General features: G+C 40.7%; 3 protein-coding genes and 1 long non-coding RNA gene across 6 annotated transcripts; 3 read left to right on the top strand and 1 right to left on the bottom strand.

Moving 5' to 3' along the window:
• Positions 1-7,857: 7,857 nt before the first annotated feature.
• LOC122559783 (leucyl-cystinyl aminopeptidase-like) lies at positions 7,858-127,784 on the top strand. 2 transcript variants are annotated; one of them, XM_043709814.2, is made up of 18 exons: positions 7,858-8,225; positions 46,844-47,687; positions 53,164-53,302; positions 62,314-62,448; positions 64,023-64,143; positions 67,825-67,979; positions 76,798-76,911; positions 82,333-82,464; positions 91,106-91,237; positions 95,253-95,425; positions 105,974-106,071; positions 107,963-108,149; positions 111,719-111,875; positions 114,228-114,412; positions 119,827-119,988; positions 121,739-121,879; positions 124,790-124,871; positions 125,554-127,784. In XM_043709814.2, exons 1-18 carry the CDS (start codon positions 8,204-8,206, stop codon positions 125,683-125,685), a joined length of 3,111 nt encoding a protein of 1,036 aa, XP_043565749.2. In that variant the 5' UTR covers positions 7,858-8,203; the 3' UTR covers positions 125,686-127,784. The 2 variants fall into 2 exon arrangements, with proteins under 2 accessions (XP_043565749.2, XP_087855114.1); XM_087998988.1 differs by lacking the exon at positions 121,739-121,879.
• Positions 9,140-10,206, top strand: LOC148151948 (uncharacterized). Its single transcript, XR_015759162.1, has 3 exons — positions 9,140-9,755; positions 9,881-9,994; positions 10,104-10,206. It is a non-coding gene; the product is annotated as an uncharacterized LOC148151948 (long non-coding RNA).
• A 153-nt stretch (positions 127,785-127,937) lies between the features above and the next one.
• Positions 127,938-179,758, top strand: LOC122559790 (2'-5'-oligoadenylate synthase 1-like). 2 transcript variants are annotated; one of them, XM_043709829.2, is made up of 9 exons: positions 127,938-134,680; positions 138,989-139,192; positions 143,434-143,626; positions 144,935-145,125; positions 151,318-151,478; positions 152,389-152,513; positions 164,421-164,610; positions 171,411-171,620; positions 177,075-179,758. In XM_043709829.2, the coding sequence occupies exons 2-9, from the start codon at positions 139,019-139,021 to the stop codon at positions 177,229-177,231; spliced, it is 1,401 nt and encodes a 466-aa protein (XP_043565764.2). In that variant the 5' UTR covers positions 127,938-134,680; positions 138,989-139,018; the 3' UTR covers positions 177,232-179,758. The 2 variants fall into 2 exon arrangements, with proteins under 2 accessions (XP_043565764.2, XP_087855124.1); XM_087998998.1 differs by having other exon boundaries at positions 127,938-134,701.
• A 5,756-nt stretch (positions 179,759-185,514) lies between these two features.
• On the bottom strand, positions 185,515-235,959 carry lix1 (limb and CNS expressed 1). Its single transcript, XM_043702835.2, has 6 exons — positions 235,878-235,959; positions 227,225-227,388; positions 199,432-199,572; positions 198,372-198,467; positions 189,865-189,942; positions 185,515-185,766 (listed from the first exon to the last, which is right to left on the bottom strand). Exons 1-6 carry the CDS (start codon positions 235,957-235,959, stop codon positions 185,515-185,517), a joined length of 813 nt encoding a protein of 270 aa, XP_043558770.1.
• Positions 235,960-243,793: the final 7,834 nt, after the last annotated feature.

Genomic DNA, 243,793 nt, shown 5'->3' with positions numbered 1-243,793 from the left:
GACCAATCAGTCTTACATCTGTGATCAGCAAAGTTTTGGAAAGAATTCTGAGGGGTAGGATTTATGACTATTTGGAAAAGCATAGCGTGATTAAAGGCAGTCAGCATGGCTTTGTGAGGGGCAGGTCATGCCTCACAAATCTTATTGAGTTCTTTGAGGAGGTGACAAGACAGGTCAATGAAGGTCGAGCATTGGTTGTAGTGTTAATGGAATTCAGTAAGGCATTTGATAAGGTTCCCCATGGTAGGCTCATACATAAAGTCAGAAAGTGTGGGATACAGGGAGATTTGACTATCTGGATTCAGAATTGGTTGGCTGACAAAAGGCAGAGATTGGTTGTAGATGGAAAGTATTCTGCCTGGAGGTCAGTGTTGAGTGGAGTCCCACAGGGCTCTGTTCTTGGGCCTCTGCTCTCTGTAGATTTTATAAATGACTTGGATGAGGAGGTTGAGGGGTGGTTAGTAAATTTGCAGATGACACAAAGGTTGGAGGTGCTGTCGATAGTGTCAAGGGCTATTGCAGTCTGCAGCGCAACATAGACAGGGCGCAGAGCTGGGTTGAGAAATGACAGCTGGAGTTCAACCTGGACAAGTACGAAGTGATGCATTTTGGAAGGTTGAACTAGAATGCTGAATATAGGATTAAAGACAGTCTTCTTGGCAGTGTGGAGGAACAGAGGGATCTGGGTGTTCAAGTACATAGATTCCTCAAAGTTGCCACCCAAGTGGATAGGTTTATTAAGAAAGCATATGGTGTTTTGGCTTTCATTAACAGGGAGATCGAGTTTAAAAGCTATGAGGTTTTGCTACAGCTCTACAAGTCCCTGGTGAGACCACACTTGGAATATTGTGTCCAGTTCTGGTCGCCCTACTATAGGAAAGATACAGAGGCTTTGGAGAGGGTGCAAAGAAGGTTTACTAGGATGCTGCCTGGACTGGAGGGATTGTCTTATGAAGAGAGGTTGACTAAGCTCAGACTTTTCTCTCTGGAGAGAAGGAGCAAGAGAGGTGACCTGATCGAGGTATACAAGATAATGAGAGGCATGGATAGAGTCAATAGCCAGAGACTTTTCCCCAGGGCAGTATTGGCTGGCACAGGCGGTCATAGTTTTAAGGTATTAGGGGAAAGGTATAGAGGGGACATCAGAGGAAGATTCTTTACGCAGAGAGTTCTGAATGCATGGAATGCATTGTCAGCAGTGGTGGTGGAAGCAGAGTCATTAGGGACGTTTGCGTGACTGATGGACGTGCACATGGATAGCAGTGAATTAAGAGTGCGTAGGTTAAGTTATTTTATTTTACATTAGGATTAATCCTCGGCACAACATAGTGGGCCAAAGGGCTTGTTTTGTGCTGTACGTTTCTATGTTCTATGTTTTATGTTTAAATACACATTAGCTTTAGCATAGAAAAATTAAACAACAAAGTATCTCATAGATGTCTATGCATAAAACCCAAAACATTTGTTTACAGCTCCCTTCTTTACACAAAAGACAAACAAAGGAACAAACACAGTTCGGGAATAAATAGAACAAAATGACAAAACTGACCAGATTACTTAATGGTTTTCACAAGGCATTCACACAGGTACAGGTAGTAATACTTTTAACTCAGTGTCTTACTGTGTGGCTTCCAAAAGCTGGTGAGGTAGATTAGCCAGAGAGCTTTCAAATCTGTAGGCTATCCCATTAGTAGCCAAACTTCCTTAGAAGTTACACTTCACAAAAATAACTTCAACTATGGTTTTGTCATAATAGACCTTTTCCTGAGGTCTCAGTTACATTCAACATCTGCCATCTGCTTGAATATAGGCTATCATCCTGACTTGCCAGAACCAATTCACAGGTACCAACCTTGTTAATAGCCAACTTTGATATCTGTTTAAACACAATGCTCTTTCTGGGGTTGTTGTGTGTGTAGAAAGCCTTTTAGTCAAGGATCAGTCTGCATTTAATCTTCAGGCATAACCTCACAAACAAACAAAATCTTGTTTAATCTATTATTTTCCTTTTGCAGCAGGCTATTTCACAAAGTCCAAAAGTTATATTCAGCCCATAATTCCTGGTTCACAGGTCCAATCCAAAAGTGATTAAAGAATAAAAATAACAACATTTAAAAACAGTGAGGGTTCTAACATGCCTCCACCCTCAAATCATGAACTGCCACTTTTATAAGAATGCATTTAATGTCAAGGGTTAATGACACTTAAATGACAAACGAAACAGAAATCTCCCAGATATTCATTCTTCCTTCCATAAGATTCTTATTCACTATTCAGCTTTCTTGGTCACGTTCTTAAATTTAGATTAGATTAGATTCCCTACAGTGTGGAAACAGGCCCTTTGGCCCAACCAGTCCACACCGACCCTCTGAAGAGTAACCCGCCCAGACCCACTTCCCTCTGACTAATGCACCTATCCCTATCCCTATTCCTATGGGCAATTTAGCATGGCCAATTCACCTGACCTGCACATTTACGACAGTTTAGATTTGAAATAAGATATCAGCAATTACATTTTCGTTTGTGGAAACATGTACAGTTTTTATGTAAACTGGCTGCAGATCTAACTCCATCTGAACAACCTTGGAGTCTTTAAAGCATTCCACAAATGTAAATGGATTGTGGTCAGTAAAAACAACAGTTTCAAAATCTCTATTTTGAAAATAAACTTGAACTGCTGTTAACATAACCAATGCTTCCTCTTCCATCATTGAAATGGAATATCTCAGCTTTCCACAAGCTATTAGGTGTGACAAATGCAGACATTACCTTCATTCTTGTTGTTTGTGGTACTTGCCAATATCTTAACAGATCAATTTTAGATAACAGTGATGCACTACCAATCCTATCAATACAATCTTCTAGGGTGGGAATAAGTATGAATCCATCTTTGTGACTGCAATCCTTTTTCCAAAATCTGCACCTAAACTAATTGAACCATCTGGTTTAGGAACCAATACTACAGATTTTCAATGACTCTGACTTGATTTGATCAATTGATTCCCCAATATGTATTGAATTTCCCCTGTTACTTTGGCCTGTTTCTCTGGGTTTAATTAATGTGAGTTTTGCTTTATCCGGTCCAAACTATCTACATCCACATCATGTTCGGTTAATATGGTACAGCCAACTATATCTTCATAAACATCTTTTTATTTTTTTGAGCAATTTCACTATACCTCTCTGTCGATCTTCCTCCAGGTGGGAAAATACAGTGTCTAAATTCTCTAATATCTCCAAATTTATTAATCTCATCTCTGATTCTCTTTAGTTCTCCTCCTTCTTTCTTATTTCCTCCTCTACTATTTTATCATATTTCACTGTTTCTTAGGGGATCTTTTACTCTCAGATCATTAAAGCCTACCTCTTTATCAAATACCAGAATCAGAGTAGTTTCTAGTGGGCTTCACAACATATAATTGTAGGAAACTGTCCTTAATACCTGTCCTGACCTACTGTTAGGCCAGGGAAGGATGGGAGCTAAACTGTTTTTGGATAATTGAGAAATATTTGTTCACACATCAATTACACAAGAGTGGCTTGGTCGCCTTTCCTCCCCGAATTACAGCATAAACAGCAATATGGAAAATGTCACAGAGTCATAGAGATGTACAACAGAAAATAGACCCTTTGGTCCAACTCGTCCATGCCGACCAGATATCCTAAATTAATTTAGTCCCATTTGCCAGTACTTGGTCCATATCCCTTGAAACCCTTCCTATTCATTTACCCATTCAGATGCTTTATGTATATTTATTGAAAAATGTTAACTCTTTTACAAAAAAAACTCAAAATGTTATAAAAATAAAGAAGTACAGAAAAGTAGAAATAATATCACATTATTATATTACAGTAATGTTAACAATAAACTGCCTACTGCTCTTCAAGATACAATTGTCTCATTTACTTAACGTAACCTAAATTAAAATAATCTCAAATTAAATGAAATAGTATTAAATTAATTACAATTCAATAAAATTAAATTACATTACACTGCACTATATTATATTACATGACTCCACTCACCACACCTCCACTGAAGCTTCCCTCCATGGGCAGATGCCTTTTAAATGCTGCAATTTTCCCAGTCTCCACCACTTCCTCTGGCAGCTCATTCCATACAAGCACCACACTTTGTGTGAAAGCATTGCCTCTTAGTCCCTATTAAATCTTTCCTCTCTCACCTTAAACCTATGCCTTCTAATTCTGGGCTCCCCAACCCAGGGAAAATACCTTGTATATTTATCCTATCCATGCCCCTCATGATTTTAGAAATCTCTATAAGGTCACACCTCAGTGTCTGATGCTCCAGGGAAAACAGGGCCAGTCTATTCAGCCTCTCCCTTTAGCTCAAGCTCATCAACCCTGGCAACATCCTTGTAAACCTTTTCTAAACCTTTTCAAGTTTCACAACATTCTTTCTATAGGAGGGAGACTGGAATTGCAGACAATATTCCAAAAGTGGCCGAACCATTGTCCTGTACAGCCACAAGGAGACCTCCCAACACCTATACTCAATGCTCTGACCAACAAAGGAAAGCATACCAAATACCTTCTTCACTATCCTATCTATCTGCGACTCCACTTTCAAGGAATTATGAACCTGCACTCCAAGGTCTCTTTGGTCAAAAAGATTTCTCAGGACCTTACCATTAAGTGTATGAGTCCTGCCCTGAATTGCCTTTGCAAAATGCAGCACCTCAGATTAATCTAAACTAAAGTCAACGATGGGATTTCTCCATTTTGTAAAATTAAAAATGCTGAATCCCATTTGCTCCATTGCATTGTTCCCCATCAAATAACTTTAAAAATAACAATCAATAGAGGATTGTTTGTACCTATTTTCCAGGGAGTTGGGAACTTGTCTCCCGGGGAAACTGAAACTTCAGTTATTTGTGGTTTGACAAAATAACCACAAATAATCTCCATCTCAATGACTCCATTGAGATGGAGATGGGTTTCTTATTCATCTGGAGCTAGTGGTAATGGGAATGGAAGCAGGTCAGGTGAACTGTGGGATAAATTTAGACAGCCATCATGGAGGTTGTTGGTTATGCTGAGGGAGAAATTTGCAGAGTGTCAAAGCCACCCCCAGCACCAGATGGAAATGAAATGTCACAGGAGAACTGGAGTCCTGGCATCAGTGGCAGGGCAGACTCTGACTTTATCGATACCAATCTGGATCTAATGCTGGAGGCTATGGGGGAGAAAGGAAACATCTTCTTCCTGGATGGTTACAGGAAAAAAACCACGTTTTCTGTAGGGACACGTTTTGTTCAATGTAATCTCCTTCCTCTTCCAGCCTCTCCTTCTCGCTTAACTTCTGTCACCGCCCTGATTGGCTGTCTCCTTCAGGGCTCACCAAACATGATCTATATATACATCACTGGAACCCCATGCTATGGAGAGTGCAGCACACTACAACAATGATGAGGATCTTTTGGAAGAGTATTAAAGGCTACCACCCAGCTGGGATAGTGAAGCACTTCTTCTGAAGCCTGGTGACATGCTTAATACTATTGTGCTGTGCAGCTGGAATATATTGCATTACCACAGTGCCATACTTCCAGAGAAATGTGAGGACTCAACTCTTAAGGGATATTGCTTATCTCCTGGAATGATCTACTGTTCCAACCCTTGGTTTGGAATGATCTGTGGTGGCCTGGATTGCCAGAGGATAAAGGAGTCATAGCAGCTACCTGCAAAATGAGAACCCTCATGGAAGAATGTAAGAATTTGGTGTAGTAGGTCGTTTGGCTCCTAATCTACCTCACACCTCAACTCGTCTTTTATGTCAGCTTGTAATATCCATCAACTCCTCATTATTTCAAAAATCTATCTATCTCCTCTTTAAATGCATTTATGTCATACTAATGTCATTTACAAAATACTGTGAAGGACTGTAACAAACACTACATTGGGCAAATAGGCAGAAAACTAGCCACCAGGATACATGAACACCAACTAGCCGCAAAAAGACATGACCCTCTCTCACTAGTATCCTTACATATGGATGAGGAAGGACACCATTTCAACTGGGACAACACATCCATCCGAGGACAAGCCAAACAAAGACACGCACGAGAGTTCCTAGAAGCATGGCATTCCAACCGGAACTCTATCAACAAACACATCGAGTTAGACTCCATCTACCATCCCCTGAGAAAAGGAACAGGAAGCGACATTCCAGATATTTATCTCCAAGGAAGAAATTCTTTTGCATCTCACTTTGAAACAGTGTCTCCCTAATCTGCAAGTATGCAACCTAATTTGAGATTCGCCCACTAGTGGAAAAACCTTCTCAACATCTACCCTGTCAAGCCCCCTCAGAATCTTCTATGCTTGAATAAAATCATCTCTCACTATTCTAAACCCTAATGAGTCAAGGCCTAACCAAGTTAGTGATTCTTAACAAGTCAACCCCTTCATCCAAGGAATCAGCCAAATGAACCCCTTCTGAACTGTTTCCAATGTCAGTATCTTCAATACAAAGAACATGTATTGGACCCTCTTTCTGGATAAATAGTTACCCAATTATCCTTGGCAATCTTGCCTCTGCTCTTCTGCCACAGCCATACCAGTTTGATACTAATACTGCTCAAGCATTTAACACTGGGACAGCATGGTGCCAGAGACCTGGGTTTGATTCCACCTCAGGTGTGGAGTTTGCACATTCTCCCTGTATCTGCATGGATTTCCTCTGGGCACTTCAGTTTCCTCCCACAATCCAAAGATGTGCAGGTTAGGTGAATTGGCCATGCTAAATTGTCCACAGAGTCTACAGGGATCTGTAGGTTGGATGCATTAGTCAGTGGTTAAATGTAGGGGAATGGGTCTGGGTGGGTTACTCTTCAGAGGGTCGGTGTGGACTTGTTGGGCCGAAGGGCCTGTTTCCAAACTGTAGAGCTTCTACGATGATTGACTTTCTCTCTGCCACTTGTGCAGTGCCCAGGGCATACCTGTGCCAAATGCTCTGACGCCTGTGCCCCCAGCTTATTGTAACAGTGAAATGCCTTGGCACAGCTGTGACTGCCTTCCCTCTCCATCCTGTTTATGTATCTGCCTCTTCAGATGGTCAGATTCTGAAGTCTGCCTCATCTTTCTGTCCTTTCGAAACATACAGTTCACTTTCAGTGTAAAGTATCTTCCTGGCCCCTTTATTATGTTTTGATTTATCCCCATGCTACCGAATGGCATTCCTGATTCTGAACTCTTTCTTCCGAACGACCTGCTGCCTCACAAAGTATCTGAAAATGAAAACGTGGAAGAAATGCGTTAGAATATAAGTATGTGAAGTATTTGAGCGATGCTATTGCTGACTGTAATTTCGAATCTGCTCTTTTTGAGACCTTCATTGGCGAACTTTACAAATAATGTAAAATAAGCAAGGACACCTGTATTATACATTTCATACCTACAAGATTTGCAGTTTCATAATTTTGACTCAGTGATGCACGATGTTGTGTTAAGTGATGCAGAACAAAGAAAGTCGAGAGTTCATGCTGGTGAACGTACTGCAAACATTTTTGGTGTAAAACAATCAGGGACTGTAGATCGCCTGTGAAGTCAGGCGAGGACAGAGTGAAGTTCAATATTTTGTGTACTTTAGGTAAATTCACAGCTAACCACTGGGAAAGGACCAACGACTTCCCTGATACTGCTGTCAATGTTTGAATCACAATAACTAGAAAGGCTGGCGCTGAATGTAACTCCCAACACCAGGGACTGTGTGTCTGTAGGTTCCAACAACAACAACGAAAATTAAAACAACCGCATCTACATGCCACACGATAGCGTGAAAGTCAAGATGTGAAACTTGAGATAGCAGACTCTACAGTGTGTAGCTCGTCGATCGACCGACAGCGCCTGGAGGAGGAACAGCTTGCAAGTGCGAAAGGGGAAGGAAATACAAGTTAAGATGGTCGACAGCAAGCTGTCTTTCTTAAACTGCGAGATTTGCAAAGATGACCACATAAGGAGGAATGGTCTGGTTGTTCAGGAGGCCCTGTGCTTTTAAAAATGTCCTCAAGAAAAGACTAGATGACATTTCAGCTGGGCCAGTCAAGATGTATTTGTTGCTGTAGTCAGTAGGTGTTGCAGTACGGGCGCCTTGTTTATATAGCTGCCACTCTGTCTCCAACACAGAGCGGCTGCATTTGCCGAGAAGGATCCGGATTAAGAGCGGAAGGCCCCAGGCACAGTCATGGAGCCGGGTTCCCAGAGCGGTGAGTACAACCAGGGTCAGTATTCCCTGCCTGTTTGTGACAGCGGCATTGTGTCAATAGGTGGGCACGAAATGTTATAAAGTTAGTAGCAACTGTTGGGGGCGAGGAACCCCATGGAAATGTTTGGAAAGGGAGACAAACATTCAGCATCCAGTCGCAAACCCGATTTTGTGAAATCTGCTTTTGCGTTTCATTTGAGTAACACAAAGCAATTTATTTTGATTCTTGATTCGGATTTGAGTTTGACTCATCTGGTTATTATTTTTCCACCATAGGTGGAGTCTGTTTAACGTTCGCATTTCACGTTCTTTCTGGGGACAAGCTGATACACCGAGATAAATCACTCTTCCCACTTTCCGGGCTGGTCCCAAGCTTTCCCTTACCGTCATCCCACGCTTTTCTTTTCAACGGGATTTTACCTCCCCGCTCGAAAAGAAATGGGGTTCCTTAGAACAGTTGCACACAAGTGCAGTAAATGTGGGACATAAATCTATTCAGAAAGCCATATAATGTAATCGGTTAATGATCTGCAGACATTAACTGAACGACTTCTTTATGTTACAGCCTTGAACTTTTTTAAAAAAAAATCTTCCTTTATTGTATATCTGTTATTCCTGGGACGGTTCTTGCTTCTGTGGAGGGTTTCATAAACATGAAGGAGAAAGTGAGGACTGCAGATGCTGGAGATCAGAGTCGAGAGTGCGGTGCAGGAAAAGTACAGCAGCAGGTCAGGCAGCAGGAGCAGGAGAATTGATGTTTCGGGCGAGAACCCTTCATCAAAACGTCGATTTTCCTGCTCCTCGATGCTGCCTGACCTGCTGTGCTTTTCCTGCACCTCACTCTGGGTTTCATAAGCATGTTATTTCCATTGCTGTTTAAAAGTAACCCCAGTTTCTCGTTTGACATCTCCTTTCTGCCAGCCGATCCGAATCGTAACTGTGATTGACCATTCATGTTGTTAAATATTGTCCATTTCTGATATGCTAGTTTTGTCCTGCAGGTCCACATTTATGATAAAAGATAATATAATAGTGGCCACAAAATTATCTTGATAAAATCCCATGGAAAAAAATGCAAGTTACAAAGAGTTTGAAGTGGTGGAAGCTATAAAGTCAGTGTGGATATCATCCCAACCAATTGTTCTGTGATTTGAATGACGGAAGGAATAACTCACAGTTATACAATATGTAAATATTGCTGAAAATATTGCAACTAAAATGAAGACTTTTGATCTAATCTTTTCACGACAGTAAAACGGTCAATAATGGCATTAGGAGTTTAATGCAATAATACTTCGTGTGATTTAAGAAAAGCTGGTATTCTAATTAGCAACAGTTCCTTTGACTTGTCAGTCTTTATTCAAAATGATGGTTTATAGGTAATGATGACATTGTGTTTGGTGGGAGGACAGTTTGCTTGTGCTGTTTATTATCATTGATGGGCCGCACCCTCACTATGAAAGCAGCTGTTGTGCTGATCCAAATCCCAGTGTGTGCTTGGAATATTCCTGTCTAAATGTGGCCATGAATTGTAAGTTTTCACTATAGTTATAGTTTTCATTTTTAAAATTCAAATTCTTAAAACATTGAATAAGAATTTAAAAGCTTTAATGGCAAATTAATGGAATCCAAAATAAGTAATGCACCTTGGTGTAGGTTCCTGTACCGTACACACTGGTGTAATATTCAGTCTGCTCAGCCAGGCTCCAGCAGTTGTATGATTGACGTGTGAGAAGACGATCTTACTGGAAGCTGAAGGAACACAATCTGGTAAAATGTTGATCTCCCTTTCTTATCTGGCTCTCCCCTTGCCTTAAATGTATTCCTATTTTTGTCACACTTGCACCTGATTGGCTCCCATTTTATCTCCGTTCAACAGCAAGCTGAATGTGCATAAACATCAAATGCGAGTGGTGACTAGTGCCACCCTTTCTGCCTAGGACTGAGGACGGACGGAAGCAATGAATCAAACATAAAATCTAACAATGACAGAAGCAAATTAGATTAATAAAATTATTGCAAAGCCTAAAATCTTGAAAAACCTATCAGCTCCTGTGTTTTGTTTGTTCTTTCCATAGTATGTAAACTTCAGGTTTCAACTGCAATAAAAGTGTTCCGTTTAAACAAGATTCACGGTTTTAGCATCATTTAAGCTTGCTGACTTGCATTGTGTTTCAGTCCAGCTTTTTGTTCAAAATTCTCATTTTGATCCGTCCATGGTCTTGTTCTTTATTTCTGTGTTCTATTTGGAGGTCACTTTGTACCTTAGAAAATGTTGATCTGTGCTTTGTGGCTTCGTCTATTACACGCACAAGTGGATGACACGGGTGCAATATTGAGATGATTTTATTTCCAGTTATTTTGGAGTTTTCTGACTTTGCTATTTGTTTTTTTTTAGGCTTCCTTTCCATGTATGCTGTTACCTATTTGTCAGTATCGTGTTGTCCTTCAGTTTTGTATGCGCAACCGCTATATTTGCATTGTGCATGTGTATGGAAGCAATTTTTGTTTTGTATTTAGGTGAACATTGTATTCTGTATGTTGTTTAACAAACAGATATGGATTTTTTTTAATGGGCAGTATGATTGATTAAGTGTAGAGCATCCCTGGACTTGACATTTAAGCCTAACGTCTTGTCTCCAGCCAGAGAAATGCATTGAGAGGAAAATAATTTTGTTTTAGAAACAGTGAATTTAATTTGAATTTGGATAAATTTGGATGTAAATGCTGCAACAAGATGAAAAACCCAACTATCATTGACAACTTGGCTGAAAAAAAATAAGTGGACATGCATATATATAAATCGAGACCTTGCCCAAGTAAAAACTGATTTGATATTTTGCCATTGTTTTGATTTTTAACATACATATAGATTATTGTGCAAATTCTGTTTATTCCTGTTTGCCAGCATTCAAAAATATGGTTGTTTTGAATTAATATTGCTGTCAATGGCGTGTTTTAAAAGCATTTTTTGGGGGGGAGTGTGCTCTTATGATTAAATAGTGGGAAGGCTGAAGCTGCTGTCTTTAGTCCATGCCACACTTTTTTGCTAACTTCTGGCTCCATGCCTCTCACTTGCAACTGTCTAAAGCTGCACCAAACAGACCCTTTCAACCTTGATGTTACGTTTAAGCCTGGGTAGGCTTTTGACTATATATCTACATCTTCACTAAGAATTAAGAATTACCATGCCTACAGGTGTAAATGTCCAAATCCACCACTCTGCAGATGATTGTGGCTATCTTCTGAAAGCCTCATCCAAAGGACTGGAGGACAGCCAATGCTCGATAACGTTCAAGAGGATGCAAAGAAAATTTAAAGGATGTAGCATGGGCTGGAGAGTTTCATTTATGACGAGAGATTGGATAGACTGGAGTTGGTTTTCCTCAGAGCCCAGGAGATTGAGAGGGAACATAAATTATGAGGACCTAGATAGGATAAACAGGAAGAAACCTTTCACCATGATTGAGGGAACAGTGAGGATTTAAGGAAAGGTTTAGAGAAGATGTGAGGAAAACCATTTTCACTCAGAAATTGATGGGAAACTTGCTGCCTGTAGTGGCGGTAGGAGGTGAAATGTGCATAATAATTAAAAAGTATTTAGATGTGCAGTTTTGATGCCAAGGCATACTAGGCTATAAGCCAAGAGCCAGGAAAATGGAATTAGAATAGTTAGATGGTTGTTTTTGGCCAGCATAGCACTGATCAGTTGAAGGGTCTTTTTCTGTGCTGTAGAACTCTATCACTGTGATTCATTGTGTTTTTATTACCTCTAAAGTAGACTATTCCAGCTCATTCTTAGATTAGTCTCCCATCTTCCATCCTTTGTAAAGCTCAGATCATTTTGTATTCTTTTTTGCATGTGTCCTAATTTACAGTAAGCCCCATGCACTCATCATACAATGCTATTTGTTGACATTGGTTCCCAGTCAGGCAACACCTTAACTTTAAAACTTTCATCTTGTTTTCAAATTTCACCTTCTTCCTCTTTCTCTTTGTAACTTACTCCAGCCTCATAGCCCTCCCTGATGTGTGCTTCTCCAATTTTAATGACTCCACCACTAGTGACTGCTTTCAGTCTCTCTTGGTTCTAAGATTTTTCTCTTTTTCTCTCCTTTTGTTCTCTTCTCTGCTTTTTGGGTGGCAACTATTCATGATCTTGTCTATCATTCCTCTAGACACATGCTTTGTTTCCTTTTTTTGGCTTGTCTCACCACTATTCGTGGCCTTGCACCATGAGTCTTTTTATCATTTAACCTCTCTCATACTCCACCCTGTTGCAGACTTCCCTTTTTGTTCATTGTGCTCCACCATCCCCATGTTGATTTATACTATATCTCTAATGTTATATTTCTAACATTGCCCAATTCTGATGAAAAGTCACAGATTTGGAAACAAAAGCTGTATTTCCCTCCTTAATACTTTAATGTGCTTCTTAAAACCATTTTTATTAGGTTTTTGACCTAACTCTTCTTTATATGGCTCTGTCATTTTTTTAATAATGCTCCAGTGAAAGCACCTTGGGATATCTGCTACAGCAAGTGTGCTTGATAAATCAAATTTGTTTGGCAGCTTTAGGAATGCTTTGTTACTTTCCAATTGTGTGAATTACTTGAGAATGCTGCTGGCTGAAAAATCAGTAAATATGCAATATATTGATTAAATGTAAACCAGCAATATAAACGGAAATAATTATTTGATACAGCATTGATTGTATGCATTTATAAGGCTGTTTTTCATTGATTTCTGCAATGCTTGCAGCCTGGGTTATATTTCTGCAATTTAATAAGCCGACCACTTGCACTAGTATTCCATATCCTTCAGCTGTGTGTGATGCATTGCTAATGCAAGTGCATTAGCTTGGTTTCTGAGCCACTTAATGAATTGAGCACAAAATGTAAGCAAATATTCCTGTTTGCTACAGAGAAAGTCAACATTGTCAAACGGTTCCATCCTTCTAAGTGCAGTTTCAAGCCATGGCTAAATTTCATGTTTTAGTTTTTTAGATTTCTATTAAGATCCAATGTATGATTTGAATGAGAAATTAGGTTTCCTGACTTTTGTCTCATTTCTCTCTTTATCCTCATCTCCAAAACCATATTAACGCATCATTTGTTTTATTGCTGCTGGGGGAATTGCTGTGATAAAAATGGCTGCCGTGTCTGTCTGCAAAATAGCAGGTATCGTATTTTATCGCATACAAAGTGTTTCTTTACATAAACTAGAGTGCGACTGTGGGTGACAGAAGCAGGTGGCCCCATTTAAATTCATATGAAAGAGAAGGGAATGTCAGAAATAAAGGATCACTAAGGGACTCATGGTGGAACTTAAGGAACTGAAAGCACCAGGAGAAAAAAATGCAACAGATAAAGTTTGGGGGATTAATTCCATGACACCCCCCGGATCTTCTGATCTTTTCCCTAACTGTCAAAGAGGTGGTTTCAGAAATAATAGATACACATTATTATTCTGTAAAATTTCCTAGATTATAGTACAGTTCTTTTGGATTAGTAATTATAAACATGACATCTCGATTGAAGAAAGGAGGGAGGAGAGCAAACTGAGACCTACAGACCAATTTGCCAATTGGGATATAAGAATAAATAACCTTTCTCTAATTCTATACAGCATTGGTCAGCTCTTACCTTTTGGTGCTATGTGCAGCTTGGTCTCCATATCTATGAAAGGATGCATTGCCTTGGAGGTAGGACAGTGGAAATTCATGAGGTTGGTTCACTTCATTGGTCTCTTGGGATGGAAGTGTTATCCTGTGATGGTTGAATAAATCTGAGAAGTTTAAAAACATTAATGGTGATCTTATGAAAACACACAAGATTCTGTGGGATTGGCTTCATGAGAGGCTGTTTCCCTTGGCTGAGTAGTTTAAAATATTGGGGGCGCACTGACAATTAGTGAATCATTTCATCAGTTAGGACAGCAGTTACAATAAAGGTCGCTTGAATGATTGCAATTCTTTGAAATGTTGACCTCAAAGATTGTGATGCTCCAATTTAACATGCACAATAATGAGATCATTACGTTTTTGATCATTTCAGGAATTAAGGAAAGTGGCAAGTGGGCAGGAAAATGGAATTGAGACATAGGATCAGCCACAATCACAATTAAAATCAGGACAGGCACATGTGATCTTATATTAGATTAGATTACATTACAGTGTGGAAACAGGCCCTTCGGCCCAACAAGTCCACACTGACCCGCCGAAGCGAAACCCACCCATACCCCTACATTTACCCCTTACCTAACACTACGGGCAATTTAGCATGGCCAATTCACCTGACCCTGCACATCTTTGGACTGTGGGAGGAAACCGGAGCACCCGGAGGAAACCCACGCAGACACGGGGAGAATGTGCAAACTCCACACAGTCAGTCGCCTGAGGCGGGAATTGAACCCGGGTCTCAGGCGCTGTGAGGCAGCAGTGCTAACCACTGTGCCACCGTGCCGCCCACGCTCTCTATTCTTAGAGAGAGAAATGGGGCAGATGTAGGGGAAAAGGTAATTACAAAAAAAAATCTGGAATTGATCATGAATACTGACTTGACAATTTGGACACAGTTACCCCTTTCTTAGCTGTGCAATTCTAAGGCCAGCAGCAAGACTAAAAGGTCTTGGTAACTATAGGCCGGTGAGTCTCACTTCTGTTGTGGGCAAAATCTTAGAGAGAATTGTAAGGGATAGGATTTATGAACATCTGGATAGGAATAATGTGATCAAGGATAGTCAGCATGGTTTTGTGAAGGGCAGGTCGTGCCTCACAAACCTTGTTGAATTCTTTGAGAAGGTGACTAAGGAGGTGGACGAGGGGAAAGCAGTAGATGTGGTGTATATGGATTTTAGTAAGGCATTTGATAAGGTTCCCCATGGTAGACTACTGCAAAAAATACGGAGGTATGGCACTGAGGGTGAGTTGGAGGTTTGGATTAGGAGTTGGCTGGCTGGAAGAAGACAGAGCGTAGTAGTTGATGGCAAAGGTTCATCTTGGAGTGCCGTCACTAGCGGTGTTCCGCAAGGATCTGTTTTGGGACCATTGCTGTTTGTCATTTTTATAAATGACCTGGAGGAGGGGTTAGAAGGTTGGGTGAGCAAGTTTGCGGATGATACAAAAGTCGGAGGAGTTGTAGACAGTGAGGAAGGATGTGGCAGGTTACAGCGGGATATAGATAAGCTGCAGAACTGGGCAGAAAGGTGGCAAATGGAGTTCAATGTAGCTAAGTGTGAGGTGATTCACTTTGGTAAGAGTAATAAAAAGATGGGGTACTGGGCTAACGGTCGGATACTTGGTAGTGTGGATGAGCAGAGGGATCTTGGTGTCCTTGTACACAAATCTTTGAAAGTTGCCACCCAGGTAAATAGTGCGGTGAAGAAGGCATATGGCGTACTGGCTTTTATTGGTAGAGGAATTGAGTTCCGGAGTACTGAGGTCATGTTGCAGTTGTATAAGACTCTGGTGCGGCCACATCTGGAGTATTGTGTGCAGTTTTGGTCGCCATACTATAGGAAGGATGTGGAGGCACTGGAAGGGGTGCAGAGGAGGTTTACCAGGATGTTGCCTGGTATGGCAGAAAGATCATATGAGGAAAGGCTGAGGCACTTGGGGTTGTTTTCATTGGAGAAAAGAAGGTTTAGGGGTGACTTGATAGAGGTGTATAAGATGATTAGGGGTTTAGATAGGGTCGACAGTGAGAATCTTTTTCCACGTATGGAGTCAGCTATTACAAGGGGGCATAGCTTTAAATTAAGGGGGGGTAGGTATAGGACAGATGTTCGGGGTAGGTTCTTTACTCAGCGAGTCGTGAGTTCATGGAATGCCCTGCCAGTAGCAGTGGTGGACTCTCCCTCATTATGGGCATTTAAGCGGGCATTGGATAGGCATATGGAGGATAGTGGGCTAGTGTAGGTTAGGTGGGCTTGGATCGGCGCAACATCGAGGGCCGAAGGGCCTGTACTGCGCTGTATTCTTCTATGTTCTATGTTCTATGTTAAATGTGACCGTGTCACAATTTGAGTACTCAAAATTATAGCTTCAAAATAAATTAACCCACCATTGTCTTTTCACCTCTCAGATATTGTATGCAGTATTAATTTCATCACTATATTATGCAGATTTTATTTTAAACCTCCAATATCCATTTTCAAACACTGCATTGATGATCCTCTCTTCCTGTCCTTTGATACCTCCGTCATTGTAGCATAAATTAGGTAGTACATAATCTCAGCTGGACAGACAGAATTTACTTTCTGAATTGTAATCATTAAAATATGTTGGGTGAATGTCAGATGGTTAAAGTGCTTAGTCCCATGGAGGAAATTTAGAGACTCTGCCAGATCTCAGACAAAAATCTCCAGACCCCACATTGCAGCCCCATTAACACAATATGGAGATGCCGGTGTTGGACTAGGGTGTACAAAGTTAAAAATCACACCAACACCAGGTTACAGTCCAACAAGTTTAATTGGAAGCAAGAGCTTTTGGAGCGCTGCTCCTTCATCACAACCACCTGAAGAAGGAGTAGCGCTCTGAAAGCTAGTGTTTCCAATTAAACCTGTTGGACTATAACCTGATGTTGTGTGACCATTAACACAAATCATTTTTGTTCTTAACCAACAACCAAAAAATTTGCTAGCTGTAGCTTTCTAAATCCTCAGATCTGAAAAGGGACTTTGCATTATCTAGCACATGACTTTCTGGTCGTTTCATTATGCAGGAATGCCTGCAATGCTCACCTATAAAGTAGATCTTTTCAAGCAATCATAAATCCTATTTTTACAGCCAGTTTGCTGGACATCTATGGGCTGCTTCATTTGTGCTGTGTTTGAGGCTGCAGGTACTGAAAGGTAACTTCTTGTCACTGTGCTTTGGATCCTAACAACAATCAGTTGCAAACAAGGTATTGAATTGTGCACAACGTAAGGCAGCTGAAAGTCAGTATGACATTTGGGACTTGTAACTATACACCACATGACATTTTCACCAGGCTGGCGTTCATCCAGCTCAAGGATTCATCACTCTTGCCAAGCTTTATTGTTCAATTTGTCTTCTGTCTCAAGTTGCATGACAAGGCTAAAGGAGTAAATAGAAAGGTTAGTTCACAGTTAGACACAACACTTCTTTTACAGATGTACTTTGGGGATATACTTATAACTTTATGAAGCACGTAGTGGAAAGCCAATTTTTCTTGCAGAGAAGCTCAGTGTTTTTGAATTCAAATTAAACATTTAGGATGAATAATCAGATCATATTGGAGCCCCTGAGCTTTGTTTAAAACACTGGTGGAAATTTGCAACCCCAACAGGATTCCTCCAATGGAGTTCACTCAAAATGACTTGTTGTAATTAATTTAGAATATCAGAGCTTGGAGGAACAAGTATTTTTATTTACAGATCAAAGGATAATGCCTTTGTTCCAAGACTGCTCAAGAACTGAGTCTCCCTTCAAGGTCGACTGTGCCTTGGGGAGAAAGTTCCAGAACAAAGACCAGTGTCATGATTTGAGATGTTTCTTTGTTTTATAAAGAGAGAAAAGATTTGTGTTGTGTTATCTTGGCAGAAGCTTCAGACTGCTTATAATGAGCTAACTAGGTAAATGGTTAGTGATTACAAAGATAGGATGAAAAACTTTTACAAGTGGCCCAATAGAAATACAGAAGTTGAGAAGTTATGTTGCAGTTGTACAGGATGTTGGTGAGGCCACACTTGAAGTATTGTGCTCAGTTTAGGTCACCTTGCTACAGGAAGGATGTTATTAAACTGGAAAGGTTGCAGAAGATATTGACAAGGATGTTGTGAGGACTCAACAGTCTTAGATATAGGGAGAGGTTGGACAAGCTAGGACATATTTCTTTAGAGCATAGGAGACTGAGGGGAGATTTTATATAAGATCAAGAGAGGCGTGGATAGGGTAAATGCACTCAGTCTTTTTTCCCAGGGTTGGGAAATTGATGCCTAGAGGGCATCAGTTGAAGGTGAGAGAGGAAGGAATAAAAGGGAACCTGAGGGATAACTTCTTTACACAGTGTGTGGTATGCATAAGGAATGAGCTGCCAGCAGAGGTGGTTGAGGTGGGTACATTAACAACATTTAAAAGGCATTTGGCTCGGAAAGGTTTCGAAGGATATGGGCCAAGTGCAGGGCAATGGGGTTAGCATGAATGGACATTTGGGTCAGCATGGACGGCTTTGGTCCAAAGGGCCTGTCTCTGTGCTGTAGGACTCTATGACCCTATAATAGATTATTAATAAGCCATGTTTGAACAATCAGAAAGTCACACAGAAGCACAGAAGATCAAAAATCTTTTGACAATCAGAATACAGACAACAAAGATGGACAGCAATGGAGCTCTTTCCCAGGTTAGATAGGGTGTGGAATTAAGACAAAAACCACAAAACCTGTGTGGCCGAGCAGATGTGTGCTCCTTGGAAAGGTATCTGAAGTTACTGTAGAAAAATGTGGAGCCTGGAAAAGCACAGCAGGTCATGCAGCATCCGAGGAGCAGGATAATTGACGTTTCAAGCATGAGCCCTTCATCAGAAATGTTACAAAGTTACTGGACGGCACGGTGGCACAGTGGTTGGCACTGCTGCCTCACAGCGCCAGAGACCCGGGTTCAATTCCCGCCTCAGGCGACTGACTGTGTGGAGTTTGCACATTCTCCCCATGTCTGCATGGGTTTCCTCCGGGTGCTCCGGTTTCCTCCCACAGTCCAAAGATGTGCAGGTCAGGTGAATTGGCCATGCTAAATTGCCCGTAGTGTTAGGTAAGGGGTAAATGTAGGGGTATGGGTGGTTTGCGCTTCGGCAGGTCGGTGTGGACTTGTTGGGCCGAAGGGCCTGTTTCCACATTGTAAAGCAATCTAATCTAAAGTAATCTAATGGACAAAGAGTCCATCAGTATTTTCTGTTTTGTGTTCTATCAAATAAACCATCTCTGTTTTTAATCATAGGACAGCTTACCTGCTCAGTTCTCTTCTATGTTTTTTTGACTAACTTACTGAGTTGCATTTTCATAGATTTTGTAGCATGTCATTTGCCACTTGGCTAGGAGATAGCTGGCAAACTAGGTGTGACATGTTTGTGATAGGGAAGTACATGAGGAATATGTGAAATCACATGAACCTCTGTGAATTTTGTCTTGCCCACACTGTTGTTGTGATCTCACCAGACATGCCTTCAAGGTGGTACATGAGCTACAAACTTGTATAGCTTTCTATTTAAAAGGAAGCAGCAGCACAGGTAAAGGTTAATTTATTACACAACTTTAGCTGAAAGCTGCTAAGAGAAACGTGGTACTGTTATTAGTTGGAATACATTAAAAGCAGTACAGATAAAAATACTTGTAAAGATGGGCACAATTGAAATGTGGAGCTTATTCAAGAAACAACTACTGCTTGTCCTTGCTAAATATGTACTTGTCAGGCAGGGAGGAAGTGGTTGAGTGAGGGAGCTGTCATTTAACAAAGAAGTTGAAGCTCTCATCAACAGGAAGAAGAAGACATATGTTAGGATGCGATGTGAAGGCTCAGTTAGAGCACTTGAGAGTTACAAGTTAGCCAGGAAAGACCTAAAGAGAGAACTAAGAAGAGCTGTGGGGGGACATGAAAAGTCATTGGCAGATAGGATCAAGGAAAACTCTAAAGTTTTCTATAGGTATATCAGGAATAAAATAATGACGAGAGAAAGATTATGGCCAGTCAAGGATAATAGTGGGAAATTGTGCTTGGGGTCTGAGGAGATAGGGGATATGCTAAATGAATATTTTTCATCAGTATTCACACTGGAAAAAGACAATGTTGTTGAGGAGAATACTAGACGCAGGCTTCTAGACTAGATGGGATTGAGATTCACAAGGAGGAGGTGTTAGCAATTCTGGAAAATGTGAAACAGATAAGTCCCCTGGGCTGGATGGGATTTATCCTAGGATTATCTGGGAAGCTAGGGAGGAGATTGCAGAACCTTTGGCTTTGATCTTTATGTCATCATTATCAACAGGAATAGTGCCAGAAGACTGGAGGATAGCAAATGTTGTCCCCTTGTTCAAGAAGGGGAGTAGAGACAACCCTGGTAATTATAGAGCAGTGAGCCTTACTTTGGTTGTGGGTTAAGTGTTGGAAAAGGTTATAAGAGATTGGATTTGTAATCATCTAGAAAGGAATGAGTTGATTAGGGATAGTGAAGGGTACATCATGCCTCACAAATCTTATTGAGTTCTTTGAGATGGTGATGAGGATAAAGCAGTTGATGTGGTGTAAATGGATTTCAGAATGGCATTTGATAGGTTATTGTACAAAAAAGAGAGGAAATGGATTGAGGGTGATTCTGGATCAGAAATTGGCTAGCTGAAAGAAGACAAAGGGTAATGGTTGATGGGAAATGTTCATCCTGGAATTCAGTTACTAGTGATGTACCACAAGAATCTGTTTTGGGGCCACTGCTGTTTGTCATTTTTATAAATAACCTAGATGAGGATATAGAAGGATGGGTTAGTAAATTTGCAGATGACTCTTAAGATTGGTAGAGTTGTGGATAGTGCTGAAGGATGTTGCAGATTACAGAAGGACATAGATAAGCTGCAGAGCTGGGCTGAGAGGTGGCAAATGGAGTTTAATGTGGAAAAATGAGAGGTGATCCACTTTGGAAGGAGCAACAGGGCTGTAATGTTCTATGTTCTGTGGGGATAAGATCAGTCTTTGTTATTCTTGCAGGCTTGTTTGAAGATTTCTCTTTACAAAATGAGGGGAATTGAAAAACTGAAGTCAAAATTCAGGTGTGCTAACTTTGGAGTTGAATAGTTAGAGGTTGTTTTTACCAGTAGTCTGAGCAGAAGAGGTTCTGGGATGGATTGTAGGCTCCTTTATTTTGCTTTTACAATATTTCTATTTGTGTCCATGGTTACCTGGTTCAGTACAGGCCTTAGTTGGTTTGCCTTCCTCTTCTCTCAATTGAGAGCACTTTCTTTTTGATAGTATATCTCACATTTCTTGAAGGAGGTCTTCTCAAAATGATGGCTTATAGTCTGTCTTATCGCAACCAAAGTAAAATGCCTGCAGTATAAATATCAGCTGAGAAAATGCTCCTCAAAGTGAAATAAATTATGCTGGGGTTCCCTGTGGTACCCTTCCAGTCTCTGTTCTCTCAGAAACTCTGAATCCTTGCACATTTTAGAAACTTGAGAAACGAAAAGGGTAGCGCTGGAAAAGCACAGCAGGTCAGGCAGCATCCGAGGAGCAGGAAAAGCGACGTTTCGGGCATAAGCCCTTTATTGGCTCTACTCAGATCAGGAGGCTTAACACAAATCCAAGATTGTATCTTGTCAGATGTGGTGCATTTAGCTATTGACCCTTCATCGTGATGGGTTAAAAAAAGAACTGCAGATGCTGTAAATCAGAAACAAAAACAGAAATTGCTGGAAAAGCTCAGCAGGTTAATGATGTGTAGTGTTTACCCTACATATTCAAGGAAGGCTCTCTCTTTTGTTCAATCAGTGGAAGTCTACAAATAACTACTTTGCTGATATCCATAATTTTTTAGCAATTATTATGACCAGGTGAGGAATGGTAAATTGGCTCCACACATTTCAACTTTCCCAGTTGACCATAACGAAGGTTTATGATTTTTTTTAACTGGAGATTATACCAAATGGGACAGTATCTAGCACAAAAAGAGGTTGAAACAACTATACAGATTAATGTCCTTATGGGTCTTTTGATTTGTAAGGTTTTAACCTGAGACCATGGTTCTAACTGGTACATTGAATCAACATCAGTCATGAATATTTCAGTTGTCCTTTGTGTTCTCTGTGTTATGAATGTTCTTCTTAATCCATCATGCCACCGAGTGTTTTTTCTTTTTGAGAGACAGAGAAAGGGAGTTTTCTCCAACTTCAGTTCAGCTGTCACAAAAAAATCCATCTGCACCCTTTTGCCATAAACAGCAGCTTGAGGTACAAGCTTGTCACCTTTTTAGTTTTTCTAATTGTAGTCAAAATTCCAACTCCAAAATGGGAAGTTTCCATGATGGTTTAAATCAAATCAGAAGATGAGGATCTTTTCCACTGGACCTGAGTTGACAGATTTAAGTGCCTTTTGCTCGCATGTTATTTCAGTTCAAAAGTTCTCATTTATTCCACCTTCGTTCCATAAGCTTGACTCACTTGTGTGGTCAGGTGATTAGAGTGGCCCGGTTAAGTCGGTGTTTTTGATCTTTATTTAAAAAATTGCATTTTACCACATGACAGTAGACAGTATTAAGACCAGATGGTGGAATTTGAAACCGATAGCCCATATTTCATCACCATCATGACAAAAGAAAAATTGACTAATTTTTCCAAGTTTTTTGAAAAGGGTATACTGGAGGACATATCTGAGATTTTATCATCCATCGTCTGTTCTATCGTCTCCGCTACAGAAATTTGAATCTGAATCAGAATCAGGTTACATCATTTAAAAGACTTATTTCAATTAAAACACTTCAAATTATCTCCATAGGTTTAGACATCAATAAAGATTCAAAATATATGGCCATTGAGGGACTTTGCCCCAGGCCATCAGAAGAAAAACGGGAGTAAAACATTTCAAGATGCGTCATCCCTGTACGTTTTTGCCTTACACATTATGGCTCCTGCATGTTTGGGAATGAGCAGTCAGAAATGCAGGTGTCTTGTTGAGAGCAGAAGATAATGGGGCCTTGTGATTAACAGAATAGTGAGTTCAAGAGAAACAGAATCTGTGAGGAAGAGCTGCTCCATCAACCACAGATTCTGCTGCTCCCATGCTGACTGTTCAAGCTTCTCCCTCATAGGTTCCCACTCTGCAACTGCTAGAGATCTAAAATAGAAATAAAATATGTTGGAGAGGCTCTGCAGGCTGGGAAACATCTGTAAAGAGAGAAACAGAGTTAATGTTTCAAGTCTGATATGATGCTTTTTCAGGATACAGGTTCATAACCTTTCTTCCACTCTTGCTGCTCCTCCATACTCAGAATCTATGACTGGATTCTTAGCTGCCTGGTGGGTAAAAGCAAGATTTCCATTTCCTGATTCAAGTGCATTTTAGATTCAAACTTAAATATTTAAATCAAAGGAATCCCTGAAAACCAAAACATAGTTTCTAAAAATCAAAAGTAGCACTCAAGATAATCTTAAAAATAGCCTTTGAAAAAGAACACAAAAAATAGGAACCACAGGTGCAAGAGTAGGCAATTCAGCCTCAGAGCCTGATCCACCAATCAATATGATCATGGCTGATCTCATCTTGGCCTCAACTTCACGTTTCTGCCCACTGCCCATAACCATTCAACCTGTTGCCAGTTGCAATTCTGTCTACCTCCTCCTTAAATTTACTCAATGTCCTGGCATTCACTGCACTGTGGCATAGTGAATTCCATAGATTCATAACTCTATGGCAGAAGTAATTCCTCAACTCAGTTTTAAATCTGCTACCCCTTAGCTGAAAGCTATGACCTCTCATTCCAGATTGCCCCACAAGGAGAAATATCCACTCTACTTCTCCTTTGAATCGGGGTATATAAAGTGTTAGAGGATTGACAATCTCCTGTCATTCTTCTAACCACCAGAGAGTATAGGTCTAAATTGCTCGATCGCTGATAAGGCCTAAACTCCTTAATCTCTGTCCATAAGACAAACCTTTAATCTCTGGACTCAATCTAGTGAACTTCCTTAGAACTGCCTCCAAAGCAAGTAAATTCTTCCTTAAGTAAATGACAAAAAATGTACACAGTACTCCAAATACTCCCTACCTATATACTCTTATTTCTGTAGCAGTAAATACTAAAATTCCATTTGCCTTCCTTATTCCCTGCTGCACTTGAGTACTATTTTTCTGCAGTGTTTGCACGAGAACACCCAGATCCCTTTGCACCAAAGCACTCTGAAGTTTCTCGCATTTTACATAATAAGTTGCTCTCTTAGTCTTAATGGATAACCTCACACTTATCCTTTTAAACTTTGGGGTGGCATGGTAGCTTAGTGTTTAGCACTGCTACCTCACAGCGCTGGGGATCTGGGTTCGATTCCAGCCTCGGGTGACTGTTTGTGTGGAGTTTGCACATTCTCCCCGTGTCTGTTTGGGTTTCCTCCCATAGTCCAAAAATGTGCACATTAGGTGAATTGGCCATGCTAAATTACTGATAGTGTTCAGGGATGTGTAGGTGAGGTGCATTAGTCAGGGGTAAATGTAGAGTCATAGGTTAGGGGAATGGGTCTGAGTGGGTTACTCTTCGAAGGGTTGGTGTGGACTTGTTGGGCTGAAGAGCCTGTTTCCATACTGTAGGGATTCTATAAACTCTACCTGCTGGATTTTGACCCATTCACCCAACCTATCCATATTTACTTGTAAATTTCTTACTTTTCTCATTGCGACTTACATTCCCACCTATTTTAGTGTCACCTGCAAATTTAGCTATAATGCCTTCTATTCCTGCAGTACCTTCTACTGATTATAAATGCATGGGTCCTGAAAAATTGTTTTGTATCCTGACACTGACCACACTGTCTTGTGATTTTGCTGTAATACTTGGTGAGCTATCTACTGTTTCAGCTGTTTTCACGTGCTCAATTTTAGTGAAGGTAAGAACAGAATATCAATAAGCAAATCTATTGGCCTTTGAATTGGCCTAAAGAGGTTTACATCAAGGCGTTTCTTTCTTTAAATTTCACACTGGATCACCTTTGCTAATAAGTCACTTTTTAAGTGCTGTTGCCGTGTTTTTAAAAATATATTTAAAAAGTAAAATCTGGATGTTTTTGAGGTAGAGTAAATGAAAATTGATTCCACTGATGCAATGTGCCTCATGATCTAAGCTTGAATATTGTGTTAACACTGTTTCCTGTATGTATAGGATCCCATTTCAGTAGCAACTACTACAGCTCTAGGGGAATCAATTATTCTGCAGGCAATCTTTCAAGTACTTCTATTTACGTGTGATAATACTGTATAATTTGGGTGTAAGACACCCTGTGATTGGAGCGACAAACAACATCTAACCATAAATACAGTAACTAATGAATGACTGTAATTAGTTGCAAATATAGGAATTCTGTGATCTCGTCCATGTCGCCAGAAATGTATGGCAAAAATAACAATAATAACAGTGATAGTTAATTGTAATTTCTTATTATAATGTAAAGTGGAAATGCAAGCTTTGATATTTCCTGGAATGCTTTCAGTCTTGAGTATATTTTAAATTTGCAGATGTCCTCTTGCTCATAATGTTTTAAATCTTCTTTAATTTATTCTAAAATGAGGAAGGACAGTTACTTTGAGGAATTATCCATTGATGTTGCTAGCGTCTTTGCTTTCTGTTTTCATGTTTACGTGTTTCTGTATGTAGGTGGAGAAGTGCTCTATTACTAGCCAGTTCAAGCTCTTGCAGTCTGGGAAAACAAAGTTAAATTTGCTTACATTCACTGTAGTTATTTTTCTGAGTAGGGGCCTCCATATTTCACAATCCACTAGATTTGGCTGGCGAGGATTCAAGCACACCAAGCTCTACGCTTCTCTGCCAAGACTCCTTGCTATTTCAGAATCATCCTGGAAAACAACAGATATTCACTTTCCCTGCTGTTGTCCTTTCTCCAAAGGCTTCTCTCCATTATTGATGCACCTCAGATCCCAAAGCAATTGCAATGACATCATGGACATTTTTGACACTGAAATCTAGAGAATCTGGTAAATTCCATCTGCTGCAATGATCTTTTCTGACAGAAACTTCTATCCACAGCTTTTCTCTCATCTTGCCATGTCCTTTCTCTCGACTCACCTTTATTTCTGAAGCATCCCAAGATTTATCCTTGACCTCTTCCTCATCCAGATATACATGAAGCCTGTTTGTGCCATTTCTGAAACGAGGCATTAGATTTCTCATGTATACTGATGCCAGATATCAATGAGGCGATGGTGGTATAGTGGTAAAGTCACTGGACTAGTAATCCAGAGGTGGAAATGTGTTGCTGGAAAAGCGCAGCAGGTCAGGCAGCATCCAAGGAACAGGAGAATCGACGTTTTGGGCATGAGCCTTCTCCTGCTCCTTGGATGCTGCCTGACCTGCTGCGCTTTTCCAGCAACACATTTCCAGCTCTGATCGCCAGCATCTGCAGTCCTCACTTTCTCCTAGTAATCCAGAGGCCCAGGCTAAGGTTCTGGGGACAAGGGTTTGAATCTCAGCACTGATGCTCGTGAAATATAAATAAAGGCAATTAATCTGAAATCGAAAACTAGTTTCAATGAGCATGAATTATCATCAATTGTCATATAACTCCACCTGATCAGTCCACCTGATCAGGAACGAACGATCAGTCCTCAGCAAAGGACTCACCTTCATCCCCCTCCGTCCACACATCAATAAATTTAATACACACCGTGACGTCGAACACTTCTTCGCCGCCTCCGCCTCCGAGCTTACTTTCACAATCAGAACTCCCGCCCACCTTCCGAGGACCCCTTCGCCCACCTCCAATGCACTGCATCCCCCTGGACACCCCGCGCTGCCTATTACCTGCCCTCGACTTCTTCATTTCCAACTGCCGCCGGGACATTAACCGCCTCAACCTGTCTACCCCCCTCCCCCACTCAAACCTCTCACTCTCACAACGCGCAGCCCTCCAATCCCTCTGCTCCAATCCCAACCTCACCATCAAGCCCGCAGATAAAGGGGGTGCAGTGGTAGTCTGGCGCACTGACCTCTACACCGCTGAAGCCAAACGCCAGCTCGAGGACAACTCTTCCTACTGCCCCCTCAACCATGACCCCACCCCCCATCACCAAACCATCATCTCCCAGACCATACAGAACCTCATCACCTCAGGAGATCTCCCACGCACAGCTTCCAACCTCATAGTCCGGGAACCCCGCTCTGCTCGGTTCTACCTCCTTCCCAAGATCCACAAGCTTGACCACCCTGGCCAACCCATTGTCTCAGCATGCCCCTGCCCCACTGAACTCATTTCTACATACCTCGACACTGTCCTATGCCCCCTAGTCCAGGAACTCCTCACATACGTTCGAAATACCACCCATGCCCTCCACCTCCTCCAAGACTTCCGTTTCTCCGGCCCCCCAATGCCTCATCTTCACCATGGATATCCAATCCCTCTACACATCCATCCGCCATGACCAGGGCCTCCAAGCCCTCCGTTTCTTTCACTCCCGACGTCCCCAACAGTACCCCTCCACCGACACTCTCACTCATTTGCCCAAACTGGTCCTCACCCTTAACAATTTCTCCTTCGAATCCTCCCACTTCCTCCAGACCAAAGGGGTAGCCATGGGCACACGTATGGGCCCTAGCTATGCCTGTCTCTTTTTTGGCTACGTAGAACAGTCCATCTTCCGTAATTACACCGGCACCACTCCCCACCTCTTCCTCCGCTACATTGATGACTGCACTGGCGCCACCTCGTGCTCCCGCGAGGAGGTTGAGCAATTCATCAACTTCACAAACACATTCCACCCGGACCTTAAATTTACCTGGACCATCCCTGACACCTCCCTCCCCTTCCTGGACCTCTCCATCTCCATTAATGACGACCGACTTGACACCGACATTTTTTACAAACCCACTGACTCCCACAGCTAACTGGATTATACCTTTTCCCACCCTACCTCCTGAAAAATTGCCATCCCATATTCTCAATTCCTCCGCCTCCGCCGTATCTGCTCCCAGGAGGACCTGTTTCACCACAGAACACACCAGATGGCCTCCTTCTTTAGAGACTGCAATTTCCCTTCCCACATGGTTAAAGATACCCTCCAACGCATCTCGTCCACATCCCGCACCTCAGACCCCACCCCTCCAACCGTAACAAGGACAGAACGCCCCTGGTGCTCATATTCCACCCTACCAACCTTCGCATAAACCAAATCATCCGCTGACATTTCCGCCACCTCCAAACAGACCCCACCACCAGGGATATATTTCCCTCCCCACCCCTTTCCGCCTTCCGCAAAGACTGTTCCCTCCGTGACTACCTGGTCAGGTCCACACCCCCGACAACCCACCCTCCCATCCTGGCACTTTCCCCTGCCACCGCAGGAATTGCAAAACCTGCGCCCACACCTCCTCCCTCACCTCCATCCAAGGCCCTAAAGAAGCCTTCCACATCCATCAAAGTTTTACCTGCACATCCACCAATATCATTTATTGTATCCGTTGCTCCCGATGCGGTCTTCTCTACATTGGGAAGACTGGACACCTCCTAGCAGAGCGTTTTAGGGAACATTTGTAGGACACCTGCACCAATCAACCACACCGCCCTGTGGCCCATCATTTCAACTCCCCCTCCCAGTCTGCCAAGGACATGCAGGTCCTGGGCCTCTTTCACTGTCACTCCCTCACCACCCGACACCTGGAGGAAGAACGCCTCATCTTCCGCCTCGGAACACTTCAACCCTAGGGCATCAATGTGGACTTCAACAGTTTCCTCATTTCCCCTTCCCCCACCTCACCCCAGTTCCAAACTTCCAGCTCAGCACTGTCCCCATGACTTGTCCTACGTGCCTATCTTCTTTTCCACCTATCCACTCCACCCTCCTCCCTGACCTATCACCTTCATCCCCTACCCCACTCACCTATTGTACTCTGTGCTACCTTTTCCCCACCCCCACCCTCCTTTCATTTATCTCTCCACCCTTCAGGCTCTCTGCCTGTATTCCTGATTAAGGCTTTTGCCCGAAACGTCGATTTTACTGCTCCTCGGATGCTGTCTGAACTGCTGTGCTTTTCCAGCACCACTAATCCAGAATCTGGTTTCCAGCATCTGCAGTCATTGTTTTTACCTATATAACTCCACCTGGCTCACTAATGTCCTTTACTGATAAAAGATTTGCTGTTGTCACCTGGTTTGGGCTCCATGTGATTCTGGACCCACAGCTCTTGAAATGGCTTAGCAGGCCACTTGGTTCAAGGGTAATTAGGCATGGGCAATGCTCATGTTCCATGCAAGAATAAGGGTGGCACAGTGGCCAGCACTGCTGCTTCACAATGCCAGGGGGTAGGGTTCAATTCCAGCCTCGGGCAACTGTCTGTGTGGAGTTTGTACATTCTCACCGTGTCTGCGTGTGTTTCCTTCGGGTGCACCGGTTTCCTTCCACTATCCAAAATTGTGCAGATTAGGTGATTTGGCCATGCTAAATTGCCCATAGTGTTTGGGGATGTGTAGGCTGTTTGCATTAAGCAGGGGTAAATATAGGATAGGGGAATGGGTCTGCATGGTTACTCTTCGGAGGGTCATTGTGGACTTGTTCGGCCAAAGGGCCTGTTTCCACACTGTAGGAATTCTGTTTCAAATGATGAATATTAGCTGCTTATCCACCACTTTTCTTGATCCTTCTGCTGTCTTTCTGTTTTCCGGCTGCTGAAAACCTTGATAAGCAGCCATTTCTTACAATCAAAAGTTGGAAAGACTTGTCTTTACCCTTCAAACTGCTAATCACAAACTCTATTCCCTCACCAATTATTGATTCCCCCCCCCCCCCCCCCCCCCCCTTACTAATAGATTTATCTTTTCCAGACAATTGTGGACTTATTTATGAATATACTCAAGGTTAACTGATATCCTTTGGATAATAAAGGAATTAGGGATATGGTCAAAAATTATGCCAATGCATAAGTTGAGCCACAATCATATTGAATGCTATCATAGGTTTAAAGGACCATGTAGCTGACCTCTGGTGATAGGTTAGGTTTATGCAAGTGTTGTTCTGATCCCGCCAGGAATCATTAACCCTTAAAAGGAACTCTGAACACCCCTTGATTAACTAACAGAACAACTCATGGAATTTCACATTTTTATGGAATAAAACAATTTCAGTGCAGATGTAAAAGAATGAAGCGATGCTGCATTTGTTAATACTATAGTTCAGAGCTACTTGTGCTATGCACTCCATTCTGCTTATGTTCTCCCTTGTACATTACAAGGATTTTGAAGATTCAGTCACTTTTCAGGACCAACGTAATGATGTGTCACAGGCTACTAGAATCAGTCTAATTCCCTTTTATATTTAAACTTTCTTTGAGGTATAAAATTTAATAGGGAATGTTCCATTTAGATTTTGGTCAAGTGAGCATCCACATTCTCTTCAGAATTGCTTGACTTTGAATTTCCCAGCATCAAATTGGCTTTTGCTTTCATTCTGAAGGTTAACTAGTGTAAATTTCTTCCTTTTAGCCCCTGTTGTAACTTGCATGCTTACCAATCACTTGGTTAAAGATACATTGGATAAATTTGTTGTCCCTGTCCTCCTTTTAGGTTGGGATCTAAAACATCTAAGTTTGTGTGGTAGAGGAAAAATGTTTGTTAGTCTAACCAGAAGAGGCTGTAATGATGTAATTTACTGCTAGGTAGCATTCAGATAAAAGTTACTGTTTGTATGCAAGATATTATTACTGTCTATGAGGGAGATCTTGACGTGTTCTTCAAGATCCAGAGCAGTCTCCTGAAAGGGTCCATATGGTATTGGTGCCGAGTACACTCATCAACATTGACCCTTACACTGTTATACAACAACCTCCAGCTGGTCAAAATCTTCCAGCTTTTTTTCCCCAGATGAATTCCAACGCTTCAAACTGAGTGACTTCTGCTGTGAGGTGAATTATTTTTTCAATGTGAGGAACACTGCACATTTCTTCCTGTACTTTTAAACTAGCTAAATCATCCAGCTGAAGTCAACTTTCCTCTCTCGAAATACAGTCGAGCTTGACACTACCCATGCTTCATGTGGTGAAAGTGAAAGTTAGTGTCATCCCTGCTTAAAGTGCAGGCCACACTGAAAACCCTCTTCTGGTTGCCCCAATCCAGTGAGCTGTAGATTACAATCTAAATCTATGCTGCAGCTACCTTTTGTGAGACTTGCCAGCTAAATTAAACAAAGCTTCTAACCCCTACAATCAATTCCCTTGTTAAAGTCACATACTTTCGAAAGCTTCTCAAAAAGAAATGCAAATTCATTATTTTATGTTTCACTTTGATTCTGTAACCCAAATGAATAATTTATATTGGCAACAGAGTTTATGGCCGACCGAAATTTTAGTCTTCCTGAACAATTGCTCCTAACCTCTACTTCAGGAAATTCTGATCAGCATAATGTTCATTTCCAATTGAAAATATTCTTGTATGTAAATCATGTTAAATTCCACTGATGACAAAAGGTGTGATTCTCATGAACAAAGCCAGCCTTTCATTTCACATGAAGCTCAGTTATTCAGGCTAGCTACACCACTGATCCAAAAGTAGCAAAATCTAAGCAAAAGTGTAAAGTGTTGAGCAGCAAGGAGCATTGATGTTATACGAACGTATGAAAGAGCAGGAGCATTTGGCCCTTCAAGTCTGCTCTGCTGTTCATTAATGGTGGCACGATGGATCAGTGTTAGCATTGCTGCCTCACAGTGCCAGGGACCATGAGTCTGTGTGGGTTTCCTCCCACAAAAAGGCCAGTTTTTCACATAGGTTAACTCATGTGGGGAATGAATGTTTAGATGGAAGTGAAACAATTACAACATTTAAAACACATTTGGATAAGTACATGAATAGGAAAGATCTGGAGGGATATGGGCCAGGAGCAGGCAGGTGGGACTAGTCTAGTTTAGGATTATGGTCGATATGGACTGTTGGACTGAAGGATCTGTTTCTTTGCTTTATGACTCTATGCGCATGTTAATTGGATTAGCCATGTGGCATGATGGCTCAGGGGGCGACATGGTAGCTCAGTGGTTAGTACTACTGCCTCACAGCACCAGTGACGCAGGTTCGATTCCACACTCGGGTGACTGTTTGTGTGGAGTTTGCACATTCTCCCTGTGTCTGCATGGATTTCCTCCGGGTGCTTTTTTAGATTAGATTAGATTGCTTACAGTATGGAAACAGGCCCTTCGGCCCAACAAGTCCACACCGCCCCGCCGAAGCGCAACCCACCCAGACCCATTCCCCTACATTTACCCCTTACCTAACACTACGGGCAATTTAGCATGGCCAATTGACCTGACCTGCACATCTTTTGGACTGTGGGAGGAAACCGGAGCACCCGGAGGAAACCCACGCAGACTCGGGGAGAACGTGCAAACTCCACACAGTCAGTCGCCTGAGGCGGGAATTGAACCCGGGTCTCTGGCGCTGTGAGGCAGCAGTGCTAACCACTGTGCCACCGTGCTCTGGTGTTCCTCCCAAAGTCCAAAGATGTGCAGGTCAGGTGAATTGGCCATGCTAAATTGCCCATAGTGTTAGTTGCATTAGTCAGAGGGAAATGGGTCTGGGTAGGTTCCCCTTCAAAGGGTTGGTGTGGACTTGTTGGGCCGAAGGGCCTGTTGCCACAGTAGGGAATCTAATCTAATCTAATCTAAATTGCCCTGTAGTGTCCAGGGATGTGCAGGCTAGGCGAATTAACTGTGGTAAATGGGGAGATACAGAGATAGGCAAGGGGGTGGTGTGAGGGGCAGGCGGTTGGGTCTGGGTGGAATGCTTTTCAGAGGGTCGATGCAGACTTGATGGACCTAAAGGGTCCATAGGGATTCTATGGTTCTATGAATAATATCTAAGCTGATCTGTTTGTGTTTTGAGTTCCATGTTCTCATCAATTCTCAATAACCTTTGATTTAATTCCAAATAAAGCTCCTTAAAAATAGTTAATTGACCTTGTATTCCACACCTTGTGAGTCAGAGAGTTCCAAAGTCATACAATCCTCAGAGATAACATTTCTCCTAATCTTCTGTCTTGAAAGGCTACCCCCTAACTTTTAAACAGTGCTCCGTAATTCTGGACTCATCCACAAAATCCGTTCATAACCACCTTGTCGAGACCATTCTGGATCTTATACACTTCAATTAAGTGAACCTCTCACTCCAGTTGAAAGGAGCCCAACTTGTCCAACCTTTTCTCAAAAGGCAATTCACTCATTTCAATTTTCAACCCAATAAGTCTCCCCTAAACCTTCATCCTTAAATAAGGAGACCAAAATTATGCATAGTAATAGAAATATGGTTTTGCCAATGCTCTCAATAACTGAAGTGTACAATCTCCTTACTTTTATGTTCAATTCCTCATGTAACAAAATATAACATTCTGCTTGTGTTTTTGATTGTAGTTATATCTGCATACCTTTTTTGTGACTCGCACTGGAATGCTTCAATCCCTCTGCACCACAATATTCTGCAATCACCTTCCATTTAAGTAATACTCTGCTTTGACAGTCTTCCTGCCAAAGTGAACAACTTCACATTTTCCCACATTATACTCCATATTATGTCAAATCCTTTGACCTATTTATATCTGTCTGCAACCTCCTTATGTCTTCTTCACAAAATTAAAATAATTCAGTGCAGCACATCAAACAACCTCATGTTACCACCCCGTTTTTAGTAAGGCAACTGGTTTATTTGAAGATCATGCTATTTTTTAACATTTTCATTTTTTTCCTCCCTAATCGCCATCATTTCACCATACATTATTATGCTGAAACTGCATTTAGATTTCTACATGGTGTATTGAGTCACTTACTGGACTGTTGATGGAATGGACTGAGATACAGGCTCTCTAATATTTTCTTTGTCTCTGCATTGGGTACTTAACTATGTTCTATATGTTCTGAAGCAAAATAGTTAAGTGCAGGATCTCTTCAAATGTACATCATACCAGCCATTAGTGTTTTAATGTGCTGAAGCATTCTCCACTTATAAAAAGCTTTTAAACACTACTAATCTGAATTGCTAGCCAACTTCGCTGACCTTAATGTGCTTTAAAATCAGAAGTGTTCTACTTACTGAGGCCAGACAGTGAAGAACAGAACTAATGCTTGGCTTTACACAATTTTTATAAACATTTATTTATAATGAACCACAATACACTGATTCACCTTCCTAAGCAATCACTACAGATTTGGTCTGTTTCTACTTATGGAAACATAAGTGAATCCTCAATTGATGATGCACAAAATTGTCAAAAATATTTGGTTTACAAATATCCTTCAGGGGAGGAAATCTACACAGTATGATCAAGTTGTGACTCCAGACCCAGAGTACTTTGGTTAATTCTAAAATTGCCCTGTTAAATGTCCCGAGCAAGCTACTTGGTTCTATTAAACTGATACAGTAACACAGCAATTCAGGGAAATGGTAAGAAAAAATTAGGGGCGGGGAGTAAATGCTGGCCTAGTTCACTCACCAAAAATTCTTTTTTAAGTGACACACTATTTGTTAAGAAGTTAATAATTCATAGGTTTTATTCTGTATCCACCTTATTCACATCCTAGAATTTAATAGGCGAAAGTGGGTACTGAAGATGCTGATATTAGATTCAAGATTAGAGTAGTGGTGGAAAAGCACAACAAGTCAGGCAGCATCCGATGTGTAGGAAAATCAATGTTTTGGGCAAAGGCCCTTCCTCTTGCCCGCAACGTCGATTTTCCTGCTCCTCGGATGCTGCCTGATCTGCCCCGCTTTTCCAGAACTACTCTAATCTTGACTCCTAGAATTTAACATCAATTAACTGTAATCACTTAAAACCCAACTTCTATGCACTCAATAAACAAAAAGCACCAAGACAGATAACTGGATATAGGAATTGTAGCGGCCTCATGCCCCTACACAAGACTTGTCACTTAGCCATATGGCTACTATAATTTAATTAGCAGTTAGAGAAAGAGCACATTGTAAGTTGGATCAAAGTTCTGGGTTGACTGCAAAAGTACATTTCAAAGCTAAAAAGAAAAAGTGTTGTTGCTTTATGTGGTGAAGTGCAACAGACCTGAGTCACCAAATAGCTGGTGAAGGTATCTACTCTTTGAAAGGGCCTTAAATATCTCAAAATATTTTTTGGCATGTCATCCATAGGTAAGTAGATTGTTGACAGACTGATGGCATAAATTGATTCAGCCTGAGCTGTGTAGCTTGTATATCAGGCTTGCAATCTTTTTCCCAGTCCTTCTGCACGCAGAGACTGATATTGAAATAATTAAATTTGAATGTGGTCTGCTTCTTGATACTAATGATTGTCCTGTTAGTTTTCGTGAAATGTTATATTATGTTTACTGGTGATTATTAGTGAAAAAACAGATAATTATTTCGCTCAAATTATCTTGGCCTCAAGTTCCAGAATGTCCTCATAATAAACAAAAATAGTTAGAATGCGTCATCTGAAAGTGTTAATGTATATGTTTAGATTTAGTACTAGCTTGAAATGGTGTCATTAGGAATAGTTTCTGCTTTATTTTCTTATCTCTAACTATAGCCTTTTACATTAATTCAATGCAGTGCACGCATTTTGTGTGGTGCATCATCTAAATTAGGAAAGAATTTAGAACTCAAAAAACAGTCCCTATGAATATTTTACATTCTTCTTTGTTCTGTTGTTCTCCTTCCTTTTAAATTCACCTCAATATTCTCCTGCAGAGACGAGATACCTTCCTCAGCTATTTGATGACTCAGGACTGTTGCACTTGACCCCCTGAAGCAACAGCACTTGTGCTTTTTAACTTCGATGCCACACTCTTGTAGTCTATGCAGGACTTTGATAAACCTTACAACATGCTCGGTCTCTGTCTAACTGCTAATTAGACTGTCATCTAGGATGCAGAAGATCCCTTTCATCCCACTTAGTACCTGACGCATGATTTTCTGGTGTACTCCAGCAGCAGAAGGTGTCCCAAATGACAGCCTTTTCGTACAGAACAACCCTCTCTATTTACAAATAGCAATCAGATCCATGTTCTTGTCAGTTCATTCTAATTACAAATATACATTTGACAGTTTATTTTCCACCTCGATACACTTTTTACTTTCAACACTTTTTGCACCTGGAGCACCTTTCCATTGGCCAGAAGAGGAACCATCCTCATTGGCTGGCATTGGGCAATCACCACCTTGTTTACTGTTTGTTTCTGATCTCCACAAATCGAAGCAGACCCATCTGAGGTACTTCATAAGTACACTGATCATTAGCCTCTTTGTTACTCCTGCTCTTTCTAATCTATTTAGCTCTTTGCTTATTGTTTCCAATTGCATGGAAGGCACTGGCTAAACCTTAAAAAGTGGCACCTATACATTGCCCTTGACTTTGGCTTGGAATGCCTTTTTTTTTGAATGCTGCCTGACTGGCTGTGCTTTTCCTTCTTACTCAAAGACCACTTTGCGCTTTTTCAATGTCACACATCTTCCTACTGATCCCGATTGTACAGAACTTACCAATTAGGTTACCATCATTTTGTTCCCTCATACCATTAGCAATGTCAAGTAAGAGGATACATCATCATATTTCACTCTTACACTAAACTGATATCATGCTGGAATAATGTTATTGAAACAGCTAATCAGCTGCATACCAGTTTTATGCAAGTGTTTGTTACTTAGGACTTGTTGTACTTTCCTTCTGGATAAGGAAAGATGTTGTGAAACTTGAAAGGGTTCAGAAAATATTTGCAAGGATGTAGCAAGGGTTGGAGGGTGTGAGCAATAGGGAGAGGCTGAATAGGCTGGGGCTGTTTCCCCTGGTGCATTGGAGGCTGAAGGGTGAACATATAGAGGTTTATAAAATCATGAGGGGCGTGGGTAGGATAAATAGACAAGGTCTTTTCCCTGGGGTGGGGTGAGTCCAGGACTAGAGGGCATTGGTTTACAGTGAGGGGGTAAGATCTTAAAAGAGACCTAAGAGGCAATTTTTCCATGCAAAGGGTGGCGCATGTATGGAATGAGCTGCCAGAGGAAGTGGTGGAGGCTGGTACAATTACAGCATTTAAAAGGCATCTGGATGGGTAAATGAATAGGGAGAGTTTAGAGGGATATGGACCAAGTGCTGGCAAGTGGGACGAGATTAAGTTAGGATATCTAGTTGGCACGGACAAGTTGGACCAAAGGATCTGTTTCCATACAGTATATCTCTATGACTCTGTGACTCTAAGTCAGCCCTGCTGCAGCTATTATCAATGAGGAAAGCATGGAACTCCAACTTTCAATTCTCCTGTGTTGGATGTCGCAATTACATAAGCCCCTTTTGATCGGATTAAATTCCCCAATTGTCCTCAATTGTCCTCAAATTGTCCCCAGTTGTCCTCGGTGCCAGTGTTTCAGTTGACTGTAATGACTGTACTGACTCCAGTCTACCTGAATGTGGTGTACTCTTGCACAACGTAACAATCTCAGATTTCTCAAATGAAAAATAAAACAAAAATTCCATCCAGCCTTTGCCCTCATTTTTCTACTGGATATTGCACTGAGTAAGATTAACAAATGCTCAATTGCAGGCAGCTGTTTCTGAGCAACATTATTTATGTTTCCCAAATAGAAACTGCAGGAGAGATGGCAGGAAGACAAAAGCTCAAGTATTTCTCCCAAGTCATTCATATATTAGGAAACAATTCCATGCTTGTGCAAGCTCGGTCCAGTGCCATTTAGCTTATGGGCAAAAGTAAAGGCAGAAATCAGGAGAGAGACCCTCACTGGTGCTCCACCAAAATGTTCCAGGCACTTGAATCTCATTATGAGGAGACTGGTAGTCTTTTTGATGATCGCTCTAATCATAAGCTCACATCTTCCTCAACACCACTATTTGGTTGTTAAATTGAGTTAGTAACCTGTCTCTTGACAATGGGAATCCATTGTCAGGAAGTCTCATTGTGGTTAGCTCGGTTGGCTGGTTTGTGGTAGAGTGTGATTCCAATTACATAGTTGCAGTCCTGCACTGGCTGCGATTATAATGAAGGACTCCCCTTCTCAACCTCTTCCCTCATCTGAGGTATGGTGACCCTCAGGTTAAACCATCACCAGTCATCTTTCTCTCTCACTCTCTCTCTCTCTCTAATAAAAGAACAGCCCTATGGTCCAATTCGACTACGGCAGCTTTACCTTTATATAAATTGTTCTCATTGAAACCTACTTAAAGCTGGAGTGTCATGTTGTTTCCTCCCATTGAACATTTGGACTATGGCAGCTTTACCTTTAAATTGGTTTCAAGCAACTCCAGCTTGAAGTAGGCTTCAATGAGAACAATTTAAATAAAGCTGGAGTTTCATGTTGTTTCCTCCCGTTGAGCATTCAATTATGTAGAACTGTTAACAATTGAAATATCAAAACTTTTACAGGGTTGTACAAGGTGGATTGAGAAGGCATGTTTTTCTAAGCTAGGTCATTTAGACCCATGGAACATAGTCTTGAAGAAGAGGCCTACCATTTTGATCTGAAAAGTGGAATCCTCTATCCCAGAAGACTCTGGAGGTTCAATCATTATGTTAAAGACAGAGGCTGAAGATGTCAAAGGATATCGGGATAGTGTGGGTAAATCGCATTGAGGTACCAGATCAGCCGTGATCCAGCTATGTGGTGGAGTAGGCTTGAGGAGCCAAATTCTGATCATTTTCATTAGGTTTGGCCCTCCTGAAGAGAAGTTGGTTATTACATTGTGGCTGATTGGCATGTTTGTCTCCAATGGCTCCCTGGAATGCATCTGCAATGTAGAATTTCAGGGTCATTGGAACTCAATGCCCAATAATGCAATTAGAACTCACTTCCTTGGCCATTATGGCGCACACATCAGTCCCAGCCCCTCAGGAGAGATGCCTTCTTTGGTGACCATTGTTGATCTAACCCCTGTGGTTAGGTAGACTCTGGAACTAAGGTCACTTTGTCTTCATGATCATGCTCTTGACACCTTTTTGCAATCTTCTGCTGCTTCTCCACCATGAGGTGCAGCTGGCTCGGATGTTGCTGCTGTCTGGACCAGACTCCCACATACCAAATGCTTCTTCAAGTTTTGCTAGAGGATCCTCCTCCAGAATGAGTGAGGCTCATGCTACTTGAACACTGCCGATCTGACTGAAACACCCTGCTAGTAGATGTTGCAGTAGTGCTAGAACCCCTCTTGTGGCCAGGCCCCTCTCCAGTGAGATCCTTGCCAGGATCACAATTTTATTAAGGAATGCCTCAAAATGACATCACTTGTAAAATTTTGACTTGACATAATAACATCAAGGCACCTACCTAATGCCATCTCCACACTTTTATTGCCTTCTCTGATCTATTGACAACTATTTCTTAGGTATCAACTCCCCCTATACCTCAGATCTTTTTGTTTGTTTATTTTTGTCCATCTTTGTTACTTGAGGCTTGTTTATTTTAAAAAAAAGTCAGGTTATAAATAAGGGAGAAAAATCAGTATCTGGGTTTTCAAAAGTTGAACATCTGTTGGAAAGATTTGGGAAGAGACTGTTGGTTGGAGATGGTGAATGACGTACTGTTCTGAAATAATGTTGGTTGGATGGGCCTTTAGTCTGGATGGAGCAGTCATTGCTGCCAGTGATGCTGTTAAAGTGTTGTATTAAATTGAATTGTGAATCATATACTGTTACATCTTCCATGAAATTACATTACTGCAGGAGAAAAGGCTGTGAAGAAAAGTTTATAACCACAATGCTTTATCCATTTTGACATTCATTATAAGAGGCTCAAGGGATGAGATAAAAGTTTCCTGAACAATTTCTTTCCCTATTTTTTCGTGCAATGCAGCATTGTTAATAAGGTCAGCATTTTTCTGTCCATTCGTATTTGCTCTGAATTGAGTGGCTTGAGGCTCTTTCAGAGAGCAAATGTAGGCCTTGTGTAAGGCTGTCCGAATTCCTATCTAGTGAACGAACAACAGGAGCATTAAGTGGGGCCTCTGGAATACAAGCTCAATAACATTACCACTACATCACCATCTCCCTGATGTATTAATTGATACAAATTAATTGTGTATGTACTTAAATCTGCTTCTTTGATTTTTGCAGGTGAGCTAATTGTAACAATTCAGAGTAATAGAGTGTTCAAACAATGGCCATCGTGTCTCTGCCAGTCATCAAGCACCAATCTACTCTCATTCCATTTACCTGCATAGGCCTTGTATGCTATGGCACTTCAAATGATCATTGAAATACTTTTTAAAAGTGGTGTGATGGTCTCTGCCTCTATCACCTTTCAGGTAGTGAGTGAGTTCTAAATGTCCACCATCCTCTGGGTGAAAAAAAAATCTTTCTTAATTCACTTTAAAACATCCTGCTCTTTACTTTAAATCTATGTCCCCTGGTTATTGACCCCTCGAGTACCAGGAATAATTTCCCTATCAATGCTCCTCCTAGTTTTGCACAGCTTAAGTTTCTTTTTAGGTTCCATGGAAAGCTGCCCCATTTTTGCAAAGTGACTATTAAACAGGTATATTTTAAGTAAGTCAGTGAATAAAGTAGGCACTATGTGACCATTTTAAACAAATTTAGCTACTGCCATTTTAAAGTTTACTGCTGCACAAGTTTGTTCTATTTTGGCTGAATTCCTAAAGAAAATCAACAGTGTAGCTGAGTTCAGGCAAGCTGTATATTTAACATATATATTGGTCACAGCAATAAAGTTGGAATATATTAAATTGTCGATGTAACTCTTAATTGAATTTGGTTCTCATAGTGAATTGAATGTGATTTTTATTTTTGGTCATGTGATTTCCCACTTATCTTTTAGACTATGATGTTTCGATTCCCAAGGAGTGTACAGAATTATTTAATCGTTTCCATATATCTTGAGCAAAGAAAGGGAATTAATGGAATGCTTACAGGATGGCCTTTTGGAACAGCTTGTCATGGAGCCCACAAGGGAGCAGGCTATTCTGGACCTAGTGCTATGTAATGAACCAGACTTTATAAAAGATCTTAAAGTAAGGAAACACTTAGGAAGCAGCGATCATAATATGGTAGAGTTCAGTCTGCAGTTTGAAAGAGAGAAGGCAAAATCGGATGTAATGGTGTTACAGTTAAATAAAGGTAATTATGAGGGCATGAGAGAAGAACTGACGAAAATAGACTGGAAGCAGAGCTGAAAATGTGTTGCTGGAAAAGCACAGCAGGTCGGGCAGCATCCAAGGAGCAGGAGAATTGACGTTTCGGGCATGAGCCCTTCTTCAGGAATGAGGAAAGTGTGTCCAGCAGGCTAAGATAATAGGGAGGGAGGAGGGACTTGGGGGAGGAGCGTTGAAAATGCAATAGGTGGAAGGAGGTCAAGGTGAGGATGATAGGCTGGAGTGGGGGTGGGGGCAGAGAGATCAGGAAGAAGATTGCAGGTTAGGAAGGCGGTGCTGAATTCGAGGGATTTGACTGAGACAAGGTGGGGGGAGGGGAAATGAGGAAACTGGAGAAATCTGAGTTCATCCCCTGTGGTTGGAGGGTTCCTAGGTGGAAGATGAGGCGCTCTTCCTCCAACCGTCGTGTTGCTATGGTCTGGCGATGGAGGAGTCCAAGGACCTGCATGTCCTTGGTGGAGTGGGAGGGGAAGTTGAAGTGTTGAGCCACGGGGTGGTTGGGTTGGTTGGTCCGGGTGTCCCAGAGGTGTTCTCTGAAATGTTCCGCAAGTAGGCGGCCTGTCTCCCCAATATAGAGGAGGCCACATCGGGTGCAGTGGATGCAATAAATGATGTGTGTGGAGGTGCAGGTGAATTTGTGGCGGATATGGAAGCAGAGCCTAACGGGGAAGACAGTAGAGCAAAAATGGCAGGAGTTTGTGGGTATAATTGAGGACACTCTACAGAGGTTCATCCCCAAGAAAAGAAAGATTATCCGGGGAGGGATTAGACAGCCATGGCTGACAAAGGAAGTCAGGAAATGTATTAAAGAAAAAGAGAGATCCTATAAAGTGGCCAAGAGCAGTGGGAAATCAGAAGATTGGGAAGGCTACAAAAACAAACAGAGGATAACAAAGAGAGAAATAAGGAAGGAGAGGATCAAATATGAAGGTAGGCTAGCCAGTAATATTAGAAATGATAGTAAAAGTTTCTTTCAATACATAAGAAACAAACGACAGGCAAGAGTAGACATTGGGCCACTTCAAACTGATGCTGGAAGCCTTGTGATGGGAGATAAGGAAATAGCTAGAGAACTTAATAAGTACTTTGCGTCAGTCTTCACAGTGGAAGACATGAGTAATATCCCAACAATTAAAGGGAGTCAGGGGGCTGAGTTGAGTATGGTTGCCATTACTAAAGAGAAAGTGCTAGAAAAACTAAAAGGTCTTAAAATTGATAAATCTCCTGGCCCCGATGGGATACATCCTAGAGTTCTGAGGGAGGTGGCTGAGGAAGTAGCGGAGGCATTGGTTGAGATCTTTCAAAAGTCACTGGAGTCAGGGAAAGTCCCGGATGATTGGAAGATCGCTGTTGTAACCCCCTTGTTCAAGAAAGGATCAAGACAAAAGATGGAAAATTATAGGCCAATTAGCCTAACCTCAGTTGTTGGTAAAATTCTAGAATCCATCATTAAGGATGAGGTTTCTAAATTCTTGGAAGAGCAGGGTCAGATTAGAACAAGTCAACATGGATTTAGTAAGGGGAGGTCGTGCCTGACAAACCTGTTAGAATTCTTTGAAGAGGTGACAAGTAGGTTAGACCAGGGAAACCCAGTGGATGTGGTCTATCTAGACTTCCAAAAGGCCTTTGATAAGGTGCCACTCGGGAGGCTGCTGAGCAAGGTGAGGGCCCATGGTGTTTGAGGTGAGCTACTGGTATGGATTGAGGATTGGCTGTCTGACAGAAGGCAGAGAGTTGGGATAAAAGGTTTTTTTTCGGAATGGCAGCCGGTGACAAGCGGTGTCCCGCAGGGTTCAATGTTGGGGCCGCAGCTGTTCACATTATATATTAATGATTTGGATGAAGGGACTGGGGGCATTCTAGCGAAGTTTGCCGATGATACGAAGTTAGGTGGACAGGCAGGTAGTACTGAGGATGTGGGGAGGCTGCTGAAGGATCTGGACAGTTTGGGAGAGTGGTCCAGGAAATGGCTGATGGAATTCAATGTGAGCAAATGCAAGGTCTTGCAATTTGGAAAAAAGAATACAAGCATGGACTACTTTCTAAACAGTGAGAAAATTCGTAAAGCCAAAGTACAGAGGGATCTGGGAGTGCTAGTCGAGGATTCTCTAAAGGTAAACATGCAGGTTGAGTCCGTGATTAAGAAAGCGAATGCAATGTTGTCATTTATCTCAAGAGGGTTGGAATATAAAAGCACCGTTGTGCTACTGAGACTTTATAAAGCTCTGGTTAGGTCCCATTTGGAGTACTGTGTCCAGTTTTGGTCCCCACACCTCAGAAAGGACATACTGGCACTGGAGCATGTCCAGCGGAGATTCACACTGATGATCCCTGGTATGGTAGGTCTAACATACAAGGAACGGCTGAGGATCCTGGGATTGTATTGATTGGAATTTAGAAGATTAAGGGGAGATCTAATAGAAACTTACAAGATAATACATGGCTTGGAAAGAGTGGACGTTAGGAAATTGTTTCCGTTAGGCGAGGAGACTAGGACCCGTGGACACAGCCTTAGAATTAGAGAGGGTAAATTCAGAACAGAAATGCGGAGACATTTCTTCAGCCAGAGAGTGGTGAGCCTGTGGAATTCATTACCGCAGAGTGCAGTGGATGCCGGGACGCTAGATGTCTTCAAGGCAGAGATTGATAAATTCTTGATGTCACAAGGAATTAAGGGCTATGGGGAGAATGCGGATAAGTGGAGTTGAAATGCCCATTAGCCATGATTGAATGGTGGAGTGGACTCGATGGGCCGAATGGCCTTACTTCCACTCCTATGTCTTATGGTCTTATGGTCTTAAAAGGAATTTGTTTGCAAATACAGCACAGTGCACACTACACAAGATTGAAAAGGAGCACTTTCAACCTGCTCAGATTGCTAAATTCCCCGATTTATAGTTTTGCACAGGTTGTTCTGCTACAACCTGACAGCCACGTTCCTCTGCAACCTTGCGCGATAGAAATCGCACTATGGAAAACCGTGATTAAAAATTGCCTGTAGAAGATTGCTAGTAGAAAATCACTATACCCGTTCAGTATAAAGTTCACATTATCCAAACAGTGTTCACAATTTGTCAATCATGTTGTGGTCAATTCGTGTTGACGGAATGCGCATTATACAGAACAACCTTATTTGAGTTCTGTGGTTCCCCTCCAGGCTAGAATTAGCTATAACTTTCTGTCAGTTCTTAAGGGATTAGTAGAGTCATAGAGATGTACAGCATGAAAACAGACCCTTCAGTCAAACCCGTCCATGCCAACCAGATATCCCAACCTAATCTAGTCCCACTTGCCAGCAGCCAGCCCATATACCTCCAAACCCTTCCTATTCATATACCCATCCAGATGCCTTTTAAAAGAGATCCTCAGCTCTATCTCAACCTCTGGGGAGGAAGCTTTCTCTTAGGTAGGCCTTCATTCAGATGAGTCTTGTCTGGTACTGAAAGCTTTAGTAAACGCTGTTTTAAGACAATTGGTAGAAAGGTATTTTGAGCAGATTTCAGGTTTTGTTTTAGAGGGAGAAAACAATCTAAACCACATTCTATCCAAATGGCTAATGTTCTCATGATCAACTAAATATTTCCTACAGGAAACTATAAGTCATTTGACCTTTTCATGATTTTTTTCCCTTTCCATTTGTAACAAAGGAACTGACTGAGATGACATTTAAGTAATGCAGATAGTACAAACCACATTTTCCTGCCTGACAATGAATGTTATAGTTAAAGAGTTTAATCTATTTGAGTTTCTAAACAATTGCCAGAAAAGTAAAAGGTGTTGACATGGTAATGATTGTTGCAAGCTTAAAAATGTCCTTCAGTGTCAGATAAAAAAATGATGTGCAAGTGTTTGGAGTGTTTCACAGTCATACCTTTCTCAACATAAATGACCTTTGTATAAATAGCTGTAACATTGCACCAAGTGAAGTTGGGATTTAAGTATTTCTTGTGTCCATACTGGTTTTAGTCAGTATTTTGTTTTGTCTTTATTTGGAGGACCACCATTTAGATAGAATTCTTCAGTGTCTCAAAGGTTTTTACAGTCTTTGAAGTTTTTTTGGTGTTACTGCTGGAGGAAATGAGGCTGTTAAATGACATCCAGTAACCTCATACAAACAGTACTTCTCATGATCGCATAAGCTGTCTTTTTAATTATATTTATTGAAGTATAAAGCTGGGAGACTAGGGATAAATCCTCCATCAATTCCTATGAATGACAATGCAAAACCACCTCAGTACTATGCTGGAGTGTTAACTTAGATTGTTGTCCTGGAGAGGAACTGAACCCACAATATTCAGACTTCAACAAGAGGACATACAACTGAATGACATTTCATATCACGGATAATACTGATGTGGACTCAATGCACCAAATTTTCTCTTTCTGTGCTATAAGAACATAAGAATTCTGTCACTCTAGCCTACCTGGCATTCATGAAGATCATGGTGATCTACCCCAGGCCTTAACTCATCCATGCAAGCTCCCAACTGTTTGATATTTTATACCTCCTCTTGAAGTACTTGCAGTGACCTAGCTTCCATAACTCTATCAGGTAGAGAAGGTATTATATTCCAGGTATGCACCACCCTCTCGAAAGAGAGATTATGACCCATCTCAGTTTTAAATGAGTATCTCCTTTACTTAGGAAACATGTCCCATAATTCAAGATTTTCCCAGTAGAGCTTTTCAGCATTTACCTTGTCAAACTCTCTAAGAACTTTGTATGCTCCAATAAGATCACCCCCTTCTTCTAAACTCTAATGAATAAAGATATAACCTGTTTAGCCTTTCCTGATAAGCCAATTCCATCATCCCAGGAATCAGCCTAATGAATCTCGTTTGAACAGTGTCCAATGCCATGACAAGCACCAATGTTACACCATAGTTTCACCAGAAACATCCAGGCATTATCCTCAATCAGTGCTAAGTTAATATTGAATTCTAGAACTTATTAGTTTCAGTTGTGAGTATCCTGTGGCCTCAGATAAAGAGTTAAGGAACGTAGCAATCATTCAAACAATCAAACCTGCTGTATCACCAACTGATAAAACTTGCTGAGGTTCTTATTAGAAGCTGGTTATCAACAGGTTATGTTGGTAGCCAGATGTGAGCAACAATTATGGCATGATGGTCTTGCTCCTTGAGGTTGATGCTAGGCCTTATATTCTTTATTTAAGCCAAGGAAGGAAAATCCTGAAATTTGAATTTATTGTGGTTTTGAAATTTGAATTGTAGAGTGGTTATGTACAGAACTACTATAGTTTTGCACTGCAGTTCAAACTGTGTTTCTCTTGTGAATCCTAGAATTGCACAAGTTGCAGGTCATCAGAATTCTATAATACTTTACAACCCCATCAAATTTTCCCTTTACATACATAGGAAATGATAGATATTAATTAAATCGTTTTCACTGAAATAGTATAATTACTATACATTACATTTTGTAGTGAGTGGAAGCCTATTGCAACTTGCCCCTCTTTAGAAATATTTGACTCTTGCTACTTCAGATATATGTCAACATCAACAAGCCCCTACCTCAACCTGAGCTGCACATGTTATTTAATTTCTGAATAACAGATTTGATGTAATGGTTAATTGTTATAAGAATTTGATCCTGAATCTGCCCATTAGTAATTGGATGACGTATAGTATCTAATATTTATTTTACAGTTTAATAGAAATACCACTCATGGGGCATTTGCCCTAGAGCTTGCTGGAAATATTTTGTACAGTACCAGTCTATGTAAAACACCCTGACTATATTTGAAACTATTTTGATTTGTGTCTTTCAGAGCGAGCCCAGTTGCCCAGAAACATGATTGAAAATAGCATGTTTGAAGAGGAACCTGATATAGTTGATTTGGCCAAAGAGCCACGCCTTCATCCCCTGGAACCTGATGAAGTTGAATATGAGCCCCATAGTTCACGACTGCTGGTGCGTGGCTTAGGAGAGCATGACCTGGAAGATGATGAAGAAGACTATGAATCTTCTGCAAGGTTATTGGGCATGTCATTCATGAACAGGAGTTCCAATCACCGCAATAACATGTCAGGGGTTTATAACCGGGAAGCATCATGGGGACCTTGTTCCTTTTCTTCTGCTCGGACTATACTTGTTGGAGCATTTGTCGTGGTAATTATACTTTCAATAGCGATGGTCGTCTACTTTCTGCCAAAATGTACCTTCACCAAAGAAGGCTGCCATAAAAAGAACACAACTTTAACACCCATATATCCTTTGGCAACCAATGGCCAGGTATTTCCTTGGCCAAAGATGAGATTATCTAATGCTGTTGTACCAGTGCATTATGATCTTACTTTGCATCCCAATCTTACCACAATGAAATTCACAGGTTCTGTGCAAATAACCCTCCGAGTCAAGGAGGATGTCAATAACATCACTCTCCACAGCTATGGTCTCAATATCAGCAAAGCAACCATTGTTCCAGAAGCATCTAATCAAGCAAAGGATGTCCAGATTTTGGAATACAGACCACATCAACAAATTGCAATTACAGTTAATCCAGCATTATTGAATGGAAAAACGTACACACTGAATCTGGAATATGCAGCAAATCTGTCTGATGGTTTTTCAGGATTTTACAAAAGCAGCTATCAAAGTAAAAACAAGACAAGGTAAACTAATTCTTGTCAGTATGATTTTCTTTGTGTAATTATTATTCCCCACTAGATTGCATTTGTATATCGTCTTCAAACAAGGAAATAAGTCTTCTCAGTTTTGTCTGATTTGCCCTGTTGTGTACCATTGTTGTGTAGACCAGCTATTTGTACCACTTCACTGATGAAACTATCATTTTCCTCGAAGTATACTGTTAAGTATTAACAATGAGCCTAGTTACTACATAAACTGGAAATTCAGGATATGAATTTAAATTTAATAAATCCGGCAATTTGTGGACGAGCACTCAAACTTAGCCATACTGGTCTGAAAGTGACTGATCTTTAAAGTGCTGAAAATGTGTTGCTGGAAAAGCCCAGCAGGTCAGGCAGCATCCAAGGAACAGGAGAATCGACGTCTCAGGCATGAGCCCTTCTTCAGGAAATGCTCCTTGGATGCTGCCTGACCTGCTGCGTTTTTCCAGTAACACATTTTCAGCTCTGATCTCCAGCAGCTGCAGTCCTCACTTTCTCCTGATCTCTAAAGTGCTCAATTGTCATTGATAAGTCAAGTGACTTATTCAGGAAAGAAAACCTGCCAGCCCAAATCAGTCTGTTCTACACATGATGCAAGGCTGCATTGTGCAGTTAATTCTTAGAGTCCTCTGATGTGTCTAGCAATAGATGGACAGTAAATGTGGTTTTATCAACATTTCCAGGCAACACATTTTTTTCTAAGAAAAAAGTTGAAAATGTGGCCACCACTTTCTTTACACATTTCTGCAATTCAATGACAGGTTCACAATTTTGTTTTCTTCATTGCGATTTGGCCACAAGATGAACAACAGATTAGTTTTGGTTTTGGTTGGGAAGCACTGCAGTGCTCATTGTTTAAAATGGTCTTCTTGAACTTCAAATGTTTTGTTTATCTGGTCTTGCTTGTTTAGCCATCTTTGACTGCCAAAGCTATGCACCAGTCTTGTACTTCTGTGAACTTCTTTATCAGACAGTGAAAAATGGAATTCTTTTGGCATTGAGCCTTGAATCTGAGCTGAGTCCCTGACAAGCCTGAATTCAGGTTGGTCATTTTGTGACATCAAAGAATAAGGAAATCCACCCTTGCATGGACTTGGAATCATAGAATCATTAAGTACAAAAAGGCCCTTCAACCCATTGCATGTGTACTGCCAAAATGCATGACTGCCTGCGCTAGGCCCTTAGCCTTGAATGTTATGACACTTCAAGACCTCCTCGAATTACCTTTAGAAGATTGTGAGGTTACATGCCTCAACTACTCTCCCATTCAGTGCATTCCAGTACACCCCACCACACTGTGGGTGTAAAACTCTTCCTATAAGATCTCTCTAAACCACTTGCTTTTTACTTTAAAAAGTGCCTCTTGTTCCTGACCCTTCAGCTAAGGGGAACAACTGATTTCTAAAAACCTTGTCCATGCCCCTCATACTCTTAAATACCTTAATTAGCTCCCCATCAACCTTCTGTGCTCCAAAGAAAACAGTTTGAGCTTATTCAGCCTCTCTTCATGACGAAGGTCCTCCATCCCAAGTGACATCCTGGGCAATCTATCCTTACATCCTTCCTATAGTATGGTGACCAGAACTGCACATGATACTCCAGCCATGGCCTAACCATAATCCTAGTACAGTTCCAACATAACTTCCCTGCTCTTATAAACTATGCCGCAACTAATAAAGGCAAGTGTCCAGCATATTGTCTTAACTACCCTGTTAACCTGTCTTGCCACCCTCAGGGATCTATGAATAAGCATTCCAAGATCCAACTGTTCATCTGAACCTCTTAGTGTCCTGCCATTTATTGAGTACTCCGTTGTCTTGTTACATCTTTCAAAGTTCATCATCTCACATATAGCAGGATTAATTTCCATCTGCCCCACTGATGTGCCAACCTGACCAATCCATTTCGATCCTCCTGTGACCTAATATCTTCCTCCTCACAGTCCACCACCAAATCTTTGTTTCATCTCCAAACTTACTTATCATTCTCCTCCCCCACATTCTCATCAGCATAATTTACGGATATAATAAACAATAAGGGATCTGGCACTGATTCCTGTGGTACACCACTGCACACTGGGATCCAGTCACACAAATAGGCTTCTACCACCACCCTTTATCTCCTGCCATTAAGGTAATTTTAGATCCAAGTGCCAACTCACCCTGGATCCCATGAGATTTTACCTTCTTCATCAGTTTCCCAAGTGGGACCTTGTTGAAGGTCTTGCTGAAATTCATATGAACTATGTCAACTGCCCTACCCTCACCTACACACCTAGATTTGTTAGGAGTAACCGCCTTCTGACAAAGCCATGCTCACTATCCATCCATTATTCAGTCTTGCCTATCTAAATGGTGATTCATTTTTCCTTGAGTATTTTCTTCAATAGTTTCCCTACCACTGAAGTAACATTTACTGATAGTTCCCTGTCTTGTAAAGTGGAACTACATTAGCTGTCATCTAGTCCTCTGGCACGTCCACTGTGGCCAGAAACAATTAAAAAATTTGGGGCAAAGCCCCTGTTAAATTTTTCCCTTGTGTCCCACAACAGTCTGGGATACAAATGCAGCATGTATACAATCTACAAAATACATTGCGGAACTCACTAAAGATCCTTAGAAAAGACCTTCCAAACCCACAATAACTTCCATCTAGAAGGACAAGGACAACAGATGTATATTGGAACACAACCACCCTCAAGTTCCCCTCCGAGCTACTCATCATCCTGACTTAGTTGCTGGATCAAAATCCTGGAATTCCCTCCCTAGTGGCATTGAGTATTAACTCCCAGCAGATGGACTGCTGCAGTTCAAGAAAGCAGCTCGTCACCACCTCAAGGGCATCTAGGGATGTGCAATAATGCTGGCCAGCCAGCAGCATCCACATCCCACAAATGAATAAATAAAAACACAGTTACCTGGATCAGGGGATCTGTCCACTTTTAAACCAGCTAAATCTTCCAATTCCTCCTTGCTACTTATATCAATCCTCTCAAAACATTCTCAATCCATCTTCTCGAATTCTGTGCTTGTATCCTTCTTTCAAGTAAAGACAGATGTGAAGTACTCATTTAACATTCTATCAACGTCCTCTGGCTTCATGCCCTTGGTCCCTAATGAGTTCTACTCTTTCCCTCCTTATTCTCTTCCTCTTGATATTCTTGGAGACTATCTTAGGATTCTCCCTGATTTTGGAATTCTGCCTAATCTTTCTCATCGCCATTTGTCATGCATCCTCTTTCCTCTCCTAACTGCTTTCTTGCATTCTCTCTGCACTTTTCGTACCTCTCCAGGGCGTCCATAAGTTTGCTGTGTAACTGATACACATCTATCGTAACCTTTTTATCCAGGCCTGAATATTCTTAGACATCCAGGTTCTCTGAGTTCTTGCTTTACATTTCACTCTAGAGAGAAGATGTTGGGCCTGTACTCTCCCAATAACTTTTTGAATGCTTCCCACTGTTCTGCTGTAGATTTACCCATGGTGGCTCAGTGGCTAGCACTGCTGCCTCACTGCATCAGGGTCCTGGGTTCGATCCCACCTTTGGGTGACTATCTTTATGGAGTTTGTATGTCTGCCTGGGTTTGCTGTGGTTTCCTCCCACAGTCCAAACATGTGGATTACCCATGGGGAGTGGGATACCTTTTAGGGGTTTGGTGTGTCCCTGATTGCCTAATGGTCTACTTCTGCACTGTTATGATTCTCGTAGTTCAAAGTCTGTTTTGGCCAGAATCTGCCTTGTTTTCATCAAATCTGCCTTATCCCAATCCAAAACCCATTTTGCAGACCATCTTTCTCCTTTTCCATAACAAACTTAAAACTGATGGAGAAAGTGAGGTCTGCAGATGCTGGAGATCAGAGCTGAAAATGTGTTGCTGGAAAAGCGCAGCAGGTCAGGCAGCATCCAGGGCAGGTCTTTGGACTCCTCCATCGTCAGACCACAACAAAACGACGGCTGGAGGAAGAACGCCTCATCTTCCGCCTAGGAACCCTCCAACCACAAGGGATGAACTCGGATTTCACCAGTTTCCTCATTTCCCCTCCCCCCACCCTGTCTCAGTCAAATCCATCGAATTCAGCACCGCCTTCCTAACCTGCAATCTTCTTCCCGACCTCTCCGCCCCCACCCCAGTCTGACCTATCACCCTCACCTTGACCTCTTTCCACCTATCACATTTCCGACGCCCCTCCCCCAAGTCCCTCCTCCCTACCTTTTATCTTAGCCTGCTGGACAAACTTTCCTCATTCCTGAAGAAGGGCTTATGCCCGAAACGTCGATTCTCCTGTTCCCTGGATGCTGCCTGACCTGCTGCGCTTTTCCAGCAACACATTTTCAGCTTAAAACTAATGGAGTTGTGTCACTATCACTAAAATGATCCCTCCCTGCTTTGTTCCCCAGAATTAGGTCCAGTGCTGCACTGTCCTTTGTAGGATCTTCAAGATGTTGATGTGAAAAGCTGTGCTGTATATATTTCAAGAAATTTGCCCCTTCTAAATCCTTTATTATATGATTATCCCAATTAATATTGGGACAGTTGAACTCCCCAACTGTATTGTTATTTTTACATGCTTCAGTGAGTTAACTACATATCTGCTCTTCAATTGCTTGTTAACTGTTTAGGTTTTGTTACAGTCTTTTGACATCTGGCTTATTATTGTGAAACACATTCAAACAAAATTGAAGAACATCCCTGATTGAGCTAGAAATACAATAGGTTTGGTCAACTTTTGTTCTTCCGGCATTCGCAATCTCCAATCTGACTTTTATAGCTACTGTTGTTCATTTTGAACTGACGGCTGAGTTGCTACTCAGAGGGTTAAATGAAGAGTGCTTATTGGTGTAGGTGTGCATAGTTTCCAGAAGGCATCTCAGGATAGCAGTTAGAAGAGACACTTAGCATGCACATCTTTGGATTGTGGGTGGAAACCAGAACATCCAGAGAGAACCCATGCAGACAAGGGGAGAATGTACAAACTCCACACAGACAGTCGCCTGAGGGTGGAATCCAACCCAGATCCCTGGTGCTGTGAACAGCAGTGCTTACCACTGAGTCACCGTGCCGTCCCAGATTCTAGATCTGGGCTAGATTCTGTCACAAGTGAAAACAAGGTCAATGTGTGGACCCTGTCAGGTCCCCTAAGAAGCTTTCATATTTCAGTGAGGTCTCCCCCAACCTACTCCATTTCTCTTTATATGAAAATCACTTCATACCTGAACCTTCTGCAGACTGCCTCAACTGTCAGTGTACTTCTAAGTATGGTATGACTAGTGTCCTGTATATTCTTAGCAAGATTTCCTTACTCCATTCCCTTTGAAACTGAAAGTTTAAGGTTCAATTTCCTTTTAGGTAAGGTCTGAAAACACAACATAATGGTTTGAACCATCACAGAGTATACAAGATTTCTAATAATTAGAGTTTATTTTCAGAACAACATGCTTTTCTCTGTCCTTTTACAGAATATTGGCTGCCACACAGTTTGAACCATCTTCAGCACGAAAGGCTTTCCCATGCTTTGATGAACCAGCTTTTAAGGCAACTTTTACAATCAAGATAATCAGGGAAGCTGAGCACATCTCATTATCCAACATGCAGAAGGTTAAGGGAAACTTTTTTCTCATAATCTTATAATAAAAATATATGCCCCAGATTTTGCTGAGGTGAACTCCATTCGTTAAATCTAACATTACATGTTTGTTTACATTTTCAAAATTTTTGTTCATGATAGAGTTATAAATTTGAGCTGGTAATGGCTCAGTTTTGGAAATGGGATATCTGAGACCTTGACAAGCAACAGAACAAGAAGTCTAGCTCCCTAATCAAGAAGATTAAAGAGTTGTAAAATAAATAGAATGACAGAGAAGGAGGGGAACTAAATTGGGTGAATTCACAATCTAATCAGGTTCGCAAATGCAAACAAACAGGAAAAGAAAGATTGTTTTAAAGATGGAAAGGAAAAAAGGAAAAGTAAGAGGATTTTTTTTAAAGCCTGGAAGAATTCAGAAGCTGGAAGAATGGAGTGTCTTGCTTAACTTTTATTTTCTGGGCAGCTATTAAAACATATGAACATATGAATTCAAAGCAGGAGTGGGCCACACAGTCTCTCGAGTCTGTTCCACTATAAAACATTAACAATATTAGGCCATTAAAAGGTATTATTTAGATTACTAGAATTAATTTTCTGTAATGAACTGAATTACTATTTAAATATAGTAACATCATGAAGATTACAGGGAGGCTAATGCAATATACTGTTTTGTGGCTCAACTGAATTAAGATTTCGATAGCAGACGGAAGGAAATAGTTATGGAGACTTTCAAAACTGGGAAGGTAAAAGTGGTCAATCGTTATGATGAGACAATACAAGATATAAGCTTAGGATTTAATAGAATACTAAAGTGACAAACTTTAGACATAAAGATGGAAGGTGGCAGGACAGGACAATGAAATTGATGGTGTTGTCACAATGTTTCTGGGAAGGGGAAAAGGCTGTGTTTAATTGGAGTAAGTTTCTGTTCAGCCAGGTTGAAGAATCTGTCTAACAGTGCAATACTGTGGAAATTTGAATGTAGAATCGGTTGTGAGGTAGGGCTATGTGTTGTCAGTGTGTACATGGAACCTGATGCTTGAGATAATATTGTCAAGGGGCAATAAGGAATTAAGGAAGAAGAGGATAGGTATTCATTTGATTGTAAAGATAATGGCATCCATTTGAACAGTGAAGCCATTACTGGAGATTTTCTGTGATTGCATAGGCAAGAGTGAATCAAGGTGAGGGCAGTTAAGCAAAGAGAGGAATTGTAGAGGGATATTTGACTTGACAATGTCAAAGGGTGTCAAAGAATTTCAGAAGGAATGGGAAGGATAGTGTTTTCCAGTCAATCAAGATGTTATTTATGCCTTTTCATTTGGACTGAAATAGTGGTGTTGAAACTTAATTGAAGCAATTACGAAGTTACTGAAAAGTTAGGCATGAATTTTGGAAACAATTGCACTTTCAAGGACTTAGAAAAGGAGAATTATAGATGAGAGTTATATAAATCTATCATTTGGGGAATGTAGTCGATCTCACTATTTAAAATGTGTTGGGTTCTTGCTGTTGGTTTACTGCCCAAAGAATGCTGCAACTGGTAATGGATATGTGTGGAAATGGTTGGCCTTTCCTCCGATAACCTTCAAACTTGCTACTCATGCTAACTAAAGAAGAGTCATTATGTGACAAGGTTACAATGTTTATGCATGCAGTCAGTACATTTAGGAGACGCAAAAGGAGAATGAAATCATTAGAATGAAGATACAGTAACCTTGTCAGCACTGTTTGAAGTTAGAGTTACTGTGAGGAATTGAATGTTGCTATTACATTCCTTACGCTTGTCATATGAGGTATTCCAGTTGTTGTTCTGATGCATACTTTTCTTTCGGAAAGGAGAAAGCTTTCATTATTCAAAATAAATTCCCCCAGTGTAGTACAATCTACAACAATCCAGGAGGTTGAAGCATGTTAGCTGATGACGACAGACTGTTTGAACTATGTCTAGTTTTAAGTTGGCTATGAGGGAATAAAAGAGAAGCAACAGGTTTTTTTAAAGTGCATATTTAGATGTTACGTAAGACTGCAATTCTTTCACTTTTTCCAATGTTTACTTTCCTGATGATGTCAAGTAAACTTGACATTCATTTAAATTCTGATGAAAAGTTGCCACTTAAACAAGGTACCAGAAGATCTCTGACATCTAGACATCAGCATCTTATCATACGTTATATCTTAGGAGCGAGAAAAAGGTTACATTTTAATTTGTCAATTTTTGTTTCTTTCATTTATGTCATAGAGTCAGAGGGTCCTACAGCATGGAGACAAGCCCTTTAGCCCAAATTCATCCATGCCAACCAAAATGTCCATCAACGCTAACCCCATTTCCCTGCACTTAGCCCATATCCTTTTAAACATTTCCTATCCATGTATTTGTCCAAATGCCTTTTAAATGTTGTTAATGTACCTGCCTCAACCACTTCCACCTGCAGCTCATTCTATACACACACCACCCTCTGCGTAAAAAAGTTGTCCCTCATGTTTCCTTTGTTCTTTCCCATCTAACCTTAAACTGATGCCCTCTAGTCTGTGATCCCCCAACCTGGGGAAAATGACTGAGTATATTCACCCTATCCATGCCTCTCATAATCTTACTCACTTCCATAAGATCCCCTCTCAGTCTTCACACTCTAAAGATAAAAGTCCAAGCTTGTCCATCCTCTCCCTATAATTTAGACAGTTGACACCTGGCAACATCCTTGTAAATGTCTTTCACACCCTTTCCAGTTTAATAACATCCTTCATGTAGAAAGGAGACCAAAACTGAACACAATACTCCAAGTGCGGCCTCACCAATATCCTGTACAACTGCATTATAACTTCCCAACTTTTACTCTCAATGCCCTGACTAACGAAGGCCAGTGTGCCAAAAGCCTTCTTCACTGCCCTATCTACCTCTGACTCCACCTTCAGAGGACAGTGCACGTGAACTCCAAGATCCATCTGTTCCACTACACTTAATAAGGCCTTACCATTCACCATGAAACTCCTACTTTGATTTGACTTTCCAAAATACAAGACTTCACACTTATCTATAGTAAACTCCATTTGCTATTTCTCAGCCGACTTCCCCAACTGATCAAGGTCCTGCTGGAATTTCTGATAACCTTCCCCACTGTTCACGATACCTTCTATTTTAGTGTCATCTGCAAGCTTACTAATCATGCCTTGTATATTCTCATCCAAATCATTGATATAGATGACAAACAGTAATGGGCCCGCGGCAACCCCTGAGGCACTCCACTAGTCACAGGCCTTCAGTCTGACAAACATCCTTCCACTACTACCCTCTGCTTCCTACCATCAAGCCAACTGTGTATCCAATTTGCCAGCTCCCAGGATTCCATGCGATCTAACCTTCCAGAGCAGCCTACCATGTGGAACCTTATCAAAGGCCTTACTGAAATCTATATAGACTACATCCACCACCTTGTCCTTGTCAACATTCCTGGACACTTTATCAGAGAACGCTAACAAATTTGTAAGGCATTATCTCCAACACACAAAGCCATGCTGACTATTCCTAGTCAACTCGGAGAAAGTGAGGACTGAAGATGCGGGAGACCAGAGTTAAAATGTGTGGTGGTGGAAAAGCACAGCCAGCCAGAGATGGTCTCTGAAACATTCCGCAAGTGACACAGGTTATCTGACTTGTGGATTATAATTATTCTAGCACAGTCCTAAACTGTTCTACATTACAGGAAAGTACAAAGGTTGCAAAAGATGAATCATAGGAGCTAATACCAAAAATCAATAGGAGATACAAGGTTTGGTTAGGAATAGCGTCAAAAGTGTGGTGCTGGAAAAGCAAAGCCGGTCAGCCTGCAGCTGAGGAGCAGGAGAGTCAGCGTTTCGAGCGTGAGCTCTTCATCAGGAATATTGGGTGGGGGGCCAAGGAGTCTGAGAGATAAATGGGAGGAGGGGTGGGGCTGGGGTGAAGGTTTAACACATGCACCAATCAACCCCACCGTCCTGTGGCTGAATACTTCAACTCCCCCTCCCACTCTGCCGAGGACATATAAGTCCTGCACCTCCTGCACCGCCAAATTCTAGCCACCCGATGCCTGGAGGAAGAATGCCTTATCTTCTGCCTTGGGACCCTCCAACCATTTGGCATCAATGTCGATTTCACCAGTTGCCTCATCTCCCCTCCCCAGCCTTATCCCAGATCAAACCCTCCAACTCAGCATTGCCTGCTTGAACTGTCCTACTTGTCCATCCTCCCTCCCACCTATCCGCTCCACCTTCCGCTCCAACCTATCACCATCACCTCCCACCTTCACCTACCTATCATTTTCCCAGCTACCTTCCCCCCAGCCACACCCCCCCTCCTATTTATCTCTCAGCCCCCTTGGGCCTCCCTGACATTCCTGATGAAGAGCTCATGCTCAAAATATTGATTCTCCCACTCCTCGGATGCTGCCTGACCGGCCATTGCTTTTCCAACACCACACTTTTTGACTCTACTCTTAATCAAACCCTGTGTCTCCTGTTGATTTTTGGTATTAGACCTTATTATTATTGAGTACAAGGGTTGGGATGTCATGTTGCAGCTGTACTGAACATTGGTTAGGCCACTTTTGGAATATTGCATGCAATTCTGGACTGCTTCCTATCAGAAGGATGTTCTGAAACATGAAAAGGTTCAGAAAGGATGTTGCCAGGGTTGGACGATTTGAACTATAGGGAGAGGCTGAATAGGCTGGGGTGTTTTCTCTGGAGCGTTGGAGGCTGAGGGGTGACCTTACAGAGGTTTATAAAATCATGAGGGGCACGGATAGGATAAATAGATAAGTATCTTTCCTGGGTGGGGGACTCCAGAACTAGAGGACATAAGTTTAGGGTGAGGGGGAAAGATATAGTGGGCGGCACGGTGGCACAGTGGTTAGCACTGCTGCCTCGCAGCGCCAGAGACCCGGGTTCAATTCCCGACTCAGACTGTGTGGAGTTTGCACGTTCTCCCCGTGTCTGCGTGGGTTTCCTCCGGGTGCTCCGGTTTCCTCCCACAGTCCAAAGATGTGCAGGTTAGGTGAATTGGCCATACTAAATTGCCCGTAGTGTTAGGTAAGGGGTAAATGTAGGGGTATGGGTGGGTTTCGCTTCGGCGGGTCGGTGTGGACTTGTTGGGCCAAAGGGCCTGTTTCCACACTGTAATCTAATCTAATCTAATCTAATCTAATATAAAAGAGACCTAAGGGGCAACTTTTTCACACAGAGGGTGGTGCGTGTATGGAATGGGCTGCCAGAGGAAGTGGTGGAGGCTGGTACAATTGTAACATTTAAAAGGCATTTGGGTGGGTATATGAATAGGAAGGGTTTGGAGGGATATGGACCAAGTACTGGCAGGTGGGCCTAGATTGGGTTGGGATATCTGGTCGGCATGGACAAGTTCGACCGAAGGATCTGTTTCCATGCTGTACATCGCTGACTCTATGAGCTTTGCAGCCCTTGTACTTTCCTGTAACATAGAACATTTAGGAGTGTGCTAGAATAATTACAATCCGTAAGTCAGATAACAGCATTTCATGCGCAAATGGACATGAGTGTGAGGTCAAAGCATTTAGCATCCACAGCCTGCAGAAGTGTATCTTACTGACCTGTTGTTTTCAGCTTCTCCTTTTGGTTTCTAGCATTTGCAGTAGTTTGTTTTTTTACGAGCTTATTAGCTATGTGACTGTAAGTTTATTTTAAATGGGAACTAAAGCTTATGTGTGAATTATAACTGCTAATATAAATTGCTGTTACATATACTTAACAAGACTGACTTCTTTAGATATGTTTAGTGGAAGATTGTGGCCTGTTGAAGTAATGTATTTAAGTTAATCATGGTTCTGCAGTGATTGTGTTCCCTTGGGCACAAAACTGGAACTGACAAACAGTACAGAAGTCAGTCAAAGTGAGAAGTGTGGTGTATTGACAAGCAGTTCACCTTCTACCCAAGGTCATTGATACAACTTCTGTTCAAAGCGTGGGTGGCTCAGTGATTAGCACAACTGCCCTATAGTGCCACAGACCTGAGTTCAATTCCATTCTCGGGTGTCTCTGTGGAGTTTGCACTATTCTGCCCATCTTCCTCCAGGTGCTTCAGTTTCCTCTCACAGCCCAAAGATCTGTAGGTTAGATGGATTAACCATCTAATCCCATAGTGTCCAAGGATGTGCAGATTAGGTGGACTAGCCATGGGAAATGCGTGGTTGCAGAGATAGGGTAGGGGGATTGGTCTGGGTTGGATGTACTTTGGAGGGTTTGTGTGGACTTGATGAGCCGAATGGTCTACTTGCACTCTGTAGGGATTCTCTGAATGAAGTGTGAAGAAAATGCAGTTCCAGCAAGTAAAAAAAATTCTTTCCCATTACGCAACAATGAAAAACCTTGTTATTAAAAAAGGGCAGATATTTTAAATTGGAATAATTATCACAAGCGTTAATAATTCTATGTGAAGAACTGAAATATTATGCCAGAAGACATAATTGTACAAAAATTAGAACTGTAGTTGTTTCTGGTGATGATGATTAGGCTGTTTTCAGAACCTAATTTACAAAATATTCCAGTGATGAAATATGTTTTCTGTTTGTCTACATGCCTAAAATAGTGTTTGTTTTCAGTTTCATGGGCAGAGGTTTCCCAGCCTACATGGAGCTTTTAGAAGGAACTGATTTTGGGTTAAAGTTTTGCAGTGGGGTTCTCCAAAATGTACAGACGGTTCTGTTAAAATGTAGACTTCAAAGCAGGAGTTTGTTGATACAACAACTTCTAACCCTCCTGTAGTGCTGTAGAGTATATTTTCATTTCCTTGGTGAGATCTGGAATGCTAAAACTTGCTTGTTTTTAGTCACTGAACTAGGCTGCAGGGTGCCAGAAAACAGTTTACAGAATAGAATGTAGCTTCAGTGGTTAAAATAAATTGGGTAGGATTGAGATTCTTTCCACTTTCTTCCAGGTTTATGCTAATCTGTTAACCAGTGAGTTTCCGACTGGACCAATAGTAGGACCTTTGTCTGCTGGCAGTTGTTTAATTTATTTACTCATGGGTCATGGGTGTTGCTGGCTGGCCAGCACTTAATGCCCGTCTCTTGTTGCCCTTGAGAAGGTGGTAGTGAGTTACCTTCTTGAACTGCTGGAGTCCATTTGTTGAATGCCATTAGGGAGGAAATTCCAGGGTGCTGACCTAGCGACAGTGAAGGAACAGTGATATATTTCCAAATCAGGATGGTGAGTGGCTTGGAGGGGAACTTGCAGGTGTGGTGGTCCCATGTATCTGCTACCCCTGTACTTCTAGATGGAAGTGGCCATGGGGTTGGAAGGTGCTGTCTAAGGATGTTTGGTGAATTTCTGCAGTGCATCTTGGAGATAAAACACACTGCTGCTACTGAGCATCGGTGATGGAAGGAGTGGATATTTTGTGGATATGATGCCAATCAAACTGTTTTGTCCTGGATGGTGTCAGGCTGTTCCCATCCATGTCAATGGGGAGTATTCCATCACACTCCTGACTTGTGCCTTGCAGAGGGTGGACAGTTAGGAGGTGGGTTACTTGCCACAGTAGTCCTAGCCTCTGATCTGCTGTTGTAGCCACTGAGTTTATGCGTCGAATCCAGTTTCTGGTCAATAGTAACCCCCAGGATGTTGATAATGAGGGATTCAGTGATGGTAACATTATTGAATGTGAAGGGGCAATGTTAGATTATCTCTTATTAGAGATGATCATTGCCTGGCATTTGTATGGTGCGACTATTACTTACCATTTGTCAGTTCAAAATGACAGATGAATTTTTAATTGGTTAAGTTCCTCAGAAATATAGGATCTTTGATATTGATGGCTAGGCCAGCATTTATTGCCTGTCCCTAATTTCCCAGAGGATAGGAGTTAACCACATTGCTGTAGGTCTGGATCACACGTAGGCCAGACCAGGTAATACCAGCAAATTTCCTTCTGTAAAGCGCCAGATGGGCTTTTAAGCAATTCACAGTGATTACATGGTTATTATTAGACAAGTTTTTCATCCCAGAGTTTTAATGAATTCAAATTTCTCTGTGCCACATATTGATTTGAAAACATGCTCCTGGGACATTAGCCTGGTGGTATAAATAAGTTTGCGGATGACACAGAAATTCGTGGGAAGGCAAATGGTGGGGATGGCACAAATGAACAGGTTAAGTGAGTGGGCAAATACTTAGCAGAAGAAAAATAATGTGGGAAAATGTGAGGTTATGCATTTTGGCAGGAGAAGTAGAAGAGCTGAATATCATTTAATTGGAGATAGACTGCAGAAAGAAGCAGAACTGAGGGGTTTGGGATTCCTCGTCCCGAATCACAAAAGGCTCGTACTAAGTCCAGCAGATAATAGGGAAGGCAAATGAATATTTGTTTTTATTCCAAAGAGAATGGAACACGATAGTTAGAAGGTTTTGCTAAATCCATACAAGGTAGCAGTCAAGCCACAACTGGAATACTGTGAACAGCTTTGGGTGTACTGGCATTGGAGGCAGACCAGGGAAAACTCACCCGGCTGACATCCGGTATGGAGGGACTGTCTTCTGAGAAAAGGTTGAGCATGTACTCATTGGAATTTAGAAAACTTGAGAGGCAAACTTATGTAAACATACAAGATTCTAAGAGGACCTCTGACAGGTTAGCTGTGAAAAGGCCATTTCTCTGGAAGAGTCTAGGACCATAGTGCATAAGATCAGAGTAAGAATTGCACATTTAAGACAGAGATGAAGAGGAATTTCACCTTCAGTGGTAAGTGAACCTGTAGAATGCTTCACTGCTGAGGGTTGCCAAGGCTGAGTCAATAAGTATATTCAAGAATCAGACGGACACATTTTTTATCATGAAGGGAATCAAGGTTACAGGAAAAAGGCAGCCAAGTGGAGTTAAGGATTATCAGATCAGCCATGATTTTGTTGCTGTAGTAGACTCAATATCCTAAATGACCCATATCTGCTCTTATAGACTATGGTCTTAAAATGCTGCAGATCTTTTTGATGATCAATATATCTGTACAATCTCTTCTAGAATGATACCATATCACTTGGCAATGGACTGTTTCAAGACTCATTTGCAGAAAGTTTAACCATGAGCACTTATTTGGTGGCATTTATTGTGGCTGAATTGAAGAATGTCAGCGAGGTGACTGAAAATGGAATTCTGGTAAGTCATCACTATTCTGTAGTCATTCCTTCTATTTCATAGATGCAGGAAAGGCTTCATTTATTGTCTGTCCCCATTCCTCCAAGAAGGTGATAGTGAGCTTTCTCCTTGAATCACTGCAGTTGTTGCACTAATGCTAATCCTAAAATGGTGCTTGATACAAGTTCCAGGATTGAACCCAGTGAGAATGGGCATTGAGTCCAAGTCTACATGGGAAATAAGATTGAAGTGATGCTGTACCCATAACATTGTTGACCTTTTTTGTTCTGATGGTAGAGTTTGCAATGGAAACAAGTGTTAACAGTATAGCTTTGCTGAATTAATGTTCTACATGCTATAGCTTGTACATGCAGCAGCCACTGTGTACGAGTGGTGGAAGGAGTGAGCATTGAGTCCATTTGCAGAAGCATTAACCAAGGTAGCTGGTGCATCCTAGAACTGACAGACACATTGATTGTTGTACCTGAATCTGTCTAAATGTATAGTGAGCCTTTCATCAGACACGAGTCTTGTGAAATGATGACAAATCTTTGAGGGAGTCAGTCATTAGTGCCCACCTGCTGTCCTGCAGGCACACTGTTGATGTGGTGGTGCAATCCAAATTCTGGTGAATAGCAATCCACAGGATACAGATGTTAAGAAACGAGTGTAGCTAAAAATCAAGAAACATTAGTGGATAGTCTCATGTTTAAGATGCTCATAATGCAATGTGTTGGTGGTACAATTTTAACTTGCTATTTAATAACCCGAGTCTAGATGACATAGGTCACTTTATTATCAAAGGACCTCTGAAATTATTAGTGAACAGCCCCAATCCTGATCTTACAATGATGAGGGAACGTCATTGATAAAGCAACTGGAGGTGGTTAAGGTGAAAGACCCATCTCTGAGAAACTCCTGCCGTAATGTTCTGGAGTTGTAACATCTGGCATCAACAACAATAAACATCTGCCTGTTACCTGGTAAGATGCCAGTTGTCGAAGAGGAATTCCTTTGGACTCCTGTTGACTTCATTTGTGCAGATGTGTTACTAAGTTGAATGCTTTGAGATGACCTTCACATCTTGTTCACATTCAGCTCTTGCTCCCTTAGGTAAAGGGGATTTGGGGAAAAGAATTTTCACCCATAGTGTGCAGGGGGTCTGGAATGCACTGCTGGAGGATAGTTGAGGCAGGAGACCTCAACAACCTGTGAAACGTATTTGGATGAACACTTGAAATTTCATAACATTTCAGGCTGTGGGCCCAGTGTGGTAAAGGATGTTAAGTGTAGGTAGTTCTATATTTTTAACAGTACACACCGATGGGCTGAAAGGCTTCTTCTGTACTGTATAATTCTATGATTAGGCAGTATGAGGGTCAGGACCTGAGTGGAACCAGAATTACGCATTGGTGAATAGATTAGGAGTGAGAATGTGTTTCTTGCTACCACAATGCCCAACGTTCTGGCCATGGAGATTATCTTTAAAAGACTATTGGCCCACTGGATTCAAGAGGTTTTCTGGCAATGTAACTCACTTGTGACAAAACAATTCTATTTAGTATTTCTGATCTTATTCTCTTAAATTTAACTAGGTATCTGTATATGCTGTTCCTGACAAAATGGATCAAATGCATTATGCGTTAGAAGCATCAATGAAGCTTCTGAAGTTTTATGAAGACTTCTTTAATATATCCTATCCTTTAAAGAAACTAGGTAAGTTAGAATAAAACCTTTTCATAATAAAGTCTGGACAAGCTGCTGCTGTCTGTCCATAACTGAGACTGAAAATAGCCTTAAATGTCTCTTGTGCATTATGCTATTTGGTGAAGTGTTCAAATGTCAGATACTGTGCCTCTATGTTAAATCTTAAATGCCCTAACACTGGAAGGACAGTCATGCCTGTGACATCATTTGGGGCTTAGTTTCATGTGTGTACATTAGATTATGAGTGCATGTGCAGCCTGCATGCTTAAAGGATATCCCTACTCATCTGACTGATAATGTCTTAAGCCCTGAATGAAGCAATTGGATATGATTTACAAACCAAAACTAAGCAAAATCATTGATTTTGTTGAAGTAACAACATTTGCACAACAAGTATAAGAATTATAAATTGGCCACCTTCCACATTCCCTTTGACTTCTTTGTAGGGAGTATACACTTGGGGGGATTATTGCATGGCCTGAGCATGTATCACAACATACAAGTAGACTTCATCTTAGCTAACAATCCAACCTGTCAAATAGAACAAGCATCTGTACTTCTTTCGGCTATTAAATATGATGATACTTTCAGAATTCACGATTAATTCTGCATGGTGGAAATTAATTTTCTGAATGTCCAGTACAATGTTTAATTAGACATTCTTCAACATTGTAATTGATTAGATTAGATTACTTACAGTGTGGAAACAGGCCCTTCGGTCCAACAAATCCACACCGACGCGCAACCCACCCAGACCCGTTCCCCTACCTGACACTACGGGCAATTTAGCATGGCTAATTCACCTAACCTGCACATTTTTGGATTATGGGAGGAAACCGGAGCACCTGGAGGAAACCCACGCAGACACGGGGAGAATGTGCAAATTCCACACAGACAGTCACCTGAGGCGGGAACTGAACCAGGGCTGCTGGCACTGTGAGGCAGCAGTACTAACCACTGTGCCACCGTGCCACCCATTGTAATTGAGACACTACAACCCAAACTGCGTCCATGGAAGCTGTATCTTTATGATGGAATTTGTCTAGCAGATATTCAGCTCTTGATGCAGCTATTTCAGAATTTCATAAAGACTGAAGACTGAAGAATATTATTCACTTATTGCCTACACTAAATTGAGAGGAGAGCCAAGGAAATAGATGGTACAGTGAGTCAGTTCATTTCCTTTTCTCTGTCAGTTGTAAATGGCAAAAATTAGATTCTCGATTGATGTCCCACTGAAAAAAAAATGTTTTTAACAGTTGAGCAGTAAAATACCACCTGTTGTTGAGTATTAAACGGCAAGCTCACTCTGATTGTCTGAAGGAAATAGCCCTGTTTGGAGATCTGTTTAAAATTTATTACTAATATTCTCTTGAGGTGTATTTCCCATAACAAGGCAGTGATTCAGTAGTAACAGATGTCAGTTTGGTCAGATTTGTATTTTCTGCAGAAGTACACATAACTAAAGAGGATGGCAAAAGACAGGAGGTTTCTTAACGAATGAACTTGCCATATTACAAACAGAATGAAAGTTGCTAATTCAGCTCAACTTCTGTTAGGTCATTACTGCAGCTAGCGGCAAGCCCATCAGTACCCCTCTTCTTATCTTGTCTCCTGCCACTATCTGAACATTGGATCCATCTTACCTTGCACATTCTCCCTGTGTCTGCATGGGGTTCCTTCTGGTGCTGTAGTTTCCTCCTACAATCCAAGATGTTCAGGTTCGGTGAATTGCCATTCTAAATTGCCCATAGTGTTCAGGGATGCGTAGGTTGAATGTAGAGTAATAGGGGAATGGGTCTGGGTGGGAGACTCTTTGGAGGGTCATTGTGGACTTGCTGGGCCGAAGGGCCTATTTCCACACTGTAGGGATTCTATGATTATCCAAATCCATTCCTGTGACTCACTTGAATTTCTCAGAAGGGTATATAGAGGTGTCTAATGTTGTCTCTTCACAAGCAGCAGCTCCCACTGTCTTATCCTCTTCTCACTTGTTGACTTTCTCTCCTAGTACATTTGTCAAAAACTTATCAATTTACTTCTTGACCTGCACTGTATGTTTGAACTCTGACAGAAAAAATCAACAGACACTGCTTGCTCTACATTTTCTTCCATCGTGAACATTGTCCTCTTGTCTTCCTTTGTTCTTTCTCACCATATGGTATACTCCACATTCATAACCACTTCCTCAGTCTTACCATCTCATCTGACTTCTCTGTCATCATGGTATCAATCACGGGATCATCTATGACCACTTCCTGAATTTCCCACAATCCCTCTCCATTTCTGGGCCCAGCTAGTGCCCATCAAAACAGAGTTGAACAACAAATATCCTGTGTCCCCAGGACACCTGAGATTCTAGGGACACCCCTCAAGTTTTGGCCAGTTCATAGGAAACCATGGCAGCCATCAAAAACTACAGTTGGTTCTGCTATAATGCGTGTTTCTTCAATGTGAAATGGCGTTAATGTGATTGAAGAATTTAGACTATTATTTGTAGAAAGCAAACTTTCCTTACCTGTATTGGCTATACTGCGATTAGTTTATAATAGCACGGTTATTGCATGATTTTCTTATAACACGAGATTGCACGAGAACGGTACTATCATGTTATATCAGAACTGACTGTCATGCTAAGTTGCCCAAGTGGACACATTTCTAAACTTTTATTTGAAAGTAAAAGTAGTTAACTGTATAGAAAAGTCATATGAGTCAAGGTTGATTGGCAGACAGGAAAACAAATCTTTACAAATAAGAAACATAAACGCAATAAATGTGGTAAAATTAGTGAAGCAGGAAGAAAGTTGGCCTGATTGTTTTCATTTTATCTTTCTGTACCCATGAGAATTCTGCTGTTTATTCTCCAGCTCTACATCTGGCGGTTGGATGAAATCATGTCAACACTGAATACTTGTGGGTTTGCCTCCTAGTGTTCTCAATGAAGCAAGGACATCAACTATCATTTCCTCTTCTGAGCCATAATAAGTGTCATGGACTTGTTAAGATGAGCTTTTCATATCACACACCCTTCAAATAAATGAGTCAATCAATCTATAAGCTTTGTGGTAACTCAGGACTGGTCCATATTATAGTTGTATGCCAAAGCTTCAGCATATGGATTATGGCACATTCAAAATTCTTATATTCTTAAAATTATCTTTCACTGTGACTAGATACTGTGCAAGTTGAAAACAGGAACAGACATAAGCCAATCAAGGCTCCTTTGCCATTCATATGGATTGTGATTGATCCATTACCCAACCCCATTTTCCCTCCTTCTGGTCCATAACCCTTGATATTTTGCCCACCTCTCTGCCTGTTGATTGTGGTACAGTCATTTGCAAATGTGAATACTAGACTGACCACAGTGTATAGAAGTCTTACCTATTAATGTTACTTGACCTACTGAATGAGAAACCCAAAGTGCTATAATCTGATAAAAAGATCATTGACCTGAATAGTTAACTGAATTTCTCTCTGACAGATGATGCATGACATGATGTTTAGTTTTGGCATTTTCTGTTTTTGTTTCATCCACAATGTTTTGGGTTTGCAAAACAAAATGTCTGTAGCTGTATAACCCTATATTTTGAAATTCTGCTCTGTTTGTTAGGAGGGGATTTGCTCAGTAAATTAACCTTGTGCAAGGCATGGCATTGATTATTGTATTATTATGTCTTCCTTTCCCAGATTTGGTAGCTATTCCTGATTTTGAAGCAGGAGCCATGGAAAATTGGGGCCTAATCACTTTCCGAGAAATAACACTCCTTTACAAAGAAGATTCTGCATCAGTACTGGACAAACAGATAGTTAGTATGGTGATAGCTCATGAATTGGCTCATCAGGTATTTTGTTTAAGTTTCCATATATTTTGTAATAAACATTTCAAGCAGGCACTAAATATCATTTTTCAAAAAAAAAAGTTGTTTTATGAGCTGTGTTATCCTGACAAGGCCTATCCACAATTGCCCTTGAATTGAGTTGCCTTTTAAGCTATTTCAGAAGGCATTTAGAGTTAACCACATTAATATGAATCTGGAATCACATGTAGGTCTACCATGTAAAGATTAAGAGTAGAAGAACTGAATATTATTTAAATGGGGAAAGACTGCAGAAAGTTGCAGCACAGAAGGGTTAGGCATTCTCATGAAGAATCACTAAAAGCTAACATCCAAGTTCAGTGGAACATAGGGAAGGTAAAATAAATGTTGACTTTTATTTCAAAGGGAATGGAGCATAAAAATATAGAGATCTTGCTAAAACAATATACAAGGCACTAGTCAGACCACAATATTGGTCCCCTTAATTAAGGGAAAATATACTGACTTTTTAAAATTCACACATGTGATGTGGGTGTAGCTGGCTCGCCAGCAATTATTTCCCATCCTCGTTACCCTTGAGTTACTTCTTGAACTGCTGCAGTCTACATGCTGTAGATTAGCCCACAGTGCCATTAGAAAGGGAATTCCAGGATTTTGACCTAGTGACAGTGAAGGAATAGTGATATATTTCCAAGTCAGGAAGGTTAGTGACTCAGTGGTGAACTTGCAAGTGGTGGGGGTGTTCCCATATATCTGCTGCCCTTGTCCTTCTATATGGAAGTGGTCATGGGTTTGCTATCCAAGGGTCTTTGGTGAATTTCTGTGGTGCATCCTGTAGATGGTACATAATGCTGCTACTGAGTGTTGGTGGTAGAGGAAGTGGATGCTTGTGAATGTGGTGCCAATCAAGCAGGCTGCTTTGTCCTGGATGGCATCAAGCTTCTTGAGTGTTGCTGGAGTTGTACCCATCCAGACAAGTGTGGAGTATTCTATCACGCTCTTGACTTCTGCCTATAGATGATGGACAGGCTTTGGAGAGTTAGGAGGTGAGTTACCCGCTGCAGTGTTCCTAGCATTTGACCTGCTCTTGTAGCCACTGTGTTTATGTGGTGAGTCAAGTTGAGTTTCTGGTCAATGGTAACCCCACATGTTGATAGTGGGGGATTCAGTGATGGTAACACCATTGAATGTCAAGGGGCAGTGGTTTGATTGTCTCTTAGTGGAGATGCCTGGCATTTGTGTGCCATGAATGTTATTTACCACTTTTCAGCCCAATCCTGGATATTGTCCAGCTCTGGTTGCATTTCAACAAGGATTGCTTTAATGTCTGAGGAGTTGCAAATGGTGCTGAACATTTGTGCAATCAATAGCAAACATCCCCACTTCTGACCTTATGATGGAGGGAAGGTCAGTGATGAAGCAGTTGAAGATTGGCCAAGGACACTACCCTGAGAAAGTCCTCAGAGATGTCTGGGAGCTGAGATGACTGAGTTCCAAAAACCACAACTATCTTCCTATGTGTCAGGTATGATTTTAACCAGTGGGGAGTTTGCCCCGATCCCTGTTGATTCCAGTTTTGCTTGGAGTCATTGATGCCATATTCATTTGAATGCACCCTTGATGTCAAGGGCTGTCACTCTCACATCATCTCTGGAATTCAGCTCTTCATCCATATTTGAACCGAGGCTGCAAAGAGGTTAGGAGCTGAGCGGTCCTGACGGAACCCAAACTGGGTGTCACAGGACAGGTTATTGCTGAGTAGATGCTGCTTGCTAGTCCTGTTGATACCACCTTCCATCACTTTACTGATGATTGAGAGGGGACTGATGGGGCAGTAATTAGCCAGGTTAGATTTGTTCTGATTTTGGTGTACAGGACATACCTGTTCAATTTTCCATATTGCCAGGTGGATGCCAAAGTTATAACTGTGCTACAAGAGATTGACTAGGGAAACAGGAAATTCTGGAGCACAAATTTTCAGTACTATTGTTGGAATGTAGTCAGGGCCATAGCCATTGCAGTATCTGGTGGCTCCAAATGTTTCTTGATATCATGTGGAGTGAACCGAACTGGCTGAAGACTGGTACCTTTGATACTGGGGACCACTGGAGGAGACTGAGATGGATCATTCTTTCAGCAGGAGATTGTTGGAAATGCTTCAGCCTTATATTTGCTCTGATCTGTTGCGCTCTTCCTTCAGAACCTAACACACTGTGAGCTCCAGAATTTTTTTGTTTTCAGTAGAGATGATTCCTTCCCCATGTTTAACCGGAAGACTTCAAGGGGTCTAGAGTCAATGTTGAGGACTCCTAGGACAACTGCCTCCCAACTGTATACCATTGTGCTGTCATCTCTGCTGGGTCTGTCCTGCCAGTGGGACAGGACATATCAGGAGATGGTGATGTTGGTGTCTTTAACATTGTTTGTAAGGTTTGATTCTATGAGTATGGCTCAGTTAGGCTGTTGCTTAACTGGTCCGTGAGACAATTCTCTCAATTTTGGCACCAGTCCTCAAATGTAGTAAGGAGGATGGTTACCAGGCCGACAGAGGTGGCACGGTGGCTCAGTGGTTAGCACTGCTGCCTACAAGGGATCCAGGTTCGATTCCAGCCTCAGATGAGTATCTGTGTAGAGTTTGCACATTCTCCCCGTGTTTGCGTGGGTTGCGTAGATTGGTCATGGTCATGGGAAATGCAGGGTTGTTAGGGTAAGGGGATGGGTCTGGGTGGGATGCTATTCAAAGGGTCAATGTGGACTCTATGGGCTGAAAGGCCTTTTACAATGTAGGGATTCCATGAATCTGCCATTGTTTTTGCCAGTGCCTAGTTCAATGTCAGGTGGTACATCCAGCTTCATTTCTTTGTCAAGACATCGTGGCGATTGATGCAACAGAGTGGCTTGTTTTAGAGGGCAATAAAAAGTTCACTACATTGCTGTGGGTCTGGAGTCACATGTAGGCCAAACCAGGTAAGGATGATAGATTTCCTTCCCTGAAGGGCATTAGTGTGTGTTTTTCTGACACTCGACAATGGTTTCATGGTCATCAGTAGATTCATGATTCCAGATTATTTTAACGAATTCAAATCTCACTATCTTTTGTGAGAACCCAGGTTCTGTGCACATTCGCGAAATTTCTGGATAAGTAGTCTAGCGAAAATACCCCTATTGAAGCTTCATTAGGTTGATTTCAGGTGTTTTATGAGGAGCGAATAAGTAATTTGGGCTTGTGCTCATTCGAATTTAAAAGAATGAAAGGCAAAACATTATTGAAACAAATAAGTGGGGAGGTTGTTTCACCGCATCAGAGTGTTAGGACCAGAGGATATAATTTCAGAATGAGAGATTACTCATTTAAGACAGAGATGAGGAGGACATTTTTCTGAGGGTGGTCAATCTGTGGAATTTTTTTACCACATTAGGCTGTTGAGGCTGGGTCAATAAGAATATTCAAGGCTGTGATTGGCAAATTTTAATCAGTAAGAGGTACAGGGGCTATGGGATAAAGGCAGGAAAATGGAGGTGAGGAATATCAGATCAGCTATGATCTCATTGAATGGCAGAGCAGATCCTGATAAGCCGAATGGCCTGCTTCTCCTCCTATGTGTTATGGATCAGAAGATTAGATCACTGAGTGCTTTGTAGGAAGTTGCAAAAATTGGGGAGTGGTGAGATCATGAGGGATCTCAACATGATATGCAGTGCATAAAAATAACAAAAAAGGTTCAATTTTAATAAAATGGTACAAAATTCAACAATTCAGTGCAGAATTTGGCTGTTAAGATTGATCAAACACCCTAATAATACCTTTTGACATTTCAAAGTAAATCTATTTTGCTGTTGGATATTGTGGTTCATTTTGCTTTGCGTGACAAGCTTTCTATCTGAAGCCTTATTGTACTGGTAGATATGAATCTTTGCTAAAGATCATCAAACATCTGATTTCAGTTTCCAAAGTATGGTGTTTTAAATTTCATGTTTTGTTCTTAAGTTGTGGTGTACCACTTTTTGTTTCAGAAATACTGTTTCATTCGGCAGGAAAAGTTACTGACAAATCGAATTATGATGGCTAAATAAGATCACTGTTTTGGGACATTAATTAGATTTTGATAAACAGTACACTTTCCAAGCTGCCAGGAAGCCTCAATGTCTGGTAGATTATATGTCTTCTCATTTCCTGCGGATGTTCAGTTTGTGGCTGTCTGAAGTACACAACCTTAATCTGCAATCTTGCAACAACCTACTGTTGTCTTGACCTAATTCAGGCACTGTCCTGGAGAACTGCTATTACAGCATTTCTGCAAGAATACAGCATTGAAAGTAATCTTGATTTGCATAAACATTTGTTTTCTTTTTGAAATTATTCCACGTATTGAGCGTCTGTTTGGCCTTTAGTTCCCCTGACTTGAGAGGCGCCTAGTTGATCCATTCAGTCGTCTTTACCAATGAATGCTAGTTATGTGCCTAAGCTAACAACTTGTCTGTTTCATTACATTTTGCCCTTATCGCTCTAGAGAAGTTGTTTGTGAATCTGGATTGAGCGGTGTTTAGAACTTGCTTCCTTGTAATCTATTCATGGTGTGTCCTATATTACTATCAATAACATGTTAATGGTTTTTTTGTGGCTTGTTACAAAGCCTTTTGACATGAAGTACACTGTCAGCTGGGAACAAAAGCAAATAATTTTATTTAAGTAACAGTCAATTGTCAACCTTTTGCTTTGGCGAAAGAAAACAAAAGACTTCCATTTATATAACACCTTCCATGACTGTGAGACATCTTTAGTAAATGAACCTCAGAGGAACCTCGATTATTGGAATGCCTCGGGCAGGGAGTGTTTTATTCAGATAATCGAATGTTGGGACAATCGAATGTTCGGATAATCGAATACCGGATATCACAGTTTAGCTAAGCATCGGGACCTTGCAATCTTGTCCGGATAATCTGAAATTCAGATAATCGAATGCTGGATAATCGAGGTTCCTCTGTACTTTTGAAATGTGGTCTCTGGTGCAATTAAGAAGCATATCAGTCAATTTATGTACAACATCCCCCACAGACAATAATATGATAATGACTAGATATTATTCTGTTTTTGTGCTATTTGTTGATGTAGGGGAGAATTCAATCAAATTCCAAAAGATCTCTGTGAAAGGATTGCTCCTTTTAGCTAAACTGTAAATTGAGAGAAAGAACAAATAGAGGGAGAGATATCTGCAAAACCTCCTCTGATACTAGCTTAAACAGAGAATAACTTTTCCAGTCTGGAAAATATTTTGAATGGTTACATTATATTCTGAAAGCCTGGTTAACTCTTACAGGGATAACAATACTTGGAGTGGTGTAGAGGTAGTGCACTTATCTTTCAACACAATTTCAAGCAACAGTGTAACATTGTTCGGGAGCTGAAATAAGTCCTTTGATCTCTGCATTCTTGCTGCCGTGCTCAGTAAGTGGGCGACATTTACATCAAAAGCTGCTTTTAACCATTGACATTTGAGTGTTAGAAGCTAAAGATCAGAGGAAATCATCAATGTATTGAACATTGCGTTTCTAAACTATTAAGTACACATGAAATGAAGTCAAGGTTCAGTCTGTAAGGAAATATTGTCCAAAATATAATACTTGCGTGAATATAAAATTGCAAGTGAAACCTGCAAGGGCTTTTTGCTTACATTAAATCTAATATACAGACTTATGGTCACTGTTCCTGAAATGTTACCCCACTGAAACTTGGATCATCTGGCATTGTTCATTCCCTAATGTCAGGTTTAGTGTAGCCCCTTCTCAAGCTGGACTATTTACATTTCGTTTCAATAAATCTTCCTGGGCACACCTCACAAACTCCCCTCACCTGCTCCATCTACCCATCCAAGTGCCTGGCATTAAGCAAGGCCAGTCTATGTAAGGGAAGCTAAAAAGTCACCCAACACAACAACAATCCTTTTGTTTTTACATTTTTCCATTATCCATCCACATATCTGTTCCTCTAGTACCTGCTGGCTGTTAGGAAACCAGTAGGATATTGGTGTTCATAACAGGCTTCATCCTAGTGAGCCTTTTCTGAACTGCTTCCAGTGAAATATCTTTCCTCCAGTAAGGGGACCAAAACTGCTCACAGTACTCCAGATATGGTTTCACCAGCATCTTGTACAGTTGCAGTAAGATTTCCCTACTCTTATACTCTAACCCCCTTGCAATGTAGGCCAACTGGAGAAGAAAAATGTTGGAATTTGAAAAGGCTGTCTCTGCTCATCCAGAGCAGTGAGTTCCTCCTCTTCTTACCTATTGGTGGGAACATTGTTGATGCTGGACTTGGTTGTGGTAGGGTCTAGAGTTGAAAAGTGTGGTGCTGGAAAAACAAGCAGGCCAGGCAGCATCTGAGGAGCAGGAGAATCGACATTTCGGGCAGAAGCCCTTCTTCAGGAATGAGGCTGGTGTGCCAAGCGGGCTGAGATAAAAGGTAAAGGGGAGGGAATTTGGGGGAGGGGCGCTGGGAATACGATAGATGGAAGGGGGTGAGGGTGATAGGCTAGAGAGGGGGTGGGAGCGGAGAGGTCGGGAAGAAGACTGCAGGTCAAGAGGGCGGTGCTGAACCTGGAGGTTGGGACTGAGATAAGGTGGGGGGAGGAGAAATGAGGAAGCTGGAGAAATCTACATTCATCCCGTGTGGTTGGAGGGTTCCTAGGCGGAAGATGAGGTGCTCTTCTTCCAGGCGTCGTGTGGTCAGGGTCTGGCGATGGAGGAGGCCAAGGACCTGCATGTCCTTGGCGGAGTGGGAGGGGGAGTTAAAGTGTTCAGCCACGGTTCAGTTGGGTTGGTTGGTGCAGGTGTCCCAGAGGTGTTCTCTGAAACGTTCCGCAAGTAGGCGGCCTGTCTCCCCAATTTTCAGGAGACCACATCGGGTGAAACGGATACAGTAAATGATGTGTGTGGAGGTGCAGGTGAATTTGCGACGGATATGGAAGGATCCCTTGGGGCCTTGGAGGGAGGTGAGGGGGGAGGTGTGGGCGCAAGTTTTGCACTTCTTGCGGCTGCAGGGGAAGGTGCCGGGAGTGGAGGTTGGGTTGGTGGGGGATGTGGACCTGACGAGGGAGTCGCGGAGGGAGTGGTCTCTCCGGAATGCTGATAGGGGTGGGGAGGGAAATATATCCTTGGTGGTGGGGTCTGTTTGGAGGTGGCGGAAATGACGGAGGATGATACGATGTATCCGGAGGTTGGGGGGGGGGGGGGGGGGGGGTTCTGTCCTGGTGGTGATTGGAGGGGCGGGGTTCAAGGGCAGAGGTGCGGGAAGTGGAGGAGATGCGGTGGAGAGCATCGTCGACCACATCGGAGGGGAAATTGCAGTCTTTGAAGAATGAGGCCATTTGGGTTGTTCGGTAGTGGGTTCAGTAGTCCCCGGAGCTGCCGTCACTGCAGCTACTTCCGCCCCCAGTGACGTCACTCACCTGTTCAAGGACCACACCGCACACTACGTCACTCCCACATCCCACATTTTTCAACTCTGGTCTCCAGCATCTGCACTTTCTCCCTGTGGTAGGGTCTAACTTATTTAAATTGAACTAAAATAGCCTTATGGTTTTCCCCAGCTTTTCGACATGACACAATCTTACTCTTGCCTTTGTTGAAATTGGTGTATTGATTAAAGTGAGCAAGGAGGGAGGTTGGAGATCACAACTCTAGGACAGACAGCAGCTGCCTCTCGCCATAACTGAGCTGTTCAGTGACCAGGCACAAGTTTTGAGAACATAAGAAATGTATAAGCGAGAAGTCTTTCAGCCAACTTCAGAGACAGAAGGGGTATTTAAAGAATGTGTAACAGCCTACCTGCAATCTCTTGTCAATGTGTGGTGCAATTTTGTCCATAAAGAATGCTGCAGAGCTGGTAGCAACTTCACAGTCATCTGCAGGACAGCTGTGTATCACAAGCACTGTACTGGGTTTTGTGACTGTTTTAGATATTCTCTCTATCAACATTTCCTCCATCAACCGGTCTGAATATTTTACATTCAGGAATATGCCCATAACTAGCTACCAAGAATATTACCTAGTGATGCAGTGAAATGATCTAACTGTGAAAACGTGTTATCATGTCTCTTATGTGCTCCTCCAGCATTTAAGTCAGAGTTATAAATGTTTGGTCAGGGAAGGCTAATAAATATGAATATAAAGCTAATTTTTTTTTCAGACAACTTGCATGTCCTGTCTCTTTTTGTGGGCTGACTTACATATCAGCATTCCTTTCTGGTAGACAACTCCTATTTTTTAAAACCTGATTCCAAGCAATTTTACCTGCTAGCTCCAGGCTAAAAGTTGTGTGTTGGGACCTTCTGATCACTGGAAATAACAAGGCCATGTTCTTGTAGGCTTCAGGGTGACCATGTCAAATACCAATTTTGTTTGCAGAGTACATTCTTTGTAGACACATTTAGAAAGCAGTCTTCACAGCAATGGACATCTGTGTTTGTTTACACTGTGACAAGATGACTAACCACTCAACATCTGTAATGTTGGTTGATTAATTCTGGCTGGAAATCAGTGATTCTTACAGCAATTTGAAATGAGTTGTGAGATTCTCCAAACTGGTTTATCTTGAACTCACATTTCTCAGTGTTTGCAATCTTATGTTTTTACTGAGTAATTTTATTTAAAAAGGATTTAAGCTTTTTGATATTCTTTTCCATTTAAAAGACATGGGAGACCATCGTTCCAATAGCTAGGGAGTTTGCCAGCTTTCAGATGCTTAACCTATTTAAGACATTGTTCATGATATAATATAATATAGATTGGCATTAGAGTAAGTGTAAAATAGCTACACTTCCTGAATTTGTTTTATTTTTCTCAGTGGTTTGGTAACCTGGTGACTATGGAATGGTGGAATGACCTTTGGTTAAATGAAGGATTTGCCACCTTTATGGAATTCTTTTCACTTGAAAAAGTATTCCCTGAACTCCAAGTGGTAAGTAAATAATTTTAAATTTGTGTTGCGTCTTGAAAGCATTGTTCATAGCATGAATAGGGAACGTGTCGTTCTGAGACTTCTGTTTAATCTCAATGACTATAGTTCATACATGGAACTGGGGTGGTGTATATTAAAGTTAACTGAGGCAAATAGTGTACTTTTACATCCTTATATTTGTTGTTTCCTAGGAGTCAGAAGTTAAGCAAATCCTCTCAAACATGTTAGTGCAGCTGAGCAGCAACAAACTGTTAGAATCAAATCCTTGACTAATTGGTTATGAAACAGTTAGTTTGTACAGCTGTACTGCTTATATCAATGTGCCACTGAGGAAAGTCATATATATAAATGATTGAGAAGAAGTAGTGATTGCTGGTCCTTCATAGCTTTTTGTTGGAAATATCAACTTGTCATAGCACACTGGTCAAGTAGCTGATCTACCTACTCACATTTCTCTGTATAGCTACCTCTGAACCTGCCACAAACTGTATACCAAACATAGAAATGTTCCACAACTCCCACAATATGCTGTCAAAATACAGAGATAAGTATTGAAAGAAATATGTGATCATCTCCAGTAATACCATTGACAGCCTCAGCAAACACAAATGAAACGCTCAAATTATACTTTATATAAAGGGAACATCTAACTATAAATCATCTATGCCACAAAGGTATGTCTTGTTCAACCATAAACATACCAGTCACTTCTTGAATAGCTGTGGTGTAAGACGCAAACTCAGTCTTTCCAACAGGGCCTCACTTTCCCATTAAACTGATCCTCAAGTTTGTTCACTGGCAGGTGTATTTCATTGGAGTTTTCTGGATACGTTTAACAGTGATAAGGAACATGTTTGTGAAACCCACCTCCTCACCAGCCTATTTTCAATCCTGATAGTATAGCCTTCTATAGTTTTTATTCAACCAACCTACTAATGACACCCGATTCATGATCTGATCCTTTGATACAAACTCTTGGCTCTGCTGAATATCTGAGCTATTTACACCACTTTCTTAGGATCCAGTCCTTTTGGCTTGGTCATACATCATTTCTTAGGTCCACGCCCCCTTCCAACCCACCCTCCACATCCGCATCTTCCTTGCTGCTGCAAGAGGTGTGAAACATGTGCCAACATCTCCCACCACACATCCATCCAAGGTCCCAAAGGATCTTTTCACTTCCTGCAGAGATTTTTCCTGCACATCCATCCACCTCATCTACTGTGTCCGTAACTCCTAATGTGGTCTCCTCTACATCGGGGAGACAGGACACCAACTTGTGGAGCGGTTCAGAGAACATCTCTGGGACAACCACACTAAACAACTCCACCATCCTGTGGCCAACCATTTCAACTCCCCCTCTCACTCCGCCAAGGACATGCAAATCCTGGGCGGCCTCCACCACCAAATCAAATCCATCTGCCCTGGAGGAAGAATGCCTCATCTTCCGCCTTGGGACCCTCCAACCACACAACATCAACTTTGCCAGTTTCCAAATCTCCGCACTCCTCACCTCATCCCAGATCCAACCCTCCAACTCAGCACTGCCCTCTTGACCAGTCCTATCTGTCCATCTTGCTTCCCAACTAACTGTTCAACCCTCCCAACTGACCTATCACAATCACCCTCCACCTGCATCCACCTATCGCCTTCCCAGCAACCATCCTCCCAGTCCCACCCCCACCCCCCCCATTTATCTCTCAGCCTCGTTCCCTCTCCACATTCCTGATGATGGGCTTATGCCTGACATGTCAACTCTCCTGCTTCTCAGTTGCTGCCTGACCTGATGTGCTTTTCCGGCGCCATCCTTTTTGACTCATACATCACTTTCCCAGAGTTTTGGGGTTCTCTTCTTTTGCTGTCCAAACATAAAGCTGACCATTTTATAATGAGCTTGACTTGCTCCTAAACACACCAAGTACTTGATAACTCCATCCTGCTGCAGAACATTGTCTAGACCTGGATTCTGAATGCCTTTGCCTCCAGCTCTCCTTTTTGTCTGCCAGCCGCACAGCTTCTATTCTTAATTTCCTTCCAGTTGGTACTGCTTCAATTCAAGGGCAGCAAGCTCACATTGACTGGTGGGTTTTATTATACAGAAAATTAATATTGACTCCTTTACAGTTGGTGAAAATTCTTAAAATTCCTTTCCATGCATTCTCAACAAGTATGTAGAAATATTACAGACATTTGTATTGTTTCAAAATTGTTTGCTTCTGCATCAAAGATGATCACCAATATTAAACAAGTATCTCTTGCATATCTGCTGCTGAATTCCTCAGTCGTGCTTCCACTAGCTCTAGAATTTACTTTTCCAGCTTCCTCCTGGCATGTCTCTCACATTGCATCCTCTGTAAACTTCAGGTCATCCAGAAATTTCAGCAGGTCCTGTTTCCCTCCTTTACTCCCAATAACCTACATTGGTTCATTTTCAAACAATGTCTTACTTTTAAAATTCTTGACCTTGATTTCAAATTTCGCAAGGTCTATCCCCTCCCTATTATTGTTATCACTTTCAGCTGGACAAACTCCCAGATATCTGCATTCCACTATTTCTTGACTCTTATGCGTCCCTGATTTCAATTGCTCCAATATTGCTGGTCAAACAAGTTATCTCTGACTCATTATAAACATTGTTCATACAGATGTTGGTTCCAGCAGTAGTTCAAGTGTAGTGTGCAGATGAACTGGAGCCTAAGGGTTATATACAATTAAAACTTTGGATTGCTACAAGTAGGTCTGTGGTCAAGTGTTCACTTATCGATGACAAAGGCCTGTCAATGGCTGTGATTGGTTCTTAGGTACCTGGACAAATTGGGGCTGTGAACAGGCTAGTGAGAAGCCTTCGAATCTCCATCAGCTCAGGAGCTGCCTCAGCTCCTTGCAGTAAAAGATATTTTAAGCCTGAAGAAATCTAGTTTACTGTTCATTCAACAATTGCTGTAAGCTAAGACTGCTAATTAATAAGTCAGAGACCTTTTATAAATGTAAACCATCGCCTGTGCCTCCTACAAACAGTATACACATCCAGAGAAGGAAAACTGAGAAGCAGTATTCTGATGAGCACAAGAACTATCTCAGTAAATCTTGTGAATAGTTTTTCCTCTGTCCATAACACTAACATTACTAATGGTTGTTTTTAAGTACAGAAACCTGGTCTGTGCTTTCTGTCAATCAGGGTCCAAGAGTCAAGTTGGGAATTAGACCATAAGACCATAAAATATAGGAACAGAATTAGACTATTTGGCCCACTGAGTCTGCCCCATCATTTGATCAGGGCTGATGTGTTTCTCAACCCAATTCCCCTGCCTTCTCCCTGTAACCCTTGATTGTTTTACCAATCAAGAATATACCTATCTCTGTCTTGTATTCACATGTGGCTTAGCCTCCACAACTCACTGCGGCAATGGTTTCCACAGATTCACCATTTTCTGGCTGACGAAATTCCTCCTCATCTCAGTCATAAAGGGTCACCCCTTCTCTCTAAGGCTGTGCCCTCGGGTCCTAGTCTCTCCTGCTCATGGAAACATCTTCTCCATTTCCACTCTAACCAGGACTCTCAGTATTTTGTAAATTTCAATGAGACCTTCCCTCAACCTGCTAAACTCCATTGAGTAAAGACCCACAGTCATCATATGCTCCTCATATTACAAGCCCTTCATCTCTGGGATCATTCTTGTAAACCACCTCCGGATCCCTCCAACACCAGCACCTCTTTCCTTAGAAAAGGGGGCCCCAAACTGTGCAAAATATTCTAAATGCAGTCTGATCAGATCCTTACATATCCTCAGCAGTACATTTCTGCTTTTGTATTATAGCCGTCTTAAAATAAATGCTAAGATAGCATTTGCCTTCCTAACTACAAATTGAAACTGTATGTTAACCTTTAAGAGAATCATGAACCGGGATTCTTAAATCCCTTTATGCTTCAGAATTCAGAAGTCTTTCCTCAGTTAGAAAGTAGTTTATGCCTGTCTTCTTTCGACCAAAGTTCACAACCTCACACTTCATCACATTTATTGCATCTGCCACTTCTTTGCCCTCTCCTAATCTATTCTTCTGGCATTTCTTCGCTCCCCATTACTACTTCCCCAGCCTCATTTACCAGCAGTCTAATATCCACTGTTGCCTCTCTCTTCCCTTTATATATCAAAAAATACTCTTGCAATCCGCTTTTATATTATTAGTTAGCTTATCCACATATTTCATCTTCTCCTCACTTATTGCTTTTCTACTTATCTTCTGGTGGTTTTTAAAGGCTTTCAAATGCTCTGGCTTCCTGCTGATCTTCACTACATTATAGTTTAATTTTGCTTTTACAGTGTCCTGACTTCCATTGTCAGCCATGAATGCCTGTTCCTACCCTCAGTCTGTTTCTTCTCCCTCGGGATGAATTTTTGCTGTGCATCCTGAATTACACCCAGAAACTCCTGCCATTGCTGCTCCCTGCTAGGTTCCCCTTCCAATCAACTCTGGCCAGCTGCTCCATCACGTCTTTGTAGTTACCTTTACTCAATGCTAATAATGTTACATCCGATTTCAGCTTCTCCCTCTCAAACTACAGGATGAATTCTTTCATATTGTGATCACTGCCCCCTAGAGGTTCCTTCACCTTCTGCCTCTTTCCACATCACTAAATTCAGAATTGCCTGTCCCCTTGTGAGTTGTAACCCAAACTCTGCCAAAAAATTTCATAAGCATTTCACTAATTCCGTTTCATGAAATTCACTACCAACCTGATTTTCCCAGTCCACCTGCACTTTGAAATCCCCTATGATTATTATAACAGTGTATTTCTTACATGTCTTTCCTATTTCCTGATTTACTTTCTGTCCCACATCATGACTATTGCTAGGAGGTCTGTACACAACTCCCATCAGAGTCTTTTTCGGGTTTATGGTTCCTCAATTCTACCCACAAAGATTCTGTGCCTTCTGACCCTATATTCTTGTTATTGATTTAATTTCATTTTTTAATAACAAGGATACCCTGCGCTCCCTGCCCATACCGTCAGAGGCTGACAGATTCTTTGATAGAACCTTTTAAAAATCATTAATTTTTTTGACTATTCTGGGAATAGCAGGTTTTGATTTCAAGTTTGTGACCACAGTGTGGCATGATAACGTCTGTACCTGACATTACACCTTTACTATACTCCTTAAAACTTCTCTACCTGAACAAGTCTTTGTCATCTGACCTTATAATATTTTATATGGCTTGTCATACTTCGTTTTTTAGTGCTCCTGTGAAGCACATTTTGGGATGTTTCATTGTCATAAAGACGCACATAAACTGTATAATATATTATATAGTCTAATTTTCAAATGAACTAGTCAGTATGTTGCTTGCAACCATTATGTGTGAATAATAACTGTTTGGAAAGACAATAGATCCCTTTTTATTTTTGTGATTTGTTTACAGGCTGATCGCTTTTTACATACTCGATTTAAAGCAATGGAAAAGGATTCAATGAATTCATCCCACCCTCTCTCGACTCCAGTTAAAACTGCCGAACAAATTGAGGAAATGTTTGATTCAATTTCATATGAAAAGGTACATGTGTAAAGACCATATTTTAAAAATATTTATGTTGCACATAAATGTGGGTTTGCCTACTAATGACAATAGTAGTTCTAATTCTGTGACTGTCCCCCATGTACCCATGCATGTGTACATGTATAACACCCTATTGTGGCTGGGTATTCAATGGAAATGGAAGCAAAGCTTCTCCAAAGGCAGGAGAAATTATTAAAAGAAAATTCATAATGTCGTCACCAACTTTCAGTTGTCCACATATTCAGATGAGTGCTTGAATTAACCTCAAATAAGTAACCTCACCTCGCCATGTGTTTCTGATGTGGTCCTCACATCCTTGTTCCAGCTATTTAGAGGGGTAGCCCTACCATTTGACCTGGATTCTTTCCCATCTGTGTCCAGATATCCAAGGAACTACTACCTAATAGCAGGATGTCAAAGCTCCACAAGCAGCACAAAGCAGCTTCAACCACTCTCTCGACGCTGAAAAGTAAGCTCTATCAGCCTGTGGTTATGCTCTCTGGATGTGGGGAATTGGTTCAGTTTCATCTGAAGTGTTGAAGAACTGTATTCCAAATTGGGCAAACAAAAAAATCCAAATAGTTAAGTAGATTTGGAAAATCTTAAATATGAGGTTTTCTTGTGGCATTAATCTGAGCAGCTAAAAATAAAAGCAATCTGTCCTTGTTAATCTTTATCTCTTTCATCTCTGTTCTCCCTGCCTTTCAAAATTTTCCTTTTTAAAGTACTTTATCCTTGAAGTTTTGGCCTGAACAGTGCACCTGAAACTATTAATTAGGTGTTTGTCACCTTGCACTAACATTTCCAATAATCATAACCAAACACTAACCTCCTGGGTTCATTGCATGGGATTAAACACAAATCACTGTTGTGTGCACTCAGACAAATAGGATTTTATTCAGACCAATCAGTTCAGTCTGGCAGCTGGCACTCTGTTCAGCAATACAGCAATTTTAAACTTCTTTTTCTGATTTTCAAATTCCTTTGTATTATTGACAGCCTTAATCTTTGTACACTCCTCATCTCAATATCCCATTCAGTTTTGCATCTCTGCTTGTAGCCTTTGGCTTAGTCAGTAGCAGTTCTTTAGTCTTTGAGAAAGAGGGTTGTGAGGTTAAGCCCAATACCAGGGTTACTTCATACAATGCACATTTTCTTGCTTGACACTGAAGTGTCGTATTAAGGAGTATTACATTGTCTGATGTATGAAATTGAAACTGAGGCTCTTTCTTTCCATTCAAGTGTAGAAGATCCCAAGTAATATTAAAGAGCAGCTGAGAATCTTCTGATATCCTAGTGAAAGTTTGCACTTGACCATACAATGCAGGATCCTGATGAAGGGCTTTTGCCTGAACTGTCGATTTTCCTACTCCTCGGATACTGCCTAACCTGCTGTGCTTTTCCACTCTAATTTAGACTCTGGTTTCCAGCATCTGCAGTCCACACTTTTGGCATAAAACACAGGAGCCATGCAGCCCATTGAGTGCTTTGCCATTCAATGTGATTGTGGCTGCTTGGGACCGGATAATCCTCAATTCTACTTTCTTGTCTTCTCCCCTTACCTCAGTGGGTTGAGGAGTGGCAGGTGGAGTTTAATTTGGATAAGTGAAAGGTATTGCATTTTGATAAAACAAACAAGGGCAGGACTTATACGATTAATGGCAGCGCTCTGGGTAGTGTTGTAGAACAGAGAGACCAAGGGGTTCAGGTACATAATTCTTTGAAATTTGCATCACAGGTAGAGAGAGTGTTTAAGAAGGTGTTTAGCACACTTGCCTTCATTGCTCAGACCTTTGAATATAGGAGTTGGGACGTCATGTTGAAGATGTACAGGACGTTGGTAAGACCTGTTCTGGAGTACTATGTGTAGTTCTGGTTGCCCTCTATAGGAAGAATATATTAAACTGGAGAGGCTTCAGAAAAGGTTTACCAGGATGTTGCTAGGAATGTAGCGTTTGATTCATAAGGAGAAGCTAGATAAGCTGGAACCTTTTTCACTGGAGCGTAGGAGGTTGAGGGGTGGCCTTATAGAGGTTTATAAAATCATGAGGGGTATAGATAAGGTGAATAGCAAAGGTCTTATCCCTAAGATGGGGAGCTCAAAACTAAGGGGCATATTTTTAAGTTAAGAGAAAAAAAATTTAAAAAGGGCATGAAGAACAACATTTTTTGCACAGAGTGATTAGTATGTGGAATAAACTGCAAGATGAAGTGATGGATGCAGGTACAGTTACAACATTTAAAAGACATTTGGATAAATACATGAATAGGAAAGGTTCAGAGAGAAATGGGCCAAATACAGAAGGGTGGGACTAGTTTAGTTTCGGAACATGGTCAGCATGGACTGGTTGGACCAAAGGGTCTGTTTTCAAGCTGTATGACTTTATGACTCTGGATTCCTTTACTGATAAATAAAGCCTACCTCAGCCTTGAATATAATTAAGAACCCAATTTTGACAACCCTATACTATAAAGGATTCCACAAATTCACAGCTCTCTGAGAGAAAAAATCCTCCTTGAATTGGACACAAATAAGTAACCTCACCTTGATGTGTGACCCCTTACTCTGAGATTATGCCCTCTGGTCTTAGATTCTCCCTCAAGGGAAAAGACCTCTCTGCATTTGCCCAGTCAAGTCCGCATGTTTCAATGAGGTCACCTCTCATTCTTTTAACTCCAGTGCGTACAAGGGCACAAAGTACTCAACCTCTCCTCGTAAGACAGTTGCTCCATATGTGGGATCAACCTGCTGAATCTTCTCTAGACTTCCTCCAATGTCAGTATCCCTTTCCATAAATAAAAGGACCAAAACTGTTCACAGTACTCCAGCTGTGGTCTGTCTAGCGCTTTGTATAGATTCAGTCAAACTTTCCAAAAGACAACCTCGCCATTCATCTACAATTTGGACTTTAATGAAGATTCCCACATTTGAACTTTCTTGGCTTGAAGTATTTATTGCTAGATCTGTCTCCAAAGTTAAAGTAATCCTTAAAATGCAGTACTTGAAATACATTGACACCTAAACAACATGTATGATTAGTCTAACATCAATTGTGAATCCTGTTGCACTAGTTACTGGCTCAATGTGTTACTGTAGTGACTACATTCAACTGAGGTCAACCTTTGGAATACATCATCATGTGTGAGTTTATTTAAAATGAGATGTTTGGCCTGAATGCCTCTCAGGCTAACTGGGATAACTGGTCAAAAAGCAGAGTAAATGTTTACTGATCGCTCACACACATGGTCTCGGACAATGATTATTTAACAAATGTAGGCCCTTCATATTTGCATACAGCCAAAGAAATTATGTATTGGCATCAATTGTTAAATTGTAATTTGATATATTTATAAATTATTACATCTCTCCAATTAATCTGGTACAGAATTTGCTTGTTTGAGTAAACCTTTTCAAACCATGTGAAGTGTCTTTGGGCTTAGATTACAACCTTAGGCACACAGTTTGAAGTCACTGCCATCTATTCGGGTAGAGCTTTAAAAATTTTATATTAATAACAGTTGAAGTATTAGCTTTGCTTTTCACCATTAATGAGTGCAAAAGCTCTATTCTGTTTAAGGTTATGTATAGTGACCGACCTTTTAATTCCCCAGAACTGCTGCAGTGCTGGTAAGTGAGAAAGGTGAAATCCCCGTCTGATGGAATTGAAAGGTCAGCAGGATGCCTGCCTGCTTTAGTGAGGAAATGTGATCTCTTGTTTCTTTCTTTCTCTTCCCACTGTGGGTATCCTGACAAGTTCAGATCACCTTATTCATAAATACTGGCAATAGGAGAGTTGTAGAAAATAAAATAAAATATATTTTTATTTCCTACTTCTCCCTCCAATTTTCTTTCTACTTGCTAATCATTTTTTCTGGGTGCAGTCAGTTGCCCTTAAGGTATGTTTCCCGATGAGTCTTGATACACATTTTCTTGGTGACTTTGACATGTCCTTACACATTCACCTTCCAGAATGGGGCATTGAATAGTACTTTTCAATTAATTATATATTGATGTAGCCTTTCAAATCCTACATTTAATGTAGAACTCTATAAACCTTATAATTTAAAAGCAAGTGTGGTTATTGGACAATAATACCCTTTTGTTGCGTATTTCTCCCATAAATGTATAAAGTAGTTGCAATTAATTCTGAGCAACTCTGACTTTATTCCTACAGCTCATGGAAATGCTATTTAGCAATTTCTTCACCAACAATATATTAGTTGGGTATTTTTAACATACAAATTGTACTTTTACAGCAGCGTATGAAAATACAGCAAATCTAACTATGTCTGCATAGTCCCTCCCTCTTGTAATTTTAGCATTTCTCATCCAGTGCATGATATGAAGGCAGACGGAGCCTCTGTTAAATGTCTCATTTTCTGATAATGCATCAAAGTGCTAGGCTAGATTCTGTACTCGAGTTTGTGGAGTGTGACTTCTGTCCAATGTTACAGTGATCATGAAGATGAATAACTCGCTGAAAACAGATTAATTTTCCAGTTGGTGAATGGACAAATTGCAGGACAAGATTTCATATTTTATTGTAGCTAGCAAACTAAAATCCAATGCAACTGAAACATGCTTTAAGAAGCTTTTTACTTTATGCCACATTTCTGCATTTGTGTAGCAATATAAGATTAAGTCCCCAATTTTTTCTATGCTTTAGAAATCCATGACTAAATGGTAACTTTGCAGAAGGTTCACTTCTCCCTGATATACTGGGCCAAATCAAGAGTCTTTCAAATATCATCAGAACATTCCAGAATTAACTTCACTAGCAAGACCCACAATGGCTTAGCCATATTCCAGAAATATTCAGAAGTATCCATCTGTTCCTTTACTGTCAAAACAAAATTTGCTTTTCCCAGCATTCTGCATAGACATTAGCCCAATAAAAGTTAATCCTGTTCTTTGCAATAAGAGCTGCTATCTCTCAACAAGTAGCAATTCCTTTGTTTGAGTATCTCTCTCTTATTTTCTCTTTCTTACTCTGCATCTCTCTCTCTCTCTCACTACAATGCAGCTGCCCCTTTTTCTATGTTAAGATGTAAAATCTCTCACTTGGTGTTGCATTTTCTTGAGGATAGAAGCATTAACCTTTTAGATCATGTGGGCCTGTCTTCAGGTAGACTTTTATTGTTGGACCAGTATCCCTAGTAACCATCTTTTAAAGGAATAATTTTAAAAACACAAGCAAGGTCTTGTAAAGCCCTGCATTAGTTATGCTAAAGAGGACATTTAAGCTAATGACAACTACTAATGACTACGAAGTCAATACTTTCCAACTAAATCCATTTTGAGATTTGAAAATGGCCATGACTCCTCAGGCAATGGGGTGAGGTGGAGAGAACCAGTGAGAATAGAGAGAGGAGGGTTCACAATTGCTATCTTGAAACTTGTGACCCTAAAATTTCAACTCATGACCACATTGGCGTCCTGACCTCCACTTTGGGAAGTGCTGCAGTGAGATCTGACTCTGTACATTTGAAAATACAGAAGTAAGTTAAAGAAATAGCAAATGCCTTTACCGTAGCTTTCATTCATATGTGCAAAGAACAAAATGTGTGAAATGACTGCAGAAGATAAATGTGACTGTCCCGGTCCATAAAAGGAGGCCAGAATAAACTCAGAAATTATAATCCAGCTAGGAATTCATTCCCTCTGTTGGTTAGCTCAGTTGGCTGGATAGCTGGCTCTTAATGCAGAGTGATACCAACAGCTTCGGTTCAGTTCCTGCACTGGCTGAAGTTACCATGAAGGTCTCTCCTTTCACCTGAGTTGTATAGACCGTCATGTTGAACCATCACCACTTTAACGAGAGGGCAGTCCTATCGTTCTGTAGAGCGATGGCAATTTTTTTGAGTTCTGTAATCTTCATTGTAAGGTGAGATGACTAAGGAACTACGGTGGGTGTGACTTACATGCATTTCAAGATGTATTTAATTATATTTGGTAACGATAATGGCGCAGAATATTGACAAGAATTGTACCACATGGATATGAAAATGTTTCGAGGACAGAAAACAAGTTACAGCACTGCACCAACTTATCAAGAATGGCAACTGTGGTGGTTAACAAGAGTCTACATTCCTTATTTATTATGTACATAAGTGATTTGGAAATTGAGGGAAACAATATTTCAATTTTGTGATATCACCACATTTGTGATTTTGTGATAAAAATAGAGTGGAGAACAGCGAGTATTAAGTAATTCATATGAAAGTTAGAATGAGAAAATGAAATAATTATTTAATCATTTAAATTTAAGAAGAAATTAATAATTGTTTTCACTGGTTAGTTGAACAACATTTTTAAGGCACCAATTTAAAAGCATTATCAAATAGATTAGAAGGAGTCTTTTTTATTCTTTCAAGAATTGTGAGCATCACTAGTTGGACCAGCATTCATTACCTGCCCTAATTGTCCTACACAAGTTGGTTGTAAGCTCCCACATCGCTCTATAGTGTAGGTGTCCCCATAGTGCTGCCAGGGAGAGAGTGCCAGGAATTTTACTCAATATCAGTGAAGGAACAACAACATAATTCCAAGTCAAGATGGTGAATGGTTCAGAGGGGAACTTACAGGTAGTGATGTTCCCATGTATCCATTGCTCTTGCTGTTCTAGATGGTCATGGTCATAGGTTTGGAAGGTGCTGTTGAATGAATTGTAGTGAGTTCCTGCGGTGTATCTTGCAGATGGTACACACTGCTTTCTGTCAATACCACTTGTTGCCTTTATCATCTATACATTTAAAGATTTCCTTCTTAAACCATTCAATGACTCGGCCACCACAGCCTCCTCATAGAGAATTCTACAGTCTGACCAACTTTTGAGTGAAGAAATATTTCTTCATCTCACTCCTAAATGGTTTACCCTGAATCCTGACACTCTGTCTCCTGGTTCAAGGTTCCCAGTCAGGAAAAGCCTCTTCCCTGTTTCTTTCTGTCTAGCCCTGATAGAATTTTATGTTGCAATCAGATCTCCTCTCATTCTTCTAAACTTTGATTCGTCTAGGCTTGTTTTCAATAATCTCTCCCAATATGACAATCCTGTCATTTCTGGTATCAGCATAGTAAATCTTTTCTGCACTCCTTGTCTGGTAAGTATATTGTTTCTTAGGTAGGGAGACCAGAACTGCACACAGTATTCCAGATGTAGTCTGAACAAGACCCTGTATAACCTCAGTAAGACATCCCTATTTCTGAACTCAAATTATTTTGCAATGAAAACTAATATACCATTTGCCTTTGTAATTGCTTCCTGCATATGTCTGTCTATTTTCATTTGCGTCGAGAGTGTGGTGCTGAAAAACACAGCAGGTCAGGCAGCATCTGAGGAGCAGGAGAGTCAACATTTTGGGCACAAGCCCTTCATCAGGAGTGGGGCTTTTGCCAGAAACGTCAATTCTCCAGCTCCTCGGAAGCTGTCTGACCTGCTGTGCTTTTCAGCACCACATTCTTGACGCTAATCTCCAGCATCTGCAGTCCTCGCTTTTGCCCTGTATATTTTCATTGACTGCTGTTACTGTACATTACATATAAAAAGTTGATGGACTGAAGACACTGTATATTATAAAGAGAGTGGGACTTTTAGAAGAGCAGACCCATATAATTGAAAATATTCATACATTCAGCTCAGGAGAGAATGGTGATTATCTAAAAAATATAAATAATGCAGACTACAAACAAAGAGAAGGCAAAATAGGTAACTTTTATACCAGAATGTCACATTTTGTGATGTCATGTTGCTGTCTTAAAGCTGCAGGCTGCATAGTCTGGAATATGCACCATAATACAACACCCTGTTTATATCTACTTATATCTACTTATCCTTCTAATGGAAGGCTAATGTTGTGCTCTAATGTCGTAAGGGTTTTCTTTTTTGGGGAGGGGATGTGCTTCTGTTTCTGAACTTATTTGTGAAGTTAAGGTCCATTCCAGCAGTTGTGTTCCATCAGCTATTGACCCAAATGTCTTTGTTGGTGTTGGAGTAGAACGAGAGGGTATGATGAGTGTGGGTGGGATAGAATTAAAGCTTCAATAAGAACATATTTAAAACAATTGGAAACATTTAATTAAGGTGAAGGCAAACCTCAAGGGACGTGTCTTCAACTTGTGAAGTCAAAAAGTACATGACGTCATTGGGATTTTGCTTAACAGCTTGGCCTCCCAACTTAACTGACTGATACATCCAGTCTGCAGTTGGATGAGCAAGTTCCTGCTGCAGGCTAGGAAAAAGGTAAGACTGTAGTTTTGGGCAACTGTCATGAATCTGTGTTTCTACTTTGCCATTCACTCTGAGATCTGGGTTAATGCAATTGATGACTGTCCTTACGTAGAGAAGGATCTAAAACTGTGGCTGGCTGATTTGCATTGCGTAAGAAAGTGGCCCTTAACTCTACAACTCAATTTCAGGAATGATTTTATTATTTTCTTTTCTTGCTGTCAATTGTGACATCATTTTTTAGAGGAGCAGAAACATATATGTCCTCAAGGCCTCTATAATTGAAAATATTTGTACATTCAGAGCAGGAGGAAATGGTGATTACCTAAAAAAATCCAAATAATACAGACTAAAAACAATTTGCATTTCAAAAACGACTTCTGAAATTAACAATCTTCTCTCTTCTCCTTTAGGGGGCTTCCATTCTTTTGATGTTGAAGGACTTTCTTAGTGAAACAGTTTTCCAGCAAGGAATTAAGAGATACTTAAATGAACATAAGTATCGGAATACAAAAAATGAAGACTTGTGGAACAGTATTGCAAAAGTATGTAGCATCATGTTAATACTTATTGTAAATATAGAATCATTATTTTGATCTTCTTAGATACAATAGTAGATATTCACATGAGAGAATAGCCCAGAATTTGCTCCCAAAGTAGTGGTGAATTCAGGGATCCTCCCCATGTTTTAAATTTTACAGCTTGTAGGGGATATTAATAAATTACAAATCAATTAATTTACAAATATAGACAATTGATGCTGCTGATGTTACCCTCGCTAAAATGTTAGGCTGCCTTAATGTCCTTAATGAGTTTTATGGAATTGCTTCATAAACTCACTGCCAAACGTTAGTTTTGTCTCATAACACCTTAAGTATGTTTTAATGAAATGTGTATTTATACCATACTAATCACACTGTATGGCCCAGAAAAAGAAATAATGTAAAATATGGAGTCTCACTCCTGGTAAATTGTTGATGATAAATATTTGATCATTTTTCTGATGGAATTTCTGTTCCATCACTAAGAATGTCTACTTCCATCTCCAAAACTACCCCTAATTGGTATGCTGTTGGCTTATCTTCCACTGGAGTCTTTATCTATGCCTTAGTTATCTTTTCATTTAGTTTTTTCAGGCTGGTTCCCCAGCTTCTAGCCCATATGAATTTGAGCTCATCTAAAACATTTCATCCGGTTTCCTAAGTACCATTCACCCATCCCCACTTTGCTTCCTGACCTACACTGCCTCCTGGTCTATTAATGCCTTTATTTTAAAATTCTCAATAGCACTACCTCCCCATCTATATTACCTCCCACATCCCTGCAAACCCATTTTGTGCCTCCTCTAGTCCAGGTTTCTTATGGATTTCCTGTTTCTACTGCTCTATCGTTCCCTTGTACAATGGCTTGCTGGTGTGCCTTCAGCACTGTAGGCCTGAAGGTCCAGAATTCTCTTCCTACACGTTGGAAATCTATCTACTCCTTCCTTTTTAAGATGGTCCTTGAATCTTATCTCTTCGACTGAGTTTTGGACTGTCTGTTTTAATAACTCTTTTGAAATATTTGATGGCTTGGAGGTGCTAGTGATGGACTGGAGTAGACAAAGTTAAAAATCACACAACATCAAGTGATAGTCCAACAAGTTTATGGGCGGCACAGTGGCAATGGGTGGCACGGTGGTTAGCACTGCTGCCTCATAGCGCCAGAGACCCGGGTTCAATTCCCGCCTCAGGCAACTGACTGTGTGGAGTTTGCACATTCTCCCCGTGTCTGCGTGGGTTTCCTCCGGGTGCTCCGGTTTCCTCCCACAGTCCAAAGATGTGCAGGTCAGGTGAATTGGCCATGCTAAATTGCCCGTAGTGTTAGATGAAGGGGTAAATGTAGGGGAATGGGTCTGGATGGGTTGCTCTTCGGAGGGTCGGTGTGGACTTGTTGGGCTGAAGGGCCTGTTTCCACACTGTAAGTAATCTAATCAAAGTTTATTTGGAAACACTAGTGCTTTCAAATAAACCTGTTGGACTATCACCTGATGTTGTGAAATATTTGATATTAGTTATGAGATGACATGGGTGGTTTAACAATATTAACAAATAAATGTAACTTATTAGATATTTCCAAAATGTTAAAAGTAATGTAGAAAAGGATTTTGTCTTATATCTAATCCTTCTCACTTTCTTAATACGGTATTTCTTTCTTTTTCTTTGTATATTTGATTTGACATATTCATCCTCTTTAATTTACCTTCCTGTTCTTTATTTCTAAAACCATGAATCTTCTTAATTAAGAATAAATGTTGCTGGTCTTGAAGGTTCCAGATCCCCCATTATCATTTTGTATTGTACAAATTACAGGAATAAAATCTTTGGGTGGGGAGAGAAAGTCTTATTGTTGAAACACACCTTAAGATGCCCTGATTCAGTAAATACTGGGCCAGTGTTTAATCTAAATGATTGTAGCTTGGAATTAAACCATGTCTGCATATGACTGCTCATGGTGCTTGCTGCAGAGTTTGGTAAAGTAGAAGGATTTTTTTAACCTCGGAGGTTATAAAGTTGTAAACAGAATTAAAAACTGTCTCTAATGGTTGGTGATGATGAGAAGATAAGTAGGGTATAATAATTAATCTAATTTACAGCATCAAATATTCCAGTACTTTCTCAACAGTGGTGTGAATTAATTACATTTATATGGTCCCTTACAAGCTTCGGCCATGTCAAAAGTTTTCATGTAAAAGTGATAATATTTTGCAGTTGCTGATTGTTAGAGTGGCCACCAGTGTAGCTACCAATATAAGGCCACACAAACCAATTTGCTGATAATAGAGGATTCAATGGCACTTAGGGCGTGAAGGATATCTTCTTTGCTACACCTTGGATGGCGTATTTGAATCTTCATGGACAGACAGAATCTCTCTTTAGTGTCTCACCTGACAGATGACAAACAGATCAACCTCTCTGTCCAGTGCACAAAAATGTGGTACTAGATTAACGTACCAATAACTTGCATGATTCTTGATTAAGAAGGGGTGCAGTGGGATACCGGGACAGGCAGAAAGTGGATTTGAGGCCAACTCCAGATCAGCTTTTCTCTTATTGAATGGCAAAGCAAGGTAAAGGGGCCAAATGGCCTACGCCTGCTTTAAGTTCAAATGTTCATATGACTCTTAGAGTGAGAGGGTATGACACCCATCTATTTTTGACAATCTATCCAATCAAAACTATGAATTCAGTCCAAGGCTTTTGTAGGGTGCCTGAGAATTGTTCTGTTCTTGAATATTCTAATTTCACCCACATTTAGTACTTCAGAAAATAAACACTGTACCAATCATTTGTAAGAGAATTGGAGGAGTGTTATGTTTTGTCATCTGTCTTGCATAAATGCCTTGTGGTTCATGCATTCTATTTATATTTAACATTAATTGAATATTGAAGAGTATAAGACTGCCTTAAGACGGTTGTCTAATAAAAGTTCAACTGTTAACCAGCTCAGCAGATCCAGATAAATTGTTTGAGTTTAAAGTGCATTTCTCCCCTCAATGTCTTTCTGCTTTACACCATGTGACACCCCCTTTAATATAAAATCAATGGAAAAATTGCAAATGAAAACAATAGAATTTCCTGCATTCCAATTTGCTTGTATATTTAATTAAACTAGCCACCACTGCAGTGACAGAAAAAAAATTACAATTGCTCAGTACTCCTTGGATAATGGATTTGCCTGGTTACCCTGCCACTCCCTAGCACTCTTCAACAAATCCTGCTGGAAATGCATTTGGGTTTCTGTCACATAACAAAAGTATTGAGACTTCCATCTGAGGGAAATAGTCTGCTGATGTTGACTGTTGACCCTCATAATGACTGGTAGTTTGAATGCACTGGTGGGTCCATCAATATAGTCAATGTCTTGTAGCAGGTGACTGATAAGGGACAAAAATGGAGAAAATAGAGTCCAAATGAACATGGGTCTTGCCTCCCAGTTTGCCTTGCTCATTGGGGTCCATAGGGCTAGGATGATCAGTGCAAACCATATAAGGAGCTTTTGTGAATTAGTTATGGTCTGTACAGAAGCTAATGAATGGAAGTGGATACCACACAAATGCTGTTACTCTTAAATACTTGTAAAACAGTTTGAACAGAGGCCTTTTTAATTTATAATTCATTCACAAAAGTAGTGAGCACATCAGTGAGAATGCACTGTGATGCCATGATGTTACTAAATTAAGATTTATTTAGCATTATTGTACATTCTCAACAGTAAAACTCTTGTTAAATTAACATTATCCAAACGGTACTGTTTTCAAGATATCCAAAATATAGAAATTGAGGGCTCCAATTTTGTTCATTTAACTTGTCAAGTTAGTTAGTGCTTTTTATATATGTTTCTCAAATTACAGCTATTTCACCTGTAACTGAGATTAGTGCAAGTAATAAGTTAAATTAGTAAAGGCGTCTCTCTCAGTATTGATACTGTATTCTGCCTCTAAATAACTAATCTTTCACCAAGTGATCTCATTGTGCCGTAGTCTCATCTCTCAGTACATTGTATTTATTTATTCCACAGGTAAAAAATGTAGATTTCAATGTGAAAGAAATGATGAAAACTTGGACGCTCCAGACAGGGTTCCCTGTGGTCACTGTTAAATTAGACACAACTGCTAATAAAATCCACCTCAGTCAAGAACATTTTCTCAGGATCTCCATTTCACAGGATCCATCATCCTCACCCAATTCCAGGTACAGCTGGCGTAATTCCTAAAAATAATTTTATCGTGATAACCGAACATTCAAAGTCTCCTGCCCATGAGATCCTCATTAGTTTGTGTAAGAAATTTTATTCAGCATGATTCTAATTCCATTGTTGGTCTAAATTGACCGAACAGACCACTCAACAGAGTGTTTTCTTTGTCAGTGTTTTGTAAAAAGGATCTCTCCACTCTCAATATCATTAACACAACAAAGTAAATCACGTCTGCAAAGACAGATTGATGTGCTTACTCCTCTTCCTCATGACTGTCAATCTGGAAGGTTAGAAAAGGAAGGTTGGCAGCAGAATGAATAATGCACTGCAACCATTCTGTGAAACTCCTGCTCTTGGGTTTGAATGTGATCAGATTAACCAAATCAATGGCGCTTAGTTGGTTGTAGATTAACTAAGTAAAATTGATCATTGATGAGCTATGCAAAAAGACCTTCCCTCCAGACCAGGCAACATCCTTGTAAATCTCCTCTGCACCTTTTCCAATGCTTCTACATCCTTCCCAAAATATGGCGACCAGAACTGTACACAATATTTCAAGTGTGGCCACACTAACATTTTGTATAGTTGCAGCATAATATTGCGGCTCCTGAACTCAATCCCTGTACTAATGAAACCTAACATACTGTATGTCTTCTTAAAAGCACTATCAACCTGGGTGGAAAGTTTCAAGGATCTATGTACATGGACTCCAAGGTCCCTCTGCACATCCACACTACCAAGAATCTTTCCATTGACCCTTCCTGTTATTCTTCCCAAAGTGTATCACCTGATATTTAGCTGCATTTGCCACCTCTCAGCCCAATCCTGCAGTTTATCTATAAGACCATAAGACATAGGAGCGGAAGTAAGGCCATTCGGCCCATCGAGTCCACTCCGCCATTCAATCATGGCTGATGGGCATTTCAACTGCACTTACCCACATTCTCTCCGTAGCCCTTAATTCCTTGTGACATCAAGAATTTATCAATTTCTGTCTTGAAGACATTTAGCGTCCCAGCCTCCACTGCACTCTGTGGCAATGAATTCCACAGGCCCACCACTCTCTGGCTGAAGAAATATCTCCGCATTTCTGTTCTGAATTTACCCCTCTAATTCTAAGGCTGTGTCCACGGGTCCAAGTCTCCTTGCCTAACGAAACAATTTCCTAGTGTTCACCCTCTCCAAGCCATGTATTATCTTGTAAGTTTCTATTAGATCTCCCCTTAATCTTCTAAACTCCAATGAGTACAATCCCAGGAACCTCAGCCGTTCCTCATATGTTAGACCTACCATCCCAGGGATCATCCGTGTGAATCTCCGCTGGACACGCTCCAGTGCCAGTATGTCCTTTCTGAGGTGTGGGGACCAAAACTGGACACAGTACTCCAAATGGGGTCTAACCAGAGCTTTATAAAGTCTCAGTAGCACAACAGTGCTTTTATATTCCAAACCTCTTGAGATAATTGACAACATTGCATTCGCTTTCTTAATCACGGACTCAACCTGCATGTTTACCTTTAGAGAATCCTCAACTAGCACTCCCAGATCTCTCTGTACTTTGGCTTTACGAATTTTCTCACCGTTTAGAAAGTAATCCATGCTTCTATTCTTTTTTCCAAAGTGCAAGACCTCGCATTTGCTCACATTGAATTCCATCAGCCATTTCCTGGACCTCTCCTCCAAACTGTCTAGATCCTTCTGCAGCCTCCCCACTTCCTCAGTGCTACCTGCCTGTCCACCTAACTTCGTATCATCGGCAAACTTCACTAGAATGCCCCCAGTCCCTTCATCCAGATCATTAATATATAACGTGAATAGCTGCAGCCCCAACACTGAACCCTGCGGGACACCGCTTGTCACCGGCTGCCATTCCGAAAAACAACCTTTTATCCCAACTCTCTGCCTTCTGTCAGACAGCCAATCCTCAATCCATACCAGTAGCTCACCTCGAACACCATGGGCCCTCACCTTGCTCAGCACCCTCCCGTGTGGCACCTTATCAAAGGCCTTTTGGAAGTCTAGATAGACCACATCCACTGGGTTTCCCTGGTCTAACCTACTTGTCACCTCTTCAAAGAACTAAGTCCCCCTACAATCTGTAACATTCTTCTAAACTGTCCACTACTCCACCGACTTTAGTGTCATCTGCAAATTTACTAACCCATCCATCTATGCGTGCGTCTAAGTCATTTATAAAAATGACAAACAGCTGTGGTCCCGAAACAGATCCTTGTGCCACACCACCAGTAACCAGACCATCACCACCTTGTCTCCTGCCATTAAACAGATATACACAGAAACACACACGCGCAAAACCCTCCACCACCATCCTGTCTCCTGCCATTAAACTGATATACACAGTTTAACATGAGCACAAAGAGAAAAGCTACCAGGAGCTGCAGACTAATAATGCAGGGCATTCAGAAACCTAGGAGAAAGTGGAGGTCGAGAGTGTAGTGCTGGAAAAGCACAGCAGGTCAGACAGCATCTGAGGAGCAGGAGAATTGGCATTTTGGGCATAAGCCCTTCATCAGGAATGAGGCTTGTGGGTGGGCGGGGCTGAGAGATAAATGGGAGGGGGGCTGGGGTTGGGAGGAAGGTTGCTGAGAATGCGATAGGTGGATGAAGGTGAAGGAGAAGGTGATAGGTCGATGCGGAGGGTGGAGCGGATAGGTGGGAAAGGTGATGGACAGGTCAGGAGTGCTGGGTTGGAGGTTTGGGACTGAGATAATGTGGGGGGAAGGGAACTGAGGAAACTGATGAAATCTACATTGATCCCGTATGGTTGCAAGGTCCCAAGGCGGAAGATGAGGCATTCTTCCTCCAGGCATCAGGTGGTAAGGGTTTGGCGATGGCAGATGCCCAGGACCTCCATATCCTTGGCAGAGTGAGAAGGACAGTTGAAGTGTTCAGCCATGGGGAGGTGGGGTTGATTGGTGTGGGTGTCCCCAGAGATATTCTCTGAAATGATCCACAAGTTGCTATCCTGTCTCCCAGACGTAGAAGAGATCACATCGGGTGCAACAGATATAGTAGATGACATTGGTGGAGGTACAGGTAAATTTCTGTCAGATGTGGAAGGATCCTTTGAGGCGTTGCACGGAGGTGAGGGGGGAGGTGTGGGTGCAGCTTTTGCATTTCCTGTGGTGGCAGGGGAAGGTGCCGGGAGTGGGGTGTGGGTTGGTGGAGGGCATGGATCTGATGAGGGAGTTGGGAAGGGAATGGTCTCTCCAGAATGCTGGTAGGGGTGGCGAGGGAAATATATCTGTGGAGGTGGGGTCCGTTTGTAGGTGGTGGAAGTGGCAGAGGATGTTACGATGTATATGGAGGTTGGTGGGGTGGAAGGTGAGGACCAGAAGGGTTCTGTCCTTGTTGCGTTAAGAGGGGTGGGGTTCAAGGGAGGAGGTGCAGGAAGTGGAGGAGATGCGCTGGAGGTCATCGTCGATCACATGGGAAAGGAAATTGTGATCTTGGAAGAAGGAGGCCATCTGGGATTTCCTAAGGTGGAATTGTTCATCCTGGGAACAGATGCGGCAGAGGTGGAGGAGCTGGGAATAAGGGATAATGTTTTTACAGGAGGTAGGGTGGGAGGAGGTGTCGTCTAGATAGCTGTGGGAGTCGGTGAGCTTGTAGTAGATGTCTGTGGTTAGTTGATCACCGAAGATAGGAGATGGAGAGGTCTAGGAAGGGGAAGGAGGTGTCCGAGATGTTCCAGGTGAACTTGAGGTCAGGGTGAAAGGTGTTAGTGAAGGTGATGAACTGTTCAACCTTCTCGTGTGAGCACCAAGTGTGCTTTCTGATTTGGAATCACTAAGTGGCGAGACGGATGCTAAGCTGCAGCATCCACAATGATGAGTTATTTAAGAAGAGTTGACTGTCACAGGCTGGATGTAAGTGGAAGGAGCGCAATAATTTTTTAAAAATGTCTACAAGAACATTGAGGGGAATCAAAGTGAATTCCTGAGAGTTGTGGTACACCATGGTTTTGAACCAGTCAACATGAAGGAATCACTGAGTAATTGTTGAGTGGAATTACAAGTCGAACAAAGGGCTCTGCTGAGATTTTCAACTTGAAAGTATAAGTGTTTACAAAATCTAGTCTTAGTCAGTAGTTCTTGAATTGTTTAACTTGTGCAAAGTAAAACCTTTTGTGTAAAACAGTAAATCTTGTGGCATAATTCTTTCAAAAATGTCAAAATGCTACCAATTTTGGGAATTTTAGCCACCACTACTTTGTGGATGACCTATAATATGATTAAGATGGCTATAACTCCAGTTGACACATTTAAGTGATCTTGACATGCTATATTTTACAGAATAAATTGTGTTTCATGTAAACATAGGAATAATGACTCACTGGTTTACTGTGTCTCACAATGCAGCCATTTACAGTTCTGACCTCTTCTTTCTCACCCCACACTAATAAAATCCTTGGCAGATTGATGAAATGAATACCCAATCTTCAATTAAACAAATTCCAGAGACTGAACTACTTCAGTAATCCCACTGTTCTCAGCAATTCATCCATTATCATCCACACAGGACATTTTTCCAACTCTCACTTTAAAGTAAAAAAGGTAATCTGCAATTCCCTCTGTATTCAGTACAGCAAAAAGAAGGATTCCCAACACCTAATTAACCCTTCACATAATATCCATCTGCTCTAACTCTTCCATCACAATCAAAATTATAAATAGATTGTCCAGTTCAACAGTATATAATTACTTCTTCATTTTATAAGCTGTAAACAATGTCTCTCTCAGTCTGTGTTTCTACAATCATACTTTCTCCAATTATTTTCTGATTGCAAAGATTGATTATCATTTTAGATGCTTTTCTCTGCACTTCCTCAATGATTTCTATCAGAACTGAACACAATGTTCTCAAATGTACCAAGATCTTCTACAGCTTGATGCAATGATGCAGCTTTCATTTTCACTGCCCTAACCTGAAATCTAAATTGCCTTTTCAATGGGCTCATCACACCTATTTGTGGACTTTCAGTGATTTATTAACCACAGTCCTTGGTTTCCTGCTTGCTCTTTAACTTCTTTGATGTTGCCATGATGTATAATGTTTTCACAACCAGCTCCATTTAGTCACATTAAGGGGCATTAACCAACGGGGGCTGTGAAGACATTAATCACAGTTGCTAGTTTCAACGTTTTGTCACTGAACTTGTCAAAATATTCAAAAAGTCATAATCAAAGTCTTTAGATCACTTGTGGAATTCAGAGAACAGAGATGTAAATTTTAATGAAACATTTCCAGATATAAACAAAGGGTAGATTTTCTGTTAGATAATTGGCCAGAATGCAGTGATTCTTCCTGCACTTTCAGAATGACTTTGCAAAAGTGACTAGCAGATTACAAGATGTCTGGTCATGGTGTGTTAAGTGGCAGTAATAAGACATTTATGTTAGTATGACAGTGAACGCAAGACATACCTATTTTCAATTTGCATCTATCCTTGGGTTTAAACATTGCCGTGCAAGAAGCTAGATGTATAGGGTAAATGTATTCCTGCAAGAGGCCAAGAAACAGGTTCAGGATAGTGGGATGGAATTTGCAGTTAGGTTATTTGAACTTTAAAGGCCAATAAAGCAGAGGGCATCAAGAAACACTTTTACACATGTATACCATAAGACCATTAGACATAGGAGTAGAAGCAAGGCCATTTGGCCCATCAGGTCCACTCTGTCATTTAATCATGGCTCATGAGCATTTCAATTCCACTTACCTGCACTCTCCCCGTAGCCCTTTATTCCTTGTGAGATCAAAAATTTATCAATCTTTGCCTTGAAGACACCCAATGTCCCGGCCTCCACTGTGCTCCATGGCAATGAATTCCACAGGCCCACCACACTCTGGCTGAAGAAATGTCTCCTCATTTCTGTTCTAAATTGATCCCCTCTAATTTTAAGGCTGTACTCACGGGTCCTAGTCCCCCTGCCTAATGGAAACAACTTCCCAGTATCCACCCTTTCTAAGCCAGGCATTATCTTGTAAGTTTCAATTAGATCTCCCCTCAACCTTCTAAACTCTAATGAATACAATCCCAGGATCCTCAGCCCTTCATCATATGTTAAGCCTACCATTCCATGGATCATCTGTGTGAATCTCTGCTGGACACGCACCAGTGCCAGTATGTCCTTCCTGAGGTGTGGACACAGTATTCTAAATGGGGGCCTAACCAGAGCTCTACAAAGTCTCAGAAGCACATCACTGCTTTTACATTCCAATCCTCTTGAGATAAATGACAACATTACTTTACTTTCTTAATCATGGACTCAACCTGCAAATTAACCTTTAGAGAATCCTGGACTAGCACTCCCAGATCTCTTTATACTTTGGCTTTATGAATTTTCTCACAGTTTAAAAAATAGTCTGTGCCTGTATTCTTTTTCCAAAGTGCAAGACCTTGTACTTGCTCACATTGAATTTCATCAGCCATTTTCTGGACCACTCTCCTAAACTGAATACATCTTTCTGCAACCTCCCCACCTCCTCGGTACTACCTGTCCAGCTAACTTCGTATCATCGATGAACTTTTCCAGAATGCCCCCAGTCCCTTCATCCAGACCATTAAAATATAAAGTGAACAGCTGCGGGACTCCACTTGTCACCGGCTGCCATTCTGAAAAAAAAAACTTTTATCCAAACTCTCTGCCTTCTGTCAGACAGCCAATCCCCAATTATGCCAGTAGCTCACCTTGAACACCATGGGCCCTAACCTTACTCAGCAGCCTCCCATGAGGCCTTTTGGAAGTCCAGATAGATAACATCTACTGGGTTTCCCTGGTCTAACCTATTTGTTACCTCTTCAAAGGATTCTGACAGGTTTGTCAGGCATGACCTCCCCATACTAAATCCATGTTGATTTGTTCTAATCAAACCCTGTACTTCCAAGAATTTAGAAATCTCATCCTTAGTGATGGATTCTAGAATTTTACCTACAACCGAGGTTATGCTAATTGGCCTATAATTTTCCATCTTTTGTCTTGATTCTGTTTTGAACAAGGGGGTTACAACAGCAATTTTCCAATCATGTTATACATGCTCATTAAAAAGTCAGCTCACCAGAATTAAGTTTCATTTCCCAGCTAAGCTCTCTACATGTGAGCAATTTATGCCTTCAGATTCCTGACTGCCTGACCTGAGATCTGCAGCAGGCAAGGTACTGTGCTTGTTGGACTTTGGAGTCAGTAACTACTGTTTTGTCATCTTTAGGGTGCATTTGTTAATGCTGTGTAATGAGATTGGGTGGCAATAGTCTAAGTTGCACAAGGCACATTAGATGTCTGAGGGGAGGAAACTAGAGTGCAATTGGCACATGTCAATAAGGCCGGCTAAGGGTGAAAGCATGTCTGGCTGGTGGAGGTTAGTAGACCAGCTGAGAATGGGAAGAGACATAATGTTTGGCCGCAGGCATCCACTCTGAGAGGCCCAGTGGTGATCCTGGCTTGCAGGAAATGAATGCCTACCTGGATGTCCTACAAATATGGTAGTAAGACATTTAACCTGTTCTGTCACAGGATTTATCCTTGTGCAAGCATAACAATAATTCCGCCATTCCTTTGGGTGAAATGTGCCATTTTCCTTGATAGGAATTTCAAAAGAAGTTCAAGAACTTTCACGTAGTCCTGTTATAGGAAATACATTATTCCCCATACCTGGAGACGGTTCAGAAAAGATTTACCAGGATTTTGCCAGGAATGGAGGGTTTGAGATATAAAAATAAACTGGAAAGACTGGGACGTTTTCCACTGGAGTGTCGGAGGTTGAGGGGTGACCTTATTGAGGTTTATAAAATCATGGGGGGTTATAGATAAGGTGAATGACAAGGGTCTTTTCCCTAGGGTGAGGGGAATTCAAAACTAGGGGGCATATTTTTAAAGTGAGAGGAGAAAGATTTAAAAAGGACATTACGGTCAACATTTTTGCACAGAGAGAGGTTTGTGTGTGGAAGGAGCAGAGAAAGTGGTGGATGCAGGTACAGTTACAACATTTGAAAGACATTTGGATAAGTTCACGAATAAGAAAGGTTTGGAGGGATATGGGCCAAGTTTAGTTTGGGAACATGGTCAGCATGGACTGGTTAGACAGAAGGGTTGTTTACATGCTATGTGTTATAGTAATAATCTTGTATAACATCTTTAAGATACAACTCAATGCACTTTATAAGAGCAATAGCAAACAAAATTTGATGGATCCACATAGGGAAATAAAAAGACAGGTAACTAAAAATTGGAGAAGAGGTATATTTCAAGAATGTGTTTTGAAGGAGAAATGACAGCAAGAGAGCTGATGTTGTAAATGCATGCACAGCCCTAACCCAGGAAATCTGCTGAAGTTGAGGAGGTAGTTATGTGATGGCCAGAACTCCTTCACTGCTGAAGACAATTTAGGATCTATTGTAGCAGAAAGGCTAAGCTAAGATAAACACAAAATTAGTTTGTATTTTTTGTTACAGAAAACACAACTTGTAGTTCAACAAATAGGTGTGATTTTCCATTTGTAATTGTGAACAACTTTGCATTTGATCCAGATTCTAATGTTAATAGTGTTCCACCATTTCCATCTCATCTTGATTGGGATTTGTCATGTTAATTATGACCATGAGTCATAATGCAAGATTTCTAATTGACCTGTGGCTAACATTTTGAGGTACACAAAGCAGGAAGTGTGCAATAAGTGATTGCCATAAATCCTCATCTACAAACATATGACCATATGAATTTGGAGAACGTTAGGCCTATTCAATAAGATCATGGCTGATCTGATTATGGCTACAGTTCTATTTTCCTGTAGAACGCGAAACTCTTTGACTCTGGTGTTAGTCATGAATCTATCTATTTTTGCTTTAAAAAACATTGTTAGTCACACTGCTTTTACTGCTCTGTGGAGAAGAGACTTCCACAGACTCTCAACCATCAGAGAGAAAAAATCATCCTCACTCCCATCTTAAATGAGAAATCCCTTGTTTTCAAGCAATGTATTCTATTCTAGTCTTTGCCATAAGGGGAAGCATTCTTTCAGTAGCCATCCTATCAACTCCCTTCCCACATAGCCACAGTGATCCATCTGCAGATGCAAAGTTTCACCTATGACACCACACCATGAGTGAAACACAATCTGTAGTGTAATGCCTGCATAGATCATTACATAATTTCAAAAAAAATTATGTACTTTGATTTTCTGAAAGGCTGAATGGCTTTATGCAATAAAATTTAAATTAAAGTGCTGTGGTAAGGTATGAACGTGCAGGTTTAAATGGTCATCAGAGAAAGATAACTGGTGGTGAGTTTAACCTGAGGGTCACCACACATCAGGTGAGGAGTGCGGTTGAAAATGCAGGAATTCATGGTGACCTATGCCAATGCGGGAATTGAACCCATGCTAATAGTGTCACTTTGCATCACAAACCAACCAATAGTCAACTGAGTTAATAACTGAGTATAAATGATCTATTAAAATACAAAAACAAATTCACTTTGCACTTTGAATGCTTCTGTCAGGCTTCTCTCAAATGTACTTTCATTTCTTCAGTCACTTTTAAATTTATTTATCACATATAGCTCACTGCTGTTGGGTGTGAATTAAAAGGCACATTCCAGTTTTGAGTATGATGACACAGTGCTCCATCAAGTGGCAGTGTTGGCCACAAACAGTCAATGCAGTATGTCCTTTCTTAAATAAGGAAAGCAAAACTGTACAAGTACTCTTGATGTGGCCAATACTCTGTACATCTATAGCAAAACATGCAATAATTTAATATTCTATTCCTTTTACAATAAATAAACACATTGTATTTGCCTTCATTATCAATAACTAGACCTACGTTCCAAATTTTCATATGCCAGGACATTCTTTGTGCCTCAGAATTCTGAAATCTCATTCCACTGAAACAATACATTGCTTTTCCATTTTTCCTGCTGAAGTAGCCATGTTTACATTTTACCACATTTTGTTTACTAACTTATCCATACCCTTTTTCAGATTCCTCACGTCTTCTTCACAACTTACTTTTCTGCCCATCTTGTGTCATCAACAAAATGACCAATCTTGCTTTCAGTCCTTTCATGACAGACCAGCATTTGCTATTGCGATACTGAATTTGTTACAGTCTAACAACCTTAGCATCATCCATTTGTCCAGCCCCCTGTTTCCTGTTATTAAACCAATTCTAATAACTTAACCATCCGCACCATGAGTTATAAAGGAGCGTTAGGAGTTTTTAAAAAAAATGAACATGAATTGTTCATAATAGACTGGGTTTTTACCCTTTTATTAAGTTGACAGTAAAATTTGTATTACGATTGAATATACCTAGGATTTTTGGATCATTTTAATAGTGCATGATAATAGTTAATTCTTTGTGTTTTGCTTTTGTGTAAGAATGACCATTACATTAGAGAGATAATGATTTCAGTTGCTGCAGCTCACAACTTAGATTAATTATTTAGCTTTTTTTCCAGTCTAATATCTATTAGTTTTTTAAACCAAGTGAAACTGACTTGAAGCTCTGATTTGGTTTTTCTCAGTTACCTGTGGCACATTCCATTGACGTACATGACCAGCAGTTGCAGCAATTATGGCCAACCCCAGTGTATCAAAACATGGTTCCTTAAGAGCAAAACAGGTGATTGTTTTTGACTTCAAGAAATAAAGCAAATGGTATATCTGCTGAGTAGTTTTGAATGGGTCTTTGGTAAGTTTTACTAGAGCTGTGGTTAGTCATCATATACAGGCTTTACACTGGAACATAAGACTGACCTGAAGCTATACTTTCAATTATCTGCAGAATTCTGGTCTTTGATGTTATTATTTGGAATTATACATTCTGATTCAATCTTCCTTCATTTACAACATTTGCTATATAATCCTGACAGTGTGAAGAATTACATTGACAACTAAATTTTGATTGTCACTTAGCTTTGCAGTTTGGAACACTTACATATACTGGAAGCTACATGTATTCATGCACAGGGCCCTGATCTTTGCAGAATGAATGTGACATGCACTACACGTATTTCAACTAAACAAAATGAGTGATAGCCATTTCATTTCTGATTTAAAATCTAAACAAAGCCTAACAGTTAACTGTCAATCATCTTTAACTGTTACATTTTCTAAGACAAAGCATCTATCGATCAGTGTATACTAACTAACCAACAATCACACCTTACGTATAAATGTTAGTTTCCATCTTCGTAGGTATACTTGTGAATTATCTCGATGAGTGCAAGATGAAAAACATTAACAAAATGTGTCTTTTTTCAGTAATACTCAAGCTCTGTACTAGCAACCAATGATTTTTTTTTGTTGCTAGTAATTGGTCTTTCTACTTATTCCATTGCTAAACAATCTGTAGTTCAACTCAAGTGTGTTTAAAATTGAATTAATTAGAACATTATGATATCAGTCATGTGTTGTTGATTTAAGTGGCATTTTATCCTAACTCCCTATTATTGTATCCCCCATATACACCCACTATTCCTGACATGTTATTTTCTGTTAGTGAAGACTGACTGACATGAATGTCCTCAGACACTTCTTATAATATTTATATTCAGATGGCAAGTAGATAACTAACAAGATATATACATTTGTGTTGATATTAACATTTAGTGGCAATTAGTGAAATCTTGATGGTACTTTGTTACATTCCTGAATAGCAATATGCAACTTTCTATTCTTATATTAGCGTGTTAGAATTGAACACCTCTACTGTGGAGATTTGCAGAATAAAAACATTAATTTCCCACCAGGAGAGAATAGGACTACAATAATGGGAAAGTCAAGAATGATTATTATAAAATTTCCTTGGACTATGTCAATACAAAATATGTACTGAATATAGTTTGTGCCAAATCTTTGTATTCTGATGGTGTACATTACTTGAGCTATGTTCAATATTGTAACATTGGTTTATATTCCTTCATTATAACATGCTCAAATGCCCCTCCCAGTGATCTGATTTGTACATTGGTATCCTTTTTGCTCCCCTTTTCTTTCCAATTTTAGTCTTCACAATCATCACCACCAAAAATATGCTTACTTATTGAAGTGCAAGTATCTTCCAGTTATGTAGTGCGCCTTCTCTGTGGTTACTAGGGAATTTAGCCACATGAATTATGTTTAATGCTGGTCTTGCCCTCATTTTATGTTCAAACATTTAACTTTCTACTCAAGATTGCTAGATAACATTCAGGGTTTCAAAATGCAATCGATTTTCCAATCTCTAAAATAAGGCACTGGGCTAATTATACCATCAAACAACATGGCTAAGAGTATGCCAAGTCTGTGTGATTCAGTCACTAAATACATTTAATGCACTGTCTGATGTGCAACTGTATATCATTAAAAGGTAGTCTGTTTGAGGTTTTAATGGCTTTTGTGCAGAACCATATGACCTTGTATGACTGAATTAATTTCATCAGGGAATATTATTGTGTCACTTATCCAATGTCCAATTTTAACAGTGATCTGACAGTTTCATAGAAATGTTTTTGCATTTTATTTTCTATTAGACGTTATTGACCTTAAAGAACCAAATGTGACCTGGGTGAAATTTAACGTGAATATGAGTGGGTATTACATCATACATTATGAAGGGGACATCTCGATGGAATTAAGTGGATTATTGCAAAATAACCATTTAGCTCTCAGTGACCAAGATCGAGCTGGCCTCATTAATAATGCATTTGTGCTTGCAAGGTAATCAGTTGTTTTAGCCTATTTTGTTTTTTGAATTTATTTATGTTTAGTACATTATAACAAGTATATCTTTGGTGCTGCTTCAAATAAATGTTAATCACCATTGTTGCTGTTTTAGTTCAGGTATGCTGAGAAATATATTGGTTATACTGTACTTTAACTCTAGAGGGATAGCATTTAAACTTGTACAGATTATTGCTTAGACCACTTCTGGTGTACTGTGAGCAATTCTCATCTTCATTTTATAAAAAGGATATAAAAGGCATTGGAGATGGTGCAAATACTGGTGACATTATTAGTAGTGGCACAGTGGTTAGCACTGCTGCCTCACAGAGCCAGAGACCCGGGTTCAATTCCCGCCTCAGGCGACTGTGTGGAGTTTGCACATTCTCCCCGTGTCTGCGTGGGTTTCCTCCGGGTGCTCTAGAGGGATAGCATTTAAACTTGTACAGATTATTGCTTAGACCATTTCTGGTGTACTGTGAACAATTCTCATCTTCATTTTATAAAAAGGATATAAAAGGCATTGGAGATGGTGCAAATACTGGTGACATTATTAGTAGTGGCACAGTGGTTAGCACTGCTGCCTCACAGAGCCAGAGACCCGGGTTCAGTTCCCGCCTCAGGCGACTGTGTGGAGTTTGCACATTCTCCCCGTGTCTGCGTGGGTTTCCTCCGGGTGCTCCGGTTTCCTCCAAAAATGTGTAGGTTAGGTGAATTGGCCTTGCTAAAATTGCCCGTAGTGTTAGGGGCAGGGGTAAATGTAGGGGAATGGGTCTGGGTGGGTTGCACTTTGGCGGGTTGGTGTGGACTTGTTGGGCCGAAGGGCCTGTTTCCACACTAAGTGATCTAATCTAGCTCATGGAGAGGTCGTACCTACCAGAGACAAATGTACAAGCAGGGTCTCTTTATTATGGAAAGTTGAGGGGTGAGGTCTTTAACATTATGGAGGAGTTTTTGAAACTAGACATAGATAAGGTGAGACCAGCAAGAAGGGCTATTAACATAAGATGGTGATTAACAAATCTTTTTTCTAGAATATGGTCAGAATGTGGAACTTGTTACCATAAGGAGCAGTCAAAGTGAAGACCTGTATTTTAGGGTAAGTTAAGGTAAACATAAGGAAAAGAAGAATATAAGGATGATGAGCTTGGATGAGATGAGGTTCCATGGAGCCCCTGCTGTTCTTTAGAGGCAGCTCCTCCTCAATCACAACATGTTCAAGGATACTACTGTGACATCCTGTAAGACCCCTTGAACACTGCATTCTCCACCCGTGATAGCAACAGTCCATATATTCTTTTTTTATATGAAAGTAGTGAAGTGTTGCTAAAACTGTACTAGCCAGACCACAGCTGGAATACTGCCAACAGTTTTGGGCTCCTTATCTTAGGAAAGATTAACTGGCAATGGAGACAGACCATATAAGGTTCTTAGGCTGATACTGGGTACAGAGATACTGTCTTAGAAGGAGTGCCTGGGCCTGTAAAATTTAGAAGTATGAGAGGCAACATATTGAAATATACAAGATTCTTAGTGCATTTGGCAAGGTAGGTGCAAAAAGGTGTTTCACTTTGTGGGAGAGTATAAGACTTGAGGGCATAATCTCAGATTAAGGGGTCACGCACTTAAAACAGAGATGAGGAGGAATTTCTTCTGAGGTTTGTGGATCTGTGGAATTCTTTCCAATAGAGGGCTAATGAGGCTACATTAATAAGTATACTTAAGGCTGAATTAGACAGATTTTTAATCAGAAAGAGAATCAAGGGTTACTGAGAATGAGTATAAGAGTGGAGCTGAGGATCGTCAGATCAGCTGTAATCTCATTGAATGATGAGAGTACTTGATGGGCTGAATGGCCTACTTCTCCTCCTATATCTTATAGCCTTATTGCAGTTTCAGTTTAAGATTCCACTGCACTACTGGAACATCAGATCGTTTCTGCTTTTGTCGAATTGAAGCTGAAACAATACCCATCAGAGGCTGCTGTAATTTTGGGTCGGCAGGTGTACGAGCAATGCAGTTGACCACTGTGTCCACACTGGGAAGGATGGTGCACAAAGCCATGTGCAGAGATGGGGTTAAACCCCTTCATACTCTTTGACAATATCCGCAGATTTGCCAGAACACCAAGGCTTTCTGAGTGTTTACCCATTACCTTTTTTTTTGTATGGGACTCTATCAAAGTTCTCAAAAGGTGGAAGTAAGCTGAAGGAGCAGAGATATTTGGTGTGTTCAGACCACTGTGGAGATCGTCTAGTGAACAATCTCCTCATATTTGTTTTCTTAGTGTTAGGCACTTCAGATTGAGCTTCAGGCTAAGCAGAAACATGAGATTTGCACGTAAATTTCTTTGCACTCTGCTTTCACTGCTGGTCATCCCCTGTAATATTCTTGCATCTTGGGTTCTAAGGGCAATTCAGATTCCCAAAGATTTAAAACATTTAGCGGTCAAGTAGCAACCAACTGATCATCATTTTTATTTATAAATGGAAAGGCTTATTTCTGTAAAGAACATTGTTTTAAAAATAGGATCAAGGGGTTCATAGCTTTTTACATTGAAACCCATATTAAAACAAGAAGTTATTCTAAACCTTTCTAAGCCACTGATTAGGTCTCAGTTAAGTAATAGTGTCCAATTCCAGGCATACCATTTTAGAAAGGGTGGCCTTTGAGAAGATGTAAAAGATATTTGCTAGAATTAAACCAATGTTGAGGGAAATGATCTTGAAGAGACTAGAGAAATTGGAATAAGACCAGAGGAAGTTAAGAGGGATTTAGTCGAGGTCTTCAAAATAGAGATTTTCATAGAGAAACAGTTTCTACTTGTGAATGTATCAGAACCAAATAACACAGAAATAAGATAACTAACAAAAAGAACAGGGAGGTGAGAAACAGATGACCAACTAGTATTGTCATTTGACTCATAATTTAGAGCCCCAGCTAATATTCTAAGGACCTAGGTTTGAATTCCATCATGGCAGATGATGGAATTTGAATTCAATTAAAATGTGGATTTAAGAGTCTGAGGAAACCATTACTGATTGTCAAGTAAAACTCATCTGGTTCACTAATGTCCTTTAGGGGAGGAAACTGCCGTTCTTACCATCTCTGGCTTAACATGATTTTAGACTCAGAGCAACGTGGTTGACTTTTAATTGTCCTCTCGATAGTTAGGGATGGGAAATAAATGCTGGTCCAGCCAGTGATGCCCACATCCCATGAATGAATTTAAAACAAAAGGATTGGTTTTGTTATAATTTGGAACTTGCTGTCCAGAAGACTAATTTATGCAGATTCAGAAGTAACTTTCAAAATGAAATTGCACGTAAACTTGAAAAAGACAGCTTTGCAAGGCTGTGAAAGAACAGGAAATAAGATTAATTGTATAGTTCTTCTGAAGAATCAACACAGGCAGAATGGACAGAATGGTCTCTCTCTCTCTGCTCTAATTCCAAAAACACTATACTGCCTGTGAATCATGCTTTACATGTCACATTGGAATCCAAGCAGGTATTCCTCAGTGGCAGAGTTGTGTGACGGACTGTGTTTTCTCTTACTGCCTGTAGTGCGGGGAAAGTCTCAATGCAACAGGCATTGTCCATGACCAAGTATATGAAAAATGAAAGCAGTAATGCACCAATAGCTGAAGCATTGTTTCAACTCCACAATATCTACTGGCTTGTACAAAAGAGGGGAATGCTGCAACTCACTGACCGGATGGAGGTAATTTTTTTTTATCCATAGTCTCTCGTATGTTTATCTGGAGCAGTATTGTGAAACTATTGTATTCCACCTATCACAAACTGTACCTTCATAAACTATAATCAAAGGCATTAAGTCATTATAATAAGATAATGGGAAGCATCAAAATGTAAATAACTTCATTATCTCAATTTTGTCATTTTGTGTAATGCTGTTTTTGCTTTCTTGCTTGTTTGTTTTAGAGCAGCAAGATCGGTATAGCCAGTATTTTGTCTTAGTCCCTCACTGCCAAAATTCCTACCTTCATATTAAATGTACCTGTTTACATTTTTCAATGTTTGAGGGGCTTTATATTTATCTCATAGAGTCATAGAGATGTACAGCATGGAAACAGACCCTTCAGTCCAACCCGTCCATGCTGACCAAATATCCCAACCCAATCTAGTCCCACCTGCCAGCACCTGGCCCATATCCCTCCAAACCCTTCCTATTCATATACCCATCCAAATGCCTTTTAAATGTTGCAATTGTACCAGACTGCACCACTTCCTCTGGCAGCTCATTCCATACACATAGCACCCTCTGTGTGAAAAAGTTGCCCCTTAGGTCTCTCTTATATCTTTCCCCTCTCACCCTAAACATATGCCCTCTAGTTCTGGACTCACCCACCCCAGGGAAAAGGCTTTGTTTATTTATCCTATCCATGCCCCTCATGATTTTGTGAACTTCTATAAGGTCACCCCTCAGCCTCCGACGCTCCAGGAAAAACAGCCGCAGCCTGTTCAGCCTCTCCCTTTAGCTGAAATCCTCCAACCCTGGCAACACCCTTGTAAATCTTTTCTGAATCCTTTCAAGTTTCACAACATCTTTCCAATAGGAAGGAGACCAGAATTGCATGCAGTATTCCAACAATGGCCTATCCAATGTCCTATACAGCCGCAACATGACCTCCCAACTCCTGTACTCAGTACTCTGATCAATAAAGGAAAGCATACCAAACACCTTCTTCACTATCCTATCTACCTGCGACTCCACTTTCAAGGAGCTATAAACCTGCACTCCAAGGTCTCTTTGTTCAGCAACACTCCCTAGGACCTTACCATTAAGTATATAAGTCCTGCTAAGATTTGCTTTCCCAAAATGCAGCACCTCGCATTTATCTGAATTAAATTCCATCTGCCATTTCTCAGCCCATTGGCCCATTTGAGGTAACCTTCTTCGCTGTCCACTACACCTCCAATTTTGGTGTCATCTGCAAACTTACTAACTGCACCTCTTATGCTCACATCCAAATCATTTATATAAATGATGAAAAGTAGTGGACCCAGCACTGATCCTTGTGGCACTCTACTGGTTATAAGCCTCCAGTCTGAAAAACAACCCTCCATCACCATCCTCTGTCTTCTACGTTTGAGCCAGTTCTGTATCCAAATGGTGAGTTCTCCCTATATTCCATGAGATATAACCTTGCTAATCAGTCTCCCATAGGCAACCTTGTCGAATGCCTTACTGAAGTCCATATAGATCACATCCACCGCTCTGCTCTCATCAATCCTCTTTGTTACTTCTTCAAAAAATTCAATCAAATTTGTGAGACATGATTTCCCATGCATAAAGGCATGTTGGCTATCCCTAATCAGTCCTTGCCTTTCCAAATACATGTACATCCTGTCACTCAGGATTCCCTCCAACAACTTGCCCACCACTAACATCAGGCTCATTGGTCTATAGTTCCCTGGCTTGTCCTTACCACCCTTCTTAAACAGTGGCACCACGTTAGCCAACCTCCAGTCTTCCGGCACCTCACCTGTGGCTATCAATGATACAAATATCTCAGTAAGCGACCCAGCAATCACTTCCCTAGCTTCTCACAGAGTTCTAGGGTACACTTGATCTGGTCCAGGGGATTTATCGACCTTTGTATCTTTCAATACACCCAGCACTTCCTCCTTTGTAATATGGACATTTTTCAAGTTGTCACCATCTATTTCCCTATATTCTATATCTTCCATGTCCTTTTCCACAGTAAATACTGATGCAAAATACTAATTTAGTATCTCCCTCACCTCCTGCGGCTCCACACAAAGGACCTTTGAGGGCTCCCATTCTCTCCCTAGTTACCCTTTTGTCCTTAATGTATTTGTAAAAAGACTTTGGATTCTCCATAACTCTATTTGCCAAAGCTATCTCATGTCCCCTTTTTGCCCTCCTGATTTCCTTCTTGAGTATACTCCTACTGTCTTTATCAGTAAGTTGAAAGAAGGAAGAGCAGAAAGTACTGAAGGTCTTGATTTATTCAAGACATTGGAATTGTTGTGGAATTTGACCATATACCGGAACACCATCGCCAAACTATATGTAAATATTTTGCAGAAATATATTTTTGATATTTTTGGTGACCTGATTGATCATCAGACCTGGAGTAATGATGGATCATTGTCTGAAAGGCAACTTCGTGCCATCCTTCTCACTGTTGCATGTGACTACAACTATGGCAACTGTGCCCAGAATGCAAGTGAACTGTTTAACATGTGGGAGAATACCAAAAACCTGAGTGTGTAAGTAGTGGAGTTAACATTATTTTCTTGCTGTTTTTAGCTATTTGAGTGTCAAAATGCCTAGAGATTCAATTATAATCTCAAATGATTTTTAAAGAATATTTGTTTGGCGCTTGCAATGTACCTATGCTTTAGGAACGATGTGGTGAAACATGAGAGGGTTCAGAAAAGATTTACAAGGATGTTGCCAGGGTTGGAGAGTTTGAGCATTAAGGAGAGGTTGAATAGGCTGGGGCTGTTTTCCCTGGAGCATCAGAGACTGAGCGTTGACCTTATAGAGGTTTAATAAAATCATGAGGGGCATGGATAAGGAAATAGCCAAGGTCTTTTTCTCAGGGTAGGAGAGAGCAAAACTAGAGGGGACCAGTTTAAGGTGAGGGGAGAAAGATTTAAAAGAAACTTAAGCAACTAATTTTTCAAGTCAAAGGTGCTGCGTGTATGGAACAAGCTGCCAGAAAAAGTGGTGGAGACTAGTACAATTACAACATTTAACAGGCATTTGGATTGGTATATGCATAGGAGGGGTTCAGAGGGATATGGGCCAAATGCTGGCAAATGGGACTAGATTAATTTAGGATATCTGGTCGACATGGACTGAAGGATCTGTTTCTGTCCTGTGTAACTCTATTCAATGTGCCTCACAAGTATTGTTTATCCATACTGGAAAAAAAAGCTTCCAAGGAGTCACATAACTAGAGTGCATGTCAGTCAACTCTACTTCAAAATACAATCCAAAACGAAAGAGATAATGGACAAAAGCTCACATTGGTCTAGTATTTTGCACAATTTCAGGACATCACAAAATGCTTTGTCACCAATAGAAAGGAATTTCTGAAAAGTAGCCATTGTAATAGAGTATAGAAAGGTGCAGAGGGAATTTGCAGCTTCTAATAATTCCTGATGCTCTATAGTGATGAGTTTATTAAGTGCAGAGCCCTGTGCTTCCACTGTCACACCTTTCTTTGGTCAGTTGCCTCTATTAAGTCACTTGCCATTAGTTTGGGGTTCAGTTACAAAGGAGCTGCTTAAACCGCATTAAACAGGCCAGTTTAAACTTTTCATTAAATACTAATGCTCCAGTGGTCTCTAGAGCTCTCACCACTGCTGCAAAACTTTTTTGTTATCTTACTGATTTTAAATTTTGGGAAGAGGCCAATTAAGTGGGATTGAACTGAGCATAATAAGACTCATGATAAGGTATCCTAACTCTGCTTTCAGTTGAGAGCGCACATCCGGTCTTTTAACTGGTCATCCCAGAGACAAATGTGATGCTGGGAATTTAATACAAAAAATTTTTTAGATTCATCTGTTGTCAGTGCAGGATTCTTAAACATCCTCATTACATGCAGAACTGAACTCTGAGTTTTATGCCCTCACAAAGTGTGTACCTGTTACAATGCACTGCAACACATTTATTATACATAATGGGGGCTGTATTTGAAGTTCATAATTTAACTGTTTTGAGTTGTTAAAAGCCTTATGACTTGTAGATAAAGGCCTTTAAATTGTCAAGCTTTCATTGGAATTTTTTTTGTGCCTGAAAATGTACTTTCACTGATTAGACCACTGCACCAAGTTTACTGCTTTGGAACCATTTTCCATTTTTACCCATCATCCTGATCAGTGATCAGGGAGCTAGAAGATGGTCTCCATAACATGCTTCTGAAGAATACAAAAAATGTCGCAGAATTATACAAATCTTTTTGTTATTAAAATTGTTGTTATTTATTATGTAATTAGGAACCTATTTAAATAGGATTGTCTTCCGCGAGATGGCTGCTTTGGAATTAACAAGGCTTATTTTAAATTAAGGTTAATCAATAGTAGCCTAATGGAAACTTAAGAAAATAAATCTCCTTTTAACCTTTTAGCACAATTGAAAACTCCACACCAATGTCTATGCTCCACAGGATTACAGTTTTTACGGGAACCAAACCAGTATTATTTTCAGGTTCTCTTCTCCCTGTTTCAGCGAATCATGTCATCTGGTGCCTGGTCATCTAGTTACCAGAGAAGTCCCAAACCTATTACCACCAGTAAAACTCACTTTAATAATTCTTTCTCCCATTGGCTATGTCAAGATAAATTGGAATTCCTTTGATTGCTATGAGATGCATCTCTTTGACCAAAGAATCTTTCATTCTGTAATCTGCTTTGTAGTTCATAGAAATGTCACATTCTTTTGCTGATCGCACCAGCTGCAATTCTTTATTTCCTTATGAGTCCCTTCTCTTTTCTTCTTCCTCCATTTGTCTCTATGTCTCTCTCTCTCTCCTTCCCCCCCGCCGACTTTTCCCTCTCTCTCTCTCTTTATCTCTTTCTGTCTGTCTTTCAGTCTCCCTCTCTCTCTATTTATATGTCTGTTCAAAGTTTCAGGAACAGAAAGTCATCCCATCATCAGCCACACTTAAGTGCTGAAAAAACTCACCAGGCTTGGAAGCATCTGTGGAGAGAGAAGTAGAGTTAATGTTTGACTCTTTTTCAGAACAATGAATAAGAGCTATGTGAGACTCAAAATGTTAATCTGTTCTGTCCCATAAGTGATCACCTGACTCTCCCCATTTTTCCACTTGCATTCAATTAAAACGATGCTTCAATTCATTAATAATTTTTAAAATTTGGCAGCTTGTTGACTGATATTTAAACCTGGCTGACAATAGGTTTTCTCACAAGAAATTTGGTGTTGTCACAAGTGCATTTTGAATACAGAACATTCACTTCAAACATTTCATTATGAAGTTTTGGATGAAAATCCTGTTTTACTGTGTCCTGTGTCTGAATGGCTTCCCTTCAGTTATAACCATGTATTGTGAGGTTTGAAGGTGGTAGCAGCATTCTGCCCGATCAGTCGAGTTTCCAGACAGACTTAAAAAGCTCATTAAATCCTTATGACTGTTTTATGATTATTACTAGAGCTGGCCTGAGTATTGGGCTCGTGCATTGCCTCAGATAGCATGGCAATTATAGTTGTAGTTGCATTGCTCCTTTCATTTAAGGATTAAGATTAAATATGTGGACTCTGAGGTAAGCAATGGGAATATTATAAGAGAAAAATTAGAATAGTTCCAGCACAAATGAGGGCATTCAGTCTATTATGCCTGAGCCAGACTTTCTGAAATATGTAATATTCTCCAATTCCATCCTAACATCACTGTAGGTGTACCTATTCCCATGGGGTTCAGCTGTCCTCCTTCTCATTAAGAATGCTGGAACACCTTCTTCATCCACATACAAGTTACTGACAGTCTGAATCGTTTCCTTAATCATCCTGTTGCTCTTAATGTACTGATAGAATAACTTTGGATTTTCGGGGCTGTTACTGAAAAAAATCCACGAAGGCAAGTATCCCATATCCAAGTCACCCTTCAGTTACATGTGCATAATTTATGGCACTGACCCAGCTAGCACAGAACTGGCTCCTAGAGTGAGCAGAACCTCTGACACCCTTTTTATATCTGTCAGCCAGGGCTCCTTGATTGGGCTAGGTTAACAGTACCAATCCGGGAACTCATATTCTATGAGATCCACCTGACTGACCTCATAACAATCACTACAATTACCAGCTGAGTTTTTTTTGTGCCCTCACTTTGTTTTCTTAATTTCCAACATTAAAAGATAAAAGTCCGTAATTTAAATATTGAGAGATTGCAGAGCTCTGGTGCCCATTTACTACTAGGTGTTGTGTTTCTAGTGACTTCTCTCATCTTTATCTCCGTCTGAAATAAAAGCATTTTGTACCATGAAGAAATAGCCAACATTTGTGGCATATCCTTGACTTGAATTATTGCCTTGCTTTCCATCTGTCCCAATGGAGTGTCCAACCTCTTCATTATCTGCTGTGGGATAGTCTTTCATCCGCTCCAACTAATTTTTAAAAGTTCAGTAACTGAGCAACTAGAGAAACCCATGCACCTCGGGTTTGCCAGAGTATTTGATGTTTTGAAGACTCTTTCAATTTTTGGAAAATCCTATGCAATGTGTTACGACACGGGGTAAACTCTGCTGGTTAATTTAAAACTAGCAACACAGAAAAGATTTATCCCATGCAGCAATCTGTAAAATTTCAAGTGACCAAGAACTATGCAAAGTAAAAATTAACAACTTTATTTCTTAAAGTATAATAGAGAATAATTAACTAACCACTATTTACAATTTCTTTCTCTAACCTGTCTTTTACCTTCCCTTTTATAATACTAGTCTGATAAAACTCCCAATTAAGATTTACAAAACGACACCTCTTATTTCAAAACCAAGCTGCTTTAAATTCTTGTCTTTGGTTCTTCCTGTGTCTTCTTTTCTCCTTGTTAGGAATTTCTGCGTTAGAGATTTTAAGGTACTTTTAAGAGAGATTTTTTTCAAGCAGTCTGCTACATGCTAGGATTTGGCAGTTCTCACCTCAACTGTTCAATTTTCCCAGGTCTTATACCTTTTAGCATTGGATTGTGTCATTGGCTTTTAAGATTGTCAATATACTTAATTCAAACTTGATTGGAAGTTGTTTTTTTTTGGGGTATAAATTTAAACTGATTGGCTGAATTCGAATTTGTTTTTGTCTCCAGGCAATGAGCTAATCAAGTTGTTCGACCAATTGTTACGTACATTGTTGCCTTATTGAGAACACTTGGTGCTGTGTCTGGTAGTTCTGCTGTTTTTAACTCTCTTAAACTACACCCACATCTTCATAACTTATGCAATTTCACTACAATATCAGTTTGGAGAGTCCTGTTATAGTAAATAGCCTGGAGCCTTTGGAAACCATGTAAACAATGTTCAATTTGAGCTGCATATATTTCAGGCACTGAATATCCATTCAGGGCAAACCCCTGTAACTGAAGATGGAAGAAAAAAAATACATTGTACATGGATTGTTTAAATTCACATTCAGGGTGCATTCAACTATTTAAGAGCAAAATTATGCAAATGATGGGAATCTGAAATAGAAACAAAGTGTTGCAGAAACTCAGCATGTCTGGCAGCATCTATGGAGAGAGAACAAAGTTAATGTTGAGTCAAATATAATTAATCTTCAAAACTTATTTCATAAGAATTCAGATCAGATTCAAAATGTTAACTGTTTCTCCACAGATGCTGCAAACCAGCTGAGTTTCTCCAGTAATTTGCATTCAAATATGTTGTGTTTAAACACTATCTGCTTCATCTGTTTTGGTCGATACTTTTATTGTAATTGCATTCACTGAGATAGTACTCAGCATATGTTATGTACAGATGGTGCAAAATAAATAATCACTACCAGATTTACTTCCAGATTTTACTACCTTCAAACCATGCCTCTAAATCTGTTGTTCAGTTCCAGTTTTATTCCATGTTTATTCTTAATCCATTCCTATATCCATATTCCTTTCCTAAAGTGAATGCCCATATGTAGATAGATCATTTTAACTTCCTTATTGCAGCTTACCATCTGATCTCACAAGGACAATCTATACTGTTGGAGCACGTGCTGACAAGGGCTGGACGTTCATACGTCAGATGTACAATACTTCGCAGGTGGAGGCAGAGAAAAGGAAGATGCTACAAGCCCTGGCACAAAGCAGCAATCCTCAACAGCTAATTGGGTCTGTACATACCTATTCAAAATCTACTAACCAATCGTAAATACATCGCCACGGAAACAGCATTTACATGTGATTTTCTCTCCCTTTCCCTTTCTGCAACGTTCCTTTTCTAATTATATTACAAATTAAATCTTTTTGTTCCTTTCGACATGCGGTTGTTCATAATGTTTGAAATGTGATTTTTACTTGTTTTGTCAGTTTGTCTGCACACTCAAAAAATATGACTGAACTGCAGCATTTCTAGCATTTTCTGTTTTAAGCAATATTGTACAGAATTATGTCCACAGAAACTAATAGTATAAACATAAGTAATATTTAGCATAACTACTATGTTGTGAATCATAACTGCCATTTACTGTTAACGTAAAATATCATAAAAGTGAATTGAAAGGGCAGAACAATACATGGGGATTGGAGTGAACTGAGGAAAGATTGTATGACTCAGTCTATTGATTATGTAACTAACAGTCTCTAGGAGGGAGCTGATTAGTCCTCTTCAGTCTGTCTGCAGTTAGTTATGAGTTGGCTTAGTATTTCCCTGTATTTCCCTGGAGATACCAATGTATCTTTACCTAATGTTAATATAGTTAATTAGTCTTAAGCTGATGTTACTTCTTATCTTACCATCATGGAATAAATTACTACTTGTTATTCAAGTATGAACCTCTTTTGCCAGAGACTTAATAATAACTAAGCCTTCACCACTTAATACCAGTCAGCTCTGTAGAATGGTATTAAAAGAAGGCTAAGTGGTAGGCTGTCCAGGCAAGAACAAACCTAACCAAATTAACCTTAACTGCAGACATCTCTCACAATGGCACCCTCAAAAATGGCCAGCAAATCTGATCAGCAGCCAGAAAAGACACTACCTAATGAGATTACATGGACATTCACAGGAAATGTTGTGAACACTGGAGACAGGAAGATCCAGGCTTTTTGAAGAGGAATGTTCAGGCACGCTAGGGACAGGAGGTGGGAATTCAGATTTGCAAACCAGACAGGAAGACACAGAATGGGATTTGATCAGTTTTGAGCAGTGGTATAAGGGAAATGTGAGAGATACAGAGAGGATATAAAGGATGTGAGCCCTTTTCACATCTTTTTCACCAATCTCACTTATTCACCAAATTAATGAAGAAGTACTCTTCTCATTGCCGGGCTGTTTTTCACTTCCTAACATATTTTATCCGTAAGATTGTGCAAGCCTTACCCATCTCTCTGTATCATGGGGATCAGCTCAAGAGTTGATGAGAAGTCAGTGAGTTACTCACCTATTATATTTTGTTTGTCCACCCTCCTGAAACCACTTGACGGGGGGCTGTAAAATCTAACCCTTGGCTGCTTCTTTTAAAATAAAATCACAATTAATGAATCATGTCCTCAGATTTCTAAAACAAAATGTTTTGTGATAAGATCCTCAAATTGTTTTACCTTTGGAATGGAAATATTTTTGGAAAGATGTTTCCTGTGGTATTATAAAAATACATTGTAACTGTTGAAGTAAGAGGAAGTGTTTAGGATTTCTCTACAATTTTCACAGAGAAATCTCCTCCTGCATGGTTGAAATTAAGTAATAATGTCCATAATCACCTAAATTATATCCAGATTACTAGTTTTATTCGAATTTCTGAATCTTTCTTTGATTTTAAAAAAAAAACTCTATAACTCCAGATCATTCTTCTGATCTCTTTCTGAGTATTAGGTATTGGTTTGCAGATACTAAGTACGATATTAATGCTTCACTTCCCAGGTTAATGCAAGAAAGCCTGCAACATGAAACAATAAGGGCACAGGAACTACCTTCCATTCTTGCTACTGCTAGCAAAACCTTGGTCGGATATCTCTTTGCTTGGGATTTTGTGAAGGAAAATTGGGATAATATAGTTAAGAAGTAGGTCCTGATGACTTTTTTCCATCTTATTTGGTATGCATATTAGGAGCTTCTTACAATGAAACCTTACTAAAATTGAATTATATTCATAATTATCGTACCAACTGATCCTTTTATGAGCATTTTCATGCTACTTTATAAGCTTCATGATATATGTAAAAATTTGTCAGTTTTACTTAAGCTTATAATTAGCTCTTGGCTTTCTATGTATTGTACTTTTACAAAAATACTTTTTTGTTGGTCTTATCAACCTTAGTTTCCACTTGTAAGATTCTGTGCAGCTGTCTCCTCAAATCCCTCTACTCTTCCACAACAGCCATTGCTTCTATTCACAGATAATACCTGTTATCTCCTCAAACAGTTCTGAGCTTTGTTAAGTAAGATAGCACCTATTCAGTTCTATGCTAGTTATTTCTAACTGGTTTCTCAATCTAGATATGAAATTATTTTATCCTTAGACCATTTCTCTTTAAGGTAACCTATGACCACAATTAAGCTAACTGGTGGTAAATATCAGAACACAAGATGTTAAAATATCTTACATGAAGTGCCTTCCAGTAAGATGTTGTATAATTACAAGTTACTTGCATAGACTTTGCTCAAACAAAGGGAAGATCAATATATTACTGCGAAAGGATCTTAGATTGAAGATTAGAATCAGCTTGGGTGGAGCTAAGAAACAGCAAGGGACAGAAAATATGGGTGGGGTTTGTTTGTAGGCCACTAACTAATGATAATGTTGGGCATGGTATAAATTTGGAAATTTGAGATACGTGCAATGTGGTGATACTGTAAAAATTAGTGACGAATACTTACATAGACCGAGTTAACCAAATGAACACTCAACCTGTACAGCATGAATTCCTGGATCGTGTACCAGATTAGTTTCTGAGGGAGGGTATTAATGAACCAAGTAGGAATTGGACTGTTTTGAATTTAGCTTTGTGTAATGAGAAATGGATCATAATAACCTTGCTGTAACCTTTTAGAATTAATGAACACTAATATTATATAATTGTACATTAAGTTTGAATCTGACATAATCCATTCTGAAATTAAGTTAGTGAATCTGAAGAAGAGAGGTATAAAGGTATGAGGGATATGTTGGCTATGATTATTTGAAAAAGTATGCTTAAAGATTGACAGTAGGAATGGCTAATATTTAAAGCAATACTACATAATCTATTATACATTATTTATAAAGCATGCATTCCTTTAAGGCACAATCATCCAAATGAAAAGTTAAATTAACTAGGTTAATAAAAGAAGTTAATGCATTGCATAACATCAAATGAAGTGGCTTTCAAGGATGCCAGAAAAAGTAGTTGCCTGAGGATTGGTCACAATTTAAACATGCAAAGAATGACCAAGAAACTAATGAAGAAAGTAAAAAGGATATTCTTTCTTCCAGAAGGCTGTGGAAGTTCAGTCATTGATCGGGTTCAAGATAAAAATTGCTAGGTTTCCAGAAACAAATGACATATAGGGAAATGGAAGCAATGTAGGAGAGTGACATTGAGGCAGGAGAAAAGACCTGACACGTAGAAAGCCAGAGTGATGTTGAGAATCACCTGATTTTAATATTACAGTCAGTTGGATTGGGTGGAAAAGGACTATGTGAGCAAACCATTCCATTTAAACACCTGGTCCAGGCTGGTTTAAATAAAATCAAAGCCATGAAGTCCAAATGTATTGGGATACTGATGACACTTCTGCTTCACATTCTTTTTACCCATCCAGTGCCTTTTTATTGAACTGCTTGTCTGATAATCAATCCTGAATGAGCTATAAATGTCTCCAGTTAATCCTGGGATTATCCACAAGTATGTAGACATACCCATATTCCTGTTTCCCTTTGGAGCTACTGTTTCTGGTTGGCATCATATATGTCTGACTTGCCCTGACTTGTTTCTCACACTACATATTCAGTATCACCCAGGGCTGCTTATTTTCAACTCTGCACCATTATCTACTTATACATCAGCAGCTAAAGCTGTCTTCACTTCTTTTGTCATCTCAAGACTCAACTCCGTGTGATTGCTATGCTTTCCCAGAGCATCTTCCACAGTCTGTAAACTGTAGCTTACACAAAACTCTACTTCTGGTATCATTTTAGCATATAATACTTCCTGGTCTTTAACATTTGAAATATAAAATTCTGATCCGCGTGTTTAAACATTTTCAGAGCCTTACTCCTGTAGCAGGCTTTTAGCTCCAAAACATATATGGAATAGGTGTGGATTGTTTAAGTGTTTAAATGCTAAATCAAATCTAACTCTGGCCAGCCAGGTTTCATGAGACAGAAACCTGACAGCTATAGGATGATGAGGATTGCTGGAACCAGAAATGAGTTTTCATTTGTCTGATGTATTGAGTTTTCCTGCAATCCTGTCACTCCTCAAGCATTAAAATCTGTGAAATGTGAGGAAATCCATTCTTACAGGTTTGCTGACTGCCATCTGCTCCCCCCAACTGCCATCAACCATTAACAGCTGCTCCCAAACCCACCAACTCAGAGTATAGGTCTGGTCATCTGTCATTGTAAGCACTTTCTGCCCCTTTGCTTCTGAACCCACTTCTTCTAACCAATTTCTCCTTTCCCTTTTCCCTGTAATTGGCAGTAGAGCTCTACAATTCCCCTCTGAAATATTTTTTGTCTCTCCTTCACCCTTTTTAAAACACCCTTTGTTGTGAAAAGAACAATCTTTTCTCTAATAGCTTCTGCTTTGTATTGGCATTTTTTTTTCCTTTGTGTGGTCTTCATGTGGATACTTCACAATGTGTTTTTTTTTAAGCATGTTACTAAGGCAAGGTGTTTTTAAAACTAACAAAATCATGCTAAATGTGTTCTAATATATAATGCTACTTGACTTACTGTAAATAAATGTTTAACTTTATAAACACTATCAGATTTCAGCTTGGATCATTTACTATTGAAACCATCATTGCTGAAACTACATCCCATTTTTCAACAAAGACTCGCCTGTTTGAGGTTAGTGTCATGTTAATTATGTAGCAGTTGCAAAGCATTTTATTTCTTAGAAATGTTGTTTAAGATAAATTGATTACGCTATGATGAATTAAAAATGCTTATTGAGGAGTTGTGGTATGGCCTATTCCCGACTGTTTGCCATTTGGAATGCTACGTAGACAGTTTGTGACTTGCTCTGAGATTCCCAATCGATAAACATACGTAGCAGTTTATGGGCCTTATTCGTACTAAATCTAAGATAAAGAAGTGGGCATATTCCCAAATGTCATTGAAAGAAAATTGTCCTATATTTATAATCTAGTCAGAAAATATGTTTTTCAGTTTCCATGTCATTTGCTAAACTAACGGTGGCACAGTGGTTAACGCTGCTGCCTCACAGCGCCAGAGACCCGGGTTCAATTCCCGCCTCAGGCGACTGACTGTGTGGAGTTTGCACATTCTCCCCGTGTCTGCGTGGGTTTCCTCCGGGTGCTCCGGCTTCCTCCCACAGTCCAAAGATGTGCAGGGTCAGGTGAATTGGCCATACTAAATTGACCGTAGTGTTAGGTAAGGGGTAAATGTAGGGGTATGGAGTGGTTTTCGCTTCGGTGGGTCGGTGTGGACTTGTTGGACCGAAGGGCCTGTTTCCACACTGTAATCTAATCTAAAAAATCTAATCTAAACTGACTTCTTTTAATCACAGGTTCAAACATTTTTTGATTCACTGAAGGACGAGGGTTCACAGTTGAGGGCTGTCCAAGAAGCACTCGAAATAATTCGTCTGAACATTCAGTGGATGGACAAAAATTTGAAAAGCCTAGAAGAGTGGCTATAGAATTTATTCTGTCTTTTCTCTTCAGTAAATACACCTATGTGCTAAGTGATGCTAAATTGCAGTAGTATAAAGCAGGATGAAGTCAGTAGTCACTCACAGTAACATCAGTTTGCACTATTGGAGGATTGTAGTTAGCTCAGGGTAACTTACTGTTTGTTCAATCATTGAAATTTAATTGAGATTGTGAGGAGCTGCAGACCAAACTCTAGGAATCTGGTGATGGGTGAATGAATTTACAAAAGAAAAATAAGCAAAAATAGTTATTTTGAGTTCTTGGTTTTAACCATTTAGCATGTGAGTGGGGAGATCAAGAATGTGTGTTAGGTAGCATATAAAGACAGAATGTTTAGCTCATCCAGCAATGTAACTTTCTGTTTTGCCATGTGCTTTGCAGTAGGCATAATGTTTTAATGTTGGATGTGGCATATTGCTGCTGGCCCTCACCATAATAATAGCAACTACTGAAAAGTGGATACTCAATCCTTTGTAAGGCAAATTCATGGCCTTTAGCACAAAGCTAGTCATATGTAGTATATGATGTATTTCCTTATATTGTATTAGAAATACAAGCAAAATGAACCCATATAACCTGAATTCCTACATCATTATTGAAGCCACTGTTTTGACCGAAAAGAATGTGATCCCCAAAATGCTGGATCCAACAAAACAAGAAATTGATTTTATCCAGTTGTTATGACCTAGTAGCTCCAGCTACTGTGTATTTTTATTAGTTGACCATCACCTGCAAGCTGAATCAACTGAATTATACATTTTTTGTTAAAAAATGACTTGGCTATGTATTATGGAAAGAACTGTGAAGCTCTGAGTTTACAATACCACCTTTTATTCGAGGATACTATGGTGACCCTGTCGAGCTTTGCAATCATGTGGCCAGATTCACTCGAATAAGTTTGTACCGTGTCCCACTCACAGTCATCTATATTTATTTAACAGATTAATGCATTTTATGTTTGCAAATTGTATGAGACAACCAATCAAAGTTTAACAGAATTTTAAAAAAAGGCTACTTCTGCGCTTTAAATCAGAATGTATCACAATTGAGTGAATTACAAACAGTTATCCTGTCAATAAATGCAAAATGTATTTACAAATGACGGAAGTTAGGCATGGACTTTGTGCTATGAAAAATCTAAAGGATGTGCAAAGAATGTAACTAATTCTAGTGTTAAATGAATTATTAACCTCAGGTACTGACAATAACGTGGATTAAGAAATGTTAAGTGTGATATTTACTGACAAATCTGGATGGTCTGCTTATGCAAAAGAATCATGTTCTCTGTAAATAAGCTGAGTAAACTGAGAGTACTGGTGCAATGTTACTGATGCAAAGAAGTCAATCCACAAAAGTACACCTATGACCAAGTAATTTGCGTTTTGACCTTTATTCTCGTCTTTTCCCTTACCATCAGGTGAACACATTTTATTTCTTCATAATTGCCATTAGCAAACTTCTGAAATGTACTTTCTAGCCATTGAAGCCACTTTTTGTGGGAAAATTAGAAATATGTAATAAATAGTTTGTCCTATGTATGTAACCTTAAATGGAAGCCATATTCACAAATTGAAAAACAAAAGGAAAGGTACCCAAAATAATGCTACTATATTGACACTGCTCATCTCTCAGGTCTAAGGCTTTAACTATACATATGTGGTTTGTAAGAGTTTAATGGTTTAGAGTGAAAATAGAACTGCTACAATTTGGAAAACTACACATTATTTTTGAAATTTTAATAAAACTTCATTAATCATTTAATTTCAGTTTGCAGTTGCTTGACAAACTTTCAAATATATCTTTTAACTGTTTAAAATGTGGCGTTATATGTATTTAAGTTTTTTTTATTCTTTCAAACTTGTATGATTGCACAATATTTTTGCTTGTAATTAAGATAGATCTTTTATGAACAATGACAAAATGTTTAAATTACTATTCCTTCTCATTTGTTTCTCTGAGTCTGATTAGTAAATTTTATCAAAATTTTGGATTGGTAGCTTTGGTTATTCACAAACAAATGTACTGCAAAACATTGGTGCAGTTTGTGAAGTATAAATAAATTGTTTGATGATGGCATTTCTGAATAGACAGCTCTGGAAATTCGTCTTTGTATAGTTTTATAAATTCATGCAAGTGTGTCTTTTACTTGATTAACTTGATGTGAAAGCATTGCTGAAAGGCTATCACTTCACTTAATGTATTTTGAGCTGATCAATTCCAAATTGAAATTTATAGTCTGAAATCCATATTGTAAACAGAGATTTTGAGTATTGACAGCTTACACCATGTCATTGTGATGTTTCCAAAATAGATCATCCAAGCATGTTTTGACATTTTCCATGACCTATTATCTGTATTTCTGGAGAACATTGACTGCGTTTGACAGCACAAATAATATTGACATCTTGCAGGATTTGCTAATAAATAAGCAAAAAAAATTATGTTGCAAGTGTAATGCAGCATCACATCTTGCTTTGACAGAAAGCAACAATTGGGTATATTATATTCTTTGGAATCCTTCCATCTGGGTAAGATAATGGACATACTAGACGTGATGCAGAATACTTCTTTGACAATTTCCTGGTGTAATATATTACAGAACCAATTAGCAATAAAGGTATTTTGGATCTAGAATTGCGCAACGTGGATGGGTGCATTTTTGTTTTATTCATCATGGGATGTGGGCATCACTGCTGAACCAGCATTTATTCCCCATCCCTAAATGCCAAAGGAGAGTTAAGGGTCAATCACATTGCTGTGGATTTGGATTTACATGTAAGCCAGAGCAGATAGGGATGTCAGTACTTTCCCCCCAAAAGACATTAGTTAACCAGATGGGTTTTACCCCAACAATTGAGTCATTGTTAGACTCTTAATTCCCGATGTTTAATGAATTCATATTCCACCATCTGCCATAGCCGGATCCCCAGAACATTATCTGGATCTCTGGATTAACAATTCAGTGATAATACCACGAGGCGATCACCTCCCCAAAATTAGTAAAGCCATAATACTGGAAAATACTTAGCATAAAATAGAATTCCACATTATGTCAGAAAATGACAAACTGCAATTCCAAACAAGAATCTTAAACAACTGGGTTGAATGGGTATATAGGCTAAGAGGTATGGCAGTAAACAGACAATAGAAAAGTTCATGAAAAAGGAAGAAGTAAATTAAACTATTCAGGAGCATGTAAAAGCTCTTATTAACTGCTTAAACTAGGTAAAGGGTAAGAGAGAAGCTAAGTAAATCCCTTTAAAACAACAGAAATAATAAATGGAGAATGAGGAAATGACAAAGGCATTAAGTGAATATTTTGTTTTCATCTTCACTGTAGAAGGTACAAGTTACAAATCAGAAATTAGGTTCGTTGGGATGTGATGGAGGATATGGAATACTAATTGAATTGAGAAAACTTAGGTAATTGACACCAAAACAGAAAAGGTACTGGAGAAATCCAAGGGACTAAATTCCAACAAATCTCTGGGAATTGGTGGTCTACGTCCTAGGGTTCTAAAAGACAGAGCATAAGAGATGATGGATGCATTAACAGCAATTTCCTAAAATGTTCTTTGTTCTCACAGATTGGAGATTAGCAACTTTACAATAGATATTAAGAAAAGGGAGGGGAAGAGAGAACAGGGACTGGCCAAAATGGTTCTTTTTCAGAAAGCCACTCCCTATGGAAAATTTTTATCTTCTCACATTTTACAGTGTATGTGAGGTTTTTGGATTTATTTAAAGAGATAAGGATTTATACATGGAGATGGGCAATATTTTAGTAAATATGGAGGATTAGTTAATAGACAGGAATCAGACAAGAGTTAAAAAAATGTTCAAGTCGGGGGATCCAAGATGGTGGCGATCTGAGAAGATCGCATTGCAGAGCTTCGCATCGCAGCACAAGCAGGACGAATTTTTACCCTGCTCAACACAGGCCATTGTGATATCTTGGGACTCCAGAAAGATTGTGGAGTCCCAAGAAACTTCTAAAAATTAACTTACCTGTGTTTCCAGCCATCCAGAGATGCCGAAAAAGGAAGGAGGAGCATCCGAGGCTGGGTCTGCAGTTCAGCCTGCAGTAGCCTCAGAGCCGATTACTTTCCAGGCCCTGGTGAATGAGCTCTCGAAATCTCATGAGATGCTGGATAAACAGAGTGAAGAGAAGCTGGCTCCAATCTCTCATGGTGCAGAAGCATGAGCAGCAGCTGGGAGACCTGGAGAAGAGGATGGATGAGGTGGAACACAGGGTCACAGTGGTGGAAGCTGATGCCAGTTCATCCAAGGATAAGATCCAAGCTCTGGAGATGCAGATCCGTAATTTGCGCAACCAAGTGGATGATCTTGAGAACAGGGGTAGGAGAAAAAACATTCGGATCGTCGGTCTGCCTGAGGGTAAGGAAGATGAGTGGCCTGCGGAAGTTGTTGAGGACTGGCTGCCAAAATTCCTTGACTTGGAGGCTGGCATGAGAGGATTGAAGATAGAGATGGCTCCCCAGGTCGCAGCGCGGAGATCATGTCTGGGTCAACGTCCTCGTCCTCTCCTAGTACAGTTCCATCATTACCAGGATAAGGAGAGAATCATGGAGGCTTCCAGAGTCCAAGGGAAGGATCTGAAGGGCCTAATTTACAAGGGCTGTAAGATCATGTTCTTTCAGGACTTCTCAGCGGCAAGTGATCCAGAAAAGAAAATCTTACGAGGTGTCAAGAGAAGACAGAGGGAGCTTGGGATTCAGTACTCCCTGAGGTATCTGGTGGGGCTTTAGTTCACCTTAGATGGATCCATGCATCTATTTGACACGTTGGAGAAGGCAAGAAACTTTGTGGACAAACTAACCTAATTTGAACAATTTTAGTATGTATAAATAGTGTTGTTTGGATATGTGTTTATTATTCTGTAAAAGAAACGGAGGAAGTCCGGTTGGAGCTTTATCTTTCTTTTCTTTTCCTCTATTGATAATAATTTGATTAAAACTATGTCTGGCGGCGGTTGAGAAGTACATTTTCAATTTCTAAGTTAGGATATACCAAAGGATGGATGGGGTGTTCCCCTTTCTTTTAAAAAAAAATGTTTTTTTATTCATATTGGTATTCTATGGGGTGTTTATTCTTTTCTGCTTGTGTTTGCGGTGCGGCTCTAGCTGGGAGAGGTGAAGGTGGTTGGGATAGTTAGATGCCTATTTATGGGAAGATTGGGATGGGCAGGGGATGAGTTCCCCTACTTAACACTGTTAGCGCTTGATATGTTGGGTTTTTTTTATTCTCAATAGTTTTGTAGATTTGTTAAATATAGTGATTTTATTCTATGTAGTTTTTATATTTGGTGGATTATGTGATACTAAGACTCAGTAGTTTGTGATTCAGGTTCCTCCTCTCTGGAATTTAAATGTTATTGCAGAAGATTATGGCGAATGATTTGATTAAATGGTGTACCTGGAATATCAATTAAGAGGAAGAAGGTACTCTTGAGTCTTAGAAAGGAGAAGGTGGATATTGCTTTGTTACAGGAGACACATTTGGATGACAAGGAGTATCTGAAATTACAGCAGAATGGCTTTGACCAAGTTTATTTTTCATCATTTAATACCAGAAGTAGGGGAGTGGCTATATTGGTTAGGAAGAATCTCCCATTTAAGTTGTTGGAGTGTGTTAAAGACACACACGGGAGGTTTGTAATTCTTAAAGCCTTGATAAATGGGGAAGAATGTGGTGTTTTAAATGTTTATTGCCCTCCAGCTCATCCCATTAAATTTTTGGCAGACACTTTTTCTAATCTGTTAAGTCTCAAGTCCAGGCACATCATCATAGGGGGAGATTTTAACTGTCTCATGGATCCCACAGTAGACAAGTTGCCCAAAGATCCTTCAATATCCTCTGTACAAACTAAACAGTTAGTGGGACTGTGTGGGGAGCTAGGGTTGGTGGACGTCTGGAGGCATCTCCACCCTACAAGTAGGAATTTTATGTTTTTCTCCAATCCACACAGATGTCACATGAGGATTGATTTTCTTCTGAGCCCTTTGGTAACCCTGGATCTTGTATGTTTGGTAATATTACCATCTCTGATCATGCTCCAGTGTACCTTATGTTTAAGATTAAGGACATTACAATGGGTTTGAGGTACTGGTGAATGGATCCCTTTATCTTCAAGGATAATACGTTTGTGGAGTATTTCTCTCGGGAATTTCGGGCATTCTTAGACATCAACATAGGCTTGGTTGATAGCTCATCCATTCTCTGCGAAACTGCCAAAGCTTATGCCATAGGGTTAGTTGTTTCATATTCCGCCAGTAGGAAGTGGCAGAGGAATGAGCAGCAACGTCTCCTTGAAGGTTGAAGGCAGCCAAGAAGGCCTACTTTGACAGACCCCCATTGGTCAAACTACAGAAGATTACGGCACTGCGGCCTGCATTAAATTCCGTGCAAATTGATGTGTAATTCCAAATTTATAGCCCTCCCTTTTAGGCCAACCACAAAGTCAGGCAATTTCTCATATTGCTCGCAGTGATCAATAGCAAAGAATTACAGATGCGTGAAATCAGAAACAAAACCAGAAATTGCTGGAAAAAACTACTGAGCAGGACTGGCAGCATCTGTGAAGAGAAAGCAGAGTTAAGTGACCCTTCAGAACTCTCGGAAAGTGGACATGTTGCTGAAGGGCACTGTGCTACATCGATGTCACACCTGCACCAAGTACCTGCAGCATACACAGCAAAAATACTGAATGCACTTTAACAAAATATTATGTCTTAAAGTCTAAGGGGAGGAGTCCTTAGTTAATTCTCAGAGGCTGTTTTCAGCTGGAGGATACCAGTAAGTAAACATCCCTGTCAGCAAATTAGCAAAGCTGTCTCTTAGCAGCCATATCTGAGGTAATATTTCCCACAATGCAACTGTTAAGGGCAGTTCCTGGCTGACCTGGTGTGCACCTGAGATTTAAATACAGCTCCAGCAGTAGTGAGTAATTCTGTAGCTAGTGAACACAAGACAGCATGAGAGCAGTGGCATAGAGGAGTGGTGCATACATAATATGGTAAGCAGCAGAGCATTACATCAGACAACTCATAGGGCTCACAGAAAGAAATCCTCTGGGACACTCCCAAAATTGATTTGAAGTCAAGTTTTGGTAAAATTCTTCCAATTGTCTTTATATCTACATTAGACTAATTTTACAACATAATAGATAAAGCATATTTATCGTATCGAATACTTCTATGACTTTTGACAGATTGATCAGATCTACAAAAGTGAGTTCACTTCTTTCTTTCAGATAGATTCTTCAGTCAGAACACTGCTCGCCAGTGGTCTCTTTGGAAGTAGGACTTTTAATCTCAAGAAATTTCAAGGCCCTCCCTCTCCACTTCTAAATAGGACCTTGTCACCCTTTGATTGACCTAGCATGTTCTTTTAATTTATCTTAATTATTTATGGTTTTTGTGCATAATGAATCTTGATAATATAATTGTTCAACGTGTTTCCTGAATTAATTTTAAATACATGTCCTTACTTAATTTGTACAACACCTTTTTTCAGTTATTTTGTTATGAGCTGATTTAAACACAATCTTTGCTTCAGTTTGTGTACATGTCCCAACGTTTGATTTCTAACTCTTAAGTAAGTAAGAATATTTTAAGAGTTTAGATTAATCTTTCACATAAAACATTTTGTAGAGCATATATAATACAAACCTGCATGAGTTTAAAGTCAGTTCTTATAATAGAACTAATAATTATGGTTAATTCCTGAAAACATGAATACCTAAAGCTTGAAATTTAGTGAATTGTCTGCCTTTACTGCTGATGTCCAACAAAATTGCCATGGTTATGGAATTTATATTTTTAATTACTCAAACATTATAATTCTGTTAGTGGTGCATGTAGTTTGTTAAACTTAGAAGAGCACTGTTTCAAAATTGCAATGCCCTGTGTTTTATAATCTAATGATTCTGAAAGGGCTAATGTTTGAGACTATGTTAAACTCCACCAATCTGAGGATGTCGCATGGACTTAAGTGGGGAAATGCTGAACAGCTTATGATCTCATAGATGGTGATCTATATCCTATATATTCTCATGGTCTCAGGAACAATGTCTTAACTAATATCCGATTTCCATAATGCAATATGCACACGTTTAAGACAACAGCCTCTTCTTGTTAAGCCTCCTTGCTGGCAACAACTATCCCAACCACAAGCAGGTAATCATTAGTATTGGAGAACATTCAACATTATTTATATCATGTATTTCTTCTAAAAGATTACTTTTTTTAATGAGTTCTAACCAAAGCTTTTCAAATATTTATTAATTCAACCATTGTCTTCAATTACAATGAATTGACTTTTCCTATCTTAAAATCAATTATTCTGAGCTAGCGTAATTTATTTCCAGTACAATAATATTAAAAAGTACCTACTGTCAAGAAATCATGTTACTTTTAAAGTGCCTTCCTTTGGTCCTGTTAGCTAATCCAGTAAGTTTTAATCTGAGAATGATTGGTCTTCACTAAAAAAAATCTTTTCAGCTACCTTGCAAAGTGTAAGCGGTACTGCCATAAGAGGAACAGTCAATGTAATGTAAAATGTAAAAGGAGGTGCCAATGTAACAGAGGAAAGCTGCAATCACTTCACCGGTTCCAAGAGGGGGAAGCACAGGACATTACTTTTGTTTGTGTCTCCCTAGTAACCCTGCAGCCTCACAGACCAGCTAGAACTGGGTTACCCAGTGCTGGTTATATTGTATCTCAATTGTACTCAATCAGTTGTACATAGTTGACTAATATTTTCCATTTCTAGTTACACAGTTGCTGTTCTGTTTACAGTTTGTCTGATTTTATTTTGTGGCTTGTATAAAGGTGCCTCCTGAGCTCTGTTGTTCAGATTCAGGTTTCATGTTTTGGTTACTGCTGTAAACAAATGAGATCTGTCGGAGCCTCTCTGTAATACCAACTGCTACCAAACTTGAATCTCACACTAACTGGACAAGTGAGTATTCTTACAAAGAATGTAAGTAAATCTCACATACTGCTCTGATGCACATCTTAAACTACTTTATAGTGCATTTTATCTGATTTAAGACAATATTTTGAATTAGGAATGAAAGAAAATGATGATGAGGAACATTCATGGTCATGTGAAACTCTAAACAGTAAGTTACTATGTTGTACTTCAAAGATATTTTATTATAAATTTTGAAATATTCTAAGCATTTTTACTTGTTGTACAATGTTAGGGTATAGAAGGAGGCCTTTTTGATAAGTCGATAAGTCCCATATTTTATTCACTCAAGCACTTATCACATTTTCTTTTGAAAGTTACTTTTAAATCTGTTTTACCACCCTTTCAAGCAATGCACTCAAGACCGTGAACCTGTAGATTCTCAGCAATCTCTAGTATTCATGTTTATTATGTATCTTCCTATTATCATCATTAAAGCAGATAATTTGGACATCATCACATTGCTGTTTCTGTTTTGTAACATTTGGTTGTGCTACACAGTGGCCACACTTCAGAAATACTAAGTTGGTTACATAGTACCTTGGGAGATTCTGAGGTCATCAAAGACACTATCGAAATGCAATTTCCAAAGAAGAGTTATATTAGATTCAAAATGTTAACACTGCCACACTCTCTCTTCATTGATGCTGCAGACCTGCTGAGATTTTTCTGGAATATTTTAATACTTCATATTTCCAGCATCCACATTATTTTATTTTTATCTAAATGGGAGTACTTTATTTTGATTAATTCTTACTTGCTCAGTTACCAAGTATACATGTAGTCCATAGCCAATTCATCAATTGTATGTTTTTGATTTTAAAGGATTCTGGGTTTATGCTCGATGGAGTTTAGAAGGATGAGGGGGATCTAATTGAAACTTACAGAATATTGAACGGCCTAGCGAGAGTAGATGTTGGGAAGTTGTTTCCATCAGTCAGAGAGACTAGAACCTGAGGGCATAGCCTTAGAGTAAAGGGAAGACCTTTTAGAATGGAGATAAGGAGAAACTTCTTCAAGCTAGAGAGTGGTGAATCTATGGAATTCATTGTTGCAGAAGGCTGTGGAGGCCAGATTATTGAATATGTTTAAGACTGAGATAGATAGGTTCTTGAGCATCAAGGGGATCAAAGGTTACAGGGAGAGAGCGGGAGAATGGGGTTGACAAACTTATCAGACATGATTGAATGGGGGAGCAGACTCAAAGGGGTGAATGGCCTAATTTCTGCACCTATGTCTTATGGTCTTAAGGTCTTAGAGTCATAGAGTCATTGAGATGTACAGCATGGAAACAGACCCATCGGTCCAACCTGTCCATGCCGACCAGATATCCCAACCCAATCTAGTCCCACCTGCCAGTACCTGGCCCATATCCCTCCAAACCTTTCCTATTCATATACCCATCCAAAAGCCTCTTAAATGTTGCAATTGTACCAGCCTCCACCACATCCTCTGGCAGCTCATTCCATTCACGCATCACCCTCTGCGTGAAAAAGTTGCCCCTTAGGTCTCTTTTATATCTTTCCCTCTCACCCTAAACCTATGCCCTCTAGTTCTGGACTCCCTGATCCCAGGGAAAAGACTTTGTCTATTTATCCTATCCATGCCCCTCATAATTTTGTAAACCTCTATAAGGTCACCCCTCAGCCTCCGACGCTCCAGGGAAAACAGCCCCAGCCTGTTCAGCCTCTCCCTAAAGCTCAAATCCTCCAACCCTGGCAATATCCTTGTAAATCTTTTCTGAACCATTTTAAGTTTCACAACATCTTTCCGATAGGAAGGAGACCAGAATTGCATGCAATATTTCAACAGTGGCCTAACCAATATTCTGTACAGCCGCAACATGACCTCCCAACTCCTGTACTCAGTACTCTGACCAATAAAGGAAAGCATACCAAACACCTTCTTCACTATCCTATCTACCTGCAATTCCACTTTCAAGGAGCTATGAACCTGCGCTCCAAGGTCTCTTTGTTCAGCAACACTCCCCAGGACCTTCCCATTAAGTATATAAGTCCTGCTAAGATTTGCTTTCCCAAAATGCAGCACCTCGCATTTATCTGAATTAAACTCCATCTGTCACTTCTCAGTCCATTGGCCCATCTGGTCCAGATCCTGTTGTAATCTGAGGTAACCCTCTTCGCTGTCCATTGCACCTCCAATTTTGGTGTCATCTGCAAACTTACTAACTGTACCTCTAATCTCGCATACAAATCATTTATGTAAGTGACAAAAAGTAGAGGGCCCAGCACCGATCCTTATGGAACTCCACTGGTCACAGGCCTCCAGTCTGAAAAACAACCCTCCACCACGCTCTGTCTTCCACCTTTGAGCCAGTTCTGTATCCAAATGGCTAGTTCTCCCTGTATTCCATGAGATCTAACCTTGCTAATCAGTCTCCCATAGGCAACCTTGTCGAATGCCTTACTGAAGTCCATATAGATCACATCTACTGCTCTGCCCTCATCAAGCTTCTTTGTTACTTCTTCAAAAAACTCAATCAAGTTTGTGAGACATGATTTCCCACACACAAAGCCATGTTGACTATCCCGAATCAGTCCTTGCCTTTCCAAATACATGTAGATCCTGTCACTCAGGATTCCCTCCAACAACTTGCCCACTACTGAGGTTAAGCTCACCGGTCTATACTTTCCTGGCTTTTCTTTACCACCCTTCTTAAACAGTGGCACCACATTAGTCAACCTCCAGTCTTCCGGCACCTCACCTGTGACTATCGATGATACAAATAGCTCAGCAAGAGGCCCAGCAATCACTCGATCTATCCTGTCTATACCTAACATATGCTTCCTTCTTTTTCTTAACCAAACCCTCAATTTCTTTAGTCATCCAGCATTCCCTCTCTTAACTGGGTTCTCTCCTTTGTCCTCCAAGAAAATGCAATACTTCACAATTATTTATACTCAATTTTATAGGTCATTTACATCCAATTGTGCAAACTAGTTAATAACTTTCATGGTTGCAGGTCTAAAAATGTATACAGTACCCAAATATTCCAAGCAATATGTTAGTTCCCAACCTTCGAGAACCTTTGATAACCATACGGATTACATTTGGTCACTGTTGAAAAATAATGTTCAAGGGATTTTGTCAAGTAGAACTTTATTTCTGATAATTAAGTCATAACGAATGGTCTGTGGGAGCATTAGATTTAATAGCTCTTACATTGCTCAATATATAATTGTCCTATTTCCTGATATTTTCCTTTGGTTTAAATGAGGAAGATTTCTGCAGGGTTTTTCCCATTTATTATAATGCTGATAGATTACAGAATCCAGAAATGGTATAAATAATTTTCTTGTTTATTTTTAGTTCAGGGATTTTAAAAATCTTATTTTTAACTTAGGTGATTCACTTTGGTAAGAGTAATAAAAAGATGGGGTACTGGGCTAATGGTCGGATACTTGGTAGTGTGGATGAGCAGAGGGATCTTGGTGTCCATGTACACAGATCTTTGAAAGTTGCCACCCAGGTAAATAGTGCGGTGAAGAAGGCATATGGCGTACTGGCTTTTATTGGTAGAGGAATTGAGTTCCGGAGTACTGAGGTCATGTTGCAGTTGTATAAGACTCTGGTGCAGCCGCATCTGGAGTATTGTGTGCAGTTTTGGTCGCCATATTATAGGAAGGATGTGGAGGCACTGGAACGGGTGCAGAAGAGGTTTACCAGGATGTTGCCTGGTATGGTAGAAAGATCGTATGAGGAAAGGCTGAGGCACTTGGGGTTGTTTTCATTGGAGAAAAGAAGGTTTAGGGGTGACTTGATAGAGGTGTACAAGATGATTAGGGGTTTAGATAGGGTCGACAGTGAGAATCTTTTTCCACGTATGGAGTCGGCTATTACAAGGGGGCATAGCTTTAAATTAAGGGGGGTAGGTATAGGACAGATGTTAGGGGTAGGTTCATTACTCAGCGAGTCGTGAGTTCATGGAATGCCCTGCCAGTAGCAGTGGTGGACTGTCCCTCATTATGGGCATTTAAGCGGGCATTGGATAGGCATATGGAGGGTAGTGAGCTAGTGTAGGTTAGGTGGGCTTGGATCGGCGCAACATCGAGGTCCGAAGGGCCTGTACTGCGCTGTATTCTTCTATGTTCTATGTTCTAAATGATATTAATGTAACCCAATAATTTTAGCATAAAAATATATAAAGACTACCCAGATTTTTCTGCGGCCAAATAGCAACCCCAGTTGGTTTGTCTTTTTGCACTGTGTTCAACCAAGTTATGATTTTGCTTGCACTTGACATGATTTTGTTCGATGTTTGTTGAATATTTGCAGAATTTCCATATTGTCTTCAGAAGCTGATAGATGTGCCGTAGAATAATGCAGGCTATTAAATCCTACAACTGTATACGATGTGGCAATGACTTTGCCAGTCAAATAGCATTAAACCATCACTTTCAAGCTAAACATATTGGAAGAGTATACTGTGACAAGTGTGGAATTGAAGTTCTCCGAGAAAATCTGAAGGAACATGAAGAGGTATATATCAAGAAGTATTTGTTATGAATTATTGTTTAGCATACTGTAGAACTCCACAGTTGATAAAAGTTAAAGGAAAAAAAAACAATTCCTGCATTAGATCAATGTAGAACATTGATTGAAAAAAAATGTCATTTTGTGATGTTGTGAGGCTTAATTACTCTCATAATTGTAGCACCACTATTTAACATTGAATAGCCCAACTGCCCTTCCAAATTGAATGGATACTGTGGAAAATTTTGCATAGACTAGACTCACCTGGACTTTTTCAGTTCAATGTTTTCTCATGCTATTGTCCTAAAGATCTCTGGTCACCTGTTTTTCTTGAAGAAGCACAGCAGTGCAGAGTCCCTACCCAGCGTAGGACCTAATTAGGATGGGTAATTTGTATATTTCGCTCTAGTGTTCAATGGTAGCACTCTTGTCTTTGAGTCTGGAAGTTGTGGGTTCAGATCTATGTTAGAAGGTTTGAACATAAGGCCAGTGCTGCACTGGCCAAGCTGCCATCTTTCAGATGAGATGTTCAACTGAAACCTGGCTGTCCTCTCAAATGGATGGAAACATTTCATTGGCAGGATTGTTGGTACCTGCAATAGTGCTTCAATCATACCCATTCTTTCCTGATCCAACTTTCTAAGGTGGAGTCTTACTTTGCTGGTCCATCTGAAACAATCTGAGGTCTACATGGGAAGAACCATTTCCAATGGACTCCAATGGGAGCCATTCTGTTGCTAGAGATGCAAATTGATCACTCTGTGCTTGATTAACATACTTTAGTAAGGAGTTAGAACAACAAAGGGATTCGTATTGGACAGTAGCTGGTCTTTCAAGGAAATAAAGGAGGAAATTTCTTGTTAAAGTCCAGAAATGCTCCTGTCATCACACCCTCTTGATGTTTCATGGCTTGGTGGACGATCTGGACAGCAGATCAGGCAGCACCTGAGGAGCAGGAAAGTCGACCTTTTGGGCATAAGCCCTTCATCAGGAATGAGGCTTGTGGGCCAACGAGACTGAGATATATTCAGGAGGAGGTGGGGTTGGGGGGAAGGTAGCTGTGAATGTGAAAGGTAGATGAAGGAGGGGAAGAAGGTGATAGGTCAGAGAGGAAACTAGAGCGGATAGATGGGAAAAGTGATGGACAAGTCAAGAAGATGGTGCCAAGTTGGAGGCTTGGGACTGGGATGATATGGGGGAAGGAAAAATGAGGAAACTGGTGGAATCCACATTGATCCCAAGTGGTTGCAGGGTCCCAAGGTGGAATATGAGGCATTCTTCCTCCAGGCTTTGGGTGGTAAGGGTTTGGCGATGGAGGAGACCCAGGACCTACATGTTCTTGGTGGAGTGGGAGGGAGAGTTGAAATGTTCAGCCATGGGGCGGTGGGGTTTGTTGGTGCGGACGTCCCAGTGATGTTCTCTGAAACAATCTGCAAGTAGACATCCTGTCACCCCAATGTAGAAACAACCACATCGGGTGCAACTGATACAGTAGATGACATTGGTAGAGGTACAGGTAAATTTCTGTTGGATGTAGAAGGATCCTTTGGGCCTTGGACAGAGGTGAAGGGGGGGGGGTGTGGGCACAGCCTACATCATTTCCACCACCAGTGACATCACTTTGAGGTGTTGGATAGAGGTAAGGGGGGAGGTATGTTGTACAACGTTGCAACCGTCACATGTGACATCACCTCCGACCCTGTGGACACCGCTGTGGGCCCCACTTCCATCCCCCTTGTCGAGCATCACTTCCATTTGTGATGTCAGTCCCAACTCTACAATCACCCCCACTCAAGTGACAGTCTCCGCCTCCACACCAAGCTCCAGCCCCAGCCCAGGTCCTAGCTCCCAGCTCTGCCAAGTCTTTACTATTCCCCCAGATCGTCTCCTCACTGAGGATGAATGTTTAGTCCTCAGCAAAGGCCTCACCTTCATCTCTCTATGTTAATGAGTGCACCATATGTCACGACCTTGAACATTTTTTACGCCACCTCTGCCTCCCGGCCCACTTTTTCAATCAAGACTCCCGCTGCCCACCAAGGACCCCTTCTCTCTCCTCCAACACTCCCCATCCACCTGGATACCCCATGCTGGCCAGCTAGCTGCCCTCGATCTCTTCATTTCTAACTGCTGTCATAACTTCGACTGCCTCAAACTGTACACCCCCCTCACAATGCACAGTCCTCCATTCCCTCCACTTCAACTTCAACTTCACCATCAAACCCCAAAGACAAAGGCGGACACAGTAGTAGTTTGGCACACCAACCTCTACACTGCTGAAGCCAGGTGCCAACTGGCAGACATCTCCTCCTATTATCCCCTTGACCATGTCCTCACCTACCACCACCAAACCATCATCTCCCAGACCATCCACAACCTCATCACCTCTGGGGATCTCCCACGAACAGCCACCAATCTCATCATCCGTGAACCTTGTACTGCCCGATTCTACCTCTTACCAAATATTCACAAATCTGACTTCCCCAGTCAACCCATTGTCTCAGTCTACTCCTGTCCCACTGAACACATTTCTGCCTACCTTGACACCATCCTGTCCCCCTTAGTCCAGGAATTCCCCACCTACATTTAGGACACCATCCATGCCTTTCATCTCCTCCAGGACTTTCGTTTCCACTGCCCCCAACTTCTCATCAAGGCAGAAAGTGCAAAACCTCCGCCCATACCTCCCCCCCTTACCTCCATCCAACACCTCAAAGGATCCTTCTACATCCAACAGAAATTTACCTGTGCCTTCATTAATGTCATCTATGATATCCGTTGCACCCGATGTGGTGTCCTCTACATCAGGGAGACAGGACGCCAATTTACAGATCGTTTCAGAGAGCATCTCTTGGAGACCTGCAGCAACCAACTGCCCCATGGTTGAACACTTCAACTCCCCCTCCCACTCCACCAAGGACATGTAGGTCCTCGGTCTCCTCCATCGCCAAACCCTTACCACCCAATGCCTAGAGGAAGAATGCCTCATATTCCACCTTGGGACCCTGCAGCCACATGGGATCAATGTGGATTCCACCAGTTTCCTCATTTTCCCTCCCCCCACATTATCCCAGTCCCAAGTCTCCAACATGGCACCGCCCTCTTGACGTCCATCATCTTTCCCATCTATCCGCTCTGGCTTCCTCTCTGATCCATCACCTTCTCCCCTTCTTCATCTACCTATCACATTCACAGCTACCTTCCCCCCCCAACCCCACACCCCTCCCATTTATCTCTCAGCCCCTCTGGCCCACAAACCTCATTCCTGATGAAGGCCTTATGCCCAAAATGTCGATTTTGCTGCTCTTCGGATGCTGCCTGACCTGCTGTGGTTTTCCAGCACCACAGTCTTGACTCTGATCTCCACCATCTGCAGTGCTCACTTTCTCCTGGTGGAAGATCTACCCATATGAATGTTTGAATTAAAAACAGAAGCAGTCTATTCAATCCTTTGAACATTAAGTAAAATCATGGCTGTTTGGCTTGTCTTCCAAATTCCACAATCCCATTTATCTCTGGTAATCTTTGATTATTTTCATGCAAGGGAATCAAGCTGTTGTTCCTTAAAAAATTACTCAGTGACACCACCACAGTGTCCTCCCTTCCTAGACTCACTGTACTTTGGAGATTTAATCTAAACATAATACAGCCTCAGCAAAACTGGGTTCAATCCCATAGTTTGTGCCCGTTTCCCCAGTGGCAGATTTACATTCTTCAAAACCATGAATTGTGGGACCATGTGACCATGTGATAAATCAATTTGAATGTAAGCAAGTGTGAGATCATTCATTTTGGAGTGAAAAAAACAAGTTTGTCCAATCTCTCCTCAAAGCAGGTAATTTACAAACTAGGTAAAAACCTTTTTTATACCCTCTCCAAAGCCTTCATATCTTTTTGGCGGTGTGGTGGCCAGAACTGTAAACATATTCCGAATGTTCTGTATCCATCTTACCAGCTCACTGCGGATCACATGTGACTGCACCTTCTGTGTTAACCTGCCATGAGACACCTTGTCAAAGGCCTTGCTAAAGTCCACACACTCAATACCTACCACCTTGCCTTCATTAATGATCTTTGTCACTTCCTCAAACAAGTCAATCAAGTTTGAGAAACATGACCTTCACTGCACAAAACCATGTTGCCTAGTGCTAGTAAGTCCATATTTTTTCCAAATATGAGTAAATGCTGTCCTTAAGATTCTTCCCCTATAATTTCCCTACCACTGACTGTATTATGCTTATCCATAGACAGTACATGATCAAGATAAACATAAATTGGTGTGCAAGAATCTGTACTGGGACAAACCCTTGCAACGAGAGGACAAATTTGTTGAATTAGAGAAGGCTGTGTCTTGTCGGATGTGTGGCAGGGTGTTTGGGACCATCCACAGCAGAGAGCAACATGAGAGACAAGCACATCATTTTACAGCCAGCCAAAGAGGTAACCTACATCCAAATGTTTATGGAACGATATTAGTTTTTGTACCATTTGGGATGGGTAAACCAGTTCAAAACCTATGTCATCAGGTTTGTTCTGTTGAACCTAGATTTTTCTTGATATTATCATCTGTTTTTAGATGGGTTTATAATAACTGCAAGAAGATAGAGTGATGAAAATCCATAGGTAACTGGTAGCATTATCTGTAATGCCTCAATATTGTATCTATAAATAGTAGTTATCATATATCTACTTAAATTCACCCTGTAACAACAGCTCAAATCCCTGTTGCATTGTGCAACATGTAATCAATCTCACAACTCTTCCTAGCTCCTTGGACTCTGGTTTAGAGCTTTGTGTAAAGGTACTCTGTACTCAGAGACTCTGTTCCAATAAGGACTTGGACTTTACTTGTGAAAATACAGAAAGGTGAATTGCTCAATGCTACTTGGATGAACTGTTCAGTGAAGAGGTTTTTGTGAAGAATTTTTGTTGATGACTTTTATTTTGAATTCTTGCCAAGAGGGCATTATGATGGGATATGTGAAGTGACTGAGATGGGGTTGGGTGATACAACATGGAAGTGGGGAAGTGGAAGCAGAACTTTTCAATTTATTCATGCACAGTTCCACTGACTTATTTGGTCCAGTACTTACAAATTCTTGAACCAAATAATCATTGACCTCTCCTTTTAAACTACAGAAGCAATCATATGCTACATCAAATTTCTATCTCACTACCCACCAGAAAGCTCTCCTTAATAGCACATATATCACCAAAAACTTAGCAAATTATTAAAACTAAACTGACCCACTAATGGAGTTGATGACATAGCAATGCCATATCGAGCAAGAGAACTGTCCTGTCACGCTTCTGACAATAATCCCCACCACCTATTGTCAGGAAATTTGAGACCTTTATTTCCTTTTGATTAAAAATGTAATTTAGTTTCCTTTGGCATCCCCTACATGTTTTTTGCAATGAATCTGATTGCACAGCTGTTTGAGATTTGCAAGGAAGTCAATTTTGGAAAAGAAAAAAATGCATGAAAGAAAGTGTTTGAAATATAATCATTCAAGTTATTTAAATTGGAAAGATAAATTCTCCATTAGATTGAGTGCTGCAAGTGTAGATTCTTATAAAAACTTGAAAGCTCAGTGGGAGAAGGAAAATATTTTTCTTTAACCTATGTAAAAGTTTAGAAAACTGGAAATAAGTAAGAATTGTAAGTTGGTCAACTACTTACATAACTTTTATTTACCAATATGTAGGGACTTCTTAAAAAAATGACTTTTTACTTCATTTTTACAGCAAGAATGTCAACAGCATTCTCCCCAGACAGTGTGTTAGATCTCACAAGCTCAGTGCTATTACAAAACTTTATGGAAACATACCTTCAACCAGAAATGGGATTTGTGAGAATGGCTTGTGCTGGAGAAATAGAAGAATGTATTGATTTAATTCAAGAATGCTGTCCCATATCTGTGACCCGAATTATCAAGGTAATGGGCTTTAAGATCACAAAATTTTATTGGGGGTGGTGGGGAGAGAACTATGAAAAATCTTAGACAAATTGTAGTTTTTCTTAAATATTTCATGGAAAAGAATTGATTGTAACTGACATACAAAGCTTGCCAGATGACCCCGAAGAAGAATTAAAAAACAATTGGAATTAAAGTTGTTATATTCTTTGGACCCAACTGATTAACTTAGTGTCAAAAGATATAGTTGACCAATTTCAAAAGATATTTCAGCTGAATGGAAGGAGATATACTTGACCATTCCCAGAATTTACACACAAAGCTGTTTGCCTAAAAGCAGATTCACAATCTGAATAGAACCTGTTGGACAGCAAATCATCGGTTCCTTTGCCAAATATAATAGGGAAATATGCCGAAGAGATTTGCATCTCACATTTCTTATGAATATAGCTACATTTGAAGTGAGAATGTGTATAGGGTATGAGCAGGTAGGGAAAGAGTTAAGTTTTGAGTTTTATGAAACAAGATGTTCGGCTGAGCATGACTCAGATCAGATAAGAACTTGCAGTTACCAATGGGGTGCTGAATGCAAGGGTAATGGGTTAACAAGGTGGAAAAACATTCATTGTGTAGAGCCATTTAATTATATTAGAAGCATTCACTATGCAAAGTCAGTTAACAAGGGGAGGAGTATCCATTATGTGAAGCCAATTATTCATTGTGTAACAGCAGATGGCTTAATCTCTACAGTTGACACTTACTGATTGTAACGGTCACCTAATCAATATGCATGCTGCCTTATCTGGATTCTCCTCCCTGTAAGTGATTATATAATTCCTTAAGAAACTGCTGTTCCAGAGAAGACTGTGAACTCATGTCCCTGTGCACATGGACAATTGTTCTCTCTCTCCAGGGCCCTGAAAAAAGTTGAAGGAGGTAAAACTACTCTGTGTCTCTGAGCATTTTGCTTCAACTGAGGGAGGAAACAGGATGGCAGAAGTATATTGACCTACAATTTGAAGAATTTAAGCTAATAATTTTCTATATAGTTGAACCTTTGCCAATCAACAAAGGAATTTTCCCACATCTTGGAAAGGCAAAAATCTTCACTATGCGGGATGTGAAACATAGGCACTGTCAGGTGAATCTAAATGAAAGCAGCAGCTTTATAACTACATTGTGGATGCCATTCAGGGATACAGATGATTCCACATATTAATTGACATTTCCACAACTCCACAAGGTGTCAAAGCAGACAGAGTGAAATAGCGATCTTCTTGAAAAAATTGCTATTGTAAGTGATATACCCGTTTATGAAAGGGAATGACAGTGGAAGAAAACATTGCTAACCATAATCAAAATTGACTCTGACTGATATAAAAGCTTGTCAGATGACCCTGGAGAAGAATCAGAAAACAGTTACTATTAAATTTTTCAGAAGGTCATCGGTCAGGTACAGACAGGAAAAAGTCTTCACCCGGCTCCCAAAAAAAAAGCTGCAGCATTGATTCAAAACCCAACAAATATAAATACAGTGCAACAATTTATTGGACTCATCAACTGTTTAGCAAAATTCTATTTAGTAACTTGAAGTTAGAATGTAAACTATTGAACATTCTCAAGGATGTGCAATAATATTGGGGCACAGACCAAAAAGCAGCACTGTTGCAGTGCAAGTGCTGAAATGTTACGGTGTAAATGTTGAAGTCACCTTGCAGTGTGTCACTAGTGAGACTTGCAGCAACTTTAATGGAGCAAGGACAATTGGTTACATTTGTATCCAGGGCATTAACACAAATGATACAATACTATGCTCAAATTGAGGAAAAGTGCCTGGTCATTGTTTTTGCTTATGGATATTTTCGTCAATATCCACTTGGAAGAGGCAATGTGACAGTTGAGTTTGACCATAAGTCACTTGAAAGCATTTCCTGAAGTCATTACTATCTGCTCCAACGAGTCTGTGAAGAATGTTACTCTGGTTAAAGCGATAACATCTGGACATATCGTACAGGCAAGTGAAACAGATCTACATCACTGAGCTACTGTTGAGAGTAGTACACTATTTAAAAGAGGAGAGAACGTTGTGACAGAGTATAATAATATCTAAATCCAACATAAAGCTGTGGAGGTCATCAACCCAGTAGAAATATTGAACTTAATAGACAAACAACTTGCCTAAAACTACCTGACAAGATACAATTCTCCAAGTTGCAAGAAGTAGTATTTAGGGGATAGACTGAAAGTTTCAAGGACAATCATGTGGTCTCACGAATGTATTGCAAATGCAGAGATGAATTGACAGCTCCAGATGGTGTATTGTTCAAATAAGGTAGAGCCAGTATTGCTAAAGAATTGAGAGGAGAAATCTTAAAGTGTATTGATGCATGCTACCAAGGAATTTAGTTGAATCTGAGGAAGAGAAGAGAAGTGTCCTACTGGCCATTTGTGAAATTTGCAAGAGAAAAAGAACAACTGAGCGATCGGTGATTTAAGATCGCTGAAGTTGGACAGATGCTTTGAGAACGTAATATAAATCATGGTCAAGAAAGATTTTAGAATTAGCATTCCAGCAAACCTTAAAACTTATTTAGATGAGCATCAAATATTAAAGATTTGAGAAGCAAAGGTTCTGACAGATACCTATAATGTCTCCCATGTTAGGAAATGGTCATATTGGAAGTCCACGAAGAAACTCGAGGAATAGACTACCTAAAAATGAATGAAGTATTCATCTTAGGGATGCATACAAAAGTATTAAAGGAGAAAACTAACCCCAAAAAGTATATGAAGAAAATAGCTTATTTCCATTATATTAAGACTGGATGCATCATAAAAATTTCCAGAAGCTAAATGGGAGATTGCTTGTAGTTGATGGGGATGTCCAAGGAATCTTCAGAAAAGAGGATATCAGGAAAGGAACTAGTATTAAAACTGTAGTTTCAGTACAAAGAGAACCAATTACCTGTATGCTTTCTTCACCACCTTGTCTGCCTATACTGACACTTTCAGGGATCTATGGACTTGTACACCAAGGTCCCTTTGTTCCTCAGTATTCCATAGGTACCTACTATCCATTGTGTATATCTTTCCCTTGTTAGACCTCTGAAGATGCATCACCTCAAACTTATCAAAATTAAATTCCCGCTGCTATAGCTCTTCCCCATGTACCAGCAGATCAATGTCAGACTGTAGCCTGAGCTCAACCTCCTTCCCATCAACAACACCATCAAATCTCATGTCATCTACAAATGTACACCTCCTACATTCATATCCAAGTCATTAATGTACATAACAAACACCAAAGGTGCCAGCACCAATCCCTATGATACGCCATTGTTCACAGGCTTCCAATTACAAAGAAATTCCTTCACCATCACACTTTGTCTCTTATTTGCAAGCAAATTTTGCATCCAGTTTAAATACTTGTCTTGGGTCCCATGGGCTGTTAGCTCTTGATCCTGCTTTCCATGTGGGATCTTGTCAAAGGCCTTACTGAAGTCCATTTAAACAACATCAGATGCACTACCCTTATCAATATATTTAGTCACTTTTTAAAAAAAAATCAATTAAATTAGTCTAACAAATATGTTCTATTTCTGACCAATCCCTGCCTTTCTAAGTATTGTTTAATCCTGTCCTTCAGAATTTTCTTCAAATAATTTTCCTACCTCTATCATCAGACTAACTCATCTGTAATTACCTAGTCTATCCCAGGTTTTTATTTAGGAAATGGCTAGTTTCAAATATTGAGACGGGGATGTAGAATGAGAGTAGAAGTAAAAGAAATTAAAATGTTGCAGGAGGAACATCTTGGATATTTTCTCAGCTGTGTATTGATTAGCTGTCAGGCTAATAAGATTTAGGCAGGAAGATGAGGAATCTGAAGATAAGGAGTTGAATTGAAAATTCAGGTCTTGAATATCATTTTTGAAAATGTAAATGAAAAGAATGAAAGTAAAAGGAGTGAGGCTGACATGTTTCAACCATCTTCTTTGATAGAAATACAACAAATGAATTCTGAACTGAGAGTTGCATTCAACCACTCAGAAATTGAATCAAAACCGATACCTTAGTATTATGAGAAAATGGAGACCATGACACTGCAGTAAAAAGCATATGTGAAGGTAGCTAGTTTACTTTCCTCATCAATTGCTGAAAGCTGTGACTTTTATGTAATTATGTTAGAAATCGTTACAAGTGTGAATCCATAATCCTGTGCTTCCTGTAAACAAGTGGAAGAACTGGAAGGTGGATGATCAAAAATTCAAATGAGCAAAGGGACCATATCCGTAAACACAGAGGACAAGGTTCACTGAACTGAGAACACTCTTTTTTTGTGTCTGTACATGTGTGTAGAGGAGCAGTTTTAAAAGTGGTTTAGAGTTTTAACCAGTAAGTTGACAGTTCATAATTGCTTAGTCTTGTGAATCTCTAAAACAGTCATTGCCATCTAATTCATCAAGTGGACATCGATCTATTAAACAACCAGAAGCAATGTGATAGGAGTGTAATTTTTCTGAATTTGTCTGAGCTGTTCTGTGATGGATAGTGTGAAGAACAGCTTGAGACTTTTTGTTCTGCGCTCTAAGATCATTATTACTGTCTTCTATATTTAAACATTATGGCTTGTTGCATTTCTTCCTTTGTGTAATAAACTTCTGTTGTCAAAGAAAATCTGCAGCCTCATGTGAATATATCTCAGTGACTAACCATCATATTAACTAACTAAACAGAAAAAGGCTTATATCCATCAAACCAGGATCTGATTTTCCCAGTAAGACCACCAGCTGGGATCATCACAATACTATTCAGAGATCAACTTGATTAAAGTCTATGAGTTCAGTGCATGTGCAGAGACCGATGTGAATAACAAACTGCTATTGCATAGTGTGCATAGTGATAGCTTGGATAATTTGCAGTGAAAATAAAAATAAAGCAATTTGTTTGTTTTTGTCTGAAAGAAAGATACTTGGCAGTGCTGTACTAATGTGCCTACTAGATTGCTGTAGCTATGTCATTTCTGCCATGATGCATGCATTGCAGGCATCCAAGTCAGCTTCTTGTCCTCTGAGATTGTACAGACAAGTATGTTTGAAGTGGAGGAGAGCTGGCGCTATCTTCTCAAGGTTCCTAATGCACAAGGGGTACTCTCCAATAAGAGTGTCCCCTGCTTTCTTCCTGCTATAGTAGACACTTTAACAAAAAATATGCTCACCATTCCTGCTTGGCTGCTCAAGTCAACTGTTTTATGACAAGTTCAATACACCCTTAATTATTTACCTACATACAGTTGGCAAGCTGCTGATTTTGGTTCCCAGCCACCCACTGTATTATTGTGTTGCAACCAGGAGTGAGCGGGGAGGTGCAAAGCTAGCCATCAACCTATGTTACATTCCCCCTTCCAAAATACATATGTATGTGCATTTAATATACAACCCATGGGCATATTACTGCAATAACTTCTTTCTGTGCTCGTAAGTGAAATGAACCAGAAAGAATGCTACAGAGAGGGATACACCATCAACCTCTAGTTAACTGTTCAACTGCATAATCAATCTACAGAAGAATAAGGTAACTTCATATTAAACTGGTAACGGTTACAACTAGTGACAAGAACTCATTTAGGCACTATGTTGATTTATTACCTTTACCAAAATTTCTAAAATCTTTATAAGTCAAGATGGTAAATTATTATTATAATTATTAAATAAGTAATTAATGCTACTAGGGAAATATCCCCAATACTTTTGAGCAAATTGTTTGAATGGTTATGGAAAATGGAGATGTTGTTACTTCAAGTCCACTCCAGAAACTTAAACACATTTTCCAGGATATTATATCGGTTCATTACTGAAGCAATACTACATTATTGGAGTGTATCTTATAAATGAGATATTAAAATTTCTGACTCTCCCCTCAAATGTACATAAACACCCACAGCACTAATCAACACAGACCAAAGGAATTCTCCCGATGTCCATTACAATATTTATCCCTCAGTCAGGACCGAGAATAAATAACCTTATTTCATTATTGTTTCTGGGAGTTGGTTGTGTGAATATTGGCTACTATGTTTTCTGTATGGTAGCAGTGTCTACCCTGTAAATGTACTACACTAGTTGTAAAGCAAACCTCCTGAGGTTGTGAAAGGTGCTCAAAAATGCAAGTCTTTCTAACCTGTACTGTAATTTTTATAATGTATCTTCATAGGGTGGCTCTTATTTCAAAGGTACAGACACCAGAGATTGGTCTGATATTGATATTGTGATGTTTAGCTCTGCACTTATGAGCCTTGATGACTGCAAGGAGAAGATAGCGACAGTGTTACGTGATCTGGAGTATAATTTGAAATTATCTTTAATGACCAACAGGTAAGATGAAAAATGTTTATTATTTAAAGTTTGTTAACCCTGGTACTTTGCAACACAAAATAAAAATAATGAAAGTGTAAAGCAGAATTGTTACATTTGTATTGAAAAAGTAAGTCAATGTTGCAAGAGGGATTCTTCATCGGGTGAATCCATTAAACCTGCTTTTCTCTGCTGCTGCTGACTAGTTCACTTGTTTATCTCCAATATTCTTAATTTTTGAAGGTATTGTGCTGTGCAAGATATTCTCTGCAACCATGTCTCCATTCTGCTGCTACTTGCACCTGATAGCCAGTTTTGTGAATGACTTCTTAGAAATTAGGCCTACCATTTGTGAACAGCATGTAGAAGACACATTTAGCTCTGTTGGATCTCAATTGAGAACTGATATAATTTGATGTTCCAAAAGTAAACAATTAACATTAACAGCGAATCAGGTTATTTGGTACGTGTAAGTATAAGACAGTACCCACTGAATTCAGTCCATATTGATATTGAACCATCCCATGCTAGTTAATAGCATGAAATTCAGAGGAGCCTGACTTTAAGGATCACTGTGATTGGGCCATTCCTATTCCTGACCTTTTTCAAAGTCTCAAGGAGCATTTTCTTTCTATCCATCTTATGGACTAAGCATTTTGTATAGAATAATATGAAAACTTGACTTTCTAATTGAAAAGAAAATTTAACTCGTTGCCTCCAAGGCAATCTTGTACAAGCTTCTTTCTGTGCACTGTCATTGATGAGGTACGCCCTTTGCCTATTCCAACAGCTGCTAACCTGTGTATTAAAAAGTAATGTGTTAATTCTGGATAAGTTGCATGAATGAATTGTGGAAATAGTAAATCACAGCACTATCAGCACATTATTGTAAATGGGACACATATATGATCCAAACTATTTGATGTTTTAGGATATTAATGGAAAAGAAGTCCTCACTCTCTCTTCGATTTCAATTCAAGTGTTTCAAGGATCTACATATTCATCACTTTGACGTTATGCTTTGCTGTGATTTATTAGGACCTACACCAGCCCAAGGTTTGCACTTAATTTGTCAGTGGATTATTTGGATCTCAGCATGTAATGCATTTAAAAGAGAATACATCTTTGTTCTACATGTGTTTTACTTTATAAATATTTTTTCTGTAATTTAAAGAATAAATTATATATTTTATGTTATACCTTCCATGTCCAGATCTTTTGGGAAATATTCTACACTTTGTAGCAAATTAATCTGGAGTGCACTGCCTAAGAGGATTGGTGAGGCAGGAAACCTCACAATCTTTAAAAAGTACTTGAATTGAAATGTTATAATACCGGCCAAGTGCTAGAAAGTGGGAATCCAGTAGAGTTAGAGTAGTTTTTATTGGTGCAGAATTGATAGGCCAAAGGGCCTTTTCTGTACTGTACAGCGATTCTATGATTTTCTAATCAATAATACCCAGGTACACTAGAGTAGTGTTATGGTACTGTTAGTAACCCACACACACAGCCACATGACAAAAATTTCACATCCAAGCACAACAGGCGGGGAATTTAAATTCATGATATCAATCTGGAATGTTTAAATAAAAGGTTATTCTCAATAATGATGAACTTGAAACTACGTGATTATCATGAAATTTGACTGGTTGCTTTAAGCAGGGCAATCAATTATCTTTATTCATTCTGACCTGTTCATGACTCTGACCCCACAGCAATGTGTTAACAATGTGTTAAGCCTTCTATATTGGCTTACTGAGCCATTCAGTTGCACTAATCTACTATGACAAAGTACAATAAGAACAAAATTGGTCAGACCTCATGTCATCAATTTATGCAACAGCCACCATCACTTAGCTCCAGATCTCATTATAATTTTGTCCAAACATAAATCAAAGAGATAAATTCCAGAGGTAAGAAGTTACTGCATTTTACTGTTTTCAGTTCCTAGACCTGTTCTGAATCTATCCCGTTCAGCACAGTTATGATGTGAAGGTGCCAGTATTGGACTGGGTTGGACAAGATCAAAAATCACACAACACCAGGTTATAGTCCAGCAGGTTTATTTGAAAATGCAAGCTTTCAGAGTGCTGCTCCCTCTTCAGATGCTTGTGTTTTCAAAATAAACCTGTTGGACTATAACTTGGTGTTGTATGATTTTTGACCATTTAGCAGAGTGATAGTGTCTCAGACCACAATGGAACATATACCCTCTCTGTAATTGGAATTTCATGTCCACTAAAGAATGTTAAGTGTTCAGTCTTGTCAATTCTGTTATGGATGGATATATCTATGGCAGATAGACAAATGGAGGACAAAAACTAGAGGTTGATAGTGTATCCCTCTCTGTAGCATTCTTTCCGGTTCATTTCACTTACAAGACATGTGGGCGGCACGGTGGCACAGTGGTTAGCACTGCTGCCTCACAGCGCCAGAGACCCGGGTTCAATTCCCGCCTCAGACGACTGACTGTGTGGAGTTTGCACGTTCTCCCCGTGTCTGTGTGGGTTTCCTCCGGGTGCTCCGGTTTCCTCCCACAGTCCAAAGATGTGCAGGTCAGGTGAATTGACCATGCTAAATTGCCCGTAGTGTTAGGTAAGGGGTAAATGTAGGGGTATGGGTAGGTTGCGCTTCGGGGGTGTGGCATGGACTTGTTAGGCCGAAGGGCCTGTTTCCACACTGCAAGTAATCTAATCTAATCTGAAGTATGTTTACCTCATGGTTGTGGTCTCATTGCCAGTTGCAGGCCCAGTATGGCAATTGCTGCCTTTGAGGCCTCAGTCAGCCATCTGTAGTGGTGCTATTGAGTCAATCTTGGCCATCGACATTGAAAAATCTCACCCAGAGTACATCCTTTGCCTTTCCTACCATTTATGCTTTTTCCAAGTAGTATTCATCATGAAGGAGCTCTGATTCTTCATCTGAAGGTAATCAACAAGAGGTTTCCTTGCCTATGTTTGCTGAGACTTCAGCAGGACATAGATTCATAGAGTCATACAGTCCCATTTGCCAGCATTTGACCCATATCCCTCGAAACCCTTCTTATTCATATACCCGTCTGGATGCCTTTTAAATGTTGTAATTGTACCCACATTCTCTGGTAGCTCATTCCATACATACACCACCTTCAATTTTGGTGTCATCTGCAAACTTACTTACCATACCTCTGATGTTCACATAGAAATCCTTCCTATAAATGACAAAAAGCAGTGGATGCAGCACCCATCCAGCTGGTTACTTGCATCCGGTTCAAAAATCAACCATGTACCACCATCTCTCCTACCTTCAAGCCAATTTTGTATCCAATTGGCAAGCTCTCTCTGGATCCCATGTGATCTAACCTTACTAACCAGTCTGCCATGAGGAACCCTGTCAAATGCTTTGCTGAAATCCAAATAGATATCGTCTACCGCTCTGGCTTCATCAATCTTCAAAAAACAAGTTGGTGAGACACAATGTCCCACACACAAAGCTATGTTGACTATCCCCAACCAGTCTTTGCCTTTCTGAATATATGCAAATCCTGTCCCTCAGAATCCATTCCAACAACTTATCCACCATTGACATAAGGATCACTAGTCGATAGTTCCCTGGCTTTTCCTTAGACCCTTTCTTTAAATAATAGCACCACAGTAGCTAACCTCCTGTCTTCCGAGACCTCACCCATGGCTGTTAGTGATACAAATATCTCTGCAAGGAGCTCAACAATCTCTTCGTTAGCTTCCCTCAGAATTCTGGGAAACACTTGATGAGGTCCTGGAGATTTATCTACCTTTATATGTTTTAAGACTTCCAGCACCTCCTCTTCTGTAATATTAACTCTTTTCAAGTCATCATTTTTTCCCCAAGTACCCCAGCTTCTATGTCTTTCTCCACAGTAAATATTTATGCAAAATATCATTTAGTATCTCAGCCATTGCCTATGATTCCACACATAGATGGCCTTGTTGATCTTTAAGATGCCCTATTCTTTCCCTTGTTACTGTTTTGCCCTTTATGTACTTATAGAATCTCTTTGGATTCTCCTTAACTCTATTTGTCAACACTATCTTTTTGCCCTCCTGATTTCCCTCTTGAGTATATTCCTACTACCCTTACATTCCTATCAGGATTCACTTGATCCTAGCTGTCTATGCTGATACATGCCTTCACCTTTTTCTTGACTGGAGCCTCGATTTCTTGAGTCATCCAGCATTCCCCACACCTACCAGCCTTGTCCTTCGCATTACCAGGAATATAGTGTCTCTGAACTCTTGTTATCTCATTTTCAAAAGCCTCCCAGTTTCTAATCATCCCTTTGCCTGTGAATGGTCTCCCCCAATAAACTTTTGAAAGACCCTGTCTAATACTGCCAAAATTGGCCAAACTCCAATTTAGAACTTTAACTTTTGTATCTTTTTCCATAACTGTTTTAAAACTAATTGAATTATAATTATTTGCCCCAAAATGTTTCCCTACTGACACCTGCATAACTTGTCCTGTGTTATTTCTCAACAAAAGGTCAAGTATTGCTCCTCCTTTAGTAGGTACATCCACATATTGAATAGGAAAGTTTTCTCGTACACAAATAACAAAATCCTCCCCATTCAAGCCCTTAACATTGTGGCAGTTCCAATCTATGTTTGGAAAGTTAAAATCTGCTACCATTACAACTTTATTGTTCTTACAGATAGAGTTATAGAGTTGTACAGCATGGAAACAGACCCTTGCATCCAACTTGCCCATGTCAATCAGATATCCTAAATTAATCTAGTCTAATTTGCCAGTATTTGACCCATATCCCTCCAAACCCTTCCTATTCATATACCCATCCAGATGCCTTTTAAATGTTGTTATTGTACCAGCCTCCACCACTTCCTCTGGCAGCTCATTCAATACATGCATCATCCTCTCATTTAAAAAGTTGCCCCTTAAGTCCCTTTTAAGTCCCTCTTCTCCCTCTCACCATAAACCTATGCCCTCCAGTTTTGAACTCCCCCACCCTGGGGAAAAGACCTTGCCTATCAACCTCTATAAGGTCACCCCTCAACCCCTGTCGCTCCAGGCAAAATAACCCCACCCTATTCAGCCTCTCCCTATAGCTCAAATCCTCCATCTCCGGCAACATCCTTGTAAATCCACAACATCCTTCCTATAGCAGGGAGACCAGAATTACACACAATATTCCAAAAGTGGCTTAACCAATGTCCTGTTCAGCCAGAACATGACCTTCCAACTCCTGTACTCAATGCTCTGACTAATAAAAGCAAGCATACTAAGGAGCTTCTTCACTATCCTATCTACCTGTGACTCCACTTTCAAGGAACTATGTACTTGCACTCCAAGGTCTCTTTGTTCAGCAACACTGCCCAGGATCTTATCATTAAGTGTGTAAGTCCTGCTCTGATTTGCCTTTCCAAAGTGCAGCACCTTGCATTTATCTAAATTAAACTCCATCTGCCACTCCTTAGCGCATTGGCCCATCTGATCAAGATCCCATTGTACTCTGAGGTAACCTTCTTCGCTGTCCACTACACTTCCAGTTTTGGTGTCATCTACAAATTTACTAACTATATCGCCTATATTCACATCCAAATCATTTATATAAATAATGAAAAGCAGTCGACCCTGCACCGATCCTGCTGGTCACGTCTCCAGTCTGAAAAGCAGCCCTTCACCACCACCCTCTGTCTTCTACCTTAGATGTCTGAGATCACCATACATATTTGCTTTTCAATTTCCTGCTGACTATTGGAGGGCCTATAATACAATTCCAACAAGGTGATCGTCCCTTTCTCATTTCTCAGTTCCACCCATATAACTTCACTGGATAATCTCCCAGGAACCCTCCCTATGTACAGCCATGATGTTATCCCTCACCAAAAACACCACTCCCCTTTGCTCTTCCCTCCCTTTCTAACCTTCCTATTGCATCTATACCTGGAACATTAAGCTGCAACTTCTGTCCATCCCTGAGCCATGTTTCTGTAATAGTTATGATATCCTAGCCCATGTTCCTAACCATTCCCCAAGTTCATCTGCCTTAATTTTCAGGCCTCTTGCATTGAAATAAATAGTTTAATTCATCACTTCAACCTTGTTCTCTGCCAAGCTCTTATCTGCCTTGATTATTTGACTTGCTCCCCTTACCTACTGTACTAGCCTCAGCCTTTTCCCTTTTCTTATTGTTGCTTTGCTTCCCACCCCACCCCTTATGAGTTTTAAGCATTGTAAGTAGCACTAGTAAATCTCCCCACAAGGATATTGATCTCCTTCCAATTCAGATGGAACCCGTCCCTCTTATACAGGTCATTTCTACTCCTAAAGAGATCCTATTGGTCTAAAAATGTGAATCCTTACTTCCTGCATTAGCCCCTCAGCAACTCATTCATCTGTCCTATCCTCCAATTCCTGCGCTTACTAGCACATGGCACTGGTAATAGTCCAGATTTTACTACACTTGAGGACCTACTTTTCAACCTCCAGACTAGTTTTCTATATTCTCTCCACGAAACCTCATCCCTTTCCTTGCCTGTGTTGAGGTCTGGAGGCAACAATGAAGATTCTCAGGGTTGCTCCTTTCTAACTGTACATCACTGTGCTAGTATCTCTGGTGGGTCTATCCTGTTGATAGGACAGGATGAGCCCAGGATTGGTGATGGTGGAGACTGGGACATTAGTAGAAGTGAGTGTTTCTTATGTCTGTGTCAATGTCAGCTTGACCAATCTGTGATATAGCTCCCCCAATTTGAGCACAAATCCCCAGTGTCAGTGAAGAAGATTTTCCAGATGTTCCAGCTGCCATTTGGATTCAGCCCAAATAGACTATTCTAGCTATTGAATACAATTCAGTCATTTCAAGGGCAATTAAGAATCAGCCATGGGATAAGGATAGTGGATTGACATGAATGAACGAGGTGGATTTTTACAACCAATATTTTATCATCCAATAATTTGCAAGAATAACCCATTTACCACAACATGATCTGCTGTGCTGTTCAACATGAGCATGACTGATTATTCACTTCAATGTTCTTTCCCCCACTCAACTCCCTTTACAGCACTGATATTTAGAAACCTGTCAATATCTACCTTAAACATTACTGAGCTTTGCCAGTGTATTAGGAGAGAGTTCCAGAATTTTGACTGCATGATAGTAACAGTGATAAAGTTCCAAGGCAGGATGTTTTGGAAGATAATTTACAGGTAACAGTGTTCTCTTACACCTGATCTTGTCCTTCCGGGTGGTAGAGTGTGTGAGTCTAGAGCATGTTGTCAAGGGAGGCTTGATGTGTTCAGGCAATGCATCTTCTGCATGGTATACATTGCCGACAATGTGACTTACTGATAGGGTGGTTGAATTTTGAAAGTGGTGCATGAGGTACCAATCAAGCAGGCTGCTTTGTCTTGGACAGTGTCAAATTTCTAGAGTGTTATTGGTGTTGAACTCATCCAGGCAAGTGCATTATTTCAGATTCATTTATTGAATTTAAATTCCCCAGCAGTGGGAATTGAACTCACATCTTTGGATGTTTGATGCTGGTTCTGGAATTACAATTCCATCATATATCCACTGTTTTATTCATGCCACACAAATGCTAAGAAATAACCATCTCCATCAAAAGAGAATCTAACCATTCTAAGACCAGAAGTGGGTATTTTCATCGATGATTGCACAATGTTCTGCACCATTTGCCACTCCTGAGATATTGAAGCAGCCAATGTTCAAATGTAACAAGATCTGGACAATATCCAGGCTTGGGTTGGCAAGTGGCAAGTAAGATTCGCACCACAAAAATGGCAAGCAATTACCATTTTGAATAAGAGATAATATTCAGTGGCATTACCATCAATCAATCCCCACTAGCCAGATCCTGGAGGCATCCATTGACCAGAAATTGAACTGGACTCATCATATAAATACAGTAGCTACAAGAGTAGACCACAGCCTAGGAATACTGCAGCAAATAACTCACCTACAGATTCCCCAAAGCCTGTCCACAATCTATAAGGAGTGTGATGGAATACTTCACAATTCCCTGGATGAGTACAGCTCCAACAACATTCAAGAAACTTTACACCATTCAGGAAAAAAACAGTTCATTTGATTAACATGACATTCACAAACATTCAGTCACTCTACCACAGAATCTCAGCAGTAGCAGCATGAACCATCTACATTCAATCAAGGATAATATGTTCTTCAGCCCACTCTCATGCCTTCTCCCCATAAACCTTGATTCTCTTACTAATCAAGAATCTCTGATTTAAATAAACTCAATGACTGAGCTTCCATAGCCTTCTGTGGCAATGAGTTCCATAGATTTACCACCCACTGACTGAAGAAATTCCTGCTCATCTCATCTCTAAAAGACCGTCCTACACGCTGAGGCTGTGAATTCAGGTCCTAGTGTCTCAACTAGTTAAAACATATTCTTCACATCCACTCTATCCAGGTCTGTCAAGATTCTGTAAATTACAATGAGACTCCCCCTCATTCCTTTAAACTTCATTGAGTACAGACCCAGAGTCCTCAACTGCTCCTCATATGACAAATCTTTCATTCCCTGAGATGTTCTTATAAATCACCTTTGGACCCCCTCTAAGGCTAGCATATCCTTTTTTATGTACGGGGCCCAAAACTGCAAATAATGTCTGACCAGAGCCTGATACAGCTTCAGCATTACATCCCTGCTCTTGTAGGTGAAAGTGAGGACTGCAAATACTGGAGATTAGAGTCAAGATTAGAATGGTGCTGGAAAAACACAGCAGGTCAGGCAGCATTCGAGGAGCAGGAAAATCAACGTTTCGGGCAGGAGGGCTTGAAGGGCTCCACTCTAATCTTGTCCCTGCTCTTATACTCTAGCTCTCTCAAAATGAATGAAAACACTGCATTTGCCTTCCTAACTGCCAACTGAACCTGCATGTTAACATTAACAGAATCCTGAATAGGGTTTCTAAGTCCCTTTGTGTTTCAGATTTCTGAAGCCTTTCCCCATTTATAAAACAGTCAATGCCTTTATTCTTCTGACCAAAGTGCATAACCTCACACTTTCCCACATTTAATTCAATTAGCCACTTCTTTGCCCAATGTCCTAGCCTGTCCAAGTCCTTCTGCAGCCTTCCCAACTCCTCAGAACTACCTGTCCCTTCACCTATCTTTGTGTCATCTGCAAATTTAGCAACAATGTCCTTAGTTCCTTTGTTCAGATTGTTAATATATAACTTGAACATTGTGATCCGAACACTGACAGTATTCACGAGTCTCCAGCTGCCATCCTGAAAAAGACCTCTTTGTGACTCATCTCTGCCTTCTGCCAGTCAACCATCCACTCCCCATGCCAGTACCTTGCTTCTAATATCATGGGCTCTGATCTTATTTAGCAGCCACCTATGTGACACCTTGTCAAAGTCCTTCTGGAAATCTAAATAGATCATGTTCATTGGATCTCCTTTGTTTAACTCCCTTGTCATCTCCTGAAAGAAGTCTAACAGGTTTGTTAGGCATGACCTCCCCTTATTAAAGTCATGTTGCCTCTTCAACCAGGATTTTCGCCCACCCTCTGACGACCCCTTCTCCCGCCTCCAACACATTCCATCCACCTGGACACCCCGTACTGGCCTCTTACCTGCCCTCGATCTCTTCACAGCCAACTGCCGCCGCGACATTAACCGCCTCAACCTCTCCACCCCTCTCACCCACTCCAACCTCTCACTCTCGCAATGTGCAGCCCTCCACTCCCTCCGCTCCAACCCCAACCTCACTATCAAACCGGCAGTCAAGGGAGGTGCAGTGATAGTTTGGCTATCATTACATTACTGAGGCTAAACGCCAGCTTGCGGACACCTCCTCCTACTGCCCCCTTGACCATGACCCCACCTCCTACCACCAAACGATCATCTCCCAGACCATCCATAACCTCATCACCTCAGGGGATCTCCCATCCACCGCCTCCAACCTCATAGTCCCACAACCCCGCACCGTCCGTTTCTACCTCCTGCCCAAAATCCACAAACCTGACTGCCCCGGCTGACCCATTGTCTCAGCCTGCTCCTGCCCCACCAAACTCATCTCTGCATACCTCGACACGGTCCTGTCCCCCTTAGTCCAAGAACTCCCCACCTACGTTCGGGACACCACCCACGTCCTCCACCTCCTCCATGATTTTCGCTTCTCCGGTCCCCAACGCTTTATCTTCACCATGGACATCCAGTCCCTGTATACCTCCATCCCCCATCACGAAGGCCTCAAAGCCCTCCACTTCTTCCTTTCCCGCCGACCCAACTAGTACCCTTCCACTGATACCCTCCTTCGACTGACTGAACTGGTCATCACTCTGAATAACTTCTCTTTCCAATCCTCCCACTTCCTCCAAACCAAAGGAGTAGCCATGGGTACCCGCATAGGTCCCAGCAATGCCTGCCTCTTCGACGGATATGTGGAACAGTCCATCTTCCACAGTTACACTAGCACCACACCCCACCTTTTCCTCCGCTACATCGATGACTGTATCGGCGCTACCTCGTGCTCCCATGAGGAGGTTGGACAGTTCATCCACTTTACTAACACCTTCCACCTCGACCTCAAATTTACCTGGACCGTCTCAGACATCTCCCTCCCCTTCCTAGACCTCTCCATTTATATCTCGGGCGACCGACTCAACACGGACATTTACTATAAACCGACCGACTCCCACAGCTCCCACAGATTACACATCCTCCCACCCTGCCCCTGTAAAAATGCCATCCCATATTCCCAATTCATTCGCCTCCACCGCATCTGCTCCCAGGAGGACCAATTCCAATACCGAACAACCCAGATGGCCTCCTTCTTCAAAGACCACAATTTCCCCTCAGACATGGTCGATAATGCTCTCCACCGCATCTCCTCCACTTTTTGCTCCTCTGCCCTTGAACCCCGCCCCTCCCTTCACCACCAGGACAGAACCCCACTGGTCCTCACCTACCACCCCACCAACCTCCAGATACATCGTATCATCCTTCGTCATTTCCGCCACCTCCAAACAGACCCCAGCACCAAGGAAATATTTCCCTCCCCTCCCCTATCAGCGTTCCGGAAAGACCATTCCCTCTGCGACTCCCTCGTCAGGTCCACACCCCCCCACCAACCCAACCTCCACTCCCAGCACCTTCCACTGCAACTGCAAGAAATGCAAAACTTGCGCCCACATCTCCCCCCTCACTTCCCTCCACGGCCCCAAGGGATCCTTCCATATCCGTCACAAATTCACCTGCACCTCCACACACATCATTTACTGCATCCGCTGCACTCGATGTAGTCTCCTCTACATTGGGAAGACAGGCCGCCTACTTACAGAACGTTTCAGAGAACACCTCTGGGACACCCGCACCAACCAACCCAACCGCCCCATGGCTGAACACTTTAACTCCCTCTCCCACTCCGCCAAGGACATGCAGGTCCTTGGCCTCTTCCATCGCCAGACCATGGCAACACGACGCCTGGAGGAAGAGCGCCTCATCTTCCGCCTAGGAAGCCTCCAACCACAAGGGATGAATGCAGATTTCTCCAGCTTCCTCATTTCCCCTCCCTCCACCTTATCTCAGTCCCAGCCCTTGGACTCAGCACCGCCTTCTTGACCTGCAATCTTCTTCCCGATCTCTCCGCCCCCACCCCCTCTCCGGCCTATCACCCTCACCTTAACCTCCTTCCACCTATCGCATTCCCAACACCCCTCCCCAAGTCCCTCCTCCCTACCTTTTATCTTAACCTGCTTGGCACACCTTCCTCATTCCTGAAGAAGGGCTTATGCCCGAAATGTCGATTCTCCTGTTCCTTGGATGCTGACTGACCTGCTGTGCTTTTCCAGCAACACATTTTCCAGCTCTGATCTCCAGCATCTGCAGTCCTCACTTTCTCTCAGCTCTGTTTTACCTGAACTTCCAAGTACACCACAATCTTATTCTTAATAATGACCTTGAAAATCTTACCAACAACCAAAATCAGACTAACCAGCCTATAATTTCCAGTTTCTGCCTCCCTCCCTTCTTAAACAAGGATATTACATTAGCCATTTTCCCACCCTCTGTGTCCCTCCTTAACTCCAGTGATTCTTGAATGATCACCACCAATATCTACATAATCTCCCCAGCTGTCTCATTCAGAATTCTGGGGTATAACTCATCTGGTCTCACTTTCAGATCTTTTAGCTTCCCCAGCATCTTCTCCTTCATGATGGCCATTACATTCAACTGTGCTTCCTTTCTCTCTTGAAGTTCTAGTATGCTACTGGTGGCTTCCACAGTGATTTGGAAATATATAGCCATTCCTTCAGTGTTGTTGGGACAAAATCCTGGGATTCCCTCCACAATAGTATTGTGTTAAAAATCACACAACTCCAGGTTTTAGTCCAACAGGTTTATTTGGAAGTATTAGCTTTGGAGTGCTGCTCCTTCATCAGATAGCTGTGGAGCAGGGATTATAAGACACAATTTATTGCAAAACATCTCAGTGTCATGCAACTGTCCATCCCAGTCCAACACCGGCACCTCCACACAACAGTATTGTGATTCTACCTACAGTGCATGGACTAGAGCAGCTCAAGAAGGCAGCTCACCTTCTCAAGGGCAATAGGGATGAGAAATAAGGCTGATCTAGCCAGTGATGCTCACATTCCATCAGGAATTTTTTTAAAAACTGTGTTTGAAAGATTGCATATACTATGGTTAAAAATACTGGGCTTTCTCATAGTGTTCTGTCCAGCACATTTTTCACAAGCAGTAGCTCGACAATAGATTAACTGTTGATTTCCCTGCTGTCTGTGGAATGATGTGTACAAAATAGTGGCTCTTCTTCATAACAATTGCTGCATAAAATATGAATCGTTGTACAGCTCTTTGTGTTGATTCCAATTATTGGAGAGAATTATACAACTACAAGTGTTAATTTTCCAGTTTGATTTTTATTCTTCTTTAAATGGGATTTGCTTGTCTATAATTTTGCAGATGTTAAAAGGAACTTATATCGACAATTATTCAATTGTGGGGATGATGTGAAAATCCAGCTTTATTCAATCGCCTTGTTGCAGTATCAGGTGGATTTTGTGAAGACCTCTACTGTTGGTGTAAAGGATCTGATCCGCCTGGTTAAACATTGGTTTAGGACGTCATTCGCTAAGCCTACTGAGGCCAATAGGTTTGTTTGTATTTATGCTAGATTGTTTAAAACAACATATAATGTGGTTATTTTTTTCTAGAAAATTAAAATCATTTGAAAGTTTGTCTGATTTAAATATGTAATAGTTATTGCTTATGATGTGAATGCTGCTTGTGCTGTCAAAATTCTCTCTATGTCATATTAACAGAGAAATTAATCTGCTAATTTGTTTTGATATGACCATTAATTTTTTAAAAACTTGCACTTATATACAGCTGTTCGATGATTGAAACTGTCACTTCAATACTTTGGCCAGCTAGTAAAGGTTTTACTTTACAAGCGCATAGAGTCATAGAGATGTGCAGCATGGAAGCAGACCTTTCGGTCCAGCCCGTCCATACCGACCAGATATCCCAAACCAATCTAGTCCCACCTGCCAGCATCCGGCCCATATCCCTCCAAACCCTCCTGTTAATTTACCCATCCAAATCCCTTTTAAATGTTGTAATTGTACCAGCCTCCACCACTTCCTCTGGCAGCTCATTCCATACATGCACCACCCTCTGCTTGAAAACGTTGCCTCTTAGGTCTCTTTTATATCTTTCCCCCTTACCCTAAACCTATGCCCTCTACTTCTGAACTCCCCCACCCCACAGAAGAGACTTTGTCTTTTTATTCTATCTGTGCCCCTCATGATTTCATAAACCTCTATAAGGTCATCACTAAGCTACAAGGAAAACAGCCCCAGCCTATTCAACCTCTCCCTATAGCTCAACTCCTCCAACCCTGGCAACATGCTTGTAAATCTTTTCTGAACCCTTTCAAGTTTCGCAACATCCTTCTGATAGGAAGGAGTCCAGAACTGCACGCAATATTCCTACAGTGGCCTAACCAATGTCCTGTACAGTTGCAACATGATCTCCCAACTCCTATACGCAATACTCTGACCATTTAAGGAAAGCATGCCAAACACTGCCTTCACTATCCTATCTACCTGTGACTCCACTTTCAAGGAGCTATGAACCTTCACTCCAAGGTCTCTTTGTTCAGCAACACTCCCTAGGACCTTACCATTAAGTGTATAAGTTCCGCTAAGATTTGCTTTCCCAAAATGTAGCACCTTGTATTTATCTAAATTAAACTCCATCTGCGACTTCTCAGCCCATTGGCCCATTTAATCAAGATCCCGTTGTTGGGACATAGCGTATGTCTTGACATCACATTCGTGATGAAGGGCTTTTGCCCGAAACATTGATTCTCCTGCTCCTTCGATGCTGCCTGACCTGCTGTGCTTTTCAGCACCACACTCGACTCTGATCTCCAGCATCTGCAGTCCTCACTTTTGCCTACATGTCTTGACAAACTCTACCGCGGTATCTCTCTGATGCACTGTCAGCATGACAATGTACAGTCTTAACTTTCACATTTCATTGCAATGTCTTTACCATTTACTTATCAATTTAGTACTTACATCACACATCCTTCCCAAAAATCAGAATTATACATAGCAGAGCTATAAATATCCCTTTTATGTTCTCATTAGCCCTTTGAAGCATTGTTAGCACTTTAGGTCTGGCATCCCCCTACTGTCTGTGCTGTTATCACTGTAAAGGTTTGTGATTTTTAAGTTTTATGGCTGACATTCTTCGACAGAATATAGTGTTGTCTACATTTTGCCATTATGCTTAGGGAATGTGCTAATAGCTACATTTGTCTATTCTGAGGTTGTTATGCACTTAAAAGTCAATGTTAATCACATCTGCAATAATTTGCATTTATATAGTATCTTTTACACAGAACAACATTCTAATGTTCGAGGGAATGGTTTCAACCAATATTTGATACTGAGCTACCAGCAGATATTGGAACACATGACTAAAAGCTTGCTTACAAAAGTCAATTCGAAGGAGTGTCGTAACAGACAAATAAAAGGGAACAGACGTGAAGAGAGTTAGAAATGGAATTGCAGAGTTTGGGGGGCTTTGACTGTTGAATGCATGACTGTCAATGGTAGAGCTATTAAAACTGGATATCAAAAGGTCAAAATTAAAGGAGTATGGATATATCTGAGTTAGACAATATTACAGTACATTTGATAATAATAAGAATCTGTAATGTTTATATGTACATCTGCATGACATTCAGTACCAAATATCACAGCAGCTTCATTACCAATGAAACACTTTTGGGAAAAAAAACAAAGAACTGCGGATGCTGGAAATCAAGAATCAAAACAGAATTTGCTGGGAAAGCTCAGCATTCCTGGCAGCATCTGTGGAGAGAAAGCAGAGTTAATGTTTTAGGTTCAGTGACACTTCCTCAGAACTAATCGTAGCTCGGGAAAGGTTGGAATATACACTACAGGAAGGGTGGGGAGGAGGGGCAAGGAGTAAACAATAGATGGAGGTGAAGACCATGGAGAGAGAATAGCAGTGGGACTGACAAAGGACTGGGTAAAGGTCAGCCCTGGAGAATCTATTTGGGACCATTAGTAGCTGACAGTGGATTGTGTGTGATGACAGCCCATGTGATGACAAGACCTGGTGTGTGAGAGTTGGGGTAAGCACATGGGAGAAGGTATTCAGGCCCTAAAATTATTGAACTTGACATTGAATCCAGAGGCTGTAGGATCCTCAAGTGGAAAATGAGGTGCTGTTCTTTCAGTTTGTACTGAGCTTTGTTTGAGCACTACAGCAAGCCTGTGACAGAGATGTTGACCAGGGAACAGGATGATGTGTTAAAATGGCAGGATCAGGGTCATTTTTGCAGACAGAAGGAGGTGTTTCACAAAGTGATCACCCAAACTGCATTTCTTCTCCCCAGGGTACAGGAGATCCCATTGTGAACAGTGAATACAGTAGGCTGGATTGAGTGAAGCGCAGGTAAATTGCTGCTTCACCTGAAAGGTGAGTCTAGGGACTTGGATACTGAGGTGGGAGGAAGTAAATGGGTGTGTATTACACCTTCTGCGGTTGCATGGGAAGGTCCTAAAGGAGTGTGGTGTGGTTGTTAGGAGTGGAGGAGAAGTGGACCAGGGTGTCCAAGAAGGAATAGTCCCTGGGGAAAGCTGACAAGGGAGGAGAGGGGAATATATGCCTGGTGGTGGCATTCTGCTGAATATGGAGGAAATGGCGGCTAAAGATCATTTAGACGTGGATGCTGGTGGAGTGGCAATTGAGGACCAGGGGACCATATCGCTGTTGTGGAAGGGAAGAGAGAGGGTGAGGGCTGAAGTGTGGGAGATGGGTCTGATCCAGCTGAGGGCCCTTTCAACCCGTGGTGGTGGAGAATCCTCAGTTGAGGAAGAAGGTGGACCTTTGGGAGTTTCTCTTGTCAAAACTGGCATCATCGGAACTGATGTGACTTAGACGGAGAAACCAAGAGAGTAGAATAGAGTCTTTACAGGAAGCTGGTGTGGGAAATTATAGTCAAGATAATTGTGAGAGTCTGCTCATTTGTAATGGATATTGGTGGCCAGCCTATCCCTAGAAATGGAAAAGGAGATGATAAGAAAGGGAAGGGAGGAGTCAGAGAAATGAATCACTTGAAGGTGAGGGCAGTGTGCAAGTGGAGTTGATCAACATTTCCAATTCCAGGCGAGAGAGAGAAGCAACACTGATAATGTAAGAGGTGTGAGTGAGAAAGAGTAGGACTGGAACAAGGAATGTTCCACATACTCCACAAAGAGACAGGTGCAACCGAGGCTCATGTGAGTACCCATTGTCACCCCATTGACTTGAAGAAAGTGAGAGGAGTTCAAGGAAACATTGACCAGGGTGGCTCAGCCAGGTGGAGGATGGTGGGGGTGGATGGTGGCAATTCAGGCATTTTTAATGCAAAGAAGCAGAGAGCCCTGAGACCATCCTGATGGGGGATGGACATGTGAAGGGATTGTACCTCCATGGTAAAGAGGAGACAGCTGGAGCCCGCAAACTGGAAATTCTGAAACTGTCAGAATAATCGCAGATATAAGTGGGAAGGGACTGAACAAGAGGAGAAAACAATCGAGTCGAAGTAGGAAGAGATGAGTTCCGTGGGAAAAGAACAGGCAGAAACAAAGGGTGTACCTGGGCAGTCATGTTTGTGGATTTTGAGAAGGAGGCAGAAGTGGACTGTGCAGGGCTGAGGGTCTGTGAGGTGTGAGTTGGTTGGGTGGGGGGGCAGTGGGGGTGAGGGTGCAGGGCACAGGGAGGGGGGAGGATCACCAGAAGAAATGTGATTTGCGACCATTGTGGATGCTACGACCTGCTGGTTCATGATGGTGTCATGGTCAGGGGGAGATAGCAGGAGGTATCTCAGAGTTGGCACTCCTCATTCCTGATGAAAGGCTTTTACCCAAAACGTCGACTCGGATGCTGCCTGACCTGCTGTGCTTTTCCAGCACCGCACTCTCGACTCTGCAGTATAGAAGTCAGTCCGCCAAATGACAACAGCTCTACCCTTCTTAGCAGGCTCCATTAAAGTCAGGGTTGGATCTGAAAGCATGGAGTGCTGTCAGTTTAGAGGGAGATGGGTTTGAATGTATAAGGGAGGGCAGGGAAATTAAAACGACCAATGTCACGTCGACAATTCTCAATGAACAGGTCGAATGCAGGTAAAAGACCTTAGGAAGGGGGTCCAGGTGGATGTAGAGTGTTAGAGATAGGCGAAGGGGTCTGTAGGATGGGGAGAGTACTCTTGTCCAAAAAAATGGACATGGAGACGAAGGAGGCTGAAGAAGAGTTCAACGTCATGTTGTGCCTGGAATTCATTAAAGGTGGGGATGCAGAGGGATAAAACTGAAACCTTTGCTGAGTACAGAATGTTCAACATCAGAGAGCAGAAGGGCAGAAAGGATAGTAAATACATGACAGGAGGTGGGGTTGGAAGAGAGGATGGAGCCAGATGGAAGGGAGTGGGAAGAAGGTTCCAGAGAACTTTGAATATCTTTAAGTTGTTGTTTCCTGTTTTCCTTATTGCCTGAAACAAAAAGAAAAAGTTGTTTGTTAGCACCTCGAATGAGCAGGAGGATGAAGTAAATTTGGGGGGAGGAGGGTAGCTCTGACCCAGTGTGGGGTGGTTCTGTTGGAGTGAGAGATGGAGAGTTGCATACAGCGATGCATAACGCAGAGTGTTGATCTCAGCATGTGGTAAGAGCAGCTGTCTGTGAGGTGTTGTACACCACGGAGATACCTGTGATCCTGGGTGGATTCAAAACATGAAGAATGAAACTTGAAGAATGAAACATTCTTCAAAACAGTTTTCAAAACATTTTTGAAGCTTATGTATTGTTATAATGTAGGCAAATTTCAGTGAAAGCAATTTGACATGAAGAAATTAAGCATTTCCATAATAACATTATGGTTAAGATTGTGTGAATACATTTGAAGTTTAAATATTACTGTTTTACTTCTCCTAGATTAGAAGTGTTTTGACTCTAACATTAAACCACTACCAATTTTCTCTCTCTCTCTCTCTCTATTGGGGAGGGGGGCAGCCCTATGCTGTGGATGACTTCTATCAGAAATATTAAACGTGAACTGATCATTTACAATCTGGGATATTAACTTAGTTGCTTAAAATTATTTAATGCATCATTTCAATCACTTAATTGAATAAAATCTTTGAGGTAATTAAGTAGAAAGAAATAGGATTTCATTATCACATCTATTGAAGATGATTAGTGCTCTTGCAAATGCAAATGTATTCCATTTAACATTGAAAATACCTGGAAGATATAAAATATGCAAAGTTCTATTTACTCAACCCATTTTCAGTTAAATGTTGATGTGGATTTTAATGAGGAGCTGTTGGAAGTAAGAGATAAAATCATTGAAGGTTTGGTAACTGAGAATAAGAATGATTTTTATATGGAGACCGGTGATTATTGTTAATGGGTGAACAAGATTACTGCAGGACAATATAGGGGCAATAGAATCTTGGTCAAATGGTATTTCTGTAGGAAAGAGCTCAGGAATTCACTTAGAAGTCTAATTTGAAGTTAAAGTTCACTTAATGAACTTCTAAGCCATGGAGAGGTGAATTGGAGTGAAGGTGGTAAATGTTATGGAACTTTCTTGACAATAGATAGTTGATATAGTTTTGAAGTCATTGCAAGCATTAATCTAAGACTGGGTGTTGTTTGATTCAATTTGAATGAGAGATTATTTAAGAATCTGAAGTCAGGAATAAAAGACTATGTAAGTTTTGACTGCTGCTGAATAACACGACTTCTGTTTTCCAAATAATGAGGTGAAGAAAATTCTGATGATCAACACATGTTGTCAAATAACACTAGCTATTGTGGGACCAGAGGCAATGGTGGAGAAGTAGTGCTGGATGTCATCAGGTTGCATTTCAAAACTAGCCCCATATTTGAGGTTAATGTTAACAATGGCAGCATATAAATGAAGAAAAGGCATATCCTAAGAAAGGAAACTTGGAATATTTTGGAACTTACTGTGCAAGGTTGAGAGCACAAGCCATTACCAAAGACATGCCAGGTCTGTTTTGGAACACATAGGAGTGGAACAAGTTGAGGACAACTCCTTCTCCCCTAGATCGAAGTAAACTGTACATCAGAAAGTCTGAAGTAGAATGGAGTTGTCAGCAGTGCTGTACTTTGTGGAGAGGATTAAGAAAATAGAATGGGAAAAGATGTTGTCAGTAGCTTTGTTTGAAGCTGCCTTCGCATGTATTGCTAGTTACAAGATGTTTCTCTGGATTATATTCCTGTAATCAATCTGAATTTCATATTAATGATCATAAAATACTGATGTAGTTTTTGACCATACAGTAAAGACTTTCTCAACTTGACAATGATTCAGTAATGGCTACTTTACCAATATAATCTTTTATAGATTCCGAAGGCTTCCTTCTTCCTATACCATGGAACTTATCACCATCCATGTCTGGCAGCTGGCAGGAAAACCCATATTTTTCAGTCTTATCCAGGGCCTCAGAGCAGTGCTTAAGTACCTGGTAAATTGCACTGATATTTTCATCATCTGGTATGATCACTATGATAAAAACTTCCATATTGTGAAGAAAGCACTTCAGAAACAAAGCAGGTAAATAAGTAGGAATATAATAATAAAATCAAAGTATGAATTACACTGGTCTGAATTTAGACTCTTGTTTTATAGTTCTGCTATCATTTTGCAAAGACTGTATAACAAATCTATTCACAAGGCCGTAAAGCTGTAAACATTGCTTGATATGACACTGGGCCACCAAGACCAGAAATAATGTGGGGAAATATGAGGTTGTGCATTTTGGCAGGAAGATTAGAATGACCTGCATATTATTAAAGAGGAGAAAGACTGCAGAAAACTACAAAGTTGGGTGTTCTTGTCCATGAATCACAAGTTCAGAATCCAGGTTCAGCAGGTAACAGGGAAGACAAACAAAATGTTGGCCTTTATTCAAACATAACTGAATAAAAAGTAAGGACGTTTTGCTAAAATTATGCAAGGCACTAGCCAGGCCACAGCTGGAATACTGCAAATGGTTTTGGGCTCCTTAACTAAGGAAGTATATATTGACATTGGAGGCAGTCCAAAGAAGGTTCACCAGGCTGATAATGGGTATAGAGAAACTTTCATATGAGGAGAGATTGAGAAGATGGGGCTTGTACTCATCGGAATATAGAAGAATGGGATGTGACCTTGTTGAAACATATAAAGGGACTTGAAAGGATTGATACAGAAAGGTTGTTTCTTCTTGTGAGAGAGTCTAGGATCAGAGGGTATAACCTCAGAATAACTGGTTGCACATTTAAGACAGAGGTGAGGAGAACTTACTTCTCTCAAAAACCTGTGCAAATTCTTCACCACAGAAGGCTATTGATATTGAGTCATTGTATAGATTCAAGGCTGAGATAAATAGATTGTTAATCAGTAAGGGAATCAAATGTTTTAGGGAAAAGGCAGGAAGTGGCCTTAGGATTATCGGCTAATTGAATGGCAGAGTAGATGGGCTGAGTGGCTTACTTCTGCTCCTGAAATTTAGAATAGCAAGGGGTAACTTAATTGACATCCATAAGATTCTTAATGGCCTTGACTGTGTGGAGGTTTTCTGTTATGGGAGAATCCAGAACACAGGGACACTGTTTTAACATGATGAGGAGAATGTTTTTTTCTCTCAGAGGGTTGTGCAAATTTGGAACACTCTGCCTTGGAAAGCAGTAGATGCAGGCTCATTTAATATTTTTAAGACAGAGGTGGGTAGATTCTTGTTAGGCAGAGAATCAGGGTCATCAAGGGTGTAAGAGAAAATAAACTTTCAGCCATTGTGATCTTATTGAATATCACAGCAAGTTCAAGAGGCTGAATGGTGAACTCTGCTCCTAATTTTTTTGTTTGACCTATTTTTCTAATCAAGATCTTTTTACAGTTCAGAGATCTTATTACACACCACTGGACAGGTGGGACCTGAACCTGGGCTTCCCGGTCCAGGGCTAGGGACACTAACATGCCACAAAATAGCCATTTCAACTCTGCTTCTAATTTGTATCTTCGTAATACGGTAATGGTGCTTTGCTTCAAGCTATATATTAACTGTGTAAGTGTGATGAGCAACAACATTGTGGAGGATGAATTCCCACAGTATGGAGAAGTTAGTTTGTTGAGGAACGAACTTGGGAGTAGACTACTTTAAATCTAGTTTTATGCAAGGAGAAAGGGCTCATCAATGCTGTATTTCTTCAATACCTTTTTGGGAAGAGTGACCATAATATGGTGGAATTTTGCATTGGATGTTTTTTGAAAAGGATGTACTTAAATCTGAAACTGAGGGCTTGAAATTAAACAAAGGAAACTGTGAAGATTGGAAAGATAAGTTGGCTGTGGTGGATTGGGAAAATATAAGGTAAAATGGAGAACTCCAGATCTGTTGGCTTGACATCAGTAGTAGAGAAAAATTTAGAATTTATTATATAGTATGTAGTAATTGGGCACTTATAAAATAATAATCTAATTGGGCAACATCAACATGGATTCACGAAAGGACGTCTTTATTGATAAACTTACAATTTTAAAACATTTTACTAATGTGGAATAAGAACAACCTGTACATATGGCGCATTTCGATTTCAGAAAGTTTTCAATAAGGTCCAACACAGTAAATTAGTAAGAAAAATAAGAGTGCATGGAATAGGGGCTAATTTGCTGGAAAGGATTGAGAGTTGGTTCAGAATGAAACAGGGAGCAAGAATAAATAGAGTTATAGAGATGTACAGCATGGAAACAGACCCTTTGGCCCAATTCATCCTTGTCGACCAGATATCCTAAATTAATCTAGTCCCAAAGTTTGTGAGAAGATTTGTAGCTCGGGTGCTCGTTGTTGTGGTTCTGTTCGCCGAGCTGGGAATTTGTGTTGCAGATGTTTCATCCCCTGTCTAGGTGACATCCTCAGTCCTCGGGAGCCTCCTGTGAAGCACTTCTGTGATCTTTCCTCCGGCATTTGTAGTGGTTGAATCTGTCACTTCCGGTTGTCAGTTCCAGCTGTCTATTGTATTGGGTCCAGATTGATGTGCTTATTGATTGAATCTGTCGATGAGTGCCATGCCTCTAGGAATCCCCTGGCTGTTCTCTGTTTGGCTTGTCCTATAGTAGTAGTGTTGTCCCAGCTGAATTCATGTTGTTTGTCATCTGCGTGTGTGGCTATTAAGGATAGCTGGTTGTGTCGTTTCGTGGCTAGATGGTGTTCATGGATGCGGATCGTTAGCTGTCTTCCTGTTTGTCCTGTGTAGTGTTTTGTACAGACCTTGCATGGGATTTTGTACACTACATTGGTTTTGCTCACGCTGGGTATCGGGTCCTTCATTCTGGTGAGTTGTCTGAGAGTGGCTGTTGGTTTGTGTGCTGTTATGAGTCCTAGTGGTCGCAGTAGTCTGGCTGTCAGTTCAGAAATGCTCTTGATGTATGGGCTCACCCATCTCTGGACTTATAGCAGAAGCGGTAATGCAAAGGTTAGAACAAACAATCTTACCGCAAATTCAACCCAAACTCTGGGTCAGATATGTTGACGACACCTTTGTAATAATTAAAAACACAGAAATAGAGAACACACACTGGATCATCAATGCCACATTCACAGGAATCTGATTCACTAGAGAGGAAGAAAAGGACAACCAACTCCCATTCCTAGGCGTGATGGTACAGAGAACACCAAACAGAGAATTCACCACAAAGGTACACAGGAAAGCCACTCAGACCAAGTCCTGAACTACGAAAGCAACCACACAACACACACAAAAGAAGTTGCATCAAGACACTGTTCAAAAGGGGCACAACATACTGCAGTACACCAGAACTGCAAAAAGAGGAAGAAGAACACCTATACAATGTATTTGCCAAAAACGGATACCCCCGCAATTTCATCAACAGATGCCTAAGGGAAAGACAGTGGAACGAGGACATGCCACACCCCAAAGGACCAGCCACGTTACCATACATCAAAGAGCATTTCCGAACTGACAGCCAGACTACTGCGACCACTAGGACTCATAACAGCACACAAACCAATAGCCACTCTCAGACAACAACTCACTAGAACGAAGGGTCCGATACCCAGCATGAGCAAAATCAATGTAGTGTACAAAATCCCATGCAACGACTGCACAAAACACTACACAGGACAAACAGGAAGACAGCTAACGATCCACACCCATGAACACCAACTAGCCACAAAACGACACAACAAGCTATCCTTAGTAGCCACACACGCAGATGACAAGCAACATGAATTCAACTGGGACAACACTACTGTTATAGGAGAAGCCAAACAGAGAACAGCCAGGGAATTCCTAGAGGCATGGCACTCATCCATAGATTCAATCAATAAGCACATCAATCTGGACCCAATATACCGGCCACTGCAACGGACAGCTGGAACTGACAACCGGAAGCGGCAGATTCAAACCACTACAAATGCTGGAGGAAAGATCACAGAAGCGCTTCACAGGAGGCTCCCAAGCACTGAGGATGTCACCTAGACAGGGGACGAAACGTCTGCAACACAAATTCCCAGCTCGGCGAACAGAACCACAATAATCTAGTCAACTTTGCCAGCACTTGGCTCATATCACTCAAAACCCTTCCTATTCATGTACCCATCCAGATGTCTCTTAAATGTTGTAATTGTACCAACTCCACTACCTCCTCTGGTAGTTCATTCCATACACGCACCACCGTTTGCAAGAAAAGGTTGCTCCAATGGTCCCTTTTATATCTTTCCCCTCTCACCCTAAACCTATGCCCTCTAGTTCTGGACTCCCCCAACCCTGGGAAAAGACCTCGTCTATTTATCCTATCCATGCCCCTCATGATTGTATAAACCTCTATAAGGTCACCCCTCAGCCTCCGATGCTCCAGGGAAAACAGCCCCAGCCTATTCAGCCTCTCCCTATAGCTCAAACTCTCCAAGCCTGGCAACATCACCTTAAATATTTTCTGAAACCTTTCAAGTTTCACAATATCCTTCTTCTAGGGGTTATTTTCAAGTTAGCTGGCTGCAACTAACACTTGTAACCCGGACATTCATTATTTACAACAATAATCTGGATGCAACTACCAAATGCAATATTTCCAAATTGTGGACAACACCAAAGTAGATGAGCAATTCTGTTGTGAAGATTATACAAAGATGCATCATGCAGATTTGGATAGGCTGAGTGAATAGCCAAGAACATGGCAAATGGAATATATGTGGATAAGTTTGAAATTTGATAGAAGGAACAGAGGTACAAGAGTATATCTTAAGTAGTGAGAAAGTAGTGAATGTTGATGCCTAATGGGCATGGGTGTCGTTGTTCATAAGCCACTAAAAGCCACACACAGGTGCAGCAAGCAATTAAGAAGGCAAATGGTATGTTGACCTTTATCTGAAGAAGACTTGACTAACAGAGTAAAGATGCCATGCTTCAATTGTATAGAACCTTGGGCACCTGGAGTATAGTGTGTTTTTTTAATCCCCTTACCTAAGGAAGCTATCTGTTCTAAAGAGGGAGTACAGCAGACGTTCACCAAACTAATTACTGGAATTGTCTAACTTTTCTAACTGGAGAGGTAAGACCTGTCTCCTTGAGTTCTTATTGAAATTTACAGTTGTTAAAGGGAGGGATAACGTCAACTTAAAAAGGTACTTCCACTAGTTGTGCATTACAAATTAGGGGACACACTCTCAGGATAAAGTACAAGCTATTTAGAACTGAGATAAGGAGGAAGTTTTTTTCACTCAGGAGTCATAAGTCTTTGGAATTCTCTAGTCCAGAAGAGTGTCAAAGCTCAGTCATTGAGAATATTCGATACAGGGACTGATACATTTTTAGACACTAATGACATCAGGGAAAGTGGGGATATCAGGGGAAATGGCGTTGAAGTACATGGTGATCTAGAATGTTGGAGCAAACTTGAGGGGCTGAGTTCCTATGTGCCAAGTTTGCTACACTAAGGATTTTAGAGCCTGTAATTTGAAATTATTAAATTAATGTAAATGATATAAGTGTTTGTTTTCAATTCCAGACCTTTTGTTTTGGATCCAGCAAACCCCACTTTTAATGTCTGTGAAAATAGCAATGCTTGGGATGAAGTGACTCATGTGGCCCGTCAAAGTCTTCTGAAGCCACTTCTCCGTGGTATACAAGCAAAGGTTCCATGGCTCTTCACCAATAACTGGTGATACTAGTTTCTTTTCAGCACAGCAATCAGAGTACTCTCTAGGTAACACCAAAACGTGTTACAAAGAATATTTATGCAAAATTATATGTAAACTGAAATAATGAAGTGTTTAACTTTCCGGTCATGTTTGTGTACAAGTTAAAAGGGACCTTAGCTCCTGCCTTACACAATAAGATTGCATTTTGGCTGCAGCTATTTTAATCTAGTAAATTATCTGACAAATTATGTCAAAAAGAGACAGGAACCAGAAAATGTCCCTGACTTCAAATCTGCGATGTGTGCAAACAAATAATGTAATGGGATGTGTACCTTATGCTGCAGAAATTCATAACATTCTTTTATTTTCATTGAGGTAAAGCATGAGTAAATGGAACTTTAACTTCAAAAGTTGAAGATGCAAATTTTCTGTCCTGCTAATTATTGAGTGTCTGTATTAAAAATGAAGCATTCTGGTGAAACGTACAAACCTTTGGATTAAGAATAGGAGTAGAATATGCAGCCCCTCAAATTTGCTCTGCATTTGTTAAGATCATGACTCCACTGTCCCCACACACTTTGTCTCCCTTGTCAATCAAGAATCTATCCAACGCAACCTTAAAAATATTCAATAACCTGATCTCCATATTCTCTGGGGAGCATTTAAAGTCTTTGACAGATTTTAATATAAAAATAAATAAGGATGTTATTTGTATTTTCAATGGACCTGGTTGATCATTGCTTGCCAAAAGTAATGATTCTCAAACTAGAATTGTGAAAAAGTGAATCAGATGTTTTGCTAAATACATTTGTATAGGACTTTGCTGTGACCATATCTGGAATACTGTTTTGGCCTCCATATGTAAGGAAGGTTGTACTCGGATTTAAGGCACCACAGGACAGGTTCAGCAGATTGGTTCCTGGCATGGGAGAGCTGCCAATGATGAAAGGCTTAGCAATTGGGCCCATGTTTCCTAGAATTTAGAAGAATAAATGTATAAAATGCCTCTGAAATGTATAAGATTCTAAAGAAGCTTGACACAAAGAGGTTGTTTCCGTAGTTGAGGAATCTAGTACAAAGGGCAGAATCTCAGGATAAGTCACCAATCATTTAGGACAAAGGTGAGGAGATTCACTCAGAGTTATGAATCTTTACAATTCTAAGCAAAAAGCCCTGTTCTATGGATTATGCCCCAAATTGTGGACATTTATGTGTTTTTCCCTTTCAAGAATACACAAGACAGCTGTTAAAAGTCTGGTCTGCGTGTGCTAGTGGATAAGGGTGTATACTATGGGGATCCTGGTTATCTTTGTGCAGCAAGTAAAAAGAATGGAATTCTCCTCTCTTTCTTTGTTCAAACCAGAAAGCATTTGAAAGGACACAGAACAAGAGCTTTTCAGCTGATCTAGAAAGGCAAGTTTCCCAAAATCAACTGTTCTCTTACAAACCTGTACTGCTGGTATCACCCAACATAACAGCCACAACATGCCACTGTTTACTCTACACTGTTTACTGTTTACAATCCTGGGACGAGATATCCCAACCTAATCTAGTCTCATTTGCCAGCACTTGGCCCATATCCCACTAAACCCTTCCTATTCATATACCCATCCAGATGCCTTTTAAATGTTGTAATTGTACCAGCCTCCACCACTTCCTTTGGCAGCTCATTCTATACATGCACCACCCTCTGTGTGAAACATTTGCCCCTTAGGTTCCTTTTATATCTTTCCCCTCTCACCTAAATCTATGCCCTCTAGTTCTGGACTCCCCCACCCCAGGGAAAAGGCCTTGTCTATTTACCCTAACCACAACCCTCATTATTTTATAAACCTTTAGAAAGTCACCCCTCAGCCTCCAACGCTCCAGGGAAAACAGCCCCAGCCTGTTCAACCTCTCCCGATTACTCAAATCTTCCATCCCTAGCAACATCCTTGTCAATCTTTTCTGAACCCTTTCAAGTTTCACAACATCCTTCCTAAAAGAAGGCAACCAGAATTGCAAACAATATTCCAAAAGTGGCCTATACAATGTCCTGTTCAGCTGTAACATGGCCTCCCAACTCCTATACTCAATGTTCTGACCAATAAAGGAAAGCATACCTAACACCTTCTTCACTATCCTATCTTCCTGAGACTCCACTTTCAAGGAACTATGAACCTGCCCTCCAAGATCTCTTTGTTCAGCAACACTCCCCAGGACCTTACCATTAAGTGTATAAGTCCTGCTCTGATTTGCTTTTCCAAAATGCAGCACCTCAATCTCATGAAATAGAGGGAGAACTGACCATTTGGACACAGAGCTGACTTGAAGGTAGAAGACAGAGAGTGGTTGTGGAGGGTTGTTTTTCAGACTGGAGGCCTGTAACCAGTGGAGTGCCACAAGGATCGGTGCTGGGCCCTCTAATTTTCGTCATTTATATAAATGATTTGGATGTGATTTAACTTTTATATGTAATTAGAACCTGCCTATCGTTTATAATTTGTGTATGTCTTCCATTTAGTATTAAGCTTATTCTTTCATTTAATAAAGAAAGCCTGTTTAAATTGGCTCCTTTTAAATCATGGCTTAAAAAAATAATTTTGTATTTTGAATCAATGTTCTGAGGAAGGGTCACTCAATCCAAAATGTTAACTCTGATATCAGTCCACAGATGCTATCAAACCTGCTGAGCTATTTGAGCAACATCTGCTTTTGTTAAAAAATTAATTTGATCTTAGAGAAAAGCATTGACAAGAAATTGATTATTTTAAAATTAAACTTGCGAGGTGGTGGTTGAAGAAAGAAGGGAATCCCATTTATCTCACTTCTCCCAGGAGGGTGACAATTTGCTGTATCCTGTCTGAAACCATAATAGCCTGGGAAAATATGCCTAGGGAACTCCATATAAAGAAACTGCCCTCATTGTCATGATGTAGGAAATGTGGCAGACAATTTGGCAACAATGCACTCTCACATTTAGCAATGTGATAGTGATCAGATTATTGGCTTTTTATTGATATTGCTTGAGAAATAAACATAGAGTCATAGAGATATACAGCATGGAAGCAGACCCTTCAGGCCAACCCGTCCATGCCAACCAGATATCCCAACCCAATCTAGTCCCACCTGCCAGCACCCGGCCCATATCCCTCCAAACCCTTCCTATTCATATACCCATCCAAATGCCTCTTAAATGTTGCAATTGTACCAGCCTCCTCCACATCCTCTGACAGCTCATTCCATACACGTACCACCCTCTGCATGAAAACGTTGCCCCTTAGGTCTCTTTTATATCTTTCCCCTCTCACCCTAAACCTATGCCCTCTAGTTCTGGACTCCCCGACCCCAGGGAAAAGACTTTGTCTATTTATCCTAACCATGCCCCTCATAATTTTTTAAACCTCTATAAGGTCACCCCTCAGCCTCCGACGCTCCAGGGAAAACAGCCCCAGCCTGTTCAGCCTCTCCCTGTAGCTCAGTTCTCCTTGTACTCCATGAGATCTAACCTTGCTAATCAGTCACCCATGGGGAACCTTGTCGAACGCCTTACTGAAGTCCATATAGATCACATCTACTGCTCTGCCCTCGTCAATCTTCTTTGTTACTTCTTCAAAAAACTCAATCAAGTTTGTGAGACATGATTTCCCACGCACACAGCCATGTTGACTATCCCGAATCAGTCCTCGCCTTTCCAAATACATGTACATCCTGTCCCTCAGGATTCCTTCCAACAACTTGCCCACCACCGACGTCAGGCTCACCGGTCTATAGTTCCCTGGCTTATCTTTACTGCCCTTTTTAAATAGTGGCAACACGTTTGCCAACCTCCAGTCTTCCAGCACCTCACCTGTGACTATCGATGATACAAATATCTCAGCAAGAGGCCCAGCAGTCATTTCTCTAGCTTCCCACAGAGTTCGAGGGTACACCTGATCAGGTCCTGGGGATTAATCCACCTTTAACCGTTTCAAGACATCCAGCACTTCCTCCTCTGTAATATGGACATTTTGCAAGATGTCACCATCTATTTCCCTACAGTCTATATCTTCCATATCCATTTCCACAGTAAATACTGATGCAAAATATTTATTTAGTATCTCCCCCATTTTTTGTGGCCCCACACAAAGGCCGCCTTGCTGATCTTTGAAGGGCCCTATTCTCTCCTTAGTTACCCTTTTGTCCTTAATATATTTATAAAAACCCTTTGGATTCTCCTTAATTCTATTTGCCAAAGCTATCTCATGTCCCCCTTTTGCCCTCCTGATTTCCCCCTTAAGTATACTCCTACTTTCTTTATACTCTTCTAAGGATTCACTCGATCTATCCTGTCTATACCTGACATATGCTTCCTTCTTTTTCTTAACCAAACCCTCAATTTCTTTAGTCATCCAGCATTCCCTATACCTACCAGCCTTCCCTTTCACCCTGACAGGAATATACTTTCTCTGTTGGCCGGGATTTTGGGAAAACTCCCCTATACTACTTTAAAGTAGTACCATTGAATTTTTTTACTCCTAACCAAGAGGTATAATATCCCATTCAAAAGACATTATCACCAACAGTGAAGCATCTTTTCAGTCCTGTAGTGGAATATAGGCAAAGATGTTTAATTTTAATTGAAATATAGCAAATTGAAGACAGAGAGTGCCACAAACTGAATCACAGAAGCCTGATAACTTGTTCAGGCTAATAATGGGGAGTTGAAGTGTTCGATAATGTCTACAGAGATCAGCTTTTCTTGTACATTTAGTGTTACTGTGAATAGAACAGTTCTTACAACATCTGAGGATCCATATATTGTTCTTTCCATTCCTATCATTAAGTAATGTTCTTGTATGAAGAGTTAAATATGTTCCCAAACTGGTGGTTGCAGATCCCTATTCAGCCATCTAACATTGCAGATTGAGGATAACATTCTCCTTTTCTCTTAGTGTTTTTGTAGCAGCAACATGAAGCTATCTAAAACAGCTTTGCTCTGAAATGTAAGGCTGCTCTCACATGATATTACAGTCATTCAGTTCTTACTTCTGTAGTCAGGAGTATGTTTGTACCTAATTATTACTGATGTAATTAATCCTTCTTCCAATCCTACTCAGACCCCTTTCCACAACTTGTTCTCCAGTACATCGATTACATTGTCTGTGTCACATCTGTTCTGATGATGCTACCTTCCACAGGGGATGCTTCAAAAATGCCCGCCTCTTTCCTCATCCAAGGATTTCCCATTACAGTGATCAACGGGACCCTTAGCTGTGTTTGACTGATCTCCCATACTTCTACTCTCACCCCTTCCCAAAAATGATAAGGTCCCCTGGTTCTCACTCACCACTTCATAAGCCCCTGCATCCAAAGGATTGTAAGCTGCCATTTCTGCCATCTCTAATGGCATTTCTCGATCCAGTCAGATATTCTCTTTTCCTCCTTTGTCAGCATTCTGCAGGGACTGCGCCCTCCGGGACACTCTAGTCCACTCCTCCTCCATTTCCAACATCTCCTAAACCCCCCTGACATCTTCCCCTGCAATTGGTGAAGGTGTAACACCTGCCCCTTTCCCTCCTCACTATCCAAGGCCCCAGTCAGACCTTCCAGGAGAAGCAGCGATTCACTCAATCTAGTCTATTCAGTGCATATTCGCTGCTCACAACGTGGTTGTCTCTACATTGGGGAAACAAAACACCAACTGCGTGACTGTCTTGCAGAATACCAACGTTCATTCCACAAAAATGATCCTGAGCATCTAGTTGTCTGCCACTTCAACACACCACTGTGATCCACATCAACGTTTTTGTCTCAGGCCCATTGCAATGCTCCAGTGAAGCTCAGTGCAAGCTTGAAGAACAACATCTCATTTTCTGCTTGGAGATCCTGCAGCCTCATGACTCAACATTGAGGTCCTGATTCCATCCTTCCCTGTGCTTTTTTCACCCACTGCGCACTTGGTCCTGTTATGATATTGGGTTTGTTCCACAATCCCATATTCTCATCTACCCCGAGGCCTATTATCACATTATGTGCATTGCTTTCAGTACAGCTCTCTTACTCTTAGTTCGACTCGCTTATTCAGCTTTCCTTCTGTCCTGACATATTATCCATAATCTCCTTGTTTACCTACCTTCTTTAATTCTCTCTCTCTTTCTGTACTCCATTTCTACCTATCTGCTCACCTCTCCCCTCCACCATCCCTCCCCCAATTTCATCTTCTGATGAAGAATCATTAAACTTGAAACATTGATTCTGCTTTCTTCCCACAGATACCACCAGACCTGCTGTGTTTCGCCAGCAATTTCTGGTTTTGTTTCAGATTATTGATGTGACATATGTTTTTTCCTTGTAGGTTGCCTTTAATGTCTTTGCTGAGTGTATTTTATTTCATTTTCATGCTGCAAGTAAAAATAGGGTTGAAATTCAGACCTTTTCTCACAAGTAATTGAAACCAATCATTTAAGGTTTCCAGTATTCAACTTCAACTTCACTGAGCGCACATGATATACTACACTTAAAGTTTGGCCTTTATTCAACTGAAAGTTATCGAACCCAATATAATTCCAAAACGAGAGCTTGAACTGGAACTTCACATAAAGTTGATGTTGTTTGAAATTGCTACCTTGAAATCTGTTTTACTGACACCATTTACATGCCACTAGCTTGACCACCCAGGCATTTAACAGGTTGGCTGCTTTGTCAAAATTCCAAGTCCTATTTTTCATTCCTCCAAACCAAATTTCTGCCAAAAACCTGCCATTTCGAGAAGATTACTTTTAAAATGTTATGATGATTTAAAATGTGGGCTACTAGAAAATTGAAGTTACAAGCCTGTGCCACTGCTGAAATCAGCATTTTGAAAGATGCTGATGGGAATCATTGGAGTCATAGTCTGTGAGCTGTGACCTTGCAGACTGGTTATGAATAATCTTGCTAGTGTTTGCTGATCTTTGCTGAGTGACAAAATGCACCTGTAAAGAGTATATTTGTGCATAGTTCTGCCCAATTAGTCATGTTAGATGAATTCAAATTATCTGAGCAGCAATGTTTTCATCCTGTATCAATCTGTCATTTCAACTACACTCGAGATGCAAAATCACATGAGAAGATCGCTGTCCTGTCTTCATGCTACCTGCTACACACATAATGTCTCTCCACGGCTGCCCAACCATTTATGAACAGTAGTTTTACAATGACAGCCATGCAGAGTCTTAGTTTATCTCACAAAATTGCTAAGAGTACAATAAGGACAACAGAATTAGGTTTGTGCATGAAATAGTCATACCATCAGTAACGTGTTATAATTAGAATAATGGTAATGCAAACATTATGACATAAGCAATTAGTATAATTTGAATTCAGTGTATTGGATACTAGGCCTTGGGAATTTTATTCCCATATTATTCCTGGATTTAGTTGACACTGTCATTTACCAATTTCTACTACTACAATATCATTGTAACACTATTGCAACCATTTAAATTCCACTTGCAGGAATCGGGAGGCTGGCTGGAAAATCCCAGTTGGCCAATTTAATTAGCCTTGACACTTTTAGCACTTTCTTGTCACACACAGTCAGATAGCCCTGCTATTTAACCACACCTCCTGCAACCCTTTGCACAAAAGGCTCATGGGCATGTTAGAAATGGAGAATTTGGTGCCAGCTGGTGGTGTAGAATTCTGAGGCAGCCCCCTTCTGTTCAACCCTGATGCTTCTGTTGAGCTTCAGTGGAATTATAGCAACATAACAGAAATTCCAATGGTATTCTGGCATAGTTCAAAGGGAGAAAAGGGAAGAGAAATAGGAACAGAATGAACATATGGCATTCATACTATTGACAATGAAACTACAGACAGAGCTTAAACACAGGTCAAGCAGACCAAATGTCCTGTTCCTATGCTATAATTTTGAGCTCATTCTGTATGCAGTATGAATTTTTTGTATCTCACAAAATTGCTAAGAGTACAATAAGGACAACAGAATTAGGTTTGCGCATGAAACAGTCATACCATCAGTAACATGTTATAATTAGAATAACGGTAATGCAAACATTATGACATAAGCAAATAGTATAATTTGAATTCTGTGTCTTGGATACTAGGGCCTTGGAGATTTTTTGTTTGTGCAGATTATTCCTGGATTCAATTGACACTGTCATTTCCCAAGTTCTGCCACTCACACGTCATCGTGGCATTTGCAAGGCTTGTCAAGAATAAGGATCACCATGACCAGTTCTGTTGTAGGTTGCTGATCTTTGTGCTATCAGAAGAAATATTTATATAGCTAAAGGATGTTTCCTTGTTCAAAGCAATATTTCTACTCCTGAATTGATTTCACTAGTTCTATTCACACATTTGAATACAGCCACATTCTGATCTAACTTGACTGAGAGCGAGTGTCAGAATTTCTTTCTTTTCTTTGTAGAACCGCAATTCACAACCAGTTTCCCTGGCTTTCTCGAGGTCCTTAAGAGATGATTGAAGCTCCTGGGTTATAATTCCTGATATCCTTTTCTCCTTCAAAATCCAGTCTAATGCCATCTGACTTCTCAAACAATCATCCAACGATTGTTTGGAATAATAGGAAATTACATCCTGTGGAAATGAAAACGGAAAGAAACAAATAGTGCAATTATTATACACTGGACATCATCACATTGGTAGAAAAATCAGTTAGGAATAGTTTTATATTTGGTGGCTTATACTAACAGATTCTGATATGAAATAAGATGATAAAATGTTTCACAAAAAGTAGCATTTATTGTTCTAATGCTTTTCAGTTTTTGCAATTCTCAGTGTCATCTATCGGGCGTATTTTTGATAAATCAATATATCATACTTTGCCAGTAACCATGGTATGTTAAAATACATTCCGTACTTCAGGATGCTGTGGGCTATGTTAGGTTTGCAGAGATGTGACAACACACTTGCAAACTTTCCTGAATGTAACATCAAGATTAAAAAATATGCATTTTTAATGGGACGGGGGTAATGCTGGCTGGGCTATCATTTATTACCCATTCCTAATTTCCCTCAAGTAGTGATGGTCGGCTGCCTTCTTGAACCTCTGGAGTCTATATGCTATAGATATATCTACAGAGCTGTTGGGAATTGAGTTCCAGAATTTTGACAAATAACAGTTCAATTTTAGGATGGTGTGTGGCATGGAGGGGAACTTGCAGATGGTGTTTTTTGTAAATATCTGCTGTATTTGCCCTGATAGGTGATAGGTGTTGCAAAGTAAGTTTTTAAAAAATGATTTACGGGAGCAGGGCGTCACTAGCAAGGCCAGCATTTATTGCCCATCCTGAATTGTCCAGATGGCAGTTTTAAGAGTCAATTACATTTCTGTGGGTCAGGAGTCACATGTAAACCAGACCAGTTAAGGATGGTAGTTTCATTCCTTAAAGGACATTTGTAAACCAGATGTGTTTTTCCAACAGATAATAATGGTTTCATGGTCATTGTTAGACTCTTAATTCCAGATTTTAATTTTACTGAATTTAAATTCCACCATGCTGGGATTCAAACACAGGTCCCCCGGAAATTACCTGGGTCTCTGGATTAATAGCACAGCGATAATACCAGTAGGCTATCGCCTCCCCTAATAGTGATGTCATTGTGTTAACGGAAGGCTCCAAGAACCACAAATATCTTCCTTTGAATTTTGTTATTTTTAACCGGTGGAATCCCATTCTAAGTTTGGTTTTGACAGGGCATCACATAGTCCTTATGGAGAAGAAATCCCATTTTTATCTGTTGTCAGTATTAGGACCTTTGGTTTTCCCTATATATGTTAATGATCTGGATCTCGATATGCAAGGAACAATTTCAAAATTTGCAAATTCCATGAAATTTGGATGAAGTACTATGAGGAGGACATTGTGAGACTCCAAAAATTCATTGTCAAGTTGATGAAGTAGGCAGATAGATGGCAGGTAACATTCTCTCTGAGCTGCGTATGTAGCCGCTCCAAGGATCTGTGCATTGCAATTGATTTTCACATGCCAGTTGCAACATTGACTTCCAGTTCCAGAGGTTGCTGCAAAGCACAAGCCTTGGATGCCTGTGCAATCAAAAGGGAACACTGTAGCAGATGACTTTTAATACAGGGAAGTGTGAAGTGACGCACTTTGGTCAGAAGAACATTGAAAGACAATCAAAATAAGTGGTACAATTCTAAAAGGGGTGCTGGAGTTGATGTGGTATATGTGCACAGATCATTGAAGATGGCAGACAGGTGGAGAAAGCAGTTAATAAACATACAGTATCCTTGTCTTTATTAATAGGTGTATAGAGTACAAGAGCAGGTAGGTCACATTGAACTTGTATAAGCTACATGTTAGACCTAAGCTAGAGTATTGTGTACAGTTCTGGATGCCATTGGAGAGAGTGCCGAAGTTATTTACAAGACTGGATCTAGGAATGAGAAACTTCATTATGAAAATACGTTGAAATAGTTGGAACTCTTCTCCTTGGAATGAAGAAGGCTAGGAGATTTGATAGAGGTTTTCAGAATCACGGGTGGACTGAACAGAATAGATAGGGTGAAGTTGTTCTTGCTTGTAAAGCTGCATTTTGGAAAGGCAAATCAGAGCAAGACTTATACACTTAATGATAAGGTCCTGGAGAGTGTTGCTGAATTAAAAGACCTTGGAGTACAGGTTCATAATGTTATGGACCCCCTCAAAATATTTCAAAGAAGTAACCTGGACCCTAACTTTGCTAGTTGTTTCAAGCAGGTGTAACGTGGGTATTGCAGGAGAGATGCAGCTGGTCAAACCACTTGGTTTTAAACAAGACAGAACTTATTTACAAGATTACCGAATGAAACACAAACAAAAGAGAATAGAATACCAAGCAACTTAACCTAACTGAAAACCCAACAGATTCTCCCAATTTAATGATGCTGTTCCAATTATTTGCAACAATCCTCATAAACACCCCTTGGTAAAATCAAACACAGGGTCTTACAGGAGAGCGAGAGAGAGAGAGAGAGATGGCAGCATGGAACACCCTCTTCCATGTAGCTGTTTCTTGGACCAGTAGCCTTAAACTGAATGGACTGCTTTCAGTGAATAGTCAGACTGCTAAAACCAAACCAAACCAAACCAGACAAAAGCTGAGCTGAGAGAACTGGCCACTCCTCTTTCATTTAACAAGTGTTTCTTTTAAAAACTTGAAAGCCTTTTTTTCCTGAGGCAGTATCTGTTAGCTATAATCTAATTGGCCCTAAAACCCATCCAAGCCAGACATTTCAGAATTGCTACTTTTACAACCTCCCTGAAAAAAAAAGCCAAGGACAACATAACCTTGTTAAAGGAACAGCATCGTCACAATAGTTCTTTCAAAATGCAGGTAGATAGGATAGTGAAGAAGGCATTTGGTATGCTTGCCTTTATTAGTCAGTGCATTGAGTATCGGAGTTGAGAGGTCATGTTGAGGCTGTACACGACATTGGTTAGGCCACTTTGGACTACTGCAGTCAATTCTGGTCTCCCTGATGTAGGAAGGATATTGTGAAACTTGGAAGGGTTCAGAAGAGATTTACAAGGAGGTTGCCAGGTTAAAGGGTTTGAGCCATAGGGAGAGGCTGAATAGGCTGGGGTTGTTTTCCCTGGAGTGTTAGAGGCTGAGGGGTGACTTTATAGAGATTTTTAAAATCATGTAGGGCATAGATAGGGTAAATAGACACAATCTTTTCCCTGGGATGGGGGAGTCCAGGACTAAAGGGCCTAGGTTTAGGGTGAGAGGGGAAAGATTTATAAGGGACCTAAGGGGCAGCTTTTTCACACAGAAGATGGGGTATATATGGAATAAGCTGCCAGAGGAAGTGGTGGAGACTGATACAATAACAACATTTATAAGGCATCTAGATTAGTATATGAATAGGAAGAGTTTAGAGAGATATGAGCCAAATGCTGGCAAATGTCATAAGATTAATTTAGGAAAATGGTTGGCATGGACAAGATGAACGGAAGGGTCTGTTTCCATGCTGTACATCTCTATGACTCTAAAAGAAGCAAGAATGAAAAGGCATAGATTTAAAGTGTTATGCAAAAGACAAACCTTTTTCACACAGTGAGTAGTAAGGGTCTGGAATGTATTGCCTGGAAATGTGGTGGAGGCAGATTTAATTGAAGCATTCAAGAGGGTATTGGAGGATAATTTGGATAGAAGTCATGGACAAGGGTATGGAGAAAAAACAGGACATTGGCTGCAAGTAATGGCGCTCATTTGAAAAGCCATCCTCGGTTTGTTCCTGCAGCCCACATGGATGCCAGATGCCAGTCTTCAGTCAGTTTGATTCCCTCCACATGATAACAAGAAATGGCTGAAGACGCAAGATTATTAATTATTCTGTGCTTTTCAGCAGTTCAAGCTTAGCGATAGGAACCGGGGAAAAGATGTAAACAGATTGTGAAAGACTGAGTCAGATATCAAGGTAATGAAAGAGACTTTAGCAAAGCATAAATCAGACCAGCAGACTAGTGTGGAAAGTCAATTAAAAGTGAAGCAATAATGGTTTACAATTAATGACGATTGAGCATAGCAGTTGTTTACAGGATGGATATTGGGATTACAATATCTTAAGAAGTGGTGTAGTATTAAGTTCCAATTTGTTTGGTTTGTTGGTGTAAGCATCAGCTGCTAATTATTTCTTCATGTTTGGTCAATTAACTGAAAGATTACCTGACGGGAACACTTCCTTTCTCGCAGACTTTTTAAGTTTCCATTCCAGTGTAACAGTTGAAAGACTGTCATCAATTCCTGCAAAAAGAGGAAGACAATAAATCTTGTTAAGAAAAAAAGGTCCCAGTTAGGAGGAGTTGGATTAGGTCATTTGGCAGTCTCAGCCTGCTCCGACATTCGACAAGATTTACAGGGATCTTGCCAGGTTTGGAGACTTTGAGCTGTAGGCAGAAGCTAAATAGATTGGGGCTGTTTTCCCTGGAGCGACAGAGGCTGAGGGGTGACCTTATAGAGGTTTATAAAACCATGAGGGGCATGGATAGGATAAATAGACAAAGTCTTTTCCCTGGGATGGGGGTGTCCAGAACTAGAGGAAACATTTAAAAGGGACTCAAGGGGCAATTTTTTTACATAGACAGTAGTACGTGTATGGAATGAGCTGCCAGAGGATGTGGTGGAGGCTAGTACAATTACAATATTTAAAAGGCATCTGGATGGGTATATGAATAGGGAGAGTTGAGAGGAATATGGGCCAAGTCCTGGCAAATGGGACTAGATTAGTTTAGGATATCCAGTCAGCAAGGACCTGTTGGTCTAAAGGGTCTGTTTCCGTGCTGTACATTTCTATGACTCCATGACTCTATGTCTGACTTTTTATTGATATCACCCTGCACAATCCCCAGCCCCTCAATTCAGTCACTACCCTTATCGCTTTACATCTTGAAAATACTCAGCGAATGAACATTCACAATGCTCGGTGATACAGAACTCCAAAGCTTCATAAATCCTTGAATGAGGACAGTTGTCCACAATACAGCTTTAAGTCGCCAACACGTATTCTGAGACTGACACTGTGTTCTAGATTTCTCAGCCAGAGGAAACATTTTCTTAACATCTACCCTTATTATGTTGTATGTTTCTAACAGGTCAGCCATCTTTCATTCTCCGAAAATCCATGGAATAAAGGTCTATTGAACCTATTGGGACTTTATCCTGCAGTGCTGAATGATGCTCCTTTAACCCATTGTCTCCACTCTTAGTGTGCTGTATCTCAGTATTACTGGGACTAATTATTGCCTGATTCTTAGAGTTTCAACAAACTTTTTTATTTGCATGCTATTATACATAATATTGATCTCTAAACCAGCTCTCTCTATCCAGCTTTTATCATCTTTCTTACAGAATCTCATCAGCATATCACTTTTGATGTCAGTGTTATGTTATCTTAAACATCATCATGTCATTTTCATATGCTTCTCTGTTGTGCTACAGTTCCCATATCTCTCATAATAGATCAGTTTTCCTACTACTACTGAAACTGCATTAACTGGCCTGTGGTCTCATGTTTTCTCTTTTCCACCTTTCTCAAGTAGTGGATTATGTTTATTTTCTTCCAATCCATGGGAGATGATCTAAGGAATTCTGGAACTTCAGAATAAATGTATTCATCATCTCTGCAGCTATGTCATTCAAAACGCAAGGGTGCAAGTTGCAAGAATAGGAGATTGGTCACAACTTTATCCCATTAATTTTCTAGAGTTTTCTTAATTTTTATTGATTTCCTTCAGTGACATGGTTCACTTTTTTTTGGATTTTTCTTGTCTCTTCTATGATGAAACATGATACAAACATGATATTCAGGTTCCTAACTTACTAAATGCACCAAACAAGCTCAACATCAAGATGTTGAACTTTGTACACCTCAATCATATCCTCACTCAGCCATCCCTGCTAGAACAACATCTGCAAACACCCCAGACGATCTAGTGTCTCTTCATAACTGAATCGCTCCAGCCCAGGCAACATTCTGGTGACTATCCTCTGCACCCAGCCTAATACAATCACATCCTTTCAACAGTGTGGTGACCAGAACTGCACATTATACTCCAGCTATAGCTTACCTAACATTACATACAGTTCCATCCTAACCTCCTTGTTCTTGTATTCAATGCCTTCGCGAATAGGTAAAGAATCCCATATGCATTCATAACCATCTTATCTACCTGTCCCATTGCTTTCAAGGATCTATGTCTCTTGTATTCTGTACTTTCAAAGGTCCTACCATTCAATCTATACTCCCTCACCTTGTTAGTCCTCCCAAAATGCACCATCTCACACATTTCAGGATTGAGTTCCATTTGTCACTGTTCAACCCATCTGACCAGTCCATCTCTATCATCCTGTAGTCTAAGGCCTATCTCCTTGCTACTTACCACACCACCGATTTTTGTGCCATCTGGGAATTTACTATTCATACCTTCATTCATGTTTATTAATTTGGTATAATTCCCATAGAGTTTGATAATTTTAAACAAGAAAATTGAATTCCCGGTAACAATCAGTTTGCAATATTTAAATAAAAACTGAAACTCCGGATGCTGGAACTCTGAAACAAAAAATAAATTGTTGGAAAAACTCAGCAGGTCTGGCAGCATCAGTGGAGAGAAAACAGAGTTAACATTTCAAGTTAATTGACCTTTCAGAACAAATGTAGCTAGGAAAAGGTGGTATTTATGCTGAAGACAATCAGTCGGGTGGGAAAAGGAGTTAGCGGATAGGCAGAGATGGTAACTAGACAGGGAGAGAGAGAGTGAATGACAGTTAGGGAGTCAAAGGGATGGATAACAGTGTGCTCTAGAGAAAGAAATACTGATAATGGATCCATAAGTAGCTGGAAATGAATTGGCTGTAATGAAAGCAGCCCATATCATTGACAGGATCTGGAGTATGGGGATGGGGATAGGACATGGGAGAGTTTCTAAAGTTATTATACTTGATATTGAGCCCAAGTAGAAAATGAGATGTTGTTCTTCTTGTTTGTACACAGCCTCACTGGAGCACTGCAGCAGACCTGAAACAGAGATGTTGACGAGAGAACGTGGTGGTGTGTTGATGTGGCAGGCAACTGGAAGCTCAGGGTCACTTTTGCGAAAATACAGTCCGTATTCATCTTCTCAATTTAGCAGAGTGAATACAGTCGACTGTATTGAGTGAAGTCAGGTAAATTGCTGCTTCACCTGAAAGGTGCTTTTGGGGTCTTGAATAATGAAGAAGGAGTAAGTATACAGGCAGGTGTTGAACCTGCAATTGTAGGGAAAATGCAGTGGGGTGGGGACTGGTGTTGGGAATGGAAGAGGAATGGACCAGGGTAGCCTGGAGGGAAATGGTCCCTGTGAAGTGCTGATAGAGGAGGGGAAAATGTGCACTTTTACAGGAAGAATGGAGGAGCTGAATATTATTTAAAAGAAGAAAGACTAAGGAAAGTGAGATAGAGTCATAGAGATGTACAGCGTGGAAACAGACCCTTTGGCCCAACTTGTCCATGGCGACCAGATATCCTAACCTAACCTAGTCCCACCTGCCAGCACTTGGCCCATATTCCTCCTATTCATATACCCATCCAGATGCCTTTTAAATGCTGCAATTGTACCAGCCTCAGCCACTTCCTCTGGTAGCTCATTCCATATACCTATCACCCTCTGCATGAAAATGTTGCTCCTTAAGTCTCTTTATATCTTTCCCCTCTCACCCTAAACTTTTGCTTTCTAGTTCAGGACTCCCCCAACCCAGGGAAAGGACTTTTGCTACTTATCCTATCCATGCCCCTCATGACTTTATAAACCTCTATAAGGTCACCTTTCAGTCTTTGATGTTCCAGGGAAAACAGCCCCAGCTGATTCAGCTTCTCCCATAGCTCAAACCCTCCAACCCTGGCAACATCCTTGTCAATATTTTCTGAACACTTTCAAGTTTTGCCACATCCTTCCTATAGCAGGGAGACCAGAATTGCACACAATATTCCAACAGTGACCTAACCAACATCCTGTGCAGCCGCAACATGACTTCCCAACTCCTATACACAATACTCTGACCAATAAAGGAAAGCATTCCAAATGCCTCTTTCACTATCCTATCTACCTGCGACTCTACTTTCAAGGAACTATGAAACTGCACTCCAAGGTCTCTTTGTTCAGCAACACTCCCTAGGACCTTACCATTAAGTGTATAAGTCCTGCTCAGATTTGCTTTTCCAAAGTGCAGCACCGTGTATTTATCTAAATTAAACTCCATCTGCCATTCCTCAGAAATTGGCCCATCTGATCAAGATCCCGTTATAATCTGAGGTAACCTTTTTCACTGTCTGCTACACCTCCAATTCTGCTGTCGTCTGCAAACTTACTAACTGTACCTCTTATGCTCACAGCCAAATCATTTATATAAATGATGAAAAGTAGTGGATCCAGCACTGATCCTTGTTGCATTCCACTGGTCACAGGCCTCCAGTCTGAAAAGCAAGCCACCAGCACTATCCTCTGTCTTCTACCTTCGAGCCAGTTCTGTATCCAAATGATTAGTTCTCCCTCTATTCCATGAGATCTAATCTTACTAACCAGTCTCCCATGGGGAACCTTGTCGAATGCCTTACTAAAGTCCATATACATCACATCCACTGCTCTGCCCTCATCAATCCTCTTTGTTACTCAATCAAGTTTGTGAGACATGATTTCTCTCACACAAAGCCATGCTGACTATCCCTAATCAGTCCTTACCTTTCCAAATGTAAATCCTGTCCCTCAGGATTCTCTCCAACAACTTACCCACCACCGACGTCAGGCTCACTGGTCTATAGTTCCCTGGCTTGTCCTTACCAACTTTCTTAAACAGTGGTATCACATTAGCCAACCTCAAGTCTTCTGGCACCTCACCTGTGACTATTGATAGAAATATCTCAGCAAGGGGCCCAGCAATCACTTCCCTAGCTTCCCACAGATTTCTTAGATACACCTGATCAGGTCCTGGGGGTTTAACCACTTTATTGCATTTCAAGACATCCAGCATCTCCTCCTCTGAAATATGGACATTTTTCAAGATGTCACCATCTATTTCCCTACATTCTATATCTTCCAGGTCCTTCTCCATAGTAAAGACTGATGCAAAATACTCATTTAGTATCTCCCCCATCTCCAGTGACTCCACGCCTTGCTGATCTTTGAGGGGCCTATTCTCTCCCTAGTTACCCTTTTGTCCTTAAATGTATTTATAAGAATCCTTTGGATTATCCTTAACCCTATTTGCCAAGGCTGTCTGATTTCCCTCTTAAGTATACTCCCACTGTCTTTATACTCTTCTAAGGATTCATGTGATCTATCCTGTGTATTCCTGACATATGCTTCCCTCTTTTTCTTAAACAAAACCTCAATTTCTCTAGTCATCCAGCATTCTCTACACCTACCAGTCTTTTCTTTATCCCTAACAGGAATATACTGTCTCTGGACTCTTGTTATCTCATTTCTGAAGGCTTCCCATTTTCCAGCTGTCCCTTTACCTGCAAACATCTACCCCCAATCAGCTTTTGAAAGTTCTTGCCTAATACCATCAAAATGAGCCTTCCTCCAATTTAGAACTTCAACTTTTAGATCTGGTCTATCCTTTTCCATTACTATTTTAAAGCTAATAGAATTGTGGTTGCTGGACCCCAAAGTGCTCCCCCACTGACACCTCAGTCTCCTGCCCTGCCTTATTTTTCAAGAGTAGGTCAAGTTTTGTCCCTTCTCTAGTAGGTAGATCCACATACTGAATCAGAACATTTTCTTGTACACATTTAACAGATTCCTCTCTTTCTAAACACTTAACACTATGGCTATCCCAGTCTGTGTTTAGAAAGTTAAAATTCTCTACTATAACACTATATTATTCTTACAGATAACTGAAATTTCCTTACAAATTTGTTTCTCAATTTCACACTTACTATTAGGGGGTATATAAAATAGAATCCCAATAAGGTGATCATCTCTTTCTTATTTCTTAATTCCACCCAAATAACTTCCCTGGAAGTATTTCTGGGAATATCCTCGCTAAGTACAGCTATAATGCTATCCCTTATCAAAAATGTCACTCTCCGCCCCGTCTTGCCTCCCTTTCTATCCTTCCTATAGCATTTGTGTCCTGGAATATTAAGCTGCCAGTCCTGTCCATCCCTGAGTCATGTTTCTGTGATTGCTATGATATCCCAGTCCCATGTTTCTAACCATGCCCTGAGTTCATCTGCCTTCCCTGTTCGGCCTCTTGCATTGAAGTAAATGTAGTTTAATTTATCAATCCTAACTTGTTCTCTGCTTTGTCCCTGCCTGCCCTGACTGTTTGACTCACTCCCTTTCCCAACTGTACCAGTCTCAGATTGCTCTCCTTCCTCACTATCTCTCTGGGTACCCCCACCCCAACCTTCCAAGTTTAAATCCTTCCCAGCAGATCTAGCAAATTTCCCTGCCAGTATATTAGTCCACTTCCAATTCAGATGCAATCCATCCTTCTTGTACAGGTCACTTCTACCCCAGAAGAGATTCCAATGATCTAAAAATGTGAACCCTTTACTCATGCACCAGCTCCTCAACCACATATTCATCTGCTCTATCCTCTGGTTCCTACCCTTACTAGCTTGTAACACTGGGAGTAATCCAGATATTACTACCCTCAAAGACCTCCTTTTTAAATTCCTGCCTAACTTTCTATATTCTCCCTTCAGAATCTCATCCTTTTCCCTTCCTATGTCATTAGTTTCAATATGTACAATGACCTCCTGCTGGTCCCTCTCCCCTTTGAGAACATTCTGTACCTTCTCTGAGATATCCTTGATCCTGGCACCAGGGAGGCTACACACCATTCTGCTTTTTCGCTAATGGCAGCATAAATGTCTATCTGTGCCTCTGACTAGGGAGGTTCCTATCTCAATTGATCCCTTGGAACCCAATGTACCCGTCATTACATTAGAGCCAGTTTTGATACCAGAAACTTGGTTGTTCTTCCAAAATTCCCTGAGAAGTCATCATCCCCTACATTTTCCAAAACAGAATACTTGGTTGAAATGGGGATAGCCATAGAAGACTCCTACACTCCTATCTGCCTACCTCTCTTACTTTCCTGGAGTTAACCCATCTATGTGACTGTATCTGTGACTTTTCTCCCTTCCTATAACTGCCATCCATCAGACTCCCTTGCTCTTGTAAATTCCTAATTGCCTCTAACTGTCTCTCCAACCGATCCATTTGGCCTGACAGGATTTGCAACCAAAGACATTTCCTGCAGACATAATCCTCAGTAACTTGTAAACTCTCTAAACTCCCACATCTGTCAAGATGAGCATATCACTCTACAAACGGCCATTTTTGCTCCTTCACAATCTGCAGACCCAGAAAATAGTACCACCTTATTGCTCTAAACAAAACACACTGCTTCAGGCTAACTTAATACATACGGCTTATATTTTAAAAAAATTATCAAGAGACAGATCTCAATAAAACAAATAATCAATAAAGAAGCCACTCTACTCACTATTGTAGAGTTACAGCAAGGCTACACTTAAAAACTATTCATTTATCTGTTCCTGTGCTGTGAGCTCTCCCACAGAGGTCCCTCCAAGATCAGTTGTGAATTTCACTATTTGTAAGCTTTCCTAGTCACTCTCTGATGTCCAGAGATACATGAATTCAAACAGCAAGGCAGTAACTGCGCAGATTCACTATTGTGTCAGTTAGCAGTATTTTTTTTCTCTCTGTCTCTGTCTCTCTCTCTCTCCACCCCCCCACCCCACTTCACCATGTGCTTCCTTTGTCTGTCCTTCTCGCTTTTAAAAGTGCCGTTGTTTTGACTTTTTTTCTCCGAAGTTCCAAAACAATATAACAGCATATAAAACAATAATTGCTGCTCCCTAATTTCAAGGAAATTCACCTCCAACACCTAAAATGCCTCAAAAAAGGAGCAGCTCTCACAGCCAGAATTTTTTCCCGTCCTCCATCTTGGATTACCCAAAATCCTCAGATTTGTGTGCCCTCATGGGTAGATCACAAAAAACTAGCATACAAATTCAGGAGGCAATAGGGATGACAAATGGAATACTAGTGTTTATTTCAAAGGGATTGGCATATAAAACAGGGCTGTTTTGCTAAAACTGTACAAGGAACCAGTCAGACCACAGCTGGAATACTGTGAACCACTTTGAAATCCTTATCTAAGGAAAAATAAACTGGTATTGGAAAGGTTCAGTGGTTGATCCCAGGTATGGAGGAACTGTCTTATGAGGAGAAGTTGTGTAGGTTGGTACCTGCACAAAGTGGAGTTTAGAAGAATGAGAGATAATCTTAGGGGATCTAGGGACTTGATAGGCTAGATGTAAAACGGTTGTATCTTTTTGTGGGAGGGTTTAGGACCAGTACATGACCTCAGAATAAGGGATGATCTATTTAAGACAGAGACGAGGAGGAATTTTTTTCCCTCACAGGATGGTGAATCTGTGGAATTCTTTACTACAGAGGTCTGTTGAGGCTAAATATAATCAAGGCCAAGATCAGTAAGGGAATCAAAGGAATCAAATCTAGTGTGATGGACCTCTGTCCCAATTTCCTCATGTTTATGCTCAGGAAAAGGTTTTGTGGCCTTGGCAAATGTTGAGAGTATCAGCTATAATGAGCTTAAAAAGACAAGGGGCAAAGAAAAGGTAATAATCAAATTACCTGAAATTCCAACATTGTTTTGCCTTTGTTTGCCTCCAGCATATAGTGATAAGCCCCAATGCTTGTTGTAGGATCCTTTGCGTCATGTATGCTACCCTAATGTAAATGCAAGAAAAGAAACTAACAAAATGAAATGTTTTTGATACCTATAAATACCTTAACAATGACCATATCCAACAAGCCTGAGTTACCCAGCAGTAAAGGATACTTTCACCAAGGTAGGATGTAGTCACAGCAGAGACCGCCATTCTCCGTGGCATTGCTGGAGGTAAAATGCTTGTGACCAGTAAGATGGCCAGCAGCACTCCAAGGAGGAATTTCTTCCCTAAGTGGGGTTGCAATATCCACCTCCAGGCAAGAAACAATCCACACTGATTCAAATGGCTGCAGAACAGCTGTCTGGAGCATTTTGTGCTGCCCCTAACTTTTCAGTGGTGTGATGGGAAATCCCAACATCCAAAAAATCACATTTCTTGAGTTAGGAAAGATACTGGAGTAAACATCAATTGGATGTAGTGGACATGATGCACATTAAAGGTGGTTTCTGAAGAAGAAATGCATTTGTAGAAAATCAACAGAGAAGTTTCAAAATAACAATTTTTGAGTTGGTAAGCAAGAGACATGAGCGTAACAAAAGTCATGAGTTTTTTGCACTTTAGAAAGGAAGATTGAGATTAATGCAGAGAAAAAGAGTTGTAAAATATTGTTACTTTTTTCTTTTAACTCAACTGCATGTAATTTGTTATCTTCACTTGTGAAAAATCACATATGCAATTCAATGCCTTGTTTTAACATGCCAAAGATCTTGGTTAGGAAATTCCTTGGAGTCTATCCCACTTTGGTACAATGACTTAATCAGATATGAGTTAGAAGCATCCTGTCTGTCACACATTTTCTTAAAGTCATGACAACAGAACGGGAGAGACACCAATGGAATTCATTTTCTGGTTATATTACCGCAGTTTGAACAGTCAGTTCTATATGTCAGCATGGACTGAAATATTTTCGCAAAATGACAACTGCTGACTAGGGAGAAATCAAAAAAATGCAGTTTACTTACACTGACTGATGCAACTGCTTCTTCTATGCTGCTTCTGATAAATTCCATTGTGATTAAACGAGACGGGTGTTCATTGAAGACAGAGTTTACTAAGGCTACTCTTGCTGCATCTCGCCTGGCTTCTGCCTTGGTTGAACAGTACTATATGCAGAAATGGTAATACCAGTCAATAGAATTAGTAAAAAGATATAAATTCTAGACGACAGAGGTTAGCACATAACACCACTACACCCTTCCTCTATCAGTATACTGAAGGGATCATTCCTTTTCAACACCTTGGTTCATTCCTCAGTCAACCTTTCCCCAGTACCATTCTATACCAGCAGGAGAAATGTAATGTCTATAGTTTTACCTTCTACTTTGTCATCATTGCTGGTACTAAAAGCAGTTTTAGTCAATTGACCTAATATCCTGCTTGGAATCATTTTATTTTAAAATGTGCCTGTGAAACATCTTAACATATTGTTGCTACATAAATATTAGTTGTTGTTGTTCTCACGTACTAGCTGAATGAGATGGTTTTATGGCATATGGTAGTGTCTCTTTCTCTGAGTCAGAAGCTTCATGTTCAAACCCCACTTCAGGATTTGATAGCCAAGAATAATGCGCTTGTAATGTAGCTGATAGCTGTATATTATTAATCTGCAAATCCTTGCAACAGATGTCAGTAGGCGATAGAATGCAACGAATTTCCTACTCAGTCAGTGAAGAAAAGAAAATTAGAGCTCCTACCATTATTAGTCGTACCTCCACTTTATAACATTCATGTCAAATTGCATGTTACCATGGCATGTCAGACACTCTGAGTGATGTATGACTCACCAGCAGTTATAGTGTGAGGTAAAATAGTATCTTATTTAGTAAGTTACAAATGTTTATAAAGAGCTTCCCTCAGAATCCTAGTAGCACACAAACCCACCAACACTCTCAAACAAAAACTAACAAACTTAAAAGACCCAGTACATCCCATGGACAAAACCAACATCATCTACAAAATTCTATGCAAGGACTGCCACAAACACTACATAGGACAAACAGGAAGAAAGTTAGCCATCAGGATACATGAACACCAGCTAGCCACAAAAAGACACGACCCTCTCTCCCTCGTAGCCCTACACACAGATGAAAAAAGTCACCATTTCGACTGGGACAACACATCCATCCTGGGACAGGCTAAGCAAAGGCATGCCAGAGAATTCCTAGAGGCCTGGCACTCCAACCACAACGCCATAAACAAACACATAGATCTAGATGCCATCTATCAACCCCTCAGAAAACGAACAGAAAATGACATCACCACAAACCCCAGGAACCCCATCCAGGAGAAAGATATAAATAGAAAGCAGGAGACAACAGCTTTGCTTCACTTGGAGGTCGCCACTGATGATGTTACCTAGCCAGGTAATGAAATGTCTGGATATCAAACCTACAGCTCAGCGAGCAAACCTACACCCTAGAGCTTCCCTTTCAGCCACTTTAAATAGGAGGTAACAACATTGTGACAGCACTATCAGAGTCGAAGAGTGTGGTGCTTGAAAAGCACAGCAAGTCAGGCAGGATCCAAGGAGCAGGAGAATTGATGTTTTGAGCATAAGCTCTTCATCAGGAAGAGCCAAGTATAATGATAAATGTTTTCCCTTTGCATAAAATGTGTGTGTGATATGACAGCAAATCTCTGACTACTAAAGCCTTTGGGAAGATGTAAATTATTGGAGGAAGGTAAAGAGTCAAAACTTTTTTATTTCCCAACGTGACCACATTTAATGTGTTAAATACAATTAAAACAATACTAAATTAATCTTTCACAATTTATAATCAATTCTTTTTCTTCGAAGTGGAAAGCATTTGGTGAATTCTGTTTTCGTATAAGTGAAGGATTATCTTTACTGGGGATTCAGTTTCAGATCTCAAAATCATTTCAAGGGTAGGTGTAAATATCTACATTACACATCTATACTACCATGGACAGTTTATCTACAGTTTCCAGATTTACATTCATGACAGTTGAGTTGAGTTGATTGTTGAAGAGTTAGAAATATGCTGGACCAAAACATTAGTACATTTAAAACAACAGAGGCCTGGGAATAGGTTATTTAAATCTGCCCTCTTGGATAAAAAATGATATTTATAATGAAATAGCCTACAACAATGTAAAATAATTAGCAAAACAGGAAATGAAACAAAAAAAAATGGACACTCATTAAAGTTTTTACTAGAGTCTCGACAATAGATTAATAATGCATTGTGTCGTTTAAGCATGACCACATGTTCATGCCACATGTCCAACCCTGATCAAGGTAGTAAACTCCTTGGAAATTTTAAGCACCCCCTTAAAAAAGTTCTCATTTTTGCAGGAACTAGAATGTAATGGTTCACGTTTCGCTTTGCTCAGTTTACAAAGACAGAATAATCAGCTGCCTCCACCCATGCATGTGTCTGAAGTGCCTGAAACCTAAAGTATGCAAGTTAGAGCAGATAAGAGGATAGTGTGAATCCAAAACTTGTGAATTTGTTTTGATAGCCTGGAGAGGGAGTGGTCTTTTCAGGACGCTGATAGGGGAGGGGAGGGAAATATATCCCTGGTGGTGGGGACCGTTTGGAGGTGGTGGAAATGAAGGCGGATGATACACTGTACATGGAGGTTGGTGGGGTGGTAGGTGAGGACCAGTGGGGTTCTGTCCTGGTGGCAATTGGAGGGGCGGGGCTCAAGGGCGAAGGAGCGAGAAGTGGAAGAGATGCGGTGCAGGGCATCGTCAACCACGTCTGGGGGGAAATTGCGGTCTTTGAAGAAGGAGGCCATCTGTGTTGTACGGTTTTGGAACTGGTCCTCCTGGGACCAGATGCGGCGGAGACGAAGGAATTGGGAATATGGGATGGCGTTTTTACAGGGGGCAGGGTGGGAGGAGGTGTAGTCTAGGTAGCTGTGGGAGTCGGTCAGTTTATAGTAAATGTCCGTGTTGATTCGGTCGCCCGAGATAGAAATGGAAAGGTCTAGGAAGGGGAGGGAGGAGTCTGAGACGGTCCAGGTGAATTTGAGGTCGGGGTGGAAGGTGTTGGTAAAGTGGATGAACTGTTTAACCTCCTCGTGGGAGCATGAGGCAGCGCCGATACAGTCATCGATGTAGCGGAGGAAAAGGTGGGGGGTTGTGCCAGTGTAGCTGCGGAAGATGGACTGTTCCACATATCCTATGAAGAGGCAGGCAAAGCTGGGGCCCATGCGGGTACCCATGGCTACTCCTTTGGTTTGGAGTAAGTGGGAGGATTGGAAAGAGAAGTTGTTCAGGGTGAGGACCAGTTCAGTCAGTCGAAGGAGGGTGTCAGTGGAAGGGTACTGGTTGGTACGGCGGGAAAGGAAGAAGCAGAGGGCTTTGAGTCCTTCGTGATGGGGGATGGAGGTGTACAGGGACTGGATGTCCATGGTGAAGATAAGGCGTTGGGGACCTGGGAAGCGAAAATCGTGGAGGAGGTGGAGGGCGTGGGTGGTGTCCCGAACGTAGGTGGGGAGTTCTTGGACTAAGGGGGACAGGACCGTGTCGAGGTATGCAGAGATGAGTTCGGTGGGGCAGGAGCAGGCTGAGACAATGGATTGACCGGGGCAGTCAGGTTTGTGGATTTTGGGCAGGAGGTAGAAACAGGCGGTGGGGGGTTGTGGGACTATGAGGTTGGAGGCGGTGGATGGGAGGTCTCCTGAGGTGATGAGGTTATGGATAGTCTGGGAGATGATGGTTGGTGGTGGGAGGTGGGGTCATGGTCGAGGGGGCAGTAGGAGGAGGTGTCCGCGAGCTGGCGTTTAGCCTCAGCGGTGTAAAGGTCGGTGCGCCAAACTACTACCGCGCCTCCCTTGTCTGCCGGTTTGATAGTGAGGTTGGGGTTGGAACGGAGGGATTGGAGGGCCGCATTTGGGAAAGTTAAGGTCCCATTTACAGGAAGTTAAGTGCCCTTTCGGATTGTTATAAGTAAACATGTTTTAACATTAAAAGTGCATAAACCTATTGGGACTGTCAAAGCTGTCAAAGAAATTTTAAGCCATCATAGAGACTTGTCAAGATAGTTAAAGTATTTAAAACTCCAGGCATTTCAATCTTAACACTAATAAAAACATTTTTAAAAATTGCTTTCTCGTTCAGTCTGTCACTATTGCTGGATGAGTGAAATATGACTAACTTCATGAGTTTCCATTATCACAGTGGGATATCTTCCACTTCAGAGTTTGATTGCCTGCTACAAACAGTTTTGATTGATGTGAAACTATGAATTCCAGTGTTTTCTGCACTTGAATGAGATGTTTGGCATTATAAGGATTTCTTGAGATGAAGGAAGTTAAATATAATTATGTGTTTGGTATTTTTTTTATTAATAAAGTCAGCAATATAATTAGTTTATTTAATAAAAGTGCATGTTTTTCCCATCTGAGCATGGGCAATGCATTTGTAATGTAGTCTATAAATGTAAATTGTTAATGTGTTTTGAGAAGATTTGTAGTTCAGGTTGTCGTTCTGGGTATAGGTTTGCTTGCTGAGCTGAAAGGTTCCTTTACAGATATTTTAACACCATACTAGGTAACATCTTCAGTGAGCCTCCGGATGAAGCACTGGTGGTGTAGCCCGCTTTCTATTTATATGTTTGGGTTTCCTCGGGCTGGTGATGTCATGTCCTGTGGTGACATTATTTCCTATGGTGATGCCATTTCCTGTTCTTTTTCTCAGGGGGTGGTAAATGGGATTCTGGATTAGAGTGGTGCTGGAAAAGCACAGCAGTTCAGATGTTCAGCATTCCTGATGAATGGCTTTTGCCTGAAATGTCGATTTTCCTGCTCCTTGGATGCACCACTCTAATCCAGAATCTGGTTTCCAGCATCTGCAGTCATTGTTTTTACCAAGGTGGTAAATGGGATACAAGTTAATGTGTTTATTGATAGAGTTCTGGCTGGAATGCCATTCTTCTAGGAATTCTCGTGTGTGACTCTGGTTTGTGTTGTCCCAGTTGAAGTAATGTCCTTCCTCATCCATTTGTAAGGCCTCTTAGGCCCCTTGTAAATCTTTCCCCTCTCTCCCTAAACTTATGCCCTCTAGTTCTGGACTTTCCGAATCCCGGAAAAAGACCTTATCTATTTATCCTATTCATGCCCCTCATGATTTTATAAATCTCTATAACATCATCCCTCAGCTTCCAACGCTGAAAAACAGCCCCAGCCTATTCAGCCTCTCCCTATAGGTCAAACCCTCCAACCCTAGCAACATCCTTGTAAATATTTTCTAAACCCTTTCAAGTTTCACAATATCCTTCTTATAGCAGGGAGCCCAGAACTACACACAATATTCCAAAAGTGGCCTAACCAATGTCCTGTACAGTCGCAACATGACCTCCCAACTCCTATACTCAATGCTCTGGTCAATAAAGGAAAGCATATTTTTTTTTTATAGATATTTTTATTAGAAATTTAACATTTTTACAAGTTTACAAAAATAAACAAAACTCTCAGATATAAACATTGATATACAATTAGCTCAAATATACAATAGCCAAAATTTGACAAAAAAAAACAAAACAACAAAAAAAAAACCGAAAAGAAAAAAAAACAAACAAACAAAACTCAACTATCTACTAATCTAACCTACAACTAACCAGGGTGTATATTTAAGTCTCTTACATGCTCGGGATGTGTTAGCATCAGATATGATAAAACCCGTATTCGTGCGGGATTCCTCCCCCGAGGGGCCGCGGACCAGCCAGGTTTGTAATCTCAATTAAATAAAAACCCTTGTTAGGATAGCCGAAATATCTGTATTTATGTAATTCAAAAAGGGCTGCCATATTTTATAAAATAATTCGGTCTTTCGGTGCACCATATTTGTAAGGAAGTCAAGGGGAATACATTCCATAATTAGTCTGTGCCAATTTGAAAGTCCAGGGGGGCCCTCCGCCACCCAGTTCATCAAAATATTTTTCCTTGCACAGAAAGAAAGAATAGAAAATAGTCTCTTCCCGTACGTGTCCAGGGAGGGAAAGTTCGAAAAGCCCAAGAGGAGAGATACGGGGTCCACTTTTATTTCCGTTCCTAAAATTTCTGTCAGGGTACTTGCTACTTTAGTCCAATATCTACGGATCTTATGACAGGTCCATAAGCAATGTACAAGAGTGCCCACCTCTATTTTGCATTTAGGACACATTGGAGATGCTCCTGCCTTAAATTTTGCCAATCGAACCGGTGCTATATGGGCCCTATGAAGTATCTTCAGCTGGATAGCCTGGGTTCTGTTACAAATAGTAATTCTTCTAGCATTTTCCCAGATATCATTCCACGTTTCTGTGGAGATTTCTAGTCCCAGATCCTGATCCCATGTTTTAAGCAGATTATCCATATCTCCCGATACTTCATCATGTAGTAAATGATAAATATTACTGACGGAAGATACCCCCACTGGTCGTAGGACACTACATTCTCTATCGGATTTATAAAAACTATCTAATAACGTAGTCTTCTTCTGTATATAATCTCGAATTTGGAAGTATCGAAAGAGGTCTCCATTGGGTAATCCGAATTTCTGACGCAGCTGTCCGAAAGACATCAGGACCCCATCTTTAAATAAATCCCCGAAACATGAGATACCCCTGTATCTCCAGAGTTTAAAAGTGGCATCTGTTAACCCCGGTTGGAATCCCCATGCTCCCACTATCGGTGCATAGGGGGATGTTTTATGTGAATTACCCTCATTTTGCCGCATTATATTCCAAGCCTTGATTGTATTCAGTATTATAGGGTTTTTACAGTGATCTGTAATGATTTTCCTCTTGTCTGAGAATAAAAGGTTAATAAGTGGGTATTTTACTTGAGAAGCCTCGATGTCCAACCAGATTGATTGTGGATCAGACAAGACCCAATCAGCTATGTAACTTAATAGGGAACTTAATTGATATTTCCTAAAATCTGGGAAGTCCAATCCACCACTTGCCTGTGGAAGCTGTAGCTTCTTCAGCTTAATGAGGGGCCGCCTATGATTCCAGATAAAGGAACTCAGCCAGCTGTATAATTTACATAAAGCCGTCCTCGGCAGCATCACCGGAAGCATTCTCATAGGATATAGGAGACGGGGCAGGATATTCATTTTGATTAATGCTATTCTACCCAACCAGGAAATTGGCAGGTCTCCCCATCGCTGGAGGTCCTGCCTTATCCTTTCCAATAAATACACAAAATTAGCCTTATACAACTGCCCAAATACTGGAGTAATAAAAATGCCTAAATATAAGAAACCCTCCAGGGACCAGCGAAAGGGAAAAAGGGAACCGTCCGCTAAGCGGGGTATCACAGCAAGGCCACCCATTGGCATAGCCTCCGATTTTGAAAAATTAATTTTATAGCCTGAGAATGCACTAAATGTATTAATAACTTGGATTAAGTGAGGTATGGACATCAAAGGGTTACTGAGGAATAGAAGAACATCATTTGCATAAAGGGTAATTTTATGTTTACCTGTACCAATCCTTGGGGCCACTATATTAGGATCAGCTCGTATAGCTTCTGCTAGTGGTTCAATTATTAGCGTGAATAACAATGGCGAGAGGGGACATCCCTGACGGCAGCCCCTACCCACACTGAAGCTATCCGAGCCTAATCCATTGGTAACCACAACTGCTTTGGGATCACTATACAATGTTGAGATCCATTTGGTAAACACCTGTCCAACACCAAACCTCTCCAATGTGTAAAACAAATATGACCATTCGACCCTATCAAATGCCTTTTCCGCGTCTAATGAAACCACTACTCCTGGTATCTTTCCCTGATGACAAGCTTGAATCATATTCAGAGCCCTTCTAACATTATTGGATGATCTACGGCCCTTAATAAACCCCGTCTGATCCTCCTTTATAATATGTGGCAGTATCCTTTCTAATCTCAGTGCTAACGTTTTAGAGAGGATTTTAAAATCTACATTTAACAAGGATATTGGTCTGTATGATGTACAATCTTCTGGGTCCTTTCCTTTTTTGAGGATAAGAGAGATATTTGCCTCTTTCAGCGAAGGCGGGAGACAGCCCTGACTATATGCATAGTTATACATGTCCATAAGTGGACCAACCAGTATTTCTGTAAATTCTTTATAGAATTCAGCTTGAAAGCCATCTGGGCCCGGCGCCTTACCATTTTGAAGGTGCCTAATTGCATCAACTATTTCTTGGGGTGTAAGAGGAGCATTTAGGACTGATACTTGTTCCGGAGTTAGGTCTGGAAAAGTCAAATTTTTTAAAAATGACTGCATCCTCTTCGTCCTATCTTCACAATCCTGTGATTTATATAACTCAGAATAGAATTCTCTAAAGGTCGCATTAATCTTTTTATGGTCATGAGTCAAAATACCCGTACTTTCCTTGATAGACATAATAGTCTGAGGGGCCTTTTTTTTCTTTGCAAGAAATGCTAAGTATCTACCCGGTTTGTCGCCATATTCATATAACCTTTGCTTTGCAAATAATATTTCCCTCTTAGCCGTTTGAGTAAGTGTAGTATTTAGAGCTGTCCTAAGAGCTGTAATCCTTTGCAATTTAATAATAGAAGGTCTATCAGTGTATGCTGTTTCAGCCGCTTTTAAGCGGGCTTCAAGCAGACGCTGTTGTTCTCCCTTTAATTTCTTCTGGGTCGCTGAGTAGAAGATGATCAAGCCTCGCGTGTAAGCTTTGATGGTCTCCCACATCATTGACGGGTTGCTAGCTGTACCTGAATTAATTTCTAAAAAAGTTTTAAATTCTTGAGAGAAGTACTTTACAAATTTACTATCTTTCATTAAGAAGGGGTCCATACGCCAATGCCGAGGGGATGTCCCACTGTTCCTCGCCTTAGTTTCCATATATACAGCAGCGTGGTCAGAAATTGCTATATTACCTATTTTACAGGATGGTATGGAATTTAAAAAAATCGAGGGGGCAAAAAACATATCAATTCTGGTATGACATTTATGTGGATTAGAGTAGAAAGAAAAATCTCTACCCTGTGGATGAAGACATCTCCATACATCTACTAATCCTAATTCTTTGTTCAGATCCATCAATTGTCTAGATCTGGGAGATACTCCTGCAGTACTCTTAGGAATCCTGTCTATTTCCGGATCCATAATACAATTAAAGTCTCCCCCTATAATTATATGACGGGCATCAAAAGCCATCAATTTTGAAAAGGCTTCCGTTATAAATTTAAAGGGGTGTGCCGGGGGGCAGTACAAATTTAAAATCCCATATTCCTCTCCATTTATGAGGGCTTTAATCAAGATATATCGTCCAGATTCATCTTTTATCTGCTTTAGGATTTTGAAAGGGAAATTCTTCCGAACAAGAATAACAACTCCCCTGCTTTTTGAGCTAAAAGAAGAAAAAAAGGCCTGATCAAATCCGCCCTGTCGTAATTTCAAGTGTTCTTTATCTGACAGGTGTGTCTCCTGTAGGAGAGCTATATCAACTCTTTCCTTCTTAAGATTTGATAATATTTTCTTCCTTTTAAGTGGCGAATTACTCCCCTTGACATTCCAGGTGCACCACTTAACCGACTGATCAACCATAATCCTCTGGGCCAATCCGAGACCCCTCGGGAGGGGGAACCCTATCCAGAACATCCCGAGCATGGAACATGTAAAATTTACAAAAATAAAGCCTCTTTAATACACCCACAACAATACAGTAAAAAACTATTTCTAAATAAAAAAAATATAAAATGTATCTAAGTGGAGACTTTCCCCCTTGTTCCCAGGGGGCGTCACTTCCTCTCCAAAAATCCCTCATATCCTCTCCCAACCAATGCCCCACCCTTGACCCAGGCACTCCTCAATAAAATGAGGAAAATTCAAATATAATACAAAGCTAGAGTTAACAGTGAGCACCCCACCCCCACCCATACCAACACCTGGGTATATTTGGTAATGTTAATACCATATATAAACATATAACTATAAAATTACCAGTTCAACAAATAATAATTAAATATGATAATACAAAATAACGAAGGGAAAAACAACCCCGCTCCTAAAGACAGAGGTAAAATCGAATAAGGTAACCACCTCCCCCCACCAACATTAACCAAATCCCCCAGCTTATATATATATATACATATATATACACAGACACATACACACACATATATATATATATATATACACATACATACACACACACACACACATATACATACATCCCTCATATATACATAAAATAATAACAGAAAACAACTCCAAGGGGGGGGGGGGGAGAAAATCAAATCCTTCTCCCCACCCCCCATGATAATATTAAGCAGTAAGGTAAGAAAAAAAAAGGGGAGGGGATGTAAACCAAAGCGGGGGGGGGGGGGGGGGGAAGGCAGACCAACATCCATTATGTCCTACAGTTTATCTAAGAGAGTCCAAGAATTCCTTAGCCTTTTCTGGTGATCCAAAGTTATATACGGATCCTTCATGGTTAAAACGTAACATCGCTGGGTAGCGTAAGGAGTACTGAACATTTAAGTCCCTTAAACGCTTCTTCGCCTCGTCGAATGCCTTCCTCTTTCGAACCAGAGCCGGGGAAAAGTCCTGAAATAGCATGATCTTGGATCCTTTGTAGATCATAGCTTGGGGGTCTTTTCCGAGATTTCTAGAGGCTTATGGAGTATCTGCCTCTCCTTGTAGCTCTGCAGCCGGAACAGGACCGGGCGTGGGCGCTGGTTCGAGCCGGGCCCGCGTATTGCTACCCAGTAGGCCCATTCCACCCTTACCTGGCCTGATCCAGCTTGCAGATTTAAAAGTTGTGGCAGCCACTGCTCCAGAAATGCTGTAAGCTGGCCTTCCTCTTCCCGTTCGGGAAGGCCCAGCAAACGAATATTTTTTCGGCGACCTCGATTATTGAGGTCGTCAATATGATTTTCCAAGGTTCGGACTCGCTGCTCGAGAGTCCGGACCTGATCCACGGCCGATTGAGCGGTTGTCTCCGAGGTCGCGGCCTTTAACTCCGCCCCTCCGACTCGGCGTTGAATTTCTTCAATTTCACGGTCGTGCTTCTGCAGCGCGGCCGAGAGCGACTCCCAACGATTTCTGGATTTGACGATAAAGGCATCGATCTTCGAGTCAAGCTTGGAAAGCATTTCTGCAAGACTTGCTACTGTTGGTAAGTCCCCCGGGGCAGCTGTGGACGCCACTGCTGCAGCTGGAGAGGGTGGGGGAGGGGTTCCTGCTTGCTGAGAGCTGCGGGCTCCCTTCCCTTTAGTCATTTTAACTTAGGATAAAGTTGCTTAAATGTAATATTACACAACTAATTGAGTTACTAAACTATTATAAATGATTTATAAATGATTTGGTGAGCTTGGTAGGGGGTAGGTGACCCACTGTGCCCAAGTCTTGGGAGGAGCACTATAGACTCAGTCTTACTGGGTCGCCGCCATCTTGGATCCCAAAGGAAAGCATATTAAAATGCCTTTTTCACTATCCTATCCACCTGAGACTCCACTTTTAAGAAACTATGAACCTGCAAACAAGGTCTTTTTGTTCAGTAACACTCCCCAGGACCTTACCATTAAGTGTATCAGTCCTGCCCTGATTTGCTTTTCCAAAATGCAGCACCTCACATTTATCTAAATTAAACTCCATCTGCCACTTGGCCTATTGGACCATTGGTCTATCTGATCAAGATCCTGTTATACTCTGAGGTAACCTTCTTTGCTGTGCATTACACCCCCAATTTTGATGTGATCTGCAAACGCATTAACTATATTTCTTATGTTCACATTATTTACACAAATGACGAAATGTGTCATGTCAAGGAAAGAAATTTAGCACTCCTACCATCATTAGTCATAGCTCCACTTTACAATATACATGTCAAAATGCATGTTACTCAGCACCTCAGACACCCTGAGTGGTATGTGATACACCAGCAGTTATACTGTGAGATAAAGTAGCATTTTACTTTGTAAGTTACATCTGTTTATAAGGACCTTTCCTTTCAGCTGTTTTAGATGTGATGTATAAAACATTGTGAATCCACTACCAGAGCCAAATATCGTGATACACATTTGACCTTTGTTTAGAATGTAAGAGGCGGAAAGAGGCCATTTGATCCTCTGAAGGGTGATCTCTGTTGGGATGCATGCATTTATCAGACCAAAACCAATCCAGGCTTGCCTGGTAGCTTTGGTGACTTGAGATAACCTCGGGCAGGTTGCAAAACCTTGTGACAGTGACGACTCATTCAAATGTCTCAATTAATGATCCGTTCACAGTTTCCCTGAACCGGCCATATGTACTTATACATGCATGGTTTAATGTTTGAGACGAGCATATGCTACTGGCAGGATCAACCCGGTAGCCGAATCAATCCGTTGCTGGCAAACTCATGCTTAAGCCTCCCCGCGGAGGTCATTCTGTCTCCGGGTTCAATTCTTTCATAGGTATTCCACCAAGATCCAGACCCCACCTTATCCTTGTAACCTCACATTTCCCACGGCTAAGCCACCTAGCCTGCACATCTCTGGACACAATGGACAATTTAGCATGGCCAAACCACCTAAAGTGCATACTTTGGACTGGGGAGGAAACTGGAGCATCAGACAGACACCCATGTAGACTCAGGGGGAATGTGCAAACTCCACACAGACAGTCAACCAAGGCTGGAATCGAGTCTAAGTCCCTGGTGCTGTGAGGCAGCAGTGCTAACCACTGTGCCACCAAGCTGAATAGTGGTAACATTTTCTGATGTTACATAACTATTTCTTGTGGGTGCAATGTTTACAGAGATTGAACATTACCAGAAATTGCTTCCCAATTTACCCCACAATAAAAGAGAGTGTTGTTAGTCTTTCTGCTCTTTATACTGCAAAATCTGGGCCTATTCATTATTATGCTCTTTTCTAATGTTTCCTCCCTCAGTCACATCATATCAAAGTGAAGGAGCTTCAAGTTCTCCACTCTTTTCCTATGTTTGCCCTCAGACCCAAGCTGTCCGCTGGCCCTATCATAATTAACAAAGTCAACTTTTATTTTGCATATGAACAAGCTTTAATGTTGATGGGAATGATGTATTGCCAGGAGATGTGGAAGGGGAATAAACCTTGCAAAAAGGGGAATAAAGCTCAGATGCGGTTTTGAATAAGTGGAACACACTTCAATATTTGAGTATTACGTTTGGGGTAAAAATAGATAAATGTTAAATGGGTGGACTTTGGCTTGAGCTTCTTTTTGTTAAAACTCCAGCATACTAGTTGTTGTTTTTCTGGGATGTAGTTGTTGTTTTTCTGGGACTTACTTTCTTTTTGTCAAAGTCACATTAGACAAACTAAAGAATTCCTGTTGAAGTTAATTTCTTATCTCTTTAGGTTGGTCTTGGATTTACAACAGGCAAGCATGGCTGCTTTATTTACCATATTCTCATTAAACCTGGTGGACACAGGCATTGCTATGCATTAAGACAGGTGTCAATTGTGTAGTTTGATTACAAATCTACCAACATCTCTGATAACAAAATGCAGCTTAAAAAGTAAAAAGTGACTTATTTTTAAAGTTACAGGGAGCTCATATTTCCACTTCTACCTTGACATCCTAAAACTATCATCTGTTTAAAGTTAATGATACTTTCCAGGCTCTGGCAAATACCTTTCAGAATTCATTCTTTAAATTATCCATGTAAACTCCATCATCACATCTGAGTTATAATATCACTTTCCATTTATCAAAGGTACTAATCAAAACAAAGTTACTGAGATTCTGTTTTACTGTTAACCATTCAGTTATGTGTATGAAATCCACAGTTGTTATACCAGTATTTATTTTGGCTAAAACAAAACTGAATAGTCAAGCAGCTATTGTAACTGGAAAAGAAGGGATTAAATTCTGCCTAGATTTCATTATTTCTGTGAAAGTTGTAGACACATGTAATTATGATTACTTTTTTGAAAATTGCAGTCATCGTTTCAAGACTTACCGGGTAGCCCTAACTTCTGAAAAAGTGTTCAAACTTAAAGATGAATTTCCATAGCAACAGTTTTAGAGAAGATTGTGCAGGTTCACACAATTGTAAATGCAGTACATATTCCAGCATTTTTCTTGTCAGGATTAATTCATTTGTTTGGAGACATATCTTTAATGTGTTAAAAATTCTGCCTGGAGAATTGGTGACTTCATAACAAGCATGTTAATAATCAGATGGGAAACCCTGTCTTAGAATTTATTGATTACCTCCAGAAACCAGCATGAACAATTTGCTGCCAAAATGGGTATTTCACACTTTCCCAGATTGTACCCATTTGTCAGATCTTTTCCTACTCACTTAGCCAATTGATATCTCTGTAGACTCCTTATCTTTTCCTCACAAATCAATTTCATGCCTAATTTTTCCCTCAACAAATTTAGCGACCATACCTTTGATTACTTCAGCCAAATCATTTAGATATATTATGATTAACCCCAGCATTAACTGCTGTGGCACACCACTTATGACATCCTGCCAGCTTGAAGAAGACCCATTTATTCCTACTATCTGCTTGTTAGTTAGCCAATCTTCTATCTGTGCCAACATGTTGCCCATAAAAACTATGAGCTTCTTGTCCAGCGGCTTACAGCTGCTGTCTCAGCTTGTCAGTGAGTCCTCAAACATCCAAATCCACTTTCTGATTGGCCTTTCCATAAATCCTACAGGCTTCCCATGTCCTGCGGTCTCCACCAAACTTGTCTACATGAGTCTGCACTGACCCGCATTTCCAACATAGCCCCGGCATATGATGTGGTGATGCCATGATGCTAAGGATGGTGTTACAAGCATTCCCCCCCTCCAACTTTGAAGTCAGGGCATTCCTAACAATAGATGAACCATGCATCCCACATGAACCCCTTCACAGCCATGTTTCATCATATACTCCCCTTGTAGACACTGCTGCCCTCCTTCACAATTGTCATTCCCCCTCCCTATACCCTATACCCCAGCCTACAGTCCTGAAGAATAACCTACCAAATTTCCTTCCATGACAGCAGCTGCCTACAACCCATGACTTTCCCACAGTTTCTGTTAATGGGACCAACAAACCGACTGTGGCCCACCCCTGAGTGATCTACCCAGGCAGCCCCAGATGAGAAGTGCCCAGACTCTTGACCAATCATTGTATATTTGCTTACTCTGTTAGCCCTACACTTACATGTGTGAGATTGACACAGCATACCCCTTTACAGCAAAATGGCTTTCCGCTTGACTGAGGATTGCTCGTTGTGTAACTGTGCCAAATGGCATACAAGGCAAAGCATGGATGTTGTGAGCATGGAGGTAGGCACTGCGCGAGTGTATGCTAAGAGAGCAAGCGAGCAGCCTTGCGTTGCAACCTGATCCAATCCTTCAGCTGTGTGCTGGTCTTTGTGGGCGGCACGGTGGCACAGTGGTTAGCACTGCTGCCTCACAGCGCCAGAGACCCGGGTTCAATTCCCGACTCAGGCGACTGACTGTGTGGAGTTTGCACGTTCTCCCCGTGTCTGCGTGGGTTTCCTCCGGGTGCTCCGGTTTCCTCCCACAATCCAAAAATGTGCGGGTCAGGTGAATTGGCCATGCTAAATTGCCCGTAGTGTTAGGCTAAAGGGGTAAATGTAGGGGTATGGGTGGGTTGCGCTTCGGCGGGTCGGTGTGGACTTGTTGGGCCGAAGGGCCTGTTTCCACACTGTAAGTAATCTAATCTAATCTAATCTAATTTATAGGGAAAGTTCAATGCACATCCAGAGCACGATGCCAGTGTATCAAGAATTGCCATAGTGGTTGTGATAAGTTATTAGCTGCTGGATCCCAACATTCATGTAGAGGGATATGCATGTGGCTGTTACTCATGGATCGCACTGTAAGATGCTGTTTAGTAATGTGCAACATGTAGGTCCTTCAGAGCAAGTGGCAGATATGATCTATCAGGCACCTACTCTGGTTTCCATGCCAAGTTTTCTTGAAATCTGATTGTTTGGCAGATTTAAATGGTGGGCTGTGGTGTTTATAAGGCACTTAATAAGCAATTATCCCCCTTAGTTTGCAACTCACTGCTGTCTAGCAAGAAACTCACCCCGCTGCTCATAAAACACGTTAAGGATGGAGAGAGATGCTCTGAATGTCAAAGTAAGCCTCAGCAAATGTCTTGACTGGTTCTACCCACACATTGTTGTTTATGACCTGTGGGTTGCAGCTCTATTTGGCATCATCGTAAGGTTACTCTCGGGTGCTAAAGATGTGACAAAACAGTCATGGTACGAGGATAAAGGAACAGTGTCCTCAAAAAAACTTTGCAGTTCAGCTGTACCTACTTTAACTATTCAGGATTCCTCAGATCACTGCTCAAAAACCTTTGTGTACACTTCCAGGATGTGAAAGGAATTAATTCCTTATGTTTAATGGTTACTTCATTCTCCAGTTTCTTACAGTTGCTATTTACTTGCCCTTGGCGTCATAACTGCTGCTGTTGATCTCCAATTCAAAGAAATTTAAGGAAGCCTTAAATTAACAAAAGAAGCAGTTAATTAGTTCTAAGTTACTAATTGTACCACAACGAGCCAAATATTGAAGGATTTATACTTATACATTCCACATTATGATCGTCAGTGTCAGCAAATTTAATTCTAAACATTGAGGCAGATCTTCAGTCATGGAGTAAGACTGCATGGCACTGACCCCAGTTTAAAATTGGCCCCACATTTTCACTTAAGACCTTCCTGTTCTAGTTCAAGCTTGGAACCAGCAAAATGCAGACTGGGGAGACCAGATGGTGAAGCTTCATCCCAGCAATGCTACCTTCCTCTTGTCTGTCCTTTTCAGTGTTCACAGCATTGCAGCTACCCTTGCTCACCATCAGCCACCACTCCCAGAGCACCATGGAAACTCTTCGTTCTGACATAGGCCAGTATTGTCACAATCCTGTCACAGCCCACACTCTCCCACCACCCCTTACCCTCAGCTGCTGCTCACCCTTGACACAGCTCCCAATCATCTTCCACTCACACACTTCAGACACAGCCCACAAGAACCCTCAAACAACCCAGACACTGTTCACAATAACCCCCAAAATATGCCTAATACTGCTCACAATCTTCTCCCATGAACACACCCGAGCCACAACTCATAATCACTCCCCATTCACACACCCCTGACACAGTTCAGAATCATTTCCCATTCACATACCCGACACAGCTCACAATCACAATCATATCCAACACAGCTCACAATCACAGCCCCCGTTCACACACCCGACACAGCTCACAATTACACACCCCCATTCACACACCCGACACAGCTCACAATCACACACCCCATTCACACACCCGACACAGCTCACAATCACACACCCCCATTCACACACCTGATACAGCTCACAATCACATCCTCAATCACACACCCGACACAGCTCACAATCACACCCCCCACTCACACACCCGACACAGCTCACAATCACACCCCCCACTCACACACCCGACACAGCTCACAATCACACCCCCCACTCACACACCCGACACTGCTCACAATTACACACCCCATTCACACATCCGACACAGCTCACAATCACACCTCCCACTCACACACCCGACACAGCTCACAATCACACCCCCCACTCACACACCCGACACAGCTCACAATTACACACCCCATTCACACACCCGACACAGCTCACAATCATACCCCCATTCACACACTCGACTCAGCTCACACTCATCTCCTGCACCCACTGCTGTTAGTGAGGGATTACCGGAATATTGTCCCAGCAAAACAGAAGTTACAGTGATATTTTCCAATTCTGGAAGGTGAGTGTCTTGGAAGGAAGCTTGCATGTCGTGGTTTTCCCTTGCATTTATTGCCCACGTCCTTCTAGATGGAAGTGGCTATAGGTTTGGAAGGTGCTGTCTAAGGATCTTTGGTGAATTTTTGCAGTGCATCTTGTAGATAGTACCCACTGCTGGTAATGGGTATCAGAGGTGCAGAGTGTGAATGCTTGTGGATGTGGTGCCAATAAAGCTGGTTGCTTTGTCTTGGATGATATGAAGCTTCTTGAGTGTCATTGGAGGTGATTTACTCGTTGAACTATTCCTAACCTCTGACCTGCTCTTGTAGCCACTGCATTTATATGGCAAGTCCAGTTGAGTTTCTGGACAATGGTAGCCCCCACAATGTTGATAGTCGGGGATTCAGTAACACCATTGAATGTCAATGAGTGGTGGTTAGACTGTCTCTTCATGGAGGTAGTCATTGCCTTACATTTCTGTGGCATTAATGTTACTTTCAAAGGGATTGGAGTACAAAAGGAGTGAGGGTTTGCTAAAATATACAAAGCAATAGTCAGACCACAGCCCCTTATCTTGGAAATGATATCTGTCAATTTAGGCAGTGCAGAGAAGGTTAAAAATGCTGATCCTGGTTACGGGGACATTGTCTTATGAGGAGAGGTTGGGTAGGTTTTGCTTGTACTCACTGAAAAATAGAGATATGAGAGGTGAATTTGTTGAAACATGCTAAATTCTTAGAGGACTTGAGAGCATCGATGAAGAAAAGTTGTTTCTCCTTGTGGGAGAGTCTAGGACCAGACGGCATAATCTCAGAGTAAGGAATCATCTATTTAAGACAGAGCTAATGAGCAATTTCTTCTCTCAAAGGGTGATATGTCTGTGGAAGTTGCCACTGTAGAAGGCTGTTGATGCTGGGTCATTAAATGTATTCAAGGCTGAGATGCAGATTTTTAATCAGTGAGGGAATCAAGGGTTATGGAAAGTAGATTGAGGATTACCAGATCAGCTGTGATCTCCTTGAATGGTGGAGCAGACCTGATGGGCTGAATGGTTTACTTTAGATTACTTACAGTGTGGAAACAGGCCCTTCGGCCCTACAAGTCCACACCGACCCTCCGAAGAGCAACCCACTCAGACCCATTCCCCTACATTTACTCCTTCACCTAACACTTCGGGCAATTTAGCATGGCCAATTCACCTAACCTGCACATTTTTGGACTGTGGGAGGAAACCCACGCAGACACTGGGAGAACGTGCAAACTCGACACAGATAGTTGCCTGAGGTGGGAATTGAACCCGGGTCTCTGGCGCTGTGAGGTAGCAGTGCTAACCACTGTGCCACCATGCCGCCAGACTTGCAGTTCTTATGTCTTATGGTGTTGGGGTCTATGGCCTGGGACACTCAAGCACCTGAGTGCACCAGCATACTCTCTTCCATTAACACACACAGAGGGTTCGACTGGCTATTAACCCCGGTTTTTGTGTATTTTTGAATGGGGAAGACACAAAAGCATATCCCTCGCCCAGGCTGTAACGTTTTCTCCCAACATGTTTATAGTCTGAGTCACCGCATAGGCAGTTACAGTTTAATGTGTAGTGCATTTCCCCCTTATAAGTTCATTCTTTGGAAGCTCCTTGATACCTCTTAGATGAGGCATTTCAGGATCTTTTGCTTTAAATATCCATTTAAATATCATTCATTTAGCTGCAGCTTTCCTCTTTCAAAAAACGCATGTTGGCATTAAAATTTTGATATTTCTATAAGTGACCAGGGGTTATGATCAATGGTCATGAACAAAGGAGCCATACGGGAGAGTTAAAGTGAAACGCTGGTTAGGTAATAATTTGTTTTGTTAGGCAAAAACAAAGGCTGCAGATGCTGGAAACCAGAGTTTAGATCAGAGTGGTGCTGGAAAAGCACAGCAGGTCAGGCAGCATCCGAGGAGCAGGAAAATCAACGTTTCGGGCAAAAGCCCTTCATCAGGAATAGAGACAGGGTGCCTGCAGAGTGGAGAGATAAATGAGAGGGGAGTGGGGTTGGGGAGAAAGTAGCATAGAGTACAATAGGTGAATGGGGGTGGAGATGAAGGTGATAGGTCAGAGAAGAGGGTGGGGGAAGGTAGCAAAGAGTACAATAGGTGAATGGGGGTGGGGATGAAGGTGGTAGGTCAGAGAGGAGGGTGGAGCGGATAGGTGGAAAGGAAGATAGGCAGGTAGGACAGGTCATAGGGACTGTGCTGAGCTGGAAGGTTGGAGTTGGGGTGAGGTGGGGGAAGGGGAAATGAGCAAACTGGTGAAATCCACATTGATGCCATGGGGTTGAAGTGTTCCGAGACGGAAGATGAGGCGTTCTTCCTCCAGGTGTTGGGTGGTGAGGGAGCGACAGTGTAGGAGGCCCAGGACCTCCATGTCCTCGGCTGAGTGGGAGGGGGAGTTGAAACGTTGGGCCACAGGGCGGTGGGGTTGATTGGTGTGGGTGTCCCGGAGATGTTCCCTAAAGCACTCTGCTAGGTGGCGTCCAGTGTCCCCAATATAGAAGAGACCGCATCGGGAGCAATGGATACAATAAATGATATTTGTGGATGTGCAGGTAAAACTTTGATAGATGTGGAAGGCTCCTTTAGGGCCTTGGATGGAGGTGAGGGAGGAGGTATGGCTGCAGGTTTTGCAATTCCTGCGGTGGCAGGGGAGGGAGGGTGGATTGTAGGGGGCGTGGACCTGACCAGGTAGTTACGGAAGGAACGGTCTTTGCGGAAGGCGGAAAGGGGTGGGGAGGGAAATATATCCCTGGTGGTGGGGTCTGTTTGGAATGGTGGAAATGTCGTCGGATGATGTGGTTTATGCGAAGGTTGGTGGGGGGGAAAGTGAGGACCAGGGGGCTTCTGTTCTTGTTACAGTTGGAGCAGTGGGGTTTGAAGGCGGAGGGGCGGGATGTGGACGAGTTGCGTTGGAGGGCATCTTTAACCATGTGGGAAGGGAAATTGCGGTCTCTAAAGAAGGAAGCCATCTGGTTTGTTCTGTGGTGGAACTGTCCTCCTGGGAGCAGATACGACGGAGACAGAGGAATTGGGAATACGGGATGGCATTTTTGCAGGAGGTAAGGTGGGAGGAGGTGTAATCCAGGTACTCCATCTCCATTGATGACGACTGACTTAACACTGACACTTTTTTACAAACCCACCGACTCCCACAGCCACCTGGATTACACCTCTTCCCACCCTACCTTCTGCAAGAATGCCATCCCGTATTCCCAATTCCTCTGTCTCTGCCATATCTGCACCCAGGAGGACAGTTCCACCACAGAACACACCAGATGGCCTCCTTCTTTAGAGACCGCAATTTCCCTTCCCACGTGGTTAAAGATGCCCTCCAACGCATCTCATCCACTTCCCACCCCTCTGCCCTCAAATCCCACCCCTCCAACTGTAACAAGGTTAGAAGCCCCCTGGTGCTCACCTTCCACCCTACCAACCTTCGCATAAACCAAATCATCCGCCGACATTTCCACCACCTCCAAAAAGACACCACCACCAGGGATATATTTCCCTCCCCACCCCTTTCCACCTTCTGCAAAAACCGTTCCCTCCGTAACTACCTGGTCAGGTCCATGCCCCCCAACAACCCACCCTCCCGTCCTGGCACCCTCCTCTGCCACCACAGGAATTGCAAAACCTGCTCCCACACCTCCTCCCTCATCTCCATCCAAGGCCCCAAAGGAGCCTTCCACATCCATAAAAATTTCACCTGCACATCCACCAATATCATTTATTGTATCTGCTGCTCCCGATGCGGTCTCCTCTATATTGGGGAGACTGGATGCCTCCTAGCAGAGCGCTTTAGGGAACATCTCTGGGACACCCGCACCAATCAACCTCACCGACCTGTGGCCCAACATTTCAACTCCCCCTCCCACTCAGCCGAGGACATGGAGGTCCTGGGCCTCCTACACTGCCGCTCCCTCACCACCCAACGCCTGGAGGAAGAATGCCTCATCTTCCGCCTCAGAACACTTCAACCCTATGGCATCAATGTGGATTTCACCAGTTTCCTCATTTCCCCTTCCCCCACCTCACCCCAGATCCAACCTTCCAGCTCAGAACCGTCCTCATGACCTGTCCTACCTGCCTATCTTCCTTTCCACCTATCTGCTCCACTCTCCTCTCTGACCTATCACCTTCATCCCCACCCCCATTCACCTATTGTACTCTTTGCTATCTTCCCCCATCCTCCTCCCTGACCTATCTCCTTCATCTCCACCCCCATTCACCTATTGTAATCTATGCTACTTTCTCCCCACCCCCACCGTCCTCTCATTTATCTCTCCACTCTGCAGGCACTCTGCCTCTATTCCTGATGAAGGGCTTTTGCCCGAAATGTCGATTTTTCTGCTCGTCGGATGCTACTTGACCTGCTATGCTTTTCCAGCACCACTCTAATCGAGACAATAATTTGTTTTGTGTCCAATGGCACAAACAAAGGAGGCTCTGTTGTGGTGGGTGTTGTATAGTTTAAATGACCAATTATTACAGCAAAGATCACGAAGGAAGTTGATTTTGACATGACATAAATTGTGACTACAGAGAATAATCACTGACAGTCTACAAAGTAAGAATTTTTATTTATAAGTCAACTGAAGAAATAGTTTGTTACAGTGATGAGTGAGGTATCAATCGTATACAGAAAGGGATGTATGTATAACGTGGAAGACAACACAACCCTGTGGAGTAATGGTTCCACACATATGGGAATTCCTGTCAGAAAATAAATGTAGCGGTGGTCCACAAGAGAGGGGACAGCTGAAGGCTATATCCTAGGAGGAATAAAGTAACAGTCTGTACTCAATGTTTAATGTATCTGACACTGAAAGCACAACTCAGAAGTTGGGAAAATGTGTATGATATTCAAGAGGTGAAATATTTAAATACTTTAAATTAAATAAAATTTAAAGTAATCTAAATAGAAGTTACTTACATCCTCTCCAAAGCTAACCCAGTAGCAAGTTTAAAATTTTCAATACATACATCACATTAGGCAAGGGACATTTGAGCATTAACTCGCTTACATTGACCAGAACTAAGACCTATATTTTCACCACAATCACAACTGTCTCTTTTTCAGAGAAAATGCTGGAAAAAGTTGTAATCCCCCAAGTCTCAACTCCCAGCCCAGCATTTCTCATTTTCGTGGTCTGTCGTTCATGCCATTTCAATGATAGTTGTCATAGAGTCATAGAGTTTCACAACGCAGAGACAGGCCCTTTGCCCAAACTGATCCATGCTGACCAAAATGTCTGTCCACTCTAATCCCATTTCCCTGCACTTAGCCCTTATTCTTCTAATCCTTTCCTATCCATATATTTGTCCAAATGCCTTTTAAATGTTGTTAATGTAATATTGTTAAATGTTGTTAATCTCCACTGAAAATGGATTTTGGAGTCTCTGGTACCTGGAACCTGGAGTGTGGTGGTCCATCAAATTAAGGGCAGTCTGTTCTCAGTACCTCTCTTTTGGATTGCCAGTTGGGTACCCAGTGTACCTGTTTGGAGGGCTGCATTACCTCGGTGGATATGGTTCCAAGCCATCGAGGTTCCAGTCAACCATGGCTAACAAAGTAAGTTAAGGACTGAAAAAGTTCAAAAGATACAACCTATGAAGTTGTCAGAAATCATAGTAACCCTGAGGATTGGGAGTATTTTGGAATACAGCAAAGGAGGATGATAAAACCATAAGATGTAGGAGCATAATTAGATCCTTCAGCCCACCATTCAATGAGATCACAATTTGATTACCTTCAATTCCACTTTCAAAACTAATAAACAAAGGGAAAAGAGAATATGAACGAAAACTAGCAAAATGCAGAAAAATGTCTATTAAAAGCTCCTATAGATATCTCAAAAGGAAGAAGTTGGCTAAGACAAATGTGGGTCCATTATGGTCAGAGTCAGAAGAATTTATAATGGGGAGCAAAGAAACAGCAAAGAAGCTAAATCATGTGTCTGTCATCACTGAGGAAGGTATAAGAAATTTCCTCGAATTAGTAATGCAAGGCACTGGAGAGAATGAGTAATTGAAGGAAATTAGGGAAGGTTCTGTTGGAAAACTTAATGAGACTGATGGTTGTTAAGTGCCCAGGCTTTTGGCACACTGGCCTTCATCAGTCAGGGCATTGAGTATAGAAGTTGGGAAGTTGTGTTGCAGTTGTACAGGACGTTGGTGAGGCTGCACTTGGAGTATTGTGTTCAGTTTTGGTTATTTGCTATAGAAAGGATGGAGAAAAATGTGGAGAAAAAATTTATAAAGATGTTGCCTGGACTCAATGGTCTGAGTTATAGGGAGAGGTTGGACAAGCTAGGACTTTTTTCTTTAGAGCATAGGAGACTGGGGTGGGGCTTAAATAGGTGTAAAGTACATGAGAGGAATGGGTAGGGTGAATGAACTCAGGCCTTTTCCCAGGGTTGGGTAATTGACACCTAGAGGGCATCAGTTTAAGGTGAGAGGGGAAATAATAAAAGGGAACTTGTGGGGCAACGTTTTTACACAGAGGACAGTAGACATCTGGAATGAGCTGCCAGCAGAAGTGGTTGAAGCAGGTACTTTAACAACATTTAAAAGGCATTTAGACAAATACATGGATAGGAAAGGTTGGGAAGGGTATGGGCCAACTGCAGGGAAATGGAGTTAGCATGGATGGACATGTTGGTCAGCATGGAGCAGTTTGGGCCAAAGGGCCTGTCTCCGTGCTGTATTACATAATATTCTATATCTCAGAAAGATTAATATAGGTAGCCATGGATATAAAAACTATTGGTGATTATTTTCCAAAATTCTATAGATTCTGCAATGGCTCCTGCAGATTGGAAGGTAGCAAGTGTCACCCCATTATTTAAGAAATGAGGAAGAGAGAAAATGGAGAAGAACAGACCTGTTAGACTTACGTCAGAAGCAGGGAAAATGCTGGAACCTATTATAAAGTAAGCACTATCTGTACATTTGAATAACAATTGGCATTGTCAGCATGGATTTATCCATGGAAATTGTATTTGATGAACCTGTTGGAGGTTTTTAGGATGTTACTTATAGAACTGATAAAGAGTAGGATTCTTGGATTCTGTGAAGGCTTTTGCTAAAATCGTCCATGGGAGATTGCTTACCAAAACACATGGAAAAGGAGATAACATGCCAGCATGGATTAAGGATTGACTAACAGGCAGGAAATGTACAGCAGGTTTAAACAAATCAGTTTCATGTTGATGAACTATGTGACTAGTTGAGTAGTACAAGGATCAATACTTGTGTCCCAGATTTTTATCAATGATTTGGATGTAGAACCAAATGTAATGTTTCCAAGTTTGCAATGACAGAAAGCTTGGTGGGAGGGATGCTGTGAGGGAGACATTAGGCAGCTTCATGAGAATTTGGACAGACTTAGTAGTAGATAAGACCATTCTGGAAGAACACTACTTTTCATCATTTATATGAATGATTTGGATGTGAGCATAAGAGGTACAGTTAGTAAGTTTGCAGAGGACACCAAAATTGGAGGTGTAGTGGACAGCGAAGGTTACCTCAGATTACAACAGGATCTTGATCAGATGGGCCAATGGGCTGAGAAGTGGCAGGTGGAGTTTAATTTAGATAAACGCAAGGTGCTGCATTTTGGGAAAGCAAATCTTAGCAGGACTTATACACTTAATGGTAAGGTCCTAGGAAGTGTTGTTGAACAAAGAGACCTTGGAGTGCAGGTTCATAGCTCCTTGAAAGTGGAGTTGCAGGTAAATTGGATAGCAAAGAAGGCGTTTGGTATGCTTTCTTTTATCGGTCAGAGTATTGAGTACAGGAGTTGGGAGGTCATGTTGCGGCTGTGCAGGACATTGGTTAGGCCACTTTTGGAATATTGCGTGCAATTCAGGTCTCCTTCCTATTGGAAAAACGTTGTGAAACTTGAAAGGGTTGAGAAAATATTTACAAGGATGTTGCCAGGGTTGGAGGATTTGAGCTATAGGGAGAGGTTGGATCGGCTAGGGCTGTTTTCCCTGAAGCGCGGAGGCTGAGGGGTAACCTGATTGAGGTTTACAAAGTCATGAGAGGCATGGATAGGATAAATAGACAAAGTCTTTTCCCTGGGGATGGGGAAGTCCAGAACTAGAGGGCATAGGTTTAGGGTGAGAGGGAAAAGATGTAAAAGAGACTTAAAGGGCAACTTTTTCACGTAGAGGGTGGTACGTGTATGGAATGAGCTGCCAGAGGAAGTGGTGGAGGCTGGTACAATTGCAACATTTAAAAGGCATCAGGATGATTATATGAATAGGAAGGGTTTGGAGGGATATGGGCCATGTGCTGGCAGGTAGGAAGAGATTGGGTTGGGATATCTGGTTGGCATGGACGAGCTGGACCAAAGGGCCTGTTTCCATGTTGTACAACTCTATGACTCTATGGTTCTAAGAGCGCTAGTTTGATAGTTCTTTCAATGAGCCAGCACAGACATGATAGGCTGAGTGGTCTTGTCCTGTACTGTAAATTCCATTGCTTCCAGCCAGCACACAATCCAATCGTCCTGATTTCATGCTTGGTGTGAGTAGGTATGAGTTCCACACTGGATATTTCAAAGGTCCCAAAAGAGTTAGAATCTATTATCAGGGAAGGTTTATTATCTTAGAGATCCTGGTTTCTTCTGAAAATAACTTTTAAAAATGAAATTCTTATCTCTTTAGCTTATTTAGAATCTGAGTTATCCCATCAGAGCAGGAGGGGCCTGCTTCAAAAACCTCCTGACACCTTGTGCAGTACAGCTAACCACAAGCTTGCGCAGATCACCCTAAAGAGAAAAGTGATCTCATTGTGTGAACGTTTAGAGTGATGTCATAGTATGAGCAATCATTGGAAAGAGACTTCATCCTTTGCACTTCAGCGAAAGAGGCAGAGCATAGCTATTTTATGCCGTTTATAGATACACAAAGAAAGCATCCAGGCTACTCATTGTTATATTTATTTTTCACAATTTTGACAAAATATCCTCTGGTTCTTTGTTTCTTTCTGTTATGTATCATACCTGTTAAGCTGTTGCAAATCTTCTAACAGCACTTTGCACCTATCATTAAATAGTGCATGAAAGAGACTTCCATCACATCACCATTCTATCCCCCCGATGATAAACTGCTTCATATCCACTCAGCAGGCCTGTGCTCCAAGTGGGGAAATCAGGATATGAGCTAGCACTTAATGATATATGCAGGAAAAGAAGCTGTTACATTAGGCATTGGTCTCAATAGATTATTCAATGACTTCTCTTGTGACAATTATTTTGTGACACCATCGTCCCGTGACTAAATTTAAAAAAAAAGCTCTTTCTACACATCTCCCGAAAATGCCTAATTTTGAGGGAAAATTAGTTTATAATCAGATATAGGTGGGAAGATAAGAATACTTGGCAATTGATGTTACAGGGCAAAACTAAGTTTAGGTGCTGAATCAGTACATTAAAATTGAACATGCCCTTTTGAAGATTGTTTTAAAGTAGAACTCTTGGAGGATTTCTGCTTTAATGTGCACTTTTGTCCCAGTCACAAGGAATTCCACACAGACAGAGTTAAAGGCCATCATCATTTTTCAGTCTTATAGTGACAATGGAAGACTTACCAGGCTATGAGGTCTATGTTTCACTGAATACAAATAGTTTCAGAAAGAGAAACAAATAGATCACATAATTGTGCCAACCCTGACAAACTAAAAGAAAGTTGTTCAGTGAAAAGAATTAATTAATTTTGCATCTTCTGACAAATGCCTTGCAATAATTGTAAATTAGAGGTATTCAGCCATCAAATTAAATAGAAAGTTGACTATAAAAAGTTGAATAGAAAGTACATTTCTGGTTTGATGGAACTGTTCTGTGGTTGTTACATACTACACATGAATCCAATCAGCATTTTGGAGATAAGCAAAAATTCAAAGAGACAAAAGGAGTATTTTATAAAACAGTGCATCGTTGTTACAGTGTAATCTACAAAATAATCGGGTATGTGTAATGCAACATATAAGGTAAAAGAGTGTTACCTGAAAGTTGCCGAAGCAACTGCCTCCTGGCAGAGTCACATAACATACATACGGAGCAAAAGGAGATGGCACTGACTCATATACCACAAGGCATCCATTCTTAAAGACAGCTCCTTGCTTGTTCTTTGTCTCCCAAAATTCCTGCAATGTTTCTACCACATGTACTGTATGAGAACAAAAATAGGGCATCTTAAAATGTTTAGGGAAGTTCAGAAAATATGTTTCTTATTGCCGTTTAATGAGTTTGGGTAAACAGAAACTAATGTAATTTGTTCTTAAGCATTCAATATGAATTACCTAGACTATAACAGTTTAAGACAAATCAATACACAATGAAACAAATACAGAGAATGCTGGAAAAACTCAGCAAAAACATAACATAAGAAATAGGAACAGAAGTAGGCCATCTGACCCTATGTGCCTTCTAAAACATGGTTGATCTTTTGTGGACTCAGCTCCACTTTCCCACCTGCTCACCATAACCCTTAATTCCTTTACTGTTCAAAAATCTATCTTTGCCTTCAAAACATTCAACAAGAACCTCAACTGCTTCATGGAGCAGGGAATTCCACAGATCTGCAACCCTTTAGGTGAAGACATTCCTCCTCAGCTCAGTCTGAAATCTGTTCCCCCTTACTTTGAGTCTACTCAATCTCCCTTCATAAGCCAACTCTCTCAACTCTGGAATCAACCAAGTGAACCTTTTGTGTACCCGCTCCAGTGCCAGTAAACCCTTTTCAAATGAAGAGACCATAGGTTTACACAGCACTTTCGGTGTCACCTCTCCGGCACCCTATACAGCTGCAGCATACCCTCACTATTTTAAAAGTCCATCCTTCTAGCAAAAAAGAACAATATTCTATTTGCCGTCTTAATTACCTACTGCACCTCATGACTCATGCATTAGGACATCCAGGTCCCTCTGTACAGCAGCATGTTGCAATTTTTCACTATTTAAGTAATAGTTCATTTTGCTGCCATTCCTACTAAAATGGATGACCCCACATTTACCAACATTTTACTCTATCTGACAGAACCTTGCCTCCTCACTTAACCTACCTATATCCCTCTGCAGACTTTCAGTATCCTCTGCACACTTTGCTCTACCACTCACCTTAATGTCATCTGCGAACTTTATCACATTGCACTTGGACCCCAACTCTAAATCATTTATGTAAATTGTATAAAATTATGGTCCCAATGCTGATCCTGAGGCAAACCACCAGCCACTGATTGCCAACCAGAAAAACACACGTTCACCCCCACTCTTTGCTTTCTGTTTATTAACTAATCCTCTATCTATGCTAATATATTGCATGTACATGTGCTTTATGCAGTAGCCTTTTGTATAGCACCTTACCAAATGCCTCTGGTTCCAAATACACTACATCCACTAGCTCTCTGTTGTCTATTGTGTCCACAACGTTCTCAAAGAATTCCTGTAATTTAGTTAAACATGACCTGACTTTCATTAACTCATGCTTCGTCTGCCCGATTTCTATCCAGATGTCTTGTTATTTCTTTCATAAGAACATAAGAGCTAGGAGCAGGAGTAGGCCATCTGGCCCTTTGAGCCTGCTCCACCATTCAATAAGATCATGACTGATCTTCTCATGGTCTCAGCTCCACTTACTCGCCCTCTCACCAAAACCCTTAATTCCTTTACTGTTCAAAAAATTATCTATCTTAGCTTTAAAAACATTTACTGAGGAAGCCTCAACTACGTTATTGGACAGAGAATTCCATAGATTCACAATCCTCTGGGTGAAGAAGTTCCTTCTCAATTCAGTCCTAAATTTGCTCCCTCTAATTTTGAGGCTATGCCCTCTTGTTCCAGTTTAACCCGCCAGTGGAAACATCTACTCTACTTCGATCTTATCTATTCCCTTCATAATTTTACATGTTTCTATAAGATCCCTCCTCATTCCTCTAAATTCCAATGAATATAATCCCAGTCTACTCAGTCTCTCCTCATACGCTAACCCCCTCAACTCCGAAATCAACCTAGTTAATCTCCTCTGCACGCCCTCTAGTGCTAGTACATATTTTCTCAAGAGACCAATAATGCACACAGTACTCCAGGTGTGACCTCACCAGCACCCTATACAGCTGAAACATAACCTCCCTACTTTTAAACTCAATCTCTTTAGCAATGAGGGTAAAAATTAAATTTTCCTTCTTATATACCTGTTATACCTGCAAACCAACCTTCTATGATTCATGCACAAGGACATCCAGGTCCTTCTGCACAGCAGCATGCTGCAATTTGTTTTACTATTCAAGTAATAGTCCTTTTTGCTGTTATTCCTACCAAAATTGATGACTTTGTATTTATTAACATTGTTCTCCATCTGCCTGACCTTTGCCCACTCAAATTATCTATGTCCCTTTGCAAGGTTTCACAGCCTTCTGCACATTTTGCTTTACTACTCATCTTAGTGTCATCCACAAACTTTGACACACTACACATGGTCCCCAACTCCAAACCATCTTTGCAAATTGTGAATAATTGTGGTCCCTGAGACACACCACTAGTCATGATTGCCAACCAGAAAAGCACTCATTTATCCCCACTCTTTGCTTCCTGTCAGTTAACCAATCCTCTATCCATGCTAATACATTGCCCATAACGCTATGCATCTTTATTTTATGCCGCAGCCTTTTGTGTGGTACCTTGTCGAATGCCTTTTGGAAATCAAGATAAACCACATCTACTGTCTCCCTGTTGTCCACCGTGCTCATAAAGTCTTCATAGAATTCCAGTAGATTAGTTAAGCATGACCTGCCCTCATGAACCCATGCTTCATATGCCCAATGGGACAATTTCTATCGAGATGCTTTGCTACTTCTTCCTTGATAATACATTCAAGCATTTTGTTCACTATGGAAGTTAAGCTAACTGGTTTATAATTTTAGGTTTTAGTGATAATGATCGTTTCTAGAAGCTTCTGTACCATAGCCTCCCTTTCATCAATTATTGGCATGTTATTTGTGAAGACTGATACAAAATACCCATTCAAAATACCTATACACCACAGCCACATCCTCATTTCCCATTATTAAATCCCCCTTCTATCCTGTAAAGGACCAATATTTGCCTTAGCCACTCTGTTGTTTTATATATCTGTAGAAACTTTTGCTATTTGTTTTTATATTCTGAGCTACGTTACTCTCATAATCTACCTTGCCTTTCTTTATAGCTTTTTTTTCTGGTTTTCTGTTGACCTTTAAAGATTTCTCAATTCTCTGGTTTCCCATTAATCTCTGCACTTTGTATGCATTAGCTTTCAATTTGATACCCTTCCTTAGTTATCCATGGTTGATCCTACAGTCCTTCCTTTTCACTGATATATAATTTTGCTGAGCACTGTGAAAAATTACTTTGAAAGTTCCTCAATTGTCCCATCATATAGTCTTTGATCCCATCTACCTTAACCAACTTCTCCCTCATCCCATTGTAGACGCAATCTACTGGTATTGGATTTTACCTTCTCACTCTTCATCTGTATTTTAAATTCAACCATACTGTGATTGCTCCTTCTGAGGGGATCCCGAACTATGAGATCATTAATTATTCCTGCCTCATTACACAGGACCAGATCTAGGATAACTTGCTCCCTCACAGGTTCTCTTATATGCAGTTTGAGATACCTAGCATGGGTACATTCTATGATCTCCTCCTCAAGGCTGCCTTGACTGACTTGGTTTGACAGGCCAATATGTAGATTAAAATCCCGTATGATAATTGCAATACCAATTGCCTGGATCAGTTATTTCTTTGTTTATTGCCTGCCTCACTGTGACGTTATTATTTGGTGGCCTATAGACTATGTCTGTCAGTGACATTTTTACCTTACTATTTCTAATTTCCACCTACATCAATTCAATCTTTTTCTCCATAGAACCTACATCATCTCTCACTATAGCCCTAATGTCATACTGAAATATCAGAACTATATGATTAATGTTTTCTTTCTCTTGTTATTTCTTATCTCCCCCTCATAAGGCTTTTACATCATCAATCCAAGATCATTTCTTGCTATTATACACCTTGCACCTTGCACCAACAAAGCAGTTCCCACCACCCTGACCTTCCTGACTGTTATTTCAAAAGGTCATATACCAAGTTCCCAGTTTTAATCTCTTTTTAACTGGACCTCCATAATGGCTGTAAGATCATACCCATTTATCTCCATACCAATAACTCACTTTTTTAATGAATGCTACATGTATTTAAGTATTTTGTGTTTTTTGTTAATTTTGTGTTTTTACAATTTTGCTCTCCCTTTGACCCTGTTTGCATCTTTAAAAATACTGGCACACTCTATCCCTTCCTGTACCACTCTGCATTTTATTATTAAATTAGTTGAATGCCACCATATCATTTTGCTTTGTAAGCGTTTGTATCACCCTTCCCAAAGTCTTCCTCCTTCTTGGAAAAATATCAGCGTCATTGGGTCAAAATCCTGAAATTCTTTTCCTAATAGCATTGTGGGTCCATTAACACCAAATGGACAGCAGCAGATTAAGAAGGCAGCTTCTCAAAGGCAATTAGGAAAAGGCAATGAATCCAGTCAATGAAGCTCACTTTCTCAGAATGAATTTTTTTAAATGTTGTTCGATCTCCTAGCCCTAGGGACACCCTGACATGAAACATTTTGATCATTTGTCGCAGGTCCCTTCTCATTTTTCATCTATTTGTAATTGAGGGAAATTAGCAGAGACAAAAAAACTGCAGATACTGGAATCCAAAGTAGACAAACATGAGGTTGGAAGCACTCAGTAAGCAGCCAGCGTCAGAAGGTAGAAAAGTCAATGTTTCAGGTTATTAATCCCTTTTGGGATTACTTCTAGAGTTGTTAGATTAAAAAGTAGTGAAGATGTTCTAAACCTGTATCAGTTGGTTTCTCCACATATGCAATATCGCAAGCAGTTCTATTTATTATACAATAACAAGGAACTGAAGAGAATGAAGGAGATTTACAAGGATGATAGCAGTAATGTGTAGGTATACAAATGGAATAGTTAACAGGCTGGACATGTTTGCTCAGGAAAAAATGTTATAGTGTGATTTAATACATATAAGATAAAATTATGAATTATCTTTCTGGTTGGTGACAAAAAGGATGATTTCTCTCCTGGGGAAGAGTTGATAAAGAGTGGAGCTGGAAAAAGCATAGCAGGTTAAGCAACATCAGAGGAGAAGGGGGGTCAACGTTTCAGATCGGAACCTTTTATCAGGATCTGACGACATTTTCTGACCTGAAACATTGACTCCCCTTGTCTACTGATGATGCTTGACCTGCTGTGCTTTTTCCAGCGCCACTTTTTACCCACTCTTATCCTCTAGCTTCTGCAGTTCCCACTATCTCCAAGATCCTGAGGAAGAGGAGAAAGTGAGGTCTGCAGATGCTGGAGATCAGAGCTGAAAATGTGTTGCTGGATTCCTGAAGAAGGGCTTATGCCCGAAACGTCGATTCTCCTGTTCCCTGGATGCTGCCTGTCCTGAGGAAGAGCCCAACTAGAGGCCATAGAGGCTACCAATATAAAATCCAATGGGTAATTCATAAGAAATGTTTTCATCCACAGATTGGTGAGAATGTGAATTCAATAGTATAGAGAGTGGCCAGAAGGAATAGTCAAGATCTATTTAAGGGAAAAGTAGACAAGTGTATGGAAGAGAAGGGAATAGATATTTGCAACAGTGGATTTAATGGAAGATGGAATAAGGCACAGAACATTAAGACCATCTTCCAAAAGTGTTCATTCTACTTCTGAAATATTTACATGAAAATAACCATTTCAGAAAATGACATCTCTTTGAGTGTTGGTTGTTTGCAAATTACTTAAGATTTTATTGCAAGATCTCTGCACAAGCTGTCTTTCAAAGTAGTTAGCATATTGGCTTCCAATTAATACAATGTTTACATCAGTTCCTCTGCTTTTAATTTCACGTTTTCCGAGAACAGAAAGATACTCAAATATTCAAAACACCTTCTACTCATCAGGCCAATATTCAAGAATGGTAATGTGATGGGAACAGCAAAAAAAAATCAGCATCCACTTTTCCAACCAATCAGCAGATGTTTCTCATCCAATATAAAAATGCTGTTCTCTTTTACATTGATATTTCTGAGAGTATGCTTGAGAGTGGGCGGCATGGTGGCACAGTGGTTAGCGCTGCTGCCTCACAGGGCCAGAGACCTGGGTTCAGTTCCTGCCTCAGGTGACTGACTGTGTGGAGTTTGCACATTCTCCCTGTGTCTGCATGGGTTTGCTCCAGTTTCCTCCCACAATCCAAAGATGAGCAGGTTAGGTGAATTGGCCATGCTAAATTGCCCGTAGTGTTAGGTGAAGGGGTAAACGTAAGGGAATGGGTGGGTTGCGGGTCGGTGTGGAATGTTGGGCCAAAAGGCCTGTTTCCACGCTGTAAGTAATCTAAAAAAAAGTGCAAAATGAAAAGGTTTGATAAAATTGTTCACATTGTTGAGTACATTAAATGTAAACTCAGGCAGATCCAAGGAAGGGCTCAAGCAGCTGAAGAAACAGTATTGTGTATATTGGGCTCTAAGCTTGATATATAGAAAGTCATAAATACATATACAGCATGTGTTTCCTATTGCTGGTTCTAAATTTTAAATTTTAAATGCTCTGCGATTGATGAAATTGGTGCCACACTAGTTTATGGATTTTATCATCACTGGATGACAGGAACATGGTTCAAAAAGGATGGTAGTTGCTTTTAAAACTACAAATAGCTTTTGTTTCAGAAATATGGGATTCATTCATACAGACTCCTTTGTTAATCTCTATGTGCCACATTGAGAGTTTTTGGGGAGATCAAATCTAAACAACGTACTGCATTACTTACCTGTATCTTGCCATTCGATCAGTAACCAAATATTATAGATGACAGTAGGATTATAAATCTCAACTAACACAATGCTGGTGCTCAAAGGAATTCGTCTGCAATATTAATGCCAGATTTTCAATTAATAGTTGCAAAGGAACCTATATTATGACTACAATGAGTTCTGTCTTCTGATACACCATATGAAACTAATTATAAAGAAAAAATGGTTCTTGATATTCACCAAGGTGAATCTAATGGGTGTAGCTCTACATAATTCTTATGGTACCAGAACTCAATGCTTAGATTGAGTGGAAAATGAAAAATAGAAACATAGGAAACCAAATAACTTCTTCAATTAAATCCTATTAAAGTTTTCTGCAGTCGGCAAAATGTTTAACTTCTGCTCTGATGTTTGAAGATTACAAAACAGCTTTACACAGTTTGAAAAACAGCTTTTTGAAATTGCTAAGGTTTTTCCTGTACACAAAAAGTAGGTCAGTTTAAATCAGCCAATTACCACATCATCAGACTACTCTTGATCATCAGTAATGTGATGGAAGGGATCATCAACAATGTTGTCAAGCAGTGCTTAGCAATACTCTGCTCACTCACAATCAGTTTGGGTTCTGCCAGGGTCACTGAGATCCTGATCTCATTACTTAGATTAAATGTGGTGAAAAGAACAGGACTCCAGCGATGGGGTGAGAGTGACTGCCTTTGACATCAAAGCTGAAAATGTGTTGCTGGAAAAGCGCAGCAGGTCAGGCAACATCCAAGGAGCAGGACCTGCATGCTGTTGTTTTCATTTATCAATATTAACTTATTTGCTAGAAATTAGGTCAGAACTGCTAGATTGTAGTTTATCTAACAAATTTACATGCATATTATTATCTCATTAAAATAAATGACAATGTACAGTTTAAAATAATACAGGTCTTGTACTGGTCAATTTATTTTTTGCTTTTAAAAATTACTGCAGTGTTTGTAAATTAAAAGATACGACTATTAATGAAAATGCAGTAATGGAAAATTCTGTCTGCATTCAGTAAATTGCAAATGCATACTTCATCATGTGCACTACAAGGATTAGTCACAGAAAAATACCATAAACGTAATTTATGGCATACCCCTAAGTGTTAGCCAAAGTGTGGTCCCAAATAATTATATAACAATTATCCCTGTGAGTTTTAGAGAGGTACAATATATTAAGTAGGCAGAAGCTGTCATCATAAAATTAACAACCTTCTGTAGCTTCCTTTTATTTGTGTTAAATGTTTTATATTTCATAGTATAATTGGTTTAAAATCAATTTCATTGATTTAACACATTCAGTTCAGGCCACAAGCAGAGCTAACTATACATAAAATAGCATTCAGACTTCTTTGAAATAAAAGCACTTTTAGTTTCATAACGGCTACTTCTTGCTATCATAGAGCCAGTAAGATCCAGGAGGTAAAACAAAACTATAAAATGTTATTTTTATTGTGTGCAAAGCTCCAGTTCAGAATAATTAACTTAGAAAATAGCAGAAGTAAGAACATGATGAAACAAGAAACATAATGATATCTGTTTTTATGTAATAATTAAAAATCAATTGTATTTTTGAGTTATTCATTATTTTAAATATTTAATATTATCGTGGTATAAATATACATAATTTACAAAGAGACATGCAAACTTACAAAGCATTTCGTGAACCTGTAAACATGCTAAAGTAATTTAAAATTTTGGATTGGTATATGAAAATACAACAATAGATTTATAGAATAATTTTTCAAATCCTTTATAAAGATGACTCACAATCTTTAAAGATAAACGTTGGATTTTTGTCAGGTAGCAATGAACAAATTGTATCTTGCAGAGATTTCATTCCATTATCCATCTTGAGTCTGTCTTCTCCTGGTTACATTCATGCAGTTCCCTGATACATGAATTACTCCAGCTCTGTACAGTGGTGTTGTGGAGGTCTAATAATGCAGCGTGGACCAGTAAGGTTTGTTTTACACATCTGCCAATCAGACACTGAATATTCTGAAAAGTCAACCAGAGGGGACCTTATCCCTGACTTACTTGCCTTTGAAATATAGTGAGCTAAATAGCTATATGATTGCCTGACAACTGCAATTTTTACTGTTTTATCCTACTTGATCTACATATTCACTGACAAACATCTAACCTTGTAAAGAAATGTGTCAGACCCAGTAGTCAAAGATTTTAGTTCTTTCATCATTTGAAGTACAGATATTTGTTTAATTATGGGGAGCTGAACATCTGTCTGATTATGGTTGTCAGGAAAGTTAACAACAAACCTTTGTGCCTGCAAGAAAGAAATGGGATGAATTTAACATAAACTAGAAATATAATTGAGTCTCATCTGTAACTTTGAGTCAGAAAATGTGCAGTGTATTTTCAGTTACATCAAGGTCAAAACTAGGCAGGGAATTATTTGCCTTTACCAAAGTAAGTCACTTCTCTTTCATTGGCTGCCTTCTTGGTGGAAAAGTTGTTGCTAATCGGGATGAAAGTATAAACAGCATGGATCACCTCCATTTCATTCTGCACTCATCAAACCTCCTGAACTCAATCCAGAGTGAATTGTTTTTCAAGTCTTTTCACCCATGTCTCAAAGTATAACATGACCTCAACTTTAAAACTTCACATCCTGACTGAGGGCTTAGAATTTTCATGATTATCATCCTAAGTTGATTTGACATCAGTAAACTTTTGAACAGTTGAAATTTTTATTCATGTAACCTCTACATTATTTTTGAGGTCGACTACTAAGACACAAGTTTAGAGAAATAAAAATAAAGCACCATATTTAGTTCAAAGTTTAATATGAATAGGATTAATTTCTGATTTTATTTCTTTAATTTCCAAGCAGAAATGTTACTGTGATTAGTCTACATAAACGTCATAAAAGTATTACATTTTATTTTTAAAAGTGCAATGACATTGCTGATGTTGGTAATCAATTATGAAATAATATTGATTCTTTCAGAGATCATCAACCTAAATGTTAACTCTATTCCTCTCTTCACAGATGCTGAAAGGCATAATGTGTGTTTCTGGCATTTTCTATTTTAATTTTCTGTTTGCAGTTACGAACAGCTGCTCTAAAATTCACTATTAGTTACAACACTGGGCACTATAAGTCAACCCCCCTCAAAATATATTCAGAAGATAGTGCAGAGCCTAACATTTTCTTATTTTAAAGATTAGTGGAAGGCATTGAGTTCCAGATGCAATTCAATTGGTCAAACTATTTGTTGTTAAGCAAAACATACTTTATTTTTTACACTGCAGTTAAAATACCGACAAAATAAAAATAAAAGAGTTGGCTTAACTGTAACTCTATCAAAATGCGTAATAAAATAATATATATATTATATATATACATATAAATATAAACTACTACTAATTAACTAAAATTAACTAGTTATAGTTCAAATATAGTAACATCCCATAAACACACCCTTGGCAAAGACAAATTCAGTAAAATAATACGTCTCACATGCAATTCTAGCAGCAGGAAGAAAACCTCAGCCTTTAGTTGTAACAGAGAGAGGAATAAGAACTTTCATATCCAGCTTCAAGACCTTAACAACTGTAGAAAGCTAAAACTCTAACTCTGGGTTCTATGGGAGCTTGACCCCACCCATTCAGGCTGCTTCTATTCTTCCAATTTAAAAGAAAACCTCAAGGCCTTACAAGCTGTTTACTCTATTGAGTAGAGTAGAGTTGGCTGCTCACTCCATCTATCTCAAACTGCCTTCATAAAAGGAACAGGCAAAACTTACCTCTTAATGCCATAGTATCATCATAACAGATATTGCCGTGGGAATGTAATGATTATTCTCAATAGAGAATGCCTTAGCTGTTGCACAACATAACAAGATTATAATCCAGTCTTTCAGAATGCCGAAGTAAGTAAAAAAAAGGTCTAAAATAATGTGTGTTTAGAATATGTATGTTGGTTCTATCAATTAGAATTAACGTTTGATTTAAAACTGAACCTCAAGTTTAAACTAAAGTTTAGGTATTCATGATGTAAAAGACCTTTTCAGTACTGATGTTGCAAGTAGAGTTTAATTGATTACTTACAGTGAGAAAACAGGCCCTTTGGCCCAACAAGCCCACACCGGCCCTCCGAAGAGCAACCCACCCAGACCCTTTCACCTAACTCTACGGGCAATTTAGCATGGCCAATTCACCTAACCTGCACATCTTTGGACTGTGGGAGGAAACCAGAGCACCCGGAGGAGAATGTGCAAACTCCACACAGACAGTTGCCTGAGGTGGAAATTGAACCCTGGTCTCTGGAGCTGTGAGGCAGCAGTGCTAACGACTGTGCCACCGTACCGCCCCGTGCCTTCCCATTAAAGGGAAGTGCAAGGTACAATGGGATGAGGTCCTTTAAGGATCATTAATTGCATCTTCAGAGCATCAACTGGCAGCCTCACTGGAGATTTGTCCAAGTCCTCCCTCTTTTTAACTTCAGTAGGAGGCAGGAAGGTAGTGGGTTTCAGGCACATGGGATGACAATAAATTCCAGCCTCAAAATACTTAAGGACATATTGAACTTTTAACTACAAGTTATTCTGTTTTCTAAAAAAATGGCTGTATGTAGAATCATAGAATCCCTACAGTTGGGAAGCAGGCCATTCAGCCCATTGAGTCCACGCTGTCTCTCAGAGATCTCTGAATGTCTCACCTAGAAGTCCACAAAGGAATTTCAGAGAAGCACTTCAAAGGAAAAGATACAATGCAAAACCCTAAACCACATCCTATGAATTACATCCCCAGACTATGAACATAATGTGAGGTAAATAAATGCAGTCTGTGTACATCCAGGGAAGTTATTTGGGTGGAACTGAGAAATAAGAAAGGGATGATCACCTTATTGGGATTGTATTATAGATCCTCTAATAGTCAGAGGGAAATTGAGAAACAAACTTGTAAGAGGATCTCAGCTATCTGTAAGAATAATAGGGTAGTTATGATAGGGAATTTTAACTTACCAAACATCAACTGGGACTGCCATAGTGTTAAAAGTTTAGATGGAGAGGAATTTCTTAAGTACATGCAAGACAATTTTCTGATTCAGTATGTGGATGTACCTACTAGAGAAGGTGCAAAACGTGGCCTACTCTTGGGAAATAAGGCAGGGCAGGTGACTGAGGTGTCAGTGGGGGAGCACTTTGGGGCCAGCGACCATAATTCTATTCGTTTTAAAATCGTGATGGAAAGGATAGACCAGATCCAGAAGTTGAAGTTCTAAATAGGAAAAAGGCCAATTTTGACTGTAATAGGCAAGAACTTTCGAAAGCTGACTGGGGGCAGATGTTCGCAGATAAAGGTACAGCTGGAAAATGGGAAGCCTTCAGAAATGAGATAACAAGAATCCAGAGAAAGTATATTCTTGTCAGGGTGAAAGGGAAGGCTGGTTGGTATAGGGAATGCTGGATGACTAAAGAAATTGAGGGTTTGGTTAAGAAAAAGAAGGAAGCGTATGTCAGGTATAGACAGGATAGATCGAGTGAATCCTTAGAAGAGTATAAAGGCAGTAGGAGTATACTTAAGAGGGAAATCAGGAAGACAAAAACGGGACATGAGATAGCTTTGGCAAATAGAGTTAAGGAGAATCCAAAGGGTTTTACAAATATATTAAGGATAAAAGGTTAACTAGGGAGAGAATAGGGTCCCTCAAAAATCAGCAAGGCAGCCATCGTGTGGAGCCACAGAAAATGGGGGGGGATACTAAATGAATATTTTGCATCATTATTTACTGTGGAAAAGGACATGGAAGATATAGACTGTAGGGAAATAGATGGTGACATCTTGCAAAATGTCTAGGTTACAGAGGAGGAAGTGCTGGATGTCTTGAAATGGTTAAAGGTGGATTAATCCCCAGGACATGATCAGGTATACCCGAGAATTCTGTGGGAAGCTAGAGAAGTGATTGCTGGGCCTCTTGCTGAAGTATTTGTATCATTGATAGTCACAGGTGAGGTGCCGGAAGACTGGAGGTTGGCAAACGTGGTGCCACTGTTTAAGAAGGGCAGTAAAGACAAGCCAGGGAACTATAGACCGGTGAGCCTGACCTCAGTAGTGGGTAAGTTGTTGGAGGGAATCCTGAGTGACAGGATGTATATGTATTTGGAAAGGCATGGACTGATTAGGAATAGTCAACATGGCTTTGTGTGTGGGAAATCATGTCTCACAAACTTGATTGAGCTTTTTGAAGAAGTAACAAAGAAGATTGATGAGCTCAGAGCAGTAGATGTGATCTATATGGACTTCAGTAAGGTGTTCGACAAGGTTCCCCATGGGAGACTGATTAGCAAGGTTAGATCTCATGGAATACAGGGAGAACTAGCCATTTGGATACAGAACTGGCTCAAAGGTAGAAGACAGAGGGTTTTTTTCAGACTGGAGGCCTGTGACCAGTGGAGTGCCACAAGGATCGATGCTGGGTTCTCTACTTTTTGTCATTTACATAAATGATTTGGATGCGAGCATAAGAGTTACAGTTAATAAGTTTGCAGATGACACCAAAATGGGACAACGAAGAAGATTACCTCAGATTACAACTGGATCTTGATCAGATGGGCCAATGGGCTGAGAAGTGGCAAATGGAGTTTAATTCAGATAAATGTGAGGTGTTGCATTTTGGGAAAGTAAATCTTAGCAGGATGTATACACTTAACGGTAAGGTCCTAGGGAGTGTTGCTGAACAAAGAGACCTTGGAGTGCAGGTTCATAGTTCCTTGAAAGTGGAGTCGCAGGTAGATAGAATAGTGACGAAGGCGTTTGGTATGCTTTCCTTTATTGGTCAGAGTATTGACTACAGGAGTTGGGAGATCATGTTGCAGCTGTACAGGATATTGGTTAGGCCACTGTTGGAATATTGTGTGCAATTCTGGTCTCCTTCCTATCGGAAATGTTGTGAAACTTGAAAGGGTTGAGAAAGGATTTACAAGGATGTTGCCAGGATTGGAGGATCTGAGCTACAGGGAGAGGCTGAACAGGCTGGGGCTGTTTTCCCTGGAGCGTCGGAGGCTGAGGGGTGACCTTATAGAGGTTTACAAAATTATGAGGGGCATGGATAGGATAAATAGACAAAGTCTTTTCCCTGGGGTCGGGGAGTCCAGAATTAGAGGGCTTAGGTTTAGGGTGAGAGGGGAAAGATATAAAAGAGACCTAAGGGGCAACCTTTTCACGCAGAGGGTGGTGCATGTATGGAATGAGCTGCCAGAGGATATGGTGGAGGCTGGTACAATTGCAACATTTAAGATGCATTTGGATGTGTATATGAATAGGAAGAGTTTGGAGGGATATGGGCCAGGTGCTGGCAGGTGGGATTAGATTGGGTTGGGATATCTGGTTGGCATGGACAGGTTATTCTGAAGGGTCTGTTTCCATGCTGTACATCTCTATGACTCTCTGACTCTAAGAATGGAAAGTCTGTCTGTTTTTATGTCTCTGATTGCTGGAAGCAAATTGACAGTCAAACGTTGTAGTCAAACAGAAAACCAAATAACTATTTTTGGCTAATTTTCAAATTCAGAATGTCCAAACTATCTGTAAGAATAATAGGGTGGGTGATTATGGTCAGGGATTTTAACTTTCCAAACATAAACTAGGACTGGCATAGTGTTAAGCGTTGAGATGGAGATGAATTTATTAAGTGTGTACAAGAAAATTTTCTGATTCAGTATATGGATGTACCTACTAGAGAAGGTGCAAAACTTGACCTACTCTTGGGAAATAAGGCAGGTCAGGTGACTGAGGTGTTAGTGGGGGAGCACTTTGGGGCCAGCGACCATAATTCTATTCGTTTTAAAATAGTGATGGAAAAGGATAAACCAGATCTAAAAGTTGAAGTTCTAAATTGGAGAAAGGCCAATTTTGACGCTATTAGGCAAGAACGTTCGAAAGCTGACTGGGGGCAGATGTTCGCAGATAATAGTTACGGCTGGAAAATGGGAAGCCTTCAGAAATGAAATAACAAGAATCCAGAGAAAGTGTATTCCTATCAGGGTGAGAGGAAAGGCTGGTAGGTATAGGGAATGCTGAATAACTAAAGAAATTGAGGGTTTGGTTAAAAAAAAAGAAGGAAGCATATGTAAGGTATAGACAGGATAGATCGAGTGAACCCTTAGAAGAGTATAAAGGCAGTAGGAGTATATTTAAGAGGAAAATCAGGAGAGCAAAAAGGGGACATGAAATAGCTTTGGCAAATAGAGTTAAGGATAATCCAAAGGATTTTTACAAATACATTAAGGACAAAAGGATAAGTAGGGAGTGAATAGGGCCCCTCAAAGATCAGCAAGGCAGCCATCGTGTGGAGCCACAGAAAACGGGGGAGATACTAAATGAGTATTTTGCATCATTATTTACTGTGGAAAAGGATATGGAAGATTTAGACTGTAGGGAAATAGATGGTGACATCTTGCAAAATGTCCAAATTACAGAGGAGAAAGTGCTGGATGCCTTGGAACAGTTAAAGGTGGATAAATCCCCACAATCTGATCAGGAGTACCCTCGAACTCTGTGGGAAGCTGGAGAAGTGATTGCTGGGCCTCTTGCTGAGATATTTGTATCATCGATAGTCACAAGTGAGGTGCCGGAAGACTGGAGGTTGGCAAACGTGGTGCCACTATTTATGAAAAGTGGTAAAAACAAACCAGGGAACTATAGACCGGTGAGCCTGACGTCGGTGGTGGGCAAGTTGTTGGAGGGAATCCTGAGGGACAGGATGTACATGTATTTGGAAAGGCAAGCACTAATTAGGGATAGTCAACATGGCTTTGTGTGTGGGAAATCATGTCTCACAAACTTGATTGAGTTTTTTGAGGAAGTAACAAAGAGCATTGATGAGGGGAGAGCGGTAGATGTGATCTATATGGACTTCAATAAGGCGTTCGACAAGGTTCCCTATGGGAGATTGATTCGCAAGGTTAGATTTGGATACAGAACTTGTTCAAAGGTAGAAGACAGAGGGTTTTGGGGGAGGGTTGTTTTTCAGACTGGAGGCCTGTGACAAGTGGAGTCCCACAAGGATCGGTGCTGGGTCCTCTACTTTGTGTCACTTACATAAATGATTTGGATGCAAACATAAGAGGTATAGTTAGTAAGTTTGCAGATGATACCAAAATTGGAAGTGTAGTGGACAGCAAAAGGGTTACCTCAGATTACAACAGGATCTTGACCAGATAGGCCAATGGGCAGATGGAGTTTAATTCAGATAAATGCGAGGTGCTGCATTTTGGTAAAAGAAAATCTTAGCAGGACTTATACACTTAATGGTAAGGTCCATGGGAGTGTTGCTGAACAAAGAGACCTTGGAGTGCAGTTCATAGCTCCTTGAAAGTGGAGTCGCAGGTAGATAAGATAGTGAAGAAGGTGTTTGGTATGCTTTCCTTTATTGGTCAGAATATTGAGTTCAGGAGTTGAGAGGTCATGTTATGGCTGTACAGGATATTGGTTAGGCCTCTGTTGAATATTGTGTGCTATTTTCCCTGGAGCGTCGGAGTCTGAGGGGAGATTTTATAGTGGTTTACAAAATTATGAGGGGCATGGATAGCGTAAATAGACAAAGTATTTTCCCTGGGGTTGGGGAGTCCAGAGCTAGAGGGCATAGGTTTAGAGTGAGAGGGGAAAGATATAAAACAGACCTAAGGGGCAACGTTTTCACACAGAGTGTGGTACGT

The sequence above is a fragment of the Chiloscyllium plagiosum genome, unplaced genomic scaffold, assembly GCF_037043375.1.
Source record: "Chiloscyllium plagiosum isolate Xiang-an unplaced genomic scaffold, Cpla_swu_hap1 HiC_scaffold_2, whole genome shotgun sequence".
In the NCBI taxonomy this organism is placed as follows: Eukaryota; Metazoa; Chordata; class Chondrichthyes; order Orectolobiformes; family Hemiscylliidae; genus Chiloscyllium; species Chiloscyllium plagiosum.
Note: the sequence above shows the minus strand (reverse complement) of the source record. Positions and strands in the feature narration are given on the sequence as shown.

Bases quoted from the DNA above. Each gene is read 5' to 3' on its own strand.
- lix1 (XM_043702835.2), bottom strand. From the start codon at position 235,959: ATGGATAATGGAATGAAATCTCTGCAAGATACAATTTGTTCATTGCTA. The intron at 199,573-227,224 runs GTAACACTCTTT...TTCTGCATATAG, and splicing joins GTTGCTTCGGCAACTTTCAG to TACTGTTCAACCAAGGCAGA. The intron at 185,767-189,864 runs GTAATCTTTCAG...TCATTTCCACAG, and splicing joins AAAGGAAGTGTTCCCGTCAG to GATGTAATTTCCTATTATTC.
- LOC122559783 (XM_043709814.2), top strand. From the start codon at position 8,204: ATGGAGCCGGGTTCCCAGAGCG. The intron at 95,426-105,973 runs GTACAGCTGGCG...GGTTTTTCTCAG, and splicing joins TCATCCTCACCCAATTCCAG to TTACCTGTGGCACATTCCAT. The intron at 114,413-119,826 runs GTAAGTAGTGGA...TCCTTATTGCAG, and splicing joins AATACCAAAAACCTGAGTGT to CTTACCATCTGATCTCACAA.
- LOC122559790 (XM_043709829.2), top strand. From the start codon at position 139,019: ATGTGCCGTAGAATAATGCAGGCTATTAAATCCTACAACTGTATACGA. The intron at 151,479-152,388 runs GTAAGATGAAAA...TTGATGTTTTAG, and splicing joins TTATCTTTAATGACCAACAG to GATATTAATGGAAAAGAAGT. The intron at 164,611-171,410 runs GTTTGTTTGTAT...AATCTTTTATAG, and splicing joins AAGCCTACTGAGGCCAATAG to ATTCCGAAGGCTTCCTTCTT.